Source organism: Euprymna scolopes, chromosome 31 (genome assembly GCF_053919585.1).
Source record: "Euprymna scolopes isolate OS-2025 chromosome 31, ASM5391958v1, whole genome shotgun sequence".
NCBI lineage: Eukaryota > Metazoa > Mollusca > Cephalopoda > Sepiida > Sepiolidae > Euprymna > Euprymna scolopes.
The window spans coordinates 2,361,323-2,592,863 of NC_136512.1; the positions used below are offsets into that span (position 1 = coordinate 2,361,323).

At 33.1% G+C, this 231,541-nt stretch overlaps 3 protein-coding genes and 1 long non-coding RNA gene across 4 annotated transcripts; 1 reads left to right on the top strand and 3 right to left on the bottom strand.

The window, feature by feature from the left end:
• Positions 1–2,525: 2,525 nt before the first annotated feature.
• Positions 2,526–102,932, bottom strand: LOC145255589 (Fanconi anemia group J protein homolog). The gene is made up of 30 exons (XM_080114067.1): positions 102,786–102,932; positions 96,581–96,696; positions 88,037–88,148; positions 84,149–84,184; positions 76,542–76,655; positions 72,671–72,804; positions 70,678–70,871; positions 64,906–64,995; positions 59,918–60,011; positions 59,054–59,176; positions 55,853–55,954; positions 51,529–51,664; positions 48,473–48,519; positions 47,065–47,214; positions 44,072–44,232; positions 40,709–40,841; positions 35,458–35,595; positions 34,686–34,805; positions 32,063–32,134; positions 30,661–30,787; positions 28,606–28,754; positions 25,017–25,052; positions 22,025–22,152; positions 17,602–17,666; positions 11,705–11,801; positions 9,238–10,705; positions 7,871–7,925; positions 6,992–7,135; positions 3,937–4,094; positions 2,526–2,641 (listed from the first exon to the last, which is right to left on the bottom strand). Exons 2-30 carry the CDS (start codon positions 96,677–96,679, stop codon positions 2,597–2,599), a joined length of 4,527 nt encoding a protein of 1,508 aa, XP_079970193.1. The 5' UTR covers positions 96,680–96,696; positions 102,786–102,932; the 3' UTR covers positions 2,526–2,596.
• A 1,510-nt stretch (positions 102,933–104,442) lies between these two features.
• On the top strand, positions 104,443–126,138 carry LOC145255591 (uncharacterized). The gene is made up of 3 exons (XR_013863861.1): positions 104,443–104,814; positions 113,933–114,112; positions 125,222–126,138. It is a non-coding gene; the product is annotated as an uncharacterized LOC145255591 (long non-coding RNA).
• On the bottom strand, positions 119,973–162,081 carry LOC145255590 (glutathione S-transferase kappa 1-like). The gene is made up of 8 exons (XM_080114068.1): positions 161,930–162,081; positions 149,649–149,730; positions 143,661–143,764; positions 137,010–137,138; positions 129,786–129,821; positions 127,335–127,451; positions 122,508–122,601; positions 119,973–120,534 (listed from the first exon to the last, which is right to left on the bottom strand). Exons 1-8 carry the CDS (start codon positions 162,005–162,007, stop codon positions 120,485–120,487), a joined length of 690 nt encoding a protein of 229 aa, XP_079970194.1. The 5' UTR covers positions 162,008–162,081; the 3' UTR covers positions 119,973–120,484.
• Positions 162,082–164,628: 2,547 nt separating this feature from the next.
• LOC145255592 (glutathione S-transferase kappa 1-like) lies at positions 164,629–194,036 on the bottom strand. The gene is made up of 8 exons (XM_080114070.1): positions 193,794–194,036; positions 191,002–191,083; positions 183,926–184,020; positions 182,270–182,398; positions 176,156–176,191; positions 173,906–174,022; positions 171,178–171,271; positions 164,629–169,020 (listed from the first exon to the last, which is right to left on the bottom strand). Exons 1-8 carry the CDS (start codon positions 193,869–193,871, stop codon positions 168,971–168,973), a joined length of 681 nt encoding a protein of 226 aa, XP_079970196.1. The 5' UTR covers positions 193,872–194,036; the 3' UTR covers positions 164,629–168,970.
• Between the last annotated feature and the right edge of the window lie 37,505 nt (positions 194,037–231,541).

Consider the following 231,541-nt stretch of genomic DNA (forward strand, 5'->3'; position numbering starts at 1 on the left):
TGTATACATACAGACACACGACGGGCGTTTCAGAAGTAATACCTCCTATTTTTTATTCCGCTTGAATGAGAGATCGCAAATTGCATTGTTATGATAACTGAACGTATGCTTTCATGACCCCAATACACCATTTTTTATTGCCTTTTCAAAGAATCTTTCTCAAAGTGGATCTTAACAATTACCTTTAAATGATCGAAGTTTGGTGAGATTTATGTTTGAGAGAGAGAGACGCAGACGCTGTCGCATATATTTTTTTTTTTTTTTATTTATTTATTTCTCGTTAAACTGCGTAGTAAAAATTTTAGAATTTCGTCATTCTAAAAATAGCTTTGTCAACGATTCTTTGGAATTAGATGACTTCTCTCCTCACAAAACAAGGGAGGAGAAGATAAGACTCATTTAAAAAAAAAAAAAAAAAAAAACTTAACCAGAAACATTGTTTCTGTTCCACGAAGAATCTAGTGTTATTTGATTTAAAGAAGTCTTCACTGCCAAATTTTCCGGGCGGATTATAAACAAGTAAGAATAATATTTGGTTTGTGTGTGTGTGTGTATATATATATATATATATATATATATATATATACACCGGGTTAAGGATATTGAAGAGTGATAACTAATGAATTTAACAAGGTTATTAAGAGTGCTCAATAAAAGAAGAGCAAAATATATTTTTATTAATGTAAACAAACTTAGATGGCGGCGACACTGGACATGCTCATGTTTCGGACAAGTCCTTTTCAGGTGACCTAATAAATTGTTGCTTTCCACAGAAGAAACCAGTCCTCAAATTATTGCATAGCAGGGGACATTTTTAAGGAGAGACGGCAGACATATATAACAACGATGAGGGAGAGAGTGAAGACATTTATACATGCACAGTTCTGTTCTGGGATGCTTGGGACTTCATATATAGACACTGACTGGAGATGTATACAAGTTCTTAACACCGAGGAGGGGAGATGCTAAATCTTGTAAGGATTACACAAAGTTCATTACAAGATTGTTAACACATTACCTTTTAGTTGTTGAAAGATGACACATGACAACAGTTTTACAAAAACACAATGATGATTCTTTATTCATTGGACCGGTCCAATGATGATGACGTCAGGAATTCAAACTTGTATCTACATGGTTTAATTTTCTACCAAAGGGGCAGCTGACCACTGACTGACTCCCAACTCTCTCTCTGACTGTCTGATCTCTGTTGACTGAAATTCAAACCCATAATATGGAGAAATGTCCTTTGTCTATGATGTCAGAAGTGTGTTTTTCAAACGTGACTAATTTCATGTGGCTATGCATGTTTTGTCCAAAACATACTTCTGCAAACAAACAATCCTCTCTTAACCTATTTTTTTTTTAACCTAACCTATTTTTTTAACAATGTATTTTTAATTTGTATTGTGCATTCTTTTCAGCTGACATTTTTAATATTCAGTTTTATAAAAGAATGAACAATCAATTCTTTTTACAATATAAACAATATCTAACTATTTCTAATAGAATTTAACAACAGACCTTTTTAATATTCCATTTCTTAACTTTGCTCACAAGGTTCGAGTCTCGGCTTATCCTCATCTCATTTTCACTTAATGTTCTTATTTACATGGAAAGGAGACAGCTTTTTTCTCGTAACAAAATCATATCTACGAGATATATTTTCCATCTACAAGTTGCGACGTTTATATCAACACTGCATGCTCCTCATTCGTTTCAATATACAAAGTTTTGTTTTAATTTCTTGCTCGCTTATGAGATCAACGAAAGTGTGCTGAAAATGTTACTTTTTTACTCTTTTTTCTGGTGACATCCAAACTTTAACCGTTCCTACGTTGCTTGTTACTTACTCATATAAAAAAGGTTGCCACTCTGATGAAGTCAAAAGGTCCTGTTTTTCTCAGATTATCAGTAGGGCTGTGACAACAGCATATTTTTTTCGTTCTTTTGACTCTCAAGTATATATCCGACACAGTCAATCAACCGAGAACCACATCACTCTATATAAAAACATAAGATATTAACAGATATATACTCAAGAGTCAAAACAATGAAAAGAATATGCTGTTGTCGCAGCTCTAATTATCACTCACCCAATATTGTCATTAGCGTTGTACCACTGGAAAGCAGGTAATTTTTAAGCAAAAATAAATTTTTGTATAAAAAAAAATTATTTTTTGGAGTAAAAGTTACAATGTTGTGTTTGTGTAGAAAAAATAAAAAAAACTTTCAAATCTCTCTCTCTCTCTCTCTAACTTGAACCATCCCAAGGGGTCACTTGACTTGCAAAAAAAGGTTGTTACTCTGATGAAAACCGCGGATGTCAAAAGGCCTTTTTTTCTCAGATTATCACACTCCCAATACAGAGTCGTGTCACTGGGAAGCAGAGGTTATTTTTAAGCAAATTTATTCGTAGTAACAGTTACGGTAAAAATGATGCGCAAAAAGTTGTAGAAAAAAAAAAATCTCAATAGTGATGAATTTTTTTTTTTAAATTTAAATAAAAAAAAAGAAATCTTGAAAAGGTTGTGTATAAAAATAATTTATTTTTAACTTTAATAATTATTTAAACGTTTCAATTGTGTGTGCGGATTTATTGATGAAAGACTATTTTTACAGCTGACCCCGACAGCCACACCTGCAAGAGAAAACAGAAAAAAAAAACGAGTCATAAGATGTTAAAATGTTAAACACAAACTAATTTTACAATGCTAATGCAGAGTAGACATCCAAAAAACTTCAGTAGTTATGGAGTATAAAAATATACAAAGTCTGAGATATATATATATATATATATATATATACTCGGGTTTTTTTTATATTCAAAAGTAATGGACTAATGAATTCAACGAGGTTGTTAGATAGTGCTCAATAAAAAGAGCTGATAATACTTGTTTATTGTTATATAAACATGCTCACATCCCGCTGCTACAAACAGCCACTTGTTTCAATCAAACAACAGATATCATCAGGCAGCGACTTGACTATTCAAAAGTTCAATGAACTTTTGAATAGTCAAGTCGCTGCCTGATGATATCTGTTGTTTGATTGAAACAAGTGGCTGTTTGTAGCAGCGGGATGTGAGCATGTTTATATAACAATAAACAAGTATATATATATATATATATATATATATAGCTGCATTGATGAGCTGTGAAACAGCGAAACAGTACTGTATGTGGATGACTATATATATATATATATATATATATATATATATATATATATATATATATTTGTTTGCCATAAGTGTTAGGTTGTTCCAAAAGTTCATAAACACTTCTATATAATGCTAAAATGTCTACGTATGCTACTTTTTTTGTGAACAAAAGCAGAGGACTGCTTGAAATATAAAAAATAAAATGTTAAATATAAAAAAACATCAATTTCATGGTCCAAAAAACCTTCATAACTTTGAAATTATACCAGGTTAAAGATATTGAGGAGTGACTTTTTTTTTTTTTTTACTCATGTTCACCCCTAACAAAGCATATCGCCACTTGGACGTAAGCGGCTACTATTTGGGGCCAGGTCTAGGAAAGATTAACAAGATATTTGTTTATGTTACATTTAAACTTCTGCATATCAGGAAGGGAATTCCAAAGTCTAGCTGTTCGAGTGATAACTACTGAATTTAACGAGGTTATTAAGAGTGCTCAATATAAGAAGAGCAAGATATATTTTTATTAATGTAAACAAATTTACAAAGGTTGCAACACTGGACATTCTAATGTTTCGGACAAATGGTCAATTAAAAAAAAGAGGATTGGTTTCTTCTGTAGAAAGCAACCACTTATTAAAGTTGTCTGACGAGTACTGCTGGTTTTAACTGACTATTTGTCCGAAACATTAACAATCTCGTTATTATTTTAATAAAAAAAAAATATATATATTTTTTTATGTGCGTGTGTGTGTGTGAACAAATACACTTACTTGTCCTGTTGTATATTCTTTTGTGCCGATCACGACTTTGGCCCCTAATATATGTAAGGAACGATTTGCAGGTTTATTCATTTGGCATTTTGGGCAATGCAAATACTGGACGCAACACGACAAATGAGGAAACCAGGCAGAATTCAATAAAACGCCTTCTTCAGTGGGAAAATGGGAAAATTAAAAAAAGAAAAAGAAAAGATTTTTAAACACAACAGTAACAAAACGATCGATTGTTTTTTTAGGTAAAAGTTTCAAAGAAGTCAAAAAAAAATAAAAACAAATAATTTATAGCAAACACACAAGAACTAAATTCTCTACAGAAATTTAATACACTTTTAACACATTTGTTTACTTTGCGTTTGCTTCTTTGCAAAACATATTTCAAAATATGTATGATATACCCTTGACGAAACAAAAATATTGTACTAAAAAAATAATCACCTAAATAGATTGATTGATTGTTTTTGTTTTCCGGCATATCAACCCTTTTTAGGTCATTTAATACCAAATCCAGTGATTTTGAAGAAAATTTTTTTAATAGAATATGGATATATTTTTTTCCAGTCGGTTTCTATTTAACCCATAGTTGGAACCCTAACAGGTACTACTACACCTGGTCAGTGGACCTGGGAGCAATGGCAATTTAAGGGGTGACTCCAAACTCCCCAAAGCCCGCAAGCTGGGGCCTCACCATCAGATATAGTTTAAGGTCATATCCAGGACCTCCTAAATTGATAAAATAGTTTTATTTTTAACTCTTTATGACCTGAATTTTGATGTAGATAATTAAAAAATATTTATTGTTAATTTTACTTCGTTTAAAGTGTAATGATACTATGATTGTCTTCAAACTGGAAAAATAATGAAGTTTAATAGTTAAACTACCACTGAGAATTTTTGCATTTCATAAACTTACCTTATTATCCATGGTGCTTGAAAAAAAGTGTTTATGACAACAAACGAAATCCCCCACTCTCTGAGACAGCTGACGTCATACTGAATGTAAGCAATGGACAGTTGCAATCTGGAGGTATCTGGCATCTACCCAGATACTGAACTAATACGTACAAGGCGTGTTTGAATCAATTCCCACTTTATTTACGCTGTTATATTCATTTATTAATGATTGCATAAATTAGTCCAACGGGGTCATAAAGGGTCAAAAAGGAAAAATCAAATTTTATGAGTAAGAAAGAAGTGTTAGTCTCGCTCACCATTTTGAAAAAAAAATCTCAAAAAAAAAAAAAAAAAAAACGAAGAGAGATAACTCAATAATAATTCCTATTTACTAAATTTTTGTTGTAATGCCTACGAATTCCCATTAATCATTTACAAATGATTTTCTTTATAAAAAATAAAACTACTTGATCAATTTGTGATTTTTGGAATATGATATTTTCGTTTTTTTCACAGGTATGTATATCATACAGATTTTGCAGTTCTTCATTATTGTAACGAAAATTGAAATATTAAATTTCAAATGAAACGAATGGTGTCTACTGAATTTTCATGTCACAATAATGAAAATATCCAAAAATAAAGAAAAACGCTAAGGCAGAAAATTAATCTTTAATATAAATCTCACCTGTCTGTTTAAATGTATGTACGTATGTTTGTATACATACATACATTCTGAACCCTTTTTCGGGATCAATGGCCAACTAGCACCATGTGTGTTTGTGTGTATGTATGTGTGTGTTGGGGCTCCCGTAAGCCGTGGTGAAGGCAACTTTTCTGGGAGAAGCAAATCTTTGATTTAAAAAATCATAAAGCGGGAGACTAGTACCCGCATAAAGCTGGTCTGCAGTTTAACTTGTTGCTGGCTATCTTGCTCTTGCTTGTTGCTGGATCTCAACATTTTAAACCGATAGAGAGAGATTTAGCTGTCGTACAAAGCTAAGACTCTGTAACATCATCTGTGTATAGATACTCCTCAGGCATTTGTCTATTAAAATGGTCCTGTGGCAATGGAAGTCATTTTTGGGATCATGGATTAAGTGTCTGAGGGAGTGGCACTTGTCTGACAAGACATTGCAATCATCATCATGTTTGCATGTATGTATGTTTGTATGTATGTCTGCCTAAAACTTTTTCCTTTTTTTTTTTTGTGCTTGCAATTTTCTTCTTTTTTTTTTTTTTCTTTTGGCTCAACCAACACCCTTACACACACCTTCACTTTCTTTTCTGCCTTCGCGTCAGGTTTGAGCCTGCCTTCCTACTACAACTTTTTTCTTTTGCTCAACACACACCTCCAAACACCCGGGCAACGTCGGGGGTACTCAGGCTAGTTATTAATAAAAAATAGTTTTCGCAGACAAAATTAACAAAAAATAAGTTTTGCTAAATTGGCCCAAAATTTTCAGTTTTCTGAAAATAATTACCTCCCTTTTGTTACAATTCCAACTCTCCAGTTATGCTTTTTGTAAAACTCAGTTTTTTGCTAATTGTCTTTGAAAACTATTTTCATTAATGATTAATTTTCAACCTTATCGTTTTTCATAATTTTTGGATATGTTCATAACTGCGACATGACAATTCAGTAGATACCATTGGTTTTACTTGAAATTTTTAAATTTTGCTACAATAACCAAAAAGAATTGATTTTTCTAGTTTTGTTTTTTATTTTTTTAAATATGTTGAATTCTGGACGAAAACCAATTATTTTTAAAACCGTTCATAATAAATTAATGTTTGTATGATTTTTTTTTTATATCAGAATGTGATTTTGATGACATATATCTGATTGACACACAAAAAATGGCTGACAAGTTTTTAGCGGTGAGGACTCAATTTTGCTTAACTTCAGGCTGAAAACAGTAAAACAAAAAAAAATTACCACTATGAGTGGCAATTATTTCTATTTTTTGTCTTCCTTTAAAAAAAAAAAAAAAAAAAAAAAAAAACTTAGAAAAATTGGAATTCTGCCAAAAAGTACACAGAAACTTTTTTTTTTAACCGAAAAACATAAGAGAAAGTAATAATCTTATTTACCATTTTTTTTTTTTTTTTTTTTTTTTAAAGGAAGACAAAAAATAGAAATAATTTTATTTACCATTTGATGATGAAGTAGGCACGAGATGTTCAAACCCTTTACAAAACGTCTTCATGGAGTCAAAAAAATACATTTCTTTCGGATGAAAATTCGAGCTAAATATATTTGTTAGGAATGGAGGAACTTCAGGTTTTCTTCCTACAGCTAAACAAGAAAAAAACAAGAATTATCATTTATATCGATGCAAAAAAAAAAAAAAAAAATGCAAAATGTAAAAAAAAAATGTATATTTGAACATCAAAGATAAAATCCATGTAGATAAAAACGATGTATATATATATATATATATAAAGTGTATATCACAGCGTCTTCCTGTACAAACTCCTCTGAACATTCCACACTGTAATAAACACCCTGCCATCTCTCTACTGATTACTATACATGCCGTATTATATAGACACTACTCTACAAAATAATATACACTCCACAATAAAAAGAATAATAACAATCAGTAACAGATGTTTTAACATATGTAAAATTCAGTAAAACATATTTTTAACATATGTAATTTTTTTTTTTTTTTTTTTTTTTTTTTTTTTAAATCACAGCGAAACTTAGTTTGTGTATTTTTTTGCGGAGTGTTATCCTTATCTTCATCGTTATTGTTGTATCGCCCGGTTTCGGCCAATTCATCCTCTGGCCTTCTTCAGGTGATTAACCGCCACAAGATAGGAATGCTGAGTCTTGTAACTGTATCCCCAATAACAACAATAAAGATGAGGATAACAATGGCAACTATGAAGATGAGGATAAAAATAACTATGAAGATGAGGATAAAAATAACTATGAAGATGAGGATAACAATAATCCACAAAAAAATACACACATTATGAAGACTCATCACGAAGGATTAAAAAAATTAAAAAATATAAAACTTACCTTGATTAATCGTAAGTAATTTTTCCTTGCAGATTTGACAAATTACTTCACTTTTCTGATTAAAAAGGAAACAAAAAATAAAATTAAACCAAAATAAATAAATTCGGTGCAGATGAAACATTTCAAAAGGAAATAAAAATATTTCATTGTCAATTTAAAATAATGACAATGAAATTACAAAAAAAAAAAAAATAGGTTAAAGTAGTTTGCTTGAAGCATTGTTGAATGTGTATATAAGAAAAGATTGTAGATTAAAAAATATATATGGTAATGCATATACACATCACCATTATATGAGATGACTTCAATAAGTTTCCAGATATTTTTTGTATGGGCAATTTTATTGATAGTACACACATGAAACTCTAGTCCCTTCGAAGTAATCTCCTTTGGTTGCAATGCACTTGTATCGTTCCAACAACTTCTAGAAGTTCTCTTGTGTGAGCACGTCAATGACCCTTGTCACAGACTTTTTCATCTCTATTGTCTCATAATGACAGTCTCTTAGGTTTTCCTTGAGCTTAGGGAATAACCAAAAGTCACAGGGAGCAAGGTCTCGACTATAGGGAGGATGAACGGTTTTAAAACCTATCTTGGTCAAATAGCCTGTGACAAGAATGGAGTTGTGGACTGCACCCTTGCGACAAACTTTGCAGTAATCTTCCGCATCTTCAGTTCCTCGCAAATAATTGTGTGTACAGTTCTCACACTATCATCATCTGTGAACTTATTGTCTCTATAGACACACGATGGTCCTTATACATGAAATTCTTTATTTAGCCAATCAACTCTGGTATTCTGACTCCCTTAAACCCCCACTTTTCATCATCCCTCACAGACTCCCTGCCGTCCTTGAATCTCTTATGCCACTCAAAAACTGATGCTCGACACATGCAAGATGATTCAAAAGCAATCTGAAGCATTTCATAGGTTTTTCTGCCATTTTTTCCAACAAACAGAATTTTATTGCATATCGTTCTTCTAAAGTATCCTCACGTCCAGATTGCATTTACGAAATTCATCAGCTGTGACAATCAGGCTTTAGTAGTGTGTATTCCAATTCCTGCTGTAGCTGTTCATTTGAACGTGAATTCATAAAAATTGGTCAGTCATCACATCAGACATATAGCAATAACATACTGAATTTTCAAAAGTCTACGACAATTTTAAATGCCTGTACAGAAAAGTCTGGAAACTTATTGAAGACACCTCATATCTTAGAAGTCGTCAGTTTGAGTCTATCCGTCACACCTTTGTCATTGTTCTGCCTTCTATAAACTTTAATTTCTTGTTGTATACCAAAAAAAAATATTCACTTTTCTATTATAATTAAACTTAGTTTTAAAAGACTGATAATTAGAATTTACCTCTTCATTAGGCTCCTCAAATACGACTCCTCTAACTTTTTTCCGACACGTATCAAAATTGCCTGTATATTGCCTCTTCTTTTTATTAACAGAACGTTTTGTCTTTAAAGAATCCGAATCTTTATTCCCCTCCTCCTCTTCCTCTTTCGAATCTGCTTGAGAGACTTCATTAAGAACCACATCTTCACAGCCAGACCTTTTTGGAGCCATTCTCACATTGGAAGTAGATGCTTGATTGGTGAGGTTCGGACTCAGGCTCGGGCTGGGTTTAAACTTAAACAGTGGACGTCTTAAGAGCAACTTTTGTGCGTCTGGATCAGAAACGTTTTTCCAATTAGCGCGCGTTTCTTTTTGGCATTCTTCTTCGACTTTGTTCTTCGTACCAGCAACTTTTTTTCCGTGCGCTTTACTGATTTCCTCACTTTCAACGAACGATAAAAGATCTTCATCTTTCATATCGACATCCGGTGTAGACTTCGATTTACCGGCCGTAAAAGCCGACAGATTCTCAGTTTCACTTTTAACAAACGACATTAAGTCATCACCATCACCATCATCATCATCATCATCTAACGTATCCAGGCTCGTATTAACAGCATCTTGTACTCTCTCATTAACGATACACGACAGAAGATCCTTATCATCATCTGAGGAATTAAACGATGCGTCTTTGCATACAGGGGGAACTTTAGCAATGACAGTTTTGTTTAGCTCATCCAGATAACTGTCATTTATTGATAAGATGTCGCTGTCTGAATTGCTGAACAAACCCGGACTGCCTTCACTCGTGATTGGATCAAGAGGGTCAATATCGGATTTATCATCCGATTCAATATCAGCAGAATTCTTGCGCTCAGACTCAGGGTGAGAATTTAAAATCTTTGTGGTTGAAAGGAACTCAGATTTTAATGTCTCATCAACAAGTTGCGTATTGGAAAGTTCGAGTTCAACTTCCATCTCGTCAAGAGGTTTCTTCATCCATTCGGAATTGTGATGCTCTTTTTCGAATGTATTGAGATGTACGTTATCTTTTTCAAATTCTAATCTTTCTTTGATACCCGTCTTCTGCAGCACATCATCGTTTGTGATGTTGCTAAAATTTGGGGGAAAAACAGCCGAGCAATCATCAGTATGGTTATTTTCCATTTGGTCATGCTTGGAAGTTTTGCTAATCACGGAAATACCATTCAAAGTAATTGGAACTAACTCTGTAGATTTGCCAGATTCGGAAATGCTTGTGTATTTATTTTTTTGGAGTGGAGTGCTCGTAATGAGAGGTTCCATCTGAGAGACGATATTAATGATTGGTTCGTTATGCGAGGTGCTTGGCACTGGAGCGTTTGAACAAAGATTCCTCAGGGTGTTGACATTAAGGTCCGTCATATTCATAATGGATTGTTCTGGATTTGTCTTGGATATTGTTGGTTCCGAAACAGATTCTTGTAAACCATCCTCCAGACAACTGTCACTGTAAAAGAAAAACAAAGAAATGCCAAGTTAAATTTATTGGCAAACAAGAAAAGAAGTTGTTTGATTTTGTTGTTTTATGGGATATCAATCCGTTTCAGAATTATTTAATGTTTAATCGTGTTATTTTGGTAAAATTTTAGTCCTAATTCAGAAAGAATTACAATTATTTAAAAAAAAAAACAGAAAAATCTTTATGTATGTATTTGTCACAGAACGAAGATCTCATCTTTAAAAAAATCATGTAAATTGACATTTCTGAATTTTTGAGATGAGGATTGGTTATTCGTATTATTTGGATTCATCGGACTATCATTCTCATCTTGCGTGTTATTTTCACTGTTTCGGCCGATGTAACCTCCGACCTTCTTCAAGTGTATCTTGTCGAACTCGGAAATGTTTCTGTCAAACTTGAGAATTTGGATGGAATTTCGAACAGAACCTTCTGTTTACTTCATGGGGGTAGTATGCTCTTGTTCCATCAGCCATGACTGGATAAAAATTCTAAGTAATTCGCAATTGCATTTTTCGGTCACCCACACTGAGGATTGAACCTTCAACCTTCAGGAGAATATCACTTTTACAAGCCACATCATGACTTGAACGCAAGGGGACATTATTTTGAACCATGGTTGTGGAAGATGAACAAGATGTTGGTTTACGTTACGTTTAAACTTCTTCATATTAGTACAGTTAGGGAAACAGGTAACAGGAAGGGAATTACAAAGTCTAGCTGTTCAAAGGAAGAAGCTGTTAGAGTAGAAGGCTTTCTGGCATTTAGAAACCTCAACAGTGAAGGGGTATGATTTTGTTGCTAAATAGGATTGCCAAGGGTATATACGTCGGGGACGGGGGAGGGGCGTATATGAGTTTTGGAATATGACATCTTCGTTCCGTGAGGAGTACGTACAACATGAAGATTATTCTGCACTGTTTTTGTTTTTTTAAATTAAAAATAATTTTAAAAAAGCAGCATGAATTTTTCTTTTTTTAAATTTACCCATTTAACTTGGTTCTTGCAAAATGTTCCAGACTTTGCATTGCAGCGTAATAACTGTGTTGTGGTTTCAACATGTTACGCACCCATTTCGACAATCCTGGAACGAGCAAAAAAATATTGGTTTTGGAATAACATTAAATTTACAAATAAATTAATCATCAAATTAATTGATAGTTCAACTTTTCAGACTTTTTATTTTGTGTGTGTGTGGGGGGGGGGATCAGAGGCTTGGTTTTCCTAAACAACTGGTTATTTGTTTGTTTCTCCATGAAAATAAAATGTGACACGAGTTTGTTTTTAATGTGAGAGAAAAACAGCTCCCCCGAAAGGGGGCACCCTGGCAGAGTGCAAAAATAAAATCGTCTCAGTATAGAAAGGATTCCTTCTTCATTAACTAAGAACAATTTAGCTTGGGAGCAGCGTCAGAGCAGACACCGTCACCAGGCCTGTTCTGTCAGTCTTTTTCAACTGCCCCCAACTGTAGTCAGTTTCAACTGAAAAAGTCCAAATTAATCCCTTATAAACTGGTTGAACTAATTCGTTCAGTCGTAAATAAATGAATATAACGGCATAAATAAAGTGAGAACTGATTCAAACACGCCTTGTACGTATTAGTCCAGTATGTGGGTAGATGCCAGATACCTCCAGATTGTGACTGTCCATTGCTTACATTCAGTATGTCAACATCTGTCTCAGAGAGTGAAAGATTTCATTTGTTATCATAAACACATTTTTTTCAAGCCCTATGGATAATAATCAAGGTAAGTTTATGAAATGCAAAAATCCTTAGTTGTAATTTAATTATTGAATTTCATAATTTTTCCAGTTTGAAGACAATCATAGTATCATTACCCTTTAGACTAACTAAAATTAAAATATTTTTTAATTATCTACATCATAATTCAGGTATGAAAGGGTTAAGAAAATATGTTGAGTGTCTATGTGGAAGGAAGGAGACAGGAAGTCATTCTTTGATGAAAGAAAAGTTATACTTCATGAATCGTTCAAAGTCTTAGTTTCCCTGGCAAAATTAACATTTTCAGTTTTTATAGAAAAACTGTCATACGAGGGGGGGAAAGAAAGTAAGCCTAATAACTATATCGTGGTTTCAGCATATTGCGGACCAATTTGGACCGGTCCTGGGAGGAGGAAAAAAAAAAGATGGGGTTTATTTAGATTGGCACTTATGGTGATAAACAAAAATGAAAAAAATCTTTTGGCACTTCTGCAGTATACAGACGACAGCCAATTTTTTTTTGCGCATTTCACAGGGACAGGGGACATTAACTTATACTGTTTAGGAAATTCTTTGGAAACTTTATCTTAAAATGAATGTAAATTTCCTAAATATACGTGATATTGCATTGTTAACGTCGAATCCCAGGAAACAATTGATTTTTTGAATTGGTAATAGATTGTCGTCAGCCACAGAGCAGTGTCAATGTGGACAAAACATGGCATTGCAATCCAGCAATAGTAGTAGTGATGGATTCTGTTGGAGATGCTGGACTTGTTGGAAGAAAGTTTCAGTTTGGAAAGATAGTTTTTTTTTTTGGGGGGGGGGTCTAAACTTTCCCTAATAGTGCTGATCATATTAATTTATATGTGGGCATATGAGATGTCCACGTACAAGGATGTTCGATTTATGTCCAACCACACCATTACCGAATGTATTTAAGAGAACTCTGTTTTTAACATTTTTCCCATTAAATACAGGTTTGTTACATATTGAGCTTTCTATTATTTTGATGTTATTTTAATATATTTTAATATATTTATTTAATATATTTTAATATATTTATTTAATATATTTTAATATATTTATTTAATATATTTTAATATATTTATTTAATATATTTTAATATATTTATTTAATATATTTTAATATATTTATTTAATATATTTTAATATAATATTTGATATTTTTAACATAATGTTTGTCTCTGACAAAAATTATCTTAAAAATATAACTAACATCTGCCAACATTGTTACATGATAAGGACTGTCCCCTTTTCATGTAAGTATAAAAATAGGGAATTAGTTAAATGAAAATGAAATAGAATAGACGAAATTCCAACCTCATAATTTAGGTTTAAAAATAGATTACGAGAGAGAATTAGAAAATGGAATGTAAAAACAAACCATTGTTTAGCTTAGAGATAAAATAGTTTTAAGAAAAGGAATGTGCATTAGTCAATTCTGTTATGAAATTGAATTGAGGAATACAACTATAGGATAATTTAATAAACATGTTTTTAACATATTGGAAATATAGGTTACTGGAAATATAGGTTAAAATTCCTTTTGTAAACAAAGGAAAAAGTTTTGGACACGCATTTTCAGAACACATGAAAGAAGACATGTTTTAACATGGGTATGACGTCATGGAAAATGGGAAGTTCTCGATATAGTTAGAAACTTGAGAGTTAAGCAGAGAGAGTCGACAGACGACAGTCTGGAGTCCAGAGATGGACAGTCGAACGTCTGGAAGCGAGATGATCACCTTTGAAACATAGAATGTAAAACTTTGAATTCCTGACTAAGAAAACCACCAACCGGTCGAAGAAGAAATAAACGTATCATCATGTATTTTTATAAACGTCGTCTTTGTGTTGTAATTCTACCAAAAGGTAAAGTGAAATTGTCATTATATGTCTTATATATCCTGTGTTTTAAAATGTCTTCACATACACAATGTCTCTACATCTCATATCTACAATGTGAACACTAAGACTGTCTCAACACTGTCTCCTCACTCAAAGAGCTTCTACACTTCTAAGTATGAACATTTTATATATAATAATCTCTTCATAACACGAACACAGAACGCAACATCTCTCTTAATAAGACTCTCTAAGACTCACTTTTAATAAGACTTCCTAACAACGAACAATAACGAATATAACAAGAATAATAATAATAACAAGAATAATAATAATAATGAACCCATCTATAACAACATGACATTTATAGAGACTTAATTTCCCTTCAGAGTACATACTTTTCAAAGTTTTTCAAAACAAAATTTGATACATAAATGATATAATAAATTAAAAAACTTAATACTTGATAACAGAAAAATCATTTTCATTTATTTCTTCATTTCATGAAATAGTTTTAAAAGGTCACAGTTATTTAGATGAAGTTCTCTAATGTGCAACAAAACCGGTTAACTATTCACAGTTTTTGTCTGTTTCATGTTTAGTGCCAACCATGTAGATTTCAAGGCACTTTCACCGATTTTGCTTGAAACAAATGCCTTTTTACATACAAAACAACATGTCTGTCGGCAATCATATATACTTTCCCTGACCTATTTATATTTGGCCAACCAAGCGCAATTAAATGCCATTTTCCTCATTGTAGATTGGTCTATGCTGTGTTTGTTTTATTTTTAAATTTTGAATTTCCTGTATTGTGATTACAAGAGTTACATCCCTTTATGACAAAACTACCCGATGTTATGATATGGAAAACATCCCGTAGTTTCATGCTAAAGGGACATAACTCTTGTATCCACAATAACATGATGCAATTTCAGAACAATGTATTTTGATTTTATTTTCAGTATTTAAAAAGATATTTAATGGTATTTTTATTAATACTTAAAAAATAATTTAATAGTATTTATTTCAATTTAATTTTAATATTTCGACAAATTTTTACCGGGCATAAAGAATACGATTTTCAAGATATTTTCCATATTTTCAAGGATTTTTCAAATTAATAACAGAAATAAGTCAAAATTCAAAACAAAAGTCAAAATTCAAGGACTTTTCACGTTTGTACGAATTCTGCTCTGAATTCTTGCCTATGAAATCAATGGTGAGTTTGTGACTGAATTTGAATCTCCTGACCAGCAGTAATTATCACTTCCTACATTGAAGATTGCAGAAGCATAACACACAAGTGTCTGTAGATATATGACGAGATCCTTGACGACACCAGATGATCTTGCTTTTCAAATAGAGGAGGAGAGGATGAGGTATGGTTGGGGGGGGGGGCCATGCTGACACTTGGTCAAGGAAAAACAGATGTTTATGAGAGAAGAAATAGTAAATATTTCAATGAGAAAAAAAATATAAATAAATATGATAATAGATAATAATTGTTCTTAAGCGGTTTTAAATTCCATTTTGTACTTATGTAGTGATAGGAAGAGGCAGGGATGTCCAGAGGGGGTGGAATATTTCGATGGAAAAGAAATAAATAAATAAATATGATAATGAAATTCTCGAGTTGGCAGAAAAAAAAAACAATACAGGGTCGTTTTCTGGTTTGTGTTAGAACAACAATTCAAATTATTAAAGAAACAATGTTCTGTTGAAAGGTACGTGGGGGGATATGGTCTCACTGGCTGACGTTAGGGTCAGGAAAAAAAAGGAAAAAGGGTCGCCAGCCAAAAATGTTTGACTCAGATGACGAATCACTCATCGAAATAAACAGTTATCGCTTATCACATCAGGGCCGGAGTGGGGTTTTTAAGAGAAAGACAAACGAGAATTTGTTCCTATATCACGACTGTTAAAAATCTATTAACAACGAAGAGGTTGTTTTTAAAACCCTGTGGAGCGATAGGGAAGACAGCTGGGGTGACTAATAACTCCTAATTACATGATAAGTTAACACCTCAGGTCAATGAGGGTTAAAAATTGGGATAGATAAAGCCGAAAGGAGGAGTAGAAATTAGGGAAAAAGAGAGAGGGAGGAAATTCAAAAGAAGAAAAAGGGAGTACAAATTAATAGGATAAAAGAAGAGAGGGAGAGGAAAGGAAGAAAAAGAAAGAATAACTCCAAAAAGGGGGAAGGAAGAATTACTGATTTGATAAAAACAAGACACTTGGTTAATTGGGGTCTTCTTTTCGCTTGAGCAGTTGATCCCTTCCCGTGGACTGACAGTAGATGAAGAACGAAGAACTTGGTAAAGGGAAGAAAACTGCCAGCCCCCTAGGTTGCATGACTAGGCCCGTGTGTAACTATTATTTGTAAAGTCGAAGACAGTAATCAATTCTATGTTAAGAAAAACCAATTAAGTTTTGACTTTCTTTTCTTTGATTGGAACGCCGCTGTAAATGCAAAATATTTCTCCGATAGCCAAGGTGACGGTTGGAAGCTGATTTGGAAGCGGAACTGGAGAGCGACCGACGACGACGGCGAAGACGAATTCGACCACTAGACGAACCCACGGGTGATGCCACAGTTATCGGCTACAGGTGCATCTCAATCACGAGCCTATGCACCTGAGCTGCCCTGCAGGGGTTACAGATATGAAAATAATTGTTAATATTTATTTGAAAAATATGTTATATAAATAATCTATAATATAACTCTCACATGCCTACCTAAAACTTTCAACAGAGGCAACAGATTTTCACAAGATTGGTATCGTTTTGAAGCTCGACCCTTCGGACAACAAATATCAACAAATTGGCTAAAAAACATTAAAACATAAATTCCTTCACCCTCAACTGGATACTTTCCTACAACGGGTTGCTTATTTTTGCTGATATTTTCGACAGTCATCTCCTCTTTTTGATTGACTAGCCTTAATTTAAACCTTCGCCACTTCCGGTTTAGCAATGAACGCAACGGCAAAGTTTTTTTTTTTTTTTTCATGTTCTTTTCCTCCTTCGCAGTATAGGTTCGAGCCTGCCTGCCTATTACCACTTTTTTTTTTTTTTTTTTTTTTTTTTTTTGCTCAACACATACCTCCAAACACCCGGGCAACGCCAAGCACCCAGGCTAGTCCATAATAAATAATAAATAGATCGTTATACAAATAGATAAGAAAAATAAAATCCTTAAAAAAATAAAGCAAGTAAAAATGAATGTTTTATGGTGTTAATATACTTATTTTAAAAATAAAAAAAAATAAATAAATTTATCAATTTCTTACCTTTAAGATATTTTTCTCCTTTTAGAAATCGATCATCTACCAAGATTATGGCACCCCAATCATCTCTGTAAACGAGAGAAAATGAAATGTACTTGATGGGTGGATCAGCTCAAAAATAAAAAAATAAACAACTTGCGTTAACAAAAAATGATAAAAAGTCTGCAAAGAATTTAATGGATTGAAACGAATAAACACAAAAGTTTATTTTTCCTTATTTCAACTCGACACAATAGATGCATCATCTATAAATATAAAAGCGAAAATGTATGTGTGTTCGCTTTTTCTGTGTGTCTACAAAAGGATTTTTTCAGAGAAGCGGTCGGTTGCCTAACAACTTTTTAAAACTTTTTATATCACATGTAAATCGTAATATCTCAGAGTTAACAACAGAGCTCGCCTGTCTATTTAATTTGCTCAACTTCGGAAAGATAAATATTCAACAGTTTTCGCTTGCCGCATGTGGGTTAGGCCTTTTCCTATAATAAAAGCGACACTAATTCTTGCGTTATTTTTCCGGTCTCGATCGCCGGAAATGTCCGAAAGCAATCAGCTTTGATCAATGTGGAAATATTATTTCCTTATATCAGAAGACAATTGCTATTCAATTTCGACAAGTAGAGCTGTTTCCCCCTACCCCCAACGTCTTGGGAAAAAAAAAAAAAAGCATTCCCGCATTAAATGAAATGCTACCCCGCAGTCAAAGTTGACCTCATTAAGTCATTAAAACGTGCACCTGCCAAATCCAAGTAATCAAATAAATTCAAACGTGTTTCTGTTAGTATCTCGCGGTGACCCAATGGTTAACGTCGCACTCTTTTTTTTTCACACTTGAATTTACAACTTTGCCTAAAGGGTTCCGGTTCGATCCTCATACTTACCTACCAAAACATTTTTTTTTTTATTTTAAAGCCCCCCCCCCCCCCCCCGAGTTTTGATTTACCCAAAACCACACACACCTCCAAACACCCGGGCAACGCCGGATACCCCTCGCTAGTTTATATATATAAAAGCGAAAATGTATGTATGTATGTATGTATGTTCACTTTTTGTGTATGTCCAAGAAAGGCTTTTTTTCAGAGAAGCAGTCGGTCGGCTCACAACTTCTTAAAACTTTTTATATCACATATAAATCATAATATCTACGAGTTAACAACATATAAATCATAATATCTCTGAGTTAGCAACGGAGCTCGCCTGTCTATTTAATTTGCTCGACTTCGGAAAGATAAATATTCAACAGTTTTCGCCGCACGTAGACTAGGCTTTTTCATATAATAAAAGCGACCCTAATTTTGGCGATATTTTTCCGGTGACGATCGCCGGAAATGTTCAAAAGCAATCAGATTTGATCAATGTGGAAATATTTTCCTTATATCAGACAATTGCTAATCAATTTGGACATGGGGAGCTGTTCCCCCCCCCCCAACATCTTGGGGGAAAAAAAAAAAAAAAAAGCATTCCCGCACTAAATGAAATGCTATCCCGCAGTCAAAGTTGACCTCATTAAGTCATTAAAACGTGTACCTGCAAATTCTAAGTAATTAAATAAATTCAAACATGTTTCCGCTAGTATGTCGTGGTGGCCCAATGGTTAACGTTGCACAATTTTTTCACACTTTAATTTCCAACTTTGCCTTCGGGTTCGATCCTCATACTCACCTACCAAAATTTGAATTTACCTCCAAACACCCGGGCAACGCCGAGTACCCCCGCTAGTCTATAAATATAAAAGGGAAAATGTGTGTGTGTGTGTGTGTGTGTGCACTTTTTGTGTATGTCTGCAAAAGGCTTTTTTCGTCGGCCTCCTCGGTCAGCTCGCTTCTTCTTAAAACTTTTTATATCACGTCTAAATCGTAATACCTACAACTTAAGAACGGGGGTCGCATGTGTATTTAATTTGTCCGACTTTTACCAGCTATTTTCGATCGCCTAGTCTTCAAAAAGCAAATGATGGAGTGGGGGACACAGTAAATGGCTTGCAGCGTAAAACTAGGTCAAACATCATGCCACTTAACTTCCTCGCACCTATTATATTTCACTTTATAAACCTTAACTTAACACACTTATCAATTCCTCTCCTCTCGTGGTCGAGATGGCTAGGTGTCAGGTTTTTTTCCATTTCGTTTCCACCTTCGCGTCAAGGCTTCGGGAGTTCAATCCTACCTTCCTACTGAAACTTTTTATCTTCTTTTACACCTCTGAACACCCGGCCAACGGTTTTTTTTTACCCCCTCCCCCCACACACATCTCCAAACACCGGGCAATGCCAGGTACCCCCCTCCCCGCTAGTCTACATATATAAAAAGCAAAATGTGTGTGCACATTTTTTGTATGTCCGGCGAAGGCTTTTTGAGGGGGTCCTCAGGGTGTTACTATTTCTTTGAACTTTTTATATACCGTGAAGATTGTAATATGTACGATTTGCGAACGCGCATCTTGTCTCGATTTATTTACATCGACTTTTACAAAATTCTTGCTATTTCGGCTCCCCTCAGGTGTGTTTGGCTTTTTCATATAAAAGCAAAACTAATCTGACGTGAAGGTATGGTTCTAGGCTTTCGTGCCGGAAATGTCCAGAAAGCAATTAGCTTTTGATCAATGCAGGAGAAACTCCTTATATCAGACAATTGCTACTCAGTTGGACACTCCCTTTTTAGAGAGATGGTTCCCTGCCCCAAAACATCTTGGGGAAACAAACAGGCAAAATTGGGGGGGGGGATTGGGGGGAATGCCTCGCAGCAAAAGTTAACTGCGGTATATGTTTGACCTCATTAAATTCGCGCACCTGTCAATTAAGTTTCAATTGTTAAATTAAAACACTTTTCTGTTACTCTGCCATTGTGGGCGAGCAGGTAACACATCAGGATTTTTTTTCCACCTTCGCTTCAAGGTTCTGGGTTCGATCCTACCAAAACTTTTGTTTTCTTTTATCACACGGGCGAGGCTGGGCAGTTCGCTGTTTTTTTTTGTTTTTGTTTTTCCGATTTTTTTAAAGAAGTTTAACATTTTTTTTTGGTTTTGATCTATCCCTCCTCCAAACACACACACCTCTAAACACCCAGGCAACCCTGCTAGTCTATATTATATTTATCTTTGTCTGTCTGTCTGTCACACTTTTTCTTGGTCCTGGATATGACCTAAAACTATATCCGATGGTGAGGCCCCACCTTGTGGGCCTTGGGAAGTGTGGAGACACCCTTTAATTGCCATTGCTCCTAGGTCCACTCTGACCCGGAGTGGTAGTACCTGTTAGAGTCCCAACTATGGGTTAAATAGAATCTGACTTTAAAAAAAAAATATACTCCATTAAAAATCGTTCCTCAAAATAACTAGATTCGGCATTAAATAACCTGAAAAAGGTTGATATGCCGTAAAACAAAAACAACCAACCACACTTTTTCTTGAAAACTACTAGCTGAAAGTTTGTATAGACCTTTGTTATGATAAGGTGCAACGAACTAAGTATTATGGTATCCGTTTGATGCATAGTTAGGGATTAATAGGGATTAGTCAGCACAATACCACATTTACTTTAGACGTTTGGCATAAATCATTCGTTCTAAGTCAACAGGCTATAACTTTTGCCTGTTTTTAACAGGTTCAAAAGTCTGTTCTTTTTATATACTGCTTATGTACATGCGACACCAGTTGCAAGTTTAACTAATTTTCATATCGGTTTTGATTAAAAAACATTTTTATTTACTGCATCTCAAAGTAGAAAGAGAAAGCAATTGCCACTACTACAGCTGCTTCTACTGGCTGTACACCAAATCCAAAAAGATAAATTCCAGAGAAAGAGGGATAAATAAAGACCTGGACAGAGATAGGTTAGTGTGGTTAAATAATAAATTCTTAACTATTCTGTACTTTTAAAAATAGATTGCTAACCATCCTGTACTTTCATCTAACAATTTTTGTAGTTAAAGTCATCACTAGAGCTATTGACAAGAGAATATTCTTTTCATTATTTTGACTCTCGAGTATATATCAGTTAATATCTTACATGTTTTTAGATAGAGTGATGAGGTTCTCGATTGATTAACTGTGTCGGATATATACTTGAGAGTCAAAACAATGAAAAAAATATTCTCTTTTCATAGACCTAGTCATCACACTGCTGTCTAAGATTACGACTCCAAATTCACTCTGTTTTTGAAATCCAATTTGCATATGAGATAATGAGAAATCTCGTTACTTCTACGAGACACATCAGCATATAATTAGACACAGCAACCATTGTTTTTTGTTTTTTTAAATTATTCATGATCAAACCTCACATGCAGCACAAAATCGACGATTTACACCTGTTACCTATTATTTGCTTACAACAGTTAGTTTGAAGATCAATTTCAAAAAGCTGTCCAACACATGCCAGCCTGTAGAACGGATGTTAAAACAATGATAATGATCAAATTTGACTCACTTATGCCGAATACATCTGCCAAGTGCTTGATTCAAAGCTCGATATGCTTGGATTTCAAACCATTCGTTGCCCGAGAGCAAATTCCGAGAGCTTTTATGCAAGTCGTTATATTCTTTCTTCAAGCTAATCTGAAAATAGCACAAAGATTTCAGTAAAAGTATTCAAAAAATTTTCATCATTGAATTCCAACAAAGATCAACCCCGACCCAAATCTGGTGAACTGCTCCTAAATGATAAATGCACCCCACCTCCACCATCTACCGAATTCAAATTGTCTGAAATATTTTTTTCCGACCTCCCCATACTCCTTCTCATTTGTATTCATATCTCTTCCTTTTTATTTAGCTTAGTTCTTCTCTCTAACTGTCTACACGAACCTCCCCCTTCTAAAACTTTCCTCTCTCACACTTTTTATCTCGCTCCATTTAATCTCTATACATCATCCCCATCAACAAATTTTTTTAACTTCCCCTCCTTTTCTTAACGGAAAACACTGATAAAAGTTAGGCTTTCAACTTCATATCATAAGATCTTTTAACTATGCTACACGTTAGTCATGGCAAAAAATTTCTACTGCTAAAATAAAAAAGTTGGAAACTTTTTTAAATTTTCAAATTTTTTCTCGCCTGATGAGATCAATAATGATCGAAACGGTCTGCACATCGTAGCAAGATATGACTATATTTATATAAAGAAAAAAAAAATTATGGTGCAAGTCTATAAATGGGCCACAACAAATCTTTTATACAATAAAAATCTGAAAAAAATCTTTATAATGTACGTACTCGTCACTGCATGAAGATGTCATATTCCAAAAATTACGTAAATCGATCAAGTAGTTTTTTTTTTTATTTAAGAAAATCAAAAATTATCGGAGGTTTAATCGAAGATTTGGCACGCACCATCTTGTTTGACAGATAACACCACTAACGACCCCTGGCGGAAATATGGGTCAACAAGGGCAGTACATGCAGACCATTGAATATTTTATCAATCAAGTACTTTTTTTTTTTAAGAAGAAAATCAAATTTTACGATTTCTAGGGATAATAAATAAATAAATTGACTTCTTTTAATAAAGAGAATGTGTCTTTGGGTTAGTATTACTGTACACATAGATTCGAAAAAGTTGTCAAAAAAAAAAACAAATATATAACAAATAAATGTTATCAAAGGCAAGATAAGTTACTTTTCTACCTAACTAGATAATTTTCTAGTGTTTTTATTTAATGTAACATGTTTATTCAGCTCAAAAAACATACAGTGTTTACCGATGTATTAGAAAATTTAAAATAGCGCCCGACTCTCTCTTTCACACGGTAAGTTTGGGAAAAGGCGTTATAAATAAAAAAAAACTAGACAAAATACTGTTAGAAAGTCGCTCCATATGTTACCGTGACATAGGCTGACATATATTCGGTGGGTTTTTAACAGTATTTTGTATATTTTTATTTTTAACTCATTTTCCCAAACATACCGTGTTCAACAGAGAAGCCGGCGGCATGTAAAATTTTTGAATACATCAGTAAACACTGTATGTGTTTCGAACTGAATAAACATGTTACATTGAATAAAAACACTAAAAAATTATCCAGTCAGGTAGAAAAGTAACTTACCTTGCTTTGGATGACATTTATTCGTTTTTTGACAACTTTTTCGAATCTATGTGTACAGTAATACAAACCCAAAGACATATTCTCTTTATTAAAAGAAGTCAATTTATTTATTTATTATCCCTAGAAATCGTAAAATTTGATTTTCTTAAAAAAAAAAAAAAAAAAAAAAAAAAAAAAAGTACTTGATTGATAAAATATTCGATGGTTTGCATGTACTGCCCTTGTTGACCCATATTTCTGCCAGGGGTCGTTAGTGGTGTTATCTCTCAAACAAGATGGTGCGTGCCAAATCTTCGATTAAACCTCCGATAATATTTGATTTTCTTAAATAAAAAAAAAACTACTTGATCGATTTACGTAATTTTTGGAATATGACATCTTCATGCAGTGACGAGTTATATTATAAAGATTTTTTTCAGATTTTTATTGTATAAAAGATTTGTTGTGGCCCATTTATAGACTTGAACAAAATTATATATATATATATATATATATATATAATTATATATATATATATATATAATTATATATATATATATAATTATCGAAAAAAAATTACTCCACTCCATCTGTTCTATTGCTTCACTTTCACACGAGTACGATCCATTTCATATCTAGTTTCATTAAATGCTTTACAAGCAAAATTTCTTTACGCATTTTGCTAATTCCTCTCCTCTGATGAGAAGGAAATTATTTCTTTGAAACTTCACGGATTAAGGACTTTCACCTCCATTTGTGTTTCCTTTCCGAATAATAAATATGTTTTTAACTCTTACTAAAGTGTTTCTCAACATATTTTATTAAACCTATGTACTTTGTGTGCGTGTGTGTGTATATATATATATATATTAGTTTATTTATACAAACATATACCTGCTCTGTTTAATCATTGAACACTTTTTGGTAGACCCGTGTTGTTTCATTGGATGTACTTCTAGGAAACTAAACTCTACTGCCATTATATATATATATATATATATGCTTTTAATTTGTCTTTACATAAGCAGTAATTTGTTGTTACACAGTCCTGAGCAGGTTTCGGTCTTCCAGTATTTATTAACTAGAATTCCGCTTTTGAATATAAGCATTGGTGCCTGAGGAGGTCTCTAGTTACTAAATATTGGAAAACTAAAACATGCTCATGACTGTGTAGCAACAAATTACTGCTTATGTAAAAGCAAATTGAAAGTGTAACTTGGTCTACTTCCGTATTGAGCACTCTTGTATTAACCTCATTATATTTCAATAGTTACCTTAACTTTAAAAAATAGCAACCTCAGATTATATATATATATATATATATCACTCTCTCAACTAGTTTCAAAGTCTGATCAAGCAGTTTTAGTCCACTCTACTGGGTTTTATTAATATTTTTACCTGAACATCGTTTACATGCGGGTATGGAATTCCAACCTGAGGAAAAAAACAAAACAAAGACATTGAATTAATCGAATGATGAAAAAAAACAAAGACATTGAATTAATCGAATGATGAAAAAAAACAAAGACATTGAATTAATCAAATGATAAAAAAAAACAAAGACATTGAATTAATCGAATGATGAAAAAAAACAAAGACATTGAATTAATCGAATGATGAAAAAAAACAAAGACATTGAATTAATCGAATGATGAAAAAAAACAAAGACATTGAATTAATCGAATGATGAAAAAAAACAAAGACATTGAATTAATCGAATGATGAAAAAAAACAAAGACATTGAATTAATCGAATGATGAAAAAAAACAAAGACATTGAATTAATCGAATGATGAAAATGAACTATACTTTAAGAAGCCATCAATAATGTAAAAAAAAAATTAGTCGTGACATATCATTTTAACATCTTTTGAATTTATAAACAAGTTTAGTTTATATTTTTTTATTTTCATTCAATAAATATGTTATGTAAAAACAATTTTCAAATTTTAACATCAAGTGGATTGAATATATAAAAAGGCTGATTTTTATTATTTAGTTTTAATTGATTTTTTTTTAAATAAAAAAGTTATTTATATATATAGATATATATGGCAAGTAAACTACAGAATTTTCTGCGTTTCCTCGTGAGGATTTGTCAGACTATGGCAATACCTGACGAATCTTCATGAGAATGAAGTGTGGAAAATGGTGTGTAGCTTAATTGCCATATATATATTTGCAAAATTTACCACCAAGCTCTACTTACATATAAAGCACTGTCAAAGTAAATACTGAAAATAGATACATAAAATAATATATATATATATATATATATATATATATATATATATATATATATATAGTCATCCACATACAGTACTGTTTTGCTGTTTCACAGCTCATCAGTGTGGCTAGACAAACAACTACCTCAAGCCAGGATGGAAATCCGATCACCCAAATGACAGTCGGAGCTTCTAACTGTTGCGCTATTCGGCTGCTGCTATGCGAGCAATGAATTAACAATGTTTTGACATTGTTGAAATACCTAAGCTCAATTTGTTTACACAAAGAGCATCGCTTCATATACTAATGGTAATTTGTATATCACTTCCCAATATGCTCAACCTAGGATAAGGAGCATTATACACAATCACCATCTCCGACAAACAAACTCTGCCAAACGACATCATAGCACGTAAACGACATCATTTTTGTGAATTATTCCATGGATTTCTGCCTTTGGATTATTATGGACCATCTTCTTCCAATTATGGGATTTCCTTGGATTTTACTTGTACAAATGGAAATTCTTTTAACTTTCTTGAAGTTTTACATTTGGATTTTACCGTCACTGGATTTTTTTATCTTCCACCAAACTATCCATTCGTGTGTAATCACCTTTTTCTTTACTATATTCCCTCTGCTTAACTTTTTTTGTTTTCAAGTAAGATCTTTGACTTACTTGTTGTTTCATCAAATACTTCTGCATGCAAAATCCGATCCCGCATTTTGCTAATTCCTACCCTCTGATGGGAAGGAGAGTATTTCTTCGAAACTCTGCGGATTAAGGACTATCCATTTATCTAGTGTTTCCTTTTCAGATTAAATATGTTTTTAACTCATTTCAAAGTGTTTTTTAACATATTTTATTAACTGTTTGCTCATATATATATATATATATATATATATATATATATATATATATATATATATATATGTATGTATATATATACGTATGTATATCTGTGTGTGTGCATGTATATTTATTATCATTCAAACACAGTAGTGTTTGAACATATGGTTAGTGGCAGTTTTAGTCATTTAGAACTGCTTTAAAGCTTCACCGCTGACTCATTTTTCGACCAAATTTTAAACAATTATTAGTTTATAGATCACCTTCTCAGCTATATTGTGAAAAAAAATTTCAATTTTCGTTCAATAAAACAAAAGTTATGATGAATTTACTGGTGTCAAACATTGTAAAAATTTGTAAGATTTCCATAGCAAGCACATCGCTTCAGCGACTAGTGTTGCTACTAATTCACCGCTCTTGCGAAAAGAGAAGTAACAAGTGAAACAGAGAGAATGAAAGCAGATGAGTGCCGTACATTGTTATTACATATGTGTATGTTATGTTTGTGGGGGCAAAAAATAAGACTGAATTTAAACAAAGAATAAGTAAATTTATAGGAAGCCTGGAAAAATCATGAATTACAATAGAAAAATGCGAGCATGAAGAGTAATATGGTTAAGCTTAAACATGGAAAAGAAAAGGACAAGATATTCTAGTAAAAACATATAAATTTATAACTTAAAATATTGCAGCTTTAAGAATTTTTTTAAAATTCAATTTATATAATATATAATATTCATTATATAATCAATTCTTAATGCTACAATATTTTTTAGTTATAAATTTATTATATTTTTTTACTAGAATATCTTGTCCTTTTCTTTGCTATGTTTCAGCTTAACCATATTACTTTTCATGCTCGCATTTTTCTATTGTAACCTATGTGTGTACAGAAGATGAGAAAAACATCAGTTTCAAATCCAAACAAAGGCGACGAATATCAATGTCTAATTTTCTGTAACATGCATATAATTATTGAGTATTACACTTTTATGGTTGAAATATTCTTAATAATACAGCACTCTGCTGGAGTTCTTTCCCAATAACCTTACACACACATACATATCTATACACCGAGAATTGAAACCAAAACACTTAACTTACGATTTACTTTTTCCTTTGACGTTAATGTCTTAGCTATGAAGACATGTTTCTTGCAAGGCTAAAAATTAAAACATGAACCAATAACCATTATGTTACACATGCATATTCGTATTGCCGTTGTTTGATCTTCACCTGGCAAATTCCATTTCTTTTTTTTTTTTTTTTTTTAAAAACACTTTTGCACCAATTTTCCCTGGATAAAACTCAAATATAAAGTTTCGCATCGGTTTGAATACCCTATATATTAAGTTTCATGTATGTAGACCTAAACCTGACAGAGGAGTTTGGTAGGCAAAATTTTTTTAACAAATATATATACACATACATAAAGATATATCAAAAGAGGTTTACTATAAGCTTTTTATGCAAATATTACACAAGTATAAATCATACAGAATAGCTACATAAATATAATTACACGTAATAGTTAACTAAAGATGCTCATCCCATAAGAAAACCGAAGCAACTAATATGGAATTAATTAAAATGAATGTTTAAAAGAATATGCAAATTAGCTAGATCTTTTGCTAGTGAATGCAATTCCACAACCCATATATAAGAAAGTTGTATTTTCTTTTTAATTAAATAGAAAAAAAGATTTTTTAATATGAATATCAATACACAATGAAAAAATTTATAGAAGTATAGATAAGAGTGGTATATATGATGTCATACAATAGATGCTGATCTAACATACAATATTATGTTAAACAGAATATGGCGATGGTATTTTGCGATCGTTATCTTTTTACAAAACTCGAGACAAAAAAAAGAAATGCTTAATTGCAATGTGGAGATAAAATCTTACTGTGATCACAGCCCTGGCACTGTTGTTTGCAAAGTCTGTTCCTTCGCTCAGCTTCCCTCTGCAGACAGCCAAAAATAAGGCGCCGTCACGAGAGTCTTCCTTGGCGTTTTCCATTTCTTCAGAATTATCATCAGATTTGCTTTCAATTTCTGTAATTGTTACAATCAGTACATTTTGAATTCATTCGTTCAATTTTATTTGTTTAATGTTTTTTTACGGCTACTATTTGTGATCATGTCTAGCAGGGGACTGAGGGGAGCAGCCAAAATGTCTTTTCACATTACATTTAAACTTCTACAGGTTTGTACACTCAGGGAAGTAGGAAACAGGGAGGGAATTCCAAAATCCAGCAGTCCAAAGGAAGAAACTTTTAGAGTAGAAGGCTTTCCAGCATCTAGGGACCTCAACAGTGAAGGGGTGAGATCTTGCTGATTGCCAGTTAGTCGGGAGTATGTACATCTGGGGGGGGGCACAAGTGCTGTAAGTTCATCAGAACACATTTCATTAAAATACTTGTAAAACAGGCAGAGGGATGCAACATTTTAGCGATGGGACAGCATTTGGAGCTTGGCCAATTCTACGGGGCCTATTAGATTTGAGATTCATTTATGGACCGTGTGCAAGAGTGAAAGACTAGTGGCATATGGACCAGCACAGATGTGGAAACAATACTCCATGCATCGGCTAATGGTGGTTTTTTTTAAAGATGGAAGATACTCTCGGGTGTTAGTAATTTTCTAGCAGCAGCTTTGGCAATATCCTCATTGTATTTGTTTCAATTCATGTTGCCTGTGAATGTTAGATGAAAGTGTTTGAAGGACGTGCTCTCAAATAAGGTGTAATTTGTTATGGCAATCAGTAGATGAGAAAGTATTTTTGTAGTTTTTGAAGGAAAGAAGCTTAGCCTTAGTAGCATTAAAAGTTACCATCCACTTATGGCCGCATTCCACCATCGACTGAAGGTCGTTTTCTAGGGTTTGTGCCATTGCCTTGGATATGTATACATTCGCTTTTTCTCCTCGTGTCTGTTATAGAGTGTGGTGTCATCAGCAAACGTACCCATCTTGGACACAATTTTATCAGAGAGGTCATTTATGAATATCAGCAATAATAAAAGTCCAAGGATCGACCCCTGGGACACACACGTGCATTAATATCATGTTTAGACGTGTGGTCATCGAGGACAGCTAGGATTTTTCTCTTATCTAGGAATGTGAAAATGAAATTTTTTTCTCCTCCTATTTTATTTTTTATTATTACTATCATAATCTGTAGCACACAGACATTCACAAAAAGGGGGCAAAGCAAATCAAGATGTAAAGAGAAAAAAAAAACAGAAAAAAAGGAGAGAAAGATAAAATAAGAGAGAGGCAGAAAGAGAAATAATATCCAACAAAAAGCAATGATAAAAATAAGGAGGTAAGGCCCTAGCAATTTTGCAGAAATCAGCTTTTACCTATAAAAAAAACAAAAAAAAAACAAAACATTTTAACCAAAAAGCAGAGAACTCGTATCCATGAAAAGCTTTAGCGATTCTGCTCTTTCTAGATTAGAAAAAAAGTGAGGTTCTTGTCCAGAATTCTCCCTATATTTAAAAAAAAAAAAAGAAGAAAGAAAATAAAGAAAAATATCTATGATGTACATCCTTGCGATGAAACAAAAATATCATATTATGTAAATTGATCAAGTAGTTTTATTTTTATTAAAAAAATCATTTGTAAACGATTAATGGGAATTTGTAGGCCTTACAGCATAAATCTCGGAAGTGTGAATTGTTGAGTTACCTCCCTTTATTACATGAAATTATTTTTCAAAATGGCAGATAAGATTTTCCCTGCTTGATTACTCATAAAATTTTATTTTCTTATTTAAAATTAAAACTACTTGATCAATTTACGTGATTTTTAGAATATGATATTTCTGTTTTGTCATGGGTATTGTACATAATACAGATTTTTCCTTAATCTTGTCTTTTAATACAAATGGGAATTCTAGATAAGAATCAAAACTGGAAGAGTGGAGAAGGAACTTTCCTGATTATTTCAAAATATTTACCTGAAGGAAACTGTCCATCTGCAAATTGTAGAAATTGATTCCAGATTCTTTCAAAGTCTTTTTTTCCTGAACGTGGCTCCGTGATGACAGCTTTACGTTTTAGCATTTTTTCCCACACTCCTGTCGTCTGAAAAAAAAAAAAAAAAAAAAATAGTTTTTATTTCTCATCGTAATTAAGTTATGATTTAAAAATATATACGAGGTGCCTTCAATAAGTTTCCAGACTTTTTTTTGTACAAGCATTTAAAATTGTCGTCGACTCTTGAAAATTCAGTATGTTATTGCTGTACATGTTATGAGATGACTGACCATTTTTTATAATTTCAGGATCAAATGAACAGCTACAGCAGGAATTGGAATACACCCTACTAAAGCCTGATTGTCACGACTGGTGAATTTCAAAAATGCAATCTGGACACGAGGACACTTTAAAACAACGATATGTAATAAAATTCTGTTTTAAATTTGGAAAAATGCCAAACATATAGAATGCTTCATACTGCTTTTGCATGAATCAAGCATCAGTGTTTGAGTGGTATAAGAGATTCAAGGAAGGCATGGAGTCTGTGAGGGATGATGAGAGGTGTGGGAGGAGTAAGGAAGTCAGAACACCAGAATTGATTGACCAAATAAAGAATTTCACGGCTAAGGACAGTCATGTGTGTAGAGAGACTGTAATATAAATTTACAGTATGCATTATATATATATATATGTATGCATTTTATATATATATATATATATATATATATATATATATATGAGCAAACAATTAATAAAATATGTTAAAAACACTTTGAAATGAGTTAAAAACATATTTAATCTGAAAAGGAAACACTAGATAAATGGATAGTCCTTAATCCGCGGAGTTTCGAAGAAATACTCTCCTTCTCATCAGAGGGTAGGAATTAGCAAAATGCGGGATCGGATTTTGCATGCAGAAGTATTTGATGAAACAACAAGTAAGTCAAAGATCTTACTTGAAAACAAAATAAGTTAAGCAGAGGGAATATGGTAAAGAAAAAAAAAAAAAAAAAAATTTCCTATTTGGTTTTATCAAGCTTTTATATCTGGCTGAGATAATTTTATAAATATTAATTTTTTAATATTTATAATTTACTTTAATTTTACCATCTTGGATCATTTTGGTAAATGCAATTGTAATTTTCATTATATATATATATATATATATATATATATATATATATATATATATATATACACACACACACACACAGTGAAGAAGGTCGACTGTAACATCAATTGAAACGTGGTAAAAATAACACTCAAGATGAGAACAGTAGTCTGAAGAATCAAACAGGTGAGAATAATAGTTGAAATAAATAAAATTGTCACCGTCATTTAAAAACATAAATACCAATAAATATCTAATGGACAATATACCTGCCATCGTTTGCTGAGTTTGTCTAGAAATGTGTATGACGACAGAAAACATAAGACGCCATTTGGAACTTTCTGAAAAGAAGAAGAAACAATTAAATTATTGTTTTTTTGTTTTTTTTTTGCTGTTGAGTTTAGATATATATGCTAGAAAAATACCTGTCTTAGGATGGGTAAAATTAATTCCCTAAACAGAACAGTTGATTTTTATCAAGAATTTCTCTTACATTAAAAAACAAATATAAAGAAAAATATGTATGATGTATGTACCCGGTACAAAACGAAAATATCATGTTCCAAAAGTCACGTAAATTGATCAAATAGTTTTGTTTTCTTTTTTAAATAAGAAAATCAAGTTTAACAAGTAACAGAAAAGTGGCTGTCTTGTCCACCCCTTTGAAAACAATCTAAAATCTAAAAAAAAAAAAAAAAAAAAAAAATCAAAACGAAGATAACTCAATAATTCAAACTTCACATTGTAATGTCTACCAAATTTCATTAATCACTTAATTATTTTCTTTCTGGACAAAAACAGAACAATTTTGCACCATTCTTATGTCCCAAAGATTAAAATCAAGATAAAGTCATATTAAATATTTTGTCTAGAATCCTTATTCCAATGTTGAGCAAAATCTATTCTATGATTTTGAGTCTAGAAAAAGTTTAAAATTTAAGGCTTCTTGGGATCTTAAGAAGAGATTGAAATTCAATAAATCTTGCTTACTTTATGCTTAATGAATATGGATCAAATTTAATGGAAATATAATGGACAACCGCCTCTGTGGTACTAGTCTTCAAGAATTCTGGTGAAAGAACTGACCCACTAAATTATCGCCCCATTAGCCTCCTTCCGCTTTTCGACAAAATATTTGAGTCCTTAGTTAATCAAGCCCTAGTCCAGCACCTAACAGCTGCTAAACTCCTGACTGACAAACAATATGGATTCAGGCAAGCCCGTTCAACAGCAGATATCTTAACTGTAGTTTCTGAACGTATATACCGTTCATTGGACAAAACGGGAGGGTAGAGCGGTAGCCCTTAATATATCTAAGGCTTTTGACAGGGTATGGCACGATGGTCTTCTAAGGAAAATTAGATCATATGGAATCACTGGAAGAATTCATAATGTAATTAAATCCTTCAAAGTTGTCCTCGACGGTCGTACATCTAAACAATATGACATAAATGCGGGAGTACCTCAGGGGTCTATCCTTGGACCTCTATTATTCCTGATATTCATAATTTACCTCCCTGATAAAATTGTTTCGGAGATGGGTATATTTGCCGATGACACCACTCTCTATAACAGATATGAGGGGAAAACAAATGAACACATATCCAAGGAAATGGCAGAAGCACTAGAGGATGACCTCCAATCTGTAGTGGAATGGGGACAAAAATGGTTGGTCACATTCAATGCTGCTAATACTAAGCAATAACTACAAGAAAACTTCTCTACCACCAATAGCAATGGCCAAGAACACATTGCCTGAAAATACTTCTTTTAAACTCCTCGGTCTTTCAGGTAATGAAATGAATTAGTTTACAGGGATCTAGTAGTTTCGTGTTACAAAATATTATTACAGGTATTTATATAAGACAATCCTAGCCAAATAAAATTGCTGAATATACTAGATAGAGTAAATACAATTAGAATTTATATATTTAAAATTTCATTTAAAAAGAATTACTTTTTAAAATGAAAATTTATTGTTTGAAACAAAGAATAAAATGTTTAAAATAATTTCCTTAATCCATAGATTTTCAATGTAAGTACATCTCCTCAGAGGAAAATCACTAGCAAAATTTTAATACTGGCTTGAAATTATTTTGCTATATAGCACATACAAAGCTAGTGATTTTCCATAAATATATTAAAAAAAAACAAAAAAAAAAAAACAGTTAATATATATTTTATAAACAAAATCACATTGGCAAATAAAAAACAGTTCATAAATATTTTTCATAACAGCCATATTTTTATGTTTGATGTAAAAAAAACAAAAAATACCAACACCTCTGATGTTTGATTAAAAAAAAAAACAAAAAAAAAAAACAGTTAATATATATTTTATAAACAAAATCACATTGGCAAATAAAAAACAGTTCATAAATATTTTTCATAACAGCCATATTTTTATGTTTGATGTAAAAAAAACAAAAAATACCAACACCTCTGATGTTTGATTAAAAAAAAACAAAAAAAAAAACAGTTAATATATATTTTATAAACAAAATCACATTGGCAAATAAAAAACAGTTCATAAATATTTTTCATAACAGCCATATTTTTATGTTTGATGTAAAAAAAAACAAAAAATACCAACACCTCTGATGTTTGATTAAAAAAAAAAACAAAAAAAAAAAAACAGTGCATAAACATATTTTTATTATAAAAATTATAATTTTGTTATGAAAGTTAAAAAAAAAAACAAAAAAAAACTACATTATATACAGTGTTGGTCATCTGTACCTTAAAATATGTCTGACGTCACTTTCGCCGAATGGATTTGTAAACAAAGAAGTGGGACTCATAACGAAAGCCAGCTATTCTCATCTAACGACTTTTATTGATCTAATGACTTATTAATTTTATTTATTTTATTAATAAACGTGTATTACTTACCAGGCAAACATCTAACACAAGGTTTCCCAACTCATCTTGAAACGTGTAGGTTTCTGCAATCTTGTAAGTTGCTTTTAGTTGCTTTCCTGACGGACCAGTTCCAAGTGATCCGACCCACACCTGGAAACAAAAATTTAAAAAAAGGACGTACAATCTTATCAGTTTAACTAATAACAAAGTGTTTTCATTTATTCCCCAACGTAGAATGCCCCTTTTAGGGAGCTAGCTTTGCCCTACATTAATATCCTCGACATAAATACCTCCCCCGACTAACCCAACAAGCAGCAAAATCCCACTCCTTCACTGTTGAGGTTCCTAGATGCCAGAAAGCCATATACTCTAATAGTGATCTGTGTTGCAGAGAGAGGGGTCAGCATCAGACCGAGAGAGACACCTCTGAATGAAGGGTTGCCGCCGTGACAGTGCAATCAGTCGAGGATTAAGGCGCCGAAACTGGTTGGCAAGGTATCCTTCTGATGATGTCGCTATTCGAGTGGGCCTGGATTCAGCAGTGGAGCTGATGGTAATGAAGCACTGTAAAGTGTTCATTCTCCTTCTCTCAGACCGCAATTGTAATAACATCGATATACAGTCATTTAAATGTAATGTGAACAAACATCTTGTTGCACAATTTCCCACTTAGGATGCCCCTAATCACAGTAATCCCTTAACATCTTAGTGGCAATATGCCTAGTAGAGGGTGAACAAACAAACAAAACGAAAAAACATGTTGAGAAAAACTGGTCGGTCCAAGAAAAAAATTGTGTATTACCCGTGAAGCTGGAATAATGTGACGGCCTTCCATAGTGACTTGGAACGGCATTTGTAGTTCCGACTGGAACGAAATCATCGGTGAAAGAGTTCCACTGGCGAGGATAACACAGTGAGCAGCATGGAAATCACCAAAACCCTGGAATTTTCAAAGAAAAAAAATAATAAACTCATAATAGTTGGAAAAAAAAATTTGCAATTTTTGAAACGATAATTGATTATTTGGATTATTCAAAGGCAACGACCCGGAGTTCCACGGATAAAAGTACTAAGTAATAATCAGTTCAGTATTTATTGTCCGAAATTTCCAGACAATGTTTCAGCAACTTTCAACATTTTATGTAAACTGCCTGGAAAATTCCAACGATAACATAGTTCTTATTCAGGACAAGTACCAGTTTTGTTTTCAAGCATGTGGCAAAGCTCACCAGAATATACATATGAATGGATGAATATCAAAGTATTGTATTAAAAAAAAGACCTCAATTGTAACATTAAAATATTTTTGCCATTAAATTTGAAAAGCATTCATGTCATTATCTAATGTTATAAAATTAACGATGATATTGCATTTCTGAATTTTTGAGATGAGGATTGATTATTTGTGTTATTTGGACTACTGTTTTCATCTTGAGTGTTCTTTTTACAACATTTCGGTCGATGTCACCGCCGACCTTCTTCAGGTGTATCTTATTGAACTCAGGAATGTTTCTGTGGAATTCAGGAATTTCAACGGAATTTTGATTTATTTTTACCTTTTATTTATTTCACGGGGAAACCATGCTCTCATTCCATCAAGCATGCCTGGATAGAGTTGCTAAGTAATTAGCAATTGTATTTTTCGGTTGCCCGCTTTGAGAATTGAACCTTTATCCTTGAGTGATATTCTCCTGACTAGATACACCTGAAGAAGGTAAGAGGTTACATCGACCGAAAAGTGAAAATGACTCTCAAGATGAGAACAGTAGTCCGAAGAATCCAAATAATATGATTAATGGTATTAATTCATTTTTTTTTCGCATGATAGGCATTATATCGATGAAAAGCCTGAACTATTGAAACCATGCTGGAACACGGTGAATAGCAGCGACTTAAAATGGAGACCTTGACAAACAATAATTGTTGGCAATATCTCGTAACAATAGAGAAGGATTGACTCCTCGGACAAAGTTTTGTTTTCAAGCATATGTGTGTATGAATGGACACCCATCAAAGTATTGTATTGACCGAATGGCCTCAATTGTTATGGATTCGGACATTAAAATGATATTTGTGTGATTTGAAACTCATTCGTTGTATCATATGATGTTACAAGATTGATGGTGATAATCAGCTCATCTAACAGATGCAGTCAGGCCATTTGCTTTACACTCATCAATTACGCACCAGCAATGCTGAGACTGAGACATTTATAAACACGCAAATCCCCAATTTTTCGGAATCAACTAAAAACTTCTGTTTGATGAATTGTTTAAATGTTATATGGATGGATGCGAGTTTTGAACACAAGTTATCAGATTTTAAGTCAATATAAAAATAACAAAGAACCATTTTGGAAAAAAATGAACAAATTAAAAAACATTCCTTGTTCCGACATCAATATGTTGAAAATCACAATAAACAAAAGAATGGTATATTTTGAGAAAGAGGTAATCGGGAATCGGATCACAGCCATTTACATCAAAGCTGACATCAAATATGTGTGCGTGTTTCAGCATTTATCCTGGAGTAGTTAGGCCAACTCCATCCAAAGAATCTCACGTGTCCCAAACGAATGTTGACCAGGCACAATGGTCCATCACAATAACAGATACGAGTGTCAGTCAATCACAGTTCTCCCAGCGAAACCCATAGAGGTAAGGGTTCAGGATGAGCTCCATATCCTGTTTCACGTTTCTGAGCTAGGTTTTTAGCTAGTTTCGGCATAATTTTTTCTCCATCGTGAGAGGAACCTGGTTTGATGGCTTTGTGGATATGACATCAGATGACATAAACAAAGATTATTTAACAGGTTCACTGTTACTACCAGGAGAGAGAGAACAGATTATGACAGACTAGTAAATAATAAGAGAAAGTCGCTGTGACATTACTGGAGCAGGTCAGAGACAAATTTGTTCATATCAATTTAATAAAAAAATATGTTCTTTTTATAACAAAAATAAACCATCTTGCTCATTTATACCAAGGGAAATGACTTTTCTCTGAGAAAAAAAAAAAACACAAACAAAATAAAAAACAAACAAGAAAGCGGATTAGATTATCTCCCTTGCATCTGACACCTAGGATTAACCAGACAAATAATAAATCAGTGATTTCACATATTTACCAATACAAACCAAAAATGCATGTTAAAATATATTCATGAAACTGATATTTTTTAAATGTTTACTTACAACCCCATTTAAAATGTGCTTATTATACACTTTTTAATGTGTTTATTTATGCATACTTTCAAAATGTGTTTATTTAGAGAAACATTTTTAGGGAAATAATATTAGAAATAAAATATTTTTTATAAATATAATAAATAAAAATATCCATAAACTGATTTAAATAAATATTTATATTAAATGTTTTTTTTTACTAAAACATTTTTACGGAAATAATTAATATTGAAAGTAAAATATTTTTGAGAAATATCACAAAATAAAATAAATTAATGAATATGAAATTGAACATAACATAATTAAAAAATATATATAATTTCTCACATATAGTAAATAAAATAAACATAATTAAAAGAAAATATGCATTTGTCCAAATACAATTAAACAACGTAATAAATACAAATCGTAATAGATTCAATAAATGAACATAATTTGGCAGAAGACTACAACTAATATAACACTATTTACATTCACAAACTTTCAAAACAGAACTGGTTTATATCGGTAAATACTAGTGTTGGGATGATTAATTGAAATTGGGAATCTGAAAAATCGGAACTTTTGGAAGTATCGGAAAAATTTAATATTAAAAACGATTCCTCAAATTATCTTTTTTATTTGCCTTTGTTTAAAATAAAATCTTCCATTGCTAGTACTAATGATAAAAAATAAATAGCTTTCAATTTTTTTTTACATAGGCATCATCATTTATCAAGGCCCAGAGACCACTCGAGAAAAGGGTTAAGAGGGTACAGCAGTCAATTGGACAATATAATAATCGTTAGTAATGGAAATTCAGTAAATTTGTTAACTTAAGTGGAATGGCTCATCAAGAACTTGTTCACGTTGGACTTGAAGACAAACAGATTGTAGTCAGCTGGAAAGCAGGAAAACAGAAGACAGTTCCACAGGCGTGCACTTCTAAGAAAGAAGCTTTGTTCATGGAATCTAGGTTTAGGTTTAGGCACAGATAAAGAGTGGGGGGAATAATTGATAGTGTTTACAGCTAGACGAGTGTTTCTTGTAAAAGTTTGGCGAGGGGGGGACCTTAGATTGAAGCTCAATCGAGCAATTTCCATGAAAATAACGATAAAGCTGAGACAAACTCGCAACATCTCTTCTGTGAGATAGAGGTTGCAGGGAAGAGAAAAGGACATCCCCTACGAGGCTACGAAGTCTATTTTGAACTCTATCAAGGCAAGACAAGTCCTTTCTACCAGTAAAACTAAAATCTGTAGGTCACTTTCTCTAACAAGTGTATTTTTGTGTTTGAGGAAATATCTACGGTGCTGGCAAAAAGAAAGTCTGCACTTGTAATTTTTTCAAAAACTGCAAATTTAAGCTAAAGTTAATGTATTGTTTAAACAACTATACCTCATTTGATTCGCCTTTTATTCCTCTATAATATTACCTGTTCATATTTGACTTTTAATTGAAATATTCTAGTGTTCACATCAATTTAAAAAAATAACTTCAAATTGAGGAGGCAAAAAGAAAGTATGCAACAACAAATTCACTTAAAACCAGCTTAAATTATCACCCCTAAATCAGTTTTAAATATCCACCAACAGACAACAAAGCATCGAAAGACTGTGCAAAAGCACGAAAATACCGGCAGTGTTTGTGATGCCCCTAAATCTGGTCGTACTTCTAACAGGGAAGACAATGCTATCAAGATCAACAGCCTAAGAAACAGATTTGAAATGGCTCTGCAAATCCAACAACAGTGCAATCTTGTTAAAAAGTGCTCTCTTTCTACTGCCAAGAACAGATTAAAGGAATTTAATTTGCGAGGATATGTTGCAAGACGCAAACCAATGATTTCTGTAAAGAACAGAAAGCACAATCTGAACGTTGTCAGATGCAATGAAGATCATGACTCTTCATATTGGTCAAAAGTGCTTTTTAGCGACGAAAGTAAGTTCAATAGGCTAGGCAGTAATGGTAGGTAGTACGTCCGTCGGAGGAAAGACAAAGAATTTAATCTTAGGTGCTCAGTTTCAATGTTGACTGAGCATTTTCTACCCTACTAATGCTCCCATTCACACAGCTGGCAATGTCAAGAGGTTCCTGGAAGAACATTATATTCCGTGTTTGGATTGGCTGCACAATCTCCAGACCTCAATCCTATCGAAAACGTATGACATTACATCAAGCAACTGCTACGCAATGATAAAATTTCAAATTTGGAAGAACTTTGGACAAAAATGAAAGAAAAGTGGGATGCCCTTTCCCCGGAGTATTGCTACAGTCTAATTCAAGGAATTCCCAAAAGATTGCAGGTTGTCAAATTGCAGAAGGGCTATGCTACTAAATATTAACTAGTTCATTGTGTTCCTGTTGTATTTGTGTTGCATTAATGTCCTAAAGTTACATTTAAATAACAATTTTCCATTGTATGGACTTTCTTTGTGCTTCCTTAATTTAAAGTTATTTTTTAAATTGACGTGAACACTAGAATATTTCAATTAAAAGTCAAATATGAACAGGTAAAATTAAAGAAGAATAAAAGGCAAATCAAATGAGGTATAGTTTGTTTCAACAGTTACATTAAATTTAGCTTAACTTAAATTTGCAGTTTTTGAAAAAATTACAAGTGCATACTTTCTTTTTGCCGCCTGTGTATATATTTTATATGTGTGTTTATGACAATCAGTAAAAATAACAATATTATAGTTAAATATTTAAAGATTTATAAAGTATCAGAATTGGTAATTGTATCGAAATTGTGAATTTAGTACAGAATCGGAAAAATATTGGAATCATCTCATCACTAGTAAATACAGAAAAGAACCAATTAAAACGTTGGCTTCATCGTATTACAATTATAACAAAAATTAAACAACAAGGAATATAAATACTTACGACTCCTGGATTCATACACCATAAATGTAATGTAAACTCTGTAGTCGGAAATGCAATCTGAGATTGTTTGGATCTCCTTTTTTTCCCCATTTCAAAATTCTGTGAAGTGTTTGTATTCTTAATAATTGCCATTCTAAAAATAAAATAAAACAGTTTTTTTTAGATGAGGACAGATCATTTGTATTGTCTGAATTTTTTGGACTACTGTTCTCATCCTGGACATTATTTTTACAAAATCGATCGATTACATTTACTTTTATTTTTTTTCTCATATTTGATAAACATCTGTTTGAATTAGTCATTTTGTTTTTTTGTTTTTTACAATAGCTAAATAAAAACCAATTTTTTTAATCATAATGAATTTTAAAAAAAATAAAAAGTGAAAAAGCCAGGTGGCCAGTTTTGTTCCTTGCCCAACAGCTAAATCAAGAAATAATTACAAATGTGCCAAGCTTTGCCATTTTGTCAAATATGCTTAAATATGATATTCTAATTTGTCCAGATGTTGTATATATTATTATAGAGTCGTGATTTCAAAAGTAAAAAAAAAAAAAATTATTTGGGTACCATCAGCTAGAATCGAAACCAAAAGCAAAACTGTAACATTCAAAGCTGGTGACATTACCACTATACCGACGTGACATGTATATGAACTGATTAAAAAAAACAATAAGGTAAATGTATAAAATGAATAGCGATTTTTTCCATTTTGGCCTCTTTTTGACCCCTTAAAAACTATTTTAACTGGTTAAAAACCCATTAAAAAAAAATGGTCCATAAAAAATCCAATCATTTGAGGCCCCTGCTTTGTGACTTTTAGTTTCAGATGAGATAGAGTTTGAAAATATGGAGACAGACAGACATAGTGAGTTTTATAAATTAGATTTAAAAAAAAAAAAATGAAATAGAAATACAAATAATCAATCCTCAGCTCCAAATTTCAGAAACAAGATATGTGGCCATGTTTTTCATCTACGGATTTGAACGGCTATTAACAAACATATCTAAAATCAAATTGAATTCTCTCCAATTTCCTAATTTACTCTGATCTTCTATTTCTGGGACATTCCAGTTTCTTAAAAACAATTTTTACTATGAATTCTCTATGTATTTTATTTTTGAGAAAGAGAGAGAAAGAGAGAGGGGGGGGGGTTATATTGAAAAATTATTAATAAAATAATTACTTACCCTACCACTAACTCCATACATATGGAACAGAGCGGTGTGCTCCTATGATAACCTAGTGCGTATCAGAACATGTGAGAAAATCAGCAGCAGCCGTGGGATAGCTGGCTGGCGAAAGTATTAGCAGCAACTGTCTTAGCACGTATGCAAATCAAGCAAATGTGCACACGCTGACGTCACAGGAAGAAGGAGAGAAAAAGAAAAAAGGACAGGACTTGGTCGAGCTGAGAAGCAAAGCGGCATGCGCCGGGGAAGTTGGACGTGTGAAGTTGAGGGCGAGAAAGCGCTGGCCAGGGCGCGTAAAATGGTGAGGAGAGAGACCTTTAAAAAGCACATGTGTACGAAAAGATTTTGGAAAGATAATGAAATGTGTTTTTTGTTGAAAGAATCACAAATTCATTTGCACTTTATAAAAATGCAGAGTCGGATTTTTATTTCCTTCCTCATTTTTTTTGTTCCTTTGCGACGGTGCCAAACAATGTGTGGGTCCAAGAGGTTTGAAATGTAACAACACAGTTAAAAAGTAACGGCCACATTACATATATACCTATCACGTTACATATATACATAACTAACTTTATATAGATAGAGATATAAGATTTTTCAAAGTTTTACAACAGAGGAGGCAATCAGAAAATGTACAAAATTTTTGCGAAAGTTTTCAGAAAAATAAACAAATACATTAATGCAGTAACACAGCAGCACAACAGTAAGCATTAATTACCAGAACATATATAACTTTATATAGATAAATAGATAGGAGATTTTCGAAGTTAGATCTAAATAGCATTTAAGCTGACAAATCAAACTTTGCTTCAACCAACTTTTATTTATTAACATTGTAGTATGTTTTTTGTTTTTTTTAATTTTCTTTTACATGGAGGTCACCACTTATCAAGGCCCGGAAGCCACTCGGGGATAAGAATCATTGCGTGTACACTAATCAATGGGATAGTATTGTAGTAATAGTTAGTATTGGGGGTTTTGATAGAGTGTCTTAAGGGGTGGTTTGTCAGGAGTTTGTTTATGTTGGACTTGAAGACGTCCAAGTTGTAGTCAGGTGGGAAACAGGCAAGCGGCAGAGAGAAAGAAGCTTTGTTCATGAAATCTACGTTTTGATTTAGGCACAGATAAAGAGTGGGGAAAATTACTGACAGTGGTTTCAGCTAGACGGGTGTTTTTCATGAAAGATTGGCAAGGGAGAACCAGAGATTGGAGCTCGGACGAGCACTTGCCATACAAATAATGATAAAACAAAGACAGGCTAGCAACGTCTCTTCTGTGAGAGAGAGGTTGCAGGGAAGAGAAAAGGGCATCCCCCACTAAGCCACAAAGTTTATTTTGTACTCTGTCAAGGCAGGATAGGCTATTTTTAGCAGCTCCAGCCAAGATGTGGCAGTAGTACTCCATCCTTGGACGTACTTGGCTTTTATACAGATAGAGAATTGTATCGGTAGTGAGATATCTTCTGGAGCGGTAGAGGATCCTACCATGTTATTGTTAATATAACGTACTTAGTTTCAATTTATTTTAAAATTACTTTGCCCAGCTCTGACAAACTGCTAATATGAAACATTTGGTTCCTGTCCAGAATTCACCCAATATTAAAAAAACAAAAATAAAAAAAAGCCCATATGATGAATGTACTCATTGGGAACGAAACTATCCTATTCTAAAAATTGCATAAATTGATCAAGTAGTTTTATTTTTAAATAAAAAGAAATCCAATTTTTTGAGTAGAAAGGAGTGACTGTCTCATCCACCATTTTGAAAAAAAAAACAATTCAAGAAACAAAAGGAGGTAACTGAATAATTATAATCATACATGTTGTAATGCCTATGAATTCGCATTAATCTCATTTAAATGATATTATTTATAAAAAATAAAACTACTTGATCAATTTACGTGATTTTTAGAATATGATATTTCAACTTAGTCATGGATACATACATTATACAGAGTTTTCTTTATTTTTTGATTTTGATATGGGGGAATTCTGAACAAGAACCAAATATTTTAAAAATATTTTTAAATAACCATATGAAAGAAAAAAAAACAAAAAAAAACAAGGGAGATAACTCATTTTAAATTGAAAAATATATTAGGAGTTGTCTACCTTAAGTTTAAAAATGCAGTTAGCTTTCGATTATTTAGAAAGTTTAGAAATAAAAACTCACCTAAAATCCTCAACATTCTTCATATTCCGTGAATAAAAAAATCCCAAAATAATGAAAAGTTGTTCCAACAAACTCATGCTAGCACTTTTCAGATTAGGAATAGTGTCATTTCTTTTCTCTGTCCTCGTTTCCATCTCGGCACACAACTTTTTAAAATGTTCCTGAAACAAACAAATTTGCAAACATTAATAACAATTAATTGTCTGCACTTTTGCATTTTAGTTTTCTTCTGGTTTTCATTTTTGAAAAGCTCAATTTTTTTTCAAGAGTTCCAGTTGGGAGGGACGATGTTTTCTAACTATTCTGTACTTTCGGTGCATTAGGCATCATACCATGACTGCTTTGCTTCAACCCACTGAAATTATTTGTATGAAATCTTTTAAACAGAAATTTATAACACTTTCTCTTTCCCTGAGCTAAACAGAGATTTCTTTTTTGCAAAGGAGGTTTTACCTCAAAATATTTTTTTATACAATACTATATCATCTTTGATTTGATATAATATACTGAAATAGCACAGTAACTATTTGTAAAAAATCTCTTAAACAGAAATTTATAACATTTTCTCTTTTGACTTATAACCAAACAGTGCTTTGTGAGCTGAAGATTTCTTTTTTGAAAAGTCTTACCTCATAAGATATATTTCTTTGTCTGTCTGTCCGTTCCACTTTTTCTTGTAAACTACTGTTCCTATCTAGCTGAAATTTAGCTACGGATTAATAGGGATTAGTATTTAATGCAAAAATGAGCACAAGTTTAACCATATTGAACCATCAATTTAGCATAAAACACTTATTCTAAGTCAATAGCCTATAACTTTTGCCCATTTTTAACGAGCTAAATAGTCTAGTGAAACCATATAATCTTTGATTCGATACAATAGGCTGCTAAATATTTAATCACTAAATCTTGTCATTTTATCTATCTTTGTGCCGTATGATTTTCTATTGAACCTGCATTGTAACTGCTTTCAAACATCAATGCACAATGTTTCAAGCAAACTATACAAAGTGCCTTAAATAAGTTTCCAGACTTTTTTGTACAGGCATTTAAAACTGTCATAGACTCTTTTGAGGATTCAGTACATTTTGCTATACATCTTATGAGATGAATGATGACCCATTTTTATGATTTCAGGTTCAAATGAACAGCTACAGCAGGAATTGGAATACACTATACTAAAGCCTGATTGTCATAACTGGTGAATTTCAAAAATGCAATCTGGACATGAGGACACTGCAGAAGAACGGTATGCAATAAAATTCCGTTTTAAACTTGGAAAAAATGCCACAGAAATGTATGGAATGCTTCAGATTGCTTTTGGACCATCTTGGACGAATTGAGCATCAGTTTTTGAGTGGCATAAGAGATTCAAGGAAGGCAGGGAGTCTGTAAGGGATGATAAGCAGTGTGGAAAGAGTAAAGAACTCAGAAAACCATAGGTGATTGGTTAAATAAAGAATTTCATGGATAAGGACCGTTGTGTGTCTATAGAAATAAGTAAACAGTTTGATGTCAGTGTGGGAACTGTACACACAATTATTTGCAAGTAACTAAAGATGCGTTCAGCCTGGGAAGAAATTTGATGGAAATTTACGTCAATATGTAAGCATGCACACAGCCAATCAGAAGAGAGGGGAATGTGTTGTGGTGACCCCTGATTGGCCGGTTGGGATCAGGGAAGCTTCACTCCCCACCCATCTACCTAATTATATAATATGATACCACACCTATTGAACTGTGGACTCTGAAGTGATTTCATTTCAACTGCCTATAATTTAATTTGTACAGTGATATCATATCAGAACTTTGTAGTTATATAGTTTCTGTCAATGTTATTTTTATAAAAAAGAAAACTAACGACTGGAATTTTTACTTATTGTTTCTGCAAGGAAGTTTGCATTGCTACCAGACTGGATGACCAACTTCAGTTATTTTTTCAGGAACCATCTATCAGGAGAGGAGTACCTACCTTGACGTCAGAGAGAGAGAGAGAGAGAGAGAGAGCTGTGGCCTGCGGATTAACAACAATAAACATGTGGTATGGGGCGCACCTGTCTCCTTGGATTGGTGGACTTTTCTTATTGAAACAGAACAACCAGAAACACTCGTCAACCCTATCTCCGTGAAGATGATCAGGCCAAACTATCATGCTATGAAAGTTGTTCTAGATGACCAAAATAACTTTTTTTTTCTTTTTTTTTTTTTTTTTACATAGGCATCACCACATTATCAAGGCCAAGAGGCCACTCAAGGATAAGGGTTAAAGAGTGTACAGTAGAAATTGGACATTATAGTAATCATTAGTAATGAAAATTTGGTAAAGTTGATAACTTATATGGAACGGCTCATCAAGAACTTATTTACGTTAGACTTGAAGACAACCATATTGTAGTCAGCCGGAAAGCAGGAAAACGGAAGACAATTCCACAGGCGTGCAGTTCTAAGAAAAAAGCTTTGTTCATGGAATCTACGTTTAGGTTTAGGCACAGATAAAGAGTGGGGGGAATTATTGATAGTGTTTACAGCTAGATGACTGTTGAACTTTTTGGGATGTTCCATGATCGGAAAAGCCCAACACAAACTCATACAGCAAGCTAACCTCGGGTAATAGCACCAAACCTGATACAACCTTTTTCAGGTTATCCCTGTGACTTTTGGTTATTCCTTAAGCTCAAGGAAAACGTTACAGGATATCATTATGAGACAATCAGGAGATGAAAGAGGTTGTGACATGTGTCATTGACAAACTCACACAAGAGGACTTCAATGGGGCCTTCCAGAAGTTGTTGGAATAGTACAATTGCACTGCAGCCGGAGGAGATCACTTAGAAGGGACTAGAGTTTCATGTGTGTATTATCATTAAAAGGTCCCATACAAAAAGAAATCTGGAAACTTATTGAAAGCACCTCGTAACACTCTTTTAACAAAAAATTCATAATTCTTTTAAAATACTAAAAAGATGATAAAAAGAATGAACAGCTGTACTTACGAGTATAACAGGATAACCCGTCGAACCGATTCCAACTTGGTCCAATTGAGCAACAATATCAAACCCTGACCAGATTTTAGAAGAATGGTTAAAGTCGTTTTGCTCAAGACAATTTGAATAAGTGTCGATTAAAAAAATAAACCGTTGAGCCTGAAAGAAAATGTTAAGACTCTAATAAGATATAAAGGAAGTTTGGAAAATCATTGTCATAATTTTGGGATTACATTCTATATGTGTAAGCGAGCCTCATGAGAAGCAATCTCATGATAACGCATATCATAGATGAAAAGTTCTTGGAAACAAACTCTGTTCATGGAAATTCTGTCCAATGAGAACAATAGTCCAAATAATTAAAACACTGAAAATTATCAATCATTATCTCAAAAATTCCAACACAGGAAAAAGCGAGTTTGAAAAGCTATTTAAACTTTTTGCAAATTACTTAGGATCCATCCAGTCATGGCTGACAGAACAAGAGCATGCTACCACCGTGAAGTAAATAAAGTGCTCCGTTCAAAATTCTGTTCCGTGTTAAACAAAATACACCTGAAGAAGGTCAGAGGTTACATCGACTGAACTGTTGTGAAAATAACAATCAAAATGAGAACAGTATCTCCAAAAATTCAAATAATACTAGAGTGATAGAGACTGTCTAAAAACCTGTTGCATGAAGATGTGACACAAGGTCAGAAAGGTGGTTAGAGATAAGCCAACGCCCGTAAAAGAGGAGCACTCTGGCCTTTCAAAAATTGCTTGGGGTGCCCTATCAGCATTCCTCAGTCAGTAAGCAATAAACTTACTCCACCAGAAAGATAGGAGACAAAGGCATGGGAAGGTGGAACTTCTAGGACTAACCAGAACCAGACCTCAGCTTGACAGATGCAAGGTCATCTTACACTCAAAAATTGTAAAGACTGTCAAACTGTGTCAACGACGTATCCTCGACTGATGTGAATGCGACAGATAATATGTATATCTTGCTAAAACTTGAAAAATACTCAACAAGCTTCTACAAAGTTATTATTTTTTTAAATTGGTATAACCCTGGAAAAATAATGTCTAAAATTTAGAAAAAAAAAAAATGTATTCTTTGGTAGCCAAATGGGCATTTATATCAATGTTATGTTATAAAGCAAAGGGAAGTAACCCTGATTTTTTTTTTTTCACAGAGTTATTTCCTTTATGCAGACTTGAGATGTGTGCATGTGTCCAGAGAGAGGATTTGGCTGGGTGAATAGAGAGAGAAAGGTTATGCTATGCTTTTCCCCCTGGACAATTCCAGGTATTCCGGTTTGTCAAAATATATAGGAAAAAAAACATTAATTGACATAAATTTAGTATAATATGAAAATATAAAGAGTCTTGTTTTAATTATTATCATATACTTAAAAAAAAAAGAAATACTTACCAAATTCAATAGGACATTGTATTCAGTCAGGTTTCTTTTGAAAGATACTGAATAAAAAGAAATGAAAACAAAAAATAGTCACTTAGCATTCTCAGGTGATTGTTTTTGGATCTATCTAATGATGGATCTATCTATCTATAGATAGATATACATACATAGATGGATGGATAAATGAAAAATAGATGATGAAAATAAAATTGAAAAATTAAAATATTTATTGATCTACCAAATTCAAACAAAGAATTACAATAATGAAAAATCCTTAATCCATGCATGTTCAAAGATACGGGGTGGGGGTGGGGGGGGGATAAGTAATGCCCCTGACCCACTTCCAGTTGTCTGATGTAGCTGAAATTTTGCATGTGCAATGATTTATATCTCTAAAGGTTATGTGGCAAATTACAGCTCTGAACTAATTGTGGTTTCTGTTTTACAGGTGTTTGAACTGAGTCAGGTGTGAAATGGAACCTGTTGAATGTTGAGCAGTGATCCGGTTTTTGTATTTGAAAGGACGCACACTACAGGAGACATTTGATGAAATGAAAGAAACTTATGGTGATAATACCCCATCATATGACCTTGTAAAACGCTGGCATCGTGAATTCAAACATGGCCGGATGTCTGTGGAAACAGCTCCCAGACCTGGTCGCCCCCCCCCCCTCTTCTGCCATTGATGAGGCATCTGTCCGTCAAGTTGAGGCTGCCATTTTGGAAGATCGGCGCATTATTATTTGCCAAATAGCCCAAGATATCAAGATTAGTACAGGGTCTGTGGAAACTGTTATTCATGACCATTTGAATATGCATAAGGTGTCTGCCAGATGGATTCCCAGGTTGCTCACACCATTCCAGAAGCAAGAACGCGTCCAATGCTTGAGGATGAATTTGGAGATGTGCCAAGAAGATGAGTAAAAGTTTTTCAAAAGACTGATTATATAGGATGAAACCTGGGTCCATCACTATGATCCAAAGACCAAAGCCCCGTCAATGCAGTGGAAGCACTTGAACTCACCACCTCCAAAGAAGGCAAGGGTGCAGTCCTCCGCTGGCAAGGTCAGGCTTACAGTCTTCTGGGACCAGGACGGAGTAGTGATGACAGATTTCCTGGCAAAGGGTACCATAATTACAGGAGCCTATTATGCTTCACTTTTGAGGAAATTAAGGGAAGCTATCAAAATCAAGGGGCAGGGCAAGATCAGCAAAGGTACCCTCCTCCTGTAGGACAACGCTCCGGTCCACAACTCGCTTGTTGCCAGATCAGAAGCACGGGCATGTGGTTATGAAACCCCTCCCTCATCCTCCCTACTCTCTTGACCTTGCACCCTCTTTCACCTCTTTCCAGTCATGCAGTTGTTTTTGAAAGGAAAGCGTTTCCTAAATGATGCAGCCTTGATTTCTGAAGTCACGTTGTGGTTGGAGGACCAACCTGAGGTGTTCTACAAAATGGTCTCCAGAGCTCCATAAAACGATAGGAGAAATGCATAACTCTGGGTGGTTCCTATGTAGAGAAAGACTAATAACTGTGCTAAGTTTTGTTACTCTATTGCTATGGGAAGTGGGTCAGGGGCATTATTTATTGCACATCCCTCCTATGCTCTTTTCATCAGATAAGCATTAGTTAAAAAAAAAAAAAAAAATGCATCACCACTTCGCATAAATTTGAAAATATATAAAAAAAAAAAAAAAAAAAAAAAAAAAAAAAAAAAAGACAAAAACTTTTTTCTGCAAAAACTAAAAGTCTATTTCAACAGAATAACAAATTCAAGTAAATCAATTCTCGAACCGGTCACCTGTAAAGCTAAAAGAAGAACCTGGAATGTGAACGTAAGCAATCCAATTGTGAGCCGCAGTCGATTTGAAAAACAAATCAGATGATTAACGAAGTTGTATTCAATAATATTCACAATGAATAGCAAGTTACGAATCGTGAAGCTTTTGATCATCTCGATAAATTTTAAAGATAATCGTTATATTCATCTTTGCAATTCTATTTCATATCATATACTAACAGCCTACCCGGGGTCACCAGGCCATAAAATACGCTTAAATATGATATTTTAATTCATGCAGATTTCATATATATTATTATAAACCTAATAATCTATTGATTATTATATTATACCCAATATATAGTAGAGATATCAAAAGTTTACAAAGAGATTTTTTTTTTTCATGGGGGGTCACCACTTATCAAGGCCCAGAAGCCACTCGAGGATAAGGGGTAAATAGCTTGGTATCATCAACTAAAATCGAAACCAAAACACGTAGCTCTCCAGCATTATTTCTTACCATCTGAACTCAGTCCGCATGCATATTAAAACTTAAAAAATTCACATAGTTAAATGTATAAATGCATATCTGCTAAACTGCTAGAATTTGGAATTCCCTCCTTGTTTCCTGCTTTCCTGACTGTACTAACCTGCAGAAATTTAAATATAATGTGAACAGACATCTTGCTGCTCAACTTCCTAGATAAATGCCTTTGTAGACCTGGTCCCAAATAGTAGTCTACTATGTCCAAGTGACAATATGCCTTGTCTGGCCTTGAAGAAGAAAAAAAAAAAAGAAGGAATTCTACATAGTCATGGTAATCTGCAAACACGGTTCAGTTTGAAATTCCAAGTTTGACATAAAGATTCTTGCGTTTGACATAAAGATTCTTGCGTTTGACATAAAGATTCTTGCGTTTGACATAAAGATTCTTGCGTTTGACATAAAGATTCTTGCGTTTGACAAGATAGATCTGAAAGAAGTCGGAAGTTGCATCGGCTAAAACGTTGTGAGAATAATATTCAAGATAATAATAATAATAATAATAATAGTAGTCCAAACGATATGAATTCTAGGAATCATTCTTGACAATTATTTCATAACAGTGGTGGTTCACCACTAACAATCCGAACGTAGCAACAGTACAGTACAGTACAGCATGAGTACAAGAGAATATGAACACATCAAAAAAAAAAAAAAATAAGTTAAGAATCTGAATATTAATAATAATAAAAAAAAATGTTAAGAATCTGAATAATAATTAAAAAAAATAAAAATTTACTTACATAATTTTATTATTTCATCTCGTAAATTCACAAATGCAGTTTTTGTAATTGAAAAACTCGTCGACTCTCTGCACGAAGACTCAATGTTGTGGGCCTCATCTACAATCACTATGTTCTTAGAAAGTTCAATTCCAACCTGGTGAAGTAAAACGAGCAAAATCAAGGCTCAACGTCAGTGGTTAATGGCAAAAAAAAAAATCTGAAATTGAGACAAATTTTACAAGATTCACTACTTGGCCCATATTGTAGCCGATAAAGTCCTGTGTCTTATATAACCTAAAAAAGTTTGGTTAATTTTGACAATTTTAAAGAATTTCAATTTATGTTATAAGACAAAGGTTTGCAATGTCACAATTGACTCCTAAACTAATGAACCAATCATTACAAAGTATGAAAAATATATTTTCAAGGCAACTAACACAGTTTTTGTTTTAGACACTTTACTGTTTATGATATACTAGCGAGGGGTACCCGGCGTTGCCTGGGTGTTTGTAGGTGTGTGAAAAAAACCCGAAATGTGAAAAAAAAAACAGGTGCCCGTGAAAAACAAACAAAGCCTTGACGACGCGCAGTTGGAAAATAGTAAAGTTTAAAAAAAAAACAGGTGCGCGTTTTTGATTGACGTGACGGCGATAGCTATTCAGTAGTTAGCATTTTGTGCGGGACAGTTTTTAATGAGGTCAATAAATCGGTTTGTTTGTTTTTAAAAACCCACTCCCTGTTTATTAGGGGGAGCGTCTCGTCTCGTCTCGAAATGAAAGCTACCGTCTGATATGACGAAATCGACATTGACCAAACGTTGATTAGTTCTCTAGAGACCACTGGCTTTCGGCCAGTGATTAGAGTCGAGTTTCACTTTTTTTATACCGAAAACCGAATATAACGCGTGCTGATGCGGGAAATGTCGAATAATTAACGTTTGAAAGTCAATAAAATTAAATAGAGAGGCGAGCTCCATGGTTAACTGTGAGATATTACAATTTATAGATGATATAAAAAGTTTTAAGAAGTTGTGAACCAAGCGAGCGCTTCTCTGAAAGAAGCCTTTTGTGGACATCGAGGAAAAGCGTACATACATACGTACATACATTTTCGCTTTTATATATATAGATGCCCCCCCCCGACTCATCTCAGTCTGTTTTTATATATATATATATATACAGGCCCCTACCGATGCCTCCTCCTAGAAATAAAATTGAGTAAAGATAGAAGTCAAATTTTGGTGCTTTTCCAGAATTTCCCCTACATAAAAAATCAAAAATAAAGAGAAATCTGTCTGATATACTTTCCTGTGACGGAAAGAAAATATCATATTCTAAAAATCACGTATACTGATCAAGTAGTTTTATTATTAAACTAGCAGTTCAGCCTGGCTTTGCTCAGGCCCTATGTACTGTTCATAACTTGCCCTACGTGTGAATACACTTTATGTAAGATTTCAAATGTTTAGACCAAAATTTGTCCGAGTAATTTCATAGAGACTGCAGAGGTCAATTTTTTTAACTTTGACCCCTTAATATTTATTTTTGGGGGCTCAAATCAAATTAAAAAGTTTGATCCATGTCCAAATAACCTATATTTAAAATTTCAAGCGTTTAGACCAAACATTGGCGGAGGAGTTTGGTAGAGTTTTCAAAGATCAAATTGTTGCACTTTGGCCCCTTGACAGCCAAATTTATGGCCGAAAACCGATTAAAAAGATTTTCCCAAATCTCAATACTCCTTATGTCAAATCTCGAGCCTCTACACAGAAAATTGACAGAGTTATTTGGTAGGAAAATGTACACACACACACACACACACAGACATTTTCATTTTTATAGATAAGAAAATCAGGTGCACGTATGGAAACTATACCCCGCCCCCCCATATTTTTTTTTATTTTGGTGTTTGTTTTCAATTTTTTCAGTGGATTATTATTGAATGAACACTAGTCTACTAGATTATAAAAAAGAACTTTTTTTTTAAAGTCAATATCTAAATATTTGTAGGGGTGCTCAGTTTCTAATATAATATTCTAGTAAATCGATCACCCACTTAAGAACCAATCAACGTTTTTAGGCCAAATTTTGCGACTTCAGCCTTTTTTAAAAGCAGTTTGGCCTTCAAAAATTCTTTTTGACCTTTTTTTAGAATTTGGCATCAAATTTGCTCACGTTTACATGGGAAAGGTTAGAATTTAAGTTAAACCCAGAGATTGGATTTATTCAAAAAAACTTTTTAAGGATACAGGTTTACAATATGCTCAATCCAAAAGATTATAATTGCACGAACAAGTTGTGTTTATGTGTGCATGCCATTCAGAAATATTCAACAGCAAAAATTGATAAACTTTGCGAGAGATGCTGTAAATGTAAAAAAAGACTTTAAAACATTGATTTTTAGGGGTATTCACTTTTGTATTCTATATTGTTTTCACTGGTCACCATGTTTGTTTACGCGCATGCACAAAAACAAAACATGGCGGCCAGTGAAAACAATATGGAATACAGGCCCAAAATACCCCTAAAAATCAAATTTTTTATGTTGGTTGGTTGGTTTTACGGCATATCAATCTTAGTGGTCGTTTAATGCCAAAGTCTTTCTTTTTTTTTTTTTTTTTAACAATTTTGGTTATATAACTATAGACATTATAAATTATAAGTTTTTTTTTTTTAACAATTTTGGTTATATAACTATAGACATTATAAATTATAAGTTTTTTTTTTAACAATTTTGGTTATATAACTATAGACATTATAAATTATAAGTTTTTTTGTTTTTTTTTTTAACAATTTTGGTTATATAACTATAGACATTATAAATTATAAGTTTTTTTTTTTTTTTAACAATTTTGGTTATATAACTATAGACATTATAAATTATAAGTTTTTTTTTTTTTTTTTAAACTTTGAAAAAGACTACTGTAAAAACAGCAAACGGACTTCTACTAATTCTATACTCCAATAACATGGAAAAGAAAGAAAGAAAGACAGACATACTGATGATGAAGTGTAGCTTTGAAATATATTTATAAATTTCAAACAAAATAAATATCTGTTTATTTTCTAATAATGCGTTTTTTTTAGGTTCAAACGTATCTAATACATATTTATTTTATTCAAACTCAACCAGGGCTTCTATCAAGGAACACAAATCCTAATGTAAACAAATTGTATTTTTTTTTCCAACTAATTTTTTTATCAAACAAAACTGAAAAAAACTAAGAAAAACAATTTTTTTGTTTGCTTTCCATATTTTTTAAACAAAGGTTAAAAAAAACAAAAAACACTTTCTTTATGTGCTTTTCACGTATTTAAAAAAATTTTTTTTTATTTTTTAACTAATGTAAAGTGAACTTTTTTTTTTGTTTTTTTTTTTCCTTGTAAGGTGGGGCTGGGCAACCAATTTTTTTTTGGTACTTGTACAGTTTAATCAAGACATTAAAAAATGAAAATATCGAAAAACGTTTAAATTGTACATCTCCGTTATGGAATGAAGTTCTCTGAAAAAAAAATTCATTTAATTTCATCAAGTAGGTTTTGTTTTACAGCGAAAAAACAATTTATGATGCTGAGCAAAAGGTTCGATTTTTAGGAAGAAGAGCTAGTATTAAAGATGGGGAGGGAGTGTCGGCGCTTTAACTGGAGTTATCTCCCCGTGACGTTTCTAAACTCTAAACAAAAATTAAGGAAAAATCCAAGATGCCTACCTTCAACGCGCTCTCATAAAAACGTGTTTTTCGGCTGTAAAAAAAAAAAGAAAAACTACTCGATCAAATGAAGTGAAATTTTTTTTCAAAGATCTTCAGTTCAAAACGGATACGTACAATATAACCTTTTTTCGATATTTTCATTTGTCTTGATTAAACTGTACAAGTACCTTTTTTTTTATATTAAATTAAGACAGCCGGGACATTTGCTTAGGATTAGACAGACTTTTCTATGGTCGCATCAGACGATGTCAAAGTGGGATGAGAAAAGACAGCGGATTTGGAAGAAACTTCGCCAACCCAACTGGGTAGCTTTTCGAAATATGGTTTAAGATGGAGACCAAATTTCTGTCTCCATATAAACTCGAAAAAATAACTGTCAAGAAGCTCCCGGCTGATCCCGTTGTTTTTTTTTTTTTTCAATGTTTCCCCAAAGATCTTCGGCTCTTTTGCCGCACATTGATTACTGTCAAACCCAAGCGCATGATGTCATGTTCCGAGCAAAGCCAAGCAGATGGTTAGTTACGTCTGGTTCAAATTCTGCACAAGTACCAAAAATATCTTCAATAAATCCCTAAGATTAAAAAAAGGAGACCATTTACAAAAGGAAGAAATATTATACGAGATACTTACAATGTGTCGAATGATGGGATCAATGAAATAGTTGTATGGACAGAAGACGATATCGGAGCGTGTGATGAGTGATCGGGTGACAAAATAAGGACAAGCAGAAATCTAAAATAAAAAAAAAAGAACAGAGAATTTTATTAGCAAATATTATCGCGCTAACGAGATGGCTGCATGTGATTCTAATACACACAGAATTGGGTTGGGAGATTGCAAAAAAAAAAAAAAAAAAAAAATGCATTATATTTTAAAATTAAAATAAGATTTTTTTAAATTCTCACAACGTATACAAGAGTAGTTCCAAAAGTAAAGCCTCCTTTTTCCATTTTTCTTTTTTAACTCAAAAAAGCTGAAGAGCCACACAAACGGGAGTGGTACCATTAAAATGAGCGACCTTTTGTGCTCCAGAATTTATTTTTCTACCATTCTCAATACACTTTTGCCAGGGATTCAATGACGTATATCTGCTTCTGACACATGTCAACGACAGGGGTTGCCTCTTAGAGTCTCACACTGTCAATATCTGCAATAGAGAGATGAAACTTTCAGGTCATGAATGCATACGTTCAGTCATCATAACGATGCTATTTGTAATCCCCTCTGACCCATTCAGCTGAAATAAAAGATAGGAGGCATTACTTTTGGAATGCCCCATATATATATATATATATATATATATATATATATATTAGTATTAGTAAGTTATGAAAAGAAGCCTGACAAATTCTCACGAAAATGAAACATGGAATATTCTGTGTAGCTTAATTGCCATATATTTTCATAACTTACTACCTAGCTCTACCTATGTATTGAGCACTGTTGAAGTAAATACTGAAAAATTTACACATAAAATTATATCTTCATATACTAATTTATGTGATTAAATGAAGGAATCATATATATATATATATATATATATATATATATATATAATGAGAGAGAGTTCATGTCTGCATTTTTTTTATTTTGATCCTTTCACGTTTTCTTGTTTTCCGACATCAACAGCACCATTGTTAAACATCTTACGAAGCAACACCCAATTTCAAAAACTTTTAGCAGACAACAAATCTATTCTTGAATATACAAATAAACAAACACTTCATTTACTTGAAGCATTGCTAAGTAAAGCTAAAAAAACCCCAAATATTAACAAATTAAATTCCATAAACATTCTTAAATGCTTTTAAATAGAATCTATTTATATAGTTAATAACATGTGAGATATATATTTATATATATGGAATTACAGAGCATATAACAAATAAATGAATTAAGTCTATATTCAAAATTTCAAGATGTTGACCATCTTATAATTTATTCCTTTAAGAATTGTGTATGTCAATGTACTTAAAGGAATAAATTGTAAGATGGTGAACATCTTGAAATTTGGAATATAGACTTTTGTCATTTATTTGTTTAATATATATATATATATATATATATATAATATAAAGCTGAATGTCTGTGTGTGTGTGTGTGTGTGTGTGTGTGGTTACGAATAGGCTCCTATATGGTTGACTAATTTAAAAAATTGATTACATATAACGATAGATGTATCGAGACACAGGAATGGGTAGGATTGATCTGGCAGAACGGTGGTTCATTAAAATTGTGGGGTCTGCATTCGCGCCTGGCCTCCATAGAATGGAAATAGTCAAAACTTTAATAAAGACTTTTCATATCTATCTGCGTAAGTATACTTTGATAATTATGTTTCAGTTTGAAAAAATATGGTATAATAAAATTATGGGGTGTTCGTTTGCGCCTGACCTCCATAGAATGAAAATATGTCACAAGTTTAACAAGGTTTTTTAATATAGATCCACAGAATATTGTGATAAGTGTTTCAATGTGAACAGGTATGGTATAATAAATTATGGGGTTTATCTATTTTATGTTTACTTTCATCATATTTTGCTTTGGTTTTGATACCCCAAATTCGAAGCTATCTCTTTACAACCCTTCTTTTTCATAACCTATCATACTTTCATAAATCAGAGTCCATTTTCTATAGGCTGTTTTTGAACCCAGTCAATGACGGGTACTTTTGCTAGTATATATATATATATATATATATATATATATATATATATATATATATATATATTAGAGTTTATATGCTCCAATTTCATTTAAAAGGAATCACTTTTCAAAATAAAATTTATTGTTTGAACTAAATACAATGTTGAAATTAGAATCCTTAACCCATGGATTTTAAATGTAAGTAAATTTCCTCAGCGTATAAATTCTAGTAAAATACTAATATTTGTTTGAAATTATTTTGCTAAATAGCACATACATTGAAAATATTAAAGATGAAATGCCTTTAAAGGACATAGAGAAATGGAATGATTGTTGAAAACAAAAAAAAAGGATATGATAATTGGTATCCAAATACAGAACTAATCCTTGAAAAAGATATGTTATATATGGATTTAATGAATTAATTTTCGAAAAATAATTTGCAAAGAATTGCTGTCGATTTGCTTTGGATGCATTACCGGAAACTTTTGGTGTTTATCTATACCATACCAATGTTCTAACGATATGGAACTTAATTATATCATCATACCTTTTTCTTTCTATCATGTAGTATAGACAAACAAAATTATGTAGAAATCAGTTACAATTTTTCAGAAAGTTTTATAAAAATCGAAGGCATCAATTTTTTTTTTTATAAGTACAAAAGTGTCAATTGTAGCCATTTTAACCCGAAATGCACCTCTAGGGGGGGGGGGGAGTTTTCCCGGAAAATCCATTCTGTTACTATTTTTACTCATATCATGTTAATGTTTGTGCAAAATTCCAAAAAATTCCAAAGGGTAGTTATTGAGAAAAGTGCGGACAGCCGAACGAACGAACGGACAAGGGTGAATTTACAGGTCCACCCTCGTTTTGTCAGGGGGTCCAAAAAAACATATTTTATCAAAAAAAAAAAATTTATATATATATATATATATATATATATATATATATATATATATATATATTCGGTTATCCATGATTGGATGGGTCACATTATTACTTCATTACTATTATTTGTTCCATTTTGATTCCATAAACTGTGATAAGAATTTGCTAAGAAATTCTTCAAAAATAACTAAAAATAATCTTTTTTTTATTTCTATACTACAGATACTACACTTTGCTGCCAGCCAGTCGTTGAAAGATGCATGAAAAGATTACTTTGAAGAGTATGAATCATACAGGTTTTTTACTGCAAACTTTCACAAGATCTTCAACATCCCAGGCTTCTGTGAGGCCGGCAGTTTTTAGATTTGTCTGCGTACTGAACGTCTTTGAATTGTGGTTGAAACGGCAAAAATCATTCTGGAAAAGACAATAAATAAATAAATAAATTTAACACTTTTAATAACAAAATGAATGTCTTTGTATATATGTGCATTGTTTAAATGTGTGGGTGTTCATATGTGCTAGTCTTCTTTTTTTTTAGTCACATTCACTCCTAATTGCATATCGCCACTTGGATAAAAGAGACTACTATTTAGGACTATGCCTCAGAAAGATTAACAAGATGTTGGTTTACATTACATTTAAACTTCTGCATATCAGTACAGCTAGGGAAGCAGGAAATGAATTTCAAAGTCTAGCTGTTCGAAGGAAGAAACTATTAGAGTAGAAAGCTCCTTGTGTCCTCTTTCTTCATGAAAAGAAGCTTATCTCTATAGCAACCACCAGTCAAATTTATGATGATGAAAAGCATATATAAGACCAGCACAAAACCTGATTAGCAACAAAATCACACCTCTTCACTGTTGAGGTCTCTAAATGCCAGATTCAATAGTGAAGGGGTGTGATTTTGTTGGTAACTAGGTTTTGTGCTGGTCTTAAATATGCTTTTCATCATCATAACTGTGACTGGTGGTTGCTATAGAAATAGGTTTAATTTTAATTCATTAATGAGTCATCATTTACCAAGACCAAAAGCCTCTCAAGGATAAGAGTTAATAGGATTGTAAGCTGATGTTTTCTTAGCTAATTATTTCCTGGGATATGGATCATTCAAGAGAGGTATTGCATATTTAAATAAGAATAAAATAAGACACTTACTTCAAGTAAATCTTTACATCCTTCTGTTATGGATGCCATTTTTTTTATACGTGGGTGAATACACATATGGTCTCGGCTCGCAAGGACATCCATCCTATTATAAAATAAACATAAGAATAAAAAAAAATAAATAAATAAATAAAATCAAAAAAAAAAAAGAAACAAAAAAAACTATAAACTAATTCAATACATTCAAAAATTATTTTTTACGGTTGTTTTGAAAAAAAAAGTGTGAATTTTATAAGATTTTCAGATAAATATACAAGATTTATTGGTATTTGTGCAGAATTTGAATCAGATGTAACTAACCATCCACTCAGCTTTGTTCGGAACATGACGTCATACGCTCGGGTTTGACTGCAATCTGATGTAAGATGCCAATCAACCAAAGGAGCAGACGATCTTTGGAGAAAATATTGAAAAAAAAAAAAAAAAAAAAAAATCAACGGGACCAGTCGGGAGGTTCTTGAAGAATTTCTTAGCAAATTTTTCGAGTTTATGTGGAAACAGAAATTTGGAAAGGATCCTTTTGTCTCCATCTTAAACCATATATCGTTTGGGTTGGCAAAGTTTCTTCCACATCCGCTGTCTTTTCTAACCCCATTTTGACATCATCTGATGCAACCATAGAAAATTCTACTTAATGCTAAGGGAATATCCCGCTTGTCTTAATTCAATTTAAAAAAAAAACAAAAAAAAAAAACAGTTGGCCAAAAAAACAAAAAAAGTTTATTTAACATTAGTTATAAAAATATAGAAAAATAATACATGGAAAACAAATAAAATTAAAGTTAAAAAAACTATGAAAGTTAAAAAAACTATGAAAAACAAAAAAAATTATTTTCTCATGAATTTTGTTCAACTTTGTTTGACCTAAATAAAAATGGTTGAAAAAAAAAAATAAATAAATAAAAAAATACAACTTGTTTATTTTTTCCACTTAAAAAAATTGTTACAAGAATAAAACAGAAATTGTTACGGTAGGTTGTTGCTTTTTTTTATTTTTTATTTTATACTAGCAGGGCTACCTGACGTTGCTTGGGTGTTTGGAGGCGTTAAAAAAAAAAAAAAAAGTGGTAGTACGTAGGCAGGCTGGAACCCGTACCACAAAGGAGGAATAGGAGGTAAAAAATAAGACTTAATAATTAATTTTTCCCCAGATGACAAAAAAAATAAATAAATAAAGAGAGGTGGGATCAAACTTGAAAATTTAGAGTAATTAGTCTTTCTGGCTAACCATTATGCCATAGCAGATAGCAAAATCAATGTGTTTGTAATTAACTTAAGAATCACACACGCGGCGCGGAAATGAACGTTGCTTTTACGATCTAGGAAATATAAGGAAACTTCTCTTGGAATCTAACTGACGCAAGAAGCCCAATAAAAAAACCTTGATGCAAAAAGCCTTTTGTGGACATACACAAACGCGCGCACCTATTTTGCCTTTTATATATTAGACTAGGGGGGGGGGTACCCGGCGTTGCCCAAGTGTTTGTAGGTGTGTGTGGTTGTTAATGAAAATGTAAGAATAAGCGAAGAAACATAAAAACGAACGTTAAAACTTAAGTGGGGGAGAGGGGTGGGTGGGAATTAAAACATCGAAAAAAAAAACACAAAAAAAAACTAACATAAGGCAAATGAACGATGTTAAATGTAAAAATCGAAAAAACAAAAAAGAAAACAGAAAAACGAATGTTAAAACGAAAAAAAAAACATGTGAAAAATGGCTTAAATAAGCCTGTTTCGATATTAAAATTAAAAAAAAAATCGGTGGGTGTGTGGTCGGTCGGGGTGTTAATGAAAACCTAAGAATAAGCGAAGTAAAAAAAACAAAAAGCAGAAAAACGAACGTTACGTGAAAAATGGCTTAAATAACATTGGTTCAATATTTAAATTTTAAAAATCGAAAAAAAAAGAAAAAAAAAAAGACATCTCACACCACGATTCGAACCCAAAACGTTTACATAATGAACCAACGCGGTAATCGACTGACCTAACGCGACGTACATGAAATTTATTCTGTTTTTCAACTATTTAAACTAAATCAGGTCATGACGTCATCTGACGAATGCGTAGAACCAGTCGTCGTCATGAGAGGACGGTTTTTGTTGACCCCCCCCCCCCTGTAGAAAATTGTTGATTTCGGGGTGAAAAAATTAATGTTTTTGGCCAATTTTTCGATATTTTTCAAGCAAAGGATGGGGCTTCGATATGATACTGAGTTTGTGAATTTTCGTTGTGTCTGCCGAAAGTTTTTAGCAGACATACAAACATACATACATTTTCGCTTTTATATATATACTAGCGAGGGGTACCCGGCGTTGCCCGGGTGTTTTTCGGGGTATGTGAAAAAAACCCGAGGCGTTGACAGCGCGCAGTTGGAAAATAGTAAAGTGTTAAAAAAACAAACAGGTGCGCGTTTTTGATTGACGTGACGGCGATAGCTATTCAGCAGTTACGATTTTGTGCGGGACAGTTTTGAATAAATCGGTTTGTTTGTTTTTAAAAACCCACTCCGTTTATTAGGAGGAGTGAAATGAAAGCTACAGTCTGATATGACAAAGTTGACATTGAACAAATGGTACTTAGCTCTCTTGAGACAACTGGCTTTCGGCCTGTGATTAGAGTCGAGTTTCGTTTTTTTTTTTATGCCGAAAACCGAATGTAATGCGCGCTGATGTGGGAAATGTCGAATAATTAACGTTTGAAAGTCAATAAAATGAAATAGACAGGCAAGCTCCGTGGATAACTCTGAGATATTACAATTTATAGATGATATAAAAAGTTTTAAGAAGTTGTGAACCGAGCAAGCGCTTCTCTGAAAGAAGCCTTTTGTGGACATCGAGGAAAAGCGTACATACGTACACACATACATTTTCGCTTTTATATATATAGACTAGCGAGGGGTACCTGGCGTTGCCCGGGTGTTTGTAGGTGTGTGTGAAAAAAACAAGTGCCCGTGAAAAAAAAAGCCTTGACGACGCGCAGTTGGAAAATAGTAAAGTGTGAAAAAAAACAGGTGCGCGTTTTTGATTGACGTGACGGCGATAGGTATTCAGCAGTTAGCATTTTGTGCGGGACAGTTATTAATGAGGTCAATAAATCGGTTTGTTTGTTTTTAAAAACCCGCTCCCCCGTCTGATGACGAAGTCGACATTGAACAAACGTTCACTGGCTCTGGGCCTGTTATTAGAGTCGAGTTTCACTTTTTTTAATACCGAAAACCGAATGTAATGCGTGCCGATGCGGGAAATGTGGAATAATTAACGTTTGAAAGTCAATAAAATTAAATAGACAGGCGAGCTCCGTGGTTAAGTGTGAGATATTACAATTTATAGATGATATAAAAAGTTTTAAGAAATTGTGAAAAGCGTACATACATACATACATACATTTTCGCTTTTATATATAGAGATAGATATATATATACTAGACCTTTTAGTCTATTAAAAATGGAAAAAAGTTATAGCTTGTTTGCTTAGAATGAATGCTATATGCCAAATTGATGGTTGAATATGGTGAAATTTGTGCTTGTTTTTGCATTAAATATTATTTCTTATTAATCTCTAACTATGCATCAAGCGGATTGCATAATACTTAGTTTGTTGCACGTTATCATAATAAAGTGCCATACAAAATTTATGACAGATCAGACTGATAGTTTCTGAGAAAAAGTGGAAGACAACCAGACAAACAGAAATCTATATATATAAAAGCGAAACTGTATGTATGTATGCTTGTGTGCTGCTAAAAACTTTTGACCAACGGAACAAAAATTCACAAACTTGGTATCATATTAAAGCCCCACCCTCCAGACGACAAATATCGAAAAATTAGCCCAAAAGGACCATCAAAAGTGCGTCAACTGATCGATTTTCCCGAAAAAAAGTGACATTTTAATGTTAAACATTACATATTTTTAAATCGATTTATAACTGCCCCAAAAAATATGGGCGGCAACTCTTCTACATAAAGTATACACGGGGCCGTTTATTTTGGGTTAACTTGTATTTAAAACCCGCTGAGTTATGTCACGTGATCTTGACGTCAGCAAGCTCTAATGGCAGTCTGAATTTAAAATTTAAAAATTTAACCCTCACACAAGCTAAACTATGAACTTCTACGCTATGACAACATTACCAAAGTTATTAGCACATTAAAAATAGTTAGATACGATAGTTAAACGAAAAATAACAAGCCAAAAATGTGAAGTAAAAAAAAAATACGCTTACAAAAAATATTAACGATCAAAGTTTTTACAAAAAAAAACAGCCAGACGCCATTTTCTTTTTTAGTAACAGTCTTCAGAGTAAGGAAGACGAAGTGTGAGAGAGAGAGAGAGAGAGAGAGAGAGAGAGAGAGACATACACAAACAGAGAGAGAGAGAGAGAGAGAGAAAGAGACAGAGAGAGATAGAGAGAGATGTCTAGACAGGAAACGAAATACGTAATTTAATAAATGCTAATGTGAAGTAAAACAAAAATATAAAATACTGCTACGCGATGACCCCATTTAGTGGCTATCTGTCAATCAAACCTCTTTCACTCGCTTTATAAGCCTTATTTTAACACTATAACCAATTCCTCTTACTCTTGGCCTACACGGTTAAGTGGTTGCAGTTTGTTTCACCTCCGTGTCAAGGCTCCCGGGTTCAATCCAGCCTCACGACCAAAACTATTTTTTTTCTTATACTTCATTAGACACGCGGGCAACATTTTTTTCATTTTTTTTTTTACTTCGCTTATTCTTTAGTTTACCCCCCCCCCTATACAAACAGCGTTTTTTTTTTTTTTCACTTTTTTAAATTTTTTTTTTATTGGTTTTTCCGCTTTTTTTAACATCGTTTCAGGGTTATTACTTATCCCCCCACATACACACACCTAAAAACACCTGGGCAACGCCGGGTACCCCCCCCCCCGCTAGTACAATATAAATTGTAAACATAGCAAATAAATAAAACACGATTCAAAACTTAAGATGTCACTTACCTTACGTTTTTATAAGCTGACCGTTTCAATTCTTTGATGACCTGTTTCAACTGCTTGTGCGTACGACTTCCAAAAAAGATGGTGGGTACCCTAGAATAAAGAGTTCTTTAAATGAAATCACTTTTTTTTTTTAATATTATTGTCATATTTGCAACTGATCTATCTAGAAGTTGAACTGGGTTCAATTATTGATTGAGGATAAAAAATGGTTTGTTTCGTTTAATCCTGTTAAGATTCAGCTCATGTCTTTCAATTGTAGTCGTGTCCCTTTTTTCCTGAGATTCTCATCAATAGCTCTAATCTTAATGAGAAATCGATTCTGAAACTTCTTGATTTTTCTCATTAAATTTTTTATTGGATTTCATATGTTAAATCTAACACCTGGTTACCTTTAATGCATCTAAGACCAAGCTCCTATCTCTACATCATAAACGCTCTGATCCCCATCTGGCATCAATTGAAATGGATGGCTCTCGTCTAAGCGAGGCCCCAGGCTTTTATAATCTCCTGGGTTTGACCTTTACACCTGATCTTAAATGGAACACATACATCAAGTCTGTGGCCAAGGTCGCTGGGAAAATGGTGGGATCCTTCTACCGCTCCAGAAGATATCTCACTAATGATGCAATTCTCTATCTATATAAGAGCCAAGTACGTCCAAAGATGGAGTACCGCTGCCACATCTGGGCGGGGGCTGCAAAAAACAGCCTATCCTGCCTTGACGGAGTACATAATAGACTCCGTGGCTTGGTGGGGGATGTCCTTTTCTCTACCCTGCAACCTCTTTCCCACAGAAGAGACATAGCGAGCATGTCATTGTTCTATCGTTATTTCCATGGCAGGTGCTCGTCTGAGCTCCATTCTTTGGTCCCCTCTTGCCAATCTTTCTCAAAAAACACCCAACTAGCTGAAACCACCGTCAATAATTTTTCCCACTCCCTATCTGTGCCTAAATCAAAACGTAGATACCATGAACAAAGCTACTTTCTTAGAACTGCACACCTGTGGAACTCTGTTCCGCTTGCCTGTTTCCCTCCCAACTTCAACCTGGATGTCTTCAAGTCCAACACAAACAAATTCCTGATGAACCGCCCCCCCCGCCCCTAAGTAATGACACCTTACCAATTCTCCAATACTATTACTACACTATCCCTTAGATTACTGTATACACAATAACCCTTATCCCTGAGTGGCCATTGGGCCTTGATAAGTGGTGAACTCCATGTAAAAAAAAACAAAAAAAAAAAAAAACACTCTTTCTTCTTCTCATAAAATCGGTTCTCTTTATCGTTCTAAACACTTTCTCACACCTGAGGCTATTTTTCCTATCTCTACAAATTTACTATCAGACCATGTATGGAGTACTGTTGGCATATTTCAGCAGGTGATAACAATCAGAAACACACCTGTAATTTGATTAATCCCACTTTTTCTTCTCTGCACCGTCTCTCTCACAGACATAATGTTGCTAGTGTCAGTCTTTTCTATAAATATTTTCATCAACAGTTGAAATCGGCTCAATTCAGCGAGAGGCCAAGGAAAACAAGGGAGGAATTGATAAAAATGGACTTGAGAGAAAGAGGGATAAATAAAGACCGAGCCAGAGATAGGTTACTGTTGGAAGTCTGCCATAAAGCCATGGCATGTGTTCTTGAGAATTATTATCAGATAATTCCTGCTTCCTTTCTTACAGCTCGTTTCACTCATTGATCCCGTGGTCTTCATTAATTCGCTGTTTTGACATTTCATTGCAATACAGCAATTCCCATCCCAAGAACTGCAGGTTTATGGAACTCTCTACACCAAAAGCCAGGAACTTTCTGGAGAAGTAGAATGCTCCAATTAGTAATGCTCACAGACATCATGTCGCTAGTCTCAGTCTTCTCTCATCATCATCATCATCATGCAGTCCGTCAGCCTTGACGATGCCTAGTCGGAGCCTCAGTGCTTTATCCTTCAGTACAGGACTTTCCACGTTGGCTCCTAACTTGCTTGCGCAGTTTAGGTGTAGTATCTGTACCGCATCAGATAAACACTCTCTGAACCTCCAATGCTCATTTCCGGTGGAGCGAACCCACAACGATTGGAAGCAGAGGAGGCCGCAGCTTCTGGACAAAAGTAATCTCAGTGAGGTAGACAGTCGCCCTATCGTATCTGCTAATATGCCTTTTCTTTCCGGCTGAGATTCCATAGCCTTTTAAGGAAAACTGCAAGGCAGCAGTAGGATTTGAAGTCAGAGTTCCCATCTCTTAGCCTTTTGCTGTGATAAGGCCCACAAGGTAGTGGTGTTTGATGTTGGGGTTGATTCCCCGAGTCTTGATGTAACCTTCAACCTTCTTTAGGTAGTCTTCTCCAAAAATATTATTCTTATCGCATGTCTTGTCATATTTATGCTGGTGAATCTCTGTCAAATTTGGGGGTTTTGATAAAGTTCAGAAGCATATCCGTAATTTGGTTGATTCCACTCTCTATTCTTCTCCGCATCTTCTTTTTCACAAATATAATATCGCTAGACTCAGTCTCCTCTTTATGTATTATTATGACGTGTGTGTTATACTATGATCGACCTGTAGCCGCTTAGGAAGAAAGTAGGAAAACAAATAAAGTAGAAAATAGATTTATTAATAGAAAATGGGAGAGAAATTGTTCTTAACATAGACAAAAAGAGGTAAATAAGATGTTCCAAAGTCTTCACACGCACACACTTTTATAGAGATATAGATTAAACAATGCTCCAAGAAAACTATTTTAACCTAATGTATATATAATGTATATAAAAAATATGCATATATATATATATATATATATATATATATATATATATATATATATAGACTACCCATGACCCGTTGGGTCAGTATGTTATATTAGCTATGGAATTCATGTATGAGCGTGACACTTGCGACGTAAAGAAAATAGTTTTTGTGACATAACAGAAACATTTCTATGAAAGTATATTAAAATGAAAAAATATAGATAGATTTCTATGAGTCATTCTGTTTATTATAATTGATTTTTTTTGAAAAAAAAATAATTTACAGTTACTGAATTATAAGTGGTTGGCCATACTTATAGGTAAATGTGCACTGAACAGATACCATAATAATTATTATAGTTAAATTCAAATTTTGATATATCTGCTTTTTTTCTTTTCTTTTTTTTTTTTACATTATTCATTTCTGTATTACGTTTAAGTTATTTTAACCCCCACTCTTCCCATGTTAAATAATAATTTTGAAATAATAACGTTAATATTTCAGCGTCCCAATTGTTTTTTGTTTTGTTTTTTTCGCATTTAAATTATCCAAATAAACAATTGTTAATAATGTCTGCTTTCTTTTTTTTTTTACATCGTTCATTTCTGTATTAAGTTTAAATTATTTTAAACCCCACTCTTCCCATGTTCAATAATAATTTCGAAATAATAACATTAATATTTTAGTGCGCCACGCATGCGCAACCAGATGTCGTAAACTGGAAAGTGGGTTACATACATCGTTACCAGATAATTTGAGTTTTATAATTATATATATATATATATACTTATTTGTTTGGTGGTTAAATTTTAAATTCTGAAAAAACAAACATATAAACACATATATTCGAATTAAGAATTTATTGTTTGACAAAAGGAATATATAGAAGGGGTTATGTTGATTTCCTTAATCCATGGATTTTCAATAATGGCTCATTCATTAGAGGAAATGAAATGCGGTAAGCAAAATGTTCAGCTGTGAATAGACACTTATTTTGCTTTTCAGCACAAATATTGAAAATAGTTTTTTGAGTGGTTGTTGATAATTATAGGAAGAGAGAATTTGATACAACCTGGGCAGTCCATTATCGGAAGGAGTAACAATGTCCTCTGGGATTCGCTTATATACCTATTTCTAGTAATCTGAATTAGATTGGATTTATTATATAATTCAGTCATCGTTCATATACCAATAAATTTTAAGCCAAAAAGAGATGACTTAAACTGTAAGCTACAAAATTATCATATTTCATAATTGAGCATTCATATATTGTTTTAACAAAAACCAAGATTTCAAAGAATGGGTCGATAGCAACAAAAAGTGTATTTCATCGGTAGTTACAATTGTTTCACGACTATTTGGACAAATTCAAACATTATGTCGTTTGAAAATTTTCACAAGAACAGCCTTTCTGCAGACTTATTGTATAATAACCATTTTAACAAACAAACATTATTGGAAAAATATTTCCTTTATAAGGAAAAGAAAACAAGTGAGACCACTTTACTTCTATCGCATCTTTGCAAAGTATATATTTTTTTTAATTTATATATCTACCTATTTTCATATCTTTATTAAATTTATAAAAAAAAAAAAAAAAAAAGATGCTACCACTAATTACCTATGTCTATTATATATGTTTAATTAATACAATTTATTGATTTCTTAAATTAGATTTCTATATTTCTTTATTTAACTTATTTTTAAATTTTTATATTTAAAAAAAAATTTTTTTTTATTACATTTTAACCCCAAACAAGGCATATTGCCACTTTGTTGTAGGGGGCTACTATCATGGACATGGGCATCAGGGGTACTGTGTAGGGAGTTGCACAGCAAGATGTCGGTTCGCGTTGCACTTGAACTTCTGCATGTTAGTACAGTTGGGGAAGCAGGAACCCGGCAGGGAATTTCAAAGTCTAGCTGTCCTGGGGAAGAAACTACTGGAGTAGAAGGCCCTCTTACATCTAGGGATCTCCACTGTGAAGGGGTGGGATTTAGCTGCTTGTCGGGTTTGTCGGAGGTATTTACGTCGAGGGGGCACAAGTACTTGCAGTTCGTCAGAGCATTCACCGTTAAAGTATTTGTAGAAAAGGCAGAAGGATGCAACATTTCGTTGATGGGACAGGGGTTGAAGTTTAGCTGACAGTTCAGGACCTATCAGATTGGCGACTCTCTTTTGAACCTTGTCTAGGAGCGAGAGACTAGTGGCAGATGCACCAGCCCAAATATGACAACAATACTCCATACATGGGCGAATGGTGGCCTTATAGAAGTATAGGATACTTTTGGGTGTTAGTATCTATATATATATATATATATATATATACTTTGAACTTTTATTGATCCAATTTATATATATATATATATATATATATATATATAGTAATTTATAAAATATATATGGCGATTAAGCTACACTGAATATTCTGCGTTTCATCCACTATAGGATTCGTCAGGCTTATGCGCGAATTCTGTGGTTGCTTCTTGTTTTTATATATGTTGAGGATTTTTAGTTAGCCAATCAGCTTTCTAGTATCCACCGCACCCCTTCCTATCAGCCAATGGGCATGCATTTTATCGAACAAAGGATCTGTTTTAGAACTAGGTTAGTGGCTTAAGGTAGACGTTTTCCTTTTTTTTTCTTTTTTTTTTTATATATAAATATACCTATGTGTACACACATACATGCACATATATATATATATATACATATATGTGTGATCGCTTATGTATATTCATGTTTATTTAATATATATATACACACACATAAATTGGATCAATAAAAGTTCAACAGCATAGCTGGTTCCACCATTATATCTTCAGTTGCATCAGTTTAAATCTATCCATCACACCTTTGTGTTGTTCTGCCTTCTATAAACATAACTTTCTTGTTATATACACATTAAACAATGCTTCAAGCAAACTAATTCAACCTATTAAATAAATCACGTTAATCTCTGAATACTGCATGATTCCGTGCTGAATAAGGAAATGAAACAAAAACCATATTAACCTTTTCTTCGGAGTTTTTCCGCCTTCATTTCCGTTGCAATGACACGTACACACCTTATTTTCTGCAGTCGGCATCAATTCTTTCTTCGGGCTCAGATCACAAGCATTACTCATTGTACTGGTACTTGGATGCAGATGTTGGTCTGGCGTTTCATAGGCGATGCTTATATAGGGACGGACACGTTTTGTTGTTTTCTATTCAAGTAAAAGAACAATTTTGTAAATGAATAGAAAAGCATGGTTCTTGTCCGGAATTCCCCACCATATCAAAAAAATAAAAATATAGAAAAATCTGTAGGATGTATGGAACTGTGACAAAATGAAAATATCATATTCCAAAACTCATGTAAATTGATCAAGTACTTTTATTTTTATAAAGAAAATCATTTTGTAATAATTAATAGAAATTTGTAGGCATTATCGCATACATTTTGCAAATGTGAGTTATCTCCCCTTTTTTTTTAATGTTTTCAAAATGGTGGACAAGTTAGGCGCCCTTCTATTACTCATTAAATTTGATTTTTTTTTTAAATTCATAAATAAAACTACTTGATCAATTTATGTGATTTTTGGAATATGATATTTTCAGTTCATTATGAGTATGTTCATCATACAGAATTTTCTTTATTTTTGTTTTTCAATACAGGGGGAATTTTGGACGAACCGAAAATTTATAAAACATATGAAACAAAGGCAAAAGTGATAATAATTTGCTTTTTTTTTTCTTAGTTTTGTTTAAACTTTTTTTTTATGGAAATCCCTTCAGACAAGGCATGAAGCCACTTAATGTAAACAGCTAAAAAAAAAAAAATACTACATGGTAAAAAGTCATCGTTTTGAAATTGAATTCATGAAGAATTAATATTTGCTTGCAGGTGACAATATCAGAATGTTATAATTACGACATCGGTAGTGGATAAAACACTTGATAAAATTCTTTAAATGATACTCTTCTGGAGGTTGAAGGTTCAATCCTTAGTGTGGGCAATAAACTATCCTTACATCATCAACGCTCTGATCCCCAGCTGGCATCAATTGTGATGGATGGCTCTCGTCTGGGTGAGGCTCCGTGTTTTGACAAGCTTCTGGGTTTGACCTTTACTCCTGATCTGAAATGGAACACGTACATCAAGTCTGTTGCCAAGGTCGCTGGAAAGATGGTGGGATCCTTCTACCGCTCCAGAAGATATCTCACTAATGATGCAATTCTCTATCTATATAAAAGCCAAGTATGTCCAAGGATGGAATACTGTTGCCATATCTGGGCAGGAGCTGCTAAAAACGGCCTATCCTGCCTTGACAGAGTACAAAATAGACTTCGTGGCTTAGTGGGAGATGCCCTTTTCTCTACCCTGCAACCTCTCTCCCACAGAAGAGACGTTGCGAGCCTGTCCTTGTTTTATCGTTATTTCCATGGCAGATGCTCGTCTGAACTCCAATCTCTGGTCCCCCCTCGCCAATCTTTCACGAAAAACACCCGTCTAGCTGAATCCAATGTAAAAAATTTCCCCCACTCTATATCTGTGCCTAAATCAAAACGCAGATTCCATGAACAAAGCTTCTTTCTTAGAACTGCACGCCTGTGGAACTCTGTTCCGTCTGCCTGCTTCCCTCCGGACTATAACTTGGATGTCTTCAAGTCCAATGTTAACAAATTCCTAATGAACCGCCCCCTTAAGTAAACACTTCAGAAAATCTCCTCACTAACTTAATGTACTTGCAATAACCCTTATCCCTGAGTGGCTTCCGGGCCTTGATCAGTGGTGATCACTGTGTAAAAAAAAAAAAAAAAAATACACCTAAAGAAGGTTGGAGGTTACATCAATCAAAACGTGAAAATAACACAAATAAATGAGAACAGTAGTCCGAATAATCCAAATAATACGAAATTATCTTCATCTCCAAAATTCTAAAATTTAATTTTATTTTCCGAAAGTGCTCAGAATTTTCTAGATGACCAAATCGTAAAAAAATCCCCGAGAAAAAATATCTACCTGTTTGCTTTTTCGTTTATTCAAATCAACAAAATCATCGTCGTCATCATCGGGACTCATCTTTTGATGCGGATTAAGATCAGATGCTTTAGCACATCCAGCATCGTCTGTACATTCTTGCTTACAACATCGATCTAGAATCAGAAACGAAAAGAAATTCTCCATTAACTTTTTATATTTCTCATTTGCTTGAAAATATATTCACTTTTAATATTTTTTGATCCATTCTGTAGTATTTACTGAGAACAAGCAATCTATGAAACATTAAGGTGTTCGATCACTACTCTTTGTGCAAAATCCTTAATGTTTGTCGGCAACTGTTCATTTCAAATGCTATTGTTTGTTCTCATTACAACGTATGAGGTGCCTTCAATAAGTTTCCAAACCTTTTTGCCAGGGTACTTTTATTGATAGCACACATATGAAACTAATCCTCTTCGAAGTAATCTCCTCCGGCTGCAATGCTCTTGTTGTACCATTCCAACTATTGAAAGGCTCCATGAAAGTCCTCTTGTGTGAGCATGTCAAGGCTGAGCTTAGGGAATAACCAAAAGTCACAGGGAGCAAGGTCGGGACTATAGGACGTAAAGACACTTTAGAAGAATGCCATGCAATAAAATTCTGTTTTAAACTTGTAAAAAATACCACAGAAACGTACGGAATGCTTCAGACTGCTTTTGGACTATCTTGCATGAATCGAGCATCAGTTTTTGAGTTGCATAAGAGATTCAAGGAAGGCAAGGAGTTTATGAGGGATGATAAGAGATGTAGAAAGAGTAAGGAAGTCAGTATACTAGAGTTGGTTAGCTCAAGGAAAACCTCAGAGGCTGTCGTTATGAGACAATTGAGGAGATGAAAGAGGCTGTGATGAGGGTCATCGACATCCTCATACAAAAGAACTTCCATGGGCCCTTTCAGAAATTGTTGGAAGATTACTTTGAAGGAGATAAGAGGTTAATGTGTGTACTATCAATAAAAGTGCCCATACGAACAAAATCTCCAAACTTATTGAAGGCACCTCCTGTCATGGTTTAGTTGTCCTCTAAACAGAAACATTCATTTTGCATAACCCCTGTCATATCAAATAACCTACTGTGGATTTTGTTTTGATTTTATTGTATGGTCATAAAACTTCTCAAATGTACTTGTGATGTTAGGCTGTACAAGGTGTTAACTTTGGTCAAAATCGCCTGCTCTTTCTTTCATTGGATTATTTCGATTATTGATTATCGAGACTTAGTGAAGACATTCCGATACAAAACCTATCTCAGAACACTGTCAGATACATAAAGTAAATTTGTGCGAAAATTCAGCCCAGCCATCACACATACAGTTCCTTTTATATAATAGCTTCATTTTATTTAATACTAAAATTTACTTAATAATTTTCCATAATTTTTGGTGTACATTAATAGCTTTGCTTGATACGTAAGTATATCAAATAGGGTTCTTGTCCAGAATTGCCCTAAATCAAAAAATATTATATTCCAAAATTCACGAAAATTGATCAAGTAGTTATATATTTTTATAAATAAAATAATTTTTAAGTGATTAATAAGAATTCGTAGGCATTACAATATTAATAGTGACTGTCATTTAATTGTTATGGACTTCCATTTCTTGCAATAAATAATTTTATCAAGAATTCTTCATAAGTTTTGGTTTCAATTATAGCTGATGTCACTCCAGTAATTTATTATTTTTATAAATAATTTTATCAAGAACTAGCATGGGTGCCCGGCATTGCCTGGGTGTTTGGAGGTGTATGTTGAGGGGGGGGAAAAAAAAAGGAAAAAAAAAAAACGGTAAATTTTTTTAACTTTGACCCCTTAATATTTATTGTTTTGGGCTCAAATCAAGTTATTAAGTTAGATCCATGTCCAAGGAAGCTATATCTAAAATTTCAAGTGTTTAGATCCAAAATTGTTGGATGAGTTTGGTAGAATTCTCAAAGGTCAAATCGTTGAACTTTGACCCCTTAACAGCCAAATTTCTGGCCGAAAACTGATCACATAGATTTTCCCAAATCTCAGTACCCTGTATATCAAATTTCGAGTGTAGACTAAAAATTGACAGAGTTATTGCATAGGGAAATGTACAGACACACAGACAGACACGTTCACTTTAATAGATATATAGATTCTTCATAAGTTTTGGTTTCAATTATAATTGATGTCACTCTAGTAATCTATTTTTTTTATAAACAATTTTATCAAGAATTCTTAAGTTTTAGTTTCAGTTTCGATTATAGCTGAATGAAGTCAAGTTTATATATATCTATAAAAGTGAACATGTGTGTGTGTGTATCTGTCTGTGTGTGTACATTTCCCAACGCAATAACTGTAAATTTTCATTGATCAGTTTTCGGCCAGAAATTTGGCTGTTAAGGTGTCATAATAGGGGTCAAAGTTAAAAAAATTGACTGCTTTTTTTTTTTTTAGCTCAACATACACCTCCAAACACTTGGGTAATGCCCGGCTGAAATGCTAGTATATATATATATATATATATAAATTTTGGTTTCAATTCAAGCTGATGCACTCAAGTCATATGGATATATTTTTTTATTTTTAAAATCGAAACTTTATAATATATAAAAATTAATAGTTGGTTGTTTTTGTTTTACGGCATATCAACCCTTTTCAGGTTATTTAATGCCGAATCCAAAGATTCGGAAAAAGTTTTTTAATAGAATATATTTGTTTTCAAGTCGGTTTCTATTTAAACCATAGTTGGGACCCTAACAGGTACTACCACTTTAGATCAGAGTGGACCTGGGAGCAATGGCAATTAAAGGGTGGCTCCACACTCCCCAAAGCCCGCAAGCTGGGGCCTCACCACTGGATATAGTTTAAGGTCATATCCAGGGCCTAAACATTAATAGAATATTAACTCTATAATAATAGATCCGAAAGCTGCAAGAATATATATACAAAATCCGCAAAAATTTAAATATCATATTTAAGCATACTTTATGACTGGGCAGACACCAAGCGTCCTTGCTAGCTTAAATAAATACTTTTGCAGTTTTAGCAAAAGAGCTATGATAATATCAGAGCATCTCCATTTACACTGAACAATTACAGAATGCCAACATCAATATATTACATATGAATGAATCCTTTGTGGAATTTCCACAGGTCTCTCTAGTAAAAACATTATTATTATAAAAAATATTATTAAAAAATTATTATTATAAAAACATTAAGAAACTCATTAAAAAAATAACTTATTATCAAAAAATTATTATGAAACTCATTAAAAAGAAAAACAAAACGATGCTACAAAAAAAATGGGATTAATAAAACATACCGTTATTATTTTTGTCGTATATTTTTGTAATAGTTGGGTTTTGCTTATTGCTGTTATTGTTATTATTTAAATTCATTTCAAACAAATTTCTGAAATGTTATTTTTTTTTTTTACAAGCCTTTCGGATTACAATACAAAATAAATAAATAAAAAATTTTTTTTTAAAGTTCCAAAAATAGCTAAGTAGATTCAACTTTCTTGCATTTGGTAGAAGTTATTTGGGGTACATTTTTTTCATCTATTTTTTTCATGTTAATAGGAAGAAAGAAAAAAAACAATTGCAAAAATTTTAATTAAAAAAAACAAACTTAAAAACAAAGAAACAATTGCAAAAATTTTAATAAAAAAAAACAAACTTAAAAACAAAGAAACAAGTGCAAAAATTTTAATTAAAAAAAACAAACTTAAAAACAAAAAAACAATTGCAAAAATTTTAATTTAAAAAAAAAACAAACTTAAAAAAGAAAAAAAAAACAATTGCAAAAATTTTAATTTAAAAAAACCCATAAGCATAAAACAAAACAATACTAAAAAAAATGCAAATATTAATAAAACATACCATTATTATTTTTATGTTCATTTTTGTAATGGTTAGGGTTAGCAGTTTGGTTGTTGTTGTTGTTGTTTAAATTCATTTCTGATAAATTTTCCTGACAAGCTTCACACGGGGCACCTGAAAAATGAAAAACATTCAAATTACAAAATATTTTTAGAATTTTAAACTTTTTCTATTTTAAGGAAATACTATCACAATATACCAACTTTGACCTGTCCTTTTTGACTTTTAGTTGGACATATGCATACTGGAGAGAACTTGAATGCCTACTAGACACTATCCTCGAGGGTCTAAGATCTCTCTGCACAAGGGTTTCGTTTAGCTGAAAACACTATCAATAATTTCCCCCCCACTCTTTATCTGTGCCTAAACCTAAACGTAGATTCCATGAAGAAAGCTTCTTTCTTAGAACTGCACACCTGTGGAACTCTCTTCCGTTTGCCTGCTTTCCAGTTGATTAAAATACAGTCATCTTCAAGTCCAACGTAAACAAGTTCTTGATGAGCCGTTCCTCTTAAGTAATCCAATTTGCCAAATTTACATTACTAACGATTACTACATTGTCTCAATGACTACTGTACACGCTAACCCTTATCCCCGAGTGGCCTCTGAGCCTTGATAAGTGATGACTTTGTTGTAAAAAAAAAAGAAAAAAAAAAAAGGACAACCTCACGTTAGGATACTTTTCCTTACAAGTAAACCCTGACTATAATGATCAATTATTAAAGTTAAGAATGAATCAAATAAAAACATACCTTGTTTTAAAATAGATTTCAGACTGTAGACTTTATACTGGATGACAATTTCGAAAAGAAGAGACACATTAGCAGACTTTTTCCTGTTAAAACACGCAGACATAGAGGCACGTCTGCACGCTTTATTTACATTTTGACAACAGACTGAATGTACACGTATAAAACAACGAAAAAGAAAATGCTCCTTATGCCATTGACAATAAGGTAAAAGTTGGAAAATACAGTTCAATGTGAAAAACTTTTCATAGTATTTTATACAATCCAAGGAAGATCACTTGTAACAGATTTCAACAGCCTAAATATTCTAAATGTCATCGTAGTCGAACCCCAAATAAGATCTTGTATAGCTAACCCGCATTGGCTTTTACAAGAAATGGTGCACATTCGCCAAGTAACGTTACCTCAATTAACAGCATAAAAGTGGATACTCCACCAGACTAGATTAATTCTAATCCTGGAATTCAGTAAGATTACAAGAAAGAAATACTATAACATATTTAAATGGTCAATTGAGGAGAGAAGAATAAAGTTCTCAACTTTTTTACGAACTCATTGTTTGAAATGTAAAGGAGAACTAACATGGAATATTCAAATATTTATGTATCTCATATAGATTAGATCAAGTGTTGGTTATTTATGTATCTCATATAGATTAGATCAAGTGTTGGTTATTTCCTGATCTCATAGATTAGATCAAGTGTTGGTTATTTATGTATTTCATATAGATTAGATCAAATGTTGGTTATTTCCTGATCTCATAGATTAGATCAAGTGTTGGTTATTTATGTATCTCATATAGATTAGATCAAGTGTTGGTTATTTATGTATCTCATATAGATTAGATCAAATGTTGGTTATTTATGTATTTCATATAGATTAGATCAAGTGTTGGTTATTTATGTATCTCATATAGATTAGATCAAGTGTTGGTTATTTATGTATCTCATATAGATTAGATCAAATGTTGGTTATTTATGTATTTCATATAGATTAGATCAAGTGTTGGTTATTTATGTATTTCATATAGATTAGATCAAATGTTGGTTATTTCCTGATCTCATAGATTAGATCAAGTGTTGGTTATTTATGTATTTCATATAGATTAGATCAAATGTTGGTTATTTCCTGATCTCAGAGATTAGATCAAGTGTTGGTTGTTTATGTATCACATATAGATTAGATCAAATGTTGGTTATTTATGTATTTCATATAGATTAGATCAAGTGTTGGTTATTTCATGATCTCATAGATTAGATCAAGTGTTGGTTATTTATGTATCTCATATAGATTAGATCAAGTGTTGGTTATTTATGTATCTCATATAGATTAGATCAAGTGTTGGTTATTTATGTATCTCATATAGATTAGATCAAATGTTGGTTATTTATGTATTTCATATAGATTAGATCAAGTGTTGGTTATTTATGTATCTCATATAGATTAGATCAAGTGTTGGTTATTTATGTATCTCATATAGATTAGATCAAATGTTGGTTATTTATGTATCTCATATAGATTAGATCAAGTGTTGGTTGTTTATGTATCTCATATAGATTAGATCAAATGTTGGTTATTTATGTATTTCATATAGATTAGATCAAGTGTTGGTTGTTTATGTATCTCATATAGATTAGATCAAGTGTTGGTTATTTATGTATCTCATATAGATTAGATCAAGTGTTGGTTGTTTATGTATCTTATATAGATTAGATCAAATGTTGGTTGTTTATGTATCTAATATAGATTAGATGAAGTGTTGGTTATTTCGTGATCTCATAGATTAGATCAAGTGTTGGTTATTTATGTATCTAATATAGATTAGATCAAGTGTTGGTTATTTATGTATCTCATATAGATTAGATCAAGTGTTGGTTGTTTTATGTATCTAATATAGATTAGATCAAGTGTTGGTTATTTCGTGATCTCAGATTAGATCAAGTGTTGGTTATTTATGTATTTCATATAGATTAGATCAAGTGTTGGTTATTTATGTATCTCATATAGATTAGATCAAGTGTTGGTTGTTTATGTATCTTATATAGATTAGATCAAGTGTTGGTTATTTATGTATCTCATATAGATTAGATCAAGTGTTGGTTATTTATGTATTTCATATAGATTATATCAAGTGTTGGTTATTTATGTATTTCATATAGATTAGATCAAGTGTTGGTTATTTATGTATCTCATAGTTGTCTGTTCATTCCATTTTATTTCAATCAATGTTCTCTTCCTGGAACCAACATGATCTAATCTATTTGAAATACATAAATGACCAACACTTGATCTAATCTATATGAAATACATAAATAACCAACACTTGATCTAATCTATATGAGATACATAAATAACCAACACTTGATCTAATCTATATGAGATACATAAATAACCAACACTTGATCTAATCTATATGAGATACATAAATAACCAACATTTGATCTAATCTATATGAAATACATAAATAACCAACACTTGATCTAATCTATATGAGATACATAAATAACCAACACTTGATCTAATCTATATGAGATACATAAATAACCAACACTTGATCTAATCTATATGAGATACATAAATAACCAACACTTGATCTAATCTATATGAGATACATAAATAACCAACACTTGATCTAATCTATATGAGATACATAAATAACCAACACTTGATCTAATCTATATGAGATACATAAATAACCAACACTTGATCTAATCTATATGAAATACATAAATAACCAACATTTGATCTAATCTATATGAAATACATAAATAACCAACACTTGATCTAATCTATATGAAATACATAAATAACCAACACTTGATCTAATCCATCAAATTATCGCCCCATTAGCCTCCTCCCAAGTTTTGCCAAAATATTTGAGACCATAATTAACCATGCTCTAGTCCATCATCTTACAGATGCTAAACTACTGACTGACAAACAATATGGATTTAGACAAGCCCGTTCCACAGCAGACATCCTAACTGTGATCTCTGAACATATATACCATTCACTGGACAAAGCGGGGGAGGGTAGAGCGGTAGCTCTAGATATATCTAAGGCTTTTGACAGGGTATGGCATGAGGGTCTCCTCAGTAAAATCAGATCATACGGTATCACTGGTAGAATACTTAACATAATTAAATCCTTCTTAGATAAGAGAAAAATCCAGGTTGTCCTCGACGGTCGTACATCTAAACAATATGATATAAATGCGGGGGTGCCCCAGGGTTCTATCCTTGGACCTCTATTGTTCCTGATATTCATAAATGACCTCCCCGACAACATTGCCTCCGAGATGGGTATATATGCTGATGACACTACACTCTATGGCAGACACGACAGGAAGACGAATGAACACATTTCTAAAGAAATGGCAGAAACACTAGAGGAAGACCTCCAATCTGTAGTGGAATGGGGACAAAAGTGGTTGGTCGCGTTCAATGCTGCCAAGACTAAACTAGTTTCATTCAATAATTACAAGAAACCCTCTCTACCACCCATAGTAATGGCCAACGACTCTTTATCTGAGAGTCCATCTTTCAAACTCCTTGGCCCAACGTTCACAGGAAACATGAGTTGGAACAATTACATTGAAGGCATTGCCAGGGCCGCTGCAAGAAAGGTGGGCTCTCTCTACCGTGCTAGAAAACTACTAACACCCGAAAGTATCCTGTACCTCTATAAGGCCACCATTCGCCCATGTATGGAGTATTGCTGCCACATCTGGGCTGGTGCATCTGCTACTAGTCTCTCGCTCCATGAAAAGGTTCAAAAGAGAGTCGCAAACCTGATAGGCCCTGAACTGGCATCTAAGCTTCAGCCTCTGTCCCATCGACGAAATGTTGCATCCCTCTGCCTTTTCTACAAGTATTTTAGTAGTGAATGCTCTGACGAACTGCAATCACTTGTGCCCCCACGACGTGAGCACCCTCGACAAACCCGACAGGCTGCTAAATCCCACCCCCACACTGTAGAGATCCCTAGATGTAAAAGATCTTTTTACTCCAACAGATTCTTCCCCAGAACCGCTAGACTCTGGAATTCCATTCCAGGTCCCTGCTTCCCCAACAGTACTGACGTGCAGAAGTTCAAGTGTAACGTGAACCGACACCTTGCTGCCCAAATCCCTACATAGTACCCCAGTAGTTGTTGCCCCTGATAGTAGCCCCCAACACCAAAGTGGCAATTTGCCTTGTTTGGGGTGAAAATGTAATAAAAAAAAATCTATATGAGATACATAAACAACCAACTTGATCTAATCTATATGAAATACATAAACAACCAACTTGATCTAATCTATATGAAATACATAAATAATAGATCAAGTGTTGGTTATTTATGTATTTCATATAGATTAGATCAAGTGTTGGTTATTTATGTATTTCATATAGATTAGATCAAGTGTTGGTTATTTATGTATTTCATATAGATTAGATCAAGTGTTGGTTATTTATGTATCTCATATAGATTAGATCAAGTGTTGGTTATTTATGTATCTCATATAGATTAGATCAAGTGTTGGTTATTTATGTATCTCATATAGATTAGATCAAGTGTTGGTTGTTTATGTATCTTATATAGATTAGATCAAGTGTTGGTTATTTATGTATTTCATATAGATTAGATCAAATGTTGGTTATTTATGTATTTCATATAGATTAGATCAAGTTGGTTGTTTATGTATTTCATATAGATTAGATCAAGTGTTGGTTGTTTATGTATTTCATATAGATTAGATCAAGTGTTGGTTATTTATGTATTTCATATAGATTAGATCAAGTGTTGGTTATTTATGAATCTCATATAGATTAGATCAAGTTGGTTATTTATGTATCTCATATAGATTAGATCAAGTGTTGGTTATTTATGTATTTCATATAGATTAGATCAAGTGTTGGTTGTTTATGTATTTCATATAGATTAGATCAAATGTTGGTTGTTTATGTATTTCATATAGATTAGATCAAGTGTTGGTTATTTATGTATCTCATATAGATTAGATCAAGTGTTGGTTGTTTATGTATTTCATATAGATTAGATCAAATGTTGGTTATTTATGTATCTCATATAGATTAGATCAAGTGTTGGTTATTTATGTATCTCATATAGATTAGATCAAGTGTTGGTTATTTATGTGTCTCATATAGATTAGATCAAGTGTTGGTTGTTTATGTATCTCATATAGATTAGATCAAGTGTTGGTTATTTATGTATCTAATATAGATTAGATCAAGTGTTGGTTGTTTATGTATCTTATATAGATTAGATCAAGTGTTGGTTCCAGGAAGAGAACATTGATTGAAATAAAATGGAATAAACAGACAACTACCCTGAAGATCACAGATAACATGTAAATAATTGTTATATTTTGGTTATTGACTGTTATACATATTGTAATGTGGTGGGCGGCTTTTAGAAATTGGGTACTCCTACAGTTTTTGAACCGATAATAACTCAACAACTGTTGAACTGTTTCCTCTGCAACGTTTTTGTATCTCTCAACAATCTTTTAAAAAAAGATGCAACAGTCTCATATTATTTGGCGTTTTCAAACTACTGTTCTTGCCTTGAATATTATTTTCACAATGTTTTGGTCGATATAACTTCCAACCTTATTCAGATGTATCTTGTTAAGCTCAGGAATTTGCACAGAACTTTAAACGGAACCCTTTCTTTAATCCGTGGGGGGGTGGGGATTTAGCAGGCACTCATTCTGTTAGCCATGCAATAGAAAAAAAAAAATAGAAACTGTGGCACTAATCCTAGACGGATTTAACCAGCTTCTCCTGAAGGAGGAAGTTCCATGGGAGTATGAAATTCATAAGCAGTCCCCAGTCGCATGATCATGACTGAGTAGAAGTCCAAAGTAATTCGCCATTGTATTTTGAGTGTTGACAGCACTGAGGATTGAACCTTCAAACTCCAGAAGAGTGTAACTTTTACAACTGAATTGTATCGTCAACTCCCTCTTGGTTATTTAATGTCAAATCGAGTTTTTATGCTTCAAGTTCTTTATATCTGTAAATATTCATTCATCATGTTTGGCTTTCGTATATTTATTATTCGGCATAATTCACATTGACACCAGTTCCCATCAGATCACCAAAGTTAAGCAACATTGAGCCTGGTCAGTACTAAAATGGGTGACCATTTAGGAATTCCAGGTGCTGTATGTGCTCTTCATTCATCTCAGCATTGTTTCCAGACATCTAGCACTTCTCCTAGCCACCAGATTCAAACAGTGCCGATTCAAGAGGTGTGGTTGGAGATTGCGCAACCCTTGCCTCACAATTACATGTACAACTACCCTTACAGGGGGTATCCATTGTCTCTTGAGACTGAACGAAGGGATTGCAGGTTTGGTTTGGTTCTTTTGTAGGGAAAAATTGCTGGGTTTTTTTAGTTTTAGTTGATTGGTTGGTTGTTTTTGTTTTACGGCATATCAACCCTTTTCAGGTTATTTTCATGTTGAATCCAGTGATTTTTGAAGAAAATGTTTTTAATAGAATATTTTTGGGTTTTTTTCAAGCCGGTTTCTATTTAACCTATACTTGGTACTACCACTCCGGGTCAGAGTGGCCCTGGGAGCAATGGCAATTAAATGGTGGTTCCACACTTCCCAAAGCCCGCAAGCTGGGACCTCACCATCAGATATAGTTTAAGGTCATATCTAAGACTTTTTTTTAGTTTTGCAGAACATGAATGAGTTTTGCAAAATGAAAGGCAAAAACAATAACATCAATGCTCGGTGCATTTAGGTCAGAAGGCTGATATCTTCAGCCAGCCTGATCTGGTAGCAGCAAGATCAGTGAGTTTATTGAAAATATTTTTTAGATAAAACCCACTCATACTTACATATTTTCTGTTCCTCGCTTTCCAATTTTAACTTTTCTGAAAACAAAAAAAAGAAAAAACAAAATGATAGATTTGTTTTTTTGTTTCGACTCATAATCGTGAATACAGACTGTTTTCTTCTGTCGAGGATTGGAACTATTTTAATGAATGAGCTGAATTACTACACGTGATATGTTCTCTTTTCCTTCTACATAATGTAGCTATGTCATCTCGCTCTAACGTGCGTGTGGGTATGTTCTAATGGCCTCTATGTGATCATCTCATGTACGTGTCGTTTCTCAGGCTCAACCGCATACATCCTTTCCCATTTCATTATATATGCAAGTCTTATATACAGTTTATATGCATTTATACAGTCGGGTGTGTATACGTGGGCAAGCTCCTTTAAGGATCCTTAAGTTGTATATTTACTTATTGTAGTTCTTAACTGTGCGTGTGTGCATATATACGTGTTAAGTGTTCACCATACCTTTTTTTAATGTCTTCTTTAAATGTACTCGATATTCTTGGTTGTTTATCACGATGTCTCACCCACAAATAGCGACCTCCAACCTTCAACGTAACAGCCTCTACGAAATATTGAACATGCTTTCTACGGATTGGTAACCCCGATCACAATAAGGTGATGTCATTAGTTTTAGGTTGGACATAGCAATATATATATATATACATATAATATATATTGTAGGAAAAATTGTAACTTACAAGGATAGTGTGTGTGTATGTATGTGTACTTTGTAGGGTTCGGTCACTTGAAAAAAAAAAAAAATGGCGACTCACAATTGCTTTTATACTTAACGATCATGCGTGAGGAACACAAACTCTTGCCGTCTCTATGCAAATGAGACCATACCAGATGCATAAAAGGAACCAGTGCAATAGACTGTTGAAGCTGATTAGAAAAATCATGGACAGAAAAGATAAAAAATTTATTGAAACTGATTTCAAACTAGATAGACATATCATAATCTTTATATATATATGAAAAAGATTTTGTCTGTCTGTCTGTGTGAGGAATAGTCTCTACCAAACTATTATGTCAATATTTGGTCTACAGACTTGAAACTTGAATTCCAGGTGATTTGGACCTGTGAAATAAATTCGATTTGATTTTTTAGCCAGTAAAAATAGCTGCTAATGGGTCAAAATATATTTGTTCTATATTTCGCGGTATCACGTGGCAAACTCTGCGGCTGCTTTTCCAATTTTCAACACTCTTCCGCTGTCTTCTCTTGAAAAAGGACTAATAGGTCTGAAATATATTGAGATTTATAACACCATTGAATACAACAGAAAAAAAAAAAAAAAATTACTGTTTAGAGTTAAAATTTGTGTGAAAAAGAAAAAACAAACAACAAAAAAAAGAAATTTATTTCTTTTGTTTTCATTTAATTTTACTCTATATAAAAAAAAAATCTCGCATTGTTCTTGGCTTTTAATTTTACCTTATAATTTTCTTCAACAATGCTTCAAGCAAACTACAATCTACTTATATATATATATATATATGATAATCTTACAGAATTTGTCCCGGATCTTTGGGATTTTCTGTCAATTATGGTTCAATTATGGACTGGCAGTCACCGGATTAAGCTAAGCAAAGTAACAGATGCAGACCAATTTCAAAACAAACCAGAAAAAAATAGATATACAACAAATAAAAAATGACAAAAATCTATAGTAAATTTATTGAATATAGATTTTTTTTTTTTCAAGAAAAGTTGCATTTTGTGTTTATTCGCTTTTATTATTTTCTTTTGCAATTTTTTTTATCAACAAAAGTTTTTTTTCTCCAAAAATTTTTGGAACCATAAATTGTTAGGTGAAAGTACAGTTAGTTTTCAAGAAAACTTAAATTTTTGTTTTTTAAAGAAAATTGGCAGTGAACGGAGTTTTCTGTTTTGTAAATAGAAGTTGTTTTTCTTATAAGAAAAGAGGAATTATTATTGTTAAGTGAAAGTACAGAAAGTTTTTTTTTCAAGAAAATTTGTAAATTATTTATTGTCAACAAATGTTAAAAAATAAACAGAAAAAATATCACCCCGCCCTCTTCACCCCCAAAATAATTAAAAAATTAAATTTTTCATACGAAAAACAACAAAAAATAATGTTGATTTAGTTTTTCAACATTTGAACAACGCTCGCCTTAATCCAGTGATTGTCGGTCGAGCCCAAGCCATAATTGACGGAAAATCCTGAAGATCAGGGTCAAATTCTGCAAGAGTACCATAAATATATATATATATATATATATATATATATATATATATATATATATATATATGCACACACACACATCTAACTTTACATATAGACAGACAATAAAATTATGGAGTAATATTGCAATGTGATGGAAATGAAGGAAAAGTCAACAATTATTTATATATTCATCAATGTTTTGTCTTTATTTATTTTATCTTGAAAAAGTCCTGAAATAAAAGATGAAACGTTCATGAATATATAATTATTGGTTTTCATTTTCCACAACCAAAAGAAATAGATGTTTATCATTAACTTGTTGCACTTGAATGTAGAGAAAGCATTTAGTTTTTAATTTTTTATTTGCTTGCACATTTTTTAACTTAAGGTAGACAACTCTTATTATATTCTTCAATATAAAAATGAGTTATAGCTTTTGCTGATTTTTATTTTAAGGTGATTATTCAAAAATGTTTCATAATATGAGTTATCTTATATAGTTTTTACTCTAGTTCACCTCAAAGCAAGACATTTCCACCTGGACATAAAAGGGGTACTATTTGAGATTATGTGTAACAGGGGACTGTGGAGTGAGTTGAGTAGCAAGATGTATGTTCACATTTAAATATCTGCATGGCAGTACAACCAGAGAAGCGGGAAACAGGGAGGGAATTCCAAAGTCTAGCAGTCTGATGGAAGAAACTGTTAGGGTAGAAGACTTTCTAGCATCTAGGGAGCTCAACAATGAAGAAGGGCATAATTTTTTTTTTTTTTTTTTTTTTTACATAGGAATAACCACTTATCAAGGCCCAGAGGCCATTCGAGGATAAGGGTTATAATTTTGATGCATGATGTGTATATACCCGTAACGAAACGAAAATATTGTATTCCAAAAATCACGTGAATTGCTCAAATAGTTTTATTTTTATAAAGGAAATCATTTTTAAGTGATTAATGGAAATTTGTAGACATTACAACATAAATCTCGCAAGTCTGAATTATTGCTGAGTTATCTCTCTTGTTTTTTTTTTTTTTAGCCTTATTTTTTTCAAAATGGTCACTCTTGGTTACTCATAAAATTTGATTTTCATATTTAAAAACAAACCAAGCATGTGGGATCCCCTTCCACGAGTGAAAAATTTACTTTCACTGACTATTGATGTTTGTGCAAAATTTTAAAAAAATCCAAAATGTCGTTATTAAAAAAAATGGGAGAAAATTAAAAGATGTATGATTTGGGGGGCAATTTTACCCCTATAATACCTCCTAGGGTATTAGGGGTAAAATTGATAAGATATAAGACTATCTATATAAGAGATATCCTGGAAAATCCATTCTGACAAAAATTTAGTTTCACCATGACTAATGTTTGTGCTAAATTTTTAAAAAATTCAAGGCATGATTATTGAGAAAAGTGTGAACGAACGAATTGAATGGGAGTGAATTACTAGGTCTTATCCCTCTTTTGTCAGGGGACCAATAAAACTACTTGATTGATTTACGTGATTTTTTTATGTCCGATATTTTCATTTTGTACATCACAGATTTTTCTTCAGTTTTTTTTTTTTTTTTTTTTTTTAGCGGGTGAATTCTGGAGAAGTACCCAATTTGTTTTTAAAGATAAATTAAATTCATCTTAAGAATTTGTTTCCTATTTTTAAGAGAGACTCTGCCAAAAACAATGCTTACTGTATTCCGTCTGCTGCCACGCCAAACTGGCACAGAGTAAGGCCAAAGTTTTTCCACTCCCAGTTGGACTTTCCAAAAGACAATTCTGTCTTCTGTCTAATCCTCGCAAAATCTACAAATGAAAAGAAAAAAAAACAGAAAAAGAAAATTTTTTACTCAAATTATAAATTAGGGTGTGTAAATTACAGTCCGCAGGTGACATCTAACTTATTAGTCTTTAAAATCTGGTCTATTACAGTAGACCAGATTTTAAAGACATATGTTAATCTACAGATTAACAGAATTGCTCGAATTAAATAAATATAAGCTTTTATTGTGTTATTACTGGATGTTATGGTCCCAGGCACATTAAGGATTATCTTAGTATTACAGAACACTATTACTATATGGGCATCTTACAGAGAAACTAAAACTAGGTTTGACTGCAAAACCTTAGGCATTTTAGCAAACAACACAATACATAGACTACTAAACATAGCAACAGCTTATAAACACAGTAGCACAAATTTTTTTTCTTTTTTTTTTTTTTTTACACAGTGATCACAACTTATCAAGGCCCGGAAGCCACTCAGGGATAAGGGTTATTGCAAGTACATTACGTTAGTGTGGAGATTTGATGAAGTGTTTACTTAAGGGGGCGGTTCATTAGGAATTTGTTAACGTTGGACTTAAAGACATCCAAGTTGTAGTCCGGTGGGAAGCAGGCAGACGGAACAGAGTTCCACAGGCGTGCAGTTCTAAGAAAGAAGCTTTGTTCATGGAATCCGCGTTTTGATTTAGGCACAGATATAGAGTGGGGGAAATTTTTCACAGTGGATTCAGCTAGACGGGTGTTTTTTGTGAAAGATTGGCGAGGGGGGACCAGAGATTGGAGTTCAGACCAGCACCTGCCATGGAAATAACGATAAAACAAGGATAGGCTTGCAACGTCTCTTCTGTGGGAGAGAGGTTGCAGGGTAGAGAAAAGGGCATCCCCCACTAAGCCACGAAGTCTATTTTGTACTCTGTCAAGGCAGGATAGGCTGTTTTTAGCAGCTCCTGCCCAGATATGGCAACAGTATTCCATCCTTGGACGTACTTGGCTTTTATATAGATAGAGAATTGCATCAGTAGTGAGATATCTTCTGGAGCGGTAGAAGGATCCCACCATCTTTCCAGCGACCTTGGCAACAGACTTGATGTACATGTTCCATTTCAGATCAGGAGTAAAGGTCAAACCCAGAAGCTTGTCAAAACACGGGGCCTCTCCCAAACGAGAGCCATCCATCACAATTGATGCCAGATGGGGATCAGAGCGTTGATGATGTAAGGATAGGAGTTTGGTTTTGGATGCATTAAAGGTAACCAGCCACATCTTCCCCCACTGAACCACGCGCTCGAGATCAGAGGAGAGAGAATCAGAGAGAACTTTGTCATTTACAGCCTTTGATGTGTTGCCGTAGATGGTCGTGTCATCAGCATAGATGTCAACAAATGATTTAAGTATGTGTTTAGGGAGGTCATTGATGTAGATCAGGAAGAGAGTTGGCCCAGGATTGACCCCTGAGGGACTCCAGCATTTATATTGCAGGCCTCTGATTTTTGTCCATCTACCACTACTTTTATGAGCATATCGGAGAGAAATGATTTAATGATTGAGAAAACATTTCCAGTTATACCGTAGCTGGAAATCTTGACCCTTATGCCATACCTTGTCGAAGGCCTTTGATATGTCAAGAGCAATTGCCCTAGAAAGGAAGCCTTTGTCAAGAGATTCACTAATCCTGTGAGATATAACAGTCAGCACATCTGCGGTAGATCTTGCAGAGTGGAAACCATATTGTGTGTCACTAAGAAGGTTGCTTCTGCTGAGGTGGTTGACTATTTCTCTATTTAATATGGATTCCAGCAACTTACTCATAACACACAGGAGACTTATTGGTCTGTACTGAGAGGGAGATGACTTATCACCTGAATTCTTAAATACAAGGAAAACTGATGAGGTCTTCAAGTTTACACACAATGAAGTGTGTAAATATCTCCATTGGGTGATTTGTAAAAAGTTGAATATCAAATGTAGCAGAAAGTCCTGGGAACATATACCAACAAGTGAAGTATGCATGGTCTCTCGTGAGTGCACAGTGAACAAGGCATAAAAAAATGAATAAGTATAGCACTTTACCCCCATTTAGCCCTGAAAGTCCTCAGGGGACATCAAATCCTGGTGAAAATGAACGAACAGTGCAATTTTAGGACCTCACATATGTAAATTTGAGTTCTGCACCATGAAAAAAAAGAAATGACTAAGTCCATCATTTGCCCCCCTTCCCCTTTTAGCCCCAAAAGTCCCCAAGGCCTTAACATATTTAAGTTTGAGTTCAACACCATGCAAAACTGCTAAATAGACATACACAGAAAATTTTGGACAAATATGGTAAAATAGTTCCAAAAATGGAGTGTTTTTATTAGCCCTAAAAGAGCCCTTGGGACACACCCAAGAGTTATCGCGAAGTATAAACAAACAAAATTATATAGAAAAGTTACAACTTTTCAGAAAGTTTTATAAAAATCCAAGGTATCAATTTTTTTTAATAAACACAAAAGTGTCAATTTTAGCCATTTTAACCCAAAAGGACTATCTTGGGGGGAAACTGGAGTTTTCCCGGAAAACATGTTGTTACATTTTTACTCATATCATGTTTAATGTTTGTGCAAAATTTCAGAAAATTCCAAGGCGTAGTTATTGAGAAAAGTCTGGACAGACGAATAGACAAACGGACAAGAGTGAATTTACAGGTCCACTCTCTTTTTGTCAGTGGGACAAAAAAGAACAGTTGAAAATAAGTCATACACCATTCAGTATGACTCTACAATTCCTACAGCTATATACCTAGAAAACAGAGCTGCTAAACCTGACATAGTGATATGGGACAAGGAGAAAGAAGCAACCTTTGTAGAAGTTAGTGTCCCCAATGATGCTAGGTTAAATAGAGCTGAGAGAAAAACGATGAAATACCAAGGTCTTATATACAACATGAAAAGAAACTGGAATCTTAGGACGATCTTCATCATTCCAGTAATTACAGGAGCAACTGGACTCCTGAAAAAGTATTTAAAAACTATTTGGTAAATAAACAAAATAAATACAGACAATTGAACATAAAAGGACGGTTATAATCTTAAAAAAAAAACTCTTAGTTGGAATGTATGAGATAGCAGGTGAATGTCTGGTATCCAGTAGGATGCCTCATTCCCAGCTAGAACAAAATAAGAAAATTGGAAAAAAAAAAAAAAAGGATTATAGGCCAAAACGAAATCACCACGTAATCATTAACGTTGAAGGGAAAACAGGCTAAGCTTTTAAATTGGCTTTCATAGAGCAAATCCAATAGACTTTGCACCATTTGAGTAGCCAATCTTGGAACTCTCTCTAGATGCTGGATATCATATATTATATTTGGAACAAAGGCCTAGACACCATACTCTAACAGAGGGAAACAAAGAATGAGAAATATTTCAGGAGCGTGTTTACAGAAAGAACGTCATATGAGAAATAGAATGCACCTTGCTTTGTTAGCAGCTTGAATATTAGTATATTCAATTTAATTCAATTCAAACTTCAATTTATTTGACAAAAACAAAAAAACAATCGTGCTTCAATTGTTATATACGGAAAAGATGGTAGAAAATTACACAGAACAGGACACAATAGCTCGGCATCTGTTCAATTTCATCTTAAATTGTTGCATTATTCGTACATTTATTCTTTCATTTGGAAGTGTATTTCAAGTGATTCTGATTGAAAAAGCAGCACTCGTTCGGTTCAATTGAAATCGATGGTAAAATACATCTTTCTGGTGCCGGAATGAATAACAGGTTCTGAGCTATATCATAATTGATGACCATTGATGAAATTATAAGCTAAAACAAGCCACATAATCATTGACACTCAAAGGAGAAAAGGTGAAACTTTTTGGGTCAGCTTTCATAGAGCAGATCCAATAGATCCTGCACCGTTCAAGTAGCTAATCTTTGAAATCTCACTAAAAGCAGGATATCACATATTATATTTGGAACAAAGGCCTAGACACCATACTCTTACAGAGGGAGACATAAAGAGTGAGAAATATTTCAGGAGCGTGTTTACAGAAAAAACGTCATATGAGGAATAGGATACTCCTTGCTTTGTTAGCAACTTGAATGCAATGTTTAGATGACTTGGAGGATGAGTCACCTCTTTGAGCAATGTTCCAATCCAGTTTTTAAAAAAAAACTTTAGGATGACGTCATGTTCAAACTCTGGTATTGACATCATAAAATCTACTGTCGATTCAGTATATACTTTTTTTTGTCTTTTACCAAGGAGTTACCACTTATTAAGATCCAGAGGCCACTCAAGGATAAGGGTTAATAAGTATACGGCAGTTAATGGGAAAAAATTATAGTAATCGTTAGTAGTGAAAATTTGGTAAATTAGATTATTTATGGGATAGCTCATCAAAAACTTGTTTACTTTATACTTGAAGACAACCATATTGCAGTCAACTGGAAAGCAGGCAAACAGAAGAGAGTTCCACAGGCATGCAGTTCTAAGAAAAAAAGCTTTGTTCATGGAATTTACATTTAGGTTTAGGCACGGATAATGAGTGGGGGAAATTATTGATAAAGGTTTCAGCTAGACAAATTTTTTGTGAAAGTCTAGCAAGGGGAGACCATAAATTGAAGAACAGACGAGCATTTGCCATTAAAATAACGATAAAGCAGGCTCGCAACGTCTCTTCTGTAGGAAAGCAGTTTCCCCACTAGGCTACGAAGTCTATTTTGAACTTTTGTCAAGGCAGGATAAGGTGCTTCTAGCAGCTCCTGCCCAGATGTGGCAACAGTACACCATCCTAGGACGTACTTGGCTCTTATACAGGTAGAGAACTGCATCAGCAGTGTGATATCTACTGAAGCGGTAGAACGATCCCATCATTTTTCCGGCAGCTTTGGCAACGGATTTGATGTACGTGTTCCATTTCAAATCAGGAGTAAATGTCAGACCAAGAAGCTTGTCAAAACATGGAACCTCCCCAAGACAAGAGTCATTCATTTCAATTGATGCCAGATGGAGGTTCGAGAATTGATAATGGAAAGATAGAAGCTTGGTTTTAGATGCATTAAAATTAACCACCTATCCCTTTCCCCATTGCACCACGCACTCAAGATCAGAGAGATCATGGTCATTTTCAGCCTTTGAAGTGTTGCCATAGATGATAGTGTTGTTAGCATAAATGTCTACGAATGATTTTAGGATTTGATTTGGGAGATCATTGATGTAGATCAGGAAGAGAGTTGGGCCCAGGATGGACCCCTGAGGGACTCCAGCATTAATACTGTGTGCTACTGATTTCTGCTCATCCACCGCTTCTCTTATAAACCTATCAGAGAGGAACAATTTTATAATTGAGAATGCATTTCCAATTATACCATACCTGGATATCTTGTGTAGCAGACCTTACAGTACTACTAAATGTAAAAAGCTTCTTTCGGTCTTGACAGACTATGGATACCCACTGTAAGGGTGCTTGTGCATGAATTTTTTGTGGCAAGAGTTGCGCAATCTCTAACCACACCTCTCCTGAGTCAGTGTTGTTAAATACCAGTGGCAAGAGGTTCAGGCCGACTGGAAACAATGCTGAGATAAGCGGAGAGCACATATAGTGCCTAGAATTCTCAAATGGTCACCCATCTGGTACTAGCCAGACTCAACGTTGCTTAACTTCGGGAACCAGTGTGTCAACGTGATTATTTCGTATACACTACTAAATGTAATGTTCTATTATTGCACACACCTCCTCTATCAAAGATATTGAGCACTTACGGATTCAGCATATACCACTTACAATGTGTTGCACTTTATAATCGTACATACTGGCTCTATAAAGGATATTGATCACCTCCGATTCAGTTAATGCCATTGATCCTGTGTAATAATGCATTCTTGTTCTATCTGGTATATTGAGTAGTTTCAGATTCAGTATATATCCCTTACTAATAGTAATTTTATATCATTATACTTAATGGCTCTATCTAAGCTTCTGAGCATCATTTGTTTCAACATATACCACTTACTAAATGTAATGCCGTATTAGAATACATATATCACTTACTAAGGGTAATGCTATATTACAATACAGATTTCAAAGGTTATCACAACCGAGTATGGTAGTGGTGATAAGCTCCCTCCCTAAAAAAATGCCCTCATGGTGTGCGTTTCAAATAGCCTGTGACAACAAAGTCCAGCTCCTAGCCTTCTTGTGTGCTGTAGCTACTAAGCCCGGTGAAATTGTCTATACTAAGTGAGAGAAGGGGCAAAGGTGATTCACTGGCACCAGTCACTTGGGGGAGGTGAGGCTTGTCAACTTTGGATGGTAGCTAACCTAAGAGAAGCCAACTCAGATTCAGAACATTCACTGCCTTGCGGGATTAGCCAATCAGGGGAGAGGCTAAGGGAGTAAACCCTGACAGAAAATCTGGAGACAGAGTCCCTAAGGAAGTCTTTCCCTTGGATCCTCTGACTTTGTGTAGATGGAGGGACTGCTGCACAGGCAACAGCTATCCTCCAATATCACCCTGCCCAGGCTATGTAGCTCCTCTGCTACACCATTGTCTCCAAAGACAGATGATTGCCAACAATTATAATACATATAATTATAATATGTATACCACTTACTAAATGTAATGCTATATTATCTACTATATAATGAAATGATTGCAGAAATTCCCCTCTGGACCAAAATACTGTAGGTTTGAAACAACATATGCCACATACAAATTTATTATGCCTAGATAATTAGCCACTATCTTATGTAACTTTAGAACAACATTTTAGACACATTTAGTCGTTATAATAACATCCTACATTACATCCTAGGGTAACATCATCACAATCGCAACATTTTTCGACAAGATAGTTCCTATTTTTCTCTCTAAATCTACAGTCCTCTTACCGCCTCCCCCACTCATCACCGGGACTATGTACACAGCTTATAACTATCCCCCCCCTCTGCCACCCTTTGTAACAGGTTTATACACTCATATACATACCATTATCTTTCCAGTTACCGATTACAAAATAATAATTTCTCCCTTCAAAATTTCCATCTTCTCTCATTGGCTGACAACTGACAGATCCATTATTCGGGAATAAACAACTTATTCAAAAAACGAATACATCAGACATTCACAAACCTAGTGTCTCTCTCTACATGAAGCAATCGTTTTATAGATATTAAACCAACTACAAAAAAACTAAACCGCTCATAATCGTAATTTTACATATTAATACCTTTACCGTTACCTACAGACATTGTCATCACGAAACTAACCCCTTTTAAAAAAACATCTCTGATACAAACATAATTAACATTTGCAATTAGCATTGTTTTTTTTTTCTTTGATTCTCCATACTGAACAGTCAATGATGCTATTTTTTTATTTTTTATTTTAGCTTGTTTTGTAACGAGTTGTTCACTTTTCCGGGTTTTTTTAAAGTTTTTTTTTACTTGAATTCTTTCCAGTACCTACCCTAAAAAATACAATCCCTGAAAATAACATTTACAATTAGCATCGTTTCTTTTCCTACTTCGATTCTCATTACCAGACACTCAACAATGCTATTTTCTTTATTTTTTCTTTATACGGTTAACTATAATGCTTGATTAACATAACCATAAATTGACATTTTATGTACTTCAAAATCTCCTTATGTGTGATTTTAAAGCCTTTAAACTGTCCACTCCTTACTATTTTCGAAGTGGGTGCGTGTGTGTGCATAACTTTGTACATGTGTACGTGAGTTTGGTTGTTCATGTGCATATGTGTGTCCGTGTGTTTCTGCATGTGCGCGTGTGTGTGAGTGCATGCGGGTTTGCGTTTATTTTATGTGTGCACGTGTGCATTTTTTCGTGTCTTTATGAGTTTGCGTGTGCACGTGTTTGTGTTCTTTTGTGTGTGCGTTTGCATGTTTTTTGCTTATGTGTGTCAATGCGTGTATGTGTGTGCATCCGTGTCTGTGTATATGTGTATGATTTTTTGTGTGTGCATGTTTTTGGTGTGTGCTTCTGTGTGTGTGTGTGTGTGTGTGTGTATGTGTGTGTGTGTGCGTGCGTGTTTGAGATACAAATCAATCTAATACTTGTCTCAACCAGACTCAGGCATGGCAACGTGTGGCTGGCCAGGTACAGCTAATAATACATATACCACTTACTAAATGTAATGCTTTATTATAATATATAGTATTATATAATACTATATATATAATACTTTATTATAATATGCCACTTACTAAATGTAATACTTTATTATGATATATAATATTGTATAATACTTTATTATAATATGCCACTTACTAAATGTAATACTTTATTATGATATATAATATTGTATAATACTTTATTATAATATGCCACTTACTAAATATGATACTTTAATATATATAGATAGCACTTACTAAATGTAATACTATATTATAACATACACCATAACTTGTTTAATACATTATATAGATTATTACGTACTCACCTTACTCATCATGTCAAATTGTGTTGGATATGGTTTGAACGGAAACATAACTTTATGTCCTCCAATGTGATAAACTTCGCCTCCAGCCAGGTTCTCCATTGTTGACCAAAAGTTTCCTATTTTTTAGAAAAATAAAAAGATATGGATGATAACACCGGAAAAATTAGTTTATCAGTGTTGCAGAGCAAGAGATTTTGGAAGAAGATATGGGTTGGACTTGTAAGAATGCAAGGAGTCGAAATCTTTGAAAAATCAATTGTTTTGTCGAGGTAGAGACTGTACTAATCAGATTTTGCGGTGCACCTTCGAACAGAATTGGGTATATGAACAACCTCTGATTTGCTGCGTCAGCGACTTCACAACATATCTTGTCGTGTTTGAAAACGAATTATACAAAGTTAAAGGATTTCAGAATACATTGTGATGTATTAATAGGTTGGTTGGTTGTTTTTGTTTACGGTATATCAACCCTTTTCGGGTTATTTAATGCCGAATCCAAAGATTTTGAAGAAAAAGTTTTTTAATAGAATATATTTGTTGTTTTCAAATTGGTTTCTATTCAACCCATAGTTGGAACTCTAACAGGTACTACCACTCCGGGTCAGAGTGGACCTGGGAGCAATGGTAATTAAAGGGTGGCTTCACACTCCCCAAAGCCCGCAAGCTGGGGCCTCACCACTGGATATAGTTTAAGGTCATATCCAGGACCCCCATTGAGGGACTTTTACCCTCTGCAGGGGGGCAGTCGGTGTATTCTAATGCCCCACCGACAGGGCCGATGTATTAATAGATCCTTTCTTTCTCTCTTTTTTGTAGGACTTTAAAATAAGTAGTCAAACGGCTAGCTTCGTTAACTATGTACGACAAACTACGGCACAACAAATACACTTGCTAATTCTCTTTTTGTGTGATATTTAATCACAACAAATTACTTCTTTTTTTTTTCTAAAATCTTTGTAAAAAATTAAAAAATTTTCCGACTTAAAAAATAAATAGAACATAAAAAATGTTCCCTAATGTTAAAAGAAAAAAAAACATTTTACGTTTTTAAAATCATAAATCTTTTTTATTTTTAATAGTGCCTTTTATTTTTTTTAACTGTGTTTGTTTTTTTAATAGCAAATGTTTGTTTGAAGAGTTGAAATTAAAGTTGTTAACTATTGAATATCATTTCATGCACAAAAATCCATCTGACACGCGAGTTAACCGTACGAAAAAAAACATTGTTCTTTTTCCCACTGACACCCGAAGTACGTAATAAAAAAAAAAAATCTTCTCACCAATCAAAGAAATGCGGCCTTTATATGCTCAAATTCGACATATGCAAATTAAAATGTGGTCTAATTTGAGCATATGTCACCTTTTTGTGTCATATTGGTCAGGTTTCAAGCTTTGAGCGTCTCACACACCACCATTAGCCGCTTGTTTCCACGACTGTTGTCACACTCCTCCCTGATCTCATGATCACACAGTCTGCATCCCGGTAGTGGTCGTTTTTGTCGGGTGCTTCTTCGCAATTGTGGGCCTCTTCAGAACAATAGTCTTCATCAGGGGTGTGCGCATCTTCTATTCCTGCCTCATGACCATCTTTTGAGTCAGTTTTGTCATCGGGTATCAGACTTTCTGACCTGCTCTCCAAGGATGTTGTTCCATCAGAATCTTCTAACAAGAGTACACGATATCGAGGGTGCAGGTTCTTCACGTGTCGGGGCATCCTATCCACCAAGACAGACTGTGGATTGATTATTTCAATTATCCAATCCTGGCCAAATCTCATGGTACAACGACTCTCTGGTGCCTTCACCCACACAGTCTCCAATTTGGTATGGACTATGCTCGTGACCTGCTACTGGTGGCATAACATCTATGGCATTGGCTGATGAGGTCAAAGATGACTCATCATCTTTTGGAATCACATTGTACCAGTAGACTGTCTCTGGTATGGAGCAGTACATCCTAGCCACGATTTGTTTCACAGTGTAATGGCATCGCTCTGCTATGCCATTCTCAGTCGGGGCATATGCACAGCAAAATCTCAAATTCACACCCGATTCATCCGTAAACGTCTTGAATTCTTTGCTGCAGAAAGCTGTGTCATTATCTGTCAGTAGTTTGCGAGGTGGGCCAAGTTGGCAAATTATAGTTGCCAAGTCCTGCCATGCTAATTGTCTACACACTGAAAACCATCATAGCCCACAATCTGTAATAGTTAGGAAATGGTAAGCACCATAGTGTGTAATGTCCATTCCCAACCGTTGCAAATCACTGCTCACCTCCAGCTTTCTTTCTTCCGGTGAACTGGCACTGGATCTATATTGGCATTTTACGCATGTTCGTATTGCCAATCTAACTACTACTTTTGTTGTCACAGAGCAAATGCTCCGGGTGAAATACGCCGTGCATTGCACTCCTAGATGTCCACTGTTTCTGTGAATAGACATGATTTCGGTCGCGTCCAGTTCAGCGACATGCACTGCACTGATCAGTGGTTCAGGTCCCGCATTCTTCTTCATGGCATTGAACCATCGTTCTGGTACACGCGTCAATTAATCAGCCATGTTGTTATTTGACACAACTAATGTCATGTCGACTGAGAGCTTATATTCCTTCGCCAATTCTTTGAGGATATTCAGTCGTCTTCTAATAAGCATCTCACTGGCAGCCTTGGTGTAAACTCGTGCTTTCCCGCTGAAAGTTTCTGACACCCAGTTGTGTACACATACAGAGTCGGTTTTAATGTGCAACACCTTGGTCTGCCAAGTCTTTGGAAGCGACAAATTACTTCTTCTCAACACGATTCAGCCAATTCAGCCAGATTAATATGCTGCGCTTCATTCTCAGGTCACAGCCAACAAGTTCCTGGCTGTCCATGCACCAGTTTTCACAAGCTGGATTGTTCCGCTTTACTGTGTTCACAGTCTTGTACATCATATGTCAGAGTAGGGAGTCTGACACCTTGTCGTTCCAGCCGTTTGTGAGTGAACAGGCTCTTCTCTTTATTACTCCGCATGCCACACGCAGCCACGCATATACTGGGAGGTGTCCTACGAGCTTTCCACACAAGGAAAATACAGTCCATATCCTAATGATATTGGGAATTTCTGGGATCGCGTTCACTTGTTTCCAGCGAAGGACACCATGTTCTCTTAAGACTGTCAGTCCCAGCACACGTGTGCCATCCCCAAGTCATTCCGGGACCATAGATTGGAGCTCAGACGAGCACTTGCCATGAAAATAACAATAAAGCAGAGACAGGTTCGCAATGTCTCTTCTGTGCAAAAGAGGCTGCAGGGAAGAGAAAAGAGCATTCCCCACTACTCCATCCTTGAACGTACTTGGCTCTTATACAGGTAGAGAATTGCATCAGCAGTGAGATATCTACTCGAGGAGTAGAACGATTCCACTACTTTTCCAGCAGCCTTGGCAAAGGATTTGATGTACGTGTCCCATTTCAAATCAAGAGTAAAGGTCAGACCCAGAAGCTTAGCAAAACATAGAACCTCCCAAAGAGCCATTGATTTCAATTGATGACAAACAGGGATCAGATCGTTAATGATGTAAAAATATAAACTTGGTTTTAGATGCATTAAAAGTAACCAGCCACCTCTTTCTCCATTGTATTATGTGATCAAGATCAAAGGAGAGAGAATCAGAGAGAACTTGGCCATTTACGGCCTTTGAAATGTTGCCATAGATGGTAGTGTCATAAGCATAAATGCCTACAAATGATCTTAGAATGTGATTTGGGAGATCATTGATGTAGATCAGGAAGAGAGTTGGGCCCAGGATGGACCCTGTGAGCTTCTGATTTCTGCCCATCAACCACTACTCTTATGAACCTATCAGCGAGAAATGATATAATAATTGAAACACATTTCTAGCTATACCGTAGCTGGAGATTTTGTGGAGACCTTTATGCCATACTCTATCAAAGGCCTTTGATATGTCAAGAGCAATTTCCCCAGAAAGGAAGCCTCCATCAAGAGATTCGCTCATCCTATGAGATATAACTGTTAGCACATCTGCAGTAGATCTAGCAGAACAGAAATCATATTGCATGTCACTGAGGAGGTTATTTTTGCTGAGGTGGTTGACTACCTCTCTATTTAACACAGATTCCAGAAACTTATTTATGATGCACAGGAGACTTATTGTTCTGTATTGAGAGGGAGAGGACTGATTACCTGAATTTTTAAATACAGGACATATTGATAAGGTTTTCCAGGGTTTTGGGAAGCTTAGACAATGCTTAAAAAGCTTTTTAAGTCTGGGAGCTAGTTCTGGTTGAAGCTTTTTCAGCACTCTAATAAGAATGCTATCAGGGCCAGTTGGTTAACTGGAATTGAGGTTTTTGATTAGCTTGGCAACATCACACAGATATTTGTATGTCGCATAGCGTGTTTACAGACACAGCAGGGAGGGGGCTGATCACATAGGGTCGAATTAGCTGCAAAGTTCTCAGCAAAGAGTTTGGCTTTGTCTGATGCTGGCGAGATTACCACAAGCCCATTGATTACCTCAGTTCTATCCCAAGAAGTGTGCTCTATCCATAGGATAGATCACACTTCTATTCAGGACCCTGTTTATTATTTGCCAAAACTGGTGGGAACCAAGCTGCTGTTCAGCTACTTTGGACTTGACGGACTGAGCATACAACTCTCTCACGTTCTTTATTACTCTTTTACAGTGGTTGCTGGCAGTCTTGAAGGTGGCTTTAGTCTCAGTACATCTATTGCGTTAGAAGCAATGGAAATAGTGATTTCTGTGCATAATAGAAGTAGCACATTCTGGAGAGAACCATGGCTGGCTGTTAGGTTTTACTGGAATTTTTTAGAGAGTATGAGGCAGTTTATACCTACAATTTCAAGTTATAGTTGAATTTGCTATTTTATAATTGCCAATAGTCATTTTTTATATTATATGAAAATATTTTTTAAAATCGGAAAAGCTTACTCAAAAATCTATTTTTAAAAAATCACATTGCGGAATATTAGAATTTTATTCTATTTAAATCTTTTAAAAATTAATTATTTTTAGAATTGTTTTTCTTTTTGTTGTAATTTAATTAATAATATACATTGAGAAAAAAATTGATTTTTTTAAAAGATTTATTTTATGTCCATTTTTTTATTTACAACTTCAAGGTAAAATAAATGAATAATGGTTTATATATATATATATATATATATATATATATATATATATATATATATATATAATTATTTAAACACTTCCGCTTTATAAGATATTGCAATGTTTATTGACCTAAATTTATTTTTTTTAATTTTCGTAACATGAAATAGGGGGGGGGGCACATAAAAAAGAAGAAAGTTCCCCTCACATATTTAACGAAAACTGCTTTTAAAATATAATTTAATTTCAAAATTGAATACGTATCGAAAATTTCAAGAAAATCTAACCATTTTTGATAGATTTGTTAAACACGGGTGTGTTTACGGCTTCACACTACATCTTAAAGTGTTGATAATGTTTACAAAACACGATTTTGGTCTCGCATTTTTCTTACTTTCGTACGTTGTAAAAACAATTTTTAAATATTATTAGTTTATTTGAAGCTTTTGATTTTAAATGGTAGAAAAGTTATGATGATAATATTAAATTAAATTAAGGTTGCACCGTGTTTGTTACATATAGGGGTTTAAATCAGTTGGAGGTACCTAGGGCAAAAATACGCGTACCAATCGCTTAATATCCGGAAAACTACTTATTTGCGGGAAATTTAAATCCAATACTCGTTTTCAGCATATCCGAAAACCAATTTAAGTCGTAATTTTAAAGTGGAAACCAAGAAAAACTTAACTCTAACATTTTGTATTCTTAGTGTCGTCTGTGGTTTTCCATTTTGTTTTCGTGGCTTCCAAAACGTAAACAGCTTCAGCCATTTCAAAGATCGGCTTGTGTCAGCATTTTTCACTACTTAAAAAACTAAAGTTTTCTTTTCGTTAATAATTGCTTTATTTTTAACGGTTTTAGATTTTGAACACACGATTAATTTATTTTTAATTTTTAACATTTTTTTATGTTGATTTTTTTTCTTTTTTGTGAAACAAAAACAACATTTAAATCGAATGAATTCCAGTACACTTTTAAAATAAAATAATATATTTATGTGAAATATGAAATCCAGACCTAGTACTATAGGAGCAAATAAATTTAAAAAAAAAAACAATCAACGATTACTTACTTTTACTCTCATTCGGTGCAAATGAAGAAAGCTTTTGCTTGAGAAAAAACAACAAAAAAGCACTTAAATGAAATGAAAACAACAGCCGATAAAATTGTTTCTTGAAGATGCCGCCATTTTAAGTCCTGGGCTAAAGAATGAAAGAATATTGTTATAACACATTCTACTATTCCGGAATGTAGCGGAAAAACAACGTCAATCCGGAATAGTAGATTGTGTTCGTTTGGGACATCTCTCTCTCTCTCTCTCTCTCTCTCTCTCTCTCTCTCTCTCTCTCTCTCTCTGTCTCTCATATACATTCTTTCTTTCTTTCTCTCTCTCTCTCTCTCTCTCTCACACACACACACACACTCTCTGTATTATACACACGCACATACACACACACACACTCTCTCTCTCTCTCTCTCTCTCTCTGTTCTCCATCTCTTTCTCTCTGCACTAAAAAAATATACTAAGATATGCATGGTGATACAAGAGTCGCAAAATGGGGTTGAAGAGCCAGCGCCCTTGAAGAAAAGTACTCTGGCCTTCAAAAATTGTGTGGGCAACCCAGTCAGTATTCCCTGGTAGGGGAATTATTATTTATTAGCAATAAACTAACACCTCAAAAGGAGAAGGCAAAGCCCGAGAGCATGGACCTCCTAGAACTGCACAGTTGAACAAGACACTGCAAAAACACAAATTTTACAATGCAGTGGAGACGTTGTGAGTCTGTCTCTGCTCTGTCGTTATTTTCATGGCAGTCTATGGTCCCCCTTCTCCCCTGCAAAATATTCACAAAAAAACACTCATCTAACTACAACCAATATCAACAGTTTCTCCTACTCTATCTAAATCTAAATGCAAATTCCATGAACAAAGTTTCTTTCATAAAACTGCTCACGTGTGGAACTTTGTATCACAGGTCTACTTTCCAGCTGACTACAACATAGTCGTCCTCAAGTTCAATATGAACAAATTCTTGTTTAGCTATCCCGTTAAAGTAAATTATATTTGTAGCAATGCTAGAATTTGCTAGTTATGGCATTAAGTGAAACCGCAAATTATTGTAGTTATAAATTGCCAAGAAAAACAAGTGAAAAAATGTTGGATATGTAAAAAAAAATTATAAAAACATACCGCGCATATTTCAGTTTACATGAACATTCTCTTAAGGTAATCTGAAAGGCGAAAATAGTTCATTAGAGAGAATGGAGTCCAAAATTAAGTCCAGTGTAATGATGACTATAGTCCGGTTGGAAAGTTTTCAAAGCAGCTGAAATAATAGAATTTTTTTTTTTTTCGGACAGTGCAGTAGCCCAAAGAGAAGTTGATCTCCAGTCAAATGGGATCGAAAAATAAAAAGAGAAAAACAGCATATCAACTTTCATCACCAGCTTAACGAGAAAAAGTTTTAATTTTCTTTCTCTTATGAAGAAGGAATTAAGTAAAAAGCTCCTGTAAACTTAAAGAGAAATTAAATATTAATATTTATCCCAACCAGGTTCTTTATATACACGACGGGCGTTTCAGAAGTAATGCCTCCTATTTTTTATTCCGCCTGAATGAGAGATCGCAAATTGCATTGTTATGATGACTGAACGTATGCTTTCATGAACCCAATACACCATTTTTAATTCCCTTTTCAAGGAATCTCTCTTGACGCGGATCTTAACAATTACCTTTAAATGATCGAAGTTTGGTTAGATTTATGTTTGGGAGAGAGAGAGAGAGAGAGAGAGAGAGAGAGAGAGAGAGAGAGAGAGAGACGCTGTCGCATATATTTTATTTATTTATTTATTTCTCGTAATAACTGCGTAGTAAAAATTTTAGAATTTCGTCATTCTAAAAATAACTTTGTCAACGATTCTTTGGAATTAGATGACTTCCCTCCTCACAAAATAAAGGAGGAGAAGATAACACTCATTTAAAAAAAAAAAAAAAAAAAAAAAACTTAACCAAAAACATTGTTTCCGTTCCACGAAGAATCTAGTGTTATTTGATTTAAAGGAGTCTTCACTGTGAAATCTTCCGGGCGGATTATAAACAAGTAAGAATAATATTTGGTTATGGTCTACTGAATTTGAGATATTAAATTTTTTGGTAGTTTTTTAGATTAGGTCCACCTCCACCTCCACAATTTTCTTTAAAATTATGACTTTTCTAGGTTTTCGGGCAGGATTGGAGTTTAGGTGGCGATTAACCTCGAACCCAAAACAACCCAAAGCAAAAGCGAAAGGGACACAAATATTGAGTCACCGGTTTGTATCCATGGAAACAGTGACCATTTTTATTTACATTGTAAACATATAAAACCTTTTATAATTAAAAATTTTTTAAATAATACGAACAGAATTGTTCTGGTACTTTTGCAGAATATATTTTCAGATTATGTCCACCTCCACAATTTTCTTTTAAATGATGACTTTTGAAGTTTTCGACTATGCTGAATACGAAAAACGCATCGAAATTTTGCAGAAATAAGTAGTTATCGAGATATAAAAAGTTGTATTATGCATTCTATTCTCTGGTGGCCATTTGTTTTACGCGCGTGCGCGCGCCATAAACAAATCTACTCATCTATTCCTGACATTGCACGCTCGTAAAAAAGATGGCCGCCAAAGAATACAATGCATAATACAATATATATACATAATATTTCGATAACTAATTATTTCGGCAAAATTTCAATGCGAAAATAGTCGAAAAAAAAGGTGTCATTTAAAAGAAAATTGTGGAGGTGGACCTAATCTAAATAAAATACCTTGTTTTGCAACTATTCTGTAGACTTTCACCTAACAATTTAATTTTCTTTCTTTTTTTTTTTTTTTTTACAGAATCCATTTTTTTTTTTTTTTTTTTTTTACAAAACAATTGAAAAAGAGAAACTGAAAATTGATACGCGTGTAGCGTTACTTTTACTATAAACGGTCGATTAATTAATCAATTGTCAATTATTCGACTTATACAGGGTGGCCCATAAAGAACGGGCCCCAACTCTAATTACGCTCCGTTTCTTAATGTTTTGTCAGAATGAAATGAAACTTTGGTCATAACCCCTAGTTGGGTTTGTATTACTGTACACATAGATTCGAAAAAGTTGTCAAAAAACAAATATAGAACAAATAAATGTTATCAAAGGCAAGATAAGTTACTTTTCTACCTAACTGGATATAATTCACGTGTTTTTATTCAGTGTAACATGTTTATTCAGCTCGAAAAACATGCAATGTTTACCGATGTATTGGAAAATTCAAAATGGCAGCCGACTGTCTCTCAGAGAGGGTACGTTTGGGAAAAGGTATTATAAATAATAAACTAGACAAAATACTGTTAGAAATTCGCTCAATATATGTTACCGTGACATAAGTTGACATGTATTCGGTTGTTTTCTAACAGTATTTTGTCTAGTTTATTATTTATAATACCTTTTCCCAAAGACAGTCGGCTGCCATTTTGAATTTTCCAATACATCGGTAAACATTGCATGTTTTTCGAGCTGAATAAACATGTTACACTGAATAAAAACACGTGAATTATATCCAGTTAGGTAGAAAAGTAACTTATCTTGCCTTTGATAACATTTATTTGTTCTATATTTGTTTTCAACTTTTTCGAATCTATGTGTACAGTAATACAAACCCAATGTTTTAGATGGCCTCCATTTAGCTTTTGTTTTTTTTTTTGGGGGGGGGGTCACCCTGTATAATTAATCACGTGATTTCACCTAACAATTTTCTAAATTAAAATATCACTTAAATTGAATTTAAAAAATATTGCGGTACAATAAGTGCATAATATGAAAAAATCTAATTATTAAAAAAAAATTAGTGCTTGTACAGTTTAATCAAGACATAAAAAAATGAAAATATTGAAAAAGGTTATATTGTACGTATCCGTTTTGGACTGAAGATCTCCGGAAAAAAAATTTCATTTAATTTGATCGAGTAGTTTTTTTTTTTTTTACAGCAGAAAAACACGTTCTTATGAGAACGCGTTGAAGTCAGCCATTATGTTGAACAGGCCACGGGGAGATAAATCCAGTTAAAGCGCCGACACTCCCTCCCCATCTTTAATAACTAGCTTTTCTTCCTAAAAATCGAACCTTTTGCTCGGTATCATAACAAATTGTTTTTGTTTTTTTTGTTGTAAAATAAAACCTACTTGATGAAATTAAGTGAAAAATTTTTTTCAGAGAACTTCGTTTCATAACGAATACGTACAATATAACCTTTATTCGATATTTTCATTTTTTAATGTCTTGATTAAACTATACAAGTACCCCATTTTGAACTGAAGATCTCCGAAAAAAAAATTTCATTTAATTTGTCGAGTAGATTTCTTTCTTTCTATTTTTTTTTTTTTTTTTTTTTTCAGCAGAAAAACACGTTTTTATGAGAGCAAGGTGAAGTCGGCCATTATGGAAAATTTTTAACACGCCACGGGAGATAACTCCATGTAAAGCGCCGACACTCCCTCCCCATATTTATTACTAGCTTTTCTTCCTAAAAATCGAACCTTTTGCTCGGTATCATAAATTGTTTTTCGCTGTAAAAAAAAAAAAAAATTACTTGATGAAATTAAGTGAAATTTTTTTTTGGAGAACTTCGTTCCATAACGGATACGTACAATATAACCTAACTTTTTTTTTCGATATTTTCATTTTTTTAATGTCTTGATTAAACTGTATAAATACCCTCACAAACTTAATACTCCCTGGCTGGGGCAAAAATGATTCCACAAACTCAAATTTTATTCAGTTATAACATCAAAGAAAGGTTATTGGTCTTGGTACAGTCCTTGAAAAACGGTGGGTCAGTTTTGCCTCCCAACTTGGGAACTAGTTAACTCCTCTTATTGGAGTGGTAACGTGGTTTTCATTTGAAAAGGTCCATGATAATTCATGGTGTTCTTGGCAAGATTTCTGGTGCCTTTAATTAGGCATAAATCGCGTCCCTTGGAACCCTAATTGAATTGAGAAAAGTTCAAACATTTAGGTGATAAACATAAAGAAATTGTTGCAGCTCCATTCTCGATAAGGTATTCTTATCGGAACCGACCTTTGGTGAGTCTTGCTCTTGTCAGAGGTTTTCTAAGACTGAAAAACAAATGGATGTTTACAAAAAAGGTGCCAAGTAATTATCTCGGCCCATACAAATTAACCAATCACAGGCTGCCTACAAGAAATGTGCGTAGGCAGCTAAAAACATGAAAATGGCATTGTAACTGGGATTTCTCACAAATATTCAGGTAATGTCAACTGCATAATTTGGAAGCTACTATTGTAATTTATTAGAATTGACAAAAAAAAATCAGTTGAAACCATTGTTTTTTAATCTGAAAACTCTATTATAATCTTGTTCCAATTCTGTAGAAGTGCCCGTTTTTCATATGGGGCATTTGGTACTAGTGCACTTATTGATCAGTACTGAAAAAATAACATTATTTAGAAATCCATTCTTAATATGGGGAGGAGAGAGTGTTTTTGTACGTATTCTGTACTTTAACCTTACAATTTAATAAAAAAACAGATATCATGAAACTTTAATTAAACTTGAAAATACTATTTAAAAAATAGTGTGGATCAATAAGTGCACTAGCACTGGGTATTTTGATTTTTTTTTTTCTATAAGTGAAAATGTACAAAGTTTTTTTTTTTTTTTTTTTTTTTTTTTTTCAAATACTCAAACGAATTTGCATTTTCGTATTTTTTAATTTTTAACTAGCAGGAACCATGCCCTGGATTTGCCCGGGGTCTAATATAAAAGTATAATTTAAATATTAACAAACAGACCGACAGACATATAGCATTTATATATTAGATATCCATAAAATATTTTATCTTTTAGAGTTGGGATCACTGTGTGTGGATTTAGGGAGGGGGGTTTAATGTTAGTTTTTGATTGTTCCAATGTTTTCAAATGGAATTAAACCGACTTTGCAAAATAAGGCTAAAATTTAGTTTAGGATTAAGTTAGGGTTAGTTTAGGATTAATTTTGATTTTGGTAATTTTTACCTTAAGGTAAAAATGAAAAAAATAAACCATTCGGTTCTGTAAATGGAAAAAAAAAGTGTCAGAACTCCTCACCAATTTGTACTCCTCCGAACTTAAACAGTAATTCATGACACTAACTCTCAACATCTTTGCTTTCTAAGACGACATGTTGAATATGCCCCAAGATGTTTGGTAATTCCATTAGTAATAATCAAGGTTCATAATACACTATTATTCATATACAATCTGAATGCAGGATAAAATGTAATCAAGATTTCCAGCTACGGTATAACTGGAAATGTTTTCTCAATCATTAAATCATTTCTCTCCGATAGGCTCATAAAAGTAGTGGTCGATGGACAAAAATCGGAGGCCTGCAGTATTAATGCTGGAGTCCCTCAGGGGTCAATCCTGGGCCCAATTCTCTTCCTGATCTACATCAATGACCTCCCTAAACACATACTTAAATCATTCGTTGACATCTATGCTGATGACACGACCATCTATGGCAACACATCAAAGGCTGTAAATGACAAAGTTCTCTCTGATTCTCTCTCCTCTGATCTCGAGCGCGTGGTTCAGTGGGGGGGAGAAGTGGCTGGTTACCTTTAATGCATCTAAAACCAAACTCCTATCCTTACATCCTCAACGCTCTGATCCCCATCTGGCATCAATAGGGATGGATAGCTCTCGTCTGGGAGAGGCCCCATGTTTTGACAAGCTTCTGGGTTTGATCTTTACTCCTGATCTGAAATGGAACACGTACATCAAGTCTGTTGCCAAAGTCGCTGGAAAAATAGTAGGATCCTTCTACCGCTCCAGAAGATATCTCATTACTGATGCAATTCTCTATCTATATAAAAGCCAAGTACGTCCAAGGATGGAATACTGCTGCCATATCTGGGCAGGAGCTGCTAAAAACAGCCTATCCTGCCTTGACAGCGTACAAACTAGACTTTGTGGCTTAGTGGGGGATGCCCTTTTCTCTACCCTGCAACCTCTCTCCCACAGAAGAGACGTTGCAAGCCTATCCTTGTTTTATCGTTATTTCCATGGCAGGTGCTAGTCTGAGCTCCAATCTCTGGTCCCCCCTCGCCAATCTTTCACGAAAAACACCCGTCTAGCTGAATCCACTGTCAAAAATTTCCCCCACTCTTTATCTGTGCCTAAATCAAAACGTGGATTCCATGAACAAAGCTTGTTTCTTAGAACTGCACGCCTGTGGAACTCTGTTCCGTCTGCCTGCTTCCCACCTGACTACAACTTGGATGTCTTCAAGTCCAACGTTAACAAATTCCTAATGAACCGCCCCCTTAAGTAAACACTTCATCAAATCTCCACACTAACGTACTGTACTTGCAATAACCCTTATCCCTGAGTGGCTTCCGGGCCTTGATAAGTGGTGACCACCGTTTAAAAAAAAAAAAGAAAATATATAACTTTTCAAGCAATGACACAAGTAAAAAAAAAATCCATACATATCAAAATATTTTACAATGATTTTTTTTTTATTCAATTAAAGAAATTTATATTTTTGCAAAAAAAAAAAAAACAAGTTATATAAAAAATACATTCTATCCATTTTATAATATCCTATTTACTTATGCATGATAAAAATATTTATTTTGGAAATTATTTTGAAATAAAGAAGACTACATTTTATTTGTAAATTTTAAAAATAATTTATTTTAAAATATTGTTGCTATTTTTGGACAGTTTCAATTAAATTCAATAAATGTTTTTTTTTTTTTTTCATTACTATGTTACTTTATTGAATTTGTTTTGAACAGAAAAGTTTGATCAGAAAAAAAAGCATTAATTTTGTATTGTCTTCTTTTTTTGCTATTATCAGTCTTCCGAAAATGAAAAAAAAAATTTCTGGTAAGTTAAAGTGCACATGTGCTAATGTTAGAAATGGATAAAAGTATTAATGTTGAAGAAAAAAGATAAAACATATTTAACACACACACACACATATATATGTAAATTCCAGGTTAATATTTTTTTAGAGATGACGCATCCAATGAAGTTTTAACGAGGTCAATACAAGATTGCTCAATCCTGAAGGAGGGCAAGATATACTTTTTATTTGTTTTACATAAGCATTAATATGTCGCTACACATTCATGAGCATGTTTTGGTTAGCCAGTTACAAGTAACTAGAGTTTTTTCAGGCGATATTGCTTTTACAAAAGGGTAGTCCATTATTACAGACTTCACTTTTGTATAAGCAATATTGCCTGAAGAGGTTTCTAGTTACTTGTAATTTTAAATGTAATTTATTTTGAAATATTATTGTTAAATTTTTAACAATTTCAATTGAATTCAACAAATATTTTGTTATTTAATGTTTTCTGTTGTGATACTTGGTAAATTTGTCGAACTTGCTTTGAATTACAAGAAAAGTTTGGTTAAAAAACAAACATTAATTTTCGATTGTCTTCCCTTTTCTCTAGTATAACTCTTTCAAAAATGAAAACAAAATAATACTTCCGACAAATTAAAGTACACTTGTGCCAAAAATATTTTATAATAAAAATATTTTTTCTTTTTAAAAAAAAAGTCGTTTTCGTATTATTTGGATTCTTCAGATGACGCTTCTCATCTTGAATATTATTTTCACAACGTTTCGGTTGATGTAACCTTCAACCTTCTTCAGCTATATCTAGTCGAACTCAAGATTTTTTCTGCTCAACTCGGAAATTTTGACGTAATTTGGAATGTGTGTAGCATGCTTTCGTTCCGTCACTCATGACTGGATAGAAGTCCTAACAATTAGTATTTTCTGGTCGCCCACACTGAGGATTGAACCTTCAACCTTCAAAAGAATATCACGTTTTACAATTGATTTTTCCAAGTATTCTAACTACTGTGCCACAGGTCTTTGCAGGCAGTTCTAGTACGAATTTTTGGAGTCTTAAACCTATTTTTTTATAGTTATAAATATCACTATTTTATTTATGGTCAAGCAGATAAGAAATCCATGCTTAACATGAGGAAAGGGGTGGGCTTTCACATTATCTAAAAAAAAAAAAGATAATTCATCAGAAGAGACCATATCTTGTTTGTCACCATTGTCCCATCTCTGGAGTAGAAACCGGAGGTCAAAAAGAGCAAACAATGTTGACGATAACCATATTTTGTTTTATCTTTGATTTTGTTTTTATACATTTTTCACTCTAAACTGTCATTTGGATGTAAGGGGCTACTATTTGGGACTATGTCTCCAGAGGGCACTAAGTAGTGAGCTGAATAACGAGATATCTGTTCACATCACATTTAAATTTGTGTAAATTAATGCAGTCAGGGAAGCAGGAAACAGGGAAGGAATTACAAAGTCTAGCAGTTCAAGGAAAGAAACTATTAGAGTAGAAGGTTTTCTGGCATCTAGGTACTTCAATAGTAGAGAAGGTGGGATTTACTACGTGTTGGGTTAGTCAGGAGTATGTACGTTGAGGGTGGCACAAGTGCTATAAGTTCGTCGGAGCACATTCCATTAAAGTACTTGTAAAACAGGCACAGAGATGCAACTTTTTATATTTTCAACTAACGGGGGTACCCGGCGTTGCCCGAGTGTTTGTTTCCGGGACGGGGGGGGGTTTAAAAAATGTTATGGTAGGTAAGTAGGAAGGATCAAACCCGGAGTCATGAGTAAAAGTAGGAAAATAAAGTGTGAAAAAAAACAAAACAAAAAAAACATCTGCAACGTTAACAGTTCGGCCACCAAGAAAAGTCCATTCCAGTTGTTTAGGAAAAAAAAAAAAAAAAAAACCGACTACGGTAGGTCGGCGCGAACGTGAAAATATAATGTGAATTGTCCAGCACGCTAACCACTACGCCACAGAGCACTGCAGCTTAGTTTAGTGATTTTAAATAACTTCACATGAAAGAACTACGAAGCCAAACCGGTGTTCTCTTCTCAACTGTTCCTTGTGAACGATCCCCAAACGGTGTTAAGTGGTGGCAGGGGGGGGAGGAATTTATTAGAGAGAAAATATTTTACCACTTCCATTGATCTTAACCGATTTTGGCCGTGACTTCTCAGCAGAAAAAGTATAGAAATCTAAGATTATCGAGGAATTTGAGAAATAATAAGCCTATAACACACCTCAGATATTGTTCTGCTGTTTGTGCATATTATATTTGCATGAAATATCTTGATTTTTAATCCTATTAAGGTCAAAATCAGACGGGAAAAAATGAGTTCATTTTATTTATATAGAGATTATAAGAAAAATATTTCTAAAAATAATCCAATGTTCCGTAGAAAAACGTGTTATTTGAGAAGGGACCATATCCATCGTCCTGTCTGTGAAGCAGGAACCGGAACTCAAAATCAGTACACAATCTTTACTATAACAAGATACTATGTACAATCTTTTTACCATAACCTAATTTCTTAATGATTAGGGAGATTTGTTGGAGTGACCGCATGTTTCCAAATCCCAGGGTTCACACAGACTTTAAAAATCCTTGAATTTTGACTTTTGCCTTAAAAAGGCCTTATTTGTATTATTACCTTGAAAATTTCTTGAAAATATCTTGAAAAGGCCTTGAAAATTGCATTTGTTATGTCCAGTAACAATATGTGTAGAATATTAAAAATAAAATCAAAATAAATACTATGAAATTACTTTTTAAGTATTAATAAAAATACCATTAAAATTCTCAAATTGCATAGTAGTATTATGGATACAAGAGTTATGTCCCTTTATCATAAAACTACCTTGGGTAGTTTTATGATAAAGGGACATAACTGACCTAGTTTTCAATTATCACAATTTTTTTCTCATTTTTTTTTTTTTGGGGGGGGGGTATTTAAATCTCCCTCTATTTTTACTTTCATTTATAATTTGGGAGCGGGGGTACAGTAGTAACCCTTTAAAAACTTTCCTTGTGTGGACAGAACTCTCCAATGGTCAATTCCTCCCCCTAAAAAAAATGGTGATAACTGAAAATGAGGCTGACCGGGCAAAAAAAAAAAAAATGGACAAGAGGGCAGCCATCTTGGTTAAAAATTTAAAAGCCGTAAAGAGAGTTAATATTTGAGATAAAATCAAAAGCATTTAAAACTACTTTAACAACACCAAAAGGTAGATTGCAAAGTGACTTTATTGGTAACATTTATTTGTTGTATATTTGATTTTTTACCACTTTTTTGAATCGTTGCAGATTGTAAAACAAACACCAAATTTTGTTTTGAAAACTTGAATTTTGTCTGAAGAAGGTCTTGAAAATCTTTGAAAAGACTTGAAAATGGACATTGAAAGTCTGTACAAAACCTGAAACTCATGGAATTTAATTCAAAAGACAAAGTTGAAATGGAGAATGATGAAACATACAGAAGTTTTAGTGAGTTTAAATAAAAATATTTGACTTAAAACCGTTAAATAGAAATATATTTTATTTAAAACAGTCTAAATACAAAATTATTTTATTTAAAACAGTCTCAATACAAAATTGTTTTATTTAAAACAGTCTAAATACAAAATTATTTTATTTAAAACAGTTTAAATGAAAAATAATTTATTTAAAACAGTTTGAATGAAAAATAATTTATTTAAAACAGTTTAAATAAAATATTTTTAACACAATTGAGTTCATCAGTGGTTCTGAAATCCATCACCAAATTCTTTTTGTAGCCCTTCATCTTTGGCAACCCGGTAGGGGGTCTTGCCCTTCAGTGGCTACTTCTTAAAACTTCTTGTTTTCTTCTCGCTCTCAAGGACAAAACTGAAAACTTTTTAAATCAAACCACGTGTCAAATGAGTAGAAAGTACTCATTTAACGTACTTATAGTGTGACCTCTTGTCAAAACAATTTGCAGCTGTGTTATGATAAGGTGCAGCAAACTAAGTATTATGGTATCTATTCGATGCACAGTTAGGGATAAGTCACTACAATATCACATTTACTCCAGAACTTTTTCAGAAATTACTGAACCAATCTGACTGACATTTTGCATGAACCTTTGTTATGGAAGGTGCAGTGAACTAAGTGTTATGGTATCCATTCAATGCATAATTAGAGAATAATACGTATTAGTCACCTGGTCCTATGACCTCATATGTGTCAAATAAGTACAAAGTATTCATTCGATTAACTTATAGTGTGACCCCCTTCTCAAGACCATCGGTAGCTGTGTCCATAACAGGTTTTGAACTTAATAACTTCTCGAGAAAAGTCGTTTCTATATTTATATACTAGTTAAAATTGTTAGTCTGCATTATATGATTCTTCAATCAATAAAACGAACGCCATTTTTGAGATGTATTTATTTAAAATTGTACTATTGTTAGTCAAGACATAATTCCATTTAGGAACAATTCATTTCAAAATTTAACAAATTGTTTATCATAGAAACATCACCAATCGATGCAAATCAGACATTTTCTTAACTATTTGTGAAAGGTGGTACGGACATGAAAGGAATATTATTATAAGTGTATTATTATACATGTATTATTATATGTGCATTATTATAAGTGTATTATTATACATGTATTATTATAAGTGTATTATTATTCATGTATTATTATAAGTGTATTATTATTCATGTATTATTAGAAGTGTATTATTATAAGTGTATTATTATTCATGTATTATTAGAAGTGTATTATTATACATGTATTATTATAAGTGTATTATTAGAAGTGTATTATTATACATGTATTATTATACATGTATTATTATAAGTGTATTATTATACATGTATTATTATAAGTGCATTATTATACATGTATTATTATAAGTGCATTATTATACATGTATTATTATAAGTGTATTATTATAAGTGTATTATTATACATGTATCATTAGAAGTGTATTATTATAAGTGTATCATTATACATGTATTATTATAAGTGTATTATTAGAAGTGTATTATTATACATGTATTATTATAAGTGTATTATTAGAAGTGTATTATTATAAGTGTATTATTATACATGTATTATTATAAGTGTATTATTATTCATGTATTATTAGAAGTGTATTATTATAAGTGTATTATTATTCATGTATTATTAGAAGTGTATTATTATACATGTATTATTATAAGTGTATTATTAGAAGTGTATTATTATACATGTATCATTAGAAGTGTATTATTATAAGTGTATCATTATACATGTATTATTATAAGTGTATTATTAGAAGTGTATTATTATACATGTATTATTATAAGTGTATTATTAGAAGTGTATTATTATAAGTGTATTATTATACATGTATTATTATAAGTGTATTATTATTCATGTATTATTAGAAGTGTATTATTATAAGTGTATTATTATTCATGTATTATTAGAAGTGTATTATTATACATGTATTATTATAAGTGTATTATTATAAGTGTATTATTATACATGTATCATTAGAAGTGTATTATTATAAGTGTATCATTATACATGTATTATTAGAAGTGTATTATTAGAAGTGTATTATTATACATGTATTATTATAAGTGTATTATTATAAGTGTATTATTAGAAGTGTATTATTATACATGTATTATTATAAGTGTATTATTATAAGTGTATTATTATACATGTATTATTATAAGTGTATTATTATACATGTATTATTATACATGTATTATTATAAGTGTATTATTATACATGTATTATTATAAGTGTATTATTATAAGTGTATTATTAGAAGTGTATTATTATACATGTATTATTATAAGTGTATTATTATAAGTGTATTATTATACATGTATTATTATAAGTGTATTATTATAAGTGTATTATTAGAAGTGTATTATTATACATGTATTATTATAAGTGTATTATTATAAGTGTATTATTATACATGTATTATTATAAGTGTATTATTATACATGTATTATTATACATTTATTATTATAAGTGTATTATTATACATGTATTATTATAAGTGCATTATTAGAAGTGTATTATTAGAAGTGTATTATTATACATGTATTATTATAAGTGTATTATTAGAAGTGTATTATTATACATGTATTATTAGAAGTGTATTATTATACATGTATTATTATACATGTATTATTATAAGTGTATTATTATACATGTATTATTAGAAGTGTATTATTATACATGTATTATTATACATGTATTATTATAAGTGTATTATTATACATGTATTATTATAAGTGTATTATTATTCATGTATTATTAGAAGTGTATTATTATACATGTATTATTATAAGTGTATTATTATACATGTATTATTATACATGTATTATTATACATGTATTATTATACATGTATTATTATACATGTATTATTATACATGTATTATTATAAGTGTATTATTATACATGTATCATTAGAAGTGTATTATAATAAGTGTATTATTATTCATGTATTATTAGAAGTGTATTATTATACATGTATTATTATAAGTGTATTATTAGAAGTGTATTATTAGAAGTGTATTATTATACATGTATTATTATAAGTGTATTATTATAAGTGTATTATTATACATGTATTATTATAAGTGTATTATTAGAAGTGTATTATTATACATGTATTATTATACATTTATTATTAGACGTGTATTATTATACATGTATTATTATAAGTGCATTATTATACATGTATTATTATAAGTGTATTATTATAAGTGTATTATTATACATGTATCATTAGAAGTGTATTATTATACATGTATTATTATACATGTATTATTAGAAGTGTATTATTATACATGTATCATTAGAAGTGTATTATTATACATGTATTATTATACATGTATTATTAGAAGTGTATTATTATACATGTATTATTAGAAGTGTATTATTAGAAGTGTATTATTATAAGTGTATTATTAGAAGTGTATTATTATACATGTATTATTATAAGTGCATTATTATACATGTATTATTATACATGTATTATTATACATGTATTATTATAAGTGTATTATTATACATGTATTATTAGAAGTGTATTATTATACATGTATTATTATAAGTGTATTATTATAAGTGTATTATTATACATGTATTATTATAAGTGTATTATTATTCATGTATTATTAGAAGTGTATTATTATACATGTATTATTATATGTGCATTATTATAAGTGTATTATTAGAAGTGTATTATTAGGTGCATTATTATAAGTGTATTATTATACATGTATTATTATAAGTGTATTATTATAAGTGTATTATTATACATGTATTATTATAAGTGTATTATTATAAGTGTATTATTATACATGTATTATTATAAGTGTATTATTAGAAGTGTATTATTATACATGTATTATTATACATGTATTATTATAAGTGTATTATTAGGTGCATTATTATAAGTGTATTATTATACATGTATTATTATAAGTGTATTATTATAAGTGTATTATTAGAAGTGTATTATTATATGGATACTGAAAACAGACAAGAAAATGAACATATAAAAAATAGATTTTATTTCTTACAAAAAAAAAAGAAGAATCAAAAGTACAAAATATAGAATTTTAAAAAGTTTTAATGCCGTAATATGTTATATTAATGAATCAAATATTTTATGTTAATTTTATAAATTGTCTAAAATAGAAATAAAATTTTGTTGAATAAGTTTTATTTTTGTTAATTAGCACAACCATATTGAATAAAAAAATATTTTTAGTGCTTGTGCATTAAATAACTACAAAAAAATCTGGTGCTTTTATATTATACAAATGAAAAAAATATTGAATTTCAAGTAAAAAAAAAAATGGTACCTACGTAATTATTATGTCACAAATAGTAACATATCCAAAAGTTATGGAAAATGATAAGGTATAAAAATAATTGTTCAGGGACAGACAACTCTAATACCTATGCATCTGTGTAATTGTCATGTCACAAATAGTAACATATCCAAAAGTCATGTATAATGATGATAAGAAAGAAAAATAATTATTAATGAAAAACTGTTTGTGATAAAATTGATGTAGGGAACAAATTTTCTTCAACATTTTGAATTATGTTCCTCATGTGACATAAGCAGCAGAACTTAATTATCTCCCTTATTAACTCAACTCTTTTTTTTAGTAAACGTAATATAGAAAATTTTCTTCCTTTCACAAATTTCTTTTCTTAATAATAATTATTTTTCTATCTTCCCATTTATCATAATTTTTAGATATGGTACTATTTAAGACCTTAAAATTACATAGGTATCATTTATTTCACCTGAAATTCAATATTTGTTTTGTTTGTATTATATACAAGCACCGAAAAATGTTATTTTATTGGTTTAGTTTATTGTGGCCAATTCCATATGACAAACTTACTTACCTCCCTTATTTTCACTTCACTTCCACCATTTCAAATTAAAAAATGGTGCATCGATAATAAACTTTTTTGTGTAAAAAATAGTTTTATCAAATCTTCTACTTGACCATTTTTCGTAATTTTTGGATATTTTATTAATTTCGACATAATTACATAATAGTGGTTTTGCTTAAAATGCAGTTTTTGATTATAATGCACAAGCAGCAAATATTTCAAACAAAAGTTCCTATTTCCTTGCCTCCTCACAAGGACAGAGTTAGATATAAGGTCAGGTGCTTGTGAAGATAGAATTGACAGGTCGATTTCTTTTTTAAAATATGTGGTTTTAAGCAAAAACAATACTTACTTAATTGTTGAAAATAATAATACATCTAAAGATTACAAAAATTCATTGCGTAGAAAATTATAGTTAAAAGTAATTTTTATGGAAAATTGGGGGGAATTGCAACTACAAGAGACATACTTATCTCCCTTTTCAACACTTTAATGTTCGCCATTTTTAAGACCATAGCGATGGCCTTTTTTTTTTTTTTACTAAAAACATAATAGCAGTTGTTCTACTTGATGAATTTTCATGATTTTGGGATATATTACTATTTTCGACATGATAATTAAGGGTAATCTCCAAAAATACCGTTAGGGCTTACAACATGGCCGCCAGAAGAGTCAACAAAAAACTGCGAATAAAATATATAAAACTCGTAATTTCTGTTTTTAAAGTGGGTTGTCAATTTTCTTTATGAAATATACTTCCAAAATAAACTATTACAGTCGTTTAAAATGTCTACGCACGTTCGTAGACATTTTGTAAACATTGTTTTTAAAAAATAAAAAATAATACTTCTATTATGTTTTAAACGACTGTAATAGTTTATTTTGGAAGTATATTTCATAAAGAAAATTGACAACCCACTTTAAAAACAGAAATTACGAGTTTTATATATTTTATTCGCAGTTTTTTGTTCTCTTCTGGCGGCCATGTTGTAAGCCCTAACGGTATTTTTGGAGATTACCTAATTAAGTAAGTACCATTGTTATTGCTTAAAACGACATATTTAAAAAAATTGATCTGTCGACTCTAAGGTCAGTTTGTAATGTGGGCAAAATCCAGTTTCCTAAAACTGGTCACTCTAGATTGAAAAAGCAAAATGCTTAAGTCTAGAAGGATTTCTTCTTCCTCGACCGAGGGCAGAAAAGATGAAGTGTAGATAGTAGATTTTGTTCCAAGCCCAAAGGCCAATTGGTCATCCATTCATTTGTTTATCAGTTAATACTGATTTATTTCACCTTAATAAATTTTAAATTGAGCTTTTTTAAAATTCGATATCCATTTATACTCTTCCATTTTAAAGTAACAAGCTTGTTGATATTAATATTTAAGATCCAAAATTTTTAAATATATAAAAATAATTTCTTCAGATGGCTGGTAAAAATTTTATAAATTGAAATTACAGCTTTGTTTGGGGAATATCGGGAACTGGTCCAACCCATTTTTCACCTGCAAATTAAAAATTACAAAAGTTAAAAAAAATTTTTTTTTTTTTTTTTTACAATTAGAAACAAATGTTGTATTAAAAAAAAAAAAAAAAAAAAAAAAAACTGAATTTTGTTAAAAAACAAAAAAAAAAAACATTTTTTTTTTTTTACAACAAACTAGTGTTGGGACAATTAAAAAGTTGCTGCAAACCTGGCAGTTAAATCCGGGATTACCAGAAGTTGGAAAAATATGAAATATGTTTCAGAAACAAAACAAGAAGGTGTCTTCAATAAGTTTGCAGATTTTTTTCGTATGGGCACTTTTATGGATAGTACACACATGGAACTCTAGACTCCTTCAAAGTAATCTCCTCTGGCTGCAATGCACTTATTGTCAATGACCCTCATCAAAACCTCTTTCTCTCCTCAATTGTCTCATAACGACAGCCTCTAAAGGTTTTTCTAAAGCTTAGGAAATAACCAAAAGTCACAAGGAGCAAGATCTGGACTATAGGGAGGATGAGGAACTGTCTTGATGCTCACCTTGGTCAAATAGTGTGTGACTAGGATGGAACACTCTTGGGACAAACTTTGCGCAAATCTTTCAGTTCATTGCAAATAATTTTGTGTACAGTTCCCTCGCTGACATCAAACTGTGCCCTTATTGGCTCTATAAACACACGACGGTCCTTATCCATGGAATTCTTTATTTAGCCATCAACTTTACTGTTTCTGACTTCCTTACTCCTCCTACAACTCTCATCATCCCTCACAGACTCCCTGTCTTCCTTGAATCTCTTATGCTACTCAAAAACTGTTGCTCGATTCATACACGATGGTCCAAAAGCAGTCTGAAGCATTCCATACATTTCTGTGGCATTTTTTTCCATGGTTAAAATAGGATTTTATTGCATATTGTTCTTCTAAAGTGCCCTCACATCTAGATTGCATTTTCGAAATTCATCAGCTGTGACAATCAAGCTTTAATAGGGTGTATTCCAATTCCTGCTTTAGCTATTCATTTGAAACTTGAAATCATAAAAATTGGTCAATCATCTCATAAGATGTATAGCAATAATATACTGAATTTTCAAGAGTCTACAATAATTTTAAATGCATGTACAAAAATGTCTGAAAACTTATTTAAGGCACCTCATATATGTTATATAAAAAAATGTGAATACTGGCCATGTTAATAGCAGTATCCTGTTCATAAGATCTGAAAATAATTAGTTCTTACTTTGCGCTGATGAGATTATCCAGTTGTGCAATACAATAATAAATGAACTATTATATAATCATATGACAATATTGGGACTGAAATAATTGTTGTATGCAAGTTGTTACTAATAAAAGACCAATATTTTGAAAATGTGCAACTATATGAGTGTCTGTTCTTTGTAACGTGGTATCTTGGAGAAATTATATATATATATATATATATATATATATATATATATATATATATATATATATATATAGTCAATAAATGACAAAAAACTATATTCCAAAGTGAATCTATTATCACCGATTGATATAATAATTAAGTGATTGATTTTGTGCTATGAAATAGATACTGTCAAGAATTGTAAATGTCAACTGAATTAAAGGAATAAATTATAAAATGGTCAACATCATGAACTTTGGAATATAGTTTTTTTGTCATTTATTATCTATATTGCTCTGTAATTACATTGAGCTTCTTAAATAAGGACTGGTATATATTATAAGAAAATATATATCTACAGAAATATATATATATATATATATATATATATATATATATATATATATATATAAGAAAAAATATAAGATAAAATATGAATTGGTGTCTATGAATTCATTTGTCAGTTTGATAAAGATAAACCATCAATAGGAGGGGAGGTTAATTGGGCTAATGATGGAGAACCTATTACTTTTTTGGATTCTATCTAAAAGGCGCCAGCCGAGATGTGGCAACAATATCTCAACATATTTCAAAAAAGTACTCCATACCTAAAATATTAGCCAGAATTGGAAATCGGTCACAACCAAAAATCATCTCCTGCTTTCCATTCACGTGAGCCACGATCGTTGGTGCACCAAAAGCCTGAAAAAAAAAAACAAGATTTTGGTTAACACAACTGAAATTTATATTAATTAGATTATTTAGTTTACCATTCTCATCCTGGATGTTATTTTTACAATGTTTCAGCAGATGTAACCTCCATCCTTCTTGCATCTTTTTGAACACAGCAATTTTTAGTTTTGCACTAAGTTTGTGTTCCCTTATGAAGATTAACATCCAGATATAATTCTACTAAACCTTATGTCTGGAATCCTTATTCCAATTTTGATCAAAATCTATCACATGATTTTGATTTTAGAAAATGTCTTAAATTTAAGATATAAGCATTAAGGGGTCTTAAGAAAAAATTGAAATTCAGAGGATCTTGCTTAATCGATGTCTAATGCAAATAAGAAACAAGATGAAAAAGGCTGGTATGTGAGTCATTGAAGGTTTCTTTCCACATGAAATGAAGAGGAAAGCGAATTTCAATGAAAGTGTGTAACAATTAGTCATTTGCTTTTTAGCATTCATCAAAATCACTTTGCAATTCAGTCGCTTCATACTCATACAAAAACACTAAAATTTTGGGAAATGTTTATTAAATGATGTCTGATAATTATCGTTAAATTTTCATAGGTATCTGAATTTTTACGAAGAGATTACATCACCTCTTTGCATAAACCTAAATAAACTAAACATAGCCTACATTACTCATACTTATACCTTGCAGCTGTGTTCCAAAATTCATTCAAGACCTTTATCCATTGTGCCACCAACCCATCATCTCAAAAATTAAAAAAATAATAATAATTCTAGAGAACTTCTCATTATGTTGAATGTTTTCCAAAAAAAAAAAAAAAAAAAATTAACTCCTCATTTTTTTTTAAAGTAAAAGAATCAGAATTTAACAAATTTTGTCATTGAAATAATTAGTTAATTGAATTAGTTAATTGAATTAGTTAATTGAATTTTAATAGCCTGCAGTTTGAAAGGTTGTTAAAGTTGTGAAAATTTTGAAAATTAACTTTGCAAAGGGCTGGGTTCACAAACCTCATCTTTTCTCATACACTGGTAATAGTCAGTTAACGTTCTTCCTAACTTTCGGTGTAGCGTTATCGGAAGTGGTGACAAGGTCAATCAGTTTCTCTATTTTATCTCTCACACCTATATCTCTCCTGTGCATGTACTTTTTTATATTACATTTTTCCAATTCTTTTTTTTTTTATTTAATAATCATTAAAAAGTTTTTGCGGTCTTATTTTAAGTAAGAATTATTGTTAATTAGTTTTATTTTTTAAGAACTATTGAAAACACATTTTAAAATTTTAATTAAGAACTAGACTACCCGTGACCCGTTGGGTCAGTATGTTATATTAGCTATGGAATTCATGTATGAGCGTGACACTTGTAATGTAAAGAAAACAGATTTTTTTTTACATAACAGAAACATTTCTATGAAAGTATATTAAAATGAAAAATCATGGACAGATCATTCAAACATGAAGAAAAAAATCCTCCCTATTCATGTAAAGTTACCTATTTTTCTGAATAATCGCTCAAAATTCGAAAATTAAACATGATTTTCCTACGAATCGACCGCCGACGAAAGTCATTTAGCAGCAAAAACGCACATGAACCTACCAATGAGAAATATAAGAATGAAAAACCCATACTGGAATCCTTCAACCAAGTTATAGAAACTTAAAATCTAAAAATAAATAATTTATAAAACCTGAAGCAAAAAAATAAAACCTAAATAAATAAAATAAAATAAAACTAATATTGAAACAGATTAGTAAATGTGTCAACAAATTCACCATTCTCACACAACTATTTTGTATCTAGAAATGTAAACAAAAAATAAAGAAGGAAGGAAAGAAGGAAAAGGGACGGATAGAGAGTAGTAGTAGTAGTAGTAGTAGTAGTCTTGGCTTTACTAAAATTGTTCTTATGTTTGTCAACAGCTTAAAGTTGTTTAGTTGTAAGAAAACAGCGACAGTATAGTTGTAATAAAGAATAGTTGCAAAACACCCCCACTCTTCTCATGTTAAATAATAATTTCGAAATAATAATGTTAATATTTCAGTGTGCAGGTCAAAATCTGCAAAAGAAGCAATTTGTGTTTATTTGTTTACGTTATTATGGGTTAATGTTTATGTGCATATGCACAACCGGATGTTGTAAACAGGAAAGTGGGTTACATCACTTGTTGCAAGGTCATTTGAGTTTTATAATTACATAGATTACTGAAATTAGTTTTATTTTTTTTTAAAAGAATTATTCAAAACACTTTTTGCACTCTTTTTTTGTTTTTTAAGAATGATTGAAAACCTGTTTAAGAATCTTTTTATACTACAAATTATTCATTTTTTTTATGTTTGAAATTTTGTTATTTTGATTTATAATTTCATTTGTTATTTTGATTCTAATAATTTTATTTTTATACTTTCATAAATATATATTTATTATATAAATTAAAAAAAATATATTTTTATAATTTCATAAACCTATTTTTTATAAAATTTCAATTAAAAACTTATTTTTTTTAATTTTGTTAGTTAAAATGTAAATAAAGACTAATTGTGTTATTTTTATCTGTATAATTTTAATTTTTATTGTATACTTTTCGATAATGTCCTTTTCTTATATTTTATTTCAGTAAATCGTTTCACAATAGAAATACTGAAGAACAATAAAAGTGAAGGAACTGATTTGCCTTGTCACCGTTTCCGGTAGCAGACACACTGGAAGTTAGGAAGTACCTTATCTAACTATAACCCACACATTTATACTCCAAATGGACGGTTTTGTCACAAATTTATGACTTCAAACGGCAAAAATATTTTTATAAAACTACCAGCTGAATTTGTCCGCTTGCTATCACTTTGCAAAGTATAGCATCATTTTGCAAAGTTTTCTACTTGAAATATCTTAAACAAAATATGGAACTTGTGCTTTATAATTTAATATAAAAAAAAATGCATTTTAATAAAAAATATTATTACATAATTACATATGTTGAAATTCATAAAAGTTGAAAAAAAATTACAAAAAAAAAACAATCGAGTACAAAAATAATTACAAAAACGATTTATCCAATAATGCAGTTTTTCCATATTACTAAGTGACTTATCTCCCTTGTTTTTATTTTCGCTCTTTACAATTAGAAAATGGTGTAATTTCTATGATAATCTGAAATTTTAAAGTTGTGGAAATTTTAAAAATTAATTTTGAGCTTGACAAAGGTCTAAGTTCACAAACTCCATCTGCTATCACCCATTTGTATTCCAAAATGCTGTCTTTCTTGTCTCAAATTTATGAATTCAAACCGCAAAAATATCTTTATAAAACTACCAACTGAATTTGTCGGCTCACTTTGAAAATATGCTATCGTTTCACAAAGTTCGCTACTTGAAATATCTGAGACAAAAAATGGTGCTTGTTCATTATAAGTCGATATCTAAAAAAACACATTTCTGATGAAAACATTATTACGCATGGTATCTGTCATGTTGCAAAAAATTATGAAAAATGATAAAGTAAAAAAAATGATTACGAGAAAAAATAAAATTTATCAAATAATGCAGTTTTATCAGTTTTGTCTATTTCGTAATGACTTAGCACCCTTGTTTTCACTTAACTTTTGCTATTTTAAATTAGAAGTTTGAATTAGAAAATGTCAAATCGATAATAACAATGTTAAAGTTAAGGATGGAATACTGTTGCCATATCTGGGCAGGAGCTGCTAAAAACAGCCTATCCTGCCTTGACAGAGTACAAAATAGACTTTGTGGCTTAGTGGGGGATGCCCTTTTCTCTACCCTGCAACCTCTCTCCCACAGAAGAGACGTTGCGAGCCTATCCTTGTTTTATCGTTATTTCCATGGCAGGTGCTCGTCTGAACTCCAATCTCTGGTCCCCCCTCGCCAATCTTTCACGAAAAACACCCGTCTAGCTGAATCCACTGTGAAAAATTTCCCCCACTCTTTATCTGTGCCTAAATCAAAACGCGGATTCTATGAACAGAGCTTCTTTCTTAGAACTGCACGCCTGTGGAACTCTGTTCCGTCTGCCTGCTTCCCATTGGGCTACAACTTGGATGTCTTCAAGTCCAACGTTAACAAATTCCTAATGAACCGCCCCCTTAATTAAACACTTCATCAAATCTCCACACTAACGTAATGTACTTGCAATAACCCTTATCCCTGAGTGGCTTCCGGGCCTTTATAAGTGAGTGATGACCACTGTAAAAAAAAAAAAAAAAAAAAATGAACATAAAAACAATTATATATATATATATATATATATATATATATATATATATATATATATGGTATTATGATCACAAAACAAACAAATACTATCCCCCTCAAAGGAGGAGGTAATGCCTGGGAGGATAGTCTCATAAGTTACACTAACCCCTCCCTCCCACATCATTCTGAACAGAAAATGGAAAGATGGTACAATAGTACAATTAATAGAAGTAATAGTTTCGTTTCAACTTCAGCCAAACAGATATCAAATCTCCATTAGTAATAGAAGTACAATTAATAAAAATGATAGTATAGGTGCAGCTTCAGACAGACAGATACCAAATCTCCATTAGTAATAAAAGTAGTAGTATAGTTTTAGTTTCAGTTAGATAGGTAGATAGAAAGATAGATACCAAATCTCGACTGAGGAATAGATTTCGTTATATCAAATGAAAATTTTTTTTTTTTCAATATCTGGCATTAAACCATAATTTGCATCCAGTAAAAAAAGATAGTTACCCCTTTTTCCAGCGCTTCATCAGTGTAGTCTGTAAGTCTTTTCTTAATGGTAGCATCTGTAATTGTGGAAATGGCTTTATTTAACATCTCAGGTTCTATTCCCACTTGCTTGCCAACCTAGAAAGAAAAAAATAAGGATGTTGAGGATTGGACAAATAATAACAATATCCCTATTTATTTGCTCCCCATGAGAACAGAGTTAGACACAAGGCCATTTTTTTAAGGTGGGTTAATTCAGTTCCCCAAAATGAGTCACTCTGAATTAAAACAAAAATTAAAAAGTTTCTTTAGAAAAATTTCTCCTTCTAATGTTTGGAAGGATGATATCACGGTCAGAAAATCAATACCTCACACCCCCACAGGAGGAGTAAAAGATTGTCTACAGTTTTTCTCCGTGAGTTAATCCCTATTTTAGTCACGTTAATTTGTTCGAGTTGAGAGCAAACGATGTTGATATTGTGTTCGTGTTTCTTTCACGACAAAACGTTAGCTTATTCTCAAAGCAGTGAAAGCAGAAAAAAAGGGTCGGATTCGGAATTCTTCTCCCTCACCGCAGCCATCGTAATTCTCTTTTCATCCTCTTCCCAATTGACAACGACCTTATGTGCATGAAAAAAAAAAGAATGTCACTGCTGTGGAATAGGGAAAAAAACGTCTTTTTATACCGTTACCTCGAACCATGATAGTGCCTGAATTTGCATTTATCTTATTTTTCATACCGGACAAGTTTCAGGTTCGAATGGTTGGCACTTATTGCTATGGTTCTCCACACCATTATTACAAGAAGGCAATGACCCCCCCCCCTTCGAATTGAACATAGAAAGATGATACAAAAATGCAATTAACAGAAATATTAGTTTTAGCTCCTTTGGTTTTTAATGTAGGGAAATTCAGCTCCCCAAAAAGGGGCATTCTGTATTAAAAAAAAAAAAAAAAAGAAAGAAAATGCAAAAAAGAAATCTTTTATAACATGACTGTTACTTTTTAACTGTGTCGCTGTATCTCAACCACTCGAACCCGCACGTTGCCTGGTACCATCGCAAAGGAACAAACAAATAAAAAAAAAGGAAAGAAATAAAAATCCGACTCAGCATTTTTTAATTTAAATACAAATGAAAAGCATTTATTTGTAGTTCTTTTTTTTTATTTTACAAGGTGGTCACAACTTACCAAGGCCCAGAAGCCACTCGAGGATAAGGTTATTGCGTGAACAGTACATTAGTGTTGAGATTTGATAAAGTGTCTACTTAAGGGGGCGGTTCATCAGGAATTTGTTTATGCTAGACTTGAAGACATCCAGATTGTAGTCAGGTGGGAAACAGGCAAACGGAACAGAGTTCCACAGGCCTGCACTTCTAAGAAAGAATCTTTGTTCATGGAATCTACGTTTTGGTTTTGGCACAGATAAAGAGTGGGGAAAATTTTTGACAGTGGTTTCAGCTAGATGGGTGTTTTTTGTGAAAGATTGGCAAGGGGAGGGCAGGGATTAGAGCTCAGACGATGCCTTGGAAGTAACGATAAAACAAAGACAGGCTCGCAACGTCTCTCCTGTAGGAGAGAGGTTGCAGGGAAGAGAAAGGGGCATCCCCCACTAAGCCAGTACTCCATCCTTGGATGTACTTGGCTTTTATATAGATAGAGAATTGCATGAGCAGTGAAATATCTTCTAGAGCGGTAGAAGGATCCCACCATTTTTCCAGCGACCTTGGCAACAGACTTGATATACATGTTCCATTTCAGGTCAGGAGTAAAGGTCAAGTCCAGAAGCTTATCAAAACATGGAGCTTCTCCTAGACGAGAGCCATCCATTTCAATTGATGCCAGATGGGGATCAGAGCGTTGATGACGTAAAGATAGGAGCTTGGTTTTAGATGCATTAAAAGTAACCAGCCACCTCTTCCCCCACTGTACCACGCGCTCAAGATCAGAGGAGAGAGAATCAGAGTGAACTTTGTCATTTACGGCATTACAAGATAATGCATTTCATTACGTTTCAAAAATGTTTTCATGCACACACGTTTTATAACGCTTTGCTGTATAGCATGAGCTTTTAAAAAGTCTCTCTCCCCACCACTTAACGCAGCCATTGCAAGCACTTTCACGGCTTCACACTTTTTCTTTCTCTCCTTATTCTTCCCATGACTTCAGTGCATCCACACTTGCCAATTTGCATACATGCTTTAATGGCTGCTGCTGCTTTTTTTCACTAACCAGCTACCCTTTTTTTGTATAATATAGAAGCGACAATATTTTTTTATTATTTTTTAAAATAGTATATGTGAAAGAAATTTAGCTTTTTTCGTATGGCTTGGCCATTAAATTAACCGAACCAAAGTGTAATATTTTTTTAATTATTTTTTAAATTAGGATCTTGAAAGATAAATTTAATTATTTCAGTGTGGCTTGGCTATTAAATTATTGAACAAAATCGATTGAAATTATAAAACTTACCAATTGAAAACTTGCAACTTCTGTTATATCTTCGTCCTTTAAGAAAATGTTTAAAAATTAGTTTTTAAAAAAAATCTATTTCATCATGTTCTAATCATGAAAAGAAATGATGTTAAGCAAATGAAGAAAACTGAACAAAAAAACAAAGAGGAAAAATAAATGATTGTAGAACATCATTCAATAAGTCCTGATCTGATACTATGGACCCCCCATCACCCAAGAGAATTAGAAGAAAAAGTTGTCAGAGAATAAAAAAAAACAAGTGAAGCATGCGTACTTCCCCGTGAGTGCACAGTGAACGAGGCATAAAAAAATGACTAAGTTCAGCACCCCCTCCTCCCGCCCATTTAGCTCCAAAAGTTCCTAGGGGACGCCAAATCCTGGTGAAAATGAACAAACGGTGCAGTTTTAGGCCTTAACATATCTAAATTTGAGTTCTGCACCATGCAAAAAAATGAAATGACTAAGTCCATCATTTGGCCCCCCCCCCATTTAGCCCCAAAAGATCCCAAAGCCTTAACATATTTAAATTTGAGTTCAGCACCATGTCAAACTGCTAAATAGACATACACAGAAAATTTTGGATAAATATGGTAAAATAGTTCCAAAAATGGATTGCTTTTATTAGCCCTAAAAGAGTCCCTGAGACACACCCAATGGTTATCACAAAGTATAGACAAACAAAATTATATAGAAATCAGTTAGTTATAACTTTTCAGAAAGTTTTATAAAAATGCAAAGCATGAATTTTTTTTAATAAGCACAAAAGTGTCAATTTTAGCCATTTTAATCCGAAGGCACCACGGTGGGGGGGCCAAAGTTTTCCTGTAAAATCCGTTCTGTGACTTTTTTACTCATATCATGTTTAATGTTTGTACAAAATTTTTTAAAATTCCAAGAGAACAGTGTAGACAGACAAACGGACAAACGGACAAGGTTGAATTTACAGGTTCACCCTCCTTTTGTCGGGGATCAAAAAACATGAAAATGTTTAGAAATGATACACCAAGTCACACAAAGTCAGAAATGGGATTGGTGTTCAGCTGGCAAGTTATTTATTTATTTATTTTTGACTATTGGTTACTTTTAGACAAAAGGTCAGACATAGGATTTATGATTTTGAGTCAATAAACTACGATTTTGATTACAATTTTGAGTTTGCATTGTTTTATGTACTAGTCATGAAAAAATGAGGTCGACTAAATAAAGAAAACAAAAAAAAATGGGGAAAAATAAATAGCACATCATCCAATAAGTCCCAATATGATACTATGCCACCGCCTCTCAGGGAGTGTTAGGAAGTGATTCATAAAAAGAAAGGAAAAAGTTGTTTGAAGTAAATAAAACCATGGCACAAAGGTAGTTGCAAATGGAATAGGTGGTCAGCCGGGAGTACCTGAGGGGGTGAGTCATTATCTGCTTATCAGTCACTCTTAAACAAAAGACCGGACATAGGATTTCCAATATTTTGGTAAATAAATTTAAGAGTCAGAGTTAGTTTACAGACAGTTTTGAGTTTGTGGTAGTTGACAACAGGTTGCAGCTTGGAGTAGTGGGAGAGAGTTTCAGATGAGGAGATGAACTGATCAATCTTTAACACACACATTCAGAACACAAATGATTTATACACAATGTACACAGAGTTGTTTGCATTGTTATATTTTATTTTTATACTTGTAAGCTAGTGTTCGCACCCTCAGCAATCGCCAAGACGACACAGCCAGAATAAGAATGAGAAGAGATGAAGACGAATGGAAAACCACAGCAAATAGCATTGGGAATAGTGGTAGAGGGGAACGCACATGGCTTCACCACCCATAGCTGACAATATTAACTCATTAAAATCAGACTTTTCAGTCATCCCACATGTCTGCACACATTTGAATGAGAGTTCAAATAAACTTTTTACCTCCTTTACATAAAACTAAATATAGCTCACATTACAGCCCAAGCTGTTTATTCAAAATTGATAACCAAACTGATAATGATCAGTTAATTAGTTTAGGAATGATACCTTTACACACATACTGAATTTTATATAAATAGACATATATACACAAGCTATCCCTATCCAGTGCTGCCCAAGGGTTTTCTACATAAGTGAAATGTAATCAAAATTTTGCCTTAAAAAGGCAAAAAGTAGGTCAAACAAGTAATAACTGCATTCATTTACATGGCGGTCATCACTTATCAAGGCCCGGAGGCCACTCAGGGATGAGGGTCATTGCGTGTACAGTAATCAATGAGATAGTATTGTAGTAATCATTAGTATTGGAGATTTGATAGAGTGTCTTACTTAAGGGAGCGGTTTGTCAGGAATTTGTTTATGTTGGACTTGAAGACATCCAAGTTGTAGTCAGGTGGGAAACAAGCAGACGGAAGAGAGTTCCACAGTCGTGCACTTCTGAGAAAGAAGCTCTGCTCATGGAATCTACGTTTGGATTTAGGCACAGATAAAGAGTGGGGAAAATTATTGACAGTAGTTTCAGTCAGACGGGTGTTTCTCGTGAAAGATTGGCGAGGGGGGGGGGCGAGAGATTGGAGCTCAGACGAGCACTTGCCATGGAAATAACGATAAAACAAAGACAGGCTTGCAACGTGGCAGGTGCTCGTCTGAGCTCCAATCTCTGAATCCACTGTGAAAAATTTCCCCCACTCTTTACCTGTGCCTAAATCAAAATGTAGATTCCATGAACAAAGCTTCTTTCTTAGAACTGCATGCCTGTGGAACTCTGTTCTGTCTTCCTGCTCCCCACCTGACTACAACTTTGATGTCTTCAAGTCCTACGTTAACAAATTCCTAATGAACCGCCCTCTTAAGTAAACACTTCATTAAATCTCCACACTAACGTACTGTACTTGCAATGACCCTTATCCCTGAGTGGCTTCCGGGCCTTGATAAGTGGTGACCACCATGTAAAAAAAAAAAAAAAAAAAAATGATCTAACCCTAACTCCAATCCTAACTAATAAAACAATAACGTTTAGACAAAATTTGATTTTATCAACATGGTTTCCTTCAATGCCATTTTTGTAGAACAATTTGTATTTGGGATTAAAGTACGTCCAGTTTATAATACCATATCTTTATTGGAGTCAAATCTCTTTCTCTGAAGCATTCTTTTGAGGTCTACAAATAGCCAGTATTTGCCAGATCTGAGTGTTCAGCAGGATGCTACCACAGTTAGCATACCACCTCTTAATCATCGTTTCCAATGAAGTAGAGTTCAAATAACACTTATGAAGCCATTGTTTTGTTTGAACAGTATTTTTCCTCATCAGAAAGCAATGTTTTATCAACACATGGAATTCGTATTTTTCCAGTTTTGAAAATTTGCAATACGAGTTTTACTTAAATAACTGTAATTTGTAAACTAATAATCTGATTGAGCTCAAATTTTAAAACGTGCTATTTGAAAGTTAATACTTTTATGAAAATCACAATCTATATGTCAGGCCCGGGACTTATTAAGTGATGTGTCATAAAATCATATTGTGACAAAATATTTATTACTATTTTAGTTTTTAATTGCTCTAAACAAGATATATTACTACCAAGCTTAAAGAACTACTTTAATAGGGAGGTAATAAGATGTTTGCGCAGATTCCATTTAAGCAGGAAGTGCATTACAAAAGCAAGTGGTCAAAGGAAAGAAGCAATCAGAATAGAAATTTGTCCTCTACAGTGAAGGAGCGAGATTTTGCTGCTAGTTGTGAATTACTGATGGAATATTTTCGTTAATGGAGTACAAGTGCGGAAAGTTGCTTTTAGAATTCCCTATCTGTTCACTAATCTTACCAAAAGTTAATTTATTTCAAATGGTGTCCTGCCTGGTTCAGACATTGACGACTATGACTCTCCATCTATCTTGCTTCTTCAGGGCATTCATGAATTCATTGTTGCTCATTATTCAGAACCCCATTTACACTGTTTTCTTGAAAGTGTTTTGATGTATTGCCACAGCTTTCTTTGTTGTTGTACAGACAGTACGTTGCAGATCTTTATGTCCGAGCAGTGCCCATATTGGCCGATTGTTCTGACCATTGTAGCCAAAGAAATCTTCTGCCCAGCACAACGAAATACAAAACCATGAACAGAATTATTTCTGATTGCTTCCATATTATATCAGTCACCTGCTTTCCATGACCATGTTATCCTGATCAGGGGGCTGAAGTGGGTTCTCAACCTTGACAGGAGTCTCTCACAGACTAGTGGAGAGAAGGAAGCGCCTAATTTTTCCTTTAGTGGTGTCCTGTCACCCTATACAGCACCTAGTATTCCCAAATGGTCACCCATCTGGTATTAGCCAAACTCATCATTGCTTAACTTTGGTGATCTAGCAGGAACCTATGTATCAATGTGATTATGCTATATATATAATCAAAATACTGAAGTTTAAATGTAATGTAAACAAATATCTTTCTGCAGAACTTTCCATTTTGGATACCTGCTATAAATATGATATAAATATGAGATTTTAATTTTTCCAGATTTCGTATATATCATTATAGAATCGTGATTTAAAAAAAAAAAAAATTATTTGGGTACCATCAGCTAGAATTGAAACCGAAAGCAAAACTGTAGCATTCAAAGCTGGTGATGTTACCATTGTATCAACGTGACACGCATATGAACTGATTAAAAATAAACTAAGATGAATGTACAAAATGTATAACGATTTTTTCAACTTTGACCTGACCCCTTAAAAACTATTTTAATCAGCTAAAGACCCATAAAAGAACGGTCTATAAAAAATCCAATAATTTGAGGTCACTAGTGCCGCTCTGCGATTTTTAGTTTCAGAAGAGATAGTTTGAAAATATGGAGACAGACAGACAGACATTTTTTATGGGTGAGTTTTATAAATTAGATAAAATGATGTTTGAATAGAGTTTATATTAGTAATCATAGTTGCCACGTATGTCTCAGTGTGACTGGTTTAATTAATGTGAAAATAAGTTTAAAAAAATTATTTGTAAAACAAGGATACAACACTGCAGTATCCTTAATCCATTTTTATCATTCTTACCCATATTTTAACCACATTAATTATTCTTAGTCATTTTGAACATATTTTAACCATATTAATTATCATTAATTATTTTAAACATATTAATTATTTTTAGTCATTTTAACCATATTTTAACCATAATTAATTTATTATTCTTAGACATTTTAACCATGGTATTTATTTTTAATAATTTTAACTATATTTTAACCATATTAATTATTCTTAACCATTTTAACCATCTTACTTATTCTCAGTATTTTAAACGTGTTTTAACAGTATTAATTATTCTTAATTTTAAACATATTTTAACCATATAAATTATTCTTGACTATTTTAACCATATTATTTTTAGTCATATTACCCATACTTTAACCATATTAATTAATCTTAGTCATTTTAAACATTTTAATCATATTATTCTGAATCATTTTTAACATATTTTTACCATATTAATTATTTTTAATCATTTTAATCATATTTTAACCATATTATTTTGAGTTACTTTAACAGTATTTTAACCATATTAATTATTCTTAGTCATTTTGAACATATTTTTACTATATTAATTTATCTTTGTCATTTTAAGCATATTTTAACCATAATTATTATTCTTAGTTATTTTAAACATACAAGGTGGAATGGTGTTTTTGGAAAAGGCATGCTCCTAGTTTCAGGCCTGTATTAAAGCAATGATTGAGACTGGAGGCGGTTACATTTAATAGATTCAGCTCTATTAGAAAATCAAGTTATCTTATGGATTTTTTTCTATAAAAGTTTAGGGCAACACTTTTATCGTTTCACCCTGTATTTTAATTAAATTAATTATTCTTAGTCATTTTAACCATATTTTAACCATATTAATTATTAATATTTTAACCCTATTTTAACAGTATAAAATATTCTTAACCATTTTAACAATATTAATTATTCTTAACCATTTTAATCACCTTAATTATTCTTAATCATTTTAAACATATTTTAACCGTATTAATTATGTTTAATCATTTTAAAGATATTTTAATCATATTAATTATTTTTAGTCATTTTAACCATATTCATTATTCTTAATCATTTTAAACCTATTTTAACCATATTATTCTTAGTCTTTTTTAACATATTTTAACCATATTAATTTTTATTAGTTATTTTAACTATATTAATTATTCTTAATCATTCTTAATCATATTTTAGCCATATAAATTATTCTTTATCATTTTAAACATATTATAACCATATTATTTTTTATTAATCATTTTAAACATATTTTAATCATATTAATTATCCTGTCATTTTAACCATATTTTAACCATAATTAATATTTTTTAGTCATTTTAATCATATTTTAATCATATTGATTATTCTTAATTACTTTAGCCATATTTTAACCATATTAATTATTCTCAATTATTTAAATAATATTTTAACCATATTAATTATTCTTAATTTTTTTAAACATATTTTAATCATATTAATTATTTTTAATTATTTAAAACATATTTTAATCATATTAATTATTTTTAATTATTTAAAACCTATTTTAACAATATTAATTATTCCTAATTATTTTAAACATATTTTAACCATATTAATTATTCTTAATTATTATAAACATATTTTAACCATATTAATTATTCTTAATTATTTTAAACATATTTTAATCATATTAATTATTCTTAATTATTTAAAACATATTTTAATCATATTAATTATTTTTAATTATTTAAAACATATTTTAACCATATTAATTATTCTTAACTATTTTAAACATATTTTAATCATATTAATTATTCTTAATTATTTAAAACATATTTTAATCATATTAATTATTCTAAATTATTTAAAACATATTTTAATCATATTAATTATTCTTAATTATTTAAAACATATTTTAACCATATTAATTATTCTTAATTATGTAAAACATATTTTAATCATATTAATTATTTTTAATTATTTAAAACATATTTTAATCATATTAATTATTTTTAATTATTTAAAACATATTTTAACCATATTAATTATTCTTAATTATTTTAAACATATTTTACCCATATTGGTTATGTTTAGTAATTTGAAGCATATTTTAACCATAATTTTTCTTAGTAATTTTAATCATATTTTACTAATTTTTTAATCTAATTATTATGTTGCTTTTAACTTGAATGATGCTAGGATGAAAGTTTAGTTTTAAAACACCAAAAAACAAAACATACGTTACGATGGATTCGACTCCATAAAATCCGGCTCACATTCTCTGTGAAACTGGAATCTATCATATCAACAGCGGTGACAAAACGCATGGCTTTTAGACTTCCTTTGTCGAACATTGTACCAAAAGTGTCCTGGAAATAGAACAAAAAATCAAATACTTTCTTGTATTTCTTTTCAATACATTTATCATCTTGTTCGAGAAAAACATATATATCAAAATCAATGAAATGGATGAAAAATATGCTCAAATACAAAACATATTTTATTTTCATATTGACAAATGCAGACTTGTGACATTACATAAGAGAAGATACAATGAAAAACAAAGGCTGAAAAGAGGATCACTCGACTGTGATCAGGAGAGGATGGTAATGACGGCCCAAGGTCAAGGCTTGATGACTGATGTTTTTATTTTAAGATCATTCATCTTGCCTACGAACACATCCCAGTGCTGTATTATAACTGATTATAAATAGCAACCGTTCGCTATTTATAGTTGTCGATAATTAGAATTTTCTAAAAAAACAGAAAAAGAATCTTTTTCTGTTCTACTTTTAAAAATCTCCAGAAACGCTAAAATAAAAAAAAAAGTTTTACATCCAAATTTTTAAATAATACTTTTTATATTATTTTATATAATCTTTTATTTTTATTTCTTTTAATTAAGTAATTTATTATATTTTATATTATCATATAATATTTTAAGCATTTTTATTTTGTTATAATAATTATTAATTATATATATGTGTTTACCAGAAAGAACAGTTGGAAATAAGTCATACACCATCGACTATGACTATGCAATCCGTACAGAGAACAGATCTATTAAATCTAACATAGTGATATGGGACAAGGAGAAAGAGGCAACCTTAGTAGAAGTTAGTGTTCCCAATGATGCTAAGTTTGACAGAGCTGGAAGGAAAGGAACCGCAAAATACCAAAGTTTGATGTGCAACATGAAAAGAAATTGGAATCTTAGGAAGATCTCCATCATTTCAGTAATTATAGGCACAACCAAACTCATGAAAAAGAATTTCAAAAAGTACCTGGCAAATATACCCGGTGAACCAAGTACAAGAGAAATACAAACAGTTGCATTTGAAGGGATGGTCAGGATCTTAAAAAGATCTCTCGGTTGTAATGTATGAGATAGCGGGTGAATGTCTGGCATCACAAGGTAGAACAAAATGAAATGGAAAATGGAAGAAAATTTAAATGGTTTTACTTACACTCGTGGTGGTTTTTACCATATAGAGTATCGAATTTAAGACAGAATCACCTTATATCAGGGATCGTACAGACTTGAAAATTCCTTGAATTTTTACCTTTGCCTTGAAAAGGCTTTATTTCTAGTATTTTCTTGAAAAATCCTTAAAAATATGGAAAATTTCTTGAAAATGCCTTGAAAATTGTATTCTTCATGTCCGGTAAAAATTTGTGTCAAAATATTAAAAATAAAATCGAAATAAATACTATGAAATTATTTTTTAAGTATCAATAAAAATACCATTAAAATATTTTTAAATATTGAAAATAAAATCGAAACACATTGTTTTTAAATTACATAGTATTGTGATTACAAGAGTTATGTCCCTTTATCACAAACCTACCTTTGGTAGTTTCATGGTAAAGATTGAAATCGCCGTCTATTTTTATTCTCATTTATAAATTGATTTTATAATTTTTTAAGTAGGGAGGAGTAGTGCGGTCGCTATAATTAAAATTACACCCCCCCTCTCTCTAACAAAAAAAACTTTCCTTGCACAGACAGGACTTTGTAATAGTGAATCCCCCCCCCAAAAAAAAAAAATTGTGATAATTTAAAATTAGGCCGGCCGGGCAAAAAAAGAAAAAAATGGACAAGATGGCAGCTCTCTTGGTTGGAAATTAAAAGTCCTAAACAGAATTAATATTTGAGATGAAATAAAAAGCAGTTAAAACAACTTAAAAACACCAAAAAATGATGCAGGTAGCTTGCAAAGTAACTTTTATTGGCTATGGTAAAATTTATTTGTTGTATATTTTATTTTTTACCACTTTTTAAATCGCTATAGATTGTAAGACAAACACTAAATTTTGTTTTGAAAACTTGCATCTTATCTGGAAAAGGTCTTGAAAAACTTTGAAAAGGCTGGAAAATTCCTTGAAAATGGACATTGAAAATTCGCACGGACCATGTATATTCACTCATGTGGAATTCTACCCAGTATGGAGAAAGCATCTCTTCTCATTCCATTGTCTGGGTTTCTCTGTTTAAGGCAGTGGTTTCCAACCACCGTGATACAACACATCAGCGTGTCATGGGATGATTACTGGTGTGCACCAAAGAAGTTATAAATTGTTATACGTGATTCTTTATAGGTACCTCTAATCTAATATTTATGTATGGAAAATTAAGATTTAACCGTGAAAAAAAATTGGCTTATGAAAGAATAAAGTGATGATAGACATTTTGGATATGTTTCCATCAAGTCCCCAAATCTGCATTATCAATATGCTTCCCATTAGTGAGCATTTAACAATTGTCAGGGTCAGCAACTACTGGGGCACTATGTTGGGATTTGGGCAGCAAGATGTCGGTTCACGTTACACTTGAACTTCTGCATGTCAGTACAGTTAGAGAAGCAGGGACCTGGAATGGATTCCAGAATCTAGCGGTTCTGGGGAAGAAACTACTGGAGTAGAAAGATCATTTACATCTAGGGATCTCTACTGTGTGGGGGTGGGATTTATCTGCCTGTTGGGTTTGTCGAGGGTGTCTACGTCGTGGGGGCACAAGTGTTTGCAGTTCATCAGAGCATTCACCATTAAAATACTTGTAGAACAGGCAGAGGGATGCAACGTTTCGTCGATGGGATAGAGGCTGAAGCTTAGATGCCAGTTCAGGGCCTATCAGATTGGCGACTCTCTTTTGAACCTTGTCTAGGAGCGAGAGACTAGCAGCAGATGCACCAGCCTAAATGTGACAACAATACTCCATACATGGGCGAATAGTGGCCTTATAGAGGTACAGGATACTTTCGGGTGTTAGTAGTTTTCTAGCACGGTAGAGAGAGCCTACCTTTTTCGCAGCGGCCCTGGCAATGTTTTCAATATAACTGTTCCAACTCATGTTTCCTGTGAACATTAGGCTAAGCAGCTTGAAAGATGTACTCTCAGACAGGGAGTCACTGGCCATTGCTATTGTAATTATTGAAGGAAACCAGTTTAGTCTTGGCAGCATTGAATGTGACCATCCATTTTGTCCCCATTCCACTACAAATTGGAGGTCATCCTCTAGTGTTTTTGCCATTTCCTTAGATATGTGTTCATTTGTTTTCCTGTCATGCCTGTTATAGAGCGTGGTGTCATCAGCATATATACCCATCTCAGAGGCAGTTTTGTCGGGGAGATCATATTAGGAACAATAGAGGTCCAAGGATAGACACCTGAGACACTCCCGTATTTATATCACACTGTTTAGATGTATGACCGTCGAGGACAACCTGGATTTTTCTCTTATCTAAGAAGGATTTAATTATGTTAAGTATTCTATCAATGATACCATATGATTTAATTTTCCTGAGGAGACCCTTGTGCCATACCCTGTCAAAGGCCTTAGATATATCTAGAGCTACTGCTCTGCCCTCCCTCGCTTTGTCCAGTGAATGGTATATACGTTCAGAGATTACAGTGAGGATGTCAGCTGTGCAACGGTCTTGTCTAAATCCATATTGTTCGTCAGTCAGAAGTTTAGCATCTGTAAGGTGCCGGACTAGAGCATGGTTAATTATGGTCTCGAATATTTTGGCGAAAAGTGGGAGGAGGCTAATGGGGCGATAATGTTTAAATATAAAAAGATATAAAATTTGTAATAAACCGTTTGTTTAAATTGTTATATACATTGTTAAGTGTTGTGATTTTTTTTACGATCTCGTTTACAAAATTAATAGATTTTTGTTTCTTATCTAATCTTTATGTATTGAGAATTAAGGTTTTAGATGAGGAAAAAATTGGATTATAGAAGAACGCTGAATATCTGATACAACTTATATGAATAAAACGTGTTTCTTGTACGACTTTTTTTATTTCTTAACTTTAGTGCAAAATTGTTTTATGAGTAAAATATATTCATTTGTTAACTGATTTTAAAGTGTTTATTTATTTATTTATTTTATCAAGCCATGGTCATAAAACTGTTAGCAATAGACAGAGGCTACTAAGCTAATCAGGGAATGCATAAAACTTAAGAATATCATGATAGTTAGCGAATACAGAACTCTGTAAATGTGACAATGATACATGTTCATTCACACAATTCACACAGGACTACAGAACACAATGCGAAATGAGATTGATGGTACATCTCTCAACAAACACCAGTGTGATTATGCAGATGGTCTAATGTGAATGTAAATCGTCACAGGTTTGGTCTGCTCAGCTGCAGCACAGGGCGGTACTTAAGGATTGCGGTGGGGCAAGAACCATGAAATAATTTGTAAACAACAGATGCAAATGTTAGATTCCAGAAAGTAGACAGCAAATCTAACCCAAGCAGATCATATACTCCAGAGGGAACAAGGTTGCAGCAGGGTATATGTAGTACAGATCACATGATGCAGTTAGTGAAGTAGATTGCTGAAACATGTAGCAAAATGTAGTAAGCAAAAAATCAGGAACAAAGATAGGAAATAGTCAGTTTCGCCCTGCTCCACCCACCTCTAGAAGAGAGGGATTTCTTGGGGGTAATGACCGTAGAGAAAGAAGAAGAAGGAGACAAAAAAAGGCAGAAGAAAACTCGCTTCTCGCAGATACGTGGTTCGTTACAAAGAACAATCCAACCGCCAGAACCACCTACACACAATCTGCAGGACACTGCTTTCCAACGTCCTCCCTTTATATATTTGCATAATCGCATGAGAGCAGACGTGATTCTGTGAGAATTGCATGGGGTCAACGCCAATAAAAACTCATGGACGCCATCTTGGAACTCTCTTCTGCTCAGCCCACAACACAAACGTATTCGAGGTAAGCTCTTTATTTCCCCTCATTTCGGTTATTGCTAATTCTGCTACAATCACTAAGTGAAAGATTCTTATGGAATATTGAGATAACCTACCCTGCTAAGTAGATGCTCAAGAGAATCATAGAACACCCTGCTAACTCCAGCAAGCACTATGCGACATAATTCTGAAGCAGGATGTTCAAGAGTGCAGAACAATACGAAAGGAGATCTCTGGTACATCTCTGAGCATTATGTATATATATATTATGTATATATATATTATATGTATATATTATATATATATTATGACAATGCAGATAGTCTAATGTAAAAGTATATTGTCGCAGGTTTAGTTTGTTCAGCCCCAGCACAGGGTGGTATTTAAGTATTGCAGTGGGGCAAGAGCCATGAAATAATCTGTAGGCAGCAGAAGCAACTGTTACATTCTGGCAAATAGACAGTAGATCTAATCCAAGCAGATCATATACTCCAGAGGGAATAGTCATGGCAGGAAATATGTAGCATATATCTACTGTAGACGCTCAAGAGAATCGGAGAGCACTTTGCCAACTCTGGCAAACAATAGCATGCTGCAAAAATTTAAAGAGCTAAAATAATGATAGTATGCTGCCATATAAATAAATGGTGCTTGTTAAGATAATCAACAGATCGATTTTTTTTTTAAATATGTGGTTTTAAGCCAAAACTACAGTACTTACTTGTCATGTCAAAAATAATAATAAATTCAAAAATTCATTGCTATTAGCTTAAACAAAACATCACCATTACAGTAGGGAAAATCACATCAGATGTTCGGTGCACAGGAGGACAGAGTTGAGAAAACGACCAGACCAGATGTGCCTGACAATGTAAAAATCGAAATTAATTTCCTCCAAACTTTGTTCATTTGTCGACCAGAATTAAGTAAGGAATTAATTTTAGCTTCTTTTTGATCTCTCTCCTCATAAATGTACTTCTCTCCCTTATAAAACCTTTGAAACTGCAACAAGTTTCCATTGTTCTGTGCATGAGTTTTATTCACCAAAAGAGTTAAAAAGCCGATTAACACTAATTTTGAACTTTGGTAAATAAAAATGGATTCAACCATGAGTTTTTAATTTTCCTTCCATATACAACTAAAATCACCAAATATCAGGCAAAATTGCAAACATAAATTACAGTTATAACAGAAAATAGCATGTATCCAATACTTATGCATGTCACTGTATATATAAAGACTAGCCTGGGTGCCCGGCGTTGCCCGGGTGTTTGGAGGTGTGTGTTGAGCAAAAAAAATAAGTGGTAGTAGGCAGGCAGGCTCAAAAGAATGTGCAAAATAAAATGTGACGTTTTTCTGTTGCGCCCATCGCCAAACCGGAAGTGGCAAAGGTTTAAATAAGGGCTAGTCAATCGAAAAGAGGGGTGACTTTCGAAAATATCAGCAAAAAAAGTGGCCCCTCCTTGTAGAAAAGTGTCCAGTTGAGAGTGAAGGAATTAATGTTTTTAGCCAATTCTTTGATATTTGTCGTCCAAAGGGTCGAGTTTCAAAACGATACCAATCTCGTGAAACTCCATCGCCTCTGTCGAAAGTTTTAGGCAAACATACAAACATACGTACGTACATTTCACCAGACAGGTGAGATTTATATTATGGATGATATATACTTACGGTAGGAAATTTGAAGTCCACTTTCATATAGTTGCTCATTCTATACACATCCTTGGGAATATATATGGCTTTGTTTGCACATCCCATTACTGGTGGTATGTTACCTTAAAAAGATATTTTGTTGAAATTGTATGTAAATAGTTTTTATGAAAAGTTAAATTCAATTTTAATCGTAGTTTGCCTTTGAAATTCATTAATTAATAGGAGTAGAACCAAAAATCATGGATCAAATGCATTTGAGGCACCCAAAAATAAAAAATTATTAAAAGGACACATTTGTTTTTAACACCTTTGTTTTTTTAAACTTCTGGTTAAATTATTGTTTGCAACTTTGCCTTCACATATTTTTTTTTTAACAAAAATACAGTTTTATTTACAAGCATTTTTGTAATTAGCATGCATTTAATTCCGTTATTTTCATGGCGAGTGCTCGTCTGAGCCCCAATTTATGGTCCCCCTTACTTGACTTTCACAAAAAACATTCGTTATCTGAAACCACTATCAATAATTTCCCCCACTCTTTATCTATGCCTAAACCTAAGCGTAGATTACATGAACAAAGTTTATTTCTTAGAACTACATATCTGTGGAACTCTCTTCCATTTTCCCACTTTCCAGCTGACTACAATATGGTCGTATTCAAGTCCAACGTAAACAAATTATTGATGAGCCGTCCCCTTTAGTAATCCAATTTACTAAATTTTCATTACTAATGATTACTAGGATATTGTCCTCATTGACTACTCTACACTCATTAATCCTTTTCCTCAAGTGGCCTCCAGGCCTTGATAAGTAATGACTCCTTTGTGAAAAATAAAAATCTAAGACTATTGCAGAATAGTTAGAAAATGACCTTCAGACCGTAATGGAATGGGGCCTGTAAATGGATGGTAACATTTAATGCTAGTAAGACTAAGCTGCTCTCCTTTAACAATTACAAGAAGCCTATCTAACCTACGATATTGTCCCCATTGACTACAGTACACTCATTAACTCTTATCCTCGAGTAGCCTCCGGCCTTGATAAGTGGTGACTTCTTTGTAAAAAAAAAAAGAAGTTTTATTTACAAAACGTTTTGTTTAAACAATGACACAAAAATATTAAAAAAAAAATTTTTTTTAACTTTTTGCTAGAAAAAAAAAAAAATGTAGATGAAGCTACCATAAAACAAAGAATGACCAGAAACAAATGATAGACCTGAAACAATGTCCAGTGTCTCTAATTATGGGTGACAATATAGCATCTTTGAATGAAACCTATGAATTCTTTAGCAAAAAAAAGAACAATAGTAAATGAAAAATTAGCCTAAAATTTTTCCAATTCTGATACTCCGAAAAGTTGTGATTTTAAAAAATTCTGTCTTCTAATTAATCGTCCCAACACTAATATATATATTTTGATGGTAAAGAACTGCTGATCCATGAAAACTTAGGACTATTGTGAAAGCGAGTTGATTCAGCGATTGCAGAAGATTAAATGACTCACAAAATAATTTTCCAACAAAAGACTTTTTTTTAAATTTTATTATTATCATTTTTTATACAGTTTTCAAGGTTATATATATATATATATATATATTACATGGAAGTCACTGTCATGCTGTGTTGTGCATGAATGTGTAATAATGAGACTTGGAACACGTGTGTCTGGTTGGTAAGAAAGGAACGGAATAAGAAGGCGTCCCACTTTATTAATAGATTGCTATGCACATGCATCAGTGCATACAAAAGTTAGATCAAGAAACCCGGACGAAAGAGTGTATATAAAAGTTACTAAAACGAAAGAGCAGCAATATCATTACAGTCACCACTTATCAAGGCCCGGAGGCCACTCGGGGATAAGGGTTATAAATATATATTTCATCAATAAAATAGACGCTTTTTTGTCTATAAATTCTGTTTTTTATTCTTTCATGTTTTGTTGTTTCACCATGTTTCGGCAAACACATCCTCTGGCCTTCTTCAGGTATTTACCGGGGATAAGTTATAAAACTCAGCATTCCTATCTTTTTTATTTTTTATTTATTTTTTTATTCTTTTTACACAAGCATCACCACATTATCAAGGCCAAGAGGCCACTCGAGGATAAGGGTTAAAGCGTGTACAGTAGAAATTGGGCAATATATTAACCGTTAGTAATGGAAATTCGGTAAATTTGTTAACTTTTATGGAACGGCTCATCAAGAACTTGTTTACGTTAGACTTGAAGACAACCATATTGTAGTCAGCCGGAAAGCAGGAAAACGGAAGACAATTCCACAGGCGTGCAGTTCTAAGAAAGAAGCTTTGTTCATGAAATCTATGTTTATGTTTAGGCACAGATAAAGAGTGGGGGAAATTATTGATAGTAGTTTCAGCCAGACGAGTGTTTTTCATGAAATTTTGGCGAGATGGGACCATAGATTGGAGTTCAGACGAGCACTTTCCATGAAAATAACGATAAAGCAGAGATAGGATTGCCACGTCTCTTCTGTGGGAAAGAGGTTGCAGGGAAGAGAAAGAAATCTGCCGATATTTAAGCATCTTCCACCTCAATCACACCACCTGTTGCTACATACATTTCTGTTTACCGTCAGGTTATTCTAACATTTTTTTTTTTTTTTAAATTTTTTTTTTATTACATTTTCACCCCAAACAAGGCACATTGCGACTTTGGTGTAGGGGGCTACTATCAGGGGAAACATCTACTGGGGTACTATGTAGGGATTAGGGCAGCGAGATGTTGGTTCACGTTGCACTTGAACTTATGCATGTCAGTACAGTTGGGGAAGCAGTGACCTGGAATGGAATTCCAAAGTCTAGCAGTTCTGGGGAAGAAACTACTGGAGTAGAAGGATTTTTTACATCTAGGGATCTCTACAGTGTGGGGGTGGGATTTTGCAGCTTGTCGGGTTTGTCGAGGGTGTTCACGTCGTGGGGGCACAAGTGCTTGCAGTTCTTCAGAGCATTCACCATTATAATACTTGTAGAACAGGCAGAGGGATGCAACGTTTCGACGATGGGACAGAGGCTGGAGTTTTGATGCCAGTTTAGGGCCTATCAGATTTGCGACTCTCTTTTGAACCCTGTCAAGGAGCGAGAGACTAGTAGCCGATGCACCGGCCCAAATATGACAGCAATACTCCATACATGGGCGAATAGTGGCCTTATAGAGGTACAGGATACTTTCGGGTGTTAAAAGTTTTCTAGCACGGTAGAGAGAGCCCACCTTCCTTGCAGCGGCCCTGGCAATGCCCTCGATGTAACTGTTCCAACTCATGTTTCCAGTGAACGTTAGGCCAAGGAGCTTGAGAGACGTACTCTCAGATAAAGAGTCGTTGGCCATTGCTATAGGTGGTAGAGAAGGTTTCTTGTAATTATTGAATGAAACCAGTTTTGTCTTGGTGGCATTGAACGTGACCATCCATTTTTGTCCCCATTCCACTACTGATTGGAGGTCATCCTCTAGTGTTTCTGCCATTACTTTAGATATATGTTCATTTGTTTTCCTGTCGTGCCTGCTATAGAGTGTGGTGTCATCAGCATATATCCCCATCTCAGAGGTAATCTTGTCGGGGAGGTCATTTATGAATATCAGGAACAGCAGAGGTCCCAGGATAGATCCTTGGGGCACTCCCGCATTTATATCATATTGTTTAGATGTACGACCGTCGAGGACAACCTGGATTTTTCTCTTATCTAAGAAGGATTTAATTATGTTAAGTATTCTACCAGTGATACCGTAAGATCTAATCTTCCTGAAGAGACCCTCATGCCATACCCTGTCAAAAGCCTTAGATATATCTAGAGCTACCGCTCTTCCCTCTCCCGCTTTGTCCAGTGAATGGTATATGCGTTCAGAGATTACAGTGAGGATGTCTGCCGTGGAACGGGCTTGTCTAAATCCATATTGACGGTCGGTCAGAAGTTTAGCATCTGTAAGGTGCTGGACTAGAGCATGGTTAATTAAGGTCTCAAATATTTTGGCAAAAAGTGGAAGGAGGCTAATAGGGCGATAATTTAATGGGTCAATTCTTTCGCCAGAATTCTTGAATACTGGTACTACAGAAGCAGTTTTCCAACAGCTCGGAAAGCAAGATTCATTAAGGCATTTGTTGTAGAGTTTGGAGAGAACTGGAGCTACTTCGGCCGAGCACTTTTTTAATAGCACAGCTGGGATGAGGTCGGGTCCACATGCTTTGGAAGTGTCAAGGTTTTTTATGATAGCATGCACCTGAGCAGGGGTGATTTTTAGGTCGTCTAGCGTGGCGTCTGTCCGCATAGGAAATTGAGGTAGGGGGTGGTTTAGAGGGTCCAGTGTGGAGTTTGAGGAAAACCGACTGGCAAGCATGTTAGCCTTCTCGGTTGCTGAGCAAAGAACCTCGTGATTGTTGGTTAGTGGGGGAATTGTTGATTGCCCATTATTTACTACACTGTTGTAGATTTTCCAGAAGTCACGAGTTCCTAGTTTTTGTGCTTTGATGCGTTTTTTCGTGGTTTCCGTAAATTCCCTCTTAGCTGTCGCTATTTCTTTCTTAACGTTACTTCTAGCTTCTATGTACTTCTGTCTGTTTGAACTGGACTTATGTCGATTAAACCTGCGGAATGCATGCTGCCTTTGAGCAATGGCAGTTGCGCAAGTCGAAGTAAACCATTGGGGAGAGTGGGGCTTGCTATAGAATTTCCACATGGGAACATGCGCTTCGATTGCAGTTTTGAACCATTCAGTGGTCTCGGTTGCACACTGTTCAGCAGGAAGAGAAAAAATATTTCCCCATGGGGCGTCTCTAATAAGATCTCTGATAGCTTCCCAGTCAGCCTTTTTATAGTATCTCGTTGTTTTGAGCACTGGCTCTTCAGTTTTGGGTCTAGAGTTTAGGGCGATTTCAACCATTATCACCGCATGATCAGCGTTCCCAAGTGGGCTGTCGGCTTTCGTTACACAATCATCAGGAACTGTGGTCAAAAACAGATCTAATAGTGATGCGTGTTGTTCTTCCTGATCAGGGAAGCGGGTTGGAAAAGTAACAATTTGCGCTAGGGAGTGAGATACAGAGAAGCTATGAGTTGCGCTGCCTGCTGCATCTGTGTAAGTAGAGAATCCAAGCCAGTTTTTGTGATGGACATTAAAGTCGCCAAATACATGTACTTGGGCGCTAGTGTCGAAGGAGAGTGCTGTGTCTATGCTGTCAGATACTTTGTTTATTATGGTGCAGTCTTGGGTCGAGGGAGAGCGGTAGAGAAAGTAAAAGTAGCTAATGTTGTGTTGCATGATTAGTCTAAAGCACATAAAGGCTTGATCATCCGTTTCTAGGTTTGTTTCTCTAGTCAAGGGAAGGGTATTACGAATGTAAACTCCAAGTCCGTGCATTAATGTGACCCTGGCCAAAATTCATATTCAGTTGAACACTTTCTATGAAAATAACGATACATCAGAGACAAACTCGCAACATCTCTTCTCATCGCAGTTAATCACCTGAAGAAAGCCAGAGGATGAGTTGGCTGAAATGTGGCGAAACAACAATAACAATGAAGATGAGAATAACAGTCTGCCAAAGAACTGAAAAATAAATAAAATAAAAAAATCTAAAACGAATTAAACAAAAAACAGCAAAACTTTTACATCTTTTAAAAAAATGCTATTCACCAGGTAAAGACTATTGCCACTGAAATACCTAATGTGATTAGGGGTCAGATTTATAGGAAGGGAGTATCCTAAACAGGGAGTTGCTCAGTATTTGTTCACATCGTATCTAAACTTCTACATGTTAGTGCAGTCGGGGAAACCGGCAGCTGGGATGGAATTCCAAAGGCAAGCAGTCTGAGAGAAAAAAGCTATCCAATTCATATGGAAATGAATGAATGTCACTAAACAACAACACTAGCACCAACTCTGTGCTCCAATGATATATATTAGCTATAAATAAATAAACAAAGAAAGAAAAATAAATAAATAGATAAAAATAAATAAATAAATAAAATATTTAAAAAAAAACAAAGAATTTTTTACCTGATTTTTTCATGATTCCTCCAAGAAACACAGGCTTCAAATGTAAATCGATCATCCATACATTCTTGTAACGACAAAGCACCTAGAACGTGAATAGCACATTGTGAAATACGAGAAATCAATGGACAAAAAGAAAACAAAACGTTTACATAGGAAAATACGATGTAGCTGTAATGTGATTGGCTTTGCTAATACATAAATTAGCATAGCTAAACTTTGTTGCTTATAAGTAACCAGTATACAATAATCTAGCAACCTAGTTAGCGTTCTGATAAGTGAACAATACACTTTGAACATTGTTGAGATAAACTGACTATGTGCATAAATCAAACTCTTTCTTTGTTTGATTCTTCTGACGTCACTACTCGGGTCACTAACCTGATCATTATTTTTGTACTAAATTCTATTTGTTATTATTTCTAAAATTCCAAAGTTGTGATATAAATATTTAACATATTTTATTTTTCTAAAATACCTAACCCGTTTCACTAACATTCCTTTTTCTCTAATGGATATTTCACACGCAAAACACCTACATCGTTATCATAATAATCTCCTCGCTTAGGTGACTCGATGATGCCCGGGAGTTCAAAATATAACAATATAAGTAATCAATGGAAAAAAAGAAACAATATGCTTACATAGGATGATACAATATGTAGGTGGAATGCAATTGGCTTTGCTAATACAGTAATTAGCATAGTCAAACTTTGTTGCTTATAAGTAACCAGTATACAATAATCTGGCAACCTGGTTAGTGTGCTGGTAAGTGTGTGAAGGTCGTTTGTGATGTAAGTTTGTTTGTTTGCTTTCCTGGTTGATGTAAAGTTGAAAAGACTCATTTTATGTTTCAATTCTGTCACAAACGATGTTGTAGGTGAAATGTCTATTTTTGGATTGAAATACTGTCCATATAGGGTCAAAGCTGATCCAAAAACTACCTCTGTAAGGAAGAAGTGTAAGGAAAAATTCAAGATGGCGCCCGACTCTCTCTTTAACACGGTAAGATATCCTCAACACGGCACAAGAAGCAACAGCCACACGATTCCCCAGCCAACTCAATCGTCACTGCCCCACGTCTTTCCCCTCACCCGCTTTTATCGTCGTTCTAGGCCGGCTAAATTTGCATATTCCGAGAATTCGTGTGACTTTGCGAGACATCATACTTTACAAAAGACGGCGGTCGCCATCTTGGTCTTTCTTTTCTATTTTTGGTCGGTAACGCTGAGCTGGTCTCGAGGTAAGTCTTTTTCCCCTCATCCGTCTCTCCCACGTACCCACACAACACGCAAACACGCGGGCGCTTATCTCCTGGATGCACGTTACACTCCCCCCTGATCTGATGATCACATAGAGAGCACTGGGGGGGGTGGCCTTTTAGTGCGTGTGCTTCTGCGAAGAGGTACATTCACTGTTTCAGATTCGGGCTCTGGATCTGGTTCCGCCTCATCAGATGAAGTATCGCTATCAGTCTCTGGAAGGGGCTCACTGAATCCGTGCATCGGCAGCTCATCGCGAAACGCTTCACTGCTTTCTTCTGTAGTTGTATGATGCACCTCGGTAGCTGGGCGAAGATCTCGCACATGTCGTGGGGTTCCATCGACCAAAACAGACTGCTGGCTAATCACTCCAGATATGTGTCCTCGCTTAAACTTGTCGGTGCACCGATTTCCTGGAGGCCGCACCCACACTGGATCTCCCACTTCATATCTGTTATATGTTCCCTTGTCGGTTGGCTGCGTAGTGTTGATTCCCTTCACTCCGACTCGGTACGTGTAAATAGCATTCGCAGGTGCAGTTGAAGGGGACGTCCCGTCCTTTGGCGTAATGTTGTACCAATATGTTGCTTCCGCAATAGTACATCGCTTCCTGGCAGCAATTCTCTTGATGCTGCGATGGCTTCTTTCAGCAATGCCATTTCCTGATGGCACATGCGCACATCGCAACCGTAGTCGGACGCCCCACTCATCTAACAACTGCCGGACTTGCTGGCTACAAAACGCTGCATCATTGTCAGTCAGGAGCTCTTCCGGCGCACCTCGCTCAAAAAAAATGGATGATAGGTGGCGAACAACATTTGCTGAATCCTGTCTGGTCATCTGCCGCCACACCGCAAATCTCGTAGGCCCGCAATCAATGAGAGTTAGAAAGGGCTTGCCACTGTAATGGGTAATATCCATGGCCAGCCGCTGCCACACACTCTCAACTTCCAAGCGACCCTTCTGCCATCGCTCTGGTGCAGGATCAATAGACTGGCAAGCCTCACAATTTCTGACGATCTGTCTGACATCCATCTTGATCACTGCTGGGTATGCACGCCTCACAAAATAAAGGGTCCTCTTGATACCCGGATGTCCGCTCTGTGCATGAATTTTTTGTATTTGACATGGGTCGATTGCAACTGCACAAGATCGAGCAGTAATCTCCATTCCCATCTTCGCGGCTTCATACCATTTGTGAGGTACACGGGTCAGTTGGTCAGCACGATTACAATGTGATGGCACCAGAGTGACGCTCAGTGATAGCCCATACTCAGATACTAGGTTTTTTAGCGTGTCTAGCCTTCTCCGTATTAACATTTCGCTTGCTGCCTTGGTACGGATTCGTGTCCGTCCTGAAAGTGTGTCAGACACCCAGTGGTAGACACAGAGAGAATCTGTGTACAAGGTCAACTTCTTAGACTGCCACTGCAGGGCCAGATTTACCCCCTTTACAACAGCGTCCAGCTCTGCCAGGTTGATATGCTGAGAATCTGTTACGGGCCGCAGCCAACACGCATCCTCGAACACGTTTCCTCCTTGCTCCAACGATACTCCCAACGCCAAAGAACTGGCATCAACCCACACACCTACGTTGTCTCCGTTAACACACCACCGCCCACAGGCAGGGTCCTTCTTGTTCACTCTCTCCAGTGTCTCTTTAATCATCAGAGTTAGTAGGACATCATCGGATATGTCATCCCAACCCATGGTTGTTAAATTTGCTCTGCGTTTAATCACACCAACAGCTGCGCGGAGCCAGCCACAGACCGGTAAGTGACCAACAAGTTTTCCACACCAAGAAAAAAACGGTCCGCCTTGTAACGAGGTTGGGGATGCTTGGAATTTCACTGCCACGCCTCCATTGTAGGGTGCCATCTTCTTCATAAACATCCAATCCCAATACACGTGCTCCTTCCCTTAAACGTTCGGGATTCTTGCATTCCAGACCAAACTGAGCCAACTTTTCTTTGACACACGACGCAGACTGTACATCTTCATTGACGTATACGTCATCAATGTAAGCTGACGTCGAGTCCCTCATGGGCTTTTCTTGGGACAATACTGTGTTGACAATAGTCTTCATGATCTGTGGTGCCACATTTAGGCCAAAGTCAAGGCGTGTAAGGCAGTACCTCTGCCCCTGGAACCAAACTGTCTGGAACGGCCACAACGTCTCATCAACTCGCACCTGTAAATAGGCTTTTCGCAAATCCAATATTGAGACATTAGTGCCTTTCTGACGCCATTCCCTCAACTTACTGGCGCAAACGTCAGCATCGGCAGTGTAGGCTTCAATATGCTTGTTAAGCTCCCTATAGTCCAGCACGGGCCGTACTTTCGACTTGTTATGCTGGACTACTGCCATCAAGGGTATTAGACCCTTCGGAGGCCCAAGCTTGTCCTCAGGGTAGGGGATTAACCAGCCATCTTGGATCCACGCCTTTAGTTCCTTTTCGTATTCTGCTCGGGCCTCACTGGGTATAGGGTACTCTGCAACCCCATTCTTGAGTTTAGTCGGTGCCATTCCCTCGGTCCACTTCCAAGATGCAATCCAGGCCCTCTTGCGCGAGTCGTAGTCCACTGTAAAATCCGGCCGATCGATATGGAGCGCTGCACACACTGGGGCCTCTAAGAATCGCACCTTTCCATCCCGATGAATTGCGACTCCCCCCAGCGCCTTGATGGCATCGTATCCGAACAACAGGTCAAACCCCAGGAGATTTCCTTGGGTCACGAGCACATTGATCTTAGTGGCTGCACCGGTGTCCGTGTAGATCTTGACAGTTCCAGCTCCACAGCATGTCTGGGTCTCGCCTCCTATCGTGGTGACTTTGATCTTCCTCTTAGTCCAACTTGGACACAGCCTGGTGCTCACTATAGTATGCGAACAGCCTGAGTCGAGAAGTGCTGAGCAGGGTATCCTGTTTACGTAGACGGTCATTACTGGTTGCGCCTTGTTCAAATTTTGCTCGGGGAGCAGGGCGGCGCTGACGTCCTCTCCCCTGATACGTTTCCCGCACAGTTTTGGGCTAGATGCCCCAAACCGCCACACTTAAAACAGCGCACACGCCCCCTGTTGGTGCAATTCCTTGCAAAATGTCCGCGTCGACCGCAGCGAAAACATTTCCCATTGCTTGCAGGGTTCTGATTCGGAATCTCCCGAGCGCCAATCTGGCCTGTCTGTGTCGCCATCACAACTGGTTCCCCCAGGTCCTCCTCATCTTTGATGATGGCTCGAGCACGTTCCATCAAGTGTTCCATGGTCGTTGTTGAAACGCTGGTTGAGGCTCTCAGTAGCTGCTTCACCCAAGTGGGAAGGCCCGCCACAAACGCGTACGCGAGCGTCCGCTCCGACACCCCTCCACCGAACAGAACTGCGAGTTTCTTTAACTCAGCGAAGAAAACGGCCACGCTTTCCTCCGGTAGAAGTTTTCGGGAAGCAAATTTTTCATAGGCCGTACAAGGATCCATGGCAAATGCCTTGTACAGCGCAGCTTTAATTGCGGTGACATCTCCCTTTTCGGCAGCACTGAGTTGCTGATATACACTCAAGGCACCCCCAGCCAATCTCAGGGGAATTACAGTGTGTACCCTTTTCACCTCACAAAGGTCGCACGTCAGCTCGAACCTTTCAACCCAGTCGACGATGGACGTGGACCCGTCAAACTCGGGTATGAGCTTTAAGTCAAATTTCGACTCGGTCATAGTCCTAGAGGCCAAATGGCCGAAATAGCTTGTAAGGAAGAAATGTAAGGAAAAATTCAAGATGGCGCCCGACTCTCTCTTTAACACGGTAAGATATCCTCAACACGGCACAAGAAGCAACAGCCACACGATTCCCCAGCCAACTCAATCGTCACTGCCCCACGTCTTTCCCCTCACCCGCTTTTATCGTCGTTCTAGGCCGGCTAAATTTGCATATTCCGAGAATTCGTGTGACTTTGCGAGACATCATACTTTACAAAAGACGACGGTCGCCATCTTGGTCTTTCTTTTCTATTTTTGGTCGGTAACGCTGAGCTGGTCTCGAGGTAAGTCTTTTTCCCCTCATCCGTCTCTCCCACGTACCCACACAACACGCAAACACGCGGGCGCTTATCTCCTGGATGCACGTTACAAGTGTGCTCTGTAAATCTTCTTTCATCGTGTTTCTTATCACAAGAAGAATTAATGGTAAATTGTCTGCCGAGTTCCCATTGTTTAAATACATAGCCAAGGAAGCTTTCAATTGTCTGTAGAATTGTTCTACCATCCCATTTGCACAAAGGTGATAGGCAGTTGTCTTAATGTGAATTGTTCCTAATGATTGATTAAATTTGGCAAAAAGAGTTGATTGGAACTTTGAGCCCCTGTCTGTTGTAATCATTAAAGGTACTCTAACAATTGCTATAACTCTGACTATTGTTGCAGCTGAAGTGTCTTTGACTGCTATGGCTGTAGGCCATCTGCTAAAACTATCAACTATAGTGAGGATCTGTGTATGTCCTTCTGAGGTATGTAAAGGTCCTATTAAGTTGATGAAAACATTGGTGAATCTTGCATCAGGTGTGCTAAAAGTGCGAAGAGGTGATTTTGTGTGTCTGTGCATTTTATTCTTTTGGCAAGGTATACAAGTTTTAGTCCAATTTCGAATGTCCATGTTTATATTGGTCCAAACAAAGTGTTCTGCTATTAATTTCATAGTTGCTCTTTTTCCGGGATGAGGTAAGTTATGAAAATGTCGAAAAACTTGTCTCCTGATGCTAGCTGGTATATGATGCTATGTGGATGTATTTTGGATACATCGCAATAAAATTTCGTTGTACCAAATAGTATGGGCATTTCTTTTAGTTGTAAGGATGTTTTTGTTGTATAGCTGGAAGTGTTTCATCTCTTTCCTGTCCTTGTGCAATTAATTTCATATTTAATGAATTGAAATTTAAAAAGGCAATTGTAGCTCGAGATAGCGCATCTGCTATAATGTTCTCTTGTCCCTTAACATATCGGATGTCTGTGCAGAACTGAGCTATATAATTGAGATGTCTGATTTCTTGTGAACCGTATTTATCTACGCGTGTATGTAGAGCATATGTTAATGGTTTATGATCGGTATATATGCAAAAATTCCCTCCTTCCAGCAAGTGTTTAAAATGCTTAATTGCAAAGTAAATTGCTACTAGTTGTTTTGAAAAAGTACTGTATTTTGTTTGCGTCTTGCTTAACTCAGCAGAAAAAAAAGATATAGGAGTCATTGTGTTGTTGACTAGTTGGTGTATGACTGCTCCTACAGCTATATCTGATGCGTCCGTTGTAAGTGTAAGTTTTGTGTCTACACTGTCTTTTATGTAATTCAATTTTGTAAAGTTGGACAAAGCAGTTTTACCTTGTTTGAAGGCATCTAAGGTATGTTCTTCTAACTTTAACTGTTGGTTTTTTGTTTTGTTTTTTTAACATACATGTCAACGGTGCAAGTATTGTAGAACAGGTAAGAATCAACTGCAGTAGTTAATTATGCCTATAAATGAGCATACTTGTCTAACAGATGTGGGTTGTGAGAAATTTTAAATAGCACTTAGTTTATCAGGTAGTGGAGGTATTCCATCCTTGTCAATCAAGTGTCCGAGGAAATTAACCTCTAGTTGGCCAAAAATGCATTTCTCAATGTTTATCTTTAGACCGGAATGTGACAGTCTTTGAAAGGTTTGCTCCAAGTGTTATCTGTGCTTGTCGAGGTTTCTGTTAGCAATTAGAATGTCATTCACATATGCAGATATAAACGGTAGACTTCTAAAAACTTTGTCTATTAGCTTTTGAAAGGTTTGGCAGGCATTCCTAAGCCCAAAGGCGTTCCTAAGCCCAAAATCTTGGTTTGATTGTCTGTTAGTGTGTGATTAGTCATGTCCACAGAAAGGTTGAATGTGGCTAAAAATTCTGCTCCCAATATTGGTGGTGTTTTGCTGTCTATGGTAAAATTCCACAAAAAATTCCATCGCATGCCAAGATTTATATTTAAAGATTTCTCTCAATAAGTTGGTATTTTTGTATCTGTAGAGGTGGAATCAAACCCAAGACGCCCAGTTACAAGACTGGAATGGTCTTGGCATCACACCCCCATAGAAGTAGACTCACCTGCTTACATGAGGGGTGAGAGCAGGCTACTTAAACAAGACATTCACGGCAACGAGGCTGGTCAAATATACGTCGTCTTGCCGATACTTTACATGGCGTCGGCAATATAGGAAACCTGCAACAACGTTGGAATATGTACGAACAAACACAGCAGATATTACTTCAGCAGATCCTCGAGCTACAGCAACAGAACATCACCCTGCAAAGACACAGAGGACAGCCAAGCAAGTAACTTACAAGGAGACCCGACAGACCTACCATAGAACCGGTCTCAAGTGATGGTGACTAGGCGATATTCATTGAATCCTGGAATAGATACAAGGAGATGTGTGGGTTGGCCGAGCCAACAGCGTTAAGAAATGAGCTGAGAATGGCCTGTGCCCCAGAAGTAAACAAACTGTTGTTCAACATGGTAGGAGCAGAAATACTGAACTCCATCACGGAGGAACAGCTTTTATGACACATAAAGCTCATAGCTGTCAGAAGCCTATACAAAGAAGTGTACCTGAAAGAATTCCATTCCATAAGGCAGAAGGAGGGGGAATTGATTATGGACTTCATGGCACGACTTCGATCAGTCGCAAAATTATGCAACTTTTCAGTGACTTGTCTGAACGGGATACGATATGGTAACAGGACAAATGGTGGAGGGCTGGCAAACCTGCAGCATCAAAGTAAGGTGCTATCTGAGGCTGCGATACTTACGACACTGGAAGAAAAATTCAACAGGCTTGTCAGCCTATAGACCACGGACAAGTCTACCTGCCATCTCCACAGTAGTGTATACCCTACTACAATGAGCATACAGAGGTCGGGCTGCAGGCAGCGGCCTTGGAAGAACCAGACTGTATCAACCCCGAGAGACACTGAACCCTGTAAATGGTATGGGAAGAGCTCACATCCTGACGGCTCAGAAGGGCGAGGAGGCTGCCCAATAGCAAAGATGACTTGTCACAATTGCGGCTTGACCGGACATTTACAAAGGGTCTGCCGAAAACCGAAGCAGGAGTCCAGCAACAGATCTACAGCTGGAGTGGTCATAGCAGAATGTAGAACTCTCACCATCCAAAGACACAAAAAGGGTCATAACCGGATGATTTGCCAAGATAGATAAATAAAAATGGGAGGTGAAGCAAACCTGACAAAACCAAAGACCGTGCCGCACCTTATTTGGAACAAAAATAAGTTCCGAAGAGGTACTCCTGATCCAGCACCAACCCTGACAGTAGAGATAACTCCGATTCCAGAGGCTCATGCGGAATTCGGGCACATCTCCATAGAACCAGCTGGTCTCCATACTCACCGGATTGATGCGATTGAGGACACTGGGGCACAGACATGCTCTAGCAGACCAGAAATCCAAAAAATTCTGAAGTGTCCAGACAAATATCTAGTACCAACCAGTCACCAAATTCAGAGAATCACAGAAAACCTACTAAACATAACAGGCGTGGTAAAAATCAGAGTAGGATCGTGGGAAACACGTTAGATTATATCAAAAAATACATCAGATTTTTGCCTGTCTGAATCAGCCCTAAAAGACCTTGGTCTGATACCAGAGAACTTTCCAGACCCAACTTCACAGCAGAACGTGGCAACTAGCGTGGCAACTAGTGCCAAAAACTAATGTTCCACCTAAGCCGGACAATATCCCTTTTGCCAGAAGACAACAGACCCCGATTGAAACGATGGATGAAGGAGCATTTTGAGTTAAGTGCAGGTAATGAAAGGAAAACACATGGACATCATGTTCATCCCGGGACCCAAACCCTCAACTGTCCACACCCCAATCCCGGCCCCACACCATTGGAAGAAAAGAGTCAAGGAGGACCTCGACCGAGATGTAGCATTGGGCATCATAGAACCTGTACCAGTGGGTACACCTACAACATAGTGCTCCAGAAAGATGGTTGCACCAAAAAAGGATCGGTCACTGAGGCATACGATGGGCGTACAAAAGCTCAACGCCGCTACCCTTAAACAATACATTCACGGCAATGAGGCCGGTAAAATATACGTCATCTTGCTGATATGTTAGAGTACCGTTAGCTGCTTGTAGGTGGTAAGATTGTGGCGTAGTCTCCTGATTCTGTTTTGGTGGTATCATGCTTATTTTAGCTCCAGTGTCTATTAATAAAGTATATCCATGAATTTGGTTGTGGATATAAAATAGATGACCTTTAGTTGAAAAATCCAGTAACAGTTGCCATCTCTACTGGCTGGAATTTCTGTTTCCCAGATTCGTGTTTTTAAAAGAACATGGGTGTATACAGCGTCTTGCCTCCGTACCGAACCGTCTGTGATAATAACAATATTTGTTTTTTTGTTTTTTTACATGGAGGTCACCACTTATCAGGGCCCGGAAGCCACTCGGGGATAAGGGTTTGTTTTATCACGATTGTCACTTCGGTTTTTGTTCAAACTTTGCTGTTCTATAGGCTGGTTGGTTATTGTGGGAGTAGCGACGGTCTGCATGTAATAAGTCTTGCAGTTGTTTTGACAGTTTTTCTACAGTAGACTTGAATTCGTTTAGTTCCTCATCTCTTGTTTGTGCTGATTACGGTTGAATAATGTTTACCCTGTGGCTTCGAAGACTTTCATGGATCCAGTCTGCTATGTCAGCTAGTTTTTCAGTCCGTCTCCTCCGTCTTGGGGGTGAGAATTCATGTAGTGGTAGTGGATAATTTGTCCAGCCATAAGCTCCGCATAATGTCACTCAGCAAGGTTCGCATGTGTCGTAGTAGTTGTGATGGGGTATGGTCTCCTAATTCAACCTGAGTGAAAGATTGTGCAGCATTGTTTCATTAGAGACCCCGATCCGTTTTAAAATTGCTTCCTTGAGTCTTTCATACAGGTTGTCTTCTGGAACATTTTCTAGCAAATCTGTTTCTTCCTCAATATAGCTTTTCTCCCAAGTTACAATATCGTGTTCTCTAGAAGGTGGTTTGCTTCACCTTGAATAATGCCTGGATTTGAACAAACTAGGACTTGATGTTAGTTGGGTTGAAAGCTGGGATATTCAACGATATTGTGGCTAGGGGGTGTTTCCAAAGGTTGTGATTCCATTTTCTTCCTCCTTTCTAGTTGTTTCTTTTTTTTTTCTAGTAGTGTTCACAGTCGAATCACCAATTTGTTGAGGAGTTGCATAAGTCCCCTGAAACAAATAAATAAAAAGAAATACACTTGTGATTTGTCTTTCTTTGTCCGTCTCTGAATAAAAAAGTTCACCTTGCCTTTTTATAATTTTTTAAACACTTTTTTTTTTTTTTGCAAAAAATAAGTGTTTTAAATTGAGCCTTGATTGGTCAAAAATTAATATTTCTTGACGAAGAAACGTATTTTCAACGATGTCGGCCATTTCTCAAGCATCCTGCTTTTTGACCCAAGAGGTTTGGTGTGGGTGAATGCTGTAATGCCGACACAAATGAATTTATAAATTTTAATGTGTGTGTCTTAGAAAAATAAAATAAGAAACAGTACAATATAATAAAATGATTTTTTATATTGTAAACTGCTTCAGCAATTTCTGGGACTAACTAGTTCTACCCCACCCCCCGCGCCAAGTGGTAACCCCCCCCCCCAAAAAAAAGATGATATATTTAAATTGTGGGGTCTGCGTACGTGTCTGGTCCACAAAGTATGGAAATAAAAAATTAAAAAAACGTTTACAAGTGTTTTTGATATAGATGTACATAATAATACTTTGATAAGTATGTTTTAACTTAAATAGGGATGGTATAATAAAATTGTAGGGTCTGCGTTCGCGCCTGGCCTGGCCTCCATAGAATGGAAATAAGCACAAACTTTAATAAAGACTTTTCATATCTATCTGCGTAAGTATACTTTGATAATTATGTTTCAGTTTGAAGAAATATGGTATAATAAAATTATGGGGTATTCGTTCGCGCCTGACCTCCGTAGAATGGAAATATGTCACAAAGTTTAACAAAGTTTTCTAATATAGATCCACAGAATATTGTGATAAGTGTTTCAGTGTGAACAAGTATGGTATAATAAATTATGGGGTTTATCTATTTTATTTTTACTTTCATCATATTTTGCTTTGGTTTTGATACCCCCAAATTCGAAGCTATCTCTTTACAACCCTTCCTTTTCATAACCTATTATACTTTCATAAATCAGAGTATATTTTCTGTAGGCTGTTTTTGAACGCAGTCAACGACGGGTACTTTTGCTAGTATATATATATATATATATATATATATATATATATATATATATATATATATATATATATATATATAAATTGTGTTTAAATAGTATTCAAACATGCTATTTTAAATAGTATTTTCAAGTGTTACAATATCTTTTCTGTTTTTAAATTTGTTAGGTGAAAGTACAGAATAGTTACAAAACACCCGCCAGCGCGGTAACATAAGTGCATAAGTACCGATAAAGTGATTTTTAATTTCGTATTCAGCTAATATCGTATTCCAGCGGCACTTGAACGAATGGTTTATTTTATTCTCGTTACATCGTAATCACGTGATTAAAATTTTAGCAGCCGAAAAATTGGGAGACAAAAGGACCAGGAGAACAGGTGATTGTAACTGTTATGGTGGAAAATAAAATTATCACCAGGTGGCCAGAAAGTTGGTGCTCATTTTGCATTAAATTTATATAGAAAAGTGATTACCACTTTTTGAAAACGTAATTTCTTTATATCATGAAAACTATTTCTTTTCGACACTTTTACATGTAATATTCGTTTTCAGCATTCACGAAAACCTTTAAAAGTCGTCGTTTACAAGGTTTTTTTTGGGGGGGGGGTCTGGAAAGAATCTAAACGTCATTTTGTTTACTTTTTCGCTCATTTCAGTTTTTGTTTTCCTAATTAAAATCTCTTCAAAATAAAATTAAAAAAAAAAAAAAATTGTTAAAAAAGCTTACCTCAAATGCAAACCAAGAATAAGGCGATACAACATCATAGAAAAGTTCAACAAGTTTTTTGGGGGCAGTGCTCGCCATCTTTTTGTCAAGGGGTCAAAGATTTAAAAAATATTTTGTTGTTTTAATCTCAAACTTAAACCAGAATAATAATTTCGAACACAGATTTATTCCGTTAATCTGGAATATATGAATTGCAATCATATACGAACAAGAATAGAGCAGACGATGGTAATTTTTAGGAATGTATTGATAAGCAAATTGGCTGATGGCCGATTAATCGGTATTTGATAATCTGGCGATTATCGATTAATCAGTTGATTAACAGGTTTTCTAATTTCGATTTATGAGCAAATTTTGTATTTAAATAAAACAATGTGTATGTATGCGTCTGTGTGTGTGAAAATATTTAATTAATAAACTCTTAAACCACTGGTCGCATAACACTGAAATTAACAGGAAATAGTAATCATAACACCAGGATGGTTTATAACGAGTAAAATCTTTGTTTGGATGGATGAATAACGCATACACAAATACGTTTGCAAGTTGAAATTCAAAATGTTTATTTCAATGTGACGATATATTTCTTATTTCTTTTACACACGCGCAAATTCAGCCATAACTTGAAATGGTTTAATTTTAAATCTTTCTTATCTATGTTTTTATAGCAACTCAAACGGTAGGGAATGTGCATGGAGCATTAAATGTTTTGGTTTCGATTCTAGCTGATGGCACCAAGTCTTTTTTTTTTTTTTTTTAACTTTTGAAATCAGTACAACAGACATGTGGCTCTATAATAATAAATACGAATATGAATTAAAATATATTTAAACCTTATAAGAAATAGGATGGCACTTTTTTGGAATATTGTTAAGTGAATATTTAATTTAAAAAAAAAAAAAAACGATATATTTTTTCTTCAAGAAAAAAAAAAGGGTGTTGTTTTACAATCCACAGAGGTATGGAAAAGTTGTCAAAAAACAAACATATAACAAATAAATGTTATCAAGGGTAAGATAAGTTACTTTTCTACCTAACTGGACGAGTTTTTAGTGTTTTTATTCAATGTAAGACGTTTTTGGTTAAAAAAATACAAACAAGTAGTGTTATGTGTTACGTGTGAACAATAAAAAATGACCTCAACATCTCTTTACATTTTTGAAGTTTTAACAATGACTTTAAAATAAAAAATAATGCAAAATGGTGGTAGAAACTCACCCAATAAATTTTACCATGATATTTCCTGTGGATAGTTTCCTACTTTCGACTTCAAGAAATTTCAGCACTTGCAACCTTGGTTCTAAAAATTGATAGATCCCGATTATGAATTGGTGGACACCGACTCACACCCTTACAAGTTAGTGACTCCATGGCTAGTACCTACAATTGGTGACTACTCCTTGAGTCCTATATTGATAACCCCATGTTAGTACTACATTTTTGACTCCTCCTTGAGTCCTACATAATAATGACGGATTCTGCTGGAGATGTTGCTTTGATTCAAAAAATGTTCCATTTCAATCATTAAATTGTTGCTGTTCCATTTCAATCATTAAATTGTTGCTGACTCTTCAATGTTACTTTACTTCAAAAAATGTTTCATTTAAATTATTAATTTGTTAAAAAAATAAATTTTTGCTTTATAAAAATCCAATGTTGCTTTAATTAAAAAATTGTTTTCTTAAAATGATATTTTCTTACGCAGACTTTTAAATGTTTTTACAATTATATATTGATACATTTTTATACAATAAATGTTTTTACAATTATATATTGATACATTTTTATACAATAAATGTTTTTACAATTATATATTGATACATTTTTATACAATAAATGTTTTTACAATTATATAGATACATTTTTATGCAATAAATGTTTTTACAATTATATATTGATACATTTTTATACAATAAATGGTTTTACAATTATATATTGATACATTTTTATACAATAAATGTTTTTACAATTATATATTGATACATTTTTATACAATAAATGTTTTTACAATTATATATTGATACATTTTTATACAATAAATGTTTTTACAATTATATACTGATACATTTTTATGCAATAAATGTTTTTACAATTATATATTGATACATTTTTATACAATAAATGTTTTTACAATTATATATTCATACATTTTTATGCAATAAATGTTTTTACAATTATATATTCATACATTTTTATACAATAAATGGTTTTACAATTATATATTGATACATTTTTATACAATAAATGTTTTTACAATTATATATTGATACATTTTTATACAATAAATGTTTTTACAATTATATATTCATACATTTTTATACAATAAATGGTTTGGTTTTCAAATATTTTTGTAGTTTGGTAAAAAATCTTGTTTGCTACTTATTTGCTGTGTTATTTGATCAAGAAGAAATTGGAGTTATCACCCCTAAAAGATGGCCACCGTCCATATATTGCAGAAGTGTCTTTAATTTGTTTTAGAAAACCAAAATTATATATATTTTTTTCTTTAAATATATTGAGATGCTTCTGCATTTATTGACCTGCGATTCCTATAAAGTTACTCAAGTTTGCCCGGCAGATGATGGGAAGAACCAGAAGCAACCGGGTGAACCTTATTACAAAATTTGTTACAACCCCCTTCCTCCTTTTTTTTTTTTTTTTTACATGGAGTTCCCCACTTATCAAGGCCCAAGGGCCACTCGGCGATAAGGGTTATTGTGTGTACAGTAATCAATGGGATAGTGTAGTATTAGTATTGGAGAATTGATAAAGTGTCATTACTTAAGGGGGCGGTTCATCAGGAATTTGTTTGTGTTAGACTTGAAGACATCCAGGTTGAAGTCGGGAGGGAAACAGGCAAGCGGAACAGAATTCCACAGGCGTGCAGTTCTAAGAAAGAAGCTTTGTTCATGGAATCTACGTTTTGATTTAGGCACAGATAAGGAGTGGGGGAATTATTGACGGTGGTTTCAGCTAGTCGGGTGATTTTTGAAAAAGATTGGCGAGGGGGGACCAGAGAATGGAGCTTAGACGAGCATTTGCCATGGAAATAACGATAGAACAAAGATAGGCTCGTTACGTCTCTTCTGTGGGAAAGAGGTTGCAGGGAAGAGAAAAGGGCATCCCCTACCAAGCCACAAATCTATTTTTATGTTAAGAATGGCGATGATCACTGAAATTCATTCAGTGGAAAAAATGTCTTCATATTCAGAAAACTAGTTTTACAACATCAATAACGATTTTGTTTCCTAAATATTTATGAACTGTTTTTTTTTTTAACATATTCATAAACTGTTTCTTTGTTTAATTGAAAAACAAAACAGTTCATAAATACTTTTTTATAATAGTTCTGTTTTTATGTTTGACGTGAAAAAAAATTACCAACAAAAAAATTGAACAAAAACAGTGCATAAGCATATTTTTATTATAAAAATTATAATTTTGTTATGAAAATTAAAATAAAGACTGTTTGAATAAAACTACTATTTTTACATTTGCTTTAAAAAAAAAAAAAAAGAAAAGGCTATATTATATACAGTATTGGTATTGTTGCGGACGCTGAGGGTCCCCCGGTGATAATAATAAATCAAGTAGGTTGAATTGAATAGTTGTGATAAAATGGTGATAGATGGTGATAAGAATCATAGTGATAAATCAGGGAGTTGAAACAAGCAAGCAAGGATGACTGAGACAAATGGATAAATTATTTACAAAATTTATTTTTATAAAAGATTGTAAATGAAAAGAGAGGATACGAAAGTTTCTTCTTGGTCTAAAGTCTCTCTCTGTGACTGAGATAATTCAATGAAAGACAGTTCCTCAACTGAGGTATAAAAAGATCTATAATATGTGATAGGTAATTGAATGGTTTTTTTACATATTGAAATTATCCAGGAAAGTCTTCGACTGAATTAATTGAATGTTCTGAAGGAGACAAGTAAGAGTTCTTGGTTAGAAATAACCAGTCTTTTTAGAAAGAATTAAACTATAAAAAACCCACCGCTTACTTAACGGGGAGATAGAAAAGGGGAATAAAAAGTCCCTTAGGCTTGCAAGCCCGTATCCACGTGGAGGAATTAGCAGTATAATGCCATGTTCACTATTGAAGTTTTGTAAAAAATTAAAAATAAAAATCATCGGCTTTCATTTAGAGTCGCACTTCTTTGTTTACAAAATCATTGGGCAGAAGTGACGTCAGACACATTTTAAGATACAGATGACCAACACTGTATATAATGTAATTTTTTATTTATTTATTTATTTTTAGCAAATATAAAAATAGAAATTTTGTTCATTATATAAAGAAAAAACAATAAATGTATAAAAATAGATTTTATTTTTGACAAAAAAAAAATTAAAAGTACAAAATATACAATTTAAAAATGCAACAATTTATTGTATTTCATATTAATTTATTTTATAAATTGTCTAAAATGGAGGTAAGTTTTTTGGGGGTTTTTTTATTACCACAACCATATTGAATTATAAAAAAATACAGTCATGCTGCAATTTGTAACATTAATTAAAATTAATCAAGTATTTTATATTTAATTTAATTAATTAATTAACATGAAATACTTGATAAAATTTGTTAAATAATAGATTTTATCATTTTTTTTTTTAATTAAAAAGATTTTTGGTGTTTGTGCATTATAATTGGATGTCACAAAAATGCATTTTAAGCAAAAAACACTATTAAATACTTATGCGTCATGTCTAAATTAATACAAATTTCAAAATTCCGAAAAATGATCCAAAAAGAAAAATAATTACAAGAAAAAAAACAAAATTTATTGAATAATACAGTTTTAGTAATTTAGTCTATTGCATATGACAAACTGACTTATCACACTTGTTTTCAGTTCACTATTTCAAATTAGGCGGATTGATGATAATGTTTTTGTTTGTTTTTTTTAATAGTTCTATCAAATCTTCTGCTTGATTATATTTTTTTCATAATTCTTGGAATTTTGACTAATTTCACGTAATTTTTTTATTTTATTACATTTTCACCCCAAACAAGGCAGATTGCCACTTTGTTGTAGGGGGCTACTATCAGGGACATAGGCATCAGGGGTACTATGTAGGGAGTTGGGCAGCAAGCTGTCGGTTCACGTTACACTTGAATTTCTGTATGTCAGTACAGTTGGGGAAGCAGGGACCCGGAAGGGAATTCCAAAGTCTAGCTGTCCTGGGGAAGAAACTACTGGAGTAGAAAGCTCTCTTACATCTAGGGATCTCTACTGTGTAGGGGGTGGAATTTAGCTGCTTGTTGGGTTTGTCGGGGGTATTTACGTTGAGGGGGCACAAGTGCTTGCAGTTCGTCAGAGCATTCACCATTAAAGTACTTGTAGGACAGGCAGAGGGATGCAATGTTTCGTCAATGGGACAGAGGCTGAAGTTTAGATGACAGTTCAGGACCTATCAGATTGGCGACTCTCTTTTGAACCTTATCTAAGAGCGAGAGACTAGTGGCAGATGCACCAGCCTAAATATGACACCAATACTCCATACATGGGCGAATGGTGGCCTTATAGAGGTATAGGATACTTTCGGACGTTAGTATCTTTCTAGCACGGTAGAGAGAACTCACCTTCTTCGCAGCGGAACTGGCGATACTCTCAATGTAATTGTTCCAACTCATGTTTCCTGTGAGCATTAAGCCGAGGAGTTTAAAATATGTACTTTCAGATAAAGAGTCATTGCCCATTGCTATTTGTGGCAGAGAAGGTTTCTTGTAGTTATTGAAGGAAACAAGTTTAGTCTTGACAGTATTGAATGTGACCATCCATTTATGTCCCCATTCCACTACAGATCGGAGGTCATCTTCTAGTGTTTCTGCCATTTCCTTAGATATGTGTTCATTTGTTTTCCTGTTATGTCTGTTATAGAGCGTGGTGTCATCAGCATATATACCCATCTCACAGGCAATTTTGTCAGGGAGGTCATTAATGAATATTAGGAATAACAGAGGTCCAAAGATAGACCCCTGAGGTACTCCTGCATTTATATCATATTGTTTAGATGTATGACCGTCGAGGACAACCTGGATTTTTTTCTTATCTAAGAAGGATTTAATTATGTTAAGTAATCTCCCAATGATACTATATGATCTGATTTTCCTGAGAAGACCTTCATGCCATACCCTGACAAAAGCCTTAGATATATCTAGAGCTACCGCTCTACCCTCCCCCGCTTTGTCCAGTGACTGGTATATACGTTCTGAGATTACAGTTAGGATGTCTGCTGTGGAACGGGCTTGCCTAAATCCATATTGTTGGTCAGTCAGAAGTTTAGCATCTGTAAGGTGATGGACTAGAGCTTGGTTAATTATGGTCTCAAATATTTTGGCGAAAAGTGGGAGGAGGCTAATGGGGCAATAATTTACTGGGTCAGTTCTTTCGCCAGAATTCTTGAAAACTGGTACTAATGAAGCAGTTTTCCAGCAGGCAGGAAAGCAAGATCCATTAAGGCATTTGTTGTAAAGTTTGGAGAGAACTGGAGCCACTTCTGCAGTTACTATTCATAATTACATAATAGTGGTTTTACTTAATTATATAATAGTATCTTTATTTAAAACACTAATTTTTTTTACTTAAAATGATTTTTAAAATTAAAAAAAAAATCTAATTATATTATTATAATGCACAAGCACCAAATTTTTTAAACAAGAGTTTATATTGTCTTGCTTCCCCACGAGGACATAATTAGAGAAAAAGCCAGTTTTTAATGTAGGAAAATCCAGCTCCCCAAAAAGAGGCACTCTAGATTGAAAAAAAAAGGAGTAAAATTGCCTCAGTCTAAAAGGATTTCTTATTCTTTGATCATGGACAGAAAATATAAAATGTTGATACTAGACTATTGGTCATCCATCCATTTGTTTGTAAGTTAATACTGTTTCGTAATCCATTTTTCAAAGCCCAATTAACTTTATATCCATTGATTTAAAATTAATTGGTATTGATATATGTGTAAGATGAAAAACTTGTAACAAAACAACTTTCTTGTAAAAATTGCTGGTAAAAATTCTGTAAACTGAAATTACAGCTTAGTTTGAGGAATTTCAGGAACTGGTCCGACCCATTTTTCACCTGAAAATTAAAAATTAAAAAATTGTTTTAATAACACAAAGAAAACATTTTATTTCCATAATTATAAATAACTACCAAAAGTTGGGTACTACTGCATTTTAAACCCCGTTTTTTCTTGAGTTTCATTCAGCAACACCCTGCAAAAGATGCAAACTGCTCCGGAAAATGCTGGGTGAGTTATTCAATGAGAAACCGAGTTGCCAAAAGAGACGTGAGCGAGTAGACGATGCCAAATTGGAAGAAAAATACAAGAAAAGAAAGAGAAGAGTTTCATTGCACTTCAAAAGATTTATTTTTATACGAAAAATTTTTAATACAAAAAATTTTTCAGATGAATAAATTTGGTACTTATACAGTTTAATGACGACATTAAAAAATGGAAATATTGAAAAAATTTTTTTTTGTACGTACCTGTTATAGACTGAAGTTCTTCGAAAAAAAATTTCACTTCATTTGATCAAGTAGTTTTTTTTTTACAGCGAAAAACAATTATTTATCACGACGACGTCAACGTGTCCATTTTGGAAATGTACCTAGCAGAATACCTCCATTTTAGGCCAGATTTCGCAATCTAGCCTTTTTTTTTTCGCCAGAATGAGATGCGCACATCACATCTGCAATTTTTTTCCGTTTTTTTTTTTATTTTTAAAGCAGAATACTATTGAATATGCCAAGAAATTGAAGAATGCAAAGAACTGAAGAATTTTTTACGCGATTATTTTCGAAACATGCGCAGTAGTGTTTACCGATGTATTGGAAAATTCAAAATGGTGCCCGACACTCTCTTTAACATGGTAAGTTTGGGAAAAGGTGTTATAAATAATAAACTACACAAAATACTATTTAAAAAACACCGAATATATGTCAACTTATGTCACGGTAATATATATTGAGCGAATTTCTAACAGTACTTTGTCTAGTTTATTATTTATAACGTCTTTCCTGAAGTTACTGTGTTAAAGAGAGACTCTGGCGCCATTTTGAATTTTCCAATACATCGGTAAACACTGTATGCTTTTCGAGCTGAATAAACATGTTACATTGAATAAAAACACTAAAAACATATCCATATACAGTAATACAAACCCTAAGTTTTGTTTTTTTAATTCGAAAATTTCGGTTGCATATTTCTAATTTTTCTAATATTTTATTTTTATTTTCTTCTGTTACAAATTAAAAAAAAAAAAAAAAAACACTCCAAAAATGGCATCTGTCTTCAAAAAAAAAAAAAAAAAAAAAAAAAAATTCTCATTCTGGTGGAAAAAAAAAGGGCTAGATTGGCCTAAAATGGAGGTATTCTGCTACGTAGGGCAGTTACCGGCCCTTGGGGAAAGCTACCTGCCCTTGGGGAATTCCTGGGCGCTGCAATAACATTTCCAAAATGGCCACCTTGACGTAGCCGTGATAAATAATTGTTTTTCGCTGTAAAAAAAAAACTACTTGATCAAATGAAGTGAAATTTTTTTTCGAAGAACTTCAGTCTATAACAGGTACGTACAAAAAAATTTTTTTCAATATTTCCATTTTTTAATGTCATCATTAAACTGTATAAGTACCATAAATTTTTATAGAAAAAAATTTTCATACAAAAAAACAGCTGACAATAAAAAAAATAAATAAAACAGTAAATTTTATTAAATTCTTATGATAGGTTGTTTATTTTTCATTTTTTTTTTTGTTATTGTATTTACTTCCGTTTGCTCGGTATAATCCGGCAGTTTGCGTTGTCCATCACTGATGGGAAAACAGTAGTACCCAAATTTATTTTCACCGTATATGAGAAAGGATAATCTCCTTTGTTTCATAGTTGAACAATACTTTCATAGTGCATTGAATGCAAATAAAATCTGTTTTTTTTTTAGTACTGTTCCTGACATTTCATAAAATTACTACATATCTAAAATATTTGCCAGAATCAAGACTACAGGGGACTATATGGGAAGTTGAGCAACAAGCACATTCTGTTAAAGTACTTGTAAAACAATCACAGGGATGCAACATTGCAGTGATGTGACAGATGTTGGAGCTTGGCTAATGGTGTGGGATCTATTACTTTGGTGACTCTATTTTGGACTCTGTCTAAGAGGCACCAGCCGAGAAATAGCAACAATACCCTAACATATGTTTCTGACATAATTTCATAAAAGTACTCCATACCTAAAATATTTGCCAGAATTGGAAATCGATCACAACCAAAAACCATTTCCTGTTTTCCATTCACGTGAGCCACAATCGTTGGCGCACCAAAAGCCTGAAAAAAAGAAAAGATAAAGATTTTCGTTAACGCAACTGAAATTTATATTAGATTATTTGGTTTACCATTCTCACCCTAGATGTTGTTTTCACAACATTTTGGCTGATGCAACCTCCATCCTTCTTGCATCTTAAACACAGCAATTTTTAGGTTGAATAAGAATACCTGCTCCAGGACAAGCAAAATCAACTCAGCCAAACAGAACAGTTTTTTAGGTTGAATAAAAATACCTGTCCCAGGACAAGCAAAATCAATTCAGCCAAACAGAACAGTTTTTTAGGTTGAATAAAAATACCTGTCCCAGGACAAGCAAAATCAATTCAGCCAAACAGAACAGTTTTTTAGGTTGAATAAGAATACCTGTCCCAGGACAAGCAAAATCAATTCAGCCAAACAGAACAGTTTTGCACCAAGTTTATATCCCTTTATGAAGATTAACATCAAGATATAATTCTACTAAACCTTATGTCTGGAATCCTTTTTCCAATATTGATGAAAATCTATTTTTTGATTTTGATTTTAGAAAATGTCTAAAATTTAGGATATAACCTTCAGGGATTTTAAGAAAAAATTGAAATTCAGGGAATCTTGCTTAATTGATGTCTAATGGCTATTGGTCAATTTTAGTGCAAATATGAAATATTTGAATTTTTAAATAAAGGTTCTACTTGTGTCATGATCCTTGATCTAACTAAGACCATCTTGGACAATGATATTTATCTACTCTTATATAAAAATCACTTTGTGTGTGTGGGTTCCTTCCTCATAAGTTCCGAAACGGCTGAGCCTATCTTTTTCAAATTTCACACAAAAGTAATTTATATTTCAGACAGTGTTCTTAAATATGTTTGGTTCAGAAATTCATCTGATAGGTATCGAAAATCAAAAAAAATTTGGTCTTTAAAATAGTCTTCCTTCTCTTATAGATAAAAAATAATTTTTACAGGAGAATATTTTACGTTACACCAGTATAACCTTGACCGGTGTAACGTAAAATATTTCCCTGGGAAAATACTTCTTTTTTATCTATAAGAGAAGAAAAACTATTTTTAAGATCATCAAACCGATGTGACGTCAGCCGATGTGATAGTGTAAACAACAAAGAAGGACATTATTATTTTTTAATTTCTTTTTCCGGTACTTGTACAGTTTAGTCAAGACATTAAAAAATGAAAATATCGAAAAAAGTTTAAATTGTATGTATCCGTTATGGAACGAAGTTTTCTGGAAAAAAATTTCACTTAATTTCATTAAGTAGTTTTTTTTTTTACAGCGAAAAAACAATTTGTCATGATACCGAGCAAAATGTTCGATTTAGCTAGTATTAAAGATGGGAAGGGGTGTCAGCGCTTTAACTGGAGTTATCTCCCTTTGTTATTTCTAAAATTCAAACAAAATTTTTTTATAAATCCAAGATGGCTGCCTTCAACGCGCTCTCATAAAAACATGTTTTTCCGCTGTAAAAAAAAAAACTACTTGATGAAATTAAGTGGAATTTTTTTCCGGAGAACTTAATTCCATAACGGATACATACAATTTAAACTTTTTTCGATATTTTCATTTTTTAATGTCTTGACTAAATTGTACAAGTAATCTTTTCCCGAATTAGTCCACTGAACAAATTATTGCTTGTAATATATAATCTATATATCTATAAAAGTGAAATTGTGTGTGTGTGTGTGTATTTCCCTATCAAACTACTCTGTCAATTTTCAGTCTACAGACTCGAGACTGGACTTAGGGGGTATTGAGATTTGGAAAAATCTTTTTAATCGGTTTTTGGCCAGAAATTTGGCTGTCAAAGTGTTAAAGTTCAACTATTTGATCTTTGAAAACTCTACCAAACGTCTTATATAGTAAATACAAACCTCTTTCTATATATATATTTATGTATGCATATATATATATTTGTTTAAAAAATTTTGTCTACCAAACTCCTCTGTCATTTTTTGGTCTACAGACATGAAACTGCATATATAGGGTATTCGAACCCATGTGAAACTTTATATTTGGGTTTTAGCCGGGGAAAATAAGTAAAAAAGTGTGAAAATTAAAAAAATGAAATTTGCTAGGTGAAGGTTAGATGACGGTATTATGAATATGCGTGCGTAACATAGCAGCCATTGGTTCATGTTATTTTTTTTTTTAACTTTTAAAATCATTACCATATATATTATATGAAATCTGCATTTTTTTTTTTTTTGCATAGGACTCACCACTTATCGAGGCCCGGAGGCCACTGGGATAACATCGTAGTAATTATTAGTAGTGGAAATTTGGTAAATTGGATTACTTATGGGGACGGTTCAAAAAGAATTTGTTTACGTTGGACTTGAAGACAACCAAATTGTAGTCAGCTGGAAAGCAAGGATACGGAACAGTGTTCCACAAGCATGCAGTTCTAATAAAGAAGCATTGTTCATGGAATCTACGTTTAGGTTTAAGCACAAATAAAGAATGGGGGAAATTATTGATAGTGGTTTCAGCTAGACGAGTGTTTTTCGTAAAAGTTTAGCAAGGTGGGGGGGAGGCATAGATTGGAGAAATAGATTTGGTTATATCAAATTTTAATATTTTTCCCAACATCTGGCATTGAACCACAACTTGCATCCAGTAAAAAAAGATAGTTACCCCTTTTTCCAGGGCCTCTTCAGTGTAGTCGGTAAGTCTTTTCTTAATAGTAGCATCCGTAATTGTGGAAATGGCTTTGTTTAACATCTCGGGTTCTATTCCCGCTTGCTTGCCAACCTAGAAATAAAAAAAATTTATGTCGAGGATTGGACATTATCAACTAAAAAATGGCAATGCTATATTCACATATTTTATCCGACAAACGTAAATATTTTAAGGGAAAACTTGCGGCACATGTTTCCCTATTTTAAACTAAAACATCTAATCTATAATAGAAATCTCACGTGTCTATTTAAATGTATGTATGTATGTATGTATGTATGTTTGCATGTCTTGCAAAAATTTTGACAGAGGCGACAGATTTTCACAAGATCAATATCATTTTGAAGATCGACCCTTCGGACGACAAATATCGAAAAATTGGCCAAAAAACATTAATTCCTTCACCCTCAACTGGGCACTTTAACATCATTTAAGGACAGGTCGCATTTTTTGCTGATATTTTTGAAATCCATTGCCTATTTTTGATTGTCTAGCCTTAATTTAAACCTATGTTACTTCCGGTTTGGTAATGAGTGCAACAGCTAACGCGTCATGTTTTTTTTTTCACTTTCTTTTCATCCTTCAAAGTACGGGTTTGAGCCTGCATGCCTACTACCACTTATTTATTTATTTACTTTTTTTTTTGCTCAACCAACACCCTTTCACACACACACCTCCACTTTCTTTTCTGCCTTCGCGTCATGGGTTCGAACCTGCCTGCCTGCCTACTACAACTTTCTTTTTTTTTTTCAACACACACCTACAAATACCCGGGCAATGCCAGGCACCCAGGCTAGTTTAATATAAAATAATAATGTTCCCCTATTTTAAGATAAAACATCTAATTTAATATAACAGGTAGGAATTTCCTGACACAAGATGAGGGGCATCTTATTAGTCAGCCTCTCCTTTTGAATAGCTACGAGAAAAGGACTTTTTTTTTTTATTGTGAGTCACTACTTATCAAGGTCCAAAAGCTACTCGAGAATAAGGATTAATGAATGTAAGGTGGTAGTTTAGTAATCGTTAGGGGTGTAAATTGGGTAGAATTTGGTTATTTAAAGAGACGGTTCAATAAGAACTTGTTTACATTGGACTTGAAGGTTACCATATTTTAATCGGCCAAGAAGCAGGACAGCGGAACAGTGTTCTACAGGTAGGCAATTCTAGGAAATAAGCTTTGTTCACGGAATCTTCATTTAGATTTAGGTACAGATAGAGAGGGGGGGGGGGAATTGTTGATAGTGGTTATAGCTTGTTGAGTGTTTTTTTTTTTTTGTGAAAATTCAGCAAGGAGGATTAAAGATTGGAGTTCAGACGAAACCTATAAACTATGTGTTTGAATCATTATACCCAAAAAAAGGGGACAATTTCCGTACCCAATTCATCACCTTCAAAGACCGTTTATTTTAATCCTGAGAAGTTTAACCTTGTAAGTTCAACAAATAAATAAGTATATATATATATGTCCATTAATTTAATCGAACGAAATCGTAATATTTTAAAAAATAATTTTAAAATAGAATTTTGAAAGGAATGAAATCTCTTCAGCATGTTTTGGCCATTTAATTATTGAACAAAATTTATTGTTAGGTGATGAATTTTAAATATGGCCGACTTAGACACACCATTCTCACTTCTTCATAAAATCTAATTTTCTATATATATTTAAAAATAAAACTACTTGATCAGTTTTTACATGATTTTTGAAATATGACATTTTCGTTTCGTGATGGGTAGATACATTATAAAGAGTTTTCTTTATTTTTGTTTTTTTTAAAATAGGTTAACTGCTGAACTTGCTCCAAGATTTCTCCTTCACTGGCCAAGGAGAGAAAAGATGAAGTAGTATTAGAACAGATATTACACTTTATTCCTAGCTAAAAACTCAAGGATGTTTTACACAAATAATTCCTTTTACGCTGATCAAAAATTAAAAGTTGGTAAACATTCAGAGTTCAGAGAAATTTTTCTGTTAAATTATTAATTGAACCAAATTGTTATAATTAAAAAAAAAAAATTTTAATAGGATTTTGAAAGATAAATTTAATTATTTCAGTGTGGCTTCACTATTAAATTAATTGAACCAAATCTTAATATTTTTCAATTATTTTTTTAAAATAGGATTTTGAAAGATAAATTTAATTATTTCAGTGTGGCTTGGCTATTAAATTATTGAACAAAATCGATTGGAATTATAAAACTTACCAATTGAAAACTTGCAACTTCTGTTATATCTTCGTCCTTTAAGAAAATGTTTAAAAAATTAGTTTTAAAAAAAAATCTATTTCATCATATTCTAATCATGAAAAGAAATTATGTTGAGCAAATAAAGAAAACGGAATAAAAAGCAATAACTCTTGATGTGATACCATGGATCACGTTTAGAAATTGGCTGAGTAATTTGGTAGAGACTGCAGAGGTCAAATTTTAAAAAATTTTGACCCCTTAACATTTATTTTTTGGGGCTCAAATCAAATTATAAAGTTTGATCCATGTCCAAGTAACCTACATTTAAAATTTCAAGTGTTTAGACCCAACATTGATGGAGGAGTTTGGTAGAGTTTTCGAAGGTCAAATCGTTGAACTTTGACTCCTTAACAGCCAAATTTCTGGCTGAAAACCGATTAAAAAGATTTTCTCAAATCTCAAGTCTCTAGACCGAAAATTGACAGAGTTATTTGGTAGGGAAATGTGTGTGTGAGCGCACACACGCACACACACATACACACACACTTTTATAGATATATAGATTCTTAGTCATTTTAAACATATTTTGTTAGCCATTTTAATCATATTTTAAACATAAAATATTATTTTTAGTCATTTAACCATATTTTAACCATATTTCAAATCTAATTATTAGGTGTCCTTCCACTCAAACAGGAGTATGATGAAAGTCTTTGAATATAAAATCTCAATCCCAAGCAACATCGTGTCTCCCTACTAATTTAAACATAACTTTCTAGGCAGGAATTGGTTAACGGAGCTATTGTGTGCATATACTTGCCATCAAAACTGGCCCATTTTGTTTAACATTTCCCCCCCCCCACCTGAAATTAAACAAAAACGTAAAGAAATGACAACCTAAACAAACATCACGCTCAAACCAGACAACCACTCAAACAAAACCAATTCATCTCCTTGTTTGAGCCTCACATTCACAAATTTCTGTGGGTTTAGAAGTAATATAGATGATGTAGAGCACTGGCGTAGCTAGGGCGGGGGCCGCCCCGAGCAGCACACCTGAGTGGGCGGCATTTTGAGAGGGTAAAAATAGAAAGTAGAAAAAATAAATAAAAATAAACAAAAGTTAACAAAAAAATATGAAATTTTATACCAAAAAGGTTGTAAAAAATCGGAATTTTGGGGGGTATCGGAATCAGAAAAAATGTGTCCCTATTTTCTGAGCGTCAGAGGGGGCGGCATGGAGGCGGCATTTTGAGATGGTAAAAAGGGAAAATCGAAAAAAATGCTAACAAAAAATCTGAAATTTTATATCGAAAAGGTTGTAAAAAATGGGAACTTTTGTAGTTATTGGAATCGCAAAAAGGTGTCCCTATTTTGCGAGCGGCATATGTCAGGGGGCGGCATTTTGAGAGAGTAAAAATAGAAAGTAGAATAAATAAATAAAAATAAACAAAAGCTAACAAAAAATATGAAATTTTATACCAAAAAGGTTGTAAAAAATCGGAATTTTGGGGGGTATCGGAATCAGAAAAAATGTGTCCCTATTTTCTGAGCGTCGGGGGGGGCATTTTGAGATGGTAAAAGGGGAAAATCGAAAAAAATGCTAACAAATTCATACTTAAAGGGGAACTTTCATATAAATTTTTATCGAATAGGTGCGAAAAGAAAGTTGGATATTTGGGTGTATATACACCGACATCAAAGAGGAAATAACATTAGATGCGAAAGTTCGAATTCATTAATTTTATTACTGTCCAATTCATGAGGCTAAGACTTTGAAAGTATAAAACGTTTGTTTTTGTAGAATACTTTTTATAACTCCTTGTAAACTTTACAATTGCTAGCTGGGGGATCGGACAAAATCACCCCGGGCAACCTCCACCATCTACTTAAAACAAAAGGAAAACAGATAAAATCTCAAATGAATAAAAAATATTAAAAATCAGTTTTCATATTTTAATTTTAATTTAATTGAATTTAGGAAAATTAGATAACGTAGAACTAATTTTTGCAAGGTATGAAAATTAAGCAACTACAGAATAAATGTTAACTTAATAATAATGGACCAGTTTTCCTACCTAGCAAAAAATGGACGAATTTTCCACGGACGAATTTTCCGGGCACCCAAATGCCCCTCGCCACTGATGTAGAGTCTTACCTCTTAGTTAACTCCCCGGATATCTTAGCATTAAGTGAAACAAACCTACATTCGCCAATCCCCTCTACTACTTTAACATGACAGGATATCTTTCTATCTGCTGTAAGAATTCAGATAGATATATACACGGGCTTGGAGTTTATATTTGTAGTGCTCTCCCTTTAACTAGAGAGTAACGTCTTGAATTTGATGACCAGGCTTTCAGCACTGCGTTAGTCACTTATATTTTCTCTATCATTCTCCCTCAAGTCAGGACTGGACCTTAATCGATCATGTTTCTTATAGTATAGATGCAGCAGTCTCCTTAGACAGTAAAACTCAAATTCATGTGTTTGGTGACCATAAAAATTGGCTTGGTTTCTCAGGTTGCAAACAGATACAGCTGGATGCTAAACTTATAGCTTCTCTATAGTCCATTCCCCCACACAGACAGTAATGTTCCCAACTTGTCTCCCAGATCGTGAACACCAGCAGACCTATTCCTTACCACAGTACCTGAGGATTGTGTGACTAATGTCCACAGCCCACTTGGAAACGCAGATCACCTAGTAGTAGACATCACATTTAAGTTCCAACCCCAAGTTGAGGAGCCATTGCTCAAAGCAACAAGGTACTACAAAAGAGCTGACTGGGAAGCTATTAGAGAACACATCCGAGATACCCCATAGACCAATATCTTCTCTCTTCCTGCTGAACAGTGTGCCAATGAGACAACTGAATATTGCAAAGCAGGCATTGAAGCACATGTTCTCACATGAAAGTATTGTAGCAAGCCCCACTGATCCCCATGGTTCATTACAGATTTTGCAGCTGCCATTGCACAAACACAGCATGCATTCTGCCGGTTTGTAGGTTATAAGTCAAATACAAATAGGCAAAAATTTGTAGATGCTAGAAATCGTTGTTAGAGAAATGGCAACAGCCAAAAGAAAGCATGCTGAAATAACCAGGGAACGCATAGAATCGCAAAAGATAGGAACTCGTGATTTCTGGAAAATCTATATCAGTGTAGTGAATAAAGGCCAATCAGTAATTATCCCACTATCCAGCAACCAGAAGGTCGCATGCATGGCAACCGAGAAGGTGGAACTGCCTCTAACTCCACCTTAGAGCCAACAAACAACTCCCTCTCAAATTTCCCAATTCAGACGGAAGCCACACTAGATGATGTGAAAATCACCCTTTCTCATAAAAAACTTAGACACCTCCAAGGCATGTGGGCCTGATTTCATTCCTGCTATCTTAATTAAGAAATGCTCAACTGAGCTAGCCCTCATACTTTCCAATCTCTACAATAAATACCTTGCTGAATCTTGCTTCCCTAATAGTTCGAAGATGGCCTCTGTGGTACAAGTGTATAAGAATTCTGGTGAAAGGACTGACCTTCTCAGTTATTGTCCTATCAGTTTCCACCCTCCTTTCACGAAAATCTTTTAGACCTTAATTAATTAAGCACTAGTCCATCACCTCACAAAAGTAAATCTTCTCTCTGACAAACAGGCAATGTCGTTCTACTACAGATATTTTAACAGTCATCTCTGATTCTGAACGCAAATACCATGCGTTCAGATAAGGCGGGCGAAGCCAGGGCTGTAGCCCTTGATATATCCAAGGCCTTTGACAAAGTCTGGCATGAAGGGCTGTGAATGAAAATTAAATCATACAGTATAACTGGGCATATGCTAAATATAATTAGATCCTTCTTAGACAATCGGACCATCCAGGTTGTCATTGATGGACATACATCCAAGCAGCATAACATTTATGTACAAGTGCTTCAGGGTCGATACTTGGATCACTGATATTCCTGATATTCATAAATGACCTCTCTGATAATATTGTGTCTGAGATGGGTATATTTGCTGATGATACAATGCTCTATAACATGCATGAAGGAAGAACGGATGTATATAAATCTAAGACACTTGCAGCGTTATTTCCATGACAGGTGCTCGTCTGGACTCCAATCTCTGGTCCCCCTTCGCCAATCTTTTACAAAAAACACCCGTCTAGCTGAATCCACTGTCAAAAACTTTCCCCACTCTTTATCTATGCCTAAATCAAAATGTAGATTCCATGAACAAAACTTCTTTCTTAGAACTGCACGCCTGTGGAACTCTGTTCCGTCTGCTTGCTTCCCTCCTAATTACAACTTGGATGTCTTCAAGTCCAATGTAAACAAATTCCTGATGAACCGCCCCCTTAAGTAGACACTTTAAAATATCCACACTAACGTACTATACTTACAATAACCCTTATCCATGAGTGGCTTCCGGGCCTTGATAAGTGGTGACCACCTTGTAAAAAAAAAAAAAAAAAAAAGAAGGTGAATGAGGCCGAAATAGCCTCTCCCTCTTGGATAGAGTCCAAAAAAGAGTTTTCAGTCTAATAGGTCCAGCTTTGTCAACTAAGCTTCAACCCCTGTCCCATCACCACAATGTTGCATCACTGTGCCTGTTTTACAAATATTTTAATGGAATGTGCTCTGATGAACTCCCTGCACTTGTTCCCTCTAGATGTACATATCATCGATAAATCTGTTTAGCAACAAAATCTCACCCCTTCATTGTTGCGGTCCCCTAAATGCCAGCAAGCATTTAATTTCTTCCCTCAAACAGCTAGACTTTGGAATTCCCTTCTTGCTACCTGCTTCCTTAACTGTACTGATATGCAGAAGTTTAAATGTAATGTAAACCAACATCTTGTTAATTTTTCCTAGGCATGGTACCAAATAGTAGCTTCTTGTATCCAAGTGGCGATATGTCTTGGTTGGATGTGAACATGAGTAAAAAATTAATTATTCTTAATTATTTAAATAATATTTTAACCATATTAATTATTCTTAATTATTTAAAACATATTTTAATCATATTAATTATTCTTAATTATTTAAATAATATTTTAACCATATTAATTATTCTTAATTATTTTAAACATATTTTAATCATATTAATTATTCTTAATTATTTAAATCATATTTTAATCATATTAATTATTCTTAATTATTTCAAAAATATTTTAACCATATTAATTATTCTTAATTGTTTTAATCATATTTTAATTATATTAATTATTCTTAATTATTTAAAACATATTTCAACCATATTAATTATTCTTAATTATGTTAAACATATTTTAACCATATTAATTATTCTTAATTATTTCAAACATATTTTAACCATATTAATTATTCTTAATTATTTAAAACATATTTCAACCATATTAATTATTCCTAATTATTTTAAACATATTTTAACCATATTAATTATTCTTAATTATTTAAAACATATTTTAACCATATTAATTATTCTTAATTATTTAAATCATATTTTAACCATATTAATTATTCTTAATTATTTAAATCATATTTTAACCTTATTAATTATTCTTAATTATTTAAATCATATTTTAACCTTATTAATTATTCTTAATTATTTAAAACATATTTTAACCATATTAATTATTCTTAATTATTTAAATAATATTTTAACTATATTAATTATTCTGTTCCGTCTGCCTGCTTCCCACCTGACTACAACTTGGATGTCTTCAAGTCCAACGTTAACAAATTCCTAATGAACCGCCCCCTTAAGTAAACACTTCATCAAATCTCCACACTAACGTAATGTACTTGCAATAACCCTTATCCCTGAGTGGCTTCCGGGCCTTGATAAGTGGTGACCACTGTGTAAAAAATAAATAAATAAATAAAATTATTTAAATCATATTTTAACCATATTAATTATTCTTAATTATTTTAAACATATTTTAACTATATTAATTATTCTTAATTATTTCAAACATATTTTAACCATATTGGTTATGGTTTAGTCATTTTAAGCATTTTAACCATAATTTTTCTTAATAATTTTAATTATATTTTACTAATTTTGAAATCTAATTATTATGTTGTTTCGACTTAAATGATGCTAGGATGAAAGTTTAGTTTTAAAACACCAAAAAACAAAACATACATTACGATGGATTCGACTCCATAAAATCCGGCTCACATTCTCTGTGAAACTGGAATCTATCATATCAACAGCGGTGACAAAACGCATGGCTTTTAGACTTCCTTTTCTGAACATCGTAGTAGAAGGGTCCTGGAAAAAGGGCGAAAATAGAATAAAAAACGAAAGACTTTCTTGTATTTTTCATTACATTTAACATCTTGTTTGAAATTGGGGGGAAAATTAAATAAGGAGAAAATACAACCAAATACAATACACAATTGACGAACATAATGTACGCTTTTAACATAATAGTAGAAGATAAAACGAAAAAAAAGGCTAAAAAGAGGAACGCTTCATTATAATCAGGAGAGGATGCTAATGGCTGCTTAAATCAAAGCTTCACTAATAAGTAGTCTCAACAACGACAAGTACAAAGAAGTGACACACTTGACATCCAGTTGATGAGAACCCAAACTTTATTACGAAACCAGTACAGGGTGGAATGATAAAATTGTCCCCCTAGAAAAGATGACATGATTCTATTTCTGTTTCATGAAAACTTGTTTTCTTTTTTTGTTGCAGACCATCTACTAGTTGGCCAGTTATGTACAAATCCCATGAGCGATAGGAGCCTTCTATCATGTCTGAAAGTGACACAATGTTCAACAAGCGAAATCGGAGACGTGCGCTGTACAACTCATGCTCTCTATCAATCCAAGTTTTGACAACAGGACCATTGTCAGCACCCTCAAAATGCATCGCTGGATTGCCACGAATAACAGGAACATGACCAGGGCGATGAAAACAAAGTTTCCAGCTACGGTCATGGTCTTTGGTCTGGTTTCAAGTGAGGGCCACATCATGTTACATGGTACAATCAGGTGACCGCTGGCAGACCCTGTGTGTCGCAGCAGTACTTAGCACCAGCGCGCAAGTCCAAAGAGACCCAGGCTTGGCTTCAGAAGGAGTGCTACAACTTTGTACCCTTCTCTCACTGGTCCTCCTCTTCCCCCGACCTGAACCCACTGGACTATTTTGTTTGGTCAAAATTGGAGAACATCACCAACATGATCTCCCACAACACCAAAGCCAACCTGATCATCGCCATCTGTTGAGTATTTGCAGAGCTCTCACTGGAGCTTGTGGAAAAAGTATACTCCCAGTTCTGGACCCATATTGAGGCGATGATTGAGGCTGAAGGTGATTACATTGAATAGATTTTTTTTTTATTATTCAATTTTCACCCCAGACAAGGCACAGTGCCACTTTGAAGTAGAGGGCTACTATCGAGGACTTATTCCTGAGTGGCTTCCGGGCCTTGATAAGTGGTGATCACTGTGTAAAAAAAAAAAAAAAGTTACAGGGGTATTATGAAGGGAGATGAGTAGCTTGTTTTTATATTCAATTTGATATCAGCTCTACTACACAATCAATTCTCTTTCGGTGGAGGATCAGTCCTTCACGACTGAGACAATTTTTTATTTTTGTACCTTTTCTCCACGTTAAAAAACGACCCTGGTGTCTAACTCTGTCCCGTGGGGAGGCATAGTAAATAGGTACTACACAATCAAGTTACCTAAATTGATTTTTTTTCAATAAAGGTTTTAAAGTAGCATTGTTTTCTTAAGGGCAACACTTTTATCGTTCCACCTTGTATATGTATAAGATGATACTTACGGAAGGAAGTTTGAAGTCCACTTTCAAATACTCGCTCATTCTGTACACGTCCTTGCGACTGTGTATGACTTTGTTTTCACATGGTGGTTTGTTACCTTTAAAAAATATTTCATTGAAATTGTTAGTATATAAATAGTTTTAATGAAAAGTTAAACTTAATTTCAATTGTAGTTTGGCTTTGCATTGATTAATAGGAGGAGAACCAGATCAAATAACTTTGAGCCCCCCCCCCAAAAAAAAAACGAGGAATGATCAAAATAACACATTTTTTTATAGCACCATTTTTTTTCTTTGACTTTCGATTAAATTACTATTTGTAACCTTGCCTACACATTTTTGTTAAAACAAAAATGGTTTTATTTACAAAAAATTTTACTAAAACAATTTAAAAAAATGCAGTTTATTTACAAGCATTTTTTGTTTCAATAAAATGGATAAACAACGGAACAAATAAATACAAAAACAAATACTAGATGCTTTACAAATTCTTTTTTTGAATATTAAAAAATATTAGAGTGTATAAAAATAAATATTAAAAAATACATTAAAAAAAAAAACTGAATTTTTTGCATTAAAATCTTCAATTTATTATAAGTGATAAAACAGTGAATCCAAATTTTAAAAAGTTAAGACAAAATATGTCATATATATATATATATATATATATATATATATATATATATATATATATATATATATATACAAGCAAAAGTACCCGTCGTTGACTGGGTTCAGAAACAGCCTACAGAAAATGGACTCTGATTTATGAAAGTATGATAGGTTATGAAAAGGAAGGGTTGTAAAGAGATAGCTTCGAATTTAGGGGTATCAAAACCAAAGCAAAATATGATGAAAGTAAAAATAAAATAGATAAACCCCATAATTTATTATACCATACTTGTTCACACTGAAACACTTATCACAATATTCTGTGGATCTATATTAAAAAACCTTGTTAAACTTTGTGACATATTTCCATTCTATGAAGGTCAGGCGCGAACGAACACCCCATAATTTTATTATACCATATTTCTTCAAACTGAAACATAATTATCAAAGTATACTTATGCAGATAGATATGAAAAGTCTTTATTAAAGTTTGTGCCTATTTCCATTCTATGGACCCCAGGCGCAAACACAGACCCCACAATTTTATTATACCATCCCTATTTAAGTTAAAACATACTTATCAAATTATTCTTATGTACATCTATATCAAAAATATTTGTAAACGTTTTTTTTAATTTTTAAACTTTTTATTTCCATACTTTGTGGACCAGGCGCAAACGCAGACCCCACAATTTTAATGAACTACTGTTCTGCCAGATCAAACATACCCATTCCTGTGTCTCGATACATCTTCTATCATTATACGTAATCAGTTTTTTAAAATAGTCAACCATATAGGAACCTATTCGTGACCAGACACACACACACACACACACACACACACACACACACACATTCATCTTTATATATATATATATATATATATATATATATATATATATATATATATATATGTTGTGAAGGAACATAACTGGCTATACACCGGTTACAAACTGTATATATATATTGGACTGTTTGGCAGACAGCGGCAGACAGCGGCAGACAAGCAGTCGCAGTAAGACGGATAGTCTTACGTGTTGATTATCAGACTTTCTTCCCCATACTTGTTACTATGTACTTCTATTTACCTTAGGCGAGCAGCCTTACGTTTCTGTATTATAAATAAACCCCATTACACATACCACTCGGTGTAACTCACGTTTGTCTTTATTTCCTAAGTATTTAGGAATATAACAATATATATATATATTAGCAGGCCACCTGACGTTGCCTGGTCATAAAAAACTATACATAAATATTATATTTTAATTCATACAGAAACTGAGATATGTGCATGTGAGTATTATGCTTTTTCTAAGCAGTTCATACTCAGGCTGAGATCGAAACCAAAACCTAAAGACAATAAGTAAAGCATGATAACCATTAGGTCGGCTTGACATGATCTTTAAAAAGTGTTTTCAAACTTACTTATTTTTAACATAATGAATCTGTCATGTGAACGATTCACGCATGTGCATTCGTTAAACAGTTGACAAACATAAAAATCCGATCATTCCCACATACCAATTTTTCAATTTTGACCCCCATAGCAGCTCTTTTTTCTGGATTAAAATGGATTAAAACGTTTTCCACATGTCTGATTATCCTATATACCGAATTTCAAGTCTGTAGATCAAAAATTTGTTGCATATACAGGTTAAGAAAAATGTCCTCACACACACACACACACACACGCACATTCTCACTTTATATATATACAGGGTGTCCATAATGTTCGTGTGCACTTTAAAAAATTTATAACTTTATTTATATTTGCGATAGAAATAATCTGTAAAAAATGTTATAAAGTTTCATGTATCGAGTTTTAAGTATAGTTATTGAATAATTTTTCACCACAAAATTCGTAACAATTTTTAGATAAATAAAAAATAAGTAAAAAATATTTTCTTTTGTTTTTAAAAATCAATTTGATCCCATGGCTTCAATTGAGGAAAAAGTAAACTGTGTCCTTTTGTTGGCTGAATTGAAATCTACTATTGCTGTACAAAGAAAGTTTAGAATTGAATACAATAAAATAGCGCCTCATAGGAACACCATTGTTAAATGGATGGAAAAAATTTTAAGAGACAGGCTCTGTCCATGATAAACCACGGTCTGGAAGGCCATGTGTCAGTGACGAAAGTGTTGCTTCCATAGAAGAATCCTTTACTGCAAGTCCAAGAAAGTCTGTAAGACGGGCATCATTGGAGCTCGGGCTGCCAAAGTCTACTGTGCATAAGATTCTGCGGGCAAAACTTCATATGAAAGCTTACAAAATTCAATTACATCAACAGTTGTTAGAAGAGGATTATTATGCACGGCTAACCTTCTGTCACTAGTTCAATGAAAAACTTTGGAATGATGATGCATTTGTGAGTAATTTACTGTTTTTTGATGAAGCAACATTTCACATTAGTGGCAAGGTCAACAGGCATAATTGCCGAATTTGGGGAACTGAAAACCCAAATGAAACTGTTGAACATTAAAGAGACTCTCTTAAAGTTAATGTGTGGTGTGCTTTGGGAATAAATCGAATCATAGGGCCATATTTTTTTGAAGATCGTATTATTAACAGTAACAGCTACTTAGATATGTTGCAGAATTACTTTATTCCGCAACTTGAACAATTAAACTTAAAAGATGATACAGTGTTTCAACAAGATGGAGGTCCTTGTCACTTTGCTCGGCGTGTTAGACAGTTTCTAAATCAGGAATTTCCTAACAGATGGATCGGAAGGGGTGGACCATTTCATTGGCCTCCACGTTCACCAGATTTGACTCCATTAGATTTTTTTATGGGGACATGTGAAAACAATTGTGTATGCAACCAAACCTAGTTCATTGGAAGATTTGAAAGCTAGAATAACTAATGTGATTTCAGGCATTACTATAAATCATTTGGCAAATGTTTTTCGTGAACTGCAAAATCGTATTACCCTTTGTATTGCTAATGATGGAGGACATATGGAAAGTTAAATGAAATTTCAATAAAAGCTTAAAAAATATAGATTTACTTCTTTCAAATCCATTTTACAGATTATTTCTATTGCAAATACAAATAAAGTTATAAATTTTTTTAAAGTGCACACAGACTTTATGGATACCCTATATATATATATATATATATATATATATAATTTAAAGGAGATTAGAATAATAGTCTAAAGAGCTAAGTGTATTTTAATGTAATAGTGAAATTACTAGTTTAATTAAAATACAGGAAATGCTCGTTGTAATTTAGATATATAATAAGCTCGATAGTTAAATGTCCTAGAGCTAATTCAATATTAAGTAATGTGATTTATAATTTAAAAATTTTAAAAAAATTTTTAAAATTTAAAAATCAAAATTTAATTAAATTAAAAATCAGTTTCATAAGAAGGAACAACAAAGTCAATTATCTGTACGATCGTTTCGGAAATCCGTGCTTTTTATTTGTGGTATACATGAAGTCACGTAAAACAATTATACATAGTTTTTTTGGTAAGCACGGTCTCCTCATCAGCAAATTTAGGAGGATTTATATTGAATTGAAAAGACACCAAAAATAAACCTAGCATTAAAAGTAAGGCAGATGAATCTGAAAAATTGAAGTAAAAGGTTTGGATTTAAAATTTATAAGAAAATTAATAAGAAAATTGGTATAGGTTAGAGATAGAAATGAGTAGAAAAAAAAAAAATTTTTTTTTTTTTTTTTTTTTTTGAATTTACATAAATTTGATTTAAAAATATATAGATATAGTTACCTTTTAATTTTTCTTTTTTTGAAATCAGGAACTGTATTTAAAGTAGTCATTTAGATGTTTGCTATAGCTTTTTATTTTATTGAATGATGAATTTTAAATCAATATTTACCAAAAATGAAAAATACTATAATGAAGCCCTTAAAAACTCTGGATATAACTCACAAATTAAATTTATAAATGAAAATGATAGAAACATAAACTGCATTAAAAATAAACCTATTAAGAGCGTAATAACATATAATATGGCAATGTCTTCCCGTATACGAGTTAAGAAAAATAACCAGGAGACAAAAAAAGATAAAACCAAACTACAAATATTAGATAATAATATAAATAAGCAACAAACTAAAACCCGCAAACGTAAGAATAGACACAAGGAGATCCTATGGTTCAACCCCCCGTATTCCAAAAACCTAGAAACAAACATAGCTAGAGAATTTTTTAAAATATTAGATAAGAACTTTAAAGCCCCCCATAGATATAATAAGATTTTCAATAAGAACACAATTAAAGTCTCTTACTCTACTATGCCTAACCTTCATCAGAAAATAATTAGCTCTAATAATAATAAAATTAATAAACTACAAAATGCAACTATACAAAATACATCGGACTGTAACTGTAGAAGAAAAAATAAATGTCCCCTACAAGGCTCATGTAAAATTAAAAATGTTATCTATAGCTGCACAGTATCAAAAACTCCAAATATACAAGAACCTATCAACAGCCATAACTCAACTACCAGATTAAATAATAACACCAACTTAAATCAATCTACCGATCAATTATTAACCAACCCACCACATTATAATCCAACAATAGACCTAATGGAAAATAATCATAATAATCAAGAGGTAATATATATTGGTTCCACATCTGGCCCAATAAAACATAGAATTTCAACGCACAAACATTCTTTTAAAAATAACTCTCTATCAAACCAAACTACTCTATCCAACTATATTTGGCAACTAAAAAATAGCAATATTTCTTTCAACTTAAAATGGCAAATAATTGAGACTTGCAAATCATATAAACCAGGAGATAAATTTTGTACATTATGTACAAAAGAAACCCTAAAAATTTTAAAATATGAAGATATAAAAAGCACAACCAAACTAGTAAATTCAAGACACGAGCTTCTATCATGTAATCATAAACGTTGGTTTAAATTTAATAAATATAAACCACCTTAAATCATTAAAAATTACTCATTAGTAAAAAACGATTTTTTTTTTTTTTTTTTTAATAAATTAAGTTAGACCAATTACCGCCCTTAGACTCGTAAATCAAATAATAAATAAAACCATGACAATTATCTCCCCTTAAAAACTTGCAAATTAAATATTCTCTCTCTATAGATATTAACTGTAGCGTCTTTAAATCAAAATACGCTAACGGAAACAATTTACTGCACGAGCGTCGCCCTTTTAAAATTCATCATTCAATAAAATAAAAAGCTATAGCAAACATCTAAATGACTACTTTAAATACAGTTCCTGATTTCAAAAAAAGAAAAATTAAAAGGTAACTATATCTATATATTTTTAAATCAAATTTATTATGTAAATTCAAAAAAAAAAAAAAAAAAAAAAAAATATTTTTTTTTTTTCTACTCATTTCTATCTCTAACCTATACCAATTTTCTTATTAATTTTCTTATAAATTTTAAATCCAAACCTTTTACTTCAATTTTTCAGATTCATCTGCCTTACTTTTAATGCTAGGTTTATTTTTGGTGTCTTTTCAATTCAATATAAATCCTCCTAAATTTGCTGATGAGGAGACCGTGCTTACCAAAAAAACTATGTATAATTGTTTTACGTGACTTCATGTATACCACAAATAAAAAGCACGGATTTCCGAAACGATCGTACAGATAATTGACTTTGTTGTTCCTTCTTATGAAACTGATTTTTAATTTAATTAAATTTTGATTTTTAAATTTTAAAAATTTTTTTAAAATTTTTAAATTATAAATCACATTACTTAATATATATATATATATATATATATATATATATATATATATATTAGTAAGCATAAGCCTGACGAATTCTTGTTAATTTGCATACATGCTCAAACGGCTGCTGCTGCTAATACCTTTGCTAGCCATTTATCCTTCGGCTACTGCTGATATTTTCACACACACTCATATGCGCTCCATTACAATGTTGGCAACCTTTACATGGTGCCTCTGATAAGTACCCAATGTTTTTCTAGAAATAACTATCTAGAAAGATGTTGGTAAACCAATGCCAACAATAATCATCTGATTCATACGAAATGAATTAATGATGTTCAACAACAATCATCATCATCATCATCATTGAGGTATGTGCAGAACAGGAGACTTCGGTGGTTTGGTCACATTGAAACATTGAAAAAAATGAATGAAACTTCTTGAATTGATAGATAAAAATAAAATTAAACTATTATGTAGGCACAAATCCAATTCGTTACACAGAAACACTTTTACTTACGGATATCAGCAACATTAATGTTGTCCCTGTCATAAGTACTCAATGTTTTCTTTTAGAAAGAATTCTAGCTAGAAAGATATTTGAGGAATGAATGCCAACAATAATTCATTCATAATGGAGGAAGAAACAATGTTCAACAACAACATCAGCACCAACTCCCCCCTGTGCTCCAATGATACATCACCTATAAATAAATAAAATATAAAATATTAAAAAAAAAACAAAGAATTTTTTTTACCTGTTATTTTCATGATTCCTCCAAGAAATACAGGCTTCAAATGTAAATCGATCATCCATACATTCTTGTAACGACAAAGCACCTAGAACGTGAATAACACATCGTGAAATACAAAAAATCAATGGACAAAAAGAAAACAAAACGTTTACATAGGAAAATACGATGTAGCTGTAATGTGATTGGCTTTGCTAATACATAAATTAGCATAGCTAAACTTTGTTGCTTATAAGTAATCAGTATAAAATAATCTAGCAACCTAGTTAGCATGCTGATAAGTGAACAATACACTTTGAACATCGTTGAGATAAACTGACTACGTGTATAAATCAAACTCCTTCTTTGTTTGATTCTTCTGACGTCACTATTCAGCTCACTAACCTGATCATTATTTTTGTACAAAATTATTTTTGTTATTATTTCTAAAATTCCAAAGTTGTGATATAAATATTTAACATATTTTATTTTTCTAAAATACCTAATCCGTTTCAATAACATTTCTTTTTCTCTAATGGATATTTCACATGCAAAACACCTACATCGTTATCATAATAATCTCCTCACTTAGGTGACTAGATGATGCCCGGGAGTTCAAAATATAACAATATAAGTAATCAATGGAAAAAAAGAAACAATATGCTTACATAGGATGATACAATATGTAGGTGGAATGCGATTGGCTTTGCTAATACAGTAATTAGCATAGTCAAACTTTGTTGCTTTGATTCTTCTGACGTCACTATTCAGCTCACTAACCTGATCATTATTCTTGTACAAAATTATTTTTGTTATTGATTGTAAAATTCCAGTTATTATATAAATATTTAACATAATATTCTATTATTTTTAAATATCTGATCCGTTTCAATAACATTCTTTTTTCTTCTATGGATATTGCACATCACTATAATAATAAGCTGTGTCTGGTGCCGTGTATTGAAAGCCAGTTGTGTCAGTGACCCCGCTTCATTTCTCAAATTTTTTTTATAAATAAATATTTTTCTATCTTGTTTTTTCATAATTTTTGGATATGTTACTATTTGACACCCGACGTAGGTTTCATTTGTTTCACTTGAAATTCAATATTTTTTGCGTTATTATAATGCAGACGCGCCGAAAGTTACACCTTTGAAAATCCCTTTACTTAAACTATCACCTGTCAGTTGCATTAGTTGCTCCATAGAAGCACCATAAGTCCATGTCTAAAAAGAGACAAGAGGAATGTGTCTGTAGTGAACTACTACTATGATGCTGCTACGGTATGCTTCCCTTATTTCTCTCTTTCTCCCTACTTTTCTACTTTTCCCTTCCTAAATACTCCGCAAATTTTACCTTTTATTTTTATTAAAAAAAATTATATATATATATATATATATACATATTTTTTATTTATTTATTTTTTTTTTACATGGAGTTCACCACTTATCAAGGCCCAATGGCCATTCGGGGATAAGGGTTATGTGTGTACAGTAATCAATGGGATAGTGTAGTAATAGTATTGGAGAATTTGTAAGGTGTCATTACTTAGGGGGGGGCGGTTCATCAGGAATTTGTTTGTGTTGGACTTGAAGACATCCAGGTTGAAGTCGAGAGGGAAACAGGCAAGCGGAACAGAGTTCCACAGGCGTGCAGTTCTAAGAAAGAAGCTTTGTTCATGGTATCTACGTTTTGATTTAGGCACAGATAGGGAGTGGGGAAAATTATTGACGGTGGTTTCAGCTAGTCGGGTGTTTTTTGAAAAAGATTGGCGAGGGGGGACCAGAGAATGGAGCTCAGACGAGCACCTGGCATGGAAATAACGATAGAACAATGACAGGCTCGCTACGTCTCTTCTGTGTGGAAGAGGTTGCAGAGTAGAGAAAAGGGCATCCCCCACCAAGCCACGGAGTCTATTTTGTACTCTGTCAAGGCAGGATAGGCTGTTTTTAGCAGCCCCCGCCCAGATGTGGCAGCAGTAAAAGTACGCTTGTTGAATGTTATTCTTTCAATTACTTTTGTTTATGGAGAACACATTAAAAAAAAAAAATTTTTTAAATGATTAAAACGGAACGAAATTTAAATTTCCATCCCATTTTTAAAACAACCTTGAAATAGAGCATTCTCCGCAAGTTTTACCGAAAATAGAAAATAGAATTTGAAGAAAACGATCGTATTTGTTTAGTAAGACACAGGAGAGTTCAAAAGGGAGGTAATTTTCCGTTTCGATTTAAACAAGATGGCCGCAATTTTCACTAATTCAGTAATAGGTAATTACAACTGCATAATTTGGAAGCTAACATTGTAATTCATTAGAATTAACAAAAAAAAAATCAGTAGAGACCATTGTTTTTTTTTGTTTTTTTAATTTTATTTATCGACTATAAAATTTCATTCTGATAGTGTAGAAGCACCTTTCGGGCTTGTGTCTTGTTGATGTAAAAAAGCGAAACTCCGCGATCTAAAACGGAAACCGAAACGATAAGGTGTTCGTTCCGTTTTCAGACCGGCGTTTCATGTTTCGCTTTTTTCAATTATCTCAATGTGTTGATATATTTCAAGTGTGTATTTCTCAATGAATTTGAACTAAAAATGACTCCTCGTGTAATTTTATTAAAAAAACAAAAAACAAAACATTTTTAATGCTTACACAAAATTATTTTCTCGCTATCAATTCGATACAGTATTTTATAATTTTATCGATTATCCTTACATAAATTACGTTACATAATTTTTCACCTTGTAATTCGTTGATTTCAGTTAAGTTTTCCTAATTAAAACCTCAAAATTAAAACAAAAAATATATTATAAAAGCTTACCTCAAATGCAAACCAAGAATAAGGCGATACAACATCATAGAAAAGTTCAACAAGTTTTTTGGGGGCAGTGCTCGCCATCTTTTTGTCAAGGGGTCAAAGATTTAAAAAAATATTTTGTTGTTTTTATCTCAAACTTAAACCAGAATAATAATTTCGAACACAGATTTATTCTGTAAATCTAGAATATAAGAATTACGATTATCTACGAACAAGAACAGAGCAGACGATGGTTATTTTCCTCTAGGTTCTTGTATACGACGGGAACGCGTTGAAAATTTGTTTTTATTTCGTCACGGTTATAGTCAGCTAACGTACTTCCTAAATTCTTGCGGAGCGCCACCGGAAGCGGTGACAAAGCAAATCAGTTCCTTCACTTTTATTATGTATTGCTGTTTTTTTATGATGTTTAAAATTTTGTTATTTGAATTTCAATAATTTCATTAGTTATTTTGATCTCGATAATTTTATTTATATACTTTCATAAACATATATTTATTATATAAATTAAAAAAAAAATATTTTTAAAATTAAAAAAGATTTTATTTTTAAGTTTTTTAATTTTAAAAATAAATTTTAAAATTAAAAAAAAACAACTTATTTTTAAAATTAAATTTTTTTTTATTTTTATGATTTCATAAACATATCTTCCTTATAAAATTTCAAATAAAATAAAAACTTTTATTTTTTTTAAATTTTGTTATTAAAGTGCAAATAAAGACTAATAATTGTGTTATTTTCATCTGTATAATTTTGTTAATTTTTATTGTATATTTTTCAATAATATCCTTTTCTTATATTTTATTTCAATAAATCGCTTCACAATAGAAATACTGAAGAACAATAAAAATGAAGGAACTGATTTGCCTTGTCACCGTCTTCGGAAATTAGGAAATACATTAGCTGACTATAACCGAAAAAGTGCTTGTAAGGAATGGGCACTCAGAAGATTTCAATCCTTATAAAGTCAGTTTCGAATATTAACAGAGAAACATGGGTTAGTCCTGGTAATGGCAGAAACACTAGAGGATGACCTCCAATCAGTAATGGAATGGGGACAAAAATGGATGGTCACATTCAATGCCGCCAAGACAAAACTGGTTTCATTCAATAATTACAAGAAACCTTCTCTCCCACCTATAGCAATGGCCAACGACTCTTTATCTGAGAGTACGTCTCTCAAGCTCCTTGGCCTAACGTTCACAGGAAACATGAGTTGGAACAATTACATCGAGAGCATTGCCAGGGCCGCTGCGAGGAAGGTGGGCTCTCTCTACCGTGCTAGAAAACTTCTAACACCCGAAAGTATCCTGTACCTCTACAAGGCCACTATTCGCCCATGTATGGAGTATTGCTGTCATATTTGGGCTGGTGCATCGGCTACTAGTCTCTCGCTCCTTGACAGGATTCAAAAGAGAGTCGCAAATCTGATAGGCCCTAAACTGGCATCTAAGCTTCAGCCTCTGTCCCATCGTCGAAACGTTGCATCCCTCTGCCTGTTCTACAAGTATTATAATGGTGAATGCTCTGATAAACTGCAAGCACTTGTGCCCCCACGACGTAAACACCCTCGACAGACCCGACAAGCTGCAAAATCCCACCCCCACACAGTAGAGATCCCTAGATGTAAAAGATCTTTCTACTCCAGTAGTTTCTTCCCCAGAACTGCTAGACTTTGGAATTCCATTCCAGGTCCCTGCTTCCCCAACTGTACTGACATGCATAAGTTCAAGTGCAACATGAACCAACATCTCGCCGCCCTAATTACCTACATAGTACCCCAGTAGATGTTTCCCCTGATAGTAGCCCCCTACACCAAAGTGGCAATGTGCCTTGTTTGGGGTGAAAATGTAATAAAAAAAAAAAAAAAAAATGGTTGAATCCGTCTACGATTTGAAAGCTACCTTTTTTTTTCTTTTCATTGATAAACATTTTTCAGATGTTGAGTATTGTCTGCTTTTTTTTTTCTTTTTTAAATAAATCCCACCTTGTCAACTAAGCTCCAACCCCTGTCCCATCTCTGCAATGTTGCATCTCTGTGCCTGTTTTACAAGTATTTTAGTGGAATGTGCTCAATGAACTGATATGGAGAAGTTTAAATGTCTTTCCTAGGCATGGTCCCAAATAGCAGCCCCTTATCTCCAAGTGGACATATGTCTTGTTAAGGGTGAACGTAAGTAAAAAAAAACAAAAAAACAAAAACAAAACAAAAACAACAAAAAAAAAACATGCACAATAAATAAAGTTTTTTCTGACTGTTTAAATATAACACCTGGTTCTTTTCATTTATTACATCAGATAAGCAACAAAGCTGTCGTTAATTTGAAAATTGAACAGGTGTTTTGAGACAAGCAATCCGTCTGTCTGTTTTTCTCTCACGCGAATACAAGTAATCTGTTTCTCTGATATTTTATGTGACTGTCTTTTTTCCACTGTTCAACAAGATACACCTGAAGAAGGTCGGAGGTTATATTAGTCGAAACGTTCTGAAAAATAACACCGGAGATGAGACCAGTCATCCAAATAATGTAAATACAAAACTGATTCTTGTTATAAATGGTCCTCACAAGTAATCAAATATAGTTTTTTTTTTTTTATTTGGGAGTCACCACTCATCAAGGCCCGAAGGCCACTTAAGGATAATGGTTAATGGATGTAAGGTGGTAATGTATTAATCGTTAATGATATAAATTAGGCAGAATTTGATTATTTATGAGGACGACTCAACAAGAATTTGTTTACATTAAATTTGAAGGCTACCATGCTGTATTCAACTGGGAAGCACAACAGCGGAACAGTGCTCTGCAGGAGGGCACTTTTGGGGAAAAAGCTTTGTTCATGGAATCTGCGTTTTGATTTAGGCACAGATAGAGAGTGGGGGAAATCGTTTATAGTAATTTTAACTAGTTGAGTGTTTTTTGCAAAAGTTTGGCAAGAGGGGACTATAGATTGGAGTTCATTCGTGCATTTGCCATGAAAATAATGAGTTCTCCGTACCATTTGATCGTCTCTCTTTTTGAATAAACATTTTTTACAGGCATCAATGTCCAAGTGGGTTTATCAGAAGACAAGAAGAACCAGAGATTATGAATACAAGATGCATGTATGAGTTTACGCACACACTGAGAACCGAAAATATAAAATTTATTAGTAATTTGCAATCTCTCTGGATTTTGACTGACCCATAAACAAGGCATGCTTTTTAATTCGCAATATATAATGTAGTATTATATAGGCGTGCCGGAGCAATGCCAGATAATCCTGATCGATTGTTAATATTGTTAAATGCTATGTAGCAGAAAATATTCCAAGAAAATGTTTTGACCATTTAACTTGAATCATGATGGAGATGATTAAAAAAATATTTATTGCTAATTTTAATTAGTTTAAAGGGTAATGATACTATGATTGTCTCCAAACTAGAAAAGCTATGAAGTTCAATAGTTAAACTACCACTGAGAATTTTTGCATTTCATAAACTTACCTTGGTTATTATCCATAGTGCTTGAAAAAAGTGCGTTTATGACTAGGGCTAGGACAACAGCATATTCTTTTCATTGTTTTGACTCTTGAGTGTGTACCTGTTGATATCTTATATGCTTTTATACAGAGTGATATTGCTCTCAGTTGATAAACTGTGTCTGTGTCGGATATATACTCGAGAGTCAAAACAATGAAAAAATATGCCGTTGTCATAGCCCTATTTATGACAACAAACGAAATCTTCCACTTTCTGAGACAAATGGCGGTATACTGAATGTAAGCAATGGATAGTTGCAAATTGGAGGTATCTGGCATCTACCCAGATACGTACAAATCGTGTTTGAATCAATTTCCACTTTATTTATGCCGTTATATTCATTTATTTACGACTGAATGGATTAGTTCAACCAGGTTATTTAGGGTTAATAAAAACACATTGTTTTTTTTTTTTGCTTTTTTTTTAATAAAACCTTGATCCTTGCTCCTTTAATTGAAAAAAAAAATTAGGGCTTGAATTACATTTTTCGAGGAGTTATAAGCTTGGAAAGATGGGGTGGAATTATTCACTATTTTCACGAAATTTCTGACACTGCTACCGCTTCTCTGTTGCTGAAAATTAATGCTTGTATAACATACTAGCATTTCAGCCCGGGTGTTTGGAGGTGTATGTTGGGCAAAAAAAAAAAAAAAAAAGCGGTAAAATTTTTTTAACTTTGACCCGTATTATGACCCCTTAACATTTGTTTTGAGCTCCAATTAAGTTATTAAGTTAGATCCATGTCCAAGGAAATTATATCCAAAATTTAAAGTGTTTAGACCCAAAATTGTCGGAGGAGTTTGGTAGAATTCTCAAAGGTCAAATTGTTGAACTTTGACCCCTTAACAGCCAAATGTCTGGCCGAAAACCGATTACAAAGATTTTCCCAAATCTCAGTACCCTGTATATAAACTTTCGAGTCTGTAGACTGAAAATTGACAGTTAGTGCGTTGAAAAATGTACAGACACACACACAGAGACACGTTCGCTTTTTTTTTTTTTCTTTTTTTTCCTTACATTTTCACCCCAAACAAGGCACATTGCCACTGTAGTGTAGGGGGCTACTATCAGGGGCCACAGTTACTGGGGCACTATGTTGGGATTTGGGCAGCAAGATGTCGGTTCACGTTACACTTGAACTTCTGCATGTCAGTACAGTTGGGGAAGCAGGGACCTGGAATCGAATTCCAGAGTCTAGCGGTTCTGGGGAAGAAACTACTGGAGTAGAAAGATCTTTTACATCTAGGGATCTCTACAGTGTGGGAGTGAGATTTAGCTGCCTGTCGAGGGTGTCTACATCGTGGGAGCACAAGTGTCTGCAGTTCGTCAGAGCATTCACCATTACAATACTTGTAGAACAGGCAGAGGGATGCAACGTTTCGACGATGGGACAGAGGCTGAAGCTTAGATGACAGTTCAGGACCTATCAGATTGGCGACTCTCTTTTGAACCTTGTCTAGGAGCGAGAGACTAGCAGCAGATGCACCAGCCCAAATGTGACAGCAATACTACATACATGGGCGAATGGTGGCCTTATAGGGGTACAGGATACTTTCAGGTGTCAGTAGTTTTCTAGCACGTTAGAGAGAGCCTACCTTCTTCGCAGCAGCCCTGGCAATGTTTTCAACATAATTGTTCCAACTCATGTTTCCTGTGAACATTAGGCCAAGCAGTTTGAAAGATGTACTCTCAGACAGGGAGTCACTGGCCATTGCTATTGGTGGTAGAGAAGGTTTCTTGTAATTATTGAAGGAAACCAGTTTAATCTTGGCAGCATTGAATGTGACCATCCATTTATGTCCCCATTCCACTACAGATTGGAGGTCATCCTCTAGTGTTTTTGCCATTTCTTTAGTTATGTGTTCATTTGTTTTCCTGTAATGCCTGTTATAAAGTGTGGTGTCATCAGCATATATACCCATCTCACAGGCAGTTTTGTCGGGAAGGTCATTAATAAATATTAGGAACAATAGAGGTCCAAGGATAGACCCCTGAGGCACTCCCACATTTATATCACACTGTTTAGATGTACGAGCATCGAGGACAACCTGGATTTTTCTCTTATCTAAGAAGGATTTAATTATGTTAAGTATTCTACCAGTGATACCGTATGATTTAATTTTCCTGAGGAGACCCTCATGCCATACCCTGTCAAAAGCCTTAGATATATCTAGAGCTACCGCTCTGCTCTTCCCCGCTTTGTCTAGTGAATGGTATATACGTTCAGAGATTACAGTGAGGATGTCTGCTGTGGAAGGGCTTGTCTAAATCCATATTGTTTGTCAATCAGAAGTTTAGCATCTGTAAGGTGACGAACTAGAGCATGGTTAACTATGGTCTCAAACATTTTGGCGAAAAGTGGGAGGAGGCTAATAGGGCGATAATTTAATGGGTCAGTTCTTTCACCAGAATTCTTTAATACTGGTACCACAGAAGCAGTTTTCCAACAGCCCGGGAAGCATGATTCATTAAGGCATTTGTTGTAGAGTTTGGAGAGAACTGGAGCTACTTCGGCTGAGCACTTTTTTAATAGCACTGCTGGGATGAGATCAGGTCCACATGCTTTTGAAGTGTCAAGGTTTTTTATGATAGCATGTATGTGAGCAGGGGCGATTTGTAGATCGTCTAGCGTGGCGTCTGTCCGCAAAGGAAAGTCAGGCAGGGGCTGGTTGAAAGGGTCCAGTATGGAGTTTGAGGCAAACCGGCTGGCAAGCATATTAGCCTTGTCGGTTGCTGAGCAAACAACCTCGTGATTGTTGGTTAGCGGGTGAATTGTTGATTGCACTTTTATATATATAATAGATCGAACACTGAATAGCAAACAAGTTCTTTTTGATTTTAACACTGGCAGAGCACATTTAAACTGATTCAACATGTGTCGCCAATGGCCAGTGCAAAACTGCTATGCATCTGTCGTGTACAGAATCCCATCAACTGTATTTTACAATGCAATTCAATTCTTTTCGCTTTCAATGAAGATTGGGTATTTATTTGCTTCCCCACTGAGCAAATTAGGCACAAGGCCGATTTTTAATGTGAGGAATGAAGGGGAAATGGGGACCAGCTCCCCGGGGAGTAGGGGAGCTGGATAGTGACAATTGGTATGAAGAGTTGCCCCTACATTGACCAAGGTCTTATATGTGGGGTTGACCCCACATATGGTCTTTGCTTGCAGTATGTATTTATTTGCTTCCCCACTGAACAAATTAGGCACAAGGCCGTTTTTTAATGTGGAGAGAGAGGGAGGGGGGAGGGAAAAGGGGACCAGTTCCCGAGCGGTGGGAAATGGGAGCTGGATAGTAACTGTTGGTATGAAGGGTTGCCCCTATATTGTCCAAGGTCTGATATGTGGGGTTACCCCCAAATATGGTCTTTGCTTGCAGTATCTGCCGGAACAGATGGTATTTATTTGCTCCCCCACTGAGCAAATTAGGCACAAGGCCGTTTTTAATGTGAGGTAAAAACCAGCTCCCCTTAAAGTAGGCAAAAAGGGGGCACTCTGGTTACCAAAAATAATAATTGTCCCAGTATAGAGGGTTTCCCCTCCATTGACTGGTACAAATTATCTTAAGTGCAGCATCTGCCGGAACAGATACTACACTTTGATCCCGACCCAAAGATCAAGAACCGGCGCGATTACAGGGAACTCTCAATGAACATTGAGAGAGAGAGAGAAAGAGAGAGAGAGAGAGAAAGAGAGAGAGATGCATACATAACATTTGAACGTTGTTTTAAATTTGATTGCCAACAAGCAGGTGTGACTTTTTTTTCACCTTTCTGTACTCGTTTACACAGAACATTTGTCAATCAAGCTTTACATTTTTGAATTACCCGGGGAGATTGTGCGTGCCTCCCCATGAGAACAGTACACATCTGGTAAAAGGACCTCAAATGTGGGGAGCCGGGCTTCCCCGAAAGGGTTTCTCACTTAGTGTGCTACAAAAGTTATTCACAGCTGTTTCAAGACTGTTTATTTTAAGTTATACAATGCAACATAAAATCTGTTCAAACAATTAAAATTTGTTCAAACAAATATCAAACAATTAAAATTTGTTTAAATATCAAACAATTAAAAGTTGTTCAAACAAATATCAAACAATTAAAATCTATTCAAACAATTTACAATTAAAACAAACAATACAAACTATACAAAAAATAACCCAAAAAACAAAAATTTGTTGTTTTAATTTTATTTATTGAAAAAGCAAGTTCAAGGCAAATCAATTTTTTAAGAACTAATAATTGTTCAAGAAACAATACTCCAAGTCTCTGATTACCTTAATTTAATTAATTCAATAAAATCTTTTTCTTTTTTCAGTAAAATTTTTTGCAATCATTAATTTATTAAACATTTCATATCGTGTGTTATAAATTCTAGTTAAAATCAAACAGAAAACACACACACACACACACACAAAAAGAAACCTAGGTCAAAAGCACAGATCTTGACCTTATATAACATTTTATAATTTATTTAATAAAACACCGGTAAAATAAATCGAATCTCATTTAATGCTGTGGTTTTCAAACTGTTTGACCTGGTGACTTATTTTTTGTTTTGTTTCAAAGCTTGTAGAAAAAAGGCAATTAAAAAAAAATAAATAAATAAAAAATAAAAATAAAACCAAAATTTAGCATTTAAAATTAAATAAAAATATCTGACCGACTATTCCCACAATAAAAATGTTTATTTGGAACTTTTTAGCTTTCAGATGGTTGACATTGAAACATTATCTAAACCAAATTAGTTCTAGTTTTATAACTATTTATTCAACTGATAATTTAATGACCAAACAATAATTAAGTTACAATCATTGAAGACACAAATTTGCACCTCCCAAATTTTGCTACAAATAGTAGAAAGCAAGTGTGTATTCGCAAAACATTGCAGTAAACAAACACAGGTAGAGACAAATAGATTCCCCCAAAGTTCAAGGACCCCCCCCCCCCACGACCCAAACCACCTGATCCTACACTGTCCAGTCACCCGACTGGAAAGAGGCTATGTGACAGCCCATCTATCTGAAGACAATTTCTCAGACTGGCTAAGAATTCTTCATAAGTTTTGGTTTTGGTTTCGATTATGGCTGAAGGAACTCAAGTTTATATATATATATATAATTTTTTATTTCGGTTTCAATTCAAGCTAATGAACCCAAGTCATATGGATATATTTTTTATTTTTGAAATTGCAACTTTATAATAGATAAAACTCTATAATAATATATATGAAATCTGCAAGAATTAAAATATCATATTTAAGCATATTTTACGACCGGGCTTTATTAGGCGTTCGTGCTAGCTTAGATAAATACTTTTGCAGTTTTAATAAAACAGCTACAATATCAGAGCATCTCCATTTACGTTGAACATCCACAGAATGCCAACATCAATATATTACATATGAATGAGTTCCCTGTGGAATTTCCATTGGTCCCGCTAGTACTACTATTATTACAATATTGTTAGATTACTTAATTATTGCAATTAAATTGGTTAAGATAATGTTCTTTCAATGGCGGCCATCTTAAAGCTGAAAAGTTCAAAATAACAATGTTTATTTATATAAAGTATTTGTAATCTCTAAATGCTAGTTTTGAGTCTTACACATGTACATGGTTTTGTTCGTGGTGGCATGTAACTAAAGGAAATTTTTTCAAGAGTTAAATAATAGATACTTTTTCAGGGAGGCATTTCCAAAATGATATTAGAAGTCGAGAACCTTTGTTTTAGAAAAACAAAGAATTTTTTTTCTTTTTTATCACCTTTCTTTTAAAAAATTTTTTTTTTTAGTTTCTAAATTAAATTTTTTTTTCTATCAGGATTAACCCTTTATAACCTGGTTGAACTAATGAATATAACGGCATAAATAAAGTGGGAATTGATTCAAACACACCTTGTACATATTAGTTCAGCATGTGGGTAGATGCCAGATACCTCCAGATTGCAACTGTCCATTGCTTACATTCAGTATGCTGCCAGAGTGGAGGATTTCCTTTGTTGTCATAAACACACTTTTTTCAAGCATTATGGATAATAATCAAGGTAAGTTTACGAAATGCAAAAATTCTCAGTGGTAGTTTAACTATTGAAGTTTATAATTTTTCCAGTTTGAAGACAATTATAGTATTACCTTTTAAACCAACTAAAATTAACAATAAATATGCAAAATTCAAAATTAAACTGTTTAAAGACCAAAACAAGTGCAGAATTTTTTTCAATAAATAAACATTTATTTATTAAAATTAAATTTGATATTTCGATTCATAATAAAATTTTCATCAGTGAATACAGGTCTTTTTTTTTTTGTTTTACATACCATAGTGATTGGTGGTAATGCTTGGTATATTTCCTTCAGATTTTGGCAAAGTGTAATGTTCAAATGTCCGATATAGTAGAAAGCGTGCCAAGCATTATCACCACCATGCTACATAAAAAAAATCCTGTATTTCCTGATGAAGATTCTTTTATGAATCGAAATATCGAATTTAATTATTAATAAACAAGTTTATTTATTGAAAAAATTTTGCACTTAATTTGATCTTTAAACCGTTAAATTTTGAATTTTGCATTCAACATTGCTTTAAACAGTAGACTTTTTTTTTTTTTACTTAACAATAAATATTTTTTTAATCATCTGTATCATACTTCAGGTCATAAAGGGTTAAATTTTTTCTTCTCTCTTTTTTTAAAAAAATATACTTTTGCAATTAAAATTTTGTTGATTTTAAATAATGTAAAACAAAGATTTCAAAGTCATCCTGAAGGATGCACCATTCAACATCTCTCATAGATATATCATTAGTTATCATTCAAAGCCCAAAAGATGTAGTTAATTCACACCCGTATAAGTTTTTTTCTCTCTTTTTATACAAACACTTGAATTTTTCTTTATGAAACGTCTTACACGTGTTTCGTTGAATAACAGAAGACCACTAAACAACTCCTCAGAGACAAATGTACGTTCCTAAAAAATCTGTTAGAGAGTTTATTATGTGGAATGAAAAAAAGGATTTGGAGAAGAAAAATAATAAAAGGAAATGGAAATATGTAAAGTCCGCAAAAACAGATTAAAATTTATATAAGAAAATTTTTTTTTTAATATTCTTTTAAGAAATAAGTAAAAAATATTTTGTTATATCTTTTATAATCTTTGTTTTTTGTAATATATAAAAACTATATTTTATATTCTGTTTTTATATAATGTAAATTTCTTTTCATCACTTGAATTTATTATGTGTGTGTGTAATATTCAGCAGAAAAGTTTAGAATTCATTTTTTTTTGTTTCCTTCAATTATATTCATGTTGGTTTAAGTTGATTATGTAGAATGAAAAAAAGAATTTGGTGATGAAAAAATACAAGGAAATGGAGATATGTAAAGTCTGCAAAAACAAATTAAAGACAAACTTATTGTAGTGTTTATAGGCAATCACTATCTATATGTGTTCACACACCACTGTGTGTGTGTGTGTTTGCACATACATACATATATATATATATAACTACTTCATTTACTCACATAAAATTAATATATGAAAGTATAAATTTATGTATTAATGTATTTACTTCAAAAGTGCTCAATACATAGGTAGAGCTAGTTAGTAAGTTATAAAATATATATGGTGATTAAGCTACACTGAATATTCCGCGTTTCATCCACTCTAGGACTCTTCAGGCTTGTGTAGCTTAATCGCCATATATATATATATATATATATATATATATATATATATATATATATGTATAAATGGGGCAGAGATATACAAGAGGACAACGTAAGTCATACATTTTCTGACCACATAAAAATTCTAGTCAAATTTAAAACATTTTTATAATTAAATAAACCTAATTAAATCTGAAACCCCTTTTAGAATAGATATGCCAAATCCACATTCCCTGACTGATTGAACCTATACACACTAGTATGTTTAAGATTTAGAGTGGCCATAAAACATGCATATGAATACTTATCTTTCTAGTCTCTCATTACTTCTATCTCTATCCTTACCCCCCCACCCTCCCACTATTTCCCATTCATTCTTATATCTCAACAGACTCAAATCCGCACCTCTATTGGTTCTTATTTACATGCAACCAAATCTTATTTTTCACAACATTTGATGAAAACTCCTAATATTAACTCCCTGTGACGAGGAAGATCTAATATTTTCATTGCAAACTTTGCTTTCATATAAGCTGTATCGCTTCAAGAAGTCTCTAGTTGCTAGTAACTAGCAGACTGAAACATGCTCATGACTGTGCAGCAACATATTACTGCTTATGTAAAAACAAATAAATTATATATATATATATATATATATATATATATATATATATATATATACGAGCAAACAGTTAATAAAACATGTTAAAAAACACTTTGAAAAAGAGTTAAAAACATATTTAATCTGAAAAGCAAACACTTGATAAGCGGATAGTCCTTAATCCATGGAGTTTCGAAGAAATACTTTCCTTCTCATCAGAGGGTAGGAATTAGCAAAATGCGGGATCGGATTTTGCATACAAAAGTATTTGATGAAACAACAAGTAAGTCAAAGATCTTACTTGATAACAAAAAAGTGAAGCAGAGGGAATATGGTGAAGAAAAAAGGTGATTACACGTGAATGGATAGTCTGGTGAAAGATAAATAATCTAATGACGGTAAAATCCAAAAATAGAACTTCAAGAAAGTTAATTGAATTAGCCTTATTACAAAATTTATTTTCTTATCCTATATATATATATATATATATATATATATATGGGATAAGAAAATAAATTTTGTAATCTTCTTTGAAGGAATTATTTTTGTTATATCTTTTATATTCTTTGCTTTTTGTAATATTAAAAAAATATTTTATATTCTTTTTTTATAGTTTTTGTTTAAACATTTGAGAAACTAATGAATAGTGAAAATTTCTTTCTTCATTTCAATTTGTCTTCATACATACATACATGTGTGTGTGTAATGTTCTGCAGAAAAGTTTAAAATTCATCTTTGTTTCCTTCAATTAGATTAATTTTTTGTGCGTAGTTAAGATATTTGCATTTTTACGTCATGTATTGCTTGTATTGTTATGTAAAAATTCTCAAATCATCGTGGTGTTATTCGATTTCATTGTGGTTGGTGTGTAATATTATCTTTTCAACAACTTCTACTCTTATATTTTCAATTGTGCAAACTCAGAAATTAATTCAACCATCCATTGCTTTGTTCTAAGTTCGCTGGACACGGATAATTTTTTTTTTCTCAAATTTTTATTTGGTCTTTTTTTTTTTTTCTTGGCGTAATTTGATGTCCATTTACTTGCGTCACTCTAAATTGTTTGGCTTGGTATAACAGGCGGATTTTTACTGAGTTTTTTTTGTCCTGGAGATGATTTTATGATGGGCTCCTAGAGTTCAACCAGAGTATAAAATTGCGATTTACTTGGTTATGGCACAAAAGCATGCTATCCTCATGGATTAAATAAAGAGTTCTGTTCAAAAATTCCATACAGATTCCCGAATTCAACAAGATAAACCTGAAGAAGGTTGGAGGTTACACCGTTCAAAACATTGTGAAAATGACACTCAAAATAAGCTTTGAATAATCCAATTCTGTGATGGTATACCATTAATTTTGTGATGGTACACCATTAATTTAGAGATGGTACACCATTAATTTGTCCAGGTGTGCTTATTCACTAGCAAACAATGGACAACTGCTAAATAGTTTCTCAATTATGTTATCATAACTGTCTATGCCGAACTTGATTTTTGCGTAGGTTTTCATAAAATCTTTCCATTTCTGGCCCATAAGTCAATGAATTTCATTTAGCTTTCAGTTTGCTGTCACGACACTCCTATCAATTCTTTGTACGTGTTATTGATTGTCATGTTTGCAGATTCTTATCACCCATGTAATAATCCAAGTCCGCAGGGAGGGGTGGGTGGGTCAACAATTCTAAATTATCAACATTTAAATAGTATGTTTAGTCTTGCAAAGCACAAAATTTAGCTAAATATCAACTGTAAGTCTTTGTTCTGGCTTTAAAAGACCAAAAAGAAACAAGACAACAAGGAGGTAGTTAATAAGAGTATATATTTACAGAAAGTACAAAAATAATGGGTTGTCAGAGATTTTTTCTGGATTGTTTTTAGTGTATTCTATCTATTCATAGTTGCAAGGAGAATTCATATTGTGACACAATAGGTAGATTTTTAGCTTTGTTCCACATGGAATCCAAATTTTATAGAGGCTTTTTTTTTCTTTTTTACAAAGGAGTCACCACATCAAGACCTGAAAGCCATTCAAGGCTAAAGGTTAATGTGTGCATTGTAGTCATTGGGGCAGTTGCGTAATAATCGTTTGTAAAACTAATTTAGTATAATTAGATTATTTATGAGGACAGCTGAACAAGAACTTGTTTATGTTGGATTTGAAGATAATGATATTGTAGTCAACTGGAAAGTAGACCAGTGGAACAGAGTTCCACAGGCGGGCAGTTCTAGGGAGTCCACATTTAGGTTTAGTCATCGATAGAGAGTGGGGTAATTTATTAATAGTGACTTTGGTGAAGGATTGGTGAGGGGGACCATAAATTGGAGCTCAGTCGAACACTTGTCATGAAAATAGCGATAGAGCAAGGACAGGCTCACAATGTTTCTTCTTTGGGAAAGAGGCTGTAGAAAAGAGGAAAGGTCATCGCGTACTAGATTACGAAGTCTGTTTTGAACTTTGTCAAGGCAGGATAGAGTGCTTCAAGCAGCTCCTGCACAGATGGGCCAACAGTATTCAATTCTACGGGATTTATCACAAGCGCGCTCGTAATCTTATGTTTCCTTTTGGATCCATGTTCTGAAGCTGTTTATGGTAATAAAATCGAGCTCGTAATCTTTCGTTTCCTCTTGGATCCATGTTCTGAAGCTGTTTATGGTATCACAATCTCAAACAAATAAGACACTCATTGGGTTTTCTCGTTCTCCAGTTCCAATCGTCTTTCTTGAAATTTCTGTTTCAGATGAATTTGATGCTCCTGTTTAAACATAATAAAGTCTAAAACAGTGTTTATGAATTCCTCCATTTCTGTCTTTCAAAATTGGAAACAATTTTGTTTTTTTTTATAATACATCGTCATATGCAAATTTTTCATCTCAAAGATAAATTTTTCATTTCACTTGCTTAGCTTATTTAGATGTATCGGATTAAAATTTAAAAAAAAATATATGAAAAAGTTGCCCCCCCCCCCCAAAAAAAAAAATTATATGATCATAAATCATTTCGATTTCAACATTTTAGTGTTGAGGAAACAGTTTGGAATCCTTTTCTTTCTCTTTCTGCAAAAATAGAACCTTTGTTTAAAATCCATTTTTCTGGCATTCAAGGGACTTTCTTCTTTGTGATTTTTGTAAAATCTTGTATCTGTCCTTTAGTTTCTTGTTGTTTGTGTTGTAATAATTGTTAAAATAATTGTTGTAACAATTGTTGTAATAGTTGTTGAAATAATTAAACAAAGTCCTTTTTGAAAATCCAACATTACTAGTTAAATAGTAAAGCTGATGATAAGTTCAAATTCTTGTCACCAACGTTGTGACCTTGAAAGGCCAAAAAGAAATAAGACAACACGGAGGTAGAGTTAACAAAAGTATGTACAGACTATACAGAAGTAATGGATTGTTGTCTATTCATAATATTCGGAAAAGTCCACAAAGTGACGCAGTAAGATAAAAGTATTGTTCTTTTCAAAACTTCTATTTAGTTTTTAAGTATTGTAAGTGTGGATGTTTTTATTTTTTTTTTTTAATTTCATTAATTCATAAAATTAATAATAATTTTGTTAGAATTAATTTAAAATTTGTAATAATGATGACATTTTTTTTTCTAAATTGCCTTTATTTTTATTTTTTTTTTAACTATCAGTAAAAGTATTGTTCTTCCTTCACAGATAGCGTTTTAAAAGTCGAGTGTGAAAAGCAAGATCAGAAGAGAGAAAGGGACCATGAAATAATCAGCAGTTAGGTTAATAAATTGGTTAATGGCAAGATGCAGCATGTGGATACCCATGTGGGGGTGGGGGGTGGGGGTCTGTTCAACAGTAATAGTGACTATTATTGTCCAACTTCTCTTTAATGCAAAGTCAGGCGTATTATAATAATAATGATAATGATGAAATAATTGTGTAGAATGCACAGGAGATGCATCATAATGCATCCTAAGTGCATATATAGTGCAAACAATGCAAGGGTCATGATATGTACGGAGAGGGAGGGAGGGGAGTATCAGCGTTTCAAATTTCAAGAAACAAGCAATGAAACAGGGCAATGTCCTAGGAATCTACGAAGCAACCAAGTAACGGTATAATCAATGTGTACAAAAGAAAAAAGCGCAGTAGAATGCATAAAAATAATAATGTAGAAACGAATAGCCGAAGTGACATTATATGTGTTTGTGCATGTGACGCAACCAAGCAGCGGCAGATATTTATTGAATTAATAAATATTCTGATTATTGTACATTATTTATTGTCGTAAGTTCATCTGAACGAAGATTTATAATGATAAAAGCATACAAAACATAAGCGTGCAAGTCTAAATAATAATGACGATTATAATAAAATAATTTGGAGGGTGGAATAAAGTGGATAAAATCTTTGTTTTATTTGAAAGCTAAAAAAAGTCTCCAATTGATTAAAATAATTCGAAAGCAGATAATCACATCAGTTTGCCGATCACCAACAACTTTAATATTTAGCATTAGATTTAAATGTTTGTAAATTTTTATATTCACCGTCAAACACGCACATTGTCATTAGCCTTCAATTTATAAACTCGTCACAATGCTTTAAGCTAACTATATTCAATTTGATACATGTTGAAGAATATTTTTTTTTATTTTTTAAATACAATAAGCAATAAAATACCACCCCTTCACAGTTGAGGTTTCTAGATGCCTTCTTTTTTAATAGTTTCTTCCTTCAAACTATTACACTTTGGAATTCCCTGCTTTCTTGACTGTACTAACACATTGAAATTTAAATGTAATGTGAACAAAGAGCTTGCTGTTAAACTTCGGTTCAAAGACAATCTGAAGGTCTCCCTCAAACAGTTCAGTTTGTATTCTAATTCATAGGAAAAAGTAACCCAAGTCAGATGTTCCTGGTGTGCCACAAGCCACAAAGAGGGCACAATTGCTGAATTTGCATGCAAGAGGAAACATGACATTAGAAAAGACAGCACAGTCAGCACCTCTGCTACAAAATCATCCCACAGGTGTCTAAAATGCAGGAAATACTTCTGAGCTCGAATCTGTCTTACAAACCATCTCTGAACCCATAGAACAATTGCATGAACATGGTCATCTTTGCAAGTGATGGACGAACATTATCATCTATAAATATTAATGATTTCACTATTTTTCCACAATTCCGATACAATTACTAATTCTGTTCTAAATCACCAATTTAGATTCTTTTTAAATTTCTATACATACACGCATCTTGATATTCGGTAGCAAATCAGCAAGATACTTTCATTTCTATAAATTAAAAACTAAATGAAATCTTTAAAAAAAAAAAATTAATTTCGTTACAAATTGCATATTTATAACAAAGTTTATTATCTGAAGAAAAAAGTTAACTGATTGGCGGTTATGTACAATTTCAAATCAAGTTCATTAAAAATCCACAATATTGGTTTTTAATTTGGAATAGACTATATTCTTTTTTGCGTGCATTAGATGTTGATGTGGAAAAATGTAATCATCATTAACTAATTAATAATTAACTAATTTAATAAACACTAGTTTATTAAAAAGTCACGCATGTAGTAGAATATCAGTCTCAAGAAAACAAAAGAGGCTGAGCATGCAGGGTCCCCCTCCACGGGTGAAAAATTTAGTTTCACCATAACTAATGTTTGTGCAAAATTTTTGTTTTTAAATCTAAGGTTATTAATAAAAGTGCGAACAAACAGGAGTGAATTACTAGGTCCAATCTCTTCTTTATTGGGGAGGGGGGGGGGCCAAGAAAGAAAACGAAAAACAAAATGACATCCTTCATTTATAATAGACTAGCAGGGGTACCTGGCGTTGCCTGGGTGTTTGGAGGTGTAAAAGAAAAAAAAGTTCTCGTAGGTAGGTAGGCTCGAACCTGAACCTTTGGGATCAATAGCCTGATAACTTACTGCCACGCTACGCGGGCAGAGAACTGAGGATGGGTGAAATTAAATGATTAAAAGTTAAACGATTAAAAAGTTAAGTGACAGGTGCATAAATGTAATGAGGTCAAACATCAGGGGAATGAAATGCACTTAACTTTGGCTGCAAGCCAGTTTCTGCATATGTTGTTGGTTTCCTTCCAAGATGTTGGGGAAAACCAGCTCCCCATAAAAAGGGGAGTGCCCAAATGAATAGCAATTGTTTGATATAAGGGGTTTCCCCTGCATTGATCAAATTGCATTACTTTTCTGGACATCTCGACACAAAAGTCCGAGAACATTCCTTGGCTTTCACAGTTTTGCTTTTTTATACGGAAAAGCCAAAGAAACATGCGGAGAGTAAAAAATATCGCGAAAACAGTGTGTAAAAATCACCCAAATTAAACATACACACAACCTCGTTTCATAAATGGTAGATATTATAATCTAGGTAGCATATAAAAGGTATTAAGAGACAGTAACCACCTCGAGCGCCTCCCTGAAAAAAAGCCTTTGTCGGACATACACAAAAAAATGCACACACACATTTTGCCTTTTATATATAGAGAAGACTAGCGGGGAGTACCTGCCGTTGCCCGGGTGTTTGGAGGTAAATCAAAACTCCCTGGGGGGGGGGTTAAAATAAAAAAGAAATTTGGTAGGTGAGTGTGAGGATCGATAGCCGGAAAATACCGCCAGAATTAGTGTCGCTTTTATTATACGAAAAAGCCTAATCCACATGCGGCGAGCGACAAATGTTGAATATTTATCTTCCCGAAGTCGAGCAAATTAAATAGACAAGTGACCTCCATTGCTAACTCAGAGATATTATAATTTATATGTGATATAAAAAGTTTTCAGAAGTTGTGAGCTGACTGACCGCTTCTCTGAAAAAAGCCTTTCTTGGACATACACAAAAAGCGAACATACATACACACATTTTCGCTTTTATATATATAGATTAAGGATTAGAGACAAGGAGTGTTGGTTTACATGAAAATCATTAATTCCACCGGCCAAAATACATTTTCTTCAAATTATTTTAATACCAATACTACAATTTGAAATGTTGCTATAACGAATCTCATTTAAATTTTAATTTTGTTCACAAATTAATCACCGAGATTATCTTTTATCTTCAAGGAGAAAAAAAAAAAAAATCATTGTTCGGGGGGGGGGTACATTTTTACTCCTTGAATGTAAACATAGATGAATTCAAAACAAGTAACTTAAATTAATAAACTAAACTCATCAACTTATTTATGCAAACATACTCACATAAATTCAACATGGCAGACAGTCAATATAAAAATGAGAAAAAAAAAAAAAAAAAGTTAAAACAAAATGTAGCAACATCTTTTATTGAATTATGAAAATAATTTATGCAAAAATTTGTTTTAGATTACTTTTATTTTTTAAATAACGGCAATGTAGCTATTTTAAGTAAATTATTTTTGATAAGATTTTTTTTTTTTAAATTTTGAACTGCCTTTTATAGATTTCAAAAATACAAAACTTATGTTGCGAAACATTTTTTTTAATAAATATTTGCATTGTTTTAAATAAATCATTTTCATATAAATCATTAAAGAATTTTACTTCTTTTTTCGCTTGACCTAGTTTCCATTCCAATTTTTATATTAAACTATTCATGTCAATTTATGCCAGTATGTCAGCTAAGTTACTAATTCAAAGTATTTTTTTACTTTCTATACTTTTGGGGTAATTGCATCAAGTCCGGGGTAATTGTGGCAACTAGCTAAAAGCGCTCTTTTGACAACTATGCATATAAAGAGTACTTTTTTAGTTGAGGCAATTACCCCAAAGTACGGTACTTTGTATGCATAATACTAAATTAATTTTAACTCCAATACATTTAGCATATCGATCTTAAATATAAATTTTTGATTACTTCATATCGTTTTTCTGATAAAATTATCAGATCAGCAAACTTCATGTTTACCAAAATTCTATAATAACAAGAAGAAAAATGTATTTTACAAACATTTTTTTTTTTCAGCTGATGGATCCGTGTATTTTCTGTCGTAGTTCACAAATGCTGAATTGCATAAAAAAAAAAAAAGTTTCTCTTCTAAAGAAACTACAAAATTGTACTAACTACTAACAGCAGTTTAAAAATTCAATGAAACTAAATAAAATTAAATATGAAAGCCTTTGTACAGAACTACCCCTATAACAAAAAATCTGTATGACATTCATACCCGGAAAAAAATATCATGCACTAAAAATCATGTAACTTGATCAAGTAGTTTTATTTTTATGAAGAAAATAATTTTTAAGCAAATTTGAAATTTTCCTGTCGCCCCCCCCCTCTCCCATATTAAGAATGGCTTTTTACAATCTCGCAAATTTTAATTATTTGGCATTTTCTCCCCTTGTTCCTCTACTATTTTTCCAGAAGGCATCACAAGATTTTATCTACATGATTTTTGGTGAATGATATTTTCTTTCTGTCATGGAATACATACATCATACAGTTTTCTTTAGTTTTTTTTTTGTTTTTTTTAAATATAGGGGGAATTCTGGACAAGAACCAAAATAAATTTCCAACATATTTGGAAATAATATTTAAAAATAATAAAGTTAAAAAAAAATAAAAAATAAAAAAAGATGGCAGATGAGAGGAAAAAAAAAAAAGAAAAAATCAACAAGCAAAAATGATCCAAAATTATTAATAATATTAAAAATTATATTGGTCGGATAAATCTGTGTATCAAAATATATATCTGTTGTATAATCATCTCTGAATTAAATAGAATTGGCTTGAGTTAACGAATACTGAGATCTGTTCAACGTCACTGGCTGAGACAGATACCTGCTTGCAATGGCAATCAACCATTCAAAGTGTCTGACAGTGCTGCCACCTGGTGAGAAACTGGGTCATTTTCGACTGAACGAAATCAACCAGATATTCCTGAGATGGCAGCACCGTTAAAGTACATTTAATCACTTGTCACCAAAGTCCTTCCTTTGTGTCATCTATTTACTATTAAAAAGTTACAGTGTTTGGGGAGTCTGTCTGCTTGTATGCAAATAGAGACATTAAAAATTTTTTTTTTATATATAAGGAAATTACCACTTATGTATCAAGGCCCGAAGGCTACTTGAGGATAAAGGTTAAGGAGTGTGGAAATTGGGTAGAATTTGATTATTTAAGGGAGTGGTTCAACAAGAACTTATTTACATTGGACTTTATGATGACTATGTTGTAATCAGCTTGATAAAAGCATTCAGTTACTTAACTTCAATTATGCAAGTTCACATCCAGCATACGTAATTTATTTATTTTTTTTACCTACAAAATTTTACTTTTCGTTTAACTTCTGGCTGATGGCACCTGACTTTTTTTTTTAATATAAATTGACTAACCATATTTTATGACCGCCCCCGCCCCCATCTATTATATAAAAGGTATCTATTTATTTATTTTTTTTATTTTACTTTTGTTAGTTTGAAGAGATCAAGAGGCTCCTTCCTGGGGCTAACACTTGATTCTATTATAATTTAAATTTATATCCGAGGGCTCTTTTAAGAATAGACACTGTTCCCTTTATAGCAGCTATCTGTATTTCCTTACAGCTTGGTTTTCCAGGGATTGCTTCTAAGTATTTATGAAGGTGCTTTTTTATTAGGCCAGTTGCTTCTGTCACAACTAATATAATGTTTATTTCTTTCAGAGACCATGTCATTTTTAGATCATTTTTATCTGTGTATGTGTGTATGTTCATCTAAAAGTCAGAAACAACACTAGACACTAATTAAAGTCAAATATTATGGTTGATTTAAAACTAAGAAATTAACTACTGGACGTGGCTCTGTCATATGAAAAAAAAAAAAAAAAAATTGACAAGCAAAGAATTTCAAAGGTGATCAAGCGATTAGTTTAGTTCTTTCTTTGTTGAGGGGTGTCTTTTCTTAATTTCATTTTGAGGCTTAGAGATATGATGATATTAGTGGGTTCCCGCTCAACTCACTGGCTGACGCTAGGATCGCCATGTCACAACAGGAATTTATCATTCGGCCAATACAAGGAATTTGGGAATTAGCAAATAAATGCACATTGTATACACAAAGATACGAGGTTCCTTCAATAAGTTTCCAGACTTTTTCATGTGGGCACTTTTGATAGTACACTTTGAAGTAATCTCCTCTGGCTGCAATGCACTTGTATTGTTCCAACAACTTCTGAGAAGCCCCATGGAAGTCCTCTTGCGTGAGCGTGCCAATGACCCTCGTCACAGCCTTTTTCATCTCCTCAATCGTCTCATAACGACAATTTTAAATGACTGTACAAAAAAGTTTGGAAACTTATTGAAGGCACCTCGCAGAATACATAAACGATATATACAGAATAATAAATGTATTTGCGGCACTTCTTGACTTAAAGACTGCTGCTAAAATCTGCGTACAAAAACAGTTTGTCATTAAATGTTTGTAAACTGATAGTTTCGATTTGATTGAAACTCAAATCTCTAAAAAAAAAAAAAAAAAAAAAAAAAAAATATGATCGTAATTGCCAAGGAGGATGTCTCCAGTTTACTCTGGGTACACATGCAAGGAAACCAGGCCTTCACCACAACCAATGTCCATTCCAAACATAAATTATGCAAAATCACACTTTCCTTTACAATTTACCCTAAATCTCCAATCCAAAATTATTAACCATTGTTTAGCTAGATGGAGACATTTGACTAGGTGAGCAATCAACAGCTCCTACGCCCTCAAAAATTATGTCTGGGCGACAGTAGCGTCATTGATCCGGAGTGATTTCATGGGACATCACACAACAACAGGGGAGTATTTAGGTCTAAGTACATACAGGGGCGTGCGCTCACTCAGATAATGCACCCACTCTCCATCAGTTTCAGCAACATCCACTGGGATTGTTCACTCAGAATCTCTAGAGATGGAGTTCTTTGGAACAATCCAGTTTCTTGCGTCCCTCACCAATCCAGTCATTCACATTTGTGTTTAAAACTACTTAATATATATATATATATATGTTTATGTTTTAAAAAACAACAACTAATAAAGATGAGAATAATAGTCCGAAATAAAAATAAATTAATATATAATGCTCATCTCAAAAATGAATTCCAATTAATTATCTATATAGTACAATCATATTTGATCATTGATGATGTGCCAGTAATTACTACTACTTCGGAGTCAGAATGGACCTGGGAGCAGCAGTAACTGAACAGTAAATCCACATTTTCTAAATTTTCCAAATTGAGAGTTCACATCTAAACAAGAAGTTTGCAGGATTTTATCATTTTCTTATCGCCGTTTCTTATAAAAGCGCAGAAACTGCACAGGGCAATAACTCAGTTCTTGCAATTTTACTTTAAGAAAAATAAAAAATAAAATGACAAGACATCTAACACAAGAAAACTTGAGAGCCTTAAACAAAAAAGAAAATTATTTGTTCTTTGGTCTTTTGGGTATGAATAAAGTGTAGTATCTGTTCTGATACTCCACTTTATCTTTTTTTTTTTTTTTTTTTTTCTTAGTCAGTAAAAGAAGGAATCCATCTTGACAGACACAGTTTTAACTTTTGTCTCAATTCAGAGTCTCTATCTATTTGGTCGGGCTTCTTGCCTGAACCAATGTGATTCTCTCTCTCTCTCTCTCTCTCTCTCTCGACATCATGTGCAATTTGCTGGATGTACATGGACCTAGGTCGTCCTATGCTTATGCATAATTCTTTTTTAGGGAAAGCAAATAAATAGTTTTTTTTTTTGTCATGTTATTAGATGGAGCTTTTCATCCATCTGGAAAATTTTTTTTTTTTATATTTCTCATTTTCAAAGCAATTCCTTTTCAGTTATTATTTATGCAATAAATAATTATTTTTCTTCAGTTACAGAAACGTTTTCATCCAATTTATTTCTTCAGATTTGTCACTACTTATGAAAAAAAAAAATGCTTTATTTAACACACCATAAAATATGCATTAAATAAAATAAGAAATGTGTTTTTTGATTTTAGCTTGAGTCATTAAGCCAAGAAATACCAAATAAAAATAGAAGATATATACATTATGGTTACTCGGTGCCCATTGTTGTAACACATAGCACACAACTAATAAATGAAATTTGGTTTTAGAACTATTTCAAAGAATATGCACAATAAAACAAAAAAGTACTTAAAGAAACATGGGGTTGTTTGTCAGTTTGACAGCAAATCAGTCTTTTTTTAGGTTATTTAATGCCCAAACACAAAATCTGTTGGGGGAGTGGGTGAGGGAAAAGGGAACAATTTTATATGAATAATTGAACGCAAGTTGCTACTTTTAACAATAACTGGAAGGTTGATCAAATTATAGGTTCAAACTGTTTTTCAACAATATTAGTACATAAATGACAATAAGATTTGAACCAGCATGGCAGATTTCATTGTTCATGATGCTATCAACTAGGCCAAATATACATTCAATTTTTTCAAACAGTTTTGTGAAAAAATTTAGTCAAAATTAAAAAAAAAAAACATTTAACACAGAATTGTTATTGACTCTTGTAAAAAAGTATTTGAGTTTTTAGAATTTATTTCCTTTTTCAACTCTTCTAACAATTTCTCAAATATTTGTTCCTGTCATTTGAGGCTCTCTTCAAATCTTTTTTCCAAGATTTCTGTTTCGTCCTGGGGTAATTTCTCTGATCAAATCAGATTCTGAAGTTTTCCATAATTTTTAAAGCTAACAACCAAAATGTACAACTGTGGAAACAAATCTTGAAGAAAAAAGTCAAAACATAAGTTTTGGGAAAATAAAAAAACAAAACAAAAAACAAAACAAAAAAAAACAAAAAAAAACAGAACAATTTTTACAAAAATATAAAATTACTATGGAAAGATATTCCGAAATGATCATTTTGAAGAAAAAAAAACATAAAAACAGTTTTTGCCAAAATAACAAAATTGCTGTGAAAAGAAATTTCAGAATGATCATTTGAAGAAAAAAAAAGTAAAAAAAAACAAACAATTTTTACAAAAATATAAAAAGGAAAGATATTCCTAAATGATCATTTTGAAGAAAAAAAACAAAAAACATAAAAACAGTTTTTGCCAAAATAACAAAATTGCTGTGAAAAGAAATTTCAGAATGATCATTTTGAAGAAAAAAAAAAGTAAACAAAAAAAGTTTTTGCAACAAACTGAAGTTTTACAAGCCAACACAGAAACTAAAGCAAATAAATTGGTACTTATACAGTTTAGTGACGACATTAAAAAATGGAAATATTGAAAAAAAATTTTATTGTACGTAACTGTTATAGACTGAAGTTCTCCGAAAAAGAATTTCACTTCATTTGATCAAGTAGTTTTTTTTTTTTTTTACAGCGAAAAACAATTATTTATCACGACGACGTCAACGTGGCCATTTTGGAAATGTACCTAGCAGAATACCTCCATTTTAGGCCAAATTTCGCAATCTAGCCTTTTTTTCTCGCCATATTGAGATGCGCACAACATATCTGCAATTTTGTTTACCTTTTTTTCCTTAAATCTGCAATTTTTTGGCGTTTTTTTTTTTTTTTTTTAAATAAGAATACTATTGAATATGCAAAGAAATTGAAGAATGCAAAGAATTGAAGAATTTTTATACGAGATTATTTTCGAAACATGCGCAGTTGGACACGCATGGATAACTTTGAAACTTTGTTTATTTACTTCTGTTACAAATTAAAAAAAAAAAAAAAAAAACACCCCAAAAATGGCATCTGTCTTCGCAAAAAAAAAAAAAATAATCTCATTCTGGTGGGGGGAAAAAGGGCTAGATTGGCGTAAAATGGAGGTATTCTGCTATGTATGGCAGTTACCTGCCCTTGGGGACCAAAATGGCCACGTTGACGTAGCCGTGATAAATCATTGTTTTTCGCTGTAAAAAAAAAAAACTACTTGATCAAATGAAGTGAAATTTTTTTTCAGAGAACTTCAGTATATAACAGTTACGTACAATAAAAATATTTTTTCATTATTTCCATTTTTTTATGTCGTCACTAAACTGTATAAGTACCAATAAATTAAATAAATCTGAGAAACCAGAAACCTCAGATCTGAATAGATTCCTTAAATATCCATAGTACAGGGTGAATGGAACCAACTTGTGTTTCTTTGTCATCAAATGTAATCAACTTACAAAACCATGACAAAGATAAATGTTGGGACCCCAATGAGTTTAAAAGTGAAGAGCCATGTTTTTAGCTTACTGCCCAGTTGTTTTTAACAAGTGGTCAGTCTTTAGAGATCTTGGAATATCAGAGAACCTGAGATGTGACAAAAAAAATGACAAAAATTTCTCTTTTGCAAAAAAAAAAAAAGAAAAAAAAAAAAAAAAAAGAATTCTTCACTAAAGATTTTTATATTCGTACATATGCTGAACAATCTTTGGCTATCATATAAAACTTGGTAAGAAGAACTGAACATTGTCAAGAACAAAGATGGATCTTCCACAAGGGTGAAACTTTAGAGTCTCAAGGAATGTATTGGGATCATAGACTTATAGACATTGGAAGTCGGATAATCTTGAAAATGGAGTGGAAGGGATGGCGTTAAAAAATATGTTGAATCAGGTGAAGGGCTAAAGAAGGTGGAATGACCACTCATGTAGAATGACCACAGCAGGTCAAACTTTGACAAACATTTTGAAACTATGGAAAAAATTAAATAAAAAAAAAAATTTTTTTAATACATGTTATCAAAACACATCATTTCATAAAAACGAAAATATAAAAAGGGCACCCTAATATTATTTAAAAAGCCCCCCACCCCCATAGAATAAATAAAATGAAAAAACAAAATTATGTAAATCACGTCATATGAAAATATATGAGCCATTTCTGTATAAACAATAGACAGCAGTGAGGTCTGCTCAACATCACTGGCTGAGGACAGAAACCCCCTCCGCTGCTTTGATGGCAACCAGCTGCGATTTATGCCTCACGTTATGAGGGCACAATTCACAACCCTTTCCTGTTATAGTTGGATAGACAATAATTTCAAAGGAAATACAACTAAATATTTTAACTTTTACAAAACGGTTCAAAGTTTCAGCAAGCATGACTTGTGATGGCATTCACCTCAGAGCAGTTGAACTGGCTTCTTGTATACATTAAGAGGAACTGGCTCAACTGATCAAGAGTTGAATGTTAATGCTTTCCTAATGTATTGAAACGTTTTGGAGAAGTCTTTTTTTTCTTTTTTTTTTTAATATGAATTTTTTTTTAATTCTAAAATAATGGAAAAACAAAGAAAAATTTTTTGCTTGTTTTCCGAAGGCTTCCTAAAATCTTCATTCTAAAAAAAAAAAGAAAAAGAAAATAAGGACAAATGTTACATCTTTGTAGACTATAGATTTATATTGTGATTGAATTTATTTTTAAAAATCTTTAAAAAAAAAATAAATAAAAATAAAATAAAAATTAATAAATGTAAGAGTTATAATAAAAATCCTATCAGAAAGTTTTTGGATTTTACCTGCCCAACAAAACACTGGTTGACGCCAGGATAGCCACCAAAAATATCAACTTGGGGGACCTAATCCCTCTTTATCAAAATAATTTTTTTTTTTTTTTTTTTTTTTTTTTTACAGAGTTTTTCTCTTTATTTTGAAAAGAAAAATATTTTAATAAATATAGCAAATAATAATAATAAAAAAAAAATTCCCCCAATATTTAAAAAATAAAAAAAATATATCAAAATAACTATTTTCATAGATATATTACAAATCTTGTTTATAATATATACAATGGATACAAAATTGTGGAAATAATCAAGCAACAACCTACGAACAAAACTTGTAAATTTGAAAAATTACCAAGCTACTAGCACAGAATGATACCATAGTCATAAAAATTGTTCACACATTATGCTTACTGTTTAATGTCTACTGACAACACTGATGTCTCAGTTTTCAACATATTACTGTGAAAATCTAGAGTGGAAGTATACAATCAGTTTCATCTATTATTATTATTATTATTATTATTATTATTATTATTATTATCTGGGAGGCAATGTTGGCTAAATAGTTAACAATATAAACTGACAACCTAGGTGTAACAAGTTCGAATCCAGTTTGTTCCACAGAAACATTTTCACTCATGATGGTGGCAACCTTCATGTAAGCACCCAGTATCTTTCTAGAAAGAATTCTAACTAGAAATATACCAGGGAAAATGAATGTCAACAACAGAATCATTTGACTCATATGAAATGAAGGAATCTATTATTCAACTAATCATGTGAGAACCAACCCACAGTTTTATACAAATGAAACTTCTAACTATCTTATAATTTGCTGCCAAATGAAAGGAAGAAAATGTGAGATAATAAATTTTTTATATTTGGTATTTCGTTTCTATTACAAAACTTTGTCAGAGAATAAGCATTTTTTGAACAGAAGTTGGCTTAACTCGGTGTTCATGGTCTTTTTTTTTTTTTTTTTGAACCAGAACGATAATTAACTACATTTTAGCAACATTTGTATCTTTCAGAGATGACTAACCCTCACCCAACTGTTCACATCTTAAATGTTATTTGTCCAACGTTTTGTCCGATGTAACTTCTTTAAGTGTGCCTTTGAGTTTGAGGGAAAGACTCGCAAGTTCAACAAGATACACCTGATGAAGGTAAAAAATTACATCGACTGAAACGTTGTGAAAATAACAACCAAGATGAGAGCAGTAGTCCGAAGTATTCAAATAATACAAAAGCTATAATTATTCCTCATCTCAAAAATTCAAAAATATGAGTTTATATTAAAATAAAATTTTATAGCTAATTATATCTGATAGGTTTTATGTTGTAATAAAATTTTATAGTTACTTATGTTTGCTGGGTTTTATGTTAAAATAAAATAATTACTTATGAATGTCCTGATATATAGCTTGACTAATATTTGAAATTTTGAAGCTATGTCCGTTAAGGTTACCATATATTTCCACCATTTTTTTATGCCTGAAATGTATGTGTACAAGTAATAGTTTATAAAAAAAATCATTTTGTTTGCAAGTAGTTCCTTTGTAGGAAATATTCACAGGAATTCAACCTATTATTTCTATAAAATTGGGTATGTGTTTATGTAAACTAATTAACTGATCATTATGCACTTAAAAGAGAGTGGGTAATGTGGGCTATATCTAATGTAACTTAGTTTAATGTAAAAGAGGCAAATTCAGATTTTTGCGGCACATAAGCCCCATTTTTAAGAAAAGGGTTACTCGTCATTATTATGGCTTTGAAATCGGCCTTCATAAAAAAAAAAAAAAAAAAATTAAAGACTTTAGTGAATTAAATTTTTTTCTGTATTGTCAAATTGCATTTCTGTCTGTTTTTACCTGGTCCAAATCTTAAGTTTTTTTTTTTTTATTGATTTGTTATTAAAAGAAAAAGTGTGCTATGAATCATATTAAGAAACTTCAATGTGTTAGCTGTTAAAATGAATTGTGTATAAACAGTCATTTTTGGATGTTTTTTTTTCAAGATGTAATGGGATTGTGCTCGATGTATAAGTTAATTATTACTTCCATCATGATTAATTCTCATTAACTACAAGATGACATTTTGTATAAATATTTCACTTATTTAAAAACTGAATTTTTGCTTATATATTCTTAGATTTGTCTGACAAATAACACAAATTTTGAATGATCATAATTTGGTAACTAATCGCGCTACCAAAATAAATTTGCTATCATTGTTTATATTTTGCAAAGATTTTTGTGGCCACATAAAAAGATATGAAAATAAAAATTTTCATTTGGGGTAGCTACTCATTAAAAATAAAATTTTTTATTTGGGGTGGCTACGAGGGGTGTGCAATAAGTAATGCCCCTGACCTACTTCCAGTTGTCTGATCTAGCTGAAATTTTGCATGTGCAGTTATTTATATCTCTACGGGTTATGTGGCAAATTACAGCTCTGAACTAATTGTGGTTTCTGTTTTACAGGTGCTTGAACTGAGTCAGGTGTGAAATGGAGCCTGTTGAATGTCGAGCAGTGATCCGGTTTTTGTATTTGAAAGGACGCACACTACAGGAGACTTTTGATGAAATGAAAGAAACTTATGGTGATAATGCCCCATCATATGACCTTGTAAAACGCTGGCATCGTTAATTCAAACATGGACGGAAGTCTGTAGAAACAGCTCCCAGACCTGGTCGCCCCCCCCCTCTGCTATTGATGAAGCATCTGTCCGTCAAGTTGAGGCTGCCATTTTGGAAGATCGGCGCATTACTATTTGCTAAATAGCCCAAGATGTCAAGATTAGTACAGGGTCTGTGGAAACTATCATTCATGACCATTTGCATATGCATAAGGTGTCTGCCAGATTGATTCCCAGGTTGCTCACACCATTCCAGAAGTGAGAACGCATTGAGTGCTCGAGGATGAATTTGGAGATGTACCAAGAAGATGAGTCAAAGTTTTTCAAAAGATTGATTACACAGGATGAAACCTGGGTCCATCACGATGATCCAGAGACCAAAGCCCAGTCAATGCAGTGGAAGCATTTGGACTCACCACCTCCAAAGAAGGCAAGGGTGCAGCCCTCCGCTAGCAAGGTTATGCTCAGTCTTCTGGGACCAGGATGGAGTAGTGATGACAGATTTTCTGGAAAAGGTACCACAATTACAGGAGTCCATTATGCTTCCCTTTTGAGGAACTTAAGGGAAGCTATCAAAATCAAGAGGCGGGGCAAGATCAACAAAGGTACCCTCCTCCTGCAGGACAACGCTCCGGTCCACAACTCATATGTTGCCAGATCAGAAGCACGGGCGTGTGGGTATGAAATTCTTCCCCCATCCTCTCTACTCTCCTGACCTTGCACCCTCTGACTTTCACCTCTTCCCAGCCATGAAGTTGTTTTTGAAAGGAAAGCGTTTCCCAGATGATGCAGCCTTGATTTCTGAAGTCACGTTATGGTTAGAGGACCAACCTGGAGTGTTCTACAAAAACGGTCTCCAGAGCTGCATCAAACAATGGGAGAAATGCATAACTCTGGGTGGTTCTTATGTAGAGAAAGACTAATAACTGTGCCAAGTTTCGTTGCTCTACTGCTATGGGAAGTGGGTCAAGGGCATTACTTATTGCACATCCCTTGTACTAATAAAAAATTTTATTTGGGATAGCTACAAATAAAAAATAAAAAATTTTATTTGGGATAGCTACAAATAAAAAATAAATTTTTTTATTTGGGGTAGGTATTAATTAAAAATAAAATTTTATTTGGGGTAGCTACTAATAATAAAAAAAAATTTATTTGGATAGATACTAATAAAAAATAAAATTTTTTATTTGGGGTAGCTATTAAAAAAAATTTTTTTTTAATTTATTTAGGGTAGCTATTAATAAAAAATAAAAATTTATTTAGGCTAGCTATTAATAAAAAATAAAAATTTATTTAGGCTAGCTATTAATAAAAAATAAAAATTTATTTAGGGTAGCTATTAATAAAACTAAAAAAATTTATTTAGGGTAGCTATTAATAAAAAATAAAAATTTATTTAGGGTAACTATTAATAAAAAATAAAAATTTATTTAGGGTAGCTATTAATAAAAAAAAAATTTATTTAGGGCAGCTATTAATAAAAAAAAAAATTTATTTAGGGTAGCTATTAATAAAAAATAAAAATTTATTTAGGGTAACTATTAATAAAACTAAAAAAATTTATTTAGGGTAGCTATTAATAAAAAAAAAATTTATTTAGGGTAGCTATTAATAAAAAATAAAAATTTATTTAGGGTAGCTATTAATAAAAAAAAAATTTATTTAGGGTAGCTATTAATAAAAAAAAAATTTATTTAGGGTAGCTATTAATAAAAAAAAAAATTTATTTAGGGTAGCTATTAATAAAAAAAAAAATTTATTTAGGGTAGCTATTAATAAAAAAAAAAATTTATTTAGGGTAGCTATTAATAAAAAATAAAAATTTATTTAGGGTAGCTATTAATAAAAAAAAAAATTTATTTAGGGTAGCTATTAATAAAATAAAAATTTATTTAGGGTAGCTATTAATAAAAAAAAAAATTTATTTAGGGTAGCTATTAATAAAAAATAAAAATTTATTTAGGGTAACTATTAATAAAAAATAAAAATTTATTTAGGGTAACTATTAATAAAAAAAAAAATTTATTTAGGGTAGCTATTAATAAAACTAAAAAAATTTATTTAGGGTAGCTATTAATAAAAAAAAAAAATTTATTTAGGGTAACTATTAATAAAACTAAAAAAATTTATTTAGGGTAGCTATTAATAAAAAAAAAATTTATTTAGGGTAGCTATTAATAAAAAATAAAAATTTATTTAGGGTAGCTATTAATAAAAAAAAAAATTTATTTAGGGTAGCTATTAATAAAAAAAAAATTTATTTAGGGTAGCTATTAATAAAAAATAAAAACATTTATTTAGGGTAGCTATTAATAAAACTAAAAAAATTTATTTAGGGTAGCTATTAATAAAATAAAAATTTATTTAGGGTAGCTATTAATAAAAAAAAAAATTTATTTAGGGTAGCTATTAATAAAAAAGAAAATTTATTTAGGGTAGCTATTAATTAAAAAAAAAATTTATTAAGGGTAACTATTAATAAAAAAAAAAATTTATTTAGGGTAGCTATTAATAAAAAATAAAAATTTATTTAGGGTAGCTATTAATAAAAAATAAAAATTTATTTAGGGTAGCTATTAATAAAAAATAAAAATTTATTTAGGGTAGCTATTAATAAAAAATAAAAATTTATTTAGGGTAGCTATTAATAAAAAAAAAAATTTATTTAGGGTAGCTATTAATAAAATAAAAATTTATTTAGGGTAGCTATTAATAAAAAAAAAATTTATTTAGGGTAGCTATTAATAAAAAAGAAAATTTATTTAGGGTAGCTATTAATTAAAAAAAAAATTTATTTAGGGTAACTATTAATAAAAAAAAAAATTTATTTAGGGTAGCTATTAATAAAAAATAAAAATTTATTTAGGGTAGCTATTAATAAAAAAAAATTTATTTAGGGTAGCTATTAATAAAAATAAAAATTTATTTAGGGTAGCTATTAATAAAAAAAAAATTTATTTAGGGTAGCTATTAATAAAAAATAAAAATTTATTTAGGGTAGCTATTAATAAAACTAAAAAAATTTATTTAGGGTAGCTATTAGTAAAAAAAAAAATTTATTTAGGGTAGCTATTAATAAAAAAAAAAATTTATTTAGGGTAGCTATTAATAAAAAAAAAAATTTATTTAGGGTAGCTATTAATAAAAAAAAAAATTTATTTAGGGTAGCTATTAATAAAAAATAAAAATTTATTTAGGGTAGCTATTAATAAAAAAAAAAATTTATTTAGGGTAGCTATTAATAAAAAAAAAAATTTATTTAGGGTAGCTATTAATAAAAAATAAAAATTTATTTAGGGTAACTATTAATAAAAAAAAAAATTTATTTAGGGTAGCTATTAATAAAAAAAAAAATTTATTTAGGGTAGCTATTAATAAAAAATAAAAACATTTATTTAGGGTAGCTATTAATAAAAAAAAAAATTTATTTAGGGTAGCTATCAATAAAAAATAAAAATTTATTTAGGGTAGCTATTAATAAAAAATAAAAATTTATTTAGGGTAGCCATTAATAAAAAATAAAAATTTATTTAGGGTAGCTATTAATAAAAAAAAAATTTATTTAGGGTAGCCATTAATAAAAAATAAAAATTTATTTAGGGTAGCTATTAATAAAAAAAAAATTTATTTAGGGTAGCCATTAATAAAAAATAAAAATTTATTTAGGGTAGCTATTAATAAAAATAAAAAAATTTATTTGGGATAGCTGCTTAGTTGTAGAATGAAATTTGATTTCTCGAGTAATAGCATGCAGAACAGCAAATTTTATGATTCAAACAAATTTTGAATGGTTATAAATCGACTGACTGTGTCGCTATAATAAATTTGGTGCCATTGTTTATGTTTTGTGAAAATCTATGTGCCCACATTAAATTTTTTTTAAAAGTATAATAAAATTTAAATCTAGAATACTTATTGCAATATTAATACATTAAAGAGAAAAGAACTAAGTACACATACATTATGCACACAAATATATTCATATTAACAAACACATATTTCTCTCACATCAGTAAAATATATAAATGTCTGCTTGCATTGCAATTTGTTTGTTTTTTTTTGTTTTTTTTTAATTCATTTTTTTTAACAAGAAAACTTATAGCTTATATAATTTAAAGCCAAAAAAATGTCCGCCTTTGTTAATTATGGCGAAAAATACAAGTATCACATGAGAGCTGCTCAGCACACTGGCTGTGGTCAGGCATCTCGTCAATACAGCAATGTCGAAGGAACTGCTACAATATATAAGATCTTGATGAGATTAAACGATAAGTTTTGTATCAGCCACAGCAGACAAAGAAAAGAGAGAGAGAGAGGGAGGGAGGGAGAGAGAGAGAGAGAGAGAGAGAGTGAAAGAGAGAGAGAAAGGGAGAGAGAGAGAGAGAGAGAGAGAGAGAGAGAGAGAGAGAGAGAGAAAATCTGGTACAACAAGGCTGATAAAATCTTTGATCCTTGTCCAGAACTGCCCCTATAGTAAGCTCAAACCTATTCATTATGTGAATTTGTATTTATAAAGGGAGATAGCTTAACGCTAGGGGTGATAGGTTTTTTCATTACAACACTGTATGATATATATAACTGTGACGGAAGAGAAATATCATACACCAAAAATCACATAAATTGATTAAGTATTTCTATTTTTATAAAGAAAATCATTTTTCAGCAAATTTTAGTTTCGTTTAATGCCTACCCCCCCCCCACTTCTCCAAGAGTGGCTTTGTAAAATCTTGCAAATTTGAATTATTTGGAGTTATCTCCCTTTTTTTCTTCATGGGTTTTCAATATGGTGTTACAAGATTGTCTCTTGTACTTTCGTCATAAAATTGGATTTTCTTATCTACATCCTATAAAGTTGAATCTTTTCTCACTCTAGCATTGATATTAAAAGCCTACTTTTTCTATTTAGAAATTATCAAAACTTCTTAATATACTCAGTCATGGATATTCGAGCAACTACATGAAGGTTAACTACTTTTCATATTCCTTTGAAAAACGAGCGTTAATTAGTTATTCATTTTTATGGTTTGGACTGGTTTCATTTCACTATTACGCTGAAGTCTATTTATGCATAGTTTCTGCATTCTGAATAATTGCATAGAATTTAAGATGAAAACATCATAGCACACGAAAATATATCTATATAAAAGTGACAATGTCGGTGTGTGTGTGCGAAAAGTCTCTACCAAACTCCTCTCTGAATATTTGGTCTATAGAGTTGAAATTTGATATATAGAGTATTTTGATCTGTAGCACACTTTCAATTTTCTTTTTTTTAGTCGGCAAAAATTACTGTTAATAGATCAAAATTGAAAATAAAACAATTGACCATGGCAGGATCAGTTGAATAAAACATTACTCTTGCTGTTACTTTTGCACATGCGCAAAATGAAACATTCATTGCTCAAAGTCGCATAATTTTTAAATTTTTGTATCCATCTGTCGGTAGCTCAGACAGTAACGATGCTAGAGAGATAAATAACGACTAAGATTGAAGCGCTAGATGTTCTGGTTTCGATCCTAGTGGATGGTAGCCCAGTCGTATTTTTTTAAATTTTCGAAATCATTGCTATATATTCGATAATAATCAACAGAAAATTGGTTCTATATTAATAAATAAGAAATCTGCATAAATTAAAATATAATATTTATCCATATTTTATGACAGGTCAACGCTGAGTGGCCTGCGAGTTTAAAAATAAAACTATTTGATCAAATTACATGATTTTTGGAATATGAAATTTTCGTTTCGTCACAAGTATAGAAATCATACAGATTTTTCTTTATTTTTGCTTTTTTAATCTTAGGGTGAATTCTGGACAAGCACCGTTTTCTTTTTTCTTTTTTTTTTTTTAAATTTCTCAGAATTTTTTTTTTAATAAAAGCAGTGTTCCTCGACTGAGAAGTTAAACACCACAGACCTCCAATTTTTTTTTTTTTGTGTGTGTGTATCAAGAAACATGGTAGAAATCGAATAGATTCTACCGTTTTCTCACACTTAGCTGGGATAGAAGGTCCTGCTCAACTACCACTGGCTGACGTCAGGGCTCCTTTCATTAGATGCTGGTCACAGCCAGGGTTTAAGGGGCAATCTTTTATTTGGTCAGAAAATATTTTTTTAAAAATTGAAAAAAAAATTTTTTTTTTATTTATTATTTTTCATTTAACAGACAGACATATTTTGCAAAGAAAAATAATGATTGTGTTCAATAAATAAATTTAAATAATGTTCAACCAAAATAGGCATTGAGGTAACTGTCAAAAAATGAAATGATATTAAAAAAATTGTATTCTTTAAAACAAAACCAAACGCACACATTTTATTTATATATATATATATATATATATATATATATATATATATATATGTATATGAGTAAACAGTTAATAAAATATGTTAAAAATACTTTGAAATGAGTTAAAAAAACATTTTATTTGAAAAGGAAACACTAGATAAGTGGATAGTCCTTAATCCGCGGAGTTTCGAAGAAATACTTTCCTTCTCATCAGAGGGTAGGAATTAGCAAAATGCAGGATCGGATTTTGCATGCAGAAGTATTTGATGAAACAACAAGTAAGTCAAAGAGCTTACTTGAAAACAAAAATAAGTTAAGCAGAGGGAATATGGTGAAGAAAAAGGTGATTACACATTAATGGATCGTCTGGTGGAAGATAAAAAATCCACTGACGGTAAAATCCAAATGTAAAACTTCAAGAAAGTTAAAAGAATTTCCAATTGTACAAGTAAAATCCAAGGAAATCGTGTAATTGGAAGAAGATGGTCCATAATAATCCAAAGGCAGAAATCCATGGAATAATTCACAAAAAGGTGTACAAGGAAAAAAGGAAATTATATATATATATATATATATATATATATATACATATACATTCATTAAATGAAAGATGAAGAATAAAAGTTATATTTAACTTTTATTCCTCATTATACCATTGAAACAATAAGGAAAAGGAAAAAGGGAAAATTAAGAAAAAAAAAAAGAAAAACAAAGAAATTCATAATTTTTCCCTTGTATTTTTTTCTTATTGTTCTGATTATATAAATATATTTATAACTTATTTCTTATCTTCATTTAATACATATTTTTGCTCCTCTTAATAGTGTAGAGCCCTTTTTTAATCTTGCTAAGTTTTGCTTTGTTAAAGATCTACTCTTTGATAACATAATTGTGCATATATATATATATATATATATATATATATATATAGTATAATATTTTGTTGAAATTCAAAGACTTACATTTTTTCTTTTATATAACTCTTGTTTATTTCACCTTGGATCTTTTCATTACAGATGTTTTGTTAATGAGATGACAATTCTATGATTTTATGTTTTCATAGAAATTTTCCTCTCATCAACTCATCAGATGCGATTTCCATCTAGTAAACAACCATATAGGTGAATAAGAAGGCTGTTAGCAATGTAGAATACCAGGTTATCAAAATGACGTCACATATGAACAAAACCAAACGAACGAAGGTCTTGTTGATTTTACAAATATTCGTATGTGTATTTATTTTTCAAAATCTTATGAATAAAAAAATTTGCTACATTCCAAAATCTAAGAGATTATTCATATCACCAGCCATATTTTTTCCAAAGCAACAAAATTTACAGATTAGTTTTGTTCACGGAGAACAATAAATATTTGTATATCAACATTGAATATTTCCTTCTGTTGACGTGTCAGAAAAAGAAAAACAGAATGTTCTTAAAGAGAAAACTGCATAGAGATGTAATGTGGAAAATTTAGGAAGAAGCAGAGAAAACTTACGCCGTCTATATTCTGTGCGTGGCCATTTTTGTTTCATAGGTAAATGCTGTCACATCAACTTAAATTAGATATGATTTCTTTTGGGTTACAAGCTCCAAAAATTTATATTTAAAAACTTCAGTCCATTTTAAACAAA

Coding starts and splice junctions, on each gene's coding strand:
- LOC145255589 (XM_080114067.1), bottom strand. CDS start 96,679: ATGGAGAACCTGGCTGGAGGCGAAGTTTATCACATTGGAGGACATAAA. Junction 88,149..96,580: donor AATTTGACATGATGAGTAAG/GTGAGTACGTAA, acceptor TTTCATTTGTAG/ATTTTGCGAGGATTAGACAG. Junction 22,153..25,016: donor CGCATGTAAACGATGTTCAG/GTAAAAATATTA, acceptor TGCTATTTTCAG/ATTAGCTTGAAGAAAGAATA.
- LOC145255590 (XM_080114068.1), bottom strand. CDS start 162,007: ATGGCGAGCACTGCCCCCAAAAAACTTGTTGAACTTTTCTATGATGTT. Junction 149,731..161,929: donor ATTCTTGGTTTGCATTTGAG/GTAAGCTTTTTT, acceptor TTCACGTTCTAG/GTGCTTTGTCGTTACAAGAA. Junction 127,452..129,785: donor AAGTTGCAAGTTTTCAATTG/GTAAGTTTTATA, acceptor TTTTCTTTCTAG/GTTGGCAAGCAAGTGGGAAT.
- LOC145255592 (XM_080114070.1), bottom strand. CDS start 193,871: ATGGCGAGCACTGCCCCCAAAAAACTTGTTGAACTTTTCTATGATGTT. Junction 174,023..176,155: donor AAGTTGCAAGTTTTCAATTG/GTAAGTTTTATA, acceptor TTTTATTTCTAG/GTTGGCAAGCAAGCGGGAAT. Junction 171,272..173,905: donor AAGAGGCCCTGGAAAAAGGG/GTAACTATCTTT, acceptor TCTTTTTTTCAG/GCTTTTGGTGCGCCAACGAT.